We start from the raw sequence: 288,358 nt of genomic DNA on the forward strand, positions 1-288,358 counted from the left end.
TACTTTAGCACTAAACCCCATCATCTCATCAAAACTTTGAAGACAGTGCAAAGTTGATCCACAGGTGTATTGATTTAAAAAAGCTATAAATCTGAGAACAGAAAACTGAACATTCTTACTAAATTAAATTACTCCTTGAAACATGTTAGCAGGTGTATTGATTTAAAAAAGGTGTAAAACTGAGAACAGAAAACTGAGCATTCTTACTAAATTAAATTACTCCTTGAAACATGTTAGCGCACTTGTGCTCACATAGGAAATGCCAGGTTACCACTTGTTTGCTTATCAACAAAACCTCATGTTTCCTTTTAATATGTAGTACTATTTTGTCTTGTCAATCCTACATCTAGTTGCTTGACTTTTTCCTTAAAGAACAAGTTTGTCAAACAGCTCTTTCACACATACAAAATGCATAAAAGTTTGACCAAATAACCATAATAAGTGTTTACATACGGACAATGCTGCCTAAGGCAAAATATGTGCGCTGTTGGACTTCTTTTGTTTTATCACCATGAGTTTCTACTTCCTGGTTTGCATCCCTTGACATACTTTACAAAGTCCCTTAAAGGGCTGGTAAGGTCCTTAGTCTCTTAAATGGCTGGTGCTATCAAACATACAATACACAGTCACAGAACATCCCAAATAAAAAACAAAAACAGCATAATGTCAAAAGGTTAGGTTATATGTAACATGAGGTTCACCTAGAAGAGGCTTAAATGATTGTCCGACCATCTTGCTTTTAAGGGTACCCGCAAAAACCTTGTGAAAGGCCGGCCCTCAAAAAAAAAAAAAAAACGCTAAGTAAAACGATGCTGTTTGGGCACTTTGAATCCCTGTCGTTTATATTCTTCCTTATGCTTAGTAACACTCATTTCCAGTTGCACTACACAACACAATGACATTTAGTGATATAGTGTTCCTTTGGAACCTCAGATGTCAAACTAAGTTTGAGTCCGGGGCCAAATCCAGACCTCATTTTCTGAGGTGGGCACGATCATTAATGGAATAATGCCACATTTTTAGCTTTGTTTTTCAGTATTATGCCTTATTATTCAGCCAACATTAGTAACCCACTCTACATATTATAATCTTGGTTGATAAGGGATCTTTTATAAACACAACACATTTATTTAAAAACAATGGTGAAAAAATGTCCATGTTTGTCATTGAATGCGTTAACTGGTTTATTCTAACAGATGAGTGAATTCATTTTCACATCTGAACCAACTCAAAATAAACATCACTAACATAAACTCAAGTGGGAGTTATGAATAAAAACATTCTTGCCTCAATTGCCATACTGCTTTGAAATAAATGAAAAACAAATACAAAATAAACATTTTATCAGTGAACGAGCAAAAGCATCAGATCAAACTACAAGTACAATGTTGGCAAAACGAATGTCTGTTAAATTCAAATAATTTGTAAGTTATTTTAGTGTAACACAAGAGCTATCAGAGATTTTTGTAGGATTTCTTTAGTTTCTTATACTATAACTAGATAGATTGTATCCTTACATTAGTATTTTTGTAGTATTTCCATAGGACATTTTTTTTATATCTATTCTGTAGTATTTTATTGGTATTATTGTAGATGTATTATGTATTATTTGTGTCACAATATCTCTGTAGAAGTAGCTTTGTATTCTAGTATATTGGTATTAGGGCGGTATGGGAGCTGAGTGGTTAGGCGTCTGTCAATATTCCCATCGGGCAACTTTTTAAACGCTCTGCCTAAAAGTGTTTACTTTATCTTTTCAATTGCTAGCATGCTACGCCACGTTAGCCTCAGAAAACGAAAGTGCCTCTTCTTCGTTTGTTGGAACAGCGCAGCTTGACACCCTGGGGCATGCCCAGGGCGGAATTTTTATTATTACATTAATATATTTTCACGTGTTAAATTGCAAATTATAACGCAAATCGTTAACGCGACATTTTTCCCAGCCTTAATATTTACATAAATATGTAACCGCGGTGTACCCGTCCCACCAAAGATCCACATTCGCGGTGGACTGAATGATGAGGTTTTTATTACAGTTGCTGCAATGAATGAGTCACACACAACACGTGGTTAGCACCTCTGCTGGCTTTCAACTCGTTAGCAGCGTGCTGTAGCCTGCCCCTAAACATATCAAATAGTTTTCTTTTCAGTTTACATAAAATACATTTTAACAAGAGATCGTATAGTGGTTTTTAACGTTTACAATGAATTCAACATATTTTTCTTTGAACTGAATTTTAACCAACATCATCCTTTTTCTATATATGATAAAATAGAAATAATAACAATAACGAGTGTAAAAACAGGTATAATTTACCAGCAATGAATGAGTCACACACAACACGTGGTTAGCACCTCTGCTGGCTTTCAACACTATAAGGGGAATTAGCATTTTAGCACAACATGCAATGTCCGGCAAAACTAACGTAAAAGGCGACAGAAACAAAACGAGAATAAATCCAAACAGCTTGACAACATCAATCACATTACTGTGCATGCTGAGAGATTTGTCAGCTGTGGTTTTAATGTTTACAATTACCTTTTTTCGGAGCACCAAAAGATCGTGGCTTACCGTTAGCAGCACGCTGTAGACTGCCAACAACCCCCGCCTTCCAATCACAAAATCAGAAGCCCAAACCAAACCTTACCGCATACCAGCAGGTGGTACTGTTGGTCTCATCATTGGACTGTTGGACTTTCACAAAAACTATACAACATATTTCAGCAGGAATTTCAACAAAACAAAAGTTATTATTACACCCGTTACACACACACACACACACACACACACACACACATATATATATATATATATATATATATGTGTGTAACCGCGGTGTACGTGTCCCACCAAAGATCCACATTCACGCTGGACTGGATGATGAGGTTTTTATTATCACAGTTTCTGCAAATGAATGAGTCACAACATTAGCTTTTCTGCTGGCTTTGATCTCTTTGATCTCAGTAGCAGTTCCCTCTGAAAACTGACAACAACGCATATCAAAGAGCTTTCTTTTCAATTTATATAAAATACATTTTAGAATATCACAATACATTTTTACATCCATTTTAACATTTAAGATACTTTTAACAAGAGATCGTATAGTGGATTTTTAACGTTTACAATGAATTCAAAATATTTTTCTTTGGTCTGAATTTTAACCAACATCATCCTTTTTAATGTATATGAGAAAATAGAAATAAAAACAATAATTAGTATAAAAACGGGTACAATTTACCTGCAAATGAATGAGTCACAACATTAGCTTTTCTGCTGGCTTTGATCTCTTTGATCTCTACAAGGGGAATTAATATCTTAGTAAAACAGAAACAAAACGAAAATAAATCTAAACAGCTTGACAACATCAATCACATTACCGTGCATGTTGAGAGATTTGTCAGCTGTGGTTACAATGTTTAAAATTAACTTCTTTTGTGGAGCACCAAAAGATGTGTCTTACCAGTAGCAGTTCCCTCTGAAAACTGCCAAGAAACCCCGCCTCCTGGTCACATGTCAGAAGCCAAAACCAAACCCCACCCCATACCAGCAGGTGGCACTGTTTGACTCATCCTTGCAGGACACTTACCAAAAACTATACACATATTTCAGCAGGAATTTCAATAAAGAAAAAGTTATTATTACACCCGTTACATATATATATATATATATATATATATATATATGGTGCCCTGCTATTGGCTGGCAACAAGTTCAGGGTGTCCCCTGCCCACTGCCCAGAGATGGCTGGTATGGGCTCCAGCCCCCCCGCGACCTTAATAAGGATATGAGATGAGATATATATATATATATATATATAGTGACTTGTAAAACTATTTGGCCTCCTTGAACTTTGTGACCTTTTGCCACATTTCAGACTTCAAACATAAATATTTAAAACTGTAATTTCTTGTGAAGCATCAACAATAAATGGGAGACAATCATAAAGTGGAACACACTTTATTGGATATTTTAAACTTTTTTAACAAATAAAAAAACGAAAAAGTGGGTGTGCAAAACTATTCAGCCCCATCGAGTTAATACTTTAGCGCCACCTTTTGCTGCGATTATAGCTGCAAGTCGCTTGGGGTATGTCTCTATCAGTTTTGCACATCGATATTTTTGCCCATTCCTCCTTTGCGAACAGCAGTTTATAGTTGTTTCCACAGATTCTCAATTGGATTGAGGTCTGGACTTTGACTCGGCCATTCCAACACCTTGATATGTTTTTGGGTGAACCATTCCATTGTAGCATATGCTTTATGTTTTGGATCATTGTCTTGTTGGAAGACAAATCTCCGTCCCTGTCTCAGGTCTTTTGCGGACTCTATTAGGTTTTCTTCCAGAATGGTTCTGTATTTGGCTCCATCCATCTTCCCATCCAATTTAACCATCTTCCCTGTCCCTGCTGAAGCAAAGTAGGCTCAAAACCATGATGCTGCCACCACCATGTTTGACTGTGGGGATGGTTTGTTGAGGGTGATGAGCTGTGCTGCTTTTACCCCAAACATAACGTCTCGCATTGTTTCCAAAAAGTTCGATTTTGGTCTAATCTGACCAGAGCACCACATGTTTGGTGTGCCTCCCAGTTAGAGGTAAGATCGGGCCAAAAAAAAGCACCCGAGCCCGACGCAGGCCCAAGGGGTATTAAACCCGACCCAGACCGAGCCCGACTAATTAACTGGATTTGCTGGCCCGGCCCGAAAGGAGCCCGAAATTACATATTTTATTTATAAGGACTGGTGATTTTTGATAGCAAATTAAACTCTGCCTTTTGTTACAACATCTAGGCCTAAGTTAAATAAAACTGTATAAACATTTACATCTTTTATATTTCTGTGTCTGCACTGCAGATGTTACATTAAGCGACAATCTGTCATTGACGGTTTTTTTTAGAGGCGGCGTAAACATTTAAGGGCGTCCGTCATTTTGATGACTTGATCATTGGGCCATAATCCACAGCAGCAGTACGTTCTTAAGATTCTAGCGTTGGCTTCGCTGAGTGTCAAATTGACACTCAGCGAAGCCAACGCAAGTCTCTGCATCATTTTCGACTATCAATTTGAAAGTGCTCCACACTTCACTCTTACCAGAGTGTGTTTTCCTTGTCAGTTCTCCTCTCTTTAGTTTATCCTTCACTTCTTGTTGGTCCGACTCCATATCGGGGATACCAGGCCAAAATCATGCGAATTTGCGGAGGGGAAGATTATTAAGAGGACAGCATTCACGTCACGTGCACAGAGCATGCTCTGGCTCCGTTAAATAGCAATTACAGCTCCTTCTCCGTTTTATCCAAATTATTTATTTTATAACAAGTATTCCTTGGTCTAGTATCCATACATAGTTTAAGTATATATTTCTAATGAACATATATTTATAATTATTAATGAATTAAAAAAAAAAAAAAAAAAAAAGCAGGACCGGACCCGACCGTATGACTGACATTTCAGGCCCGACCCGGCCCGAAATTGCCTCGGGTTCGGGCTTGGGCTCGGGCCATAAATCTTAGGTCTACTCCCAGTTGGTTTGTGGCAAACTTTAAACAACACTTTTTATGGATATCTTTAAGAAATGGCTTCCTTCTTGCCACTCTTCCATAATGGCCAGATTTGTGCAGTATACGACGATTGTTGTCCTATGGACAGATTCTCCCACCTCAGCTGTAGACCTCTGCAGTTCATCCAGAGTGATCATGGGCCTCTCGGCTGTATCTCTGATCAGTTTTCTCTGAAAGTTTAGGGGGACGGCCCGATCTTGGTAGATTAGCAGTGGTCTGATACTCCTTCCATTTCAATAGTATTGCTTGCACAGTTCTTCCTGTGATGTTTAAAGTCTATGAAATCCTTTTGTATCCAAATCTAACTCTACTGTAAACTTCTCCACAACAGTATCTTGGACCTGCATGGTGTGTTCCTCATTCTTCATGATGCTGTCTGCGCTTTAAACAGACCTCTGAGACTATCACAGTGCAGGTGCATTTATACAGAGACTTGACACAGGTGGATTCCAATTATCATCGTTAGTCATTTTGATCAACATTGAATCATTCAGAGATCCTCACCGAACTTCTGGACAGAGTTGGCTGCACTGAAAGTAAAAGGGCTGAATAATTTTGCACACCCACTTTTTCGTTTCTTTTTTTTTGTTAAAAAAGTTCAAAATATCCAATAAAGTGTATTCAACTTCATGATTGTATCTTACTTATTGTTGATGCTTCACAAGAAATTACAGTTTTATATCTTGATGTTTGAAGCCTGAAATGTGGCAAAAGGTCACAAATTTCATGGGGGCCAAATAGTTTCGCAAGCCACTGTGTGCCACTGTGTGTGTATATATATATATATATATATATATATATATATATATATATATATATCAGTAGGGTCGCGGTTGCGGGGGTGCTGGAGCCCATCGCAGCCATCTTCGGGCAGTGGGGGAGGGGACACCCTGAACTGGTTGCCAGCCAGTCGCAGGGCATATGTGTGTGTATATAAATATCTATATATATATATATATATATATATATATATATATATATATATATATCATCTCATCTCATTAGCTACACCGCTTATCCTCAGTAGGGTCGCGGGGGAGCTGGAGCCCATCCCAGCAATCATCGGGCAGTGGGCAGGGGACACCCTGAACTGGTTGCCAGCCAATCGCAGGGCACACGGGGACAGACAACTCACTCGCTCATTTACACCTATGGACAATTTGGACCGACCAATTCACCTAAAATGCATGTTTTTGGAACGTGGGAGGAAACCGGAGTGCCCGGAGGAAACCCACGCAAGCACGGGGAGAACATACAAACTCCGCACAGGAAGTCTGGAGCTGGATTTGAACCCATGACAGGTTCCCATGACATGAACTGTGCCGCACAAGCGCTAACCACTGCGCCGCCGTGCTGCTATATATATATATATATATATATATATATATATATATATTATACAGCATATACATTTCATTATATTTGGATTGGACCTTTTGTTTTGCGGGCTGTGGTTTGCGCACCGCTGATCTGATCTTAGCTTAAAATTGCCCCATTTCAAAGCACACATCTTTTTAGTTTGTCAAACTAAGAAGACTAATTTAGTTCCTTTGATCACAAAATGATATGGTAAACCATTTTTACAGTGATTTCATACTTTCTGTATGCCTGTGTGGCAAATGAGAAGCGAAACAGGCTGGTTTATGGAAGCCCCTCCCTCCAGCTGGTATGTTGTCTAGCAGGTTTTAGAATATGAGCTTGCTGGTAAGACAACACTTTATGTTTTGCACTTGAAGTTTCCAAGTTGAGGCCCTAAAAGACACTCGAGTGAAAGTGGAAGTACCTGCCCCTGTCCCTGGACTTGTTTGTGTTAAGAGTAGAGGACATCTTTGAAGGATACCTGCAAGCAGCTCAGCAGGTGAGCTTCATACTGTGATGGTGTAATCTCACACGTGTTGGATTCCGTTTAATGAAGAAATTTCCTTGTTCAGGGTCCATGTAGTTTTGGTGTCAATGGCAGCCTCAATGGTGTGGGTTTCTCTGCTTTTTCTTCCGCAGCTAACTTATTGCCTTCACAACTTCCGTCACACAAAAGGTAAACCACACCTCTTCTCATTCACATCCACATCACAGTTTTAGAAGTTTTTTTTGTATGAAGCAAGTAGCACATTTGTGATCTGTCAAGTTGCAGATCGTGGGCGTATTTAGCTTATTTGTGGAGGTGCTCAAGATAGATAGATAGATAGATACTTTATTCATCCCCGCAGGGAAATTCACATAACCAGCAGCATCCCTGAGCTGAGACAATACAATAATAAAGCAAAAAGAATACAATATACAAATACCCAATTTGACGTGCAAATGCCCACTGTAGCGTGTTGTATAGAATATCTAAATAGTGCTACACAGAATACATATTGCAATAAAATTCGGTAATATGCAATGTAGGGGGTGTGGTTTAATGTGGGCTTTTACTCTGCCAGGTAGAGTTAAAGAGCCTCATGGCATGAGGAAGAAAAGGTCTCTTCAGTCTGTCCGTAGTACAAGACAGCGACAGCAGTCTTTCGCTGAAACTGCTCTTCTGTCTGGAGATAGATTGACCACAGCTTTTCCAGTGCCCGTCTCTCAGCTACTGTTGTCAGGCTGTCCAGCTCTGTGCCCACAACAGAGCTCGCTTTCCTCGCCAGTTTATTGAGACAAGGGGCATCCTTCTTCTTGACGCTGCCTCCCCAACACGCTGTCGCATAGAAGAGGGCGCTTGCCACAACTGTCTCATAGAATATTTTCAGGAGCGTTTTGCAGATTTTGAAGGAGGCCAGCCTTATGAGGAAGTAAAGTCGGCTTTGGCCTTTCCTACATAGAGCTTCTGTGTTGGCAGTCTAGTCCAGTTTGTTGTCCAGCTGCACACCCAGGTATTTGTAGGTCTGGACAAATTCTACACATTCTCCTTTGATGGTTACAGGAACCGGGTGAGTTCTAGTTCTCCTGAAGTCCACCACCATCTCCCTGGTCTTGGTGGTGTTCAGGTGCAGGTGGTTTGCGTCGCTCCATTGGACAATGTCCTGAATCAATTTCCTGTACTCCTCCTCCTGCCCATTTCTGATACAGCCCACGATCGCAGTGTCATCGGCAAACTTTTGCACATGGCAGGACTCAGAGTTGTACTTAAAGTCCGATGTATACAGAGTGAATAGGAACGGAGAGAACACGGTCCCCTGCGGATATCCTGTGCTGCTAACCACAGTGTCCGATGTACAGCCCCCCTGTTTCACATACTGGGGTCTGCCTGTAAGGTAGTCCGTAATCCATTCTACAAGGTGTGAGCTAACTCCCATCTCTGTCAGTTTCCTACTCAGTAGCAGAGGCTGTATGGTATTTAAGGCACTGGAGAAGTCCAAAAATGTAATCCTCACAGCCCCCTTAGCCCTATCCAGGTGAGAGAGGGATCGGTGTAACATGTATACTATAGCATCCTCCACTCCCACCTTCTCCTGGTAAGCAAATTGCAGAGGGTCGATGGCAATTTAAATCCAAATCCAAAATCAATCCAAGCACCCCCCAAAATGATAGCGTTTTAAAACTCTCTTTATCTCAATAGAAGGCAGGATAGGCTTTAATATGATAAAAAAATGGAAAAAGTCTAACAAAACAAAAATGGGAAAAACACAGTGTCAGAAATACTCCATTGCATTGAAATGGGTGATACTATATGATTCCTAGCACCACATCATAGTATTTCTGCATTATTTATTAGTATTTTTGTAATATTTTCTATGTTGAACTTTTGTCATATATCTGTAGTATTACTGTAGTTGTATTTTTATAATAAATCTGTAGTAATACTGAAGTTGTATTTTTGTAGTATTTATGTAGTCGTTATTTTGTAGTACTTCTGTAATATTACCGTAGTTTTTTTTGGTCGTATTTTTGCAGTTTTGTTATTGTGGTATTTCCGCAGTAGAATCTATGTAGCAAAATCTGAAGTATTTTTGTTGTATTACTTTAGTTGTATGTAGGGATATTTGTCGTAGTAATTCTGCAGTCAGATTTTTGTAGTATTTTCATAGATTGCTGTACTTTTCATTTTGAGGTATTTTGTAATATTTCTACAGTAGTATTTTTGTAATATTTTCTCAGTACATTTTTAGTATATCTGTAGTCGTTTTATACAGGGAGTGCAGAATTGTTAGGCAAGTTGTATTTTTGAGGATTAATTTTATTATTGAACAACAACCATGTTCTTAATGAACCCAAAAGTCTCATTAATATCAAAGCTGAATATTTTGGAAGTTGGAGTGGGGCTTTTTTAGTTTTAGCTATTTTAGGAGGATATCTGTGTGTGCAGGTGACTATTACTGTGCATAATTATTAGGCAACTTAACAAAAAACAAATGTATACCCGTTTCAATTATTTATTTTCATCAGGGAAACCAATATAACAGCTCAACATTCACAAATATACATTTCTGACATTCAAAAACAAAACAAAAACAAATCAGTGACCAATATAGCCACCTTTCTTTGCAAGGACACTCAAAAGCCTGCCATCCATGGATTCTGTCAGTGCTTTGATCTGTTCACGATCAACATTGCGTGCAGCAGCAACCACAGCCTCCCAGAAACTGTTCAGAGAGGTGTACTGTTTTCCCTCCTTGTAAATCTCACATTTGATGAGGGACCACAGGTTCTCTATGGGGTTCAGATCAGGTGAACAAGGAGGCCATGTCATTAGTTTTTCTTCTTTTAGACCCTTTCTTGCCAGCCACGCTGTGGAGTACTTGGATGCGTGTGATGGAGCGTTGTCCTGCATGAAAATCATGTTTTTCTTGAAGGATGCGGACTTCTTCCTGTACCACTGCTTGAAGAAGGTGTCTTCCAGAAACTGGCAGTAGGACTGGGAGTTGAGCTTGAGTCCATCCTCAACCCGAAAAGGCCCCACAAGCTCATCTTTGATGATACCAGCCCATACCAGTACCCCACCTCCACCTTGCTGGCGTCTGAGGCGGACTGGAGCTCTCTGCCCTTTACCGATCCAGCCACGGGCCCATCCATCTGGCCCATCAAGACTCACTCTCATTTCATCAGTCCATAAAACCTTAGAAAAATACGTCTTGAGATTTTTCTTGGCCCAGTCTTGACGTTTCAGCTTGTGTGTCTTGTTCAGTGGTGGTCGTTTTTCAGCCTTTCTTACCTTGGCCATGTCTCTGAGTATTGCACACCTTGTGCTTTTGGGCACTCCAGTGATGTTGCAGCTCTGAAATATGGCAAAACTGGTGGCAAGTGGCATCTTGGCAGCTGTACGCTTGACTTTTCTCAGTTCACGGGCAGTTATTTTGCGCCTTGGTTTTTCTACACGCTTCTTGCGACCCTGTTGACTATTTTGAATGTAACGCTTGATTGTTCGATGATCATTCTTCAGAAGCTTGGCAATTTTAAGAGTGCTGCATCCCTCTGCAAGATATCTCACTATTTTTGACTTTTCAGAGCCTGTCAAGTCCCTCTTCTGACCCATTTTGCCAAAGGAAAGGAAGTTGCCTAATAATTATGCACACCTGATATAGGGTGTTGATGTCATTAGACCACACCCCTTCTCATTACAGAGATGCACATCACCTGATATGCTTAATTGGTAGTAGGCTTTCGAGCCTATACAGCTTGGAGTAAGACAACATGCATAAAGAGGATGCTGTGGTCAAAATACTCATTTACCTAATAATTCTGCACTCCCTGTAGTGGACCCTGCTGTTGAACAGAAGAGCGGGTTGTGTCACCCTGACCTGAGTGACATGGCCGCTTTCTTGTGTCCCGTTTCATCTGGAGAGACAAAAGCATGATCAACTTTGGTGCCGAGGTGCATAACTTGTTTGGGTGTTTGGGCATTTAGGTTGGCCATGGTTGAAATATTTTTGTGTGTGTTTTTTGCTACTTTTTCCATTTTTTATTTTATTTGTTTTTGGGGTGTTTTTGTCTTGCTGATGACCAGGCTAGATAGAAAGATAGATAGATAGATGGATAGATGGATGGATGGATGGATGGATGGATGGATGGATGGATGGATGGATGGATGGATGGATGGATGGATGGATGGATGGATGGATGGATGGATGGATGGATGGATGGATGGATGGATGGATAGATAGATAGTTTTGTAGTATTACTGACATTGTATCTTTGTAGTATTTTTGTCATAATATTTATGTACGAGTATTTTTGTATTATAGTGTTAATGTTGTGGTATTTTTGTAGTATCTCTGTCGAAGTATTTATGTACTATTTTTTTGTACTATAGTGTTCCTGTAGTCGTATTTCTGTTGTTTTTCTGTAGAATTATTTGAAGTATTTCCATACTAGTATATTTGTAGTATTTCTTTAGTATTTTTTTTCTGTTGTAATGTTTCTATCATAGATTTTTTATCATAGCATGACTGTAGTAGTATCTCTGTCGTATTTCTATAGTATAATTTTTCTTATCAGAATGAAGACAAAAGGCAGCAAAAAAAGTTTTTTTTTATTACTAGTACTATTTACTAATATATATACTGTATATCTTCATTATATTTTGACCATTTTTGTTTGGCGAGCCGGATGAAGAATGACAAGCAGTGTGTTCGCCCACCCCTGATCTGGGTGCTCAACACTACCGAACCTAAAATCACCCGTGTTGCAGAGATTACAAACTGCTGCCCAAAGCAAAATGCATGCACAATAGGACTATAATGTTGTCTGTGTTTAAGCAACAAATTACATAAATTGTGAGTTACACAAATATACTGAAGTCGCACATACATTGATAGAACAAGTGGCCATGCATACAGGTCCTTCAAAAATATTTTTGAATAATGTGATCAAGTCCACTATTTCGCAAAGTGTAATAATAAAAATGAAACTTTCATTTATTTTGGATTCATTGCACACCAACTGAAATCTTTCAGGTCTTGTATTGTTTTAATGTGAATGATCTTGGCATACAGCTCATGAAAACTCAAAATTCCAATCTCCAAAAATAAGCATATCATGAAAAGATGCTCTAAAAGCGAGCTACTGTCCTAATCATAAACAAGGTAACTTAACATTTCCTGAAGCTGTTAAAAACTCCTAGCCTGGTTCATTACTCAAAACGCAATCTTGAATAAGACTGCTGACCTGACTGCTGTCCAGAAGGGCAGCATTGACACCCCCAAGGAAGAGGTTAAGACACAAAACGAAATCTCTGAGCGGATATACTCTTCCCAAAGTGCTGTATCAAGGCACCTCACTGGGGAAATCTGTGGCAGAAAACGCTGCACAACCAGAAGAGGTGACCGGATCCTGAGGAAAGTTGTAAAGAACAGCCAATTCCGGACCTTGGGCAACCTGATGAAGCAGTGGACTGAGTCTGGAGTAGGAGCATCCAGAGCCACAGTGCACAGGTCTGTGCAGGAAATGAGCTGCGGGTACCGCATTCCCCCGGTCAAACCACAATTGAACCAGAAACAGCGGCAGAAATGGCTCACCTGGGCAACAAAGACGCATCACTGGACTGTTGCTCAGTGAAGCAAAGTACTTTCTTCGGATAAGAACAAATTTTGCATGTCCTTCGAAAACCAAGGTGTCAGAGTCTGTACGAAGCCGCTGGTGTTGGTGCACTGTGTTTTATCCAGCAAGGGGTGAATACAGCTTGCTATCAGGAGATAGATTTTGGTGCACTTCATGCTTCTATCTGCTATCTTCTAGCTTTACGGAGATGAAGATTTGATGTTTTGGCACGACCTGACACCTGCTCACAAAAACCAAACCCACGGGTAAATGGTTTACTGACCATGGTGTTACTGTGCTCAATTGGGCTGCCAACTCTCCTGACGTGAGCCCAATTGAGAATCTAAGGAATTATGCGAGAAGGAAGTTGAGAGACACCAGACCCAGTTTGGACACTGGATGAGCTTAAAGCCGCTCTCAAAGCATCCTGGGCCTCCATAACACCTAAGCAGTGCCACAGGCTGATTACCTCCATGACACGCCGCATGAACTACAGTTGTGTGTAGGGAATCTAAAATAAATGGAAGTCTAATGATCATCAGTACATTACAGAATATAAATAGACATATATGCAAACATTGTTTTGAAGGACCTGTATACAAACACACACACACAAACATTTTTAAGCTATGAAGTGAGTTTTATTTTTTGGTAAAACTAATTCACACCAAAATCTATACTTTTTTAAAATTAACCCCTTAAAAATTCCTGTAAAATTCGCCCCAAAGCTCAATCCAAAACATACCCAAAGTAAATGAAATGCAGTTTGGAGAATATGGACAGTTTTTTTCTCTCATTTAAGAAGGTAACACTCTTAAGTTTTGGAAATGCTACAAACTTTGAATCATCTGAGTTGGAACACACAGAAATAGAAGGTTTATATTCTTGCCAGATTTTTTTGCAATTAAATGCCTGCAGATGACTGTACCATGGGTTTCTTAGCTGAAAAATAGGAGAGACAATACCTTGAAACCTTGTCAAATTGGATCACAATCTGAAAAACTAAACATGGGTAAGTCTAGGTGTTTCCAAAAGTGTCCGTTCGGAGACAACCTTTGTAATTGTGTACAGACGCTCCCCTACTATGACCATTCGGCTTACGGTAGATACGGACATTTTTTGGGGATGTCGGAAAATATCCGGTAAGTTAGATTTTGTATTATGTGCATCTTTTCCAGAGTACAGGAATTACTGTAGTGCTTCTTTCCGCTGCTACCAGCGTGTGGCGCTGTAAGGGGTCACTTAGCATCCACACTGAAGAAAAAAAAATTAGCTTACTTTTCCTAGTTTGTGTGTAAACATTCTATATTGTCTATACTATGTCTATACTATCTCCAGCGCACTCAGAACTTTGACGTTTTTATTGTTTAATATCTCGTGCATCCATTCAATATGGTTGGTGTGAAGTGTAAAGAAGAGGTGAGACGTTTCTATTGAAAATAAAAGTGGAATAAGAAACTTTGATGCGGTTGAGAAAATGGTTGGATCGCTTTTTTTCGGCCACTCTCTAACGGAGGAAGACCTCTTGACCTCCAAAAGTAAGTTACACTTCACTTTATTTATCTTTATAGAGCATATTATTTTATGAAATGTTCATTTTTTAGTACAAAACAATACAGGTTACTTATACAAGCCTTAAACATACTTATATAAACCTTAAACATACAAAATATAGCACTGTAGAAACCTACGGACAAATTAAACTTACGAACGATCGTCCGGAACCTGTCTCGTTCCTGAGTAGGGGAATGTTTGCATACAATGGTGCATAAAAATGAATCACGAGTGGCATTACGCAAGTTTATGTTGGGGTCTAATTTGAACACACTCCATACATCTGCTTATCGTTCTTTTTTAATTTCATTGGCCAACCTATTTGTCAATCATCATTTGAATTGGCCACATCTAGCTAAACATATTCAAAGGTTAAGCAGGCGATGTCTGTTTTGTCACTACAGACCCCCTTAGGCTAACGAGGGCTGCAGACTGTGAAAAAAGGCCTGCAATTGGCCGAGTGTGGTGTCAGTCAAAAAGTCTGAGGCTATCAGTCATATTGGAAATAATTTTACGAGTCTGTTTATTTGTAAACGGGAAATATGTGGCAAAACAAACTTCGCAACAAGGAACGTCTAACGATGCAGACATGCTTTGAGGCTGATTGTTTTATATCAATCGGCTTATCTTGTGTTATAGAGTAAATATTTTACACGGTTGGATTCACTGGACTGTCCTGGATATAATGAGTCCATGCTTGCAGAGAATAATCTCATTAACTGACTACAAGGGGAAGTTATTAGTGAGCTATCCCAAATTTGTAGTTTTTGTGTACTGTATCTCAATTCAGACTGATCGTGATTTTTCTTTGGTGAGTACATTTTGATTCATATCTCGATCCACCGGAGGTTAAGCTTTCCAAGGAAATATGGCATGATATTTAAGTGACATTGAACAGACATTTATTAGTTTATAAGCAGCCCGCCAGCGGGGAAATGTAGAGCAATTATATATTTTCATACAAATACATTTTAGCATTTTAAAAACAACTAAATAAATATTTCTATGTAAAAAAGAGTAGTTTGTGAAAATAAAATATTTTTAGGGTGGGCCACAATTTTTCCCCGTTCTGTAGATTGCACACCATTATCCTATAGTGTAAGGGGGTCCCCAACGTGATGTGCGTGGGCACCAGGTTGCCCCCTAAGGACAATTTAGGTGCACGCGGATCTGTTGCTAAAAGAGAAGCTCACCAGTGCTGGCTCATTATAATTTTTTTTTTTATTGGTTGACTGAGTCTATTTGACCCTATTTTATTTTGTAGCTTGGAATGTACAGCATTTTGAGTTGCAATTTGTTGTCGTAAATGTGCTACACAGATACATTTTGAGTGATTGATTGAATGATTGATTGATTTTTGCTTGTTATAAAAATATGATTGTAAAAACTTAATTTGAATATTCTTTGCAAAATGTACTAATCGTGCACTTTCTGTAAGAAAATAGCATTCCTAATGTCAAATGTTTTGTGGGCCACAAATGTCCCTCGGTCCATAGTTTGGACATGGGTCTACAACATTTTTCAAGTGGAGAGTTACTATTTGTTGATAATTAGCTACTTAGCAAGCTATTTATCTAGCTTTTAGCTAGCTTTCTCCTACATTTTTAAAACATTTTATTTATATTTTGTATTTTAGAACAGACAGGCTCAGACATGTATAAAAAACAACAATCCAGCAGATGCGTACTACAGTGCTCTCATAAAATGCCACATCTTCCTACATGTTAAGCTATTTAGCTTTTTAGCTAGTTTTTTTACATTATTTATGCAAGCTACCTAGCTAACATTTTACTTCTTTGCCAGTTATCAAGCAACGTTTAGGGGCTCCCTTTCAGCTAACTATCAAGCTTCAGCTTTTTAGTTTTTAAACAAGCTATCTAGCTAGCTTTTTACATTTTTTTGCGTGCTATGTATCTAATATTTTACCTTTCTAGCTTTGTTTTTAGCTCTCTATCTGGCTATTTAGATAGCTTTTCACTCTTTGAGCTATCTGTTTAAATCCCTTTTAGTTTTTTACCATTTTTACCTTTTAAGCTAACTATCAAGCTACTATTTAGCAAGCCATCTAGCTAAGTTGCTATTTTAGAAATGTTTATGAAAGTGGATTCCCTTTGCCCTAATTATTAACAAACAGTAGCTCTCGGCTTGAAAAAAGTAGGAGACCCCTGATAAAATGACATAGCCTTTCTTGTGAAGCTTTTTGAATCAATTTCTTTTCACCTTCTCGTTGTCTTTCAGGGAATTCGCTGCTCGTGCATGAAGAGTCAGCCAATGCTTTCCTTTCCCGGGAACTGCTTTACAACAGTTGGGACTTTGAGTTAGTGGTCATTGACAGCCTGGAAAGGGAATGTCGGGAGGAGATATGCACATATGAAGAAGCCAGGGAAGTGTTTGAGGATGACATTCAGACGGTAATAAAACTGTAGTAACACCTAAATTAACAGTCCCAAAGTTGTGGCTGACGGGCCATTTGCGACCCCCCGGAATAATAGTTGGAGTCCCCAGGCCTTAATATGAAATTCAAAAGTAAGATTGCTTTATTTTCATATTAATCATTTTGTTTTTGGGGATGTTATTTACTTACTTATTTACCAAATTATTTTTGTATTTATTTATCCCCTTCTTGTGTTAGCTTTTAGGTAACATGCCCTATGTTAGCGGGCCAGTGGTGACCCAAAGTCTTTAATCATCTGTAAAAACCCACTAAAAACAATAACACGTGTTTTTTTTCTTCTCCCAAATCTTGGTTACCTTGTCAGGCTTCCTTTTCCATTAAAATATATTGTGTTATTCCATTTTTGGCCTTTTTTGCCAAAAAGCTAAAAAAATACCTTTACTAAGCAAAAACAAATATGAAATGGAGCTAGCTGTCACTCATGATTTCAGTTTTGACTATAGTTTATAAAGCCGTCCTCGGCAGTGGGCAGGGGACACCCTGAACTGATTTCCAGCCAGTGGCAGGGCACACAGAGACGAACAACCATTCATACGCTCAGTCACACCTAGGGACAATTTGGACAAGCCAATTGAACTGACATGCATGTCTTTGGAATGTGGGAGGAAACCGGAGTGCCTGTAAGAAACTCATGCAAGCACGGGGAGAACATGCAAACTCCACACAGAAAGATTGGTAGCTGGATTTGATCCCATGACATCAGAACTGTGCCATGGACGCTAACCACTCAGAACAGGATTACGTTAAATGCGGGGTTCCCCAAGGTTCAATTTTGGGCCCAGTACAGGCTGTACTTGCCCAAGACACATTGCCTCTACAACCCTTTTAAATGTCCTAACGGTCTTGGGCTATTCTATCTATCTGAATTGATTTATATTGGCCATCACGATCACTGCGGTCCTCTGGCAGCGGTTTGTTGATTATTCCTAGGGTGAGGACCAAAACTTACGGTGAGGCACTATTTAGCCACTTTAGTCCTCACCTATGGAAAGGTCTGCCGGAGGACATTAGGTCTACGTGGAACCATGATAGTTTCTCAGAGGAGGCTCAGGACCAGGGGTATCAAACACAATGTACTTGGGGACTGGCAGATCAAGGATATGAGTGAGGTTGGGCCGCTTCAGGTTTTCAAAGGCAGGAACTTCCTGAAAGTTACATGAAAGATGTCTTTGAAGCTCACAACAGTTCACAACATTCTCCTTTCAGATTCAGATTCAGATATACTTTATTGTCATTCGTGTACACGTGTATACAGAACGAAATGTTGATACATATGACCCGCACAGCTTCCTTGAGCGTCAGCCGGGATAGATAAATTTAACCATGTCTTTGTCAGAATTATAGCGCACACACACCATGGCTGCAACTCACTTCAACTTTCCATTTCGGGTTAGCGTGTGTGCAGCACAGTTCTGAGGTCAAGAGATCGAACCTTCCTGTGTTGAGTTTGCATGTTCTCCCCATGCTTGCGTGGGTTTCCCCCGGGCACTCCGGTTTCCTCCCACTTTTCAAAAACATGCTAACAGGTTAATTGCCGGGTCCAAGTTCTTCCTAGGTGAGAATGAGCAAATGAATTGTCTGTCTCTGTGTACCCTGCGATTGGTTGGCAACCAGTTAAGGGTGTCCCCTGCCCACTGCCTGAAGATAGCAGGGATGGACTCCAGCACCCCCGCAAACCTACTGAGGATAAACGATGCAGATAATGGATGGATAGATGGATGGATGAGTGGAATTTGTGATCGGTTTGCAAAAAACTATGAATCGAATCTGCTTAATAGTTAAAGAGTATAGTCTGTGATGTGTACCCACTCCTGTTTGCCAAACCAAGAAGTAATTGGCCATTTTGGGCATTCTTTTGGGCAAATCCGTCTCCATCATTAGCTTATAAAATTTGGAACATCACCTAACTTATAATCACAGAGTTAGCATCCATATCAAACTTGCGCATGTAGTACAAACATTAAGCTTTCATATCATGGTAGGGACCCCAAAATATCGTCTTGAGGGCCTCAAATGGGCCGCGGGCTACAAGTTTAAGTCCGATGCTCAAGACACAGCTGTTTTAATATAACTTTTAATCGACCATTTTCATCCATTAGTAGGTTTATTTGTTTTAGTTATTCGACTTGGTATTTCACATTTTTTTGTTTTGGTTTTCTAATTTGTTTAATTGATTTCAGTGTTTCGTTGTGTGACTGAAAAAGGAGTCACTTTTGACTTAACCTCACCCGACTTACATTTTTTTCTTTGTTGAATCATTTGTTCAGGGAGGTAAAAAAGGAACAATATTTTTTTTACTTCACATCTCTAAATAAAACACATGACAAGCGACAAGATACATTACTTTCAGCTTATGAGGAGACGTAATCAGTTTGGGGCCTGATTCCCATCTTACCAAAACTTCAACATCTCTCCTTTTTATTACAGCTCAGTCATAGAATTTTTGGGGGAAGGAAGGTGGGGGAAGAAACAAAGGGAATCTCCAGAGGAACGTCATACACAAGAATGGAGTCCACAGGCAAACGGGTGATTAGGTTGAGTAGATCACAAAAAGAAAAGACTCTTTGAAGTGAGGAAATACTTTACTCAACTGTAAGGACTCTGTAAGTCTCAATATTTGTAGTAAATGCATTATAAATTTACAATAATCCTATCAAAAGTCAGTTTACAACGGAGTGTAAAGTGCAGATATTTGTTTTTAAATTTGAAATACAAAACATGTCCAGAAACGTGAATAATACCTCTGTGTACGTAGCAGTGTAAACAATATCAGGTTCATGCATTTCATTTTTTGGTCTTTAATACACTTTCCTTTCTATGTACAGGAAGTATTTTGGAATGACTACGTTGAAAGCCACGGTAAGTTTTTATTACCGTATTTTCCAGACTATAAGGCGCACCCAAAAACCCCATATTGGCCAGAAATTTGAACAATTTGGAAATGCATTTCCATATTTGTGCAATGGATGGCTGTTTACAATTGCAAGCATATCGTGGCAGGGAGGATACGGGACCCTTTCCACTAGACCGGTGTTTTTTTTTTTAACTTTTTGGAGCCAAGGCACATTTCCTTTTTAAAAAATCCAACGGAACACCACCGGTTGGTGCCCATGCATCTCCGGCAAAAGTATCTGCCGCCATTTGGAGCACAGCCATGGGGGGATCTGCATGCACCTCCTTACCAGCAGGTTTCTGGAGGTCCAGATGGCGTCTTTGATGGCGGCGAGAGTGAGCCAGTCCTTGGCAAAGTTGTTCTGTGACCTTTCGACAGACTCACCCCGTAAAGCACGTACTGTGCGTCGGGGACCTCCCATGCTGGCAAGTCCGGGAATTTTCCTAGGTGGACGGCTATTGCCCACAGGTCCTCGGCAGCGCTGCACTCCCAAAAAAGGTGCCTCACCGACTCCTGGGCGCCACAGCCAGGTCGAGGGCAGGTCGAAATCGCTGACATTCCTCGGTAGTGCATGACCGCTCTGACTGGGAGAACCTCATGAGCCACCACCCATGACAGGTCCCGTAGTCTGTTTGGGTGGGCAGGATGATTCACGTTGCTCCAGACTGTTGTATGCTCGTCAAACGCAAGCCCCCGCACAGGAATCACTGTTGCTCACGCCTGCACTATAGCAATAAGGGCGCTGTGATTTTGTAAAGTGTGACATTCTTGTGTTTCTAAATCAAATTTCTTTAAAAAGTCCCAAATAAAAAGATGTGTTGGTGGCAAGTTGAAGGACACTGGTATCACGTGATTGTTTGGTAGTTGAAGTTTTAGCTTCCGCAAGTACAGCCCATCCAGAACTGGGTCATCGCTCGACTTTTCGGGCTGTTGGGTGGGCCCACAGCGTTTTGGAAGTGGAGGGAGACATATTTGCTCCCCAGGAAGAGCTGGAGGTCAGGAACCCCTTTCCCCCTTTTTTCCTTTACCTTTATCATTGTGGGGTTTTTAAGGGTTATTGTTCTATCTTCGTTGTTCATCATCCATTATCCGTTATCGGTCAGTTCATAATATGCTACAAAGCCTAGGAGCCGGGACACTTACTCTCAGCCAAAAGGCCAAGCTAAGGTTTTTTGGTTTGAACAAATTTATTGACACTAATAACAAAAAAAACAATCACAACAGCAATCAAGCACATTCACAATATTATGTTCCAATATGATGTTATTACCAGCAAACACATAGTGAGGATTTGAACAACCCCTCTCGAAAATCCTATTAGCAATCAAGCATATTCACAATTTCATTATATGACAACTTTGTTAGTGTCAATAGATTTGTCCAGGCCAAAGTTGATTGGCCTGAACAAATCCCCCGACACCAACAACAGAAAACAATTATGACCAACACAACAGCAATCAAGCATATTCACAATATTATATTCCAATATGACGTTTTTAACAGCAAACACAATGTGAGGTTTGAACAACCCCTCTCGAAAAACATATTAGCAATCAAGCATATTCACAACCTCATTATATAACTTTGTTAGAGTCGATAGATCCGTCCAGGCCAAAGTGGGCGTTTTTAAGGGTTATTGATCTATCTTCGTTATTCATTATCCATTATCCGTTATTGGTCAGTTCATTATACGCTACAAAGCCTAGGAGCCGGGACACTTACTCTCAGCCAAAAGGCTAAGCTAAGGTCCTAGCCCTAAAGCCTTGTTGCGATCATTGCGAATGCACCGTTCCCAGAGGTACTGCAATACCGGGCCGATGCGTGGAGTGGACAGAGCAAGCTCTTAGTTGAAAAACACTGCAATAGGCCACCAGGATTTCAGAAAGCAAAATTTCGAATATAGGTCTTATCATCATACATATTTTTAGTCACGGGATTAGACATGTTAGAGTAAAAAGAAAGTTGTTTAACTTTTTTTCAGCTCAAACTAAGCATTGTAAGTGACAAACATTTTAAAAACATTTTTAAAAAGTGTGGCCGTATGTTTATTTTATATATTTCAGGATGAACAAATTACTTCCCACAATGCCTTTCTCATCATTTCATTCATAATCACAATATTCTCGTGGCATGGCCCAATACTACCATCCATACCATGACTAAAAATAGTTTGATGATGACATGAAACCTAACCTTTTAAAGGGCTATACAATAAAACAAGACTTAACTTCACTTGATAAAATGGCCAGTCCAAATTGTCCCTAGGTGTGAATGAGCGAGTGAATTGTCTGTCACTATGTGTCCTGCGACTGACTGGCAACCAATTTAGGATGTTCCCTGCCCACTGCCCAGGGACAGCTAGGATGGGCTGCAGCATCCCCGCGACCCTACTGAGGATAAGCGGTGCAGATCATGGATGGATGGACTTGACTTGATATACCTATTGATATAATGAATAGAATCAGGCACACTCCATGCTTCAATCTGTATTTGACTTCCTTTGTATTCTATTTTATGCAGTTGCATGCAATTGTGGTCAATTATATATATTCCAGATCAGGGGTCTCCAACCTATTTTAAGAATCAAACTATTTTTTTGTTCTAATTAGCGCAGAGTGCACCCAGTTTGATATGAGTTTCTAAAATATTAACTTAGATAAATGGCTTGCTAAGTACCTAGAAAGGTAGATTGATAGTTAGCTAGAAAGGTAAACAGGTAAAAACTAAAAGGGAGATAGCTAAAACAGTAAAACACCAACTGAATTGCAGATAAAACAACAGCTATCTATAAAGGAGGACAAAATTTAAGCTTGATATCTAGATAAAAGGATCAAATATTAGCTAGAGAGCATGCAGAATAGCTTGCTAGATAGCTAAGAAGACAGGAAGATAGCTAGGTACAGAGCTAAAAAGGTAACCCGATAGCTAGCTTAAAAGGAGGCCAAAAATTACCATATTTTTTGCTCATTCACTTTATGAAACCCATGAAATGGAATTAATTTGTTGTTATTCCTGTAAAATAAATCACTATAAAAACGCATAAATACATTCCTTTAAATTACTGTAATGACATTTAATAATTGTAATTGCTTACAAATAATTACTATTACTTGAATAGATTTTTTTGTCCATGGAACCCATGAACTGGAATTTATATATTTGAATTTTTAAAGTATCAATTTATAATGTTACTATGTTGTTACTATGTTATTACCAGGTTAAATATTTAGTTTTAGTTTTACTAGAAAATCACAATGACCCAGGACTAGTGAGCTATGTTCAGAATAGATGCACGGGCACCTCAACTGTCCATGTTGGAGACCCTGTTCTAGATGATCAAATGATCGAATATGGCACTTTTCTAGTTTTTGTGCAAGCCTAACCCTTATTACCAGCTCAGTAGCCTAGATGGTAAGGCGCCCGCTTTGAGACTGGGAGGTCGCTGTTTCGCGCCTCGGCCGAGTCATACCTAAGACTTATAACATGGTTGGCGGCGCCCTCTGTTGGCTGCGGCTGCATTGGCTCGCTACAACGGGTCAGGTGTAATCGACATTTCGTTCTGTGTACATTGTTACACAGAATGACAATACAAGGAAATTATTATTAATTAAATTATAATAGTTTTATTTCCACGCGCTTTAAAATCCGACGCCCCTTATACAAGCAAAACAAAGACTGTTTTTTGGGAGTGCGCCTTGTAGTGTGGAAAATATGGTTCTTATGTATTGTGTACAATGAAGAATCATAGCAGTTCTCATGTTGCGGTCATGTCTTTGAAGGTTATGCGCCTCGAGTGGACGTGTCGGGCCTGGTGGCAGGGATCCTGGCTATTCTAGTGTGTGCTGTAATAGCTACTGTGCTGGGACTCTACTTTTACAAGGCCAAGAACAAGGGGGGGAGGACACCCGTGCAGTAAGTTCACAGCATGCACGACATGGGTGCAACCAGCCCAAGCACCCCCAAAAATTACAACATTTAATTAAAGTAATTAGAACTCTCTTTTCCTTGATAAAGGAAAGGATAAGCTTAAATATGATTTATAAAAATGTTAGCTAAAATATAAAACAGTAAAACAAAACAAAAAGGTGAACAACAGAGCTTTGTTAATACTTCACTGCCTTAAAATGTTCTTTTTTTTTTTTCATTTCTGGCACCGCATCGTAGTATTTTTGTAGTATGCTATTGTGGAATTTTTGTAGTATTTCTTTAATGTAGCTGTAGTTGTATTTTTTCGGGATAAATTCTGCAGTTGTATTATGGATTATTTCCAACGTTGAATATTTGTAGTATATCTGTAGTGTAATAGTATTTCTGTGTTATAGTATTACTGCAGTAGTATTTTTTTCTATGGTATTTATTTTCTTTCCATAATGAAAAATAAAAAATATATTCGGTCCTTGTTTTTAAGCACCACACTTAATATTTTGTTTTGTCGTAAATTTGTGGTATATTTGTCGTATTCTGGAATCAGATTTAGTTGTATTTCTCTAGTATCATTATAGTATTACAGTCCTTTTGTTTTGTAGTATTTTGTATTATTTTCACAGTAGTATTTTGTAGTATTTCAATAGTAGTTTTTGTAGTATTTCTGCAGGTGCATTGTTGTAGTATCTCCATAGTAGAATCATTGTAGTACATCCGTTATATTTTTGTAGTATTATTTGAGTTGTATTTTTGTCATGTCTTTGTAGTATTTCTGCAATCAATTTTTATAGTATTTTTTAATATTACTGTAGTGTGATATTTTCTAGTATCTCTATAGTATTTTTTAATCAGAATGAAAATAAAATCATATGTCAGAACCTGTTTTAAGCACTAAATTTGATTTAGTTTCGTGGTATTTTTGTAGTATTTTTGTTGCAGACACAAAAATGGACAATGGGGACAAAGTTGGCACCAAAAAAACATGTTTTTATTAATAGTACTGGATTTACCTCTTATCTACCATTTTTACCCATCGCACAGCCCAAAATAGTTCAAATTGCTTTCTCCCAGTTCAAATTGCTTTCTTTCTTCAACAATTGTGTTCCGATTGTTGCTAGGCAGAATCCCTCAAGCCCAATGTAAAATGATCATATATCACTCACTTGTACTCTTCTGTCGCCATGGCAACTTGGGATAGAGGGTTCTGCTGCCCTACTCAACACAAATAATAAGACGGAAAGAGATGACTAGTAGGAAAAGAAAACAAATGTGAACATTTGCTTCAAAGCACAAGAAGTGTGGAACAAGAGGAGTCCATGTTTTTTTTTTTTATTAATTTGGCTGTTTATATTCTGGTGCTTGATTGTACGGCACTTTTTGAAATTAGTCACAAATTCTACAATCCAGAAAAAAAGAACAATCAAATGGCAACCTTTCTCCATCAGGCAGAGGATAAAACCAGAAACCCTCACATTTTGAAATGGGTTAAGGTTGAGGTTTGAGAAAAACACAATAAAAGATGTCAGGCTAAATATTAAAACATATTAACAAAGTAGTGCTTAAAGACTGGTCTAAGTTATTGTAATGTGCAAGAAAAGAAGAGTGCATCGTAACAATAGTGCAATAACACAGTGGCAACAAGATTTTTCAAAATGTACACATTAGCAGCCATATTTATACATACCATTGATTGTTAAATCCTTTATTGAACAATTTCTATATGATTTCTATAGACTGGCACAAGATGGCGGTCCAGCCCCCGAAATTGTGCCCTTGGCAACCGCTCCTGGTCTACCCAGTTATAGCGAAGCGCTCAACCGCAGTGGGATGCATGATGCCCCGCCACCACCTTATTCGGGGTAAGTAAATTTATTTTCCTCTGCAGTAACATGCATATGGGTTCATGCCACTTACATTCAAGCAACTGATCCAAACCTAGAATATTTATTTTCAAATTGAATCAAGTGTAACTGAAAATGACTTTTCAGCCCATGAATTGCCATTCAAAGTGCTGTATGGAAACATTTAGTGTACAATTGGACAATAGAATCCCGTACTTCTTCTCCCACTCAATAACTCATAACACCAAATCAAAAACAACACTAATGATAATAGAAACAAAAATGTAATCTCTGAAAGGCACGGACTCATCATGTGAGGAGAGGGACCTGATACGTTTTTTTTCCTCACGCATGCTGGTTTAAGATCAGGTAATTGTGTCATTGTAATCCTGTACAGTCCGTTGAGACATTTTTGTGATTAAGGGCTATATAAATACATTTGACTTGACTTGACTTGACTGATAGAGTCTAATCCACTCTGATGGGGATAGCAGGAGATGGCCAAGGGTGGCAAACTCATTTTAGCATGGGGGCCATATGGTAGAAAAAAAACTCTCATGGGGGTTGGACTAGTATATCAAAAAAAGAAAGAGAGAGATAAAGAGAGAAAGAAAAAAGAAAGAAAGAAATGAGAGAGCGGGTGGGAGAAAGAAGGAGAGCAAAGACCGACAGAAAAAGAAAAATAGGGTGAGAGGGAGAGAGAGAGAGAAAAAAGCCAGAAGAGAGAGAGGAAGAGAGAGAGAGAGAAAGAGAGAGAGAAAGAGAGAGAGAAAGAGAGAGAGAGAGAAAGAGAGAGAAAGAAAGTACTAAAGTAAAAAAGAAAAAAAATTAGAGAGAGGATGTGAGAAGGAGAAACAGAGAGAGAGAGAGAGAGAGAGAGAGAGGGCAAGAGAGAAAAGAGTAAGAGAAAGAGAAAGAGAGAAAAAAGTAAGAGAAAGAGAAAGAGGGAAAGGAGAGAGAGAGAAAGAGAAAGAGAGAAAAGAGAGAGAGAAAGAGAGAAAGAAAATTATAAAAGAGAGTGTCACGGGACCGGACCAGATCGGAGGCAGGAGGCAGGAAGGGTGAACTCATTCGCGTTAACGATCGGTTACTTTTATTAAGGAAATAAAAGTCGTCCAACAATCAGGGACAAAAACAAAAACAGGCTTACAGGCAAACAGGAACTCAGACTAGGAATACTAACAAAACAGGCTTTTACTCAGAACGGGCAAGTACAGGTTTCCCCAAGTCAAACAGACCAGAAAAATGCAAAGCAGAAAATGCAATGAACCAGCCACCGGCAATCCCCAAAACCCGCCTTTAAGAAGCACACACACAAATTAGACGATCTGCTACAGCCGGTGCCCAGGGGGCGGGGCCAGCCGGTCGCCAGGGCGACCATGCTGGACATGACAGAGAGAAAACAGAGAGAGTGAGAGAAAGAGAGAATAGAGAGAGAGGTATATATAGAGAGAGAGAAAACAAGAAAGAGAAAAGAGAGAGAAATATTTTTGAACAGCCAGAGACAATAGAGAGAGTCAGAAAGAAAGAAAAAGAAAGAACGAGAGGGAAACAAGAGAGAGAGAAAAGAGGAAAAGCGAGAAAACAAGAGATAAAGAGAGAGAGCGAGAGTGAGACAAAAAAGAGAATGACAAATAGAGGGAGAGAAGAATGACAGAAAAAGAGGGTGGACATGGAGAGAAAGAGACATAGACATAGAGAAAGAAAGAGAGAAGAAGGGATTAAGGAAGGCCAGAAAAAGAGATGGGGACATAGCGAGAAAGAAACATTGATGTAGAGAACAAAAGAGAGAAAGAATAGAGAGAAAGAATAGAGAATGAGGGACATACAGTCAAAGAGGAAAAAGAGAAAGAGAAAAGGAAAGGGGAAGAGAAAGGTAGAAAGTGAGAAAAAGAAAGAGAGGAAGAGAGGACAGAATAGACATAGAATTAGAGAAGAGCCAGAAAGAGAGAGATACAGAGACAGAGATATTGTCCGGTACCAGGACAGGGAGCAGAACCCACTCGCGTAACATTATTCACAGTTTATTGGGGAGAAGAGAAAGGAGCGCACACTCGATCCGGAGACCGTTGGTCACGGGAAGTAGATTGCTCGAAACACGGAAGTGGTCAAAATCAAACAGATCGTGGCGAGAGCAAAACAACCGAGGAAAAAAACGAGATTCACAGGGCTTGGCAAAACAAGAGCAAAAACACAGGAAAAACAGAGATTCTCAGGGCTTGACGTGTCAAAACAGAGTTTCGCAGGAGTTTCGCAGACGCTCTGACAAAAGGCGACTCACAGGAGGGCGTTTAAGTAGTCACAGGGAGCAATCTGTCAACGAGTTTCAGCTGGTGTCCATGGGCGGGGCCAATTGGGCGCCCTGGCAACCGTGACAGAAGCTGGCACTACACAGCGGGGGCCAATTGGGCGCCATGGCAACCGTGACAGATATAGAAAAAGAGAGTCAGAAAGAGAGAGGAAGTAGCATAGCTACAGTTGCGTCACTAGTGGCACCTGGCTTTGTCCACATTAAGTATACTGCAGCTGATTTTTCTTTTGTTCTTCTCTGGGTGTTGTCTCGCGGGCCGAATTAAAAGTCTTGGAGGGCCTAATCCGGCCCGCGTGCCACATGTCTGGTAGCCGTGGCCCCGTTAGCCGTGGCCCCGCTAACCTCCACACATTTGTTGGGGGGGTCAAATCCACTGGATAACAAAGAAAGAATATTAGTTATAAATTATAAGTAAACGTAAGTGGCTTTCTGAAACCTTTTACAGTGCAAAAATTCAAATTTAAACACAACTAACATGAATTATGTTCCACTTAAACTAAAAAACTAACAGTGCTCTAAATGTATTCTTCTTACTTCAGTGGCTCTGCCCCTGATTGCTTTTCCGATCAGAAGGCACGGGTGGGTTTCGTCCCAGACAAAGGGAGGGAAGACAGGCTCAACTGCATCCGAGCCTAAAAAATCAGCCCGTCGAAGAAATACAAATTCCAATACTGATATCCAATAAAAACTTCCAAATATGGGTGCTGATAATCAGCCCGCCCAATCATCGACCCGCCCAATCGGTCTACCTCTAGTACTTCTAGGACCGGGGTCTCCAAAGTGGTGCCTGTTATACAGAAGAGTTGCCTGTGGACCTGTTTTTAAAATAGCTCACCAGTGCTGGTCCATGGTGATTTTCTAGTCAAAATGTGTTTTTATTGGTGGAATGAGTCTATCTAACCCTAGGTTTGATAATTAACCTGGTAATAACATAGTAAGAATCATCGTATGAAAATATTAAGTTGTTATTTTAGAAATTCAAATAAAAGAATTCTCGTTCTTGGGCTTCATGGACAAAAATATTTTCAAGTATTGATAGTTATTTCAAGCAAATAATTAAAAGAGTAGAATAAGAATTTCTCTGTGTATTGAAGATATTTTTATCCATCTCTTTATTGAATTATTTTTCAGGAAATACAACCAACAGAATTCCAATTTATGAGTTTAAAGAAGCTAATGAGCAAAAAACTGCAGATAGCTACAGTATCTTTCTAGCTTTTTACCTATTTAGCAAGCTATCTAGCTCGCTAAATTTTGGGCTCATTTCTAGCTAGCTATCTAGCTTTGTTTTGAGCTTTGTTTGTGGCTATTTAGATGGCTTTTTACTCTTTTAGCTAGCCATCTAGCTTCATATTAGTTTTTTTTTACCCGTTTAACTTTCTAGCAAATATCAAGCTATATTTTAAGCTATTTAGCAAGCTATCTAGCTCGCCTTTTACATTTTTTGCATGTTTTCTAGCTAACATTTTAGCTGTTTTTTCTAGCTCACAAGCAAAATCTTGGCCACCTTTGTAGCTAGCTATCGAACTTTGTTTTTAGCTTTCTATCTGGCTTCTCAGATGTATTTTTTATTTTAGTTTGTCATCTAGTTCCCCTTTTTATGTTTACCTGTTTACCTTTCTAGATAACGATCAAGCTACCTTTTTAGCTACCAGGCAAGCCTTCTAGCTAGGTTGCTATTTTAGAAATGTGTATGTAAGTGGGTGCCCCTTGCAATAATTATTAACAAATAGTAGCTCTCAGCTCGGTTGTAGAAAAGAAAACTCAATGTAAAATACGTTTGACAACTTTTCATATAATACTCAGTATCAGAGCGCACAAAAGCAGCAACACAAAACAATTCCTTGATTGCTCAAACAATGTTTTACTTCCTCTTGCAAAAGAAGATGAAGCTGGGTTGCTATAGTGATGCCAGAAATGTGTTCCTCCCTGTCACAAGGCAGTGGACCACCAAAGATGGATGTTTGAAGCTTTTAAAGTAGAAGCACGACATATTTACGCTGAAATACTATTTGATATGTCCCACATGTGTACATGTAAGGATTGAGGGTCCTATCCTCAGTAGTCGGTTTGTGCTGAAGAAAAACAAAAGTTCCGTCTGACTCCTTACTGTTTGGAGACGGATCTCATCGAAAAATTAATAGATTCTGCTTGCAGTTCCACAAGTATTCTTCCTCCACCCACACAATGCATACTTAAAAAGTCTGTGTGAGGAGAAAAAAGTCAGTTTTTGCGCAATACTTCAATAGCTTGTTGTTCACAAGGTGCTTGAAATTCTTGAAAATTTTGGGTTAAGTGCTTTAAAAATGCTTGAAATCATTGCCATTTCTGTTCTTTTTGGCAGTCTGATTTTATAGACCACGCAGAAATATTTAGTGCATGAAAATGACGCCTACTTTGGTGGCCTGTTTTATGGCATTGTCATGTGAAGCATCACTGCACCCAAGAAGACAGCTTTATTTGGAAGACCGGCTCTTTCTGCTCCCAAACGGCTTCTCAGATTTCTTGTTTTTTTTAAATGTTACATTTTAAATAATAATTCAACATTATGCACCAAACTATTTAGTAATTAGTATTTTAATATGTTTTGCAGGGTATCCCCGAAAAACACACAAAATATAAATTAAAACATTCACAGATCTGCAAAAGAAAATGTGTAATATACAAAATGTTTTAGCTTTTTACACACTGAACAGATATAAAGTCAAAAAACCACACAAAATTCATGGAAATGCAAAACTATAAAAAAAATTAAAGTATTAACTCTTCAGTGCTAGATATAAGTGATTAAATACAAAATAATTAACTGTTTACAATTCTATTTTAACCAATTTAGACACAGACCCTTTGAAAAACACAAAAAAAGGTCAAGTAAGTGAAACAAAAAGATTAATGCGCTCTGCTTCAGAGCAATAAATATAATTGAAATGAGTCCAAATTTGACTCATTTTTGTCTTTTTTAACATACATACAATATTTTCTTTCTCTCTTTGTCTTCCGTGTTCAACTCCATTCTTACCTATCACCTATAGAGCCCTTTCTAAATTTGTAAACAAGTGTGACATAGACAAGCTGCACGTGCACTGTTGAAGTAGAATGGCAGAATTCATGTCAGTTTATAGCAACCCATCAACACAAAAAGATAATAAATTATAGATGGGAACAACTGAAAATAGCACAAAGTGCTGGCAGCAAGATAGTGACTTTATTTTGGTCATCAAAGTAAAAAAAAAAACATTCATTTGTTCAGCGCTGGGTTTTATCCTTTGAAGGTACTGTAAAAATTCAAAAGTTGTCCTTGAAAGTGCTTGAATTTGGTCATTAAAATGGTGTACGAACCTTGTGTACGCCTGTGTGACATCACTCAATGACATCTTTGGCCTGTATTCACTTGGCAGCCAGTCAAAATGCATCTTCAGCCAACATCTGGCAGGGGCAGAACCGACAGTCTGCTGAGCATATCACTATTTTATGGTGGCAGCGTCATCGTACAACATCAACATCAATTCAGGCTAACGGCTAGCCGTGTTGTTAAGTCAGCTGTATGCACATTAAGGAGTGTTCACGGTCACTGTTGGAGGACAGAGAGTATGTTATCCATTGCGGATGTCTGAAGCCAGGCAATTCTCACCTTTACTGCCTCGTAGCCCACAGAAAATAGTTCAGTCACATGCCATATTGTTGTGGATACAACCAAAGATAATCCAAGACAGGGGTCTCCAACCTTTTTCAAACTGAGAGCTACTTTTTGTTACTTATTAGTGCAAAGGACTGTGAGATGATAAAATGACAACTTATCTTGTTATTACTATGTTGGTACTTTGTTATTACCTGTTACGAGGTGCAGGACAACAAAAAGATTGAATACAAGGGGCATGATCAAATCCCAACAGGGGATGGGGCGAATGGGGATTCATGTAGAAACAACAAAAATACTTTAATAGGGAAAAGGGGTAATGGGACCGAGAAAGGGGCGGGAAAATGAGGAGTCCTGGGGTGGTGAAAATCTTGAAAGGGAGATTTGGGAGTACCTTTAAAAAGATGGCTTAAGTGGAAGATTTTGAGGGCACTGAAGAATAGAGGGCACTGAAGAATAAGCTCTGAGAGGAGAAGCTTGAAATCTTGAAAAGAAGATACTACAAAATAAAAGTACAGAAATACTGCAAAAATAGCACTACAGTAACACTATAATACAAAAAATCCTCTTCATATTATGACAGAAATTCTACAGAATATTTATAAATAAATATAATGACAGAAATACTACAATATACAACTACAGTTATACAAATACAGTGGGACTTTGCTACTTAGCGCTTCGACGTTCGCGGGTTCAGAGCTTCGCAGGTCTAAAAAATAATGATAATAAAATAAAATAATTAAAATAAAAAAAAATATATATATATATATATATATATATATATATATATATATATATATATATATATATATATATATATATATATATATATATATATATATATATATATATATATATATATATATATATATATATATATATAATTTTTTTTTTTAAAGCATTTTTGAAGGGGGCGTCGCAACTTCGCAGATTTTCACTTTTCGCGGGTGGTTTTGGTCCCCATTAACCGGGTTTAAAAAATAATAACAATAAAATTAAAAAATACAAATAAAATATATTTTTTTTTCAAGGTGTGCCGCTACTTTGCGGATTTTCACTTATCGCGGGTGGTTTTGGTCCCCATTAACCGCGATAACCGAGGTCCCACTGTATATACTATGGAAATACTACAAAAAATACTACTGATAAGTATTTCAAAATAAAAGTACAGTAATATGATAAAAATACTACAGAAATGCTACAGAAATCTGACTGCAGAAATACTATAATAATAATACCACAAAATACAACTCAAGTAATATTACAAAAATATGACAGTTATACTATGGAAATAGTAAGAAAATACTAGAGCAGTAATACTACTAAAAAAACTACAAAAACAAAGGTACACAGCAATACTACAAAGTTATGACTACAGAAATACTATAAACATATAACTACATTAATAATACAAATATACTACAAAAATCCTACCATAGAAAATACTACAAAAATACAACTGCAGAAATACTACGTGCCAGGAATCAAATGGACCGAACTATTTCAAGGCAGTGGAGTACTATATTTCCAACGCCACGGTGTTTGTTTTGTTTTACTTCTTTTAAATTTTAGCTAGTAATCTTCATTATAGTAAGCATATCCTGTCCATCATTAAGGAAAAATGAGTTTTGAAGATGCTATATTTTTGGGCTGCTTGGGTTGAATTTGGGTGTGCTCAAACACCCCGCAAAACGGGCTGATCTGATCGATACCAAAACGTAAGTATGGCTGGCCATTCCCCTGATGATGGTTTTTAGAAAGCCTTTCTCTTCTTCCTCCACAGGGGGGCGCCATCTGAGCATGCAGACCAAGGAGATAACGAGTGAGCATGCCTCGCCTGCAAGGCAGCCAGCCAGAGCTGCTTCAAAGTGGTTGACACTGGCGCTCCAGGATGCACCGCGACAACTTTGAATAATGCATGTTGTATAACGTATTTATGGGCGGAGCTTAGACCCAAAACCTCACAACAGACTCTTTTAATAGGTTGAGGAACACAGTACAATTTAAGGGGCGGATCCACTTTCATTTTATGAGTGGGGGGTGGAGGAGGGGGCGTTACAAGAGGGCACCAAAACATTATCAGAAAAAAAATGAAAGCTGCTCCCAACCTCTCGTTTTTGCAAAGTATTTTTCATGTTTTTGTCTCTCTAACCATATAGCAAAGCTGTATATGACCTTTTCCTTTTGGACTGTTACATTCAAAGTGATGACGGACTTGTTCCCTTGTTTCTGGGAATGACACAATTATCATCAGTATGTAAAACTGGTGGTCATGAATGTCAGGAAATTCTCCCCACATGGATTTTCCCTTGCATGCCGGAAAGACATCTCATATCTCAAATTTCCTGTAGCTCCTTAGTTTGTATGTAGAGGTGTCACTGTATTTTTAATAGACATTTTGTTGTGTCGTGTCGGGATTCCGCTTTAAAATTGCTTCGTATGAAAAAAGTTAGAGAGGAAAATAGAAATGTGTTTGAAATTCAGTAGATTGATGGTTTTCCAAAAACATATTCATTTATTTTGTGCAGAATATTACTGTATTATTAGTAATACATCGAACAAAAAGACCACCCCCCAAAAAAAAAACAAGTCTTTTTTTTCATCTTCTTTTTTCTCTTTTCCATTTTTTTCTTTTACTCTTTTGTTTTGGTTTTCCTAGCTTCTTCCTTCCTCTTTCTCGCATTATCTTTTTGGTCTTCTTTTTCTCTCCTTTTATTTTTATTTTTTTCTACTTTTGTGTCCTTTTTCCTAGTTTTTGTTGCTTTTTCTTCTTCTTTTTCTCTTTTTCCTATTCTTTTGTTCCTTTTTCTCTCTCTGATTTCCTTTTTTTTTCTTTTGTATGTCTTTTTAAAATTTATTTTCAGAGTGCCCGCACCACTACATCCAGTTTTCTTTGTGTGGGCAGAGCGTGTCCGTGGGTGACCCCTCTCTCCCCCGGGTAACGGCCCAGGGGTGAAGTTTTACCCTGTGTTGTGTACGTCAATTTCATGTTTATATTGCGGTTGACTGCAAATACTCTGGAGATCAAAATTAGAGAACAACTTATGAAAATCGGAATAATTTTAAAATAAAACCGTCTTCACTGCTCAACAGTTTAAGGACAATAATGGTACTACAACACTTGTTTCACAAAATGACTAAAAGCATTTCATCCAAAAATATATTTCACAGAAAACGTACTGATCAAATTTGGAGAACAACAATGTCTTTGGCATGGAAAAACAATTCTCTGCTTACAAGAGTCAGCAATTTGTAAGAGGTGTAAAAGCCTCTGCTGTGATTGAACTTCAGCACGCCTGCAGCCAAAGGATAGCACTAGTCTCTCACACTGCTCTGCTGTCATTTTGGTCCATTCTTCTTCCAGCCTCCTCCAATAACTTTGTCACGAAGGATTTTCAAGTGGTTGAGATCAGGACTTTGGGCCGGCCATGCCATTAATTCAATGTTTTCACCTACAATAAAATATTTACCCCTGTTGCTGTGTGACATGGATCATTGTCCTGCACAAAGGCTGCAGGCTGAGTGGGTGATGAACGCAAATAAAGAACCATGTGCTCTTGAAGAAGGTTCTGATACACATTTGCATTCGCTCGCCCATGTAGCTGGACAAGAGGCTCAACTCCTGTTGCAGAAACCTGCTCCGAACCATGACACTTCCTCCTCCATCTTTCGCTGACTTTTTTTTACACACTTTGGGTCTAGTCTTTCCCCAATGTGTCGCCGAGCATAATGCTTCCTCCAGCCATCCATCCATTATCCGCACCGCTTATCCTCAGTAGGGTCGCGGGGGTGCTGGAGCCCATCCCAGCCGTCTTAGGGCAGTTGGCAGGGAACAGCCTGAACTGGTTGCCAGCCGGTTTCAGGACACACAGAGACAGACAATTCATTCGCTCATCCACATCTAGGGACAATTTTGACTGGCCAATTAACGTAACATGCATGTTTTTGGAATGTGGGAGGAAACCGGAGTGCCCGGAGGAAACCCACGCAAGCACGGAGAGAACACGCAAACTCCACACAGGAGATTCGATCTCATGACCTCAGAACTGTGCCGCACACGCCCTATGATGCTTCCTATCAGACCCAAATAAATTAAATTGGCTTGCAGTTACTGAAGTGAACTCTGGACCAGCTCTCCTTTGTCTACACATTATGCTCCTCAGCAAAGCTCAATCTAGCGCTCCACAAATGAGAAGTTTGGTCACTGCAGCGTGGGCCTTCAGTTCAAATGCTCTTAAACGGCAAGAGAGATCCATACCATGTACATTAGTGAACTGACGAGTAATTACAGCTGCAGTGGAAACGACATCCTCCGCAGTTACCTGTCCTCTCTTCCACTTGTCTTCTATGGATGACCAGCTTTCTTAAGCGAATTGAATGAGTTCTTGGTTGTGTAAATGTTCAACATTCTTGAAATCACAGATTTGGAACGAACAATTTGTCTTGCCATGGCTGATTTTCGTTTTCATCTGGACAACCTGCTGCTGCAGGCTTTCAGTCATCTTAGAATGGCCCACCATCTTGCAAAGTCAGTGAAACTGGCAATTAGAATGCCAGTTAAATAGGGTTTGACAGATAATCAAGGAAATTGGCACCATGTGCTAGATTAGAACTATTAAGTGGGAGGAATTCTAATGTTCTTTAACTTTGATCAGTGCATTTTTGGCAAAACAAACTCTGTTTTTGAAATGCCGAATCCATTTTGTGAAAAAACTGTTGTACTAGCAAGTTATAGACACCACGAATTGTTCTTAAACTGCTGAGCGGGCCTCATTTGAAAAAGATTCAGTTTTTCATAAATTGTTTTCTAATTTTCCATTTTCAAGAGGAATTTAAATCAAAGCCAACTTTTCTGCAGGATTCTGTTTTCATGGCTTTTTCATAAATGAATAAAAATATAATATCGATTTATACCAAATATCAATTTCTTCAGGACGTTTATAGAAAAGTCCATACAAATTAATGCCAGCTGCCATTAATTATGAGGGAAGAATTGGAAAGGCAAAGCCACCAAAGAGCAGTGTCAACGTCATTTTAAAGCAGACTTGCTGTGAAACATGGCAACAATTTCAAGCATTTACAAGCACTTAACTCAAAATTCAAGCACATTTTCATCCTTGAAAACACAACATTATAATTCATGCATTTTCAAATGTTCAAGCACATATTGTGGTTGAACGCAAATAAATCCATATTAAAGATCACGGGTGTCAAACATGCAGCCTGCGGGTCAGCTCAGGCGCCAAGGGTTTTAATCCAGCCCGCAAGAATACGCTGAGTGTAAAGTAAGCTACTTTTAGTTGTGTAATTCTCAGATTCCTATGCTATGAAATTAACTTGTTTAACGTGTTTTTCTATTTTCAGTATACAAGTAATCATCACACACACACACACACACACACACACACACACACACACACACACACACACACACACACACACACACACACATAGTCACGTTTCAAAGATCCATGTTTTCAGTCTAATTCCATTGTTTGTAATACGTTTTCAATGTTTTTCTATTGTATGTAATGTAATATGCATGCGCGACTCCATTGTAGTCACTGCGCATGCGTAACCTCTCAATAAATACGTCTGCTGAACCGGATGTAGTCAGAACAGCCTGAGCAAGATGGCTGCAGTAGTTTTAACCATAATTAAATGCCTCTACTTGAATATTTTTGTCAGCAATGAGTTTATATCTTTATACACTCCAACACAGAGAGAAGCACAAGAGAAAAAGGACTTGAAGTTTGAAATCTCTCTCTATATATATTTCTTTGTCTCTCTCCATCTCTCTCTCTCACTATCTGTCTCTTTATTTCTTCTCTTTCTCTTTCATTACCTCCCTCTCTGTTTCCTTTTCATCTCTCTCCCCCTTTCCCGCTCTGTTGCTCTATTTCTTCTTTTCTCCCTTGTTCCCTCTTACGTTTGTCTTTCTTATTTACTTTATGTCACACCCCCCCCACTCCCCGTTTCCTGGATCTCTATTTCTGTCTCGTTCTGTCTATACTTCCCCACTCTCTTTCTTGCTCTTATTTTCTCTCTTTCCTTCTATCTTTTTAATCTATAATCTACTGTACTAGTCCGGCCCCTGTAGTAGTTTTTTAAATATCTCCTACCATGTGGCCCCTGACCTTAAATGAGTTCGACACTCCTATTCAAGGGGGATTTAAATGGAAGCAAACTTGTCTGGCTAGTGCAGACAAGTAGGCGCGTGCATGCATCGGCGGGAAATGTCAGCGCGCCATTTTTCTAACACGTTCCAGCATGTGTTTGTCGTTAACATAGCAGACGAGCTCCATAAAAAAGGCCCAGCTTGTTCACCACAGCTAATTTCTTCTACAATACTGAGAGAGAGAGAAAGAGAGAGAGAGAGAGAGAGAGCGCTGCCGTGCGTGACAAATTGTGTGCGTGCGAGACTGGAGGAGGAGGGACCTGATAGGAGACTTGTCTTAAAAATGGCGTCTTGTGGAGAAATTGGGCCATAATGACTTTGGTGAAGAGGTTTCTCGCGTGCTGGAGCTACTGAAAAACGAAGGAGCTGAGTGTGGGAGACAATAGACAGTGAGATTTGTGGGGAGGAGGTGCTCCTGGCGGCTCCTCTCATCACCTACTCCGCCTCCACTCGCTCCTTCTCCTCCTCCCTCTAGTCCTCCCAGTCTACTAGTGATGGGGAATTTCTGATCATTTTAGAGACCCGGCTTTTTAGGCTCGGCTCATTGAAAAGAGCAGGCTCTTTCAAACGGTTTTCTCAGATCTGTTTTTGTTTTTATTGATGTATTAGTTATAATGATAGAATATCGTGAACCATGTCAATTTGTTTATGTTACTACAATATAATAATATTTGTTTTTTCAATTTATAATTATGTTGGCTCTCAAATTCTTTATAGTAAGCAAAAAGAGACAGGGGGGATAAAGATACGGAAAGAGACAAAGGGAGAGAAAAATGAAACACTAGAGAAATTAAAAAAGAGAGAAGGTAGGAGAGAGAGAAGAGAAAAACACAAATAAAGATAGAGAAAGAGAGAAACACATATAAAGAAAGAGAGAGAGAGAGAGAATGAGAGAGTGTGTGAGTGAGAGAAATAGTGAAGCCCAGAGAAAGAGATAAGAGAGAGAAATACAAAGAAAGAGAGGGACAAATTGAGAGTAAAGAGGAGAGAGAAAGACAATGAAAAAGAGGGAGAAAGAAAGAGAATAGAAGAGAGAGGCAATGTGTAGAGGGAGAAAGAGAATGAGAAAGCAGGGAGAGAGAAATGAAGAGAGAGACAGAAAAAGAGAAAGCGAGAGCAAAATTGGGTAAAAAGGAGAGAGCGAGGGGACAGACAGAGAGAGAGGGAGAGAAAGAGATTGAGGAAAATTAGAGAAAGCATGCTAGAGAAAAACAGAGTGTGGTAAGAAAATACACAGTGTGAGAGCGAGAGGGAGAAAATGAGTGATAATGCAAGAAAGAGACAGAATTAGAAAGACTGAGATTGAGAAAATAGAGTAGTTAGAGGTAGAGGGGGAATGAGAAAGAGAGATAGGGAGATATAGAAACAGAGCAAGAGAGAAAGAAAGAAAAAGAGTGAGAAAGAGATAAAAGAGAGTAGGAGGGAAAGTGAGAACGAGAGAGTAAATGATAGAAAAAGACAAAGTGAGAGAATGAAATAAAGAGTGCGATAGATAGAAAAAGAGACGGAAAGACGGAACGAGGAAGAATGGGAAAGAGAAACATGACAGTGAGAGACAGTGAGAGAGAGAAAGAGAGAGAGAATAAGAGAGAACAAAAACAATACAGAGAAAAGGAGACAGACAGAGAGAGAGAGAGAGAGAGAGAGAGAGAGAGAGAGAGAGAGAGAGAGAGAGAGAGAGAGAGAGAGAGAGAGAGAGAGAGAGAGAGAGAGAGAGATTTTTTTGTCAGGGAGTCGGCTCTTTACTCACTTGGAGTCCGCTCTAGACCTTCGCTCTAAAGAGGCAGCTCCTAGAGCCGTGTCGTTGGCAAACCACACATCACTCCAGTCTACAGGCTCGTCAACCACAGAAATAAACAGAAGCGAGCGCAGCGAAGGAAGAAGAGAGGACATTCCTCCATTCTCTCTCTCTCTCCCTCGCTCCCTCTCTTTTCCTCCAGACCCCCCTTCCACCCTTCCTCCGCCCCACCCGCACTATCTGCCCATCTTCAAGCAGGCAGCCCCCCCCCCCTTTTTTTTTTTTTCTTTTTCATGGAGAGGAATTATCCTGCAGCTGGTTTCGGAGATCTGGGATCTGGGACGGGATGGACTTACGACAGATCGGCCAAAGCAAGGTGAGCGAGACAGACTGAGGACGCTGGGTAAATGGGGGAGCAGGGGGGGGGGGGGGGGGGGACCTCGTAGGGGTAAAAGGGGGTCTTTTTACCCGGACCTCTGCATGCAGTCAGGGGGCTTCGGGTACAGTGCGCGCCACACAGGTACACGCAGGTCACTCGTATTTGTGAGGGAGGGGGGCGTCTCCAAAATGCAAAGAAGCCACTCTAATACTTGCTGAAATGTGAACGCGTGCAAGAATGACAAACTACACACGCGGGGCGGCATTTTGCATTTTGAATTTCTTCTCCATCTTTGTCTGACAAAACAGAGACCAGTGCCAGGAGAGGAGACACTTGCGGCTCACTGCTGCTCTCCACTTAACAATTTGCACCCATTCAACAGAAGCATATACTTTGCTCTCATAGCATAAAATACCCTTTCATATGCACTTTCGTTATTTAGGGACAAAACCATCTACTAAAAGGAAAACTGCCATCTCCCTTATTAGTAAACAGTTGTTTACAATAATGTCACGTGACTGAGGAACATGCCCTCACTGTCGCCGGTATGACGGGATTCCGGCTCCCTTTGGAGAACTGTCTTTTTCGACCCCGCCAACTGAAAAGAGCCGACTCTCTCGGCCTCCAAATGGCGCTTGGGATTGTTGTTGAAGTGGTTTTAATAGAATATTACCAATAATAATGATAAAACATGCACCAGGTTAAATCATTTTGAAATTGTATTTTGCTACTCTATTATAATAGCATTTAACGTTTCAATATAGTATACAGTGAAAATTTACCTTACTTAAACTTTCAAATTGTTTAAATTAAGCAAACAACGCAGAGAAGTTCAAGAGAGAAAGAGGGACAGAGAAAAAGAGAGAGAGAAAGAAAGAGAAAATGGAACACAGAGAAAAAAAGTGACAGATCTAGACGCACAAAGATAGAAAGGAAAGAGAAAGTAAGAGACAGCAAAAGAGAGAGGGATAAAAAGAACAAGAGAAAGAGAGAAACGTAGAAAGAAAGATAGATCAAAAATGAGAGAAGGAAATAGGACAGAAAGAGAGACAGAGAGAAAAGGAGTATTAGAAATTAAGATGGGGAGAAAGGGAGAAGAAGAGAGAAAGTGACAAAACGAAAGATAAAGAGAGATAGGAAGAGAAAGAGAAAGGGAGAGAGAGAGAAAGAGAAAGTTGTAGAAAGAAAGAGAAAGGGAAAGAGAGCGAAATAGAGGGAAAATGAGAGAGTAAAACAGATATAAAAAGTGAGAGAGAGCGAAAGAGAGAGTGAGGGACCTAGAATTAGAGATACAGAAAGAGAGAAAAGGAAGGGATGAATAAAAAAGACAGGGAAAGGGAGATGGATAGAGGGACAGAAAGTGCACGAGAGTGAAACAGAGCGACTGAGAGAGAAAAAGATAAAATGAGAAAGAGAGTATCATAAAGAGGGAGAAGTTTAGAGAGAGAAAGAGAGGTTGTACGAGAGGGGGAGAGGGGGTAGAGAGATGGAGGGTTCCAAAGGTAGCCAGCTTTTGTCATACACTTTAAAGAGCCGGCTCATATAACCGTTTTGCTTGCGAATGACACATCGCTACTAATTGATACGATGCCTTTCAAGTTGGGCTGAGTAGTTAATTAGGCTTCGTGTCATTTTAGTGTGGCAAAATGGCTACACCAACGCACGAGCTCATTTTAGACACCATTCACGCAAACAGAAATTAACTGTCGTTTTACCTTCCACGTTGAATTCCTTTTGAAACCACCTGAACTTAGTTTGAGCGGCACGAAGAGATACACTAGTCGAGTTCGGCTTTGTGTCGGAATGAAGCTGCGCTAATGTTAGTTAGCTGTCTTTAGCTTGGCTGCTCACTTTAGCGTTTGCCTTGGCAACCACATCGGACCTTTGTCAGCTTCTTTGGAGAGCTATTAGGGTGCTGAATGCTGGCATTCGAGGTATATATTCATATATATATATATATAATGTGTGTGTTCATTTTACCTCTGAATAGTGATGGGTCCCGGGGACTCGCATGCTCAAAAATCTATGGGTCCCAACAGAGATCTATGGGTCCCCCAAATTTATTGTTATAGAGGTTGAAATCGTAAATCGGCGACAAATATATAATATAAATCTATATATTCATTCAGTTTTAATCATCAAATTATTAATTCATTTTCTTGGTAATATACCGATTAAAGGGATAACCACAAACCTGTCTTTTGTTTATTTTCTCCTTGAATACTTCCTTTTTTTCTTAACTTCTTTATACAACATACTTCGTATTATCAATCATCAGAGCAAGTGAGCCGTTTGAGAGCCGGCTCTTTTTAATGAGTTGAGCCAAAAAAGCCGTTTCTCTAAAAAAAGACGGACTTCCTTTCACTACACAACGAGATCTCGTTGGCCGAGATCGGCGTGCAGACGAAAACTCGAACCGCGAGACCAAAACAACAATGGCGGAACTGCCTGACGAAAAGTTTGGAGTGCAGTAAATCTTTGTTAAAAAAAAGTGATCGGGTAATAATGACAATTTTGTGGCAAAAAGGTGGCGTCCCATGGACGCACGTTGATTTGAGACTGTGTCTCCAGCAAAAATGATGCGTCTAGGACGCAGAGACGCGGGCAAATGAGAACACTGTATATATACATACTAGTAAGTACGAAAGTCAGAGTTTAGTGTGGCATTTTACATGGGAAACTCGATTTGTGTTGGATATTTGTATCTGCCATGATGAGTTCGCAGCAGTGTCATCTGCTATTGACTTTGGCGCCTTGTAAATACAGATGGCCTCTCATTGGCAGTAACATTAGTGTCTTTAGTCAAATGGTGCACATGCCATCCCACTTGTTTGATTTTTATCTTAGTGGCTGCCAATGTTCCCTCTAATTTTCCACGGGTCTGAGCGTTCACACAAAGTCGGTGAACAACGCTTGAAACAACAGTGAGCAACCATAATCCCAAGTGTGGCAAGATAATTAATTATCAAACATGTCCAAAACTTGACATCAAGTTACATTTTGCTGAGTTTCCGGCAATGCAAAATCATTTTTCTCTTTTGAATGAATTGACTCATGTACTATTGCAAAGGTTGTACGGCCTTCAAACGTCATTTGTTCTTTCTATTCTTTCACAAGATATCCATTTCTTTTTATTTCCTGATATATTTTGGCGCATAATATTAACATTTTTGGGGTCTTATTTAGTCGGTTGCAAGATACAGAACTGTACTTAATCACATTTTTTAGTGCTAGTACAATGTGGGCAACAAGATTCACTTGATATAATTGGAAATTATTTGACTATTTGTGCATAGTTTTACATAATATTTTGTCATGTTGGGATTAAAGAAGCAAAAACAACCTGAAGAGCCGTTTAGGACTCGAAAGAGCCTGTTCCTTTTAGTGAGCTGAGCCGAAGAAGCCGGTTCTTGACCAACTCTACTAACTTTACTCAACTTCGTTCTACTCTGACTCGACGTCAAAATAACGCATTTAGGACACAACGTCAGGGGAACCCGTGTATTTTTACCCTCATGCACTGTAACTTTGACTTAAGTCCCTTCTTTATTAGTAATTTTAAGCCCTCATTTTTGTGCGCCAGCTAGATTTTCTTGTGCGCAGAGAATGTGCGAACAGTGCGCAATTGCGCACACGCGCAGCTTAGAGGGAACACTGGTGGCTGCACTAATATGTAAACCATCCATCATTAATGGCTCTTTTTGTGCCATTATTAGACATTTCCATCCATCCGTCTATTCATCCATCCATTTTCTACCGAGTTCAGGTCACAGGGGAGGAAGTCTCAGCAGGGAAGCCCAGACCTCCCTTCCCCAGCTCCCTAGTCCAGCTCGTCCAACAGGGTCCCGAGGCATTCCCAGGCAAGCCTAGAGTCGTACTCTCTCTAGCGTGTCCTGGGTCTTCCCCGAGCCCTCCTGTTGAGACATGTCCAGAACACCTCCAGAGGGAGGTATTCTTGTCAGATGTTGAGCAACCTCAGGTGGACCACTCAACACGGAGGAGCAGAGGCTCTATACTGAGTCCCTCCCAGATGACTGAGCTTCTTACCTATCTCTAAGGGATAACTCGGTCAAACTGTGAAGGAACCTTGTTTCAGGTTATATCCAGGACCTTGTTCTCTCAGGCATGACCGACAGTTCGTGACTATAGGTGAGGACAGGAACGTAGATTGACCAGTAAATCGAGAGCTTTGCCTTTTGGCTTAGGTCCTCCTTTACTACGACATACCACTACAGGGTCGCATGACTGCAGACGCTACACTAATCCGTCTGTCGGTCTCCTGTTCCATTCTACCATCGCTCGTGAACAAAACCCCAAGATACTTGAACTCCTTCACTTGGGGCAGTATCTGATCCCCGGCCAGGAAAAGGCCTGCCAACTTTTTTCCCTTTGAGAGCCATGGTCTCAGACTTGTAGGTGCTGATCTTCAACCTAACCGCTTTACGCTTGGCTGTAAACTGCTTCAGCGAAAGCTAACAATCACGACTTGAGGACGTTACAGGACCACATCATCTGCAAAACGCAGAAATGCAGTGCTGAAGCCACCGAACTGGACCCCTTCCATAACATGGCAGAAATTGATGCCTAGAAATTCTCTCCTCAAAAAATATGAACAGAATCAGTGACAAAGGGCAACCATGGCGGAGTCCAACTCCCACTCGGAAAAAGTCCGACTTTCTGCCAGCAATGCAGACCAAACTCAGGCATTGAATGTATCTGTTTTGAGCAAATTTCAACATAATAGTTTCTCCCATGACTCATCTGTATCCTCTAAATGGTCATTTGCAAACTTAAGACGGGCTTTAACATCTGCTGGTTTTTGTAGGGGAACCTTTGGTGCGATGCATGATTTCAAACCATGACGTCTTAGTGTATTGCTTACAGTAACCTTGGAAACTGTGATCCCAGCTATTTTCAGGTCATCAACCAACACCTGTCGTGTAGTTCCTGGCTGATTCCTCATTTTTTTTGAATCAGTGAGACCCCAAGAGGTGATATCTTGCATGGGGCTCCACTCTGATTGAGATTGACCGTCATGTTTACCTTCTTCCATTTTCTAATGACTGCTCCAACATTGGACCTTTTTTCACCAAGCTGCTTGGCAGTTGCTCCGTAGCCCTTTCCAGCCTTGTGGAGGTGTACCATTTTTTCTCTGGTGTCTTTGGACACCTCTTTGGGCAAATACATTGTTTAAAAAAATCATGCATTGTGATTTCTGGATTTTTCCTTTTAGTTTGTCTCTCTCACAGTGGACATGCACATACGATGAAAATATTAGACCCCTCCATGATTTCTAAGTGGGAGAAATAGAAAAATAGCAGGGAGTTCAAAACTTATTTTCTTCACTGTAGCTTTTCTTGGAGTCTACTTAAAAAGGAAGTCTTATGTTTGGAGAAAAAGTCATAATGGAAATTTCAAGAAGGCTTTGTCATTGGATTATAATTACAACAACAATATACAGTATACACTGTATAGAGAAGACACATTTATATGATCTATTTTTGTATTAATTTAAAATCATTGGCAGTTGTGATTGCATTCTTCATGTGCATTTCCATCCAGCTACTTTAACATGAATCATGTTGTCCAATCAAACTTTAAAAATAATTTATTACATATGTGGTTTTTAACCCTTTATTGACCAAGTATGATATAGGCCGCCTAGAATTATTTTTGTTGTTTTCTCAATGAGTCAAAAATCATGTTATGAGTGATTACTTTTGGCCCTTTACTATAACTCAGACATTTTAATAACAGTGTAAAATGAAAAACTAATAAGAAACAGACAAGGATTTCTCAGGATTATAATGAAGTAGAAACTTGAACTAAACATGAACACATTGTAAAATGACATAAACTGTTAGAATATAATATACAAAATTGTTTTTGAGTTTTGCTCTTTCAGTTGACCATATATTGTCAACTATTTGTCACCAATACGAGGTGTTTTATGGACCTGTGTGGTAGATGGTGAAGAAATTTCTGGAGACAGAGACACATATCATACATAACCCATCAGTACCCCAACTCATAGCCACTTTGACAATCAAAACTAATAAAGTATAGTCCAAAGGATTCAAAAGTTTTATTTTCTCGGTTACAGATAACACAACAGAAATGCTTTTATATATATATATATATATATATATATATATATATATATATATATATATATATATATATATATATATGTGTGTGTGTGTGTGTGTTACTCATACCCCGTCTGTGTCATTTCTTGACTGTGATTAATCTGTTGCCACACGTGGATGCCTGTGAAATACCATTGTGGAAAGTTGCTGTTCCCTTGTGGGTGTTTTGGAGAACTACTTTGATTTTATATATATTTTTTCCTATGTTGCCGCAAAGCCCATCTTCCAAGAACTGTTTGAATATTCTCTGTAACCCAAAGATTGTGGAGTAAGGGTTTTTAAATATCACTTATAAAACAGGCGCCAGCCAGCGCCCTGATGGTAATACTGTAGGAGGGTTAATTCAGATCATAGATTAGTTAGACATTGTTACTGTTACTGTTAGCAGAATATTCGTATGAACTGTTACACTGTGTACGGCAGATTTCCCACTTTTGATCTTTAGCTACCTACTTCATAGAGAACCTAAAATGGAATGGAATAATGTACTTGTGCTGTTTTTCTTCCCTCAACTAAAGGACTGTTCTTTTGTTGTCGTTTACAAAATAAGATTGTTATTATTATGTGTGTGTTTAGCCTCATGTATGGGAATGTCAGGTCATCTCACCCCAACTCAGAGTTGCTCCACCAGCAAGCTTATGGCAGCCCTCACCCCCTGCAGGGTTATGCAACCAACCACCACCCTGGAGGCGCAAGGCAGGGTGCAACCTGGGGTGGACATACACTCGGTAAGGAAAATTGTGGTACACCAAAATTATGTCAAAAGAAATTGCTAGGCTCAGAGAAAGCATGCGAGGAAATTACTTTCTGGCAGCTTATCCACATTGACCGAGATGACAATCCCCGCCCACAAAAAGCTGTGTCCATATAAAAGGATATCAATAGCACCGTGTCATCAGGATACATGGCAATGTGTAAACAGCGTAACTGGAAGCGTCCTCCCAATAACATCGCCATGGAAACACCCCCTCCTTGGGTTCTGGTAGAACCTGCATTGACACTTACAAGAAAATATTAGTGTTTGAAGAATGAACGAAACCAGTCAGAAGTTATCCCAGAAGTGCCCTTTGGGTTGTTAAGTCTATTTAACAAAGTATGAGTATTTACGAAATCAAAACTTTGTTTCAATTCCGCATAGCACTGATATCATTTCAAATCTTTGAATGAAAAGTCTCTGGACTGCGCTTAATTCTAAAACTAGGTTGAAATTCCTCCAAAACATTGTTTTCTCATAAGAAATGATTTCATTATTTAAGGACATTATTTTTAATGCCTAACTTGAAAATGATCACTTGTCTATCGGTCAATAATGAATTTAGTTATTAAGTCTTAAATCCTCTTCTTCATAAGGGGCTAAACTACAACTTTTTTAAAAAGCGGCAGTGCAGACACATGTTTGAATGAGCAATTGAATACCGTTATTTAAAATTTGCCTCTCAAGAAATCCATAAAATGTTTGTTGGTATTGGTTAGTATGCACACTAAAAACTCAACCCAGTTTCCTTGCATTTACCAGGGTAAACAATTCTTGTAATTTCTCTGGTAAAAGTCATTGCTATGGGTCCAACGCAACTGGGTCCAGGTTTCTCATAAGTTAAATTATGATGAGCTACGAGGAAGAACAAGATGCTGTCATGAATTTTCTTTGCCAGGCCTTTCAGGGCTGTTTGATGCCAGTCTACACCACTCTGGCCCCTCGGGTCCTGATCCATCCGTCATGAATCTGATTTCAGCTTTGGACTCACGTGGTCCACAGCCCCCACCCTCCGCTTCATCCCTCCTCACACAGTTTCGCACTCCCTCTTGGCAGACGGGTAAGTTTAGGGCAATCCTCCTTCCATTTAAAAGAAACTTATTTTTAATAAACATATCAAAATTATTTAGATGTTACAAGTTCCCTAAATGGTGTTTTCCGCAATATCCTGCATTTGATCTATGACATAACAATAACCCAAATTATTTGTTTGATTTTGATTTGTGTCCTTTAGCAATGCACACACCAGCCCCAACAGAGCTCTTTATTTCAGGAGCTATTCCAGGTTCCAGCCCCTTCCCCTCCGCCTCAGCCCTTTCTGCATACCAGCATCCTGGCTCTTTCTCCGGTCGCTCTTTCACTCCCTCATTATCCCTCCAGGACACAACAACCTTCAGCCCAACTTCCAATGGTTTGTTGTCACCCCATGATCCCCTGCTGCACATGAAAACCCCCTCCCAGTCAAGTTTAGGGTTTGACCGCCTGCTGTCTTCTCAGAGTAGTGCTTACCGAAGCTCCCAGGAACTCCAAGCCCTTTCACAAAACCATGCCCCACCCACCTCCAATTGCCACCTCCCCTCACCCCAGTTTAACCTGTCTTCCCAAGTTCATACTCAGTCCCCTCAGCTCTATAACACCTCCATGTTCTCCTCAACACCAGCCCTGATACCCACAACCCCTTCTCAGTCCCTTCCATCACAGGACAGGACTATTTCCCGCCAGGATACGGTTATAAAGCAGTATCAGCGCGCGTCCATGTCTAATTCCGCAACACTTCCACTACAGCAATATCTTAGCTGTGGTGGGTCAATGGCTTACCAGCAAATCCCAAGCCAACACCGCCATACTGGTGTGGCCTGTAGTCCATTGGGGGAACAGAGTCCAACCTCAGATCCCAAACCATCACCACAGTCAGATCCACAGCCGTACAGGCTTAATATTCAAACGGTCTACCCTTCTTCTTCCTTCAGCTCGGCTTCCTCTTCATTCGGCGCTAAAGAAACCAAGAGTTCCTCGAGTGGCTATTCCACATTACATTCAGCATCATCTTCTTCACAAACCTCACACACACCTCCATCAGCTTCGTCCAACTCCACTTCATCATCTTTAAATCCCAAGGCCAGCACTGGAACTTTGTCTGCTCCCTCGCGTCAGCAGCCTCCACCTCAACCAACATCAGCACCACCTCCTTTACCGGCAGTGTCATCAGCACAGTCAACTCAGAAACCATGTCTCTCTGCGTATGGCTCTACATCGGTAGCTAATTCTAACCAGACCCTGCCAGGCCGGACAACTCTGCAGCATCAAACCCAGTCTTACTCTCCGAATCAGCCGGTATCAACTCATATGACTCAATCCTGTGGGGGCTTTGGTTCCCCTCCTACACGCGATATCAGCTCTGGAGGAGAAGGCAATGGAGGAAAGGCTTTCAGTGATTTAGCCTCAGGTGGACGCTCTTTCTCAGCAGAAATTGTTTTTGGGGAATCAAGTTTTAGTTTAGCCTCACAGAGAAGAGCAGAGAGCCCTTCCTTAGGTTATGCTAATGTTGCAGGATCAACGGGAAGTGGTGCATCTGTGGTTTCCACACTTGATACCGGACTTGGATCTGCAGGTTCAGGAAGCGGGGTCGCTAGTGTTGGCAGTGGAAGCAACAGTTCGTACCATTTGAATGACTCTAGTCCGTCCCCTTCATTAAGTTCTACTGTTACCTTTCCTGGGTTGTCTCCTGCTTCGTCTAGACCTGCACATTCCCCTGGAGGTTCAGGGGCCATTAAATACCTGCCCCCGATACTGTCACCCACATTTATGCCATCCTCACATCAAATTACTGAAACTAATCAACATCCCTACCACTCAACTCCATCGAAACCAAAAACTCAGAACAACGTACTTGGACTCGAGCGCTCACAAGAGGAGGAAGAAGATGATTTTCTTATCCAACAATTACTACATACACAAAATTCAACTTCCCATTCAACCCAGCATCATTCAACTTTGCAGATACCACGCCAACTCCCAATAGCTGGAGATACAGAAAGCAAGGTTTATAACATGAACAAGACGTCAGAGGAACGTTATCACCTTCAGAGTGTCATTCGTACAAATAGCACAGCTGGCAGATCCGACCCTGAAACATCTGTTAATGAAATTACAAATGAAATAAATAGGCAATTGGAACTACCACAGAAGAAGGAACAGCAGACCAAATCTGATTTGACAATATCGCAGTCTACTTCAGAAGGAACAGGTTCTGTCACAGACTCTCTTTCCCTTAACAAACAATCCCACCAATCAGAACACAGCCCCTTGGTTTCTGTGAGTCATTATGGGAGAGGTGCCCCTTACACCCAACACTCCCATTCTCAACATACCCACCATATTACAAACCCGTCACCTCATTCTCAAAACCAACAGCAATATCAGCAATCCCAATTATCTCGGCGTACGCCATCCTCCCATAACTCTCAGCAAAATCATCCTCAAACACAGCTTCCTCACGTGGAGCTTAGAAAGCCTTCAGACATGACAGCTAGTACCTACTTGTGCACTGCAACAGATGTGCAACAGGGAAAACAAAACGAGACGTCGCATCAGATGTTGAATTCGCCACCAGACTTTCTTCAGCAAACTCATATGCATCACAATGTCATGTCTCGGGCTAAAATGGACCCCCAGCAAGCACCGCAACAACATCCTTTGAGCCAGCAAGATCTAATAAGCCTAACAAAGATGGATTCTGATACACAGAGTCAGTCCTCACAGCTGCAACTCCAGCTACAGAATCAGAGTTTGGACGTCCACTATACCCTTGGAGCACCAAGAGATCAAAGCAGAATAAAACAGAACTCGGTTCCCCCACTGGATACCTTGGACCAGCCTCTGTCACAGCCAAGGAGGCTAGATGATAGAGGATCCCTTGACAGACAAGGCATCAGGATCAATGCTAACATTACTGAGAATGATAGCGTAGCTGAAGACAGGGACAGACAACAGCATCCTTCATCCCAACATCATCCTCAACAAGAAGCGTCAGGGCTTCAGAGTTTTCTCTCTAATCCAGATATGGGTTTATCCACCTCTTCTCACTTGCATCATGTCAACCAACCTCAGGTGCATACCCATCACCGACAACAATCACACAACCATCAACTATCCCAGTCTCACTTAGCTCATCCACAGTCACATCGGATATTGGACACTGTGGGAACCCCCCAAATCCTGCAACAGTCCCACCCAAGAGAGACAGAAAACCATTTGTCACACACGCAATTGGACGGACTTAAGCCAAATCAGTTTGGCACTGTGAACTCTGTTGGAAAAGCAAGACTAAATCAAAATCAGCAAACGGAGCAATTTACTTCATTAACATCTATCTGCTTTTCTGACTCTCTCCTAAATGAAGAAGACCGTGCTTATTTTACAGGAATGGACAATATGTTTTCTTCAGAAAATTATAAGTCCAGTTGTGCTGGAAATTCTGTTACTGGGCAGGCTTCTCAAGAAAGCATTAACCGAGGTCGTGGGCATGAGAGTATGGATCTCCTGAAACCAAGGAGTGGCGGACAACGTTATGGTCTGGTTGGTCATCATGAAGATCAAAGTTACGGACAATACTGTCACAGTCTATCTGGATCAGGAAATGCAAATATGAATTTAGATCTTGATTCTATGAAGACCCATGATCTGCCCTCAACTGTGAATACAGATCAACTTGGCCTCATACACTCCCAGAACTCTGCTTTGGGATTAAGTCCTGCTACTCATGACTCGGTCAACAAAATGTTAGGATCTTCGGGAGTTGTTGGCGGCTCAAGTAATAGTGGAATGACATCAGCTATATTTTGTTCTTCCCGACCCAAAAAACTTCTTAAGACCAGCTCTTTTCATGTGCTTAAACAGCAACGTGAGCCCCAGCCTGTATCAAAGAAAAATTATGCACAAGAATATGAATTTGAAGATGACGAAGGTAAAGCTGATTGTCCCGCTGATATACGTCTTAACAGTCGAAGGCTTCCTGATATGCTCCCGGATTTGGTTTCTAGCTGTCGAAAATCCAGTGGTGGGTCAGGAGTCAGTGGACTCAGTCCACTGATGGGTGACATGGACTACTGCAGTCCATCTGGCTTTTCTTCCGTGCGACATTCACAATTACTCCCTCCCCAAGATGGCCCAAAGAAAAGAGGAAGAAAACCAACAAAACCAAAACGTGAAGGCCCTCCTCGCCCACGAGGTAGACCTCGTATACGCCCTCTTCCAGAGCCTTCTTACTGTCGAGGCCTGATGGGATCGTCAGCCGGAGAAAGTCGCAGGGGTCGAGGAAGGGGAAGAGGACGAGGAAGAAGGGTGGAAGACCTCATGGAAATTCATCAAGATATGAACAAAGCACACAACCTCCCGTATCATCAGCAGCAGCAACAGCCGCAGCAGCCTCCGCAAAGCTTCAGCCAACCGCAGAATCTCCCACTTGAACATCACGGACAGCGGCTAGCCCACCACGATACATCACAACAACAGAAAGGACATCTCTTGCATCATCATATCCCCTCCTCCCACCAGCAAATGCATCACCAACATCAGCAACACAGTTACCAAGAACATGTGCGGCAACCAGCCCAAAATCTGCAAATGGATCCTGGCAGCCCTGTTAAGGTACAACTACAACTAAAAGGGTATTATTGGATCTACCATGAATATCGTAAAATTAAATCATAGTTGATGGTGATAAGTATACTGCGTATTTATGGTGTTTCATCACAGCCACTTTAAAGATGGTTAGGAAAGAAGGAATTAGTTATCCGTGTCAGGCGTGTTACTGGAAAACAGTAACTAGTAATTAGTCACATTTACAAGTTACTTCATTTGAAAGTAATCCAGTCACCCCTCTGCCCTGATTACTGTCACCAAAAAGGAACACGTTGCTCTCAAAGTATCTAGTTACAAATTACTGTATACACTTGCATAGAAGTCAACCATCTAAAACTGCGTAATGAAAGTCACATAATAAAAAAAGCATACACTATCCTGCGAAAGCAGAGAACAATTCTCATATTCTTCTGCTCATGCAACTTGAAATCTTGCAACAAACACTTAGCTGAGACTCTCCATATCAATTTTGTCTCTGGGCTTTAAACCCCTCGAAGATCTTCATTTCTGGATACTGCCCAAGACTCTTGTTTTGTTTCTCTAGGCATGGTGCATTGCAAAAATAACTCCATGGGGAGAAATTCTATGTCCTTGTCATCTGTGCTTGAGGCAGCATAACTATTCATTTGCACTTTATAGCGAAGTAAACATACCCTTCAGTGACTGTTGCTGGCGGATCAAGGGTTGTATGCGACAACCTGATTATTGCAGGAATATTCAGCATTCTGCATTTAATGATTAGCAGAATATGCAGTAAAGAGCCATGTAATATGAACAGCAGAATTTTAAACTTGTTTCAATAACGGACTTATTAACGCACTCGTTACTGAGAAATGCAATTGGGTTCAAGAAAATGTTAGTCCCAACACTGTTCATGATTCAAATAATTAAAAAAGCACATTCCTTTTTCCAAATAAATTGGCTTACTTTTGATTCTATTGGTGTTTATCCATCTTCCAGGTCACACGTATGGGTTCTGCTATACCCCTATCAGAATCTTTACTGAGGAATGATTCACTGTCGAGCACAGATCCTTCTATGTCTGATGGATCAGTGCCCTCACTGGGCACCAGTTCTGGACCCAGTACCAACATGGACATCAGCAGGAATGAGCTTAACCAGGCACAGGTGCATCATGAAGATTCAGGAGAGGTATGATGTCTTAGCAGTTCAGTTGACTTTAACTGACTAGTCACAAGAAACATTTATTTTTAACCCCTTTCACATTCAGACTAAAGTTCTGTCTTCACAATGTCACCAGTCACTTAAATACATCATACCACATATCATTGGAAAGCCTAAACTCTTGGGATTCATGCCCATTTCACAGAAACGTCAAGATCGATTTGGTATAGCTCACCAATAAACTGCTCTGGTAGTCAGCTGAAGAAAAGAGTCTTCTCCAACATGGCCTCTTTCACGACAGTGCAGTGAATCCAACCGTGTAAAATATTTATTCCAAAACACAAGATAATGCCGCCGGAAAAAAAAAAAAAATCCGCCTAAAAGCATTTCTGCATTATTGGACATTCCTTGTTGTAATCCATTCCCCATAAATCCCTTTCACATGTAAACAAACTCATAAAATTATTTCCAATATGGCCTTGGCCTCTGACACCAATCTTGACCAATTGCAAGCTTTTGTCATGGTCCACAGCCTGTAATAGCCTATAAGGGCCTGTTTTGAAAAACAAAACAAAAACGATATGCATTACTTTGGCTCCAAATTTCTTCAGCCAGTCTTAACCAATTCAAATGATCACTGACTGGGGCGGCAGTAGCTCAGGAGACACTAAACTCCTAATGCCTCCAATAGGCAGGTAAGCGCCTTGCATGGCTGCCTCTGACTATCAGTGTGTGAGTGTGTGTGTAAATGTGTGATTGTAAGCATATCGTAAAGCGCTTTAGAAATGCAGACCATTTACAATTTACCATTGACACATTTGTTAGTCAACGAAATTTTGAAAGTCGAAATATTCATATTTATGGGTGTATCAAAATCAGAGACGGAAATAAATGCATAATCCCACTCCCGATCCATTTTTACATATGATTGTCATACGCAAGTGTGCACAATCAGTGATAGAGACGTGGAAAGTGAAGTCAAACATTTACAAGTCTTTTACAATGTCGAAATTATTGCCCAAAGTCAAAAACATGGTTGCACTCGTCGTCTCCTAATGGACACTTTTGGAGATGCCTAGACATACCCTTAGAAAAATGACTAAAATACAATATTTGGTTTTTCAGATTGAGATCAAATTTGTCCTGGAACCATGTAAGACTTCGTGATATTGTCCCAGATGTTTTTAAGCTAGGATGCCCACGCTACACTCATCTGCAGGCATGTCAGGCAGGCAGAGATTCTCCATCGGTGGGCACTGACTATCTCTGCCCCCAGTCTCTGGTAACGCCCCTGACTTAAATGAATCCCGTTCAAATTTTACTATGGCTGTGTGCAATGTGTGACCAAAGCTAAGAGTGTCTCATCTCCTGTGTCAAATTATTCTCAACAGCTGGAGGGCGAATGAGGTGGATCTTTTACCGGGGAGTGGCAAAAGGACAAATACATTTGTTGTGAGAAAAAAAAAATCAATATTAATTTTGCTTTAAATAAATCCTACAGAGGTCATGTTATGTAATTGTGAAATTACAGTTTTCCTAATTTAAGCATGTATTATTCTTCCTTGGGGAATAATTCTGTTCGGAATACATATGACTTTGTTATTTAAACAATATACGGCTCTTATGGTCTAGGCCACAGGCGTCAAACATGTGGCCCGAAAGAAGCACAAGAGAAAAATGAGTTGCAATTTCAAATATGGCCACTTGATGGGACCAAAGCCAGGCGCACTCACAGTGCAGCTGGAGCTGTATTTCTCTCTCCTTCTCTCTCTGTCTCTCTCTCGCTCTCTCGCTTTCTCGCTCTCTCTCCTGCTCTCTCTCTCTCTCGCCCCCTCTCGCTCTCTCTATCCTTCCTCTCTCTGCCTTATCTCTTTCTCTCTTTCTTCCTCTCTCATTTGATGTATTTCTCGCGCTCTTTCTCGCTCTTTTTTCTCAGTTTCCCCTCCCTTCTCTCTCACCCTCCATTTTTTTCTTTCTGTCTTTTTCTTTTTTTTGTCCACCCTCCTTCTCTCTCATTTGTTTTTCTGTCTTTCTCTTTTCTCCCTCTCTTTTACTTTCTCACACTCACCTCACTCTTATTCTTGGTCTTTCTCTGTCTCTTTTTCTTTCTTTTGTTCTCTTTTCTCATTCTTTGTCTCTATTTTGCTTTCTCTTTATCCCTCTCCCCTTGTCTCTCTTACATACCTTCTCTTTTCATTTCATTCTCTCTTTCCTTTTCCATATTTTTCTTTCTTTCTTTCTTTTGCTTTCTCTCTTTTTTCTCACTTTCTCTACCTATTGTGCTCTCTCTCTTTTCTTCTTTCTCTGTCTCCCCTGTTATCATTCTCTCTTTCCCTTATCTCTCTCTTTTTCCGTCTCTGTTGTTCTCTCTCTCTTTCTCTCTCTCTGTCCTTCTCTCTTCTTCTCCCACAACCAGTTTCTTTATCTTTCTCTCTTTTTTCTTACTTTCTTTCCCTAATGGGCCCTCTCTCTCTCTCTTGTGCTCTCTCTTTCTCTCTGCCCTTTCTCCCTTTTTGTGTCTCCCTTTACTGAGTTCTCTCTTTCCCTCTCCCTCTTTTCCTCTCTTATTATTTTCTCTCTCCCTCTCTCATTATTTTCTCTCTCTCTCTATTTCTCTCTCTCGCTTTCCTTCTCTCCCTCTCTTTTCCTCTCTTTTCCTCTCTCCTTCTTTCTCTTTCTTTATCTCTTGTGTTCTTTCTCTCTTTATTTATCTCTTTTTATTTCTCACTTTCCTTCTCTCTTTATTTTCCTTCTCTCTCTTTCTCAGTTTCTTATTCATCTAGTCCGCTTGCCCCACCTGAGATTTTTTTTCTAGCAAGTGGTCCCAAGATGAGTTTGACAACCCCCTTTTTGTCATTAAGTATGTGATTTTTTGACTTTGGTTGCAAGAAAACACCTTCCCTTTCCAGCGGAAGTCCAACTCTTTTACAGTTCTGTGACAATTTGTGCAGACATGTACTCCCTGTGGCAACTTGGTAACCATGGTTATAGTGCAGATTTTTTCCATATGTGCTGCTAGGAGGGTTATATATTCTTTTCTTTTTATATTGTGCATGTACAGGACAACCTGATAACTAAAAAGTCCTTTAATGAGCCAAGTAATTAAGTTATCTCACCCATCTCATCATTTTACTAATGTTTGACATGAGCACAGTGCAGTCCTTTTAGAAGAAACATCATTTTTCATCCTGTACTGGATGGTGTGTGTGGAGAGGGAAATCCACCCTTTACTTTTATTATGTTTGAAAATGATTTTTTTTTCTTCTTGCAACACAGAACGTGTGGAAGAAAGAGATGGAAGATCCATTGAATGCTGAAGGCTGGGGCACTATGCAGAAACTCTCTGATTCTGTAAGTTCAGTCCTTCATATTTCAGCCTGCTCATTTCTTTAGGGGATTTGAGACATAATTGAAAACCAAACAGTAGAAGAACACGCGCATTTCGTGCTAGTTTTTGACCATAGAAATTTAGGAGGAACGAAAGGTTTTAGCTGACTGACAGACAGTTTTCTTTGACAAAAGAGAGGAGAGAGAGCACTGTTACCAGGGTAGCCGTTGCCATGGATACTGTATTTTTTCCTCCACTTCAGGATCCCTGCTGCCACCTGCTGTCTCCCTAACCTTATTACCTGGTGACACAAAATGATTACTCATTAGTTAAATTTGCCATTAGTCTCAAAGTTGCTTCACCTCATGGGCGCGACAAGCCCATTTTGTGTGAACTTATTAATATTTTTGCTGGGAAAGCTTTTTCATAAACAAATATATTTACCCCTGTTTGAATGGTTTTATACTCTTTAAAATAAAGAAATGGGGATTCCATCTACTTGTAAACAATATCTTTTTATTCATGAATGGATAGCCTTTGTGGATATTGGCTCATTCACAATCGGTAAGTATGTTTTGGGTTTTAAATTGTGTAATTTGCGCATGATTGATTTAATGGAGTTGTTTTTTGTTTTGTTTTTTGTATTTTAAATGTTGGACTGATGTCAAGCATTCAATCAGCTTGTTTTGTAAATGGTTAAAACGGTTATACCTTTTTGTTTCAGGCCTGACTTCCCGCCTGCCTCTAATTTCTTTAGCTACAAAAAAATTCCACATTTGACGTGTAGAAGAAATAGAAAGCTTCTTAGACCCACAAGCATATGAAAGAGATAGGCAATTACCGATACCTGCAGTGATATCAAGCTGATTCAAGGTCGAGGTAATAGTTTAAGACCGAGCCTGAGTCTGGTTGGGCCTAAAATGTCAGTTTGGGTCAGGCTGGGCTTCTCTCTCACTGCCTTTTTTTCTTTGTCTCTCTGCCTTTCTCTTTCTCAAAGATCAACACTAGACTGATTATTGCTGCTGTGGCTAATGGCTCAATTTTCAACCTGTCAAAATGACACACTTCCTTAAAATTTTCCAATCACCTCTTAAAGAAATACGTCAAGTATGTAAAATTGTTGGTTAATCTAACTTCTGAAGACACATAAATATAAAATGTGTAATTTTATAGGGTTTTGTTCAACTTTGATATGGTCACTAAAGACAGGCTTTAATTTGTGATCATAGATGACCTCTCCTCTGTCAGAACCACAGATACAGGACCCAATCGCGTGACGTTCTCACACAAGCCTTTTACGGGAAATGATGAGACATGCACGTTAGGAAGCCCGTCTGGCGTGGAAAGAAGGGAAGCCAGAGATCGACGAGATCGATAACAAAAATAAACAGGAGAAACTAGAAGGAAACAAAAACTGCACAAACTAAGAAACAGGACAAAAACAGAAGGAAGCCAAACTGGAACCCGAAATAAAACAGGACCAAAATGAACGGGAACAATAACAGACTGGAAACAGGAAAACAGGACCGAGTCAGAACCCACCTCTTGTGAGGCAGAAGTTCGTTTGACGGGCTGACACTGAAGCAAGAGAGCGCTGGGCTTTGTCTAAACAGAAAGTCAATCTCTCAACGAGCCGCAGCTGGGGCCCTACGGGCGGGGCTAATTGGGCACCATGGCAACCGTGACACACACGGGCGCGGCCAATTGGGCACCATGGCAACCGTAACAGACACGGGCGCGGCCAATTGGGCGCCATGGCAACCATGACAGAACCCCAAGGGATGGCTCCAGAAGTCCCAAAACACAAAATACAGTGTTCGACTGACGACCCGGGCTGGCGGACGGACGAGTCACGCGGGCAGATAGACAAGCCAGGCAGGCAGACAGACGACTCAGGCAGACAGACTGAGGAGCCAGGCAGGCAGGCAGGCAGGCGGACAGGCAGACGGACAACTCAGGCAGATTGACAGACAACTCAGGCGGGCCGACGTGCGCAGCAGAGAGGCCGACGGGGACCGATCGGCGGCATTAGCTCAGGAGGTAGAGAGCTCGTCTCGGGATCAAGGGATCACAGGTTCAAATCCGGGCTCCTCTGTGTTACATGTCGAAGTGTGCTTGGGTAAGACACTGAACCCCTAATGCCCCCAATAAGCAGGTTGGCGCCTTGCATGGCTGCACGGCCGCTATGTGTGAGTGTGTGTGAATAGGTAAATGTGAAGCACATTGTAAAGCGCTTTGGAAAGTCTTCATTGCCTTGAAAAGTGCTGTATAAATCATTTCATTTTCATTTCCTTTCATTTCATTTCATTTATCGTCGCCATTTTCCCGAAAACCCCATTCGAGGCACAGCAATTCCCATGGCGGGCGAGTCCGTGGTGCGAATGGGCAGGAAATGCGACAGCTCGGCAGGAGGAGAGCCCGCGGGAGGCGGGGCCATTGCCGACAGCCGACGTGACAGAAGCTCAGTAAGCTTAGCTACTTTCCCCTGCCGACGCCGCACGATCTGTTCAATTTGCTGGAACAGCAGCTGAATGATGGTGACGTCACATGACAGCTTTCCCCAATCCGCCCTTGTGTGAGCGTTCGCTGGGTCCATTTTGTGGTCAGCCCGTACTGTCAAAACCACAACAGATACAGGACCCAATCGCGTGACATTCTCACACGAGCCTTTTATTTTACGGGAAATGGGGAGTCATGCACGTTAGGAAGCCGTTCTTGCATGGAAACACGGGAAGCCAGAGACCGACGAGATCGATAACGAAAATAAACAGGAGAAACTAGATGGGAACAAAAACTGGATAAACTAACAAACAGGACAAAAACAGACAGAAACAAAAGAACCCGAAATAAAACAGGACCAAAATGAATGGGAACAATACCAGACTGGAAACAGGAAAATAGTACAGAGTCAGAACCCACGTCTTGTGGGGCAGAAGATCGTTTGACGGACAGACACAGAAGCAAGAGAGCGCTGAGCTTTAAATAAACAGAAAGTCAATCTCTCAACGAGCCGCAGCTGGGGCCGCACGAGCGGGGCCGCACGAGCGGGGCCAAGTGGGCACCGTGGCAACCCTGAAACACACAGGCGGGGCCAATTGGGCACCATGGCAACCATGACACATACTGAGGCGGCCAATTGGACGACATGGCAACCATGACACTCCTCCTCCTGAGTCCTCACAAATAAAGTATGAAATTTCGGGTCTTCCTTCAGGCTTGGTCTTGAGAATCAAGTAATTTGGTTGAGCTTGGGCTGAGATGGGCTTTAACACCCAAGAGCCCGGTCGGGCTGAATATTTTAGTCCCGATCTTACTTCTAATATGAGGCTCAGGAAACATTTCAAGGTATTTCACTCGGCTGTCCTCTTGTGGCATTTTTATGTCAAGATACAAGACAATTGCAAAATAGTATTCGTATAAGTCCTAACACTAGAAGTCCGAGGCATTTTCTTAGCAGATAGCCAAAAGGCTGTGTTATTTAAAACGAACAACTCAACGGCCGATCTTGTCACCATTGTTCTGTAAATGCAGCAAGAAGGGGTTGTTCAAATGGAATGTGGTGGTTGCGGTGTGGATAGATACATAAAGAGCTTGTGCACAGGAAAAAAGGTGAAACTAATCCAGTCAGTTGGAAAAAAATACAACAAATTTATGACAAAAATACTACAAAATTAGATATCAAATTTAGTGCATCACAACAGGTACCTAATTATTATTATTTTGTCTTCATTCTGATAAGAAAATACATATTATAGAAATGCTACAAAACACTACTGCAGTAAAGTAAAGTTATACTATTAAAAAAAAGACTGCAAAATTACTACAACGATACCACAAAAATACAACTAGAGTAATAATACAAAAATATGGGCGGTCAGCCCCCACCAAACACATTACCATGCCAAAGTTTGCCTTATTTGCTGATCAATATTGAAACAAGTCCAGTCGGTTGTCTGTCCTTTGGATATTCTATGTAGAAAAGCTAAATGGCTTGGCTGGGGTACTTCTAGAGTTACAAAATATTCAAATACGTGAACATTTTTCCTTTTTCTCTTCTAAACGCTCCCTTTTTTACAGGTTGATAATAAAGCATTTGACTTCAAACCTGCCTATATGTCCTCCTTTCTGGACTTCCTGAAGACGGGGAAAAAGCGGTCAGACTTGGAACTGGTCAACGACAGAGGTGAGGAGGGTGTCATGGATGCCTGTTCGTCTTTGAAAGGTGGCATCAGGCCCATAACTCCCACACCGTCGTTATCCCCGGCTCCCCCACAGCAGCCTTTAAGGACATTCAGTGAGCAGAGAGGAGACGAAGGGGTGGACCTGGCTCTCGGAAGCTGCCAGAGTCCTTGTAAACCTCTGGATGATGAACTGAAAGGCAACCTGGAGGCTCTACCCTCCTTTTCTTCTGATGAAGAAGACTCAGTTAGTAAAAACCAAGACTTGCAGAAAAGCATCTCGTCGGCCATTTCTGCCCTTTATGACACCCCACACTCTCTGGCAGTTTCTATGGTAAAAGTGCCACAGACTTTCACTCCTCCAAGCCCACAGGAAGCTCCCTCCAGCCCCTTGCCTCCTCCCATACTTCCCCTAGTCCCTTCTACCCCAATGGCTAATGGGGAAGAAGGGATGTTTACCTACAGTCAGCTTCATTCTCCCAATGAGAACCACTTTGTTTCCTCTCCGTCCAACAAACAAGAGGAGAGCAAAAGGGAGCCAAGAGAAGAACACATACAAGAGGAAGGAGCTGTTGGTGAGAGAATTGTGGCTGAAGTACAAATGGTGAAGGATCTTCAGGACCCAAAGCTGGGAGTTCTGCAAGGCTCGGATGTGAAGGAAGAGGACCCACAATCACAAAAGGATATGTCAGCATCTTCCAAAGTTGAAGGTAAAGCTCTCTTCAGACCAGTGGTGGGCAGATTTTGTAAGTCAGGGGGCCGGTTGTTGGGTGTGGGGGGGTGGGGGGTGGCGGTGTGGTGGGTTTTGGTTGGTGCATTCTTCGGCGATGGGGGAAGTGGTTTTGAAACATTTGCCGGGCCGGAGGAAAAGGGTAAAGCTGATTGTGTCACGTGGCGAGGTGGAGTGGAAGGGGTGACCGGACCAGAACGGAGGCAGGAGGCAGGAAGGGAGAACTCAATTGCGTTGACGATCCATAAGTTTTATTTAACAAAATAAAAGTTGTCCATAACTCTGGGACATGACAAAACAAACAAGTTTCTTCCAACTCAACTAAACATGACAAGGCATAACAGAACGGACAATGTTTAAAACTAAAACAGGACAAGGCATAACAGACCGGGGAATATGTAATGAGCCAGCGCCCGCCAAACCCACAACCCAGCCTTAAGTAGCAGACCAGCAATCAGCTGATCTGCTGCAGCTTGAGTTCGGGGGCGCGGCAGACTGGTCGCCATGGCGACCGTGACAGATTGATGTATTAAATGTTTTGTATATGATGATTGAGAGTCTTATATCCAACATATTGGCAAGACCTCTTTGACCTGCTGCCTTCCGGCAGATGCTACAGGTCACACAAAACAAAAACAAACAGACTCAGAGATAGTTTTTTCCCCAGAGCCATCACCACCCTTAACACGCACCGCACAAAAAACTGAAACTCTGCAAACACACTACCTCATACAGATGTAAAATTGTATCAATGCCTATGCTCACTTTGCATAATGTTGCGTATTTTGCACTACCGCATATTGCACTAATACGATCCCAAAACTGTACGTTACGCCCTACATGGCTGCACTTTCTTGTGTAAATATTTTGTAAATTATAACCTTTATCTTCTTTGTTCCTTTATCTTCTTTGATTTCTTTTATCCTCACTGTAAAATGTGACTCTGGAGTGCCATGTCCAATTTCGTTGTCACAAATGTTCAACCCATATTTTAACAATGACAATAAAGGTATATTGTATTCTATTCTACATAAGTCAAATCAATTCATGTTTTTTTGTATAGCCCTTAATCACAAAAAAGGGCTGTACAAATTACATACTGTTATCACACCATCCCCTGAGGTAAAACCTACATGAAGGCAAGAAAAAATTCAAACACCTCAGGATGAGGAAATTAAGAAACCTTGAGATGGGGCCCTACATGAGGTTATCCGAATTCCAGGATGACGGATGTTGCAAGGGCATCAACAAACAATCTTTCGAACAACAAACACGCTATAGAATCTAAGTGTGTTTTAAGCCTAGATTTAAACAGTTTCACTGAGGTTGCAGATCAAATTTCAGAGGGCAGAGTATTCAGAACCCGAATGTAGATCGCTCTCGAACATGCGGATGTCTTTTTGGCTCTTGGGGTCACTGGTAGATCAGCATTTTTTGAGCAGAGGCTCTGAGCAGGAAGAATAGGGTGGAATTTAATCTGAGCGGGCAAATCCATGCATGATTTTGTAAGGTACCAACATAACCTTAACATCACTTCTCAAACTGCCAGGGAGCCAAGGAAAATAGATAACATAAGCCAATCAATTTTTTCTTGTTTACATTTAAAGGTTGTATTTTTTCTATTTGTTTATAAAGACACTCTTTTATCAAATTGTTTTTTTGAGCACTCAAAAAAATACTCATTTACGAATAATATATTTTAATAAAAGTAATAGCGAAGTAACGCCCAATCTTGAGAAGCTAAGCAGGGTCGGACCTGGTTAGTACTCGGATGGGAGACTTCCTGTATTCCCAGGCAGAGCTGTAGATGTGCCGCATGCTCCACTGTGACAGCACTAATTTTGCTCCTCCGGTACAGTCTGTGAAAATTAATTACCCTAAGGGGACCAAATCAATTGAATTATTAATATTTACAGTATATAATTAGGTCCCTTTTTAAGCAGTACAAAACACATCTTTGTAGTAGTAATGTGTTTAATTAGGTAATTGCCTCTCTCATTCAATAAGGACATGGTCATCAGGTCTCAAAGTCTTCTGTCTTGGCAGGTGGTGCAATGTGCTAAAATTAAGTCATGTGATTCAATGCCAGATTTGCCAGTAACTTTCATTAGTGGTGAAGGCAACACAAGACAATGAAGACTTTGTGCCAAGAAGCTTGCTATTCACCATGTGTCCGTGCTGTTGCACAAAACTACTTTCATGTTGGGCTCAAAGGATTGGTAACGCTTTGAAGATAGGGGCATTGGTTGAATAGGTCTTTCATTTTATGCTGTTTAATGTACATTTTATATAATATTTTCTCATTTATGTTCTCGTTTCAATCTTTTTGGAACATACAACACATCACACAATCAACAAATCCCTTGAAAAGAAAAAAAGGATGACACGTTGACCTGTCCACCAAAAAACTTTGGGGTCGTCTTTTATCAGTCATTTAAATTAATTATCATGTATTACATCACAAATTTAACAGTTTCTGATTTTTTGCCCCGTACTTCTTCTCTTTACTCTCTAACAACAATACAATGTGTAAAACAAACAGGTTCATTCCCTCTGAATCTGCTCTAACCAAGTCCGCATTGTTTTTCTTTACTTGCTTTGGACATTTTCCGATGTAAGATGATATTTAAATTTTAGGTTGAAAAAAATAAATCCAAAGCAATAGCACAAGGGAGTGAAGAAGCGAAAAGGGAAAATTCCAGAGCAAGTTTGAGAACCACTTTTTTTCAGAATGTGAAATTGACCTCGATATAGATAGAATATTGATGAAAATACAATTCCATCTATTTCCCCATACTTGAATTGAATTGCCTATAGTGTCATTGATATCAACACTGTGAACATTATATGCACTGAGATTACATGTCACTCCAGGGTAGATGATGTAATAAAGACTTTAAAGAGAAAAAAGAGAAAATACTGTCAAGATGAATAGGCAAAAGTATTTCCAACATATTGTTTAACGCCCGGCCTAAGTTATGATGATAATGCATTGTAACAATACTGCAAATAAGTGTAATAACACTTTGCAGCAACACCTAAAAGTCACAAAGTATATATTTTTGCAGTTTTTTGCAATTACATTTATCAGCAACAATAAAGCAACTAAGTTGCAAGATATGTTTTCACTCTTTGCGCTTTTAGAATGGTGATGGCACTGGGGAAGGTGCCTGTCTCTGAACCTGTTTGTCCTTGTTTTGTAGGACATGTAACGCCTTCCAGAGTGCAACAAGTCAAAGAGATGGTGTTTTTGGAAGTGTCAATAATAATGTTGATGGTTCTGCAACGGTATCGCAAACCGGCAATGTCCTCTAAACTGGGCAGAGAGTAGCCGATGATCTTCTGGGCTGTGTTTAAATCCTCTGTTTTTCCAGTCTGCCGCCATGAAGCCTTATGCCAGAATGTTCTCAACTGTGGCTTTGTACGACACCAGCAGCTTGTGTTCCAGGTTCTTTCTCCTGAGAACTGTCAGGAAGTGGAGTTGGTGCTGGGCCTTCCCCACCACAGCCTTGGTGTTGGCAGACCAGGAATGGCTTTCAGGGATGTGCACGGCCATTAGTTTGAATGAGTAGACTCTTGACAGTCTCCGTAAATGATGAGTGGAACTGGGTCTGTGTTTTCCCTCCTGATGTCGAGTATGACTTTCTAGAATTATGTGGTGTGGAGTATTAATCTGTTTTTCGAACACAATGTCGTCAGCATCTCCAGCCCCTTCCTGTATGCCGTCTCATCCCCATTAGACACTAGTCCCACCAAAGTGGTGTCGTGAGCAAACTTCACAATCATGCTCGTGGGATGGGTTGGTGAACAGTCCAAGGCATACCTGGTGAACCTGTAAAGGGCTCAGCACACATCATTGGGGGGATCTGGAGATTTGGGCAAAGAGCAGCCGATGATCTTCTGGGCTGTATTGATTACTCTCTGTATGTTTTTCCTGTCTGCTATATGCTAAAATGCTGTCCACTATGGCTTTGTGGAAGCTTTTGTCCCCAATTGTTCCTTCTTATAATACTTCAGGAAATTATATGATTAAGAGGGAATATTTGGTATTTCATAAACCTTGAGTAATAAGATTACATTTTGTTTCCAGGGGTGTCCAAAATTCAGAAAGCAGTCCAGATTTGGTTAGCTAAAAATGTATGAAGGCCAACTATTCAGCCTGGCATTCTTTGAACAGTCTTTAATAAATTCACCCCCCGTAAGAGGTTAGCAGTGATTGGCGATCAGCGTCGCCACCTTGTAGCTTGCCTTTGTCGCTTACCTTTGTAGCTTGCCTTTGTAGCTTGCCTTTGTAGCTTGCGTTTGCAACAATTTTATTTGACTCGCAGGGGCTCATGAACAAGCGCCACTGTGCCGTTAAAACAGCTTCCAGTTGCTTCACCTTTTCACAGTGTTTGTTTACAGTAACCTTTATGTCTGACAGCACCTAGGCAGATTAGGCAGACACAGTTGTTACGGATTCCAGTAAAAAAAAAACAACACCTCTCCTGAGGGCTTTCACAATCAACTTTGCTTTTTTTTATTTACAATCGCCATGTCAGAAATGGGGTTGGGTTAGAATTCTTACAGAAAGTCAAGTTTAAGGTGGCCAAAGGGCTACTGCCATTATCTGGTGAATTGGGGATTTTTTTGGGTATCAATAAGAAAAAAAATCATGCTTCGGTCGATTTACTGGCGGGTCGCATATTATCAATTTTATGACAGAGGCTGTGGGCCAGTAAAATTTGTTCCCGGGCTGTAATTGGCCCTGGGGTCAGACTTTGAACATGCCTGGTGTACACAAAATCAAAATTAAAATGCATATTTGACCCTGATAACTAAAGTGTTAACCATCCCAACAAACCATTGGCTTCGTGTGACTTTCCTTCGGTGTTCCGTACTGAAGGTGAAAGTGATTGCCTCCCTCTACCTTTGTTTCAGATTCCCTATCAGGCTCTGTGCTCGCTCCGGCGCCGCTACCTGCATCCCCCTCCGTTTCCCCTTCCCCGGCCACCACCCCTTTGCCCTCACAGCTTCCTCCGGCGTGTCTGCCTGCCTCTGCCAACTCCCCGCCGCCAATCCAGCGAGTCGACACAGAAACTCTTTACACCCCCTGCAAACAGCACAGAGGAGCTCCGACGGCAGGCACCTCCCCGCCACCCTCCACCTCACCTCCAGCCATCCCCTCGCCTCCTCTCTCTAACCTCCCCCAGAGTCACTCCGTACCCCCTCCGTCCACCACACCTCCCCCGTCTTGCTCCGACCAGGATCAGGAACATGAAGCTGGGCGGGAGTCTCCCTCCTCCCCTTCATCTCTTTCACCGTCTGTGTCTTCCTCCCCGCCTCCTTCCCCACCCACCCCGGAGGAGGCCACAGAGGAGGCCCCAGAGGAGGCCTCGGAACTGCAGCGTCTCACTGCCCTGCACCTAGCCAAGAAACAAGCTGATGCTGCCATCGCGGGGGAGAGCGAGGAGGACAGCGAGAGCGGAGGAGAGGGAATCTTCCGTGAACGAGATGAGTTTGTTATCAGAACGGAGGACATCGGGACACTCAAGGTGAGTTCCTCCACACAGCTAACAAATAAATAGCTGGCTATAAATAGCACACAGATTTGGTTTGCATCATCAGATGGCTTTGCAGACTGGCCGGGAGCCCCCACCAATCTGGAGAGTGCAGAAAGCCTTGCTCCAGAAGTTCAGCCCTGAGATTAAAGATGGTCAAAGGCAATTCTGTGCAACCAGTAATGTGAGTTTCTTCATCTAGAGATTTTTCAACCTTTACCATGCTACCTCTAAATACAAGCTTCTATTGATACGGGATCGCCCTCGTAGCTTGAATTGCTCGAGTAACGAGTGAATTTTACCGTTATGAAATAATTCAAAGCTAATTGGCCTGTTCCAAACTTCCTGAAATGATCAAAGAGAATAGTAAATAGCTATGAAACACATCTTCCTGACCACCTTCAAATAGCAATTTAACGTAAATAATACATAATAACTTCAAGGTGGGTTGCTTCATTTGAAAACTAAAACCTGCCATCATGACTTAGAGCCAAAAGATGACAGCAGAGTACCACATGTTTTGCCTTTATTTCTTAAACACGCTCAAATCAACTCTTCTTTTACCATCTTTTTGGGGGTTGTTCCGCTCCGAACAGGCCTGATTAAAGTAAGATAAAAGCAGATAGGCACAATGGGAAAAAACATGAGGTCTCTTTTAACTCACTTTTGCATTGTTAACACATCAATAACAGAGAAAATATTTAACTTTTAACTTTTTGTGTGCCACTCAAACTATGCACCCCACATTTAAATAACATGATATTCAAGAAATAAAATGAGAGTTTATTATGAGACCCCCTATAACACAGGTGTGGTGCGGAGGTGCGGAAGGAAGATGTGGGTGTGTGAGGGGAGTGACGGCGAATGACTTTTAATGATGGGTAATTGTGACCTTAAAATTAAAGTTACTTTAACTGTAAAGGGAACGTGAACATGCTAACATTTTCTACAGAACAACTTTTTTTTTTACAGGTAATTTCTTTATTCATCACTTTCTTTTGCTATTTTTGCTGGACTTGCAACACTATTACTTTCTCCAAGTCTTTTGAAAACAAACTTATCCAAGAAGATTTGGCCCTGCCTCCCACTCAATATGTTAGGGCATTGGTCTCAAGGGTTTTAATTCGGACCGTGAGAATCAGTGAGGGAAGCACAAGAGAAAAATGACTTGCAGTTTGCTGCACCACACACGAAGCAACTGGAGCTGTATTTGTTCCCCTCTCTCTCTCTCTCTCTCTCTCTCTCTCTCTCTCTCTCTCTCTCTCTCTCTCTTTCTCTCTTTCTCTCTCTCTCTCTCTCTCTCTCTCTCTCTCTATTCATTCTCTCTTTATTTCCCTCCATGCAGTTTCTTTTATTCCTCTCTCTCACCCTTTTTCTATTTTTCCCCTTCTCTCTGTCCCTCACTTTCCGTTTCTCTATTTCTTCTCTCTCTGCTTCCTCTGTCTCTTTTCTTTCTTTCATGAAAAGAAAGAGAGAGAAAGAGAGAGAACATGGAGACAGTGAGAGAAAAAGAGAAAAAAAAAAGAAAAGGAGAAAGAGAGAGAGAAATAAAGACAAAGACAGAGAGAAAAATAATTAAAGTAAGAAAGAGAATTTGCAAAAGACAGAGAGAAATAGGAAAAAGAGAGAGTGAAGAAATAGTAAAGGAGAGAAAAAATGACAAAGGGCAAGATGGAGAAGAAAGGCTGAGAAGGAGGGAAAGAAAGTGAGAAGAAATAGAGAAAGAGAGAGAGAGAAAGACAATAAAGCGTGAATAGAGAAAATGAGTGAGAGAGGAAAGAAAGAGTGAGAAGGAGAAAGAGGGTGGGAGAGTGAGGGAGAGAAATGGAGAGAAATGGAGAGAGAGAGAGAGAGAGATACAGAGAGAGAGAAAGAGAGAAAGAAAAGGCGATGAAAAGAGAGAGAGAGAAAGAAATACAGTTCCAGTTGTCTTGTGAGTGGTGGCCTGACTTTGCTAGCATCCAGCGGGCATATTTGAAATATTTCAAACTGCAAGTCATTTTTTTCTCGTGTTTCTCTCACTGTATTCTCATGGGCTGAATTAAAACCCTTGGCGGGCCTAATCCTGCCCTCAGGCCTCATGTTTGACACCTATGATCTAAACTCTTACAAAAAACTAACAAATAGAAAAACAAAGCAGGAGCTGAGAATTCGGTTGCCTTTTAACTTTACAATGGAAATTTTGCAATGAAACAAGTGTGCTCGCCTTGGCTTCTGACAGAGGTTTCTGAACACTGGCAGAGACTATTTCAAGTCCCAATCTGTTCTTATCTTGATTGTGTCTTCCCTCAGTACTTGGGATATTTTGGTGATGCTAAAATGCGATATCAGCGCTTGTACGTGAAATTCCTGGAGAACGTCAACAAGAAAGATTACGTTCGGGTGTGTTCCAGAAAGCCATGGCACAGGGCTGGTCTGACTTTGAGGTAAGTTGGGGGTGGGGGGTGGTGGTTCAATTTATTAACAGTCTATACTACAGAAATGCTTCTATTACAATGATTCTTGAGTGCCTTGGCTAACCTAAAAGGCATTTTTTTCTCTTTGCACTGGCAATAAAAGCAGTTGGGACCTTGACCTTGTTTTCACTTCTACAAGAGATTGGCTGGTTGCCCAGAGGCCACCTGTGGTCTGTACCTAAACTTTAAGTGGCCCCTTGATTTCTAATATTTGAAAGCTTTTTTTAACAAAATATTTTGGGAGTGGGTTTGAGTTATTCTGAGTTATTTTACTACAGTAGACCTTTTCATACTCTCGATTAAACTGTCGCAGATGTTTTTGGTCTATTTCTGTTTTTCTTAAATGAAAGAATTAGAATAGTCTTTATTGTCATTGTGAAATATTGTGCACGGCAAGATTAGACATGGTACTAGAGACTTTAAAGGGAAAAAAGAGAAAAGATTGTGGAATGAATAAGCCAAAATAATAATGATTACCACACAGTGCTAAGAAAAACCGGTCGCAGTTATAATAATGAAAATGCAATAAATAATGAAAAATAGTTCAAATTTGGGATAATGTTTTGCCTGTATGTTTTTCCCCAGACGCGCATCAACAGTACACACCCATGTACCATAGTGCAGGAAGGCCCTGGATAAGCTTTACATTAAAAGTGCAATACATGTACACAAAATCTTATGTTTAAAATGTTTTTTGTTTTATCTGTATTTTTAACATGTATATTTTTAAACCCGTCAAGGCCATATTTTTCCATTTCTTTCAGTACCTTCAAAGGAGGGAATTCACCGGCAAACAAATTTTTTTTTGTTTTTGTTTATTTTCATGATTAAAATAAAATTATTGTATTTCTGCTAGTACATACTTTGTGCTATTTTGAGCATTTCTTATCTATAATCAACAATCATTTGGTGATGATGGGCTGCTATAAACTGCCATGAATTCTGCCGTTCTGCTTTCAATAATGCACGCTCAGTTTGGCTACGTCACAATTGTTTACAAACACTTAGAAGGTATTGGAAAAATTGGCCTTGAAAGTGCTGGAAAAGTGCGAGAATTTGGCCATGGAACAGGTGTACTAACTCTATAAACAGTGGGCAAATGGATGGATCTATGGATGAATAATCTACTTGCCAGATTTTTTCAGTCCGTCTGTCTGTTTTTATTCTCTTACTGACAGGCGCCATTCTCTACCAAAACAGTTTCCCAGCGCTCACAATCTGACCCCTATTTGGGTGGAGAGAGACCATAAGGAAAAGGAGAGACCTAAGGAAAGGAAGGAAAGGGATCTAAAGGAGAAAAAGGAAAGGGAGCAAAAAGAAAAAAGAGAACGAGAGCAGAAGGAAAAGTTGGAGAGGGAAAAAAAGGAGAAACAGGAGAAAAGGGAAAAAGAGAGGGAAGAAAAGAGTAATATGGAAAAAGAAGAGCAAAGTGAGAGAAAAAAAAGGGGGCAGAAAGAGAGCGAGCAAAAAGACAAGGAGATAAATGAACAAAAAGGGAAAGAGAAGGCCTGCAGGGAACTGAAAGAGAAGGAGGAACAAGACAAGGAAGGTCACAGCACTAAGACTGAGAAACAGGAAAAAGAGGAGAAGGAAAGTGCCAAACAAAGGAAAGGGAGACCTGGGACAGAAACTGAACAGAGACGACCAAAGGAGAGAGAAAACGAGTTCGGAAGAGAACCGTTTCAATGTTTGAGTGCCGAGGAGGGAAAAAGGGTTAAGAAGAAGATGCTTTGCCACACCAGAGACAACACAGAACCTCCTCCCAAGAAGAGGAAAACGTGGATTAAGGAGATACCGTCCTCCTCCTCTGAATCGGACTCATCTGCTCCCAGTGAAGATGACGGTCAGTATCTTTTTAGATCAGCAGTGTAAAATCTACAGCCCGCAGGCCATATACTTTTTCATGTGGCCCGCGAAAAGAAATTACTCAAAATATTATGAAAATGATATAGTTATGTTCTAGAAAATAAAGTAGTAAAGAAATGGTGCCAAATTTGTCCCCATTGTCCCTTTGTCTGTCTGCTAAAAAATACTATTACAGAAATACTAGAAAATACTACATGATATCAAATTGAGTGCTTAAGAACTGGGACCTAATACATTTCTTTGTTTTCGTTTCCGAAAAAAAACCCACCATAGAAATACTACAAACACACTACTACAGTAGTACTAAAATACTATTACAGAATTACTACAACAGAAATACTAAAAAATACTGAAGAAATATGACAAAAATACTACTGCTTAATACTACCAAATTTTACGATGGAAATACTTATACAGAAAGTCTCCAAAAATAGCACTACAGTAATACTATGGGAAAGAATTACTACATCAGAAATATTATGACTAAAATACTATACTATAAAACTACTACTACGGAAATATTCCCAAAAACTACTGCAGAAATACTACACGAATGGTACTATAGAAATACTTGTACAAAAATACTACAAAAATAGCACTATACTACAGCAATATGGCCTACAAGATTACTACTACAGAAACATTACAAAAGAAATACTACAAAAATACCACTACAGTAAATATTATTACAGAAATATTACAAAAATACTATTACTACAATAGGACATTTACGACTCAAATATTACAAAAATACAATTACAATAATGCTACAAAAAAATAGATATTTTTCAAAAATTCTACTGTGGAAAGACAACAAAAATAGGACGGAAATACTACTAAAGATAGAGGGAGAGAGAGGGAGAGAGAGGGAGAGAGGGGGAGAGAGAGAAAGAGAAAGAGATGGGACTTAATATATGTTTCCAAACCAATTTCAATAAACAAATCTGTTTAAAAAACATTATAAAGAAATATAACAACTAGATGTATGCGTGTTTATTCACGATTGATAAAATTGGATAGGTATCCAGGATTGGCACCTTGACCAAGTGTTTTAACCCAATGTGCCCCCCTACTCCAACTAGTTGCCCACCCTTGCAACAGATAGGTATCCGAATCCAGAACTTGTGTTTTCAATTCCAGAACCTTTGCGGGTCGGCCTAAACACCCCGGTCACGCCAGAGATGTTTCGGAGCTATGTAGAGATGTTGGTCAGCACGGCGCTTGACCCTGACATGATCCAAGCCCTTGAGGACACAGATGGTGAGAATTCACGGAACCTATGGCCCGCGAGCCGGATATGGCTCTTTTCACGACTACCTGTGGCTCGGAGATAAAACGCAACTCGTGCATATTTCCTCTGTACGGTTCCATTCGATATAACCTCAAATTCGAGATGGGGCGGGGCATGTATATTTGAAGCAACGCTGATAAAACAAGCTGTTTGGTCCAGTTCAAAAAGAAATTTCATGCATATCATACCAACAAAGAACATTTGCCAGACACTTGGTTTATCTACACAAATATCTGAAGAATTAAAAAAAACACTACATCCTACTTCATTACTATGTATACAAACAACGATTGTTGCTATTGGACTTGCTGCTGCTTGGGGTTGTCCATCGATTCGATGATGACCATCTTCTTTTAATTGTGAGTCTGCTGATGTTTGAAGAGTCCGATCCTGGATCCACAGATGCGGTTACAGACAGAGCATGTGAAGGGGGTGCTGGGGGGAGCAGGGGTGGCCTGGCGAGCATGTCTCTTTGCACGCTTTGCTGCACGGTGTTGCATGCGCTGTTCCTCCATGTAATCCACTCCATGTGAGCAGTGGGAGCGCCAGAGGTCTCGGCAGGAAGCAAGTTCCTCCAGTGAGGAGGGGTTTATCCGACATCTCTTCAGGATGTTCTTCATTTGGTCTTTGAACCGCTTCTTCTGCCCACCAGCACTGCGTTGGCCTAGATGTAACTGACCATAGAGGATACGGCGTGGCAGTCTGTGGCTGGGCATTCGAACAACATGCCCCAGCCACCTAAGTTGGCGTTGGGCCATAATGGATTCCATGCTGCAGCTGCCTGCCCTCTCCAACACCTCTGTGTGCGGCACTCTGTCCCTCCATGTGATGCCAAGGATCTTCTGAAGACATCTTACATGGAAGGTCTCGAGGCTCTTCAGATGGCGGCTGTAGATAGTCCATGCCTCACATCCATACAGTAATGTCGTGATGCATACAGCTCTGTAGACCAGCATTTTGGTGTGGAGTCTAAGGTTGTTGTTTTGAAAGACCCTTATCCTTAGTCGACCGAAAGATGCTGATGCTTGCTTGAGACGGCTCTGGATCTCATCATCCAATGAGCAGGTGTCAGACACTATGCTCCCCAGATATTTAAAGGTGGGCACCATGAGCAGGTGTTGCCCTGCTGCTGTGAGGGTTATTGGGTTTGGTAAGAGGTCAGCACTGGACTGACAGAGTACCTCTGTCTTCTGGGTGTTGATCGTCAGTCCCATTCTGGTGTATGCAGTTACAGCTGCCGAGAGAATGTTTTGCAGAGCCTCCGGTGTATGGGCAACCAGGGCACAGTCATCAGCATACTGTAGCTCAATGATGGTCTCTGAAGTCAGTTTAGTAGTTGCCTGTAGCCTCCTGATGTTAAACAGGTTACCATCAGCCCTGAAGTTGATGGTAACTCCAGCCTGCTCCTCCATCCTTCTACGTAGCAGTGTTGTAACACAGACGAGGAAGATGTTGAAGAGAACTGGAGCCAGCACACAGCCTTGCCTCACTCCAGTTTCGACGCCAAAGGGCTCTGAGCTGTGTCTTCCAACTACCACTCTGGCCGTCATCCCTGAATGGAACTGTGCAAGAATGGTGAGAAACTTGGGTGGACACCCAAATCTCTTCAGGACTTGCCACAGTAGGTCCCTGTTCACAGTGTCAAATGCCTTTGAAAGATCGACAAAGGCGATGAACAAGTCCTTGTGCTGCTCCCGGCATTTCTCTTGGAGCTGACGTGTCACAAAGATCATGTCGACTGTTCCTCTGTCCTTTCGAAAACCACACTGTGACTCTGGGATGACGCGTTCTGATATTTTAGAGATGAGTCTGCGGAGCATGACCTTGGCAAGGACCTTTCCAGCAGTGGCCAACAAAGAGATACCCCTACTGTTGGAGCAGATGGATTTATCTCCTTTATTCTTAAAGTTGGTCACAATGTTCGCATCTTTCCACAGTTGCGGGACACACTCTCGTCTCCACACCTCTGAAATATATTGAAACAGTGTCCGTGTACAGAGGTAGCCTCCTACCTTGAGAAGTTCAGCTGGGATGTTGTCAGGTCCAGGGGATTTATTGTTTTTCAGGGTTTTGACTGCATGCAGGATTTCATTGAAAGTTGGCGGGAGGTCGAGGTCTGGCAATTTAGGATGTTCAGGGAGTTCTGAAAGGACAGTTGGGTCCACTGGGGTGGGCTGGTTGAGCAGGGTGTTGAAATGCTCAGCCCACCGCTCCACTATCATAGCCTGATCCTTGATTAGAGATGTTCCATCAGCAGATCTAACAGGTGCCAGTGAGCAGTGTCTGGGGCCATAGATGGTTTTTACTGCATCATAGAAACTGTGCATATCGCTTCTATCAGCGTGAGACTGGATTTCATTGGCTTTTGAGATCCACCACTCATTTTGCAGTTTTCTGAGCGTTCTCTGGGCCTCGGAACGAAGGGCTTGCCATAGCTTTTTATGGAATTGAGATTGTGGGTTGTTCAGGGTGGCTCTGTGTGCCTTGTGCATTCTGTCCAGGAGGGTTGAGATCTCTCCGGCATTCTGGTCAAACCAGTCCTGGTGTTTTTTAGTTTTAAAACCAACGGTTTGGGCTGCAGTGTCAAAGAGGGTGGTAGATATATAGGTCCACTTCTCATCCATCCCAGCCTCTGACATGACCAGCTGCTCAATGTTTGCCAGCCTCTCTGCTAGAGAGCAACGGAAGTTGTCAAGGGTGTCGCTACTGGAGAGTTTGGCACAGTTGAGTGTCTTCCTCTTTGAACCACCCTGACGTGCTAGGGGCCGGACATGCATTCTGACCTTTGTCAGAATCATGCGGTGGTCGGTCCAACAGTCTGCCCCACGCATAGCTCTTGTAATGAGCACGTCCTTCAGGTCAGCCCTCCTCACGATCGCGTAGTCGATCAGATGCCAGTGTTTGGACCTGGGATGCATCCAGGATGCCTTATATTTATTCTTTTGTTGGAAGATGGTGTTTGTGATGGTAAGGTTATGTTCCGCGCACAGACTAAGAAGTCTCATGCCATTGGAATTAACTTTTCCAATGCCATGGGCACCTATCACACCATCCCAGTTTTGCAAGTTCTTTCCGACTCTTGCATTGAAATCACCAAGCAGCATGATTTTGTCATTCCTCGGGATGTGACTGAGGATGTCATCGAGTTCCTGGTAGAAGCGATCCTTCTCTTCATCATTCGATGGCAGTGTTGGTGCATAGGCACTAACTAATGTGACATGTCTGCATTTTGCAAGTGGGATGCGAAGAGTCATTAGTCTTTCACTGACACCCACTGGTGACTCTGTGAGCTTCAGCAGTAGGGTGTTCTTAATTGCAAAACCAACTCCGTGAAGATGGTGTCCGCCCATAGGGTATCCCTTCCAAAAGAATGTATAACCCTCCCCCTCTTCATTGAGTGAGCCTTCCTCAAGGAGTCTGGTCTCGCTGAGCGCTGCCACATCCACATTATATCGCTTCAGCTCGTTGGCAATGAGTGCTGTTCTGCGCTGTGGTCTGTCCAGACTGGTATCCAGGAGTGTCCTTATGTTCCATGCTGCAATTCTAAATGCTATTGTTTTTCGACCGCATAGTGGAATGTCCCGACAGGCGCGGTTTCCTGTCCGGGTACTGTGCTGAGTGGGCAATCTTTAGGCCACCTTTTCTAGGCCTTTCCCCAATTGGGGTGAGCAGTGCGGCCACTAAATAGTGCTGCTCAGACGCACAGGGGTCTGCCGGAAACAGCTGCCACTCAATCCCAGCTGCTAACGACCCTTGCCCTGTGCCGCTGACGTGCAGAGGTCCAGCTAAGAGCTTCCAGCTCATTCAAACCTGCTCCCGTCACTGGATACTCCATCGCCGCCAGACTTTTGTGATCGGGGACTCAGGTAAAAGAAGATACCTGCGCAATGATGGTTTTTAAAGTGGCGTAAGGGGTGCGCTTTCCCCAACGCCACTATCTTGATTGTAGAGAAGACGGTTCCAGTGGCAAGGGAGACCCTAGACGACCGGCATCTTCCTACAACTGCAGGCGGCTGCCGGGATCCAGGTCTGTGGGAAACCGCCTCAAAGCGTGCCGCCACCAGCTTTTGGGATCACTCTTAGTCTGGACTCTACCCTTCGACCTGTTCGGCTTGGGTGACCCTGCCAGGAGTACGAGACTCCCGCCGACATAGCTTAGGGGTCATTGAGACGCACAAAGTGCCCCACCACGATAAGGTGGTGATCCGTCGGGGCTATTGGACTAAAATGCAAACACCTCACTTGTAATGTTATTACCACAATACTTAATGATAGAAGTGGGTAAAAGGTGGATGCTAGCTAACTATCTGACCGATGCTTATACAGTCCAATATGTAAAAGTCACAGTGTCATACCAACAGACCCCGTTTGGCCTGTACATCATTAAGAATCCTTTATATGGTAGCTCATTAAATAATGTGTTTTCACTGTTGAGTCCCTTTATGATTAAAAACCCACAAAACGCCCCCAAAACACCAGCCAAAGCATTTAAAACTCATTTGAGTTAAGTGAAAACAGCACCATGCAGATCAACAGGGCTACATCATTGATTATTTTAAGTTAAAAATGTTAAAAATTTGTCATGTTACCCATTTTAACCCACTATGGCTGAAAGAGATGACAACAAAGATTTGGTCGCACGGCCATTTTCAAGGGAAGAAAAATCTCATACCTGTCAACCGGTACGTTTTTGCCGTACAAAGTACGTTTATTGTTCATTTTAAGACGTGTACGACATACAAGAAAATCTGTACGGAAAAAAAGCAAATTTGTCAATTATGGGTACCACCGACTATCACGAAACGCCAAATCAATCAAGTCAAACGAGTTCGAGTTGTGTCGTGAAAGGAAGTCCGTCTCTTTTTCGGCTCAACTCATTAAAGAGAACCGGCTCTCAAACGGCTCACTTGCTTTGGTGCATTATATTACGAATTATTGTGTTGTATAAATAACTTAAGAAAAAAAGGATGTATAAAAGGAGAAAATGAAAAAAGACTGGTTTGTGGTTATCTCTTTAATCAGTATATTACAAGCAATAATTTAATGCAAAAAATGAATTAACAATTTGAATAAGAAAATATATTATTCTATTTAATTATATTTGCATGTATTTTTTCCTTCTACGGTGAACGTCCAAGCTACTTCATTTTTGAACTTTTTTTATAATAAACCTCATTCATGTCGAGCAACTCAGTATCTCACAACAAAATGTTCATTAACAATATATATGATATAACGAAACACATGTACAATATACATGCTAAACTACATAAATAAACACGCTTGAAAAAAAATATGGTGTAAGATTATTTTGTATTTTGTAAGAGAAAATACGACAGTTTGTAAGGGCATGGAGCCCTGGAGGTTGACAGGTATGAAATCTTGTGAGAACAAAATGTTTGGGGACAATTCATTTTCAGTTCTCTTGTTTTTAAAAATATGCATTGTTATGTATAGTGATACATTTTAATATCAGACTAAAGATTTATTAATATTTAAATGCTCCAGAAAATAGCCCGTGTTGTTCTCCATTAGGGCGATGTGATTCCCAGTCGTGTGCTTATGTGTAGGATTTCTCCAACTGCGATGCCATAAGAGGCTATTTGGATGGATATCTTTTCAAGTTGGACTAAGTAGGACTTCACTGAAACTACTGCACTGAAAATACCTCACCAGTGCTTGGTCATTGTGATTTTCTAGTAAAATAGTTTTTAATGGTTGACGATTTATCCCACTTTTTAATAATTAACCACGTAATAAAATAGTAACTGTTGTGATTTTGCAGTGAACCCAAACGAAGGAAGCAGGAAAAGACAAAATGTTCCAAAACAGATGACATTTAATAACAAATTCAATAAAAAAAAAGTAGCAAGGAAAGGTTTTAAAAAAAACAACAGAAAAAAAAAACCAACAAAACTGTCAGAACCAGAAACAAACCTCGCAAATCAAGATGAAGCTGGTAAAAAACGTGATGGTGATCTTTAGGGTGGAAAATGAAAATCACCCGACACAGAGTGCTGTCCAAAATGTCTTTATGAAACGTGAGGCCAATCAGGGACAGGTGTGGGATGATTTGAGGAACCTGTCCCGATTAGACACTTACAATAATAACATAGTAAGAACATTATAAGTTGTTATTTTATAAATGCATATCAAAGTGGGTGCCCTTTGCACTCCTTAGTTACAAAAAGTAGCTCACAGCTTGAAATTGGTTGGAGAAAGATAACACACAGATCAGTCGTCCTGTTCCCTTTGCAGAAAGACAGCCCCAAAGTATGATGCTTCGCAGTGGGTATAATGTTCTACTCCATCTTTCTCTCTTTCTCTCAATCTCTCTCTTGTTCTTTTTCTTTTTGTCTTCCTCTCTTTCTTTTCTCTTCATCGTCTTCATTATTTATCTGCCGCTTTCTTTTTATTTTCATTCTCATCTTCCCTTTTTCCTTTCTTTCTTTCTCTCTTTCTTTCTTTTTTTCTTTCTTTCTTTTTCTTTTTCTTTTTATCAACCCCTCTTTTTTACTTTCTTTATCTCTTTTCTTCTCACTCTTTTTTCTCTCTCTTTCCCCATATCACTGTCTCTCTTTCTCTCGGTCATCTTCCCTTTCTTTCTTTTTATTTTCTTCTCTTATTCTCTTTTTCATCTTTTCCTCCCTTTCTTTCATTTTTGTATTATTCTATTTCTCTCTCTTACTCTCACTCTTCCATTTCTTTCTCTTATTCTTTTTCTTACTCTTTATTCCCCCTCTTCTTTCTCTCTCTCTCCCTTTCTCTCTCCCTCTCTCTCTCCCCCTCTCTCTCTCTATTTCTCCTTTTATCTTTTGGTCTTTTTTCTCTCTGTCTTATTTCTTCTTCCAATAATAAACTGGTAATAATATAGTAACATCATAGAAAGCAGTGTAAGATAAGTTATTATTTAAAAAATTAGTATCAAAGTGGGTGCCCTTTGCGCTAAAAAGTAGCGAAACGTAACTCTTAGCTTCAAAAAAAGGTTGGAAACCCCTTCTACAATTTTGTCTCTGGTGTCCTTCGACAGCTCTTTGGTCTTGGCCATAGAGGAGTTTGGAGTGTGACTGACTGAGGTTGTGGAAAAGTATATTTCATACAGATAATAAGTTAAAAGAAATGCCATTAATACAGGTAATGAGTGGACCTTCGTTCGACCTCGTTAGTAAAAGTTAGACCTCTTTGACAGCCAGAAATCTTGGTGTTTGTTAGTGACCAAATACTTATTTTCCACTGTAATTTGGAAATCAATTCTTTAGAAATCAAATAATGTGATTTTTTGCGTTTTTCCATGTCCTATCACTAATGGTTGAGGTTTACCTATGTTGACAAATACAGCCCTCTCTAATAATTTCAAGTGGGATTAGATTGCACAATAAATGGTTGACCTCTTCACTGTATATCATGATAAGCGCCCATAAATCCAATCCAATGGCGGCATCTGCTGCCGAGACGGTATCTTGTTACTGAGTGGTAGATCGTTGGGCCTGCAAACAATGAGGACCATCGTGCAAAGGGGCCATCAATGACTCGATAAAGTGCATTAAAATGTAATTTTGAATTAGGAATAAACTCATCTTTTTGAATCACTTAGATGAGCTGTACCTGCCGCCTATGAGAGCGATTGACAGTCTGCTTAATGAGCAGAAGAAAAAGTTGCTGAGAAGCATAACCATGAGTTCTCAACACCAGGTAAATCACCTGATGGGCAACCGGAGGAGGTGCGAAATTAGAGGTTCTACTTTTATCCTGTGTCTCTCTTGCCCAACAGGAGGCTCTTCATATATTCCCTAAGTTCACAGCAGACCAGTTTGAATCCGGATGTGTTAAAGTTCGGCTCTGTGGTGAGGGCTACAACCGCAAGACTCTCAATCGCAGCAGGAGGAGCATTCCAAAGCAACAAGTGAGTGTCACTACCGTCATGACAACTTCATCTCTCTGATATGTTTAATGGAGCTTTGAGATTTCTACACCGGCAGATAGCTTGCACCGTAACACAAAAGCACTGAGTATTATTTAGATTTACATTAGAGATCTTCCACACAATGAGATCAAGAGATCATATATATCAGGGGTCTCAAACGCAATTAAAAGTGGGGCCACTGAAGTTAAGGTCTGGGTGAGGTTGGGCCATAACAGCCTTTCCACAAGAAAAGGTCCAATACAGGGATTCCGCAGTTCTCAAACAATTATTATGTTATTTTTCTTTTTTGCCCGGGGAGAGAACGGAGAGTGAAAGAAGAGAGCGAACAAGGAAGAGAAAAGAAGAGAGAGAGAGAGAACACAAGAGTGAGAAAGAGAGAGCATGTGAGAACAAGAGAGAGAACAAAAGAGAAAAAGAGGAACATGAGAGAGAAATAGAGCGAGCACAAGAGAGAGAGAGACCTAGAGAGAGAAAGAGAGGCAGCGATATAGGGAAATCAAGGGAGATAGGAGAGAGAGAGAGAGAGAAACAGATAGAGAGAGAGAAATAATTATTATACTTGGTCTGTTACCTGTAATAACACAGTTATGAATGTTTTCTTCAGTTACAAAAAATATTGTTTGCTGTATATGGGTTGCCTGTGAGCTGTAAAAACTGGTTTCGCACGTGCTGGGAATATCAGTTCAACAAAAAGTGGCAAGAAATTTAATTTGAATTGCACATTAGGGAAATGGGGTGGGATTTAATAAGTTTTTTTCCAACTCTCTTTCACGTATTCTGTTATGATTTAGGTTATATTTACATGTGTACACAGAGAATATAACTGCCTGAAATGAATTAACAAAATGAAATAAAATGAAATTAAGAAAAGAGAGGGAATAAAGGGAAAAGTTAGATAGATAGATAGATAGATAGATAGATAGATAGATAGATAGATAGATACTTTATTCATCCCCTAAGGGAAATTCACATTTCCAGCAGCATCCCTGAGCTGAGAACAGTACAATAATAAAGCCAAAAGAATACAATATACAAATACCCAGTGTGACGTGCAAATGCCCACTGTAGCGTGTTATATAGAGTAACTAAATAGTGCTACACAGAATACATATTGCAGTAAGATTCGGTAATATCCAATGTAGGTGGTGTGGTTTAATGTGGGCCTTTACTCTGCCGGGTGGAGTTAAAGAGCCTCATGGCATGAGGAAGAAAAGATCTCTTCAGTCTGTCCGTAAGTGGAAAGTGGAAGTTAGACAAAGAAAGAGAGAAAATGCTTAATACTTTGTTGATCCACCTTTGGCAGCAAAAATACAGCCTCAAGTCTTTTTGAATATGATCCCACAAGTTTAGCACACCTATCTTTAGGCAGTTTTGTCCATTCTTCTTTGTAATAAGTCTCAAGCTCAATCAGGTTGGATGGGAGACGTTTGTGCACAGCCATTTTCAGATCTCTCGAGAGATGTTCGATCGGGTTCAAGTCTGGACTCTGGCTGGGCCACTCCAGGAAATTCACGGAGTGGTTCTGAAGCCAATCTTTTGAGATCTTGGCTGTGTGCTTTGGGTCGTTGTCCTGCTGAAAAATGAACCTTCGCCCCAGCCTGAGGTCAAGAGCGCTCTGAAGCAGGTTTTCATCCAGGATATCTCTATATATTGCTGCATTCATTTTTCCTTCTATCCTGACTAGTCTGCCAGTTCCTGCTGCTGAAAAACATCCCCACAGCATGATGCTGCCACCACCATGCTTCACTGTAGGGATGGTATTGGCCTGGTGATGAGCGGTGCCTGGTTTCCTCCAAACATGGCGCCTGGCATTCACACCAAAGAGTTAAATCTTTGTCTCATCGGACCAGAGAATTTTGTTTCTCATGGTCTGAGAGTCATTCAGGTGCTTTTTGGCAAATTTCAGACGGGCTTTCATGTTCCTTTTACTAAGGAGTGGCTTTCGTCTGGCCACTCTACCATACAGGCCTGATTGGTGGATTGCTGCAGAGATGGTTGTCCTTCTGGAAGGCTCTCCTCTCTCCACAGAGGAACGCTGGAGCTCTGACAGAGTGACCATCGGGTTCTTGGTCACCTCCCTGACTAAGGCCCTTCTTCCCCGATCGCTCAGTTTAGAATGCCGGCCAGCTCTAGGAAGAGTCGTGGTGGTTACAAATGTCTTCCATTTACAAATAATGGAGGCCACTGTGCTCATTGGGACCTTCAAAGCAGCAGACATTTTTCTGTATCCTTCCCCAGATTTGTGCCTCAAGACAATCCTGTCTCGCAGGTCTACAGACAGTTCTTTTGACTTCATGCTTGGTGTTTGTGCTCTGACATGTACACTCAACTGTGGGACCTTATATAGACAGGTGTCCTTTCCAAATCATGTCCAATCAACTTAATTTACTGCAGGTGGACTCCAATTAAGCTGTAGAAAGATCTCAAGGATGATCAGTGGAAAAAAGATGCACCTGAGCTCAATTTTGAGCTTCATTGCAAAGGCTGTGAATACTTATGTAAATGTGATTTCTTAGTTTTCTATTTTTAATAAATTCAAAACAAGTAAAAAAAAAACTTTTTCACATTGTCATAATGGAGTATTTTTTGTAGAATTTTGAGATAAGAGATTGAATTAATACAATTTGGAATGAGGCTGTAACATAACAAAATGTGGAAAAAGTGAAGCGCTGTGAATACTTTCCGGATGCACTGTATATTAAACTGCAGCTGGGTGTTGTCCTGTCGGGCCAGATTAAAACCCTTAGCGGGCCTGATCTGGCTGGCAGGCTGCATGTTTGACACCCGTGCTTTAAAGACCCGTCAAGTTATTTATTTCCCACTTGTGCGCGGTTGTGAGTGGGTTTTTTTCATGTTATCAGTACAGGATTTGGATTTCTTTTTCTTTACACTGTATGAAAATAATCTGTCTTTATTCTTTTCTAATTGATTTTCAGGATCTGAAGCTCTCTATTGAAACGTGCCGTATCTTCAGCCTGTATCATTCCCTTCACCACTATAAGTATCACACTTTCCTGCACTGCAAGACGGAGGTAAGACTGCTGCCTTTCTTCTCTGTGCTCAATCAAATTAACCCCTAAACAGGGGCCATCAGACTGTTGAGACACAAAGTCATGTCTTTACGATGTCACCCATCACCAAAAAACATCATGCCACATTAATTGGAAAGCTTAAACTCTTGACATTCAAGAAATGATGACCATCTCCAAATGTACTCTTCACAGCAACATCACGATCAGTGGGGTTTTTAAGGGTTATTGTTCTATCTTCGTTATTCATTATCCATTATCCGTTATCGGTCAGTTCATAATACGCTACAAAGCCTAGGAGCCGGGACACTTACTCTCAGCCAAAAGGCCAAGCTAAGGTCCTAGCCCTAAAGCCTTGCTGCGATCATTGCGAATGCACCTTTCCCGGAGGTACTGCAATACCGGGCCGATGCGTGGAGTGGACAGAGCAAGCTCATATTCCATCTCCGAAATGCAAAAATCAAAGATAGTGGTTTGAACAAATTTTGGTTTGAACAAATTTATTGACACTAAAAACAGAAAACAATCATGACAATCTCAACAGCAATTAAGCACATTCACAATATTATATTCCAATATTACGTTTTTAACAGCAAACACAAAGTGAGGTTTGAACAAACCTTCTCGAAAATCAAACATATTCACAATTTCATTATATAACATCTTTGTTAGTGTCAATAGATCCGTCCAGGCCAAAGTCGATTGTCCTCGGTCTGAACAAATCCACCGACACCAACAGCAGCAAAACACAGCCATCAAGCATATTCACAATTTTTTTATATCTGACAATATGACGTGACGATATGACGTTTTAACATTTTTTCCTGACATTTTCAACATCAATTAAACAATTTCAGAGTTATTTTCTTTTAACAGTAGTTAACCAGCGTGTAAAAGGCAATACTATTGTGCAAGGGCATAGCTCTGCATTCCCACCCTCCCAAGCAGCATTCTTCCAGTCCTCTGTGTGGGTCCTCTCCCTTCTGGGTTCCACAACCCAGGCCGTTGCTGCCGGGACTCCCACAGTGTAGCTCCGGCTCCCCCCTCCGGGTGGGTGCAGACGAGTCTTCTTTATGGCTGCGTCCTAGGCCCGCCGCTCGCAGATTGTATGGTATCTGCAGCCATTTGGAGCACAGCCACGGGGGGGATCTGCCTGCACCTCCATACCAGCAGGTTTCTGGAGGTCCAGATGGCGTCCTTGATGGCGGCGAGAGTGAGCCAGTCCCTGGCAAAGTCGTTCCGAGGCCTCCTCGACCGACTCACCCCGTAAAGCACGTACTGGGCATCAGGGACCTCTCCTGCTGGCAAGTCCGGGAACTTTCCTAGTTGTTCGGCCATTGTCCACAAGACCTGGGCAGCGCTGCACTCACAAAAAAGGTGCCTCACCGACTCCTGGGCGCCACAGCCAGGTCGAGGGCACGTCGAAGTCGCTGACATTCCTCGGTGGTGCATTACGGCTCTGACTGGGAGAACCTCTTGAGCCACCATCCATGACAAGTCTCGTAGTCTGTTTGGGAGGGCAGGATGATTGACGTTGCTCCAAACCGTTGTGGATTCGCCAAACGCAAGCCCCCGCACAGGGCTTACTGTAGCTCGCTCTTGCACAATAGCAATAAGGGCCCTGTGGTTTTGTAAAGTGTGACATTCTTGTGTTTCCAAATCAAACTTCTTCAAAAAATCCAGAATAAAGAGATGTGTTGGTGGCAAGTTAAACGAAACTGGAATCAAACGATTGTCTGGTACAAGCTTTAGCTTCCGCAAATATGAGCCCATCCAAGACCGGGTCATTCCTTGACTTTTCGGGTTGTTGGGTGGGCCCACAGCGTTTTGGAAGTGGAGAGAGACATATTTGCTTCCCAGGAAAAGCTGGAGGTCAGGCACTCCTTTGCCCCCTTTTTCCTTTTTCTTTTTCATTGTATCTCTTTTTATCCTTTCCCACTTTGAGCCCCAGACAAAGCGAAAGATGGCTCGGTCCAGTTGTAACAGCACGTTTCTTTTAGGCATAAAAATTAAACTGATTGACAAAAGCATTGGGAGGATGATCGCTTTGATGATTAGGACCTTCCCCTCTATTGTCAGTTTTCTCAGTGACCAAAAAACAAGTTTTTGCTTAACTTTCCTTGTCACGTCATCCCAGTTGGTCTCGCCTCCTCCATCCGCATTGAATTTTATCCCTAGGATTTTCTGGTCTGTCTTTAACACCGTCAGCGGGAGTCCTGCCTTTTCTGTCTCTTTCCACATTCCATAAAACTTCACTTGTGATTTTTCTCTATTTAGCCTTGACCCAGACGCCCTCCCAAACAGGTCAGTCAAGTCAAGGGCTCTTTCAACAGATGCGCGGTCAGTACACAAAATATTAAAATCATCCATGTACAAAACACACTTGGTAATTTGTCCCCCACTTCCTGGGATATTGATGCCTTCGACAAATCTATCTTTTCTTAACATTTGTGCCAAAGGTTCAATGCAAAGAACATAGAGAAGGGGAGACATAGGGCAACCTTGACGTACACCGCAGTTGATCTCGATTGCTTCCGATAAATTCCCGTTAATCATGAATTTGCTGTAGATGTCTCGGTATAGCAGTCCTACCCACTTGATGTATTTTTGGGGAAAACCACATTTTTGCAATACCCTGCGAGACTCGATCAAAGGCTTTTTCGAAGTCTAGGTTTAGGACCGCTAGTCGCATGTTTCTGTCTCTTGCATAACAAATGGTGTCACGGATCAGCATGAGACTGTCGCTGATCTTGACTTCAAGAGTGCACTATATTCTACACTAGCTGGTATAATTCACTCAAAAGTATTGTAATATTCTACTCGGGAAAGGATTCCCCTTAATCATGGTCTGGTTACATTCACTAGAGTCCAGGGAACCCAACCGTGTAAAACATTAGCTTCCAAAACACGCGATAACGCTGAAATAGTTTTAATGTGGCGTGCGAGAGCTTAAATTGTCTGAGCGTCAAAAAAGAAACCGGTCAAAAAAGTGCTTTGACCAAAAACTACATTTCCTACAATGCCTGACGACTACAATATCTGCCAGGTGACGGCTTAGTGCCACAACACGTCAGTATATCTGTATCGATGAGTAGAATTGAGAAATGATTCCAAAAATGTCTAATAGATTTTGTTATTTTGTTTTTCAGTGATACCTCCACATACGACGTTACTGACATTATAGACCAGGGGTCAGCAACCTCTTTGATGTGGAGTGCTGCTTTCAAATTTTCTTGTAAATTAGTGTGCCACACCAAGATTAATGACTCGCACAACAATTTTTTTATATCCAACAGAGCTGTCATTTTACACCAGTTCGAAGATACAACATGGATATACATTGAAATTTTATAACTGACCAATTTATCTTCCACTATTCTTGTTAATCAACAAACTAAAAATTACTGTGAGTAACATGTGGAAAGGCCTGTAGACATCCATGACTTCAACTATTCTTCATCAACAATGAACTACAATCAAAATCAAGTGATATGGCAGTGTCTGAAACTCGTGACAAAAAGTTACCGGACACCCGGGCAGACAACTCTGAAAGGTTGCCTGCCCAGCCACAAAGTTGCCTGCCCCATTTTTCACAACTTGAAACACAATAAGATGACTCATCGCAAAAAAAAAAACAACGTTGCAAAGTATTAAGGATTGATAATCAGAATATATAACAGAACAACACAAAAATTATGTTTATTATCAATCTACTTACAACATTCATTGCATGGATATGACATCACTGTTTTCCATCTGCCATCAGTATGTACCTATGTTTACTCATCTTCATTCATGCAATGTTTGCGTTGTGTCGTCTGCTACAAGCCACGTGAACTCCTCTTTCCACGATGCTTTTAATGTATGTTTACGTTTTGTAGCGTTATAAAAATTTTTTCCTTGGAATATTTATTCTGGGGCTGAGGTTTTGGCTTGATTCCTAACCACTTCTCAATTTTTCTTGTGTTCTCTGTGCGTCTACTTTTGTTAAGATTTGTCAATTTACTAGCGCTTTTACTCGTGATATTGCGGTAAGACGTTTTCCATTGTGTGACGTCATTACGCACGCACCATATTTTGTTTTGCTATTGTCGATTGCCATGTTGTATTGAATGGAGTCGTGTTCTTGTTTTGCTTGCTGTTGAGGAATAAATATGCTTAAAGGCTGAACCACAATGTCCTGCTTATCTTCTCACGCATAAGGAAACTGCACAATCTGACATATCCTTCACAACTTTAGAAATTTATATGCAAATGTGCCACCTTATAACGCTCAAAATTGGAATAAAGCAAACGTTTGATTTGAAAAGAGGCTTTTTTTTTTCTTTCTCGAGAAAGTTATACGCCCGACGTAAAATATGCACTCCCCGGCAGACGTTATTTCAAACACTGGATATGGACAGCTACCACACCATTCATCAATAAAATCTTATTTTAGACTATCAAAACTTGAAACACACACCTTTAATGTATTCGCCATCAGTAAATGGTTTTCCGTGCTGCCATTCAATAAGCAATGTCATGGCTTGGTTTTGGTTTGAACAATTTTATTGACACTATTAACAGCAAATAAACAATGTGAGGTTTGAACAATTTTTCTCGACAATTTTAGCAGTAATTAAGCATATTCACATTTTCGTTATATCTGACAATATGACATTTTTACAGTTTTTTCAACATTTTTAACAGTAATTTATTGTTTGAACAATTTTATTGACACTATTAACAGCAAATAAACAATGTGAGGTTTGAACAATTTTTCTCGACAATTTTAGCAGTAATTAAGCATATTCACATTTTCGTTATATCTGACAATATGACATTTTTACAGTTTTTTCAACATTTTTAACAGTAATTTATTGTTTGAACAAATTTATTGACACTAATAACAGAAAACAATCTTGCTTCAGTGATGGCGTTTGTAGCAGTGACAGATGTGTTTGTTTGCCCTATCCGGACACAACGCGTTTTAATGTCTCTGCCATGTCAGACTCATCATTGAATTCATGCTCATGTTTCGTCTTGTCATGACGTGTACACTTGATGTGCGAGGTTTTTTTGGTTTGAACAATTTTATTGACACTATTAACAGCAAATAAACAATGTGAGGTTTGAACAATTTTTCTCGATAATTTTAGCAGCAATTAAGCATATTCACAATATCGTTATATCTGACAATATGTCATTCTAACAATTTTTTCAACATTTTTAACAGCAATTAATGGTTTGAACAAATTCATTGACACTAATAACAGAAAACAATCTTGTCAATCTCAACAGCAATCAAGCACTTTCACAATATTATATTTCAATATGACGTTTAACAGCAAACACAATATAAGGTTTGAACAACCCTTCTCTAAAATCTTAATAGCAATCAAGCGTATTCACAATTTCGTTGTATAACATCTTTTTTAGTGTCAATAGATTCGTCCAGGCCAAAGTCGATTGTTTTTGTTCTGAACAAATCCACCGACACCAACAGCAGCAAAACAAATACGACAATCTCAACAGCCACCAAGCACACCCACAACCCCGCTACATCTGACAACATGACATGACGATATGACATTTTATCGCTTTTTTCTGACATTTTCAACATCAATCAAACAACTTCAGAGTTATTATCTTTTAATAGTAGTTAACCAAAGTGTAAAGGGCAAAACTATTGTGCAAGGGCATAGCTCTGTCATCCCACCCTCCCAAGCAGCATCCTCCAGTCCTCTTTGCGGTCCTCTCCCTTCTTACTTCTACTTTCCACAACCCAGGCCGTTGCTGCCGGGACCCCCACAGTGTAGCCCCGGTTCCCCACTCCGGGTGGGTGCAGACGATTCTTCTTTATGGCTGCGTCCTAGGCCCGCCGCTCATAGATTGTATGGTATCTACAGCCATTTGGAGCACAGCCACTGGGGGGATCTGTCTGCACCTCCATACCAGCAGGTTTCTAGAGGTCCAGATGGCGTCCTTGATGGCGGCGAGAGTGAGCCAATCCCTGGCAAAGTCGTTCCGAGACCTGCTCGAGCGACTCACCCCGTAAAGCACGTACTGTGCATCAGGGACCTCCCCTGCTGGCAAGTCCGGGAATTTTCCTAGTTGGTCGGCCATTGTCCACAAGTCCTCGGCAGCGCTGCACTCACAAAAAAGGTGCCTCACCGACTCCTGGGCGCCACAGCCAGGTCGAGGGCACGTCGAAGTCGCTGACATTCCTCGGTGGTGCATTACGGCTCTGACTGGGAGAACCTCTTGAGCCACCATCCATGACAAGTCTCGTAGTCTGTTTGGGAGGGCAGGATGATTCACGTTGTGCCAAACCGTTGTAGGTTCGCCAAACGCAAGCCCCCGCACAAGACTTACTGTTGCTCGCTCTTGCACAATAGCAATAAGGGCCCTGTGGTTTTGTAAAGTGTGACTTTCTTGTGTTTCTAAATCAAACTTCTTTAAAAAATCCCGAATAAAGAGATGTGTTGGTGGCAAGTTAAATGAAACTGGAATCAAACGATTGTTTGGTACAAGCTTTAGCTTCCGCAAATATGAGCCCATCCAGAACCGGGTCATCGCTTGACTTTTCGGGTTGTTGGGTGGGCCCACAGCGTTTTGGAAGTGGAGAGAGACATATTTGCTTCCCAGGAAAAGCTGTAGATCAGGCACTCCTTTCCCCCCTTTTTCCTTTTTCTTTTTCATTGTATCTCTTTTTATCCTTTCCCACTTTGAGCCCCAGACAAAGCGAAAGATGGCTCGGTCCAGTTGTAACAGCACGTTTCTTTTGGGCATAAAAACTAAACTGATTGATAAAAGCAGTGGGAGGATGATCGCTTTGATGATTAGGACCTTCCCCTCTATTGTCAGTTTTCTTAGTGACCAAAAAACAAGTCTTTGCTTAACTTTCCTTGTCACGTCATCCCAGTTGGTCTCGCCTCCTCCATCTGCATTGAATTTTATCCCTAAGATTTTCTGTTCTGTCTTTAACACCGTCAGTGGGAGTCCTGCCTTTTCTGTCTCTTTCCACGTTCCATAAAACTTCACTTGTGACTTTTCTCTATTTAGCCTTGACCCAGACGCCTCCCCAAACAGGTCAGTCAAGTCAAGGGCTCTTCCAACGGATGCGCGGTCAGTACATAAAATATTGAAATCATCCATGTACAAAACACACTTGGTAATTTGTCCCCCACTTCCTGGGATATTGATCCCTTCGACAAATCTATCTTTTCTTAACATTTGTGCCAAAGGTTCTATGCAAAGAACATAGAGAAGTGGAGACATAGGGCAACCTTGACGCACACCGCAGTTGATCTCGATTGCTCCTGATAAATTCCCGTTAATCATGAATTTGCTGTAAATGTCTCGGTATAGCAGCCCCACCCACTTGATGTATTTTTGGGGAAAACCACATTTTTCTAATACCCTGAAGAGGTATTGGTGTGAGACTCGATCAAAGGCTTTTTCAAAGTCTAGGTTTAGGACCGCTAGTCGCATGTTTCTGTCTCTCGCATAACAAATGGTGTCACGGATCAGCATGAGACTGTCACTGATCTTCCTTCCCACGATAGCACAGGTTTGGTCCGGATCAACCAAGTCTCCCAAGACTACAGACATTCGTGTTGCCAGAAGCTTGCTGAAAATTTTACAGTCCACGTTTAAAAGCGTTATTGGTCGCCAGTTTTTTAAATCAATTTTGTCTCCTTTTTTGTGCAATAGAGTAACTATCCCTATTCTGAAACTGTCTGGCATGTTGTCTCGACTGGAACATTCGTTAAAAACAGTAATCAGATCTGGTGCTAAAATATCCCAAAAAGTCCGGTAAAATTCGAGGTTGAGCTCGTCCTCCCCGGGTGATTTGCCTTTTTTCATAGTCTTTATGCAATCATTCAGTTGGTCTTGGGTAAAGTCCGATGTTAAAAAGGGGTCTTGAAACACTGATCTTGAAATATGATCTAATACATGCCCCATTTCATTCTCATGTGTTTCTTTCTTTTCATATAATTTTTTGTAGTAGTCTTCAATTAATTTGTTTATTTCACTACTTTCCTTTGTTATTTGCCCGTTTTCGTTTTGAAGTTTAAAAACCCCCTCACTTTTGCTCATAATTTTTTTAAAAAAGTAGCGTGTACATTTTTCCCCTTCTTCTATTTCTCTTTCTCTGCTTCTTATTATGATGCCTTTTCTCTTTATTTCCGCCAAAGCGTTTAGTTCTTGTTTGGTCTCTTTGATTTCATCATTAAAGTCCATCCCCTTTTCTGTAAGGATGAAATAGCGTTGGAGTCTTCTTTGTAGTCCCGACATGCGTTTCAGTTTCTTGTTTTTTCCTGCATTTTTAAAAAAGGTCTGTGTTCGTTTCTTTGTCATTTCCCACCATTGTGCTCGTGAATCATACGAGTCTTGAAGGGTCTGCCAGTCTTTGTACAGCTCCCTGTATTGTGCGGCTAGAGCCTCATCCTCTAGCAGGGAGCAGTTTAACTTCCACAGACCCTTCCCAACAGTCATACCTGAAGCAAATGAGAGAGAGCAGGACAGAAGCAAGTGATCCGAAAAAAAAACTGGAATTAATCTTGCATCACTCAATGCCAAACCCCTTGTAAATATGTAGTCTATTCGAGAGGCTCTGGCATTGTCACTACTGAACCAGGTGAAGCCCTCCTCTCCTGGATGTATGGATTTGAAACAGTCTACCAGTTTAAATGTCCGGCACATGTCTTGTAATAAAGTTGATGTTTTATCTAATTTAAACTCCTCATCGGTCCTCTTTCTATCCTTCCTACTTAGGATGCAATTAAAATCTCCTCCCACGATTAGTGGTTGATGGCCAAGCATATCCGAATGGATGTCCTCTAAGAGTTCGTACCTGAGTTGTCTGTCGATATGGCCGTATATGTTAATGAGGTTAAAATCATTCCCTATATAAGAAAGTCTTGCTAAGATTGCGCGTCCGTCTCTCATCACAGTACTCCCCTTTATGATGAGTTGAGGGTTGTTTATCAAAATGGCTACCCCATCGTTACGGTTTTCATTCGAGCCACTCCATAATGACGGATATGGCCAAATCTTTTTTAGAAAGGGGATGCAACATTCTTGTAGTAAAAACACATCCGTTCTGATAGTTTTTAAGAACGATAAAACGCTATGAGCCTTAACCTTTGATCTCACACTTCTCACATTGATAGTAGAGAATGTAATGTTTGTTCATAGTTGTTGTTAAAGTATTCAAACTACTTGGACAAAACTGGGGGATCCGAGTCCATTCTTTGGTGATCATCGAGGGTGTCACCTGTGTCAGACACATCACTTAAGAGCAGTAGCTCATTTGGAGACTCACCGGGGAAAACTTTGGAATCCTCTGACTCTCTGTCTGTGGTTCCAGGTCTTTCCCTTTTTTCTGGGTTAGGGGGTGAGCCAGAGGACCTATCAAGGGGTCTCTTACTTCCCTGCCCACAAGAGGGTCAGATTTTTTCCCTCCCCGACTTCCTCCGTCTCAACTTCATACAGTTCCCTTGTGGGTTTTTTCATCGGCAATCGGCTTTCTTCTAAATCTCTTCTCTTTGTTTCCGGTGTTTTCACCACCCCCAATTTTGTCTTACTTTTACCCCTCTTTCCAGTGCCCGTAGGGTTTTTTGGAGAGTCGTTCGCCTTTTCGATTTGTTTGTCTTTTTCAAATCCCGGTAGTGGCATAGCAAACAATTTTGTTATTTTGGACTCTCTTCCAGGCCCTTCCTGATTAATATGTGTTTTTGGAGTGACAGTTGCCTTTTCTATTTGTTTGTCTTGTCCAAATTCAGGTATTTGATGAAAAATCGAATTAGAATTTTCAGTTCCTTCTGACTCAAATTTGATTCTTTGGTCTCTCCTCCAGAGGTTTGGGGTGTATTTTCAATTTGTTTGTCTTGTTCATTTTCTTAGTGCATTTCTTGTTCATCTTCATTGGGTATTTCCATAATTTTATTCATTTCCTGTTCATCTTCATTGGGTATTTCCATAACTTTATTCATTTCTTGTTCATTTTCATTTTGTATTTCCATTACTATATTCATTGCATTGTTTTTGTTGTCTTTTTTCATTTCATTGTCTTTGTTACATATATTAATTTCATTATCTATGTTGTCTGACATCATTTCATTGCCTTTGTTGTCTTTGTTAACTGCCTTCCTAGCTTTCAACTTGTTAGCAAACGATTTCGGGCAGTTTCTATAGAGATGGTTCGTTTCTCCACAGAGACTGCATTTTCTGCTATTGGTGCATTCCTCAAAGGAATGTCCAATTGTCCTGCACTTTCCACAAAAAATTCCATCACATACCTCAGCCAGATGCCCATGCTCACCACATTTACGACAGAGTTTCGGTTGTCCTTGATAGTGGATAAAGCCACGGTTTTCCCCCAGGAATATAGTCGACGGGAGTTGTTTCAGTCCCTGAAAGCCCTGAGGATCTTGCCATTCCAAACGTTTTTCTCAACCCTCACCTTCATAGCCTGGCCTTTTATCGAGCAATATCTACTCAACAAATAACAGATGTCTTCAGCATTCACCATTTCATTAAATATCCTGACAATAACTATCTTGTTAGCATTATCAGACAGCTTCTCCACTGTAAATCCAGAAAACTGGGGCCTCACCCCCTCAAAACGATTCCAAAACTCTTGATAAAGAGCCGCCGTTACAAAACTTACATCAAAGCCTTTGCCAGAAGGCAAGTTTATGACGCAATGTAAGTCCTCCATTTTAAACTTCAGAATTTTATCAAGAAACTTGTTTATAAAATCAAGTCTTGACATTCCTACATCTTTGAATAAGAATCGTACGCAATTATGTCTCCGCCCGCTGGCATAATGCCCGGCCATGGCAGGACTCTGCCGAAGGGAATTCCCTTCGCACGCGCACGGCCAATTGAGGAAGCCTTAGATAAATATCCCAACAATTTCCTAAAAAAAAATCTAGCCACACAATCTTTGCAAGGGATCAAAACATCTGCAATTACTCCATTTAAAAAGTAATTCAGTGAGTTGAGATTCTACCTTTGCACTTTAATGGTGAGTGAGCACTCACCACATTCTGCCTAACGCCCTGGAGACTTAATGCACAAAGAGCGCGGTCATTTTTTGCACAAAGCCTCGATCATCTGTCCACGCTGGCTGAAAAGAACAATATTTTTTCGCTGGGTGAGCTGTTGTGATTTGTTCATTTATCGTGCACCAGTGTTCCAGTTGGTGTGTTAAAACACTGATCCTTCCTCCTTTCCGAGGCGCGGCGCAGACATGCACTCAGGAAGTAAAGGAGGCGGGGCGTTACTGTAAAGCCTCTAAATAACACAGAGCGCAACTGAAAATGTCTAAATTTCACCTAAAAATCATTATTATTTAACCGTGCGCTCGCGTGTCACTGGTAAACCCCTTGCGTGCCACCGCTGGCACGCGTGCCATAGGTTGCCGACCCCTGTTATAGACTCTGTGCAACTGGCTTTTGCAGGTGTTCTGGTAGAGTATGGTAGACTGAAGGACACCTGGAAACAATAGTGGGAATGTACTGAATTAATGGAAACCTTGAAACTTCGAATGAATACAGAAAGTATATACTTCATTTAAATATGTGGATTAGGTGCATGCATAACGTGATTATCAATGTAATTTGGCCTTGAATAGATAATAAAATTAATAACACTGGAAAATGTATGGATCTGTGATTACATATTCAGTGACACATTTTATTCATCTAACAATGGAAGGATGGATGGATGATGGATGGACGGAAGGACGGAAGGACGGACAGATAGACGAATGGACGGGCATCAACTCAAATTGCCACTTCATGATTGTGTGCAGACGGACAGCATCGAGCAGGCAACAGATGACCCAGGCCAGGAGGAAGTGGTGCAGCAGTGCATGGCCAACCAGAACTGGCTGGAGGGCCTCTTTAATTCCTTCATGGAGCTGATCAGCCTCAGTGGAAAAACCTGAGCAAGGCCAGTCAATGAATGAATCAATAGCCTTTATTGACTATATACAAGTATACCGGATTTGTAGGGCTTTTCCTTTCAGTGCAAACACAGAAAAGCACTGAGTGGGAGAGCTAAGAGCCGCAAAACAAAATGGAAACTACCTGAGAGACCTCACTACGGAGGCGTTGTTGTTGTTTTTTTTTATTTAAGAAGAAGGTGAAACACAAATCAGAGGTAAGATTGGGTTTAGATAATCAAGCCCCGGAAGTATTTAAGCCCGACACAGCCCGAGCCTGACCATTTGACCAATGGCTAAGCCCCGGCCCCTTTGAAGATTGTTTGAAGAGTGCTATGGTCAGTGTCACAGGAGCAGATGTTTGGCAGGAGGCAATCGATGCTTTGTCGGCCCAGAATGATCATATTTCATCTCATCATCATTGACGGATATTCGTAAGAGTTGACGGGACACTTTCAAGGCCATTTGGGCCATTAACCAAATCGTCAACATGTTCTTAAGAATCTCTTTAGGGTCTGAAGTGCTTCCACCAGAAGGCTTCAAAACAGGTTTTAATGATACAAGTGTGTCCAATCACTCCACATTTGTACCTAATTAGCCGGACCCTTCATAAGGACATCTTGGACAGCACCAGTAGACAGTGGTAGACCCAAATGCAGGCAGCTTGGCAAGGTGCTCAAAAATAATATTTAATTACAAAATCCTCAACATAGTAACAAACAATTGGTCAACCTTATCAAAAAAACTGTCTGAAACAGAAAACAAAAAACAAACCTCAGAAAGCAGGATGACTGCAAAAAGGTGATGGTGATATTAATGGTGGAAAATGAAAGTGGAAAACGAAAATTACCCCAACACATATGCTGTCCAAAATATCCTGTGAAAGGGTCTAGCTAAGTAGGGACAGGTGTGGAGTACCTGTCCCAATTACAAACTGACCCTAACAAATCTAGTGCATCACTTTATGAGAGAGAGGGACAGAGACACAATGTAGAACAATAATGGATAATACATTAAAAAAGGCTGCCTCTTTCTCTCTCTTTCTCTCTGTCTATTTTTCGTCTGTTGTTTTCTCTCTTTTTCCGTCTCTCTTTTTCTTACTCTTTACTCTGACTTTTTTTTCTTTCTCTTTCTTCTGTCTCTTTTTGTATCTCTTTCTCTCACGTTCTCTCTCTTTTGGTCGCTCTAGTCTCCCCTTTTCCCCCATTCTGTCTCACTCTCTCTTCTCACTCCCCCCTCTCTCCTTTTTTAATCTTTTTCTTTCTCTTTTTCTATGTCTTTCTTTCTTTCGTTGTCTCTCCCCCACCCTTTTTTAATATATTGTTTTCTCCCTTTCATTCTTTCAGTGTCTTTCTCTCTCTTTTACTCTGTATTTCTCTTTTACTCTCTCCTAGTTTTCTTTCCTGTTTCTTTCTCTCACTTTCTGTCTTTCTCCCTCTCTCTTTCTGGCTCACTTTCTCTTCTTTGTCCTTTTTTAAAAAATATTTTTCTCCTCTTTCCTATTTCTCTCACACACTCTTTTTTTCTCTCATTTCCGCTTTCCTATTTTTACCCCCTTTCATTTTCTCTCTGTGTCTCTCTATCACTCTTTTGTCTCCCTTTTTCTTTTCTTATATATTGTAAACGGCAGCGCGCATGAGTGCAGCAGCTCTTAGCTCTCCAGGCCGGCATTTGTTTGTATTTATTTTTGTATGTCTTTTGTTGCCATACTGCAATACTTATATTTTTTCTCCCTTCATTGGTCTTTTTATTCTATATTGTTTGCCAACTGGAGTGTAACTCGTTGTTTTATATCCTTGTATAAATACAATGAGAATAAAGGCGATTCTTAAGAGACAGGTCGAATGTAAAAATTCCAATTCTGGGCCTGACCCAGCCCAAAATTCAGGTCGTGTTCGGGCTTTGGATCTTACTTCTGACACAAAAATGCCAATGTCAAGAACATTGCTCGGTAGTAAATTTTGACCTGAATGTGAAGGGTACTACGGGATCAAAGATGATTTGGGTTCCTTGCATAAATCTACGAATGCCTACTAGTTATGCACACACACAGACGAACACACACTGTATGTCATTGGTACTCATAATGAAGGACTGTATTGTTTATACAATGACGTTTAAAAAAAAATGCCCATCCTAAAGGGATCGATGGCTGTAAATATTTTTGGGAGTATGTTTTAAAGAGGTATGACAAAAAAGAACCACATGTAGTGTTTGCTTCGTCTATGCAGGTAAAACTCGGTTTCACATGACTATGTAATAGTCGCCTTGTTGCAACCTGCCTCAGTCTGAGTATTTATTAAATGAAGCTGTTTTATTTTTGTGTGTGTTTGTTCTTCAAAAGACAACCACAGAGAGAGAGGACTTTATTCGTGTTAGAAACAAGAATTACAAAAAAAAAACCTTTCTTAAAGGAAGTGTGACATGAAATGATCCAGAAGACAAAATGTTTGTGTTTCGTGTGTCCTTTTTATCTCTCTGTTTTGATTGCTGTTTGTCATTTGATCTCCCGAAGGATATTCTTGCAAAGCATATTGTTATGATTTGTAAATAGTGTACAGCTTCTTCATTTCCCTACCAACTTCTTCTGTACATGAAATGCCTGTATTTGACTAACATGAATTAAAAAAAAGTTCCAAAGATTTGATGGAAGGGGTGTCAAACTCACTTGAGCTTGGGGGCCTCATGTTGGAAGAACAACTCTCAGTGTAGTACAAGAGAAGGAATTTAGAATTAATTCAGAGAAAGAAAGGGAGAAAAAAAGAGATAAAAGACAGAAAGAGAGACAGAGAGAGAGACAGAGAGAGAAAAAGATAAAAACGGGGAGAGAAAGAGAGAGAGAGAGATAAACAGAAAGAGAGAAAAAGGGGGAGAAAAAGACAGAGGGAGAGAAAGAAAAAAGGGGAGGGAAAGAGAAACAGAGAAAAAGATATGGGGGGAGAGAAAGAAAGAAAGAAAGAAAGAAAGAGAGAGAAGAAAAAGAGACCAAGAAAGGCAGAAAAGCAAATGGAATGTAAATGGTCTTCATTTATGTGGCGCTATTCACATCAATGAAGACCTCGCAAAGTGCTTTGCAATGTGCTTCACACATTCTCCTCATACTGAACACCACAAAAACATAAGAACTGATGCTGGACTTCAGAAGGAATGTCCTTTGTCTTGTAGTGCAGTTTTACATTAAATTCCTTAATTACGGCCACAAAATCTCCACAAATAAGACACACGGGTTTACCGGCAATGTCAGTGAACATAATTTTCTCGGCCATTGTGGTTTTTAGTATCTGAGTATAATTTGAATGTTATCAGGGTTTCATAGACCCCGGCCATTATAGTAAATGTATATAAAAGGATTTCACGGGCCGGATATAATTGTACGGCGGGCCGGATGTGGCCCACGGGCCGTGAGTTTCACACCTATGCACTAGGGGGATATGGCTTCGACAGACAGACAGACAAACAGCCAACTACCTGCTTATCGGGGGCATTAGGGATTTCGCGTCTTGCCCAAGGACACTCTGACATATAACAGGAGGAGACGAGAATCGAACCTGCGACCTCTTGATCCCAGACGAGCGATTTACCAACTGAGATACTGCCGCCCCGAGAGCAAAGAGAGACAAAGAAACGGAAGAAAGAGAGAGAGAGTTAGGCAGATATGAATAAAAAGAGTAAGAAACAAAAAGAGAGAGAGAGAAAAAAAGAAGAAAATGAGACTAAGCAAGATGGAAACAGAGAGAAGAGAAACAAGAAAAAGGGAGTAAAGGAGAGAGAAAGCAAAATAGAGACAATGAAACAGAAGAAAGAAAAAGATAGGCAGGCAAAATGGACAGAGAGTGAAAGAGAGAGAGAGAGACAAAGAGAGAACGAGAAAGAGAGAAACCAGAGAAGAAAAAAGGCAGAGAGAGAGAAAGAAAGAGAGATACAGTGACAAAAGAGAGACCGAAAGAAAGTATGGAAGAGAAATTAAGTGAGGTGGAAGAGAAGAAAGAGGGGAAATGAGAGAGAGGGACACAGAGAGAGACAAAGAAGGAAAGACGAAGCTGGAAAAAGAGAGAGAAAAAATATGAAAATGAACAGCGAGGAAAAAATATAAAAAGGGAGAAAAAGGGGGACAGAGAAAGATCAAAAAGATAGAGTGAAAGAGCGATAAAGACAGACAGAGAAAGAAAGAAAATGATAGATGAAAAAGAGAAAGAGAGAGAGAGAAAAGGCAGAGAAAGAGAGAGATAAAGTTTGACAGAAAAGGAGAAATAAAGAGTGAAAGAAAGAAAGAAAGACAGAGTTATAAGGAAAGAGAATGAGTAAAAGAGAAGAGATAAGAAAGAAGGGAAAAAGAGAGAGAGAGAGAGACCCTTTTTTGATAATGTCACAAAATACTGCAAGCGATAAGTCTATTGTCATATTTACTTCACTGAGCGAGAGAGAGAGAAGGGAGTGCCTTACGCTGTTTGCAGTATTTTTGCCCACCTCTAGCCCTCACCGAATCAAATTGCTCTGAATGGTTGGCTGGCGTTTTGGGTGCTTCTTGACTGTTTACTGTGTGTATTCAACATAAATCTTAAAGGGCCAGCGCACACAACTATTTACATGCTTCCATTATGTGATATTATTCGCAAGTACAATATCAGTTTTCACTGCTACCCAGACGACACACAACTATATCTTCCGTTGGAGGAATCTGCCACACTAAACTGTGGAAATTTGGAGGTTTGCCTCACTGAGATAAAAGAGTGGATGTCACTCAATTTCTTGCGTCTTAACTCTGAAAAGACCGAAATGTTAGTCATTGGTCCATCTAAATGCCGCGACTTGTTTTCAAAAACTGCTGTGAACATAGACAAATGTTACATCACACAGAGTGACTCAGTTAAAAATTTAGGTGTCATATTTGACCCTGATCTATCCTTTGAAACGCATGTAAAGAAAATTACTAGAACCGCTTTCTTCCATCTTCGTAACATTGCTAAAATTCGTCCTATACTGTCTCAGTCGGATGCGGAAATTATAATTCATGCGTTTGTTACCTCCCGTCTCGATTACTGTAATGCACTACTCTCCGGTCTCCCGAAGTCCAGAATCAAGTCTCTTCAGCTGGTACAAAATGCCGCAGCGAGGCTTTTAACTCGGACAAAAAAGTCCGATCACATCACACCGATTTTGGCTAACCTGCATTGGCTCCCAGTTAGCCTTAGATGTGATTTCAAGGTTCTCTTAGTATTATATAAAATCATACATGGACTTGCTCCCTCTTATCTTTCAGATCTGATTTCCGCCTATGTCCCAGGCCGTAGCCTACGCTCTGAGAGTGCCGGTCTTCTGGTGATCCCAAGAGCAGAGAAATGTTCTGCTGGTTCGAGAGCGTTCTCCATCCGGGCACCGGTGCTGTGGAATGCTCTTCCCCCTGAGATCCGATCAGCAACCTCAGTGGAAATGTTTAAATCTAAGCTTAAAACTCACTTCTTCTCTATAGCATATGAATAACCTACTCTTCTCGTCGGCTCCAGAGCAGGGGAATGTATAATAATAATCTGAAAAGTAGTCTATGTAATCTAGTGTAATAACCTGTGAAGCCCTTTGAGACTCTTTGTGATTTAGGGCTATACAAAAATAAAATGACTTGACTTGACTTGATAACTAAAATTGACGGCAAGGCCATACTAGTTATATATATTTTTAAAAAATGTATTGTAGACTGTCATGATTACTGATTCGGGGCACCTGCGACTGCCCCGTTGGTGCCAACAGCCCTGGTCGCTGATTGACTCCCTGACTCTTTTTAAACCCCCGTCTTCCAAGAGGAAGCTGTCAGACCGTTCTGCGAACCTATGGTTTCAGCTAGGCAAGCTTTGTACTATCCGACATTCTCCTGCCCCGTTTTTGCTGCCTGATACCTGTTGCCGACCTGTTTCTGCCTTGCTCCTCCGTCCCGGCCATCGACCTGTTTTGCCGCTGTCTGTGACTACTCTCGCTCGACACGGAACTGCCACTTCCGCGTTCCTGCCATCAGCTACCCGTGACAGACGATCATCGGATCGTGGAAGCAAGCACTGCTCTCTTTCTCAATAAAACTAAGTAAAACGAACGCTATTGGGTCCTGTCTCAGCTTCTGGCTTGTGACAGAAGAAAGTGCTAGGACTAACACCCTTATTAATTATGCCGTTATTAATTATGTCGTTGCACAACAGTGTAATTTTTACAGGAACAGTATAGTCAAACTTTTTATTTGTCCATCGAAACAACGCCGTTACCATTACTGGCGGTCAAAAGTGGTGCAAGTTTATGTATGTTTTATGTGTGTTTTTACATACGTTTTCGTGCGTGCATTTACGTACGTTTTTGTGTGTGTTGAAGGATTTTATTTATTTGACTATAAGGGATTTTGTACGATCAAATACATATTACATTTAAATGCAAAAGATATTCTATGACTGAGCTGTGGGGCGAGGTCAGTGCAACCTTGTGAAGAATGATGTTTACAGAAAACAGCAGGAACTGGGACAAAGGGATGATTTGATAATCAGCGCTTTTTGGAGCAAGAGGGGCCTTTGTGACGCTGGGGTCCAGACATCGAGGCGACGAGGTGGAGCCCACTTGGGCATTCCTGGCCCGCCCATGGGAGGAGCCGGCACGCCAGCTTGGGAGAGACGTGGGTCAAGAGAAGATCGAAAAAGACACAAGATCGAGGGACAATCGAGAGAAAGGCTCGACAAAGACTCGAGCGACAATAATTCGGGTAATTCGATGGAATTCACTTAGTTTATTATTTAAGAAATTAAATCTGTCCCCATGAGGAAATGCCGATCTCTTGTCCGTCTTTTCACAAAAAGAAACGAGCATGCATTGTTAGGTGAATGAAGGTTATGTTTGGTTAATGGAGTCAGATAACTAATTCGAACAATTTGGTAAACGGTACATTTTAATAGTTTATTTCCTAACAGTGTTTAAGTGTGTTTTGTGTGTTTACACACGTTTTTTTTTCGTGTTCTTACGTACGTTTATTTGCGTGATAAAAGTTACAAACAATCGTTATAAAAGTAAGATTGAAGCACATAGTCACAATGCAAAATAACGCATGAGGGCTCTTTGAACTCAGTTGGGCATTATTAACACGTAATAGAGAAAACATTGAAATTTCAACTTTTCTAAGGACACCTCAAACTATGCACCCCATCTTTAAGCTTATCCTGAAAATAACAATTAATATGAGGGTGGTTGAGTTGAATTTGAAGGTGCATGAGTACCTCCAAATGCGGGCTGGTTACACCCATGGTTTCAAGTACAACAGCATGAAGAGAAAGGCCTTATTGGAAGGATACCTACAATGATTTGGAACAAAGAAAATGTTGAGTTGGTGTGCTAAAAGGTGGGGGCAATACATGGAAAGAATGGGAAGGGGAGGAGCGCGGAGAGGGACGGACTAAACTTGGACATCTGGAAACTTTCGAAAGTGGGAGAAGGCTTCCCGGATGGAAAAGTACATGAAGTGAAAAGGTTGAGACTCTCGAAAGAAGTCTAACTAATTGGGGGAAATAGGCGGCCACATTGGAACAGAAGGACAGTGGAGAAAAGGCAAGAAAGCGTCAAGGAACGTTTAGCGGCTCTAGGCACCCCACTTGCATGACAGAAAGACAACTAAAACCACTGGTAAGATCTGGGAGGACAAAACGGAACCAGCATCAGCAACATTAGGCAAAACTGAAACGCATCCGCAAGGTAAGAGCCTTTTTTTTAATAAGAGATAATGCATTAGTACACCCCCAACTTTTTGGTAACCGTACCAGTTTTGGCTTCTGTGGTGTAATGATTCTTTTGTGCCACAGAAGGAGAGCAGAAATATTTAGTCATCCAAATATTTTTGTAAAATATTTATCATGTTTTTTTGTGTGTACAGTATATGGTCAATTTAAATATTGTTACTTACAGGTGAGTCGGGGATCTATTTTGACTTCATATGCATTATAGGTCTAGTTATTTTACAATAATAAATACATACATTGCATCACAAACAGCCGCTGTGCCATCTCTCAAGAATACAAAAATGACCGTTACAACCAACCAAAAAAATACACAATGTTAGGTATATAGCATGCAAAAATGTAAATAGCTAGCCAGAAAACTGGCTAAATAGCTAAAAAGATAGAAGAATTGATAGCTACAAAGCTAAAAAGGTAGCGAGGTAGCTAGCTAAAAAAACTGCACATTTTTTGCTTCTTCGCTTTATAAAACCCCTAAATTAGAATTTAGTTTTTTTTTTCCCGTTAGATGGATCAAAAAATATTTATATAAATGAATACATTTGTTTGCTACATAGGGCAGCATGGTGCAGTGGTTAGCGCAGGGTTAGCGCGTGTGCCGCACAGTTCTGAGGTCATGAGATCGAACCTCCTGTGTGGAGTTTGCATGTTCTCCCCGTGCTTGCGTGGGCTTCCTCCAGGCACTCCGGTTTCCTCCCACATTCCCAAAAAATGCATGTCAGGTTGATTGGCTGGTCCAAATTGTCCTTAAGTGTGAATGAGCGTGTGAGTTGTCTGACCCTGTGTGCCCTGCAACTGGCTGGCAACCAGTTTAGGGCGTCCCCTGCCCACTGCCCGAAGATAGCTGGGATGGGCTCCAGCGCCCCTGCGACCCTACTGAGGATAAGCGGTGCAGATTATGGATGGATGGATGGATGTTTGCTACATTGTTAGATTCTCACCCTATTTTCTTAATTAATTGTATGAAATAATAAACGATACTTGAATCGACTTTTTTTTGACCATATACCGGAATTTATATATTATTATTTGTAATATAACAACTTTACTGTGTACAAACTCTAAAAAGAACGAGTCTGTGTTCTTTGTTCTGTTTTCCATCCATCCATTATCTGGGATTCTTAACCTCAGTTGGGTCGCGGGGGTGCTGGATCCCATCCCAGCCATCTTCAGACAGTGGGCTGGGGACACCCTGAACTGGTTGCCAGCTAGTCGCAAGGCGCACAGGGACAGACAACTCACTCGCTCATTCACATCTAGGGACATTTCGGACATGCATGTTTTTGGAATGTCGGAGGAAACCGGAGTTAAATTGAGAACATGAAAACTCTGCCCACTGCCCGATGATTGCTGGGATAGGCTCCAGCACCCCCGTGGCCCTACTGAGGATAAGCGGTGCAGCTAATGATGATTAATTGTATGAAATATATATATATGTATATATATATATATATATATATATATATATATATATGTATATGTATATTCTAAGAAATTGGAAAACATTTATCTATATATAGCTTATCTTTTAAAAATCACTCAACAAGCTCGTACAGGTTTTTGAAAATGCTTGAATTCGAATGTTGTATTTTCATAGGTTGAAAAGTGCTTAAATTTTTGATTAGGTGCTTGTAAATGCTTTAAATTTTTGCTATGTTTCTTAACAAGCCAGCCTAAAAATGATGCCAGCACTGGTTTCTGGTGGCTCCAATTTGCAGTTGCATTTTTCTTCCCTCGTGATTAACAGCAGCTTATATTAGTTTGTATGGCATTGTCTTTTGGAGAGTGCAGGTACAGGCTAAAAGTAAATAATATACTTTAATTAAGACACACTCTTGGATTGGATTTATGAGGAGGGCCCTCCCGGTTCTGGCAGGCCTCCTGGGAATTCGTCAAGGCAACCCGGACTGTTTTTTTCCACGCATCCAAGATAATAAATCTCACACCCTGGTGTTACCTGGTAACCGAGTTACTGTGACGCAACGTTGAATACGCTACGATTGTATTGGCAAGAACTTCCTACAACTAAAAAAATTTAAGCTACATTATACCATAATTTTACCCAACACCCATCTGAGAGATTTGTCAAAATATTTACAGACGCATTGTTCAGATGCACAAATATTTTCGAGATTTACTCGAGATCGAAAATCATATGTCTTGATAATTGCACATTAAAAATTAAAAACCACATATGTAAATCACAGACATATTGGTGGACCAGCAAAATACATGATTCACACCGGACTTCTTCTTCTATGGTCCTGAAGAAATCTAAAAATTGACTTTGAAAGTCCTTAAAATGTGCTTGAATTTGGCCATGAAAAAGGTTTACAAACCCTGGATAGATTGTTTGCTACGGAACAGAAGTGGTTAGCTGATGAGCCCCGCTCTAGGGTCACAGGTTCGTTGCGGCAATAGTATGGGAAATGACTTCAGTAGTATAATTAGGTCTATTGAGAAGGGAAGGGAGCTTACTTCCTGTCAGCAACTTGACTTCCTGAGTGAGGTCACTCATCTGAGGAAAGACTGCACGGGTTCCCATTCACAGACGGATGTGCGGACAAAAGCCTGGTGCATCTTCACACAAACTTGGAGCTTTAGGCTCAAATTGTAGCTTAAATATCCAAATCACAGTGACATCTAAACATAATCAAACCACGTTGAGCTAATACTAAGTACTTTATACATGCAAGGTAAAGGCTACTTTTTCGATCTCAATTTTAGTTGTAATAAATGTTATCATGTTCATCCCCATATTTGAGTAAAGTAATTACTTTGTGTCTTCTTTTGTATCAGTACTTTCCCAGCAATGGTCTTTCACCCTTATCTTATCGTACAACCTTCAAAATCCAGCTGTGGGCAGTTTCAACAAATGTTTCTTGTTCATGATCAAGATAATTTCTTTTTTGTGTAATGTGAGTTCCCTGGAGAGTTTGTTTTATTTTTCATTCTGCATAAACCACGCCTTTCTCCTATGAGAGAGGGGGCGAAACAAATTTCCATTACTTTCTGGGTGGGAGACGCGCTTGGATTGGATCAGAGTGCACTCTGTTTTGTCTTTATTTTGACACTTTGAGGTGAAGAATAGCAATGCAGTTGAGGACATTTATTTTTTCAATGTCCGAATACTTGGTCTGGTCCAGGAAACGAACCAGTGGCGAGACATTTGAATTGTCTTTCACCTTCAGTCGCTTCCTCGTGGGAAAAAAAATAATATTTCAATTGGGACCAACCATGTACTTGGGTCAGTTTGTTTGATACAAAACCACCCAATTGTTTAGATTGGTTCTAAACCAGGTATCGAAAACTCGGGGATCAGGGGCTGTTTAGGCCAGTATGTACTGTTCATCCATGCATCCATTATCTGCACCGCTTATCCTCAGTAGGGTCGCGGGGGTGCTGGAGCCCATTCCAGCTATCTTCGGGCAGTAGGCAGGGGAGATCCCGAACTGGTTGACTGCCAGTCGTAGGGCAGGGACAGACAACTCACTCATTCATTCACACCTATGGACAATTTGGACTGGCTAATCCACCGGACATGCATGTTTTTTGGAATGTGGGAGAAAAGCGGAGTGCCCGGAGGAAACCCACGCAAGCACGGGGAGAAATTCACACTCCACACATGAAGGTTCGATCTCATGACCTCAGAATTGTGCTGCACACATGCTAACCCTGCTGCCAATGTAGTTTTAATTTCTTATTAATTCCTAATGTTTTCAAATTAAAATCTAATTTTATGTTGCAAATTTAAAAATATGTATTTGAGTACAGTCGAAAGTTCTTTTCAGAGCCTTTTATGTGGATTTCGCCCAATCTCAATGTCATGATTTGCCTATTGCTCTCACCTGCGCTCACTCGTTTAGCCCCAGCTGCCACTCGTTTCCTTATTAGCTCGCCTCCTATTTAAACACGTCATTCTTATTCACTCCATCTGCGAACCTCAGCGCATGCAAGGCAAGCACTTTTGACTCTGGCTCCGGTTTTGACCTTTTTCCCGTATCGATCCCCAATCAAAGCTCCGTTCTCCTTTCCCAGCTACCCGTATCCTGATTCTGTTTCCTGTATCGTAAATAAAGTTTGAGACCCTGGCTTAAACAGTTGCAAAGGTAAGATTTAGGCCGGTGGAATATATGCGCCGAGGAAGTCTGCAACTTCTTAGCTTGTGCACAAATTAAATTAACGTAGACATATCCTCATCATGCAAATTTCAACAAGAAAGGCACATGACGCAGCCTTCAAGCTAAACGCAATTGAGCAGTCCAATAAAGAAGGAAACAGAACTACTGCACGTAAACTTTACGTGTTTTTGAATAAGGGAGCGTGGGACGACGTCTATATGACAAAGTCTCTTTCCCATATTAAAGGAAGATGACTTTAATGACGTCAGTTATAAGGAGGAAGATAAGGACGGTTTACCGTGGTTTCTGCATGCACGGTGTATTTTCTTTAACAGATCCGTTGAATGCATTGCGAGCGTGCTGCTAGTAGCGTTTTGTAATGTATTTATTTGTATTTATTTTGGACACATACTCTGATAAGTCTTGCACTGGCCAATTAAAAAGAAGGGGCGTAACAAACGCGGGGGATGACGGGAAGTGGGGACCGGAAAAGGTGAGTGTTTGTGGACACGGCGGACAATAGTGGATATATATTTTTCCCACCCTTACCTTTGGAAATATACACTTTTTTTCCTTGGATTACTTTCAACGGGACCCGGACTCTGCAGGTCTGCATCAAATTTTAAGTACCGGTATAATTTTCCGTTCATTATGCCGGCTGTGGTTTTTAGACTGTGTACTTTTTATTTAGTTAATGTCGCGGGTCCCAGGGTCGGGTTTGCGTTGATTTTGTGATTGTGTTACATGTTTTAATGTGGGCGCATGCGGTTTACATACAGGTGCAGCTTGTGTAAGTACGAAACCGGCTATCCTCTTAAAATGTGGTGGGTGCGGCTTATAATCAGGTGCACTCTATAGTCCGGAATTTACGATCGATAAATCGTAAAATTCGTAAAATCGATCGATATATATACAGTATATATATATATATACACACATATAACTCCAGCTCACATGCACACTTGCTTTCATTTCCAAATATGATTTCCAAATACTGAAAAAGCTGAGGTCAATCATGGACAATCCATTGCATCCACTACACAGCATTATCTTCAGACAGAAGAGCAGTTTCAGCGACAGACTGCTGTCACTGTCTTGTACTACGGACAGACTGAAGAGATCTTTTCTTCCTCATGCCATAAGGGTCTTTAACTCCACCCGGCAGAGTTAAGGCCCACATTAAACCACACCACCTACATTGGATATTACCGAATCTTACTGCAATATGTATTCTGTGTAGCACTATTTAGTTACTCTATATAACACGCTACGGTGGGCATTTGCACGTCACACTGAGTATTTGTATATTGTATTCTTTTGGCTTATTATTGTACTGTTCTCAGCTCAGGGATGCTGCTGGAAATGTGAATTTCCCTTCGGGGATGAATAAAGTATCTATCTATCTATCTATCTAGTGAACCTGCGTGTTTTTACCTGCATGTTCTGAAATTTTGGCTGAATTTGCTTATGAATAAGCATTTTAGAGTCCGGATTCTTATGCGCAGGATAGCTTTTCTTGTGCGTTGAGAAGTTCTGGGTAGTGCGCAATTGCGCATGTGCACAGCTCAAAGGGAACATTGGTGATGAATATCTCATACCTGTACAACACCGAAGCACACACCAAACACCAAAACTGAAGATGTTATCCAGAAGCCACTGCTGGGCCTTCTGGTAGCAAAGCTGAGAACACACATGCAATGACGTGATCAAAAATCCTAGTCGTTCATCATGTGTTGAGCTTGTGGGTGGTATCATAAAGTTGTATTGGGAATACAGAATACTGTCTTGATCCTTACATTCTTCATGCAGGATGTCAGCATCACGCAAATGTTTGTGCTGCGTCAAATATGTGATGTTTGTCTTCAACCTCATCTTCTGGGTCAGTATTTCAGTTATTCACTACAAAATAACAAGGTTTACACATATCATATATTAATGACATGGTGGTTACACATTCTCTCTATGGTGAACAGCTTGGAGGATGTGGCTTGTTTGGCGTTGGAGTTTGGCTGTCCTTCACTCAGTCCGAATTTTCATCTCTTCCCCTGTCCTTCCCGTCCCTCTCTGCGGCTAACCTGTTGCTAGTCGCTGGTGGGATCACCATGGTGACGGGCTTTCTCGGCTGTCTTGGGGCCCTTAAGGAACAACGCTGCCTGTTGTTTATGGTAGGAATGAATACGGTAATCCCAAAGCAATGCAAAATGTGATGAAATTGTGCAGGGTTTTTTGCATAATATCTATATGTACTGTTTATCAGGGGTCGCCAACCTTTTACATATGCATTTATAAAATAGTAATTTAGCTAGATGGCCTGCTAAAAAGCTAAAAAGGTAGCTTTATAGTTAGATAAACAGGTAAAAAACTAAAAGGGAGCTACACGGCTAGCTAAATGTATAATAAGCCAACTAGATAACCAGATAGAAAGCTAAAAAGAAAGCCAGATGGCTAGCTGGAAAGTAGTCCAAAATTTAGCTTATTAACTAGAGAAAAAGATAAATGTCAGATAGATAGCATGCAGAAAATTGAAAAAGGTGGTTGGATAGCTTACTGAATAGCTAAAAAAAAAGCTTGATATTCAGCTAGAAAGGTGAACAGGGAAAAAAAACTAAAACAGGGTTCCTGCAGAACCTTGAAAAGTCTTAAAAGGCATTTAAATCATTATTCTAAAAATTGGGCCTGAAATTGGCATTAAAATGTCGTAAATCCAATTTCAAAGTATTGAAAATGTGAACACATTAATAAGTTATATTTGTTTGTACTAAAACTGCAGCTGTCCCTCCCCCTGCCCCTCTGGTCACTAGCATGGAAGACATTCCCCCATTTAAAATAACTGCAGCCCAGGTGTGTGGAGAGCTGAGGAGGCTGCAAACCAGCAAGGCAGCTGGTCCAGATGGAGTATCCCCCCGACTGCTGAAAGCCTGTGCGTCTGAGCTGGGAGACCCTCTACAGCGCATCTTCAACCTGAACAGCCTTGAATAGGGGAGGGTCCCTCACCTGTTGAAAAAAATCCTGCATCATCCCAGTCCCAAAAAAATCAAGACCTGAGGAACTCAACGACTTCAGGCCGGTCGCCCTGACATCACATGTGATGAAAACCATGGAGCGGTTGCTGCTGCACCACCTGAGGCTACAGGTCCGTCACGCCATCGACCCTCTGCAATTTTCCTACCAGGAGAAGGTGGGAGTGGAGGATGCTACAGTATACATGTTACACCGATCCCTCTCTCACCTGGATAGGGCTAAGGGGGCTGTGAGGATTACATTTTTGGACTTCTCCAGTGCCTTAAATACCATACAGCCTCTGCTACTGAGTAGAAAACTGACAGAGATGGGAGTTAGCTCACACCTTGTAGAATGGATTACAGACTACCTGACAGGCAGACCCCAGTATGTGAAACAGGGGGGCTGTACATCGAACACTGTGGTTAGCAGCACAGGATCTCCGCAGGGGACCGTGCTCTCTCCGTTCCTATTCACTCTGTATACATCGGACTTAAAGTACAACTCTGAGTCCTGCCATGTGCAAAAGTTTGCCGATGACACTGCGATCGTGGGATGTATCAGAAATGGGCAGGAGGAGGAGTACAGGAAATTGATTCAGGACATTGTCCAATGGAGCGACGCAAACCACCTGCACCTGAACACCACCAAGACCAGGGAGATGGTGGTGGACTTCAGGAGAACTAGAACTCACCCGGTTCCTGTAACCATCAAAGGAGAATGTGTAGAATTTGTCCAGACCTACAAATACCTGGGTGTGCAGCTGGACAACAAACTGGACTGGACTGCCAACACAGAAGCTCTATGTAGGAAAGGCCAAAGTCGACTTTACTTCCTCAGAAGGCTGGCCTCCTTCAAAATCTGCAAAAAGCTCTTGAAAATATTCTATGAGACAGTTGTGGCAAGCGCCCTCATCTATGCGGCAGCGTGTTGGGGAGGCAGCGTCATAAGGAAGCATGCCTCTCGTCTCAATAAACTGGCGAGGAAAGCAAGCTCTGTTGTGGGCACAGAGCTGGACAGCCTGACAACAGTAGCTGAGAGACAGGCAATGGAAAAGCTGCGGTCAATCATGGACAATCCATCGCATCCACTACACAGCATTATCTCCAGACAGAAGAGCAGTTTCAGCGACAGACTGCTGTCGCTGTCTTGTACTACGGACAGACTGGAGAGATCTTTTCTTCCTCATGCCATGAGGCTCTTTAACTTTACAGAGTAAAAGCCCACATTAAACCACACCCCCTACATTGCACATTACCGAATTTTATTGCAATATATATTCTGTGTTGCACTATTTAGATATTCTATATAACACGCTACAGTGGGCATTTGCACGTCACATTGGGTATTTGTATATTGTATTCTTTTTGCTTTATTAATGTATTGTTCTCAGCTCAGGGATGCTGCTGGAAATGTGAATTTCCCCGCGGGGATGAATAAAGTATCTATCTATCTATCTATCTATCTATCTATCTATCTATCTATCTATCTATCTATCTATCTATCTATCTATCTATCTATCTATCTATCTATCTATCTATCTATCTATCTATCTATCTCTCTCTCTCTCTCTCTCTCTCTCTCTCTCTCTCTCTCTCTCTCTCTCTCTCTCTCTCTCTCTCTCTCTCTATCTATCTATCTATCTATCTATCTATCTATCTATCTATCTATCTATTCAGATTCAGATCTACTTTATTGTCATTCTAGTACACGTGTATACAGAACGAAATGTCGATGCATCTGACCCCCACAGTTTTCTTGCATGTACAGATATAAATAAAGTTGTGTTGTATTTTGGCTACGTATAGTATTTTACCATAGTGCCGATAGTGCAAGAAGAGTAGCTAACCAAAAGTGCAAAATGGGCAGTCAGGTTAACAAGTCAGGTACACAGTAACATTAACACTGTAACAATAACGCTGTAATTACAATAGTGCCGAGAGCAATGTGCAAGGAGTGGCAAGCTATAAAAAACTGCCAGTAGTGCAAAAAGTCAGATTAGCAGCCGTTTAGATTTAAGTTAACTATATGTTAGATTGACCATTTAACAGTCTAATGGCCAGGGGGACTAGACTATTGCGGAGCCTGGTGGTCCTGCACCGCACACTGCAGTACCTCTTCCCAGAGGCTAGCAGAGTGAACAGTCCATCTATCTAGTAACATATATCAATTGTCCTTTTTTAATAAGTCACCGATTTACTTCTGTGGCAACATGGCGTGAACACAATAATGGAAGTATCAAAATGGTGATGTTATTTGACTCGGGCTTTTTAGACCAGACGCATCTCTTAGGTCTACCCGCGATACACATAGCAACTTCAGAAAGAGTTGTATCCTTTGCACCATGGGAAAGTGTTAAATTAATGAGAAGTGGCTGTCCGATGAAAGTTTTTTGCCGTAGCTAAAAGTTCTGCCAGGTAATATGTACGAGGCACGATAAATTGTGTGCAAGAAATATTTTTTTGTTAGTTTGTATGAATTTTGTTGTTTTTTGTCGACTTGCTCCTGAATTTGATTTCAGAGAGCATTAAAAAAGTCTTGGAAAGACTTGAATTCAACTTGCCTTAAGCTATAGGAACCCTGTAAAAGGGAGCTAGATAGCTAGGTAAATCATTTCACAGCCAACTATATAGCCTGATAGAAAGCAAGAAAAAAAGCTAGATATCTAGCCAAAAGAAGGCCATCATTTAGTCTGATATTTAGCAAAACATATAAAGTGTCAGCTAGACTGTCACAGAATGGAGCGGGAAACAGAAAAAAAGGACCCAGTTGCGTAGAGGTACTCACAATTTATTGGGGGAAGGATGAGGAGGGTGCGGACAGAACCCCCACTTCAAGGAAAGAGCTCCTGAGGTCCCAAGAAGAAACAAATACCTCGCCCCCCAGAATGGGTCGACGCTCCCAATGAGGGCAACCCCACTCCCTCTTTCGAAAACGCAGGAACAAGGACGAATCGGAGCGGCGAGCTGACGTATCAGACATGCGGACGGATGAATCAGGCAGGCAGACAGGTTGGAAAGCAGGCATGGCAGGCAGACGAATCGGAAGAAGTTGAAAGCCTTAGGTTCTTGGGTTGTGATGTGGCTGCAGTTGGTGGAATGGAGTGCGAGGTATTGCACAGAGTGAATCAAGGAATCTCGAGACTGGTGGGTAGGCAGGCGGACGGGCGGACGTCGAAACAGGCGGAAGGACGGACCTCGAGACTAGTGGGAAGGCAGGCGGACGTCGAGACAGGCAGAAGGACGGACCCCGAGACTGGTGGGAAGGCAGGCGGACGGACAGATGTCGAGACAGGCGGACGTCGAGACAGGCTGGCGTTGAGGTCGACGGGGACCTCGGACAGCTCGGCGCCAAGTCTTTCCGCAAACCCCATTAGAGGCACAGCAATTGCCATGACGGGCGGGGCCGTGGTTCAAGTGGGCAGGAAAGGTAAAGACATGGCCGGATTGTTCTGTCACGTAGCAGGAAGCAGGAAGTAAGAACTCATTTGGGTAGACTAACTCGCACAATTTATTGGAGAAAGCAAAGTTGTCCAAAAAACAAACGGACCAGACCAAAAAAAATAAGCAGGCCCAAACGCAGGCAAGATTACAATCCAGGCATTTCTCAGAATCAAACAGAACTTGCAGGAATCTCACAGAATGCCACACCGAAGTGCAACAAAGTTAGTAATCAGTCAATGCGAGTCAGCCGGTGTCAATGGGCGGGGCCAGCTGGGCGCCATGGCAACCGTGCAAGACATGACAGTATCATGTTATTACTACATTGTTACTATGTTATTACCAGGTTCATTATTAAAAAATAGGGTTAAATAGACTCAGCCAACCAATTAAAAAAACTCATTTCACTAGAAAATCACAAGGCCTCAGCACTGATCAGTTATCTTTCAGAACAGGTCTGCAGGCACTTCAACTGTTAATAGCAAGCACCACGTTGAAGACCCCTGCTGTATATCATTGGTATATTATAATCATTTTTTGAGATAATGGATTTTTAAGACAGCATGTCTTTGTCATCCTGAGCTGTGACGTCATAGAAGAAATACCAGCACCCTAGCAAGCCTGTTGCCATACTGTTTTTTGTTGTTATCAGTTGAGGAGATTTTGAGTGTTTTTTAGCAAAATTTTGTTTATTTTTGTGGAGAAGGCCTAGGCGTTGTGTCGCAGGTGGATGCAGTAATAGTCCCACAAATAGGGAGCAGCCAAAAAGGACTAACAGGTAAAAAAACAAAAAAAACAGTGAGCAGCCAGGCTAACCTGGGGACCAAAAACGAAAAGTAGGGGCTGAGGCTACGGCATCAGAACCGTAGCTGGCTTGGAATATTCAAACCAAGGAACACGGCAATACAGGTACCTGCACTAACGCCTGGCTAGCCATCGAAAAACACGTGGTAAACAGCCTGGCTTGTAAGCAAGTGTCAGACAGACCCAAATGCAGGACACAATGTAAACGGAATACAAGGGATGTCAAATCCCTCTATGGGGACGTTTATTTAACAGCACAACAAAGAAAACTTTATTGTCAAGAAGCGAAGGGACAGCTGAGAAGGAGATTCTAAGAGGGAGGCTTACGAGGGAAACTATAGAGGAGGTTTTGGCGTGTGTTTCTTTACTGACGTCATAGCTCCACTGAAACAAGCTAGATGGGTCTACTTTGGGACTAAATTTTGCAAGTCCCCTAGCACGGGGAATATTTTGCAACATGTTTGCAGAATTTTGGGGAGGAACACGACACCACGGGTCTCCAACGTGGTGCCTGGAAGCACCACTGTTCCTCCTGAGGACAGTTGAGGACCTTTTATGAAAATAGCTCACCAGTACTGGGTCATTGTGATTTTATAAAAAGTGATTGTTTTTATCAGTTTACTATTTAACCCAATTTTAATGAAAAAAAAACTGGTAATAATATAGTAAGTACATCGTATAAATATTATTAGTTGTCATTTTAGAAATTCAGAGAAATACATTTCAGTCAATGGACAAAATCTATCAAAGTAGTGATCATTATTTTTAAGCAATTATGAAAATAGAATGATAATGGTAAATGGTAAATGGTCTGCCTTCTTATAGCGCTTTTCAAGTCAATGAAGACCTCCCAAAGCGCTTTACAATGTCCTTCACACTCACCCATTCACACACACTCACACGCCAATAGCGTGCCATGCAAGGCCTAGCTGCTTATTGGGGGGATTAAGGATTCAGTAATGATAATCTATTCATATATTAAACAATAAATATTGTATTTATTTATTTTACAAGAAATGCAACAAACCATATTCCAATTTAAGGGTTTTATGATGTGATTGAACAAAAAATGTGCAGTTTTTTTTAACTTGCTATCTGGCTACCTTTTTAGCTTTGTAGCTAGCTATCGTCCTACCATTTTAGGTATTAAGCACGCTATCTAGTTAGGGTTAGGGTTTTTACATTTTTGCATGTTATATATCTTTTTGCTAGTTATCCAGCTCATTTTGACCTCATTTCTATCCGGCTATTTAGTTGGCCTTTATTTCTTTTAGCTAGCTATCAAGCTACCTTTTATTTTTTTTAACCTGTTTACCTGCATGTTATTTATGCCCTGCGACTGGCTAGCAACCAGTTCAGGGTGTCCCCTGAGGATAAGCGGTGCAGGTAATGGATAGATGGATGGATGTTATTTAGCTAGTATTTTATCCTTTTTGGTAGTCATCAAGCTCATTTTTTGCCTCCTTTCTAGCTATTTATCTAGCTTTTTTTTTGTTTTTTAGTTTTTTGGGGCTTTTTACTCTTTTAGATACCTATCTATAGCTACCGTTTACATAGTTCCTATAGCTTTAGGCAAGTTGAATTCAATTACTTTTTGATGCTTTCTGAGGTCAAATTCAATGCATGCTTTCTAGCTAACATTTTGACTCGTTTCCAGCTTTTTTTTTTTCCTTTTTATCTCACTATTAAGTTGTGTTTTGCCTATTTAGCTAGCTATCTAGCTCCCCATTAGTTTTTAACCTGTCTTCCTAGCGAACGATCAAGCTATTTTAAACTATTTGGCAAGCTATCCAGCTAAGTTGCTCTTTTACAAATGCATAATAAACTGGCTGCCCTTTGCGCTAAATAGTTTTTAAAAGTAGATCACGCTTGAATAAGGTTGGAGACCCCTGCACTACATGTTCTGTGCCTAATTGGGAAAAAAAACTTTGGGGATATCTACTTTCCACCCTCCACATTTCAATTATTCTACTGAAGATGTCTTGATGCTGTTGTAAAACAATATTACAGTCTACTGTATTTTCGGGTTTTCTTTTCTTCTGCGCAGTTCTTTGTTATCCTGTTGCTCCTCGTCCTGACAGAAATTGCCCTAGCGCTGGTCATTCACATCTTTCAAGATCAGGTGAGTTTATTTTTAGGATTATATCTGCGGTAATTACTCCAGTGAGCAGTCCTAAAACCATACAAGGAAGTATTGTGTAGGACAGGGGTCTCCGCCAGTGTCATTTTGATTATCTTGTAAGTTTTTTTGAAACGGATGACTGAAAAAAATGAATTCTACTTCCTACTTCTCTCTCATTTTTTTCTTTCTCGCTCTCTTTCTCATTCGTTCTGTCTTTCTCTCACTCTTCCACTTATTTTCTCTCTTTCTTTCTCTCTTTCTTTCTTTCTTTTTTCTAATTTTTCAGTCTCTTTCTTTCACTCCTTCTTCCTGTCTTTCTCTCTCTCGTTCTCTCTTTTCTCTCTCTTTTGTTCCATTCTTACTTTTTCTCTTCTGTCTTATGTGTTTTCTTTCTCCCTTTCTCTTGTTTTCTCTTTCTTTCTTTCTCACTCTTTTTCGCTTCACCCCATTTTCTCATTTTTGTCTTTTTTTCCTTTTTCCTTTCTTTATTTCTCGTTCCTTCTTTTGCGCTTTCACTCTTTATCTCGCTCTCTCTCTTGCTTTCTCCCTTTTTTCTTTCTCTCTTGTTCTCCCCTTTCTCTGTTTCTCTCACTTTATTTCACTCATTTTTATCTCCTTTCTTACCCTCTTTCTTGCTTTCTCTCTATCTATTTCTCTCTTTTATTCTCTTCTTTCTACTTCCAATAATTAACCTAGTAAAAGCATAGTAACAACATGGTAAGTACTACAGGAAAATTTATTATATTAGAAATGCAAATCAAACTGGGTGCCCTTTGTGCCAATACGTAGTCAAGTCATGTTTATTTCTATGGTCCTTAATCAGAAGGAGTCTCAACAGGCTGCCAGACCACAGACTATTGCGAACTACAGACTATTATTACATCATCCCCCTGATCTAAGACATACATTAGGGCGAGGCGTAGCAAAAAAAGTAGCTCTCGGCTTGAAAAAGGTTGGAGTCCCTTGGCGCAGGATCTATATTTTAACGTAATACTTCATGGCTCGTTGATAAAAATGCACCAAAACTTGCAAGACATGTCATATTTTCAAAAGTGGTGATTCGAGATTTCGTTTTGCAAAAATAGTGTTCAATCATGCTTTGTCTTGGGGAAAACAAATCTCGAACTTCTAATTTGTTTTTCTTCCAGCTGGATTCCAAAGCTCAAGGCGAACTGAAGGAGGGAATGAAAAGTTATGAATCGGACCCTGGGCTTAAAAAATCTTGGGAAAACGTTCAAAAAATGGTAAGCACTTACAGTAAAAAAACAACAACACTTCTGTAAGCTTTAAAAATCGGAATCAAAATCAAATGAATACAAATTAATTTGTAAAGCACTTCTCAGTCAATGAATAGCAACTTAAAGTGCTGTATAAAAACATTCTGTGTAAAATAAGAGTGATATCACCTCCTTTATTCCCACGAAACAACCCGAAACAGGTAATACACAGGAACACCAAAAGGTTAAAATGCAATAAAAACAAAATAAAGAGTAGTAAAAATGAAATCCACGTCAATCGTGGCCTTCCTCTTGGTCTCCTCCCATTTACTTCTGCTCTGTAGATCCTCTTCAACCTTCGCTCCATGTGTCCAAACCAACTGAGTACTCTGTTATCCACACACTTGCTCAGTTCCACTACTACTCCAGTTCTGTCTCTCACAATTTCATTTCTCCATCTATCCAATCTTGTCACTTCTAACACACTCCTCAAACACTTCATTTCAAAAACATTTAATTTCCTTCTCAGATCTGCATCTAGGCTCCAAGTCTCTGCACCATATGACACAGTCGGCACAATCACACTCTCATACACTCCCCTCTTAACATCCACACTCATACTCTTGTTGCTCATCAATCCTCAGAGCACCCAAAACCTTGCTTCTTTGATTCAATTTGTGCAATACCTCGCACTCCATTCCACCAACTGCAGCCACATCACAACCCAAGTACCTAAAGCTTTCAACTTCTTCCAGCACCTGTCCATGCAACCTTATTTCTAACACCATGCCCACTCCATCACGTGAACACTTCATCACCTTACTCTTCCCAACATTCACACACAACTTATGCCTATCACACACTCTTCCAAACTCCATTACCAACCTTCTCAATGTTTCCTCAGAAACAGCCACAAGCGCTGTGTCATCCGCAAACAACAACTGACTTACCTGCCACACCGTTCCACTGTTGTCCATCATCTCTACACCTCTGCCAAATACTCTTGCATTCACCTCTCTCACCACACCATCCATGTACACATTAAGAGCCATGGTGACATCACACACCCCTGTCTCACACCAGTCAACACAGGGAACCACTCACCTGTCTCACTCCCTACTCTTACACATGCTCTGCTGTTCACATAAAAACTCTTCAATGCTTCCAACAACTTTCCACCCACTCCATACATTACCATCACCTGCCACAATGCTTCTCTATCAACTCTGTCATATGCCTTTTCCAAGTCCATGAAAGCCAAATAAACATTCTTACCCTTTGCAAAATATTTATCACACACCTGTCGTACTGCAAACACCTGATCCACATGTCTTCTTCCTTTCCTGAGACCAGTCTGCTCCTCCATCACCACCTCATCCGTTCTACCTGTCACTCTCTTAATCAAGACTCTTCCATACAGCTTACACAGACAACAAACTGATACCTCTCAAATTGCTACATTCATTCTTATCACCTTTACCCTCATAAAATGGCACCATACATGCACTACACCAGTCAACGGTTGATGTGGATGGATGGTGTTATGAGTGCACTGCAGGAAAGAGGTCTAAATATAATGGAAGTTAGAGCCCTTGTTGGCGACAGGAATGAGTGGAGAGGTGTTGTAAAAGGATAGTGGGATGTTTACACATGTTCTAAGCGATGGGCAGGGCACCTGAATGATGCGGCAGGGGTAAACCAGTGAAAGCTGTCGGGCCCTGCTGTTGAACAGAAGAGTGTGTTGTGTCACCCTGACCTGAGTGACATGGCCGCTTTCTTGTGTCCCGTTTCATTTGGAGGGATGAAAGCATGACCAACTTGAGTCGGCACAAGGTGCTTAACTTGTTTGGGCATTTGGGTTGACAATGGTCAAAATACTTTTGTGAGTGTTTTTGCTAGTTTTTCCCTTTTTAAAATTGTCTTTGTTTTTGTATGTGTTTGTTTGCGACATATATAAGAAGTTTGAGATTTGTTTTCTTGAGGGATATGACCAGGGTAGATAGATAGTTAGAAAAAATTATTTTCAAAAGTAATTATTAATTAATTAATTAATAAATATTGTTATTAAATATTATTTTTATTAATTATGTTTAAATATTGTTGAATAATTATTAATTATTATTATGGCAAGGCACAGACTAACTATGCGAGGAAAGGAACCTGAGGGAGGCTTATCTACACTGATAGGGATAGCAGCAGATGGCCTTAGGATTCTCAGCCATTGAAACACACCCTACCAGTGAAAAACTGAAATTGTAAACCATATTGAATGAAAAGCACGGGAAACATAAATTAAAATATTTGCTTACCCAAAATATATAAAGCATGGTTAAACTTTTTTATACTCAACAAATTTAATGGTAACAACACAGAATCCCTGAAATTTTTTTAGCCGGTTTGTTTGCGAACCACACATCGCTAATGAAGTGAAGTATTGACTGCACGGTCTCCTACTGAGACAGACAGACTTGAAATTATGTGGAAGGATTTTAACGGGTCAATGTAGCCAATGTAGTGGAGTAAGAGTACAGTTTCTTCTTCACAAATATACTCTAGGAAGAGTAAAAAGTAAATGGATTTAAAAATACTCCTAGAAGTAGAAAATGTCACAAAAGTTACTCATGTAAATGAAACTCTTTACTACCCACCTGTTTATTTAACCAATCCCGTTTCAGGCATTACTTGGTGCCAGGGTCAGGTTTCAGCCCGGAGGCCTTTACAAAGACTTCTGAAGGCCGTGAGACTTAACATCAGGGTTCCGTATAGCTGTTGGTGCAGGCAGTCAGATTTTAAGGTTGGCGACACCAAAGCCTGCTAGAAGGCATGAGGAAACGTCAGCTAAACTGTCAGTCACTGTTTTCCATTTTGACACTGAAGACTTTAATATTGTTGTAAGGCCATTGGTCAGGTTAGCGTCTCGGCGTTGGAGCAAGATTGCAAAGGGGCCAGACAGCGATCCAATCAGCTCGTCCGTCATTTTCATCAGCTGTGTTCGGTGACCTGTGTGAGGAGGAACGCAGTTACATAACGGCGTTATATATATAAGTACCAAATAATCTAACAAATTTTTTTATCTGCAACTACAAATCTGTTCCCGTTAATGACGGTCAAAAGCGGTGCGTTATTTTAAAAAATTTGAGACATGCTAGCATAGACTGGTGTTTAATTTCGCGTTGGTAGCAAGTAAACCATAACATATATCTGAAAACGTTCAGGACACACCGCGCATGCTCAGTAACAATGTGGCATTATGGGCAATGTAGTTCTTATGTTATTAGACACATAACCTGACATAGACAGAGGGATTGGATAATCACTTCATATTGTTTTATTGTTGACTGTTGTGGTGAACAAACTATTTGAATCATCTTTCTCAGCCCTGGCTACCCCCTGGTAGCGCCATCGCCTGCTACAGGCCAAAGTGATGTAAGCCTTCACAATAAATAAAATGATTATTTTAAATGCAAAACGTCTTTTTTTGGATGGTGCGTTTATCAATGTAAATCACGTATGATAACAAGAGTTGGGAATAATGCTGTCATAGATAACACCTTTACATAACGTCATTATTTTTTCAGTAACGGGGTAATCAAACTCTTTTTTTTTTTCTCCGTTACAACGTCGTTACGTTACTGGCGGGTAAAAGCGGTGCATTACTTTGGCTGCATAACGGCAATGGTGGCGTGCCTCCACAAACCTGACGCCGCGTTCAGTGGTGCAGTTTTCCGCTCCACTCCAAGTTATTTACATCGCGTCTTTTTTGGATCGTGTCACCATTCAAAATAGCGAGTACCATTATAGTTAGATGGCAAATACGAATATCATATTTACCAATGCACCCACAGTAAAGGCAAATAGGGCTGAGTCGCAAACCCGACTCGTGTGGGTTGTGAACGAAACGTCTCGTGAACGAAGAGAGCCAGCTACCTGCCAATCAACAGCTGGTTCTAAATTTAGTAACTAACTTAATTACTTTTTGGAAGAAGTAGTGAGTAACTTTAACTTTTTTAGCAATGTCCAACTGCACGACTTTTGGAATGTTTAAACTTCAAGGTTTTCATTCACTCAAGTTCTTTTGTCTGCTATTCACATTCCAGTTCAAATGCTGTGGCGTTACTAACAAAACTGACTGGTATGAAGTACTCAACGGAACACTGCCGTCATCCTGCTGCTCCGTTGAGATTGACCAATGCACCGACGGATGGAGCGAGGTAAGTTGAGGGCTCCAGTCGCTTTATCTGTGTCAAGTCACGTCATGTTTATTTGTATAGCCCTAAATCACAAGAAATCTCAAAGGGCTGTACAGATAAGAGACTGTTATTAAATCATCCCCTGATCTGAATCCTAAATGAGGACAAGGAAAAACTCAAAACCGCAGCATGGGGAAATTAAGAGACCTTGAGAAGGGGCCACACATGAGGTAATCCCCCTTCCAGGATGACCAGGCTGCAATGGATGTTACAAGAGCATCAATAGACAATATACAGACATCATCAACTTGACACTTTATACGTCGACAATTTATATCGTTTAGGTTTTTGGGAGATCCACTCAGAGTAAGAATAAAAATCCTCACAATAATTACCTGCTCTCAGAAGATCATGTTGTGCATTTGTAATGACAACATCTCCAATATTTTTCAGAAGAATATTACATTTGAGTTTTTGCACTCCCAGTTCTTCACTGACTCAATCAACTCAATCAGGTTCCCAACAAAGGATGAAAGGAAAGACATTTGAATAATCAGGGTTATTTGCCCATAGTTTTTAACAAAAAGAAGAATAATAATAATGTTTTTGCCACATTAAATACACAAGCTGGTCAAGTCAAGTTATGTTTATTTGTATACAATGGATGCTGCAGCTCAATGCTCTCCAGCAAATCTTCTATTTACTACCGTTCTCTTGTCTTTTTTGCTTTCTTTTTTGGACACATGTGTGGCCAAAAATACTTACAGTAGGGACGAACTTATTCGATTGGGTGGGCGTCTACATTTTGACTTTTCGGGCACTTTTTACACCGCCTATGATATCCCGAACGAGCTTCAAAGAGATCCGGCTTCTTTGTGGACAACTATTCCTCCTACTAAACGACGACAAAGGCGCCGTAAAGACAGAAAACAGAAGCGTGGTTGCCGTGCGGGTAAATGTGTGAAGCGTGCGAAGTCGTAGGAGCAAGAAGGACGCAAAGATGTGACTAATTCCACCATTCATTCCTCGCCGGACAACCGACGCTTTAAACTCAACGCTCACGAACGGCGACATCTTGTGACGATCTCTACAAAGACTACAAACACTTCAGCTAAGTCAAATGATTCAGCAAAGCTAAAATTTGGTCTTTTAAATATTAGATCGCTTGCTCCTAAAGCTTTACTTGTTGATAACATTATTCGTGATTATAAACTTAACTGTATGGGTCTTTGTGAAACTTGGTTATGCCCGGATGAGTATTTAGCGCTAAATTATGCTTCACCCCCTCACTACGCGAGTAGCCATGTAGCACGCACATTGAAAAAGGGTGGCGGTGTCGCGCTCATTTCTGAAAAATCGCTCAAATTTAATCCTCGTACCTCTAATAATTACAAGGCGTTTGAGGCTCTTGTGATGCGGTCTTCTCTAGTGTCAATTTATGTATTAACTATCTATCGCGCACCTGGGCCATACACAACTTTCTTAGACGAATTTGCTGAACTTTTGTCTGAACTAGTAACCTATGCAGACAAAATTATAATTATGGGGGACTTTAACATTCATATGAACTCCCCACTCAGTTCACTTACTGTTGCGTTTTGGTCTCTAATTGATGCATTTGGTTTTAATCAACTGGTTGATTTGCCAACCCATAAAGATGGAAACACGCTAGACTTGGTTCTGACTCGAGGAGTTTTAACCTCAAACATTATGGTGTTACCGTGTACTACCGTAATCTCGGATCATTATTTAGTTACATTTGAGTTGCTAGCTAAATGTAGTGCTAAAAAAGCTGAAGGATTTAGCGGAAGCAATATAAGCACTGGCACAGTTTCTTAGCTCTTTGAACTCCTTCCTGGAGCAGTTGCGTCCTTTCCTTCATACAATGGCTCTATCGACTCACTCATGAATGAGTTTAATACAACCCTGGCTAGTGTTCTGGATTCAATAGCGCCCATAAAGCTTAAATCATTTCCTAAAAGACGCACGCCTTGGTTTACTGATGAAACTAGAACCCTTAAACAAGAATGCAGGAAATTGGAAAGAAAATGGCGCGCTACCAAGCTTGAAGTTTTCCAACAAACCTGGTGTGACCACTTGTTAAAGTATAAAGCGGCCCTTGCCTCTGCAAAATCAGCCTACCTTTCAAAGGTGATTGCGTCTCAAAAGAACATTCCCAAAGTCCTTTTTGACACTGTAGCATCGCTTACAAGGCAACAGACTATCGCAGATAGTTCGACCCACTCTGCTCATGACTTAATTGTCTTCTTTACTAAGAAGATTCAATGCATACAGGAAGAAATTGCTAAAGACATTATTAATACCACACATATTAAAGGGCTGAAATCTACAGACGCCCGACAGGGTGGCTGTCCAGGGAATTTGTCCAGTTTTAGTGAACTGTCACTTGATGATCTCAAACAGGTGGTGAATGCGGCCAAACCGACAACTTGCCAGTTCGACCCGCTCCCAGGTTCACTTATTAAAAGTCTTTTTGGCGTCCTTGGACCTTCAGTTCTAAATATTATAAACATATCACTCTCCTCAGGTGTAGTTCCAGCAGCTTTTAAGTCCGCCGTTATTAAACCCACACTGAAACGACCCAACCTTGATCCAGAAATCTTATGTAATTATAGACCTGTGTCAAACTTACCTTTCCTTTCTAAAGTACTTGAAAAAGTAGTGGCACAGCAGCTGAATGATTTCATATTCGAGAATAACCTTTTTGAATCGATGCAATCAGGATTCAGGGCTAATCACTCTACTGAGACAGCTCTGATCAAGGTAACAAATGATCTCCTACTGGCAATGGATTCTGGCGCTTTATCACTTTTGCTGCTGCTGGATCTTAGTGCTGCTTTTGACACAGTGCACCACAATTTCCTACTAGAACGGTTGGAAAAATGGATTGGTCTCTCAGGAACCGTCCTCTCATGGTTCAGATCCTACCTCTCAGATAGGACGCACTGGGTTAAATATGGCGAAATGACATCTGAGCCCTTTAATGTTACCTGTGGTGTTCTGCAGGGTTCAGTGCTTGGCCCCCTTCTTTTAGGCATTTATATGCTTCCATTAGGTGATATTATTCGCAAGTACAATATCAGTTTCCACTGCTACGCAGACGACACACAACTACTGTATATCTTCCGTTGGAGGAATCTGAGAGAGACCCTTTTTTGATAATGTCACAAAATACTGCAAGCGATAAGTCTATTGTCATATTTACTTCACTGAGCGAGAGAGAGAAGGGAGTGCCTTACGCTGTTTGCAGTATTTTTGCCCACCTCTAGCCCTCACCGAATCAAATTGCTCTGAATGGTTGGCTGGCGTTTTGGGTGCTTCTTGACTGTTTACTGTGTGTATTCAACATAAATCTTAAAGGGCCAGCGCACACAACTATTTACATGCTTCCATTATGTGATATTATCCGCAAGTACAATATCAGTTTTCACTGCTACGCAGACGACACACAACTATATCTTCCGTTGGAGGAATCTGCCACACTAAACTGTGGAAATTTGGAGGCCTGCCTCATTGAGATAAAAGAGTGGATGTCACTCAATTTCTTGCGTCTTAAATCTGAAAAGACCGAAATGTTAGTCATTGGTCCATCTAAATGCTGCTGTGAACATTGACAAATGTCACATCACACAGAGTGACTGAGTTAAAAATTTAGGTGTCATATTTGACCCTGATCTATCCTTTGAAACGCATGTAAAGAAAATTACTAGAACCGCTTTCTTCCATCTTCGTAACATTGCTAAAATTCGTTCTATTCTGTCTCAGTCGGATGCGGAAATTATAATTCATGCGTTTGTTACCTCCCGTCTCGATTACTGTAATGCATTACTCTCTGGTCTCCTGAAGTCTAGAATCAAGTCTCTTCAGCTGGTACAAAACGCAACAAGGCTTTTAACTAGGACAAAAAAGTCCAATCACATCACACCGATTTTGGCTAACCTGCATTGGCTCCCAGTTAGCCTTAGATGTGATTTCAAGGTTCTTTTAGTATTATACAAAATCATACATGGACTTGCTCCCTCTTATCTTTCAGATCTGATTTCCCCCTATGTCCCGGTCCGAAGCCTACGTTCTGAGAGTGCTGGTCTTCTGGTGATCCCAAGAGCAAAGAAGTGTTCTGCTGGTTCGAGAGCGTTCTCCATCCGGGCACCGGTGCTGTGGAATGCTCTTCCCCCTGAGATCCGATCAGCAACCTCAGTGGAAATGTTTAAATCCAAGCTTAAAACTCACTTCTACTCTATAGCATATGAATAACCTACTCTTTTCGTCGGCTCCAGAGCAGGGGAATGTATGATAATATTCTGAAAAATAGTCTGTGTAATATAGTGTAATGATCTGTGAAGCCCTTTGAGACTCTTCGTGATTTAGGGCTATACAAATAAAAAGGACTTGACTTGACTTGTATAGCCCTTAATCACATGAGCCTCAAAGGGCTGCACAGACCACAGATTATTGCAAACCACAGACTATTATTATTACACCATCCCCTGATGTAAAACCTACATTAGGCCAAGGAAAAACTCAAAAACCTCAATATGAGGAAAATGAAGAAACCTTGATGTCTTCCATGATGTCCAGGCTGCAATGGATGTAACAAGAGCATCAATAGACAATATACAGACATCATCAACTTGAAATATTGTTCAGGCGGCAGTAGCTCAGGAGATCGATCAAGAGATCGCAGTTCGAATCCCGGCTCCTCTGTGTTACATGTCGAAGTGTCCTTGGGTAAGACACTGAACCCCTAATGCCCCCAATAAAGCAGGTTAGCGCCTTACATGGCTGCACGGCCACTACTGGTAAAATGTGAAGCACATTGTAAAGCGCTTTGGGAAGTCTTCATTGACTTGAAAAGCGCTACATAAATGCAGATCATTTCATTTCATTCATTTATAAGCTATAGAATATTAGTGTCACAGACCGGGCACAGGACCCAATTGCATGCGTTTCTCAGATTTTATTAAAAGAGAGTGAGAGTAAGGCTTGCTTGATTGCTTGATCCGAAGGCTGGCGGAGAGCGGGAACGAGCAACGCGGGAGTGACACTTCCGTGTCGGAAGAAGACAGGCGGGACAGTCATTGGACCAGGGCTGGAGATCAGAGGCAATGTAAAGTTCGTATTAGTGGTCGTAGGCAGGCGGCAGGCAGAACAGGCGTAGTTAGGTTCAGAAACGGGTCGAAAACAGGAATCAGGCAGGAAGCATGTTTTAACAGTGACGGAGTTGGACGGGAACGCTCACTGAGTGAAACACAACAGCTCGCAATGATCTGACAAAGTTTGAACTGCAGTCGGGGGCTTAAGAAGGGTGTGGCCACCAATCAGCTTTTCCGGGCTGTTGGCACCAATCAAGCTGCCAAAGGTGTTCCAAATAGGGCAATCATGACAATTAGCCTAGATTTAAACAGTTTGACTGAGGTTGCAGATCGAATCTCAGAGGGCAGAGTGCTCCACAACACTTGCCCGAATTTAGAACGCTCTTGAACCTGCAGATTTCTTCTAGGCTCTTGGGATCAATAGTATACCAGATTTTTCCGAGCTAAGGCTCAGAGCAGGGACATAGGGAGAAATTATATAAATAAATTGAACAACGACAAAAAAACTCGACCACGAATCCACAATTTACAGAAGTTAAAAAGTCCCCAGTAATTTTTTAACTGGCATAACAACAAGCGAGCCCAGGGGGTGGCAACCCAAAATGTTGAAAGAACCATATTGGACCAAAAATTCAAACATAAAAAAACAAATTTTGGAGCCGCAAAAAATGAAAAGCTTGATAATGAACCCAATGCATGCTGTAGGTATTGTGGCAACCCGGGGTATCAGGTAGGTTTTACTAACCAAAAGACAGTTTTAAAGTGTTTAACAAAGAGACATTTATTAACTGCCAAAACGAAGAGGGTGAGGTCCAAAATGGAGTTGGGCTTTCTGTAGTCGGCGGAGCCTTTGTTCAGTAGTTGCACACTGGTTCTTTAGTCACCCCCTCCTGGGGTGAGAACACCTCAGGCAGAGAGGGTGAACGGTAACAAAACTAAGTAATTCCTCAAATGCTTCCGAAGGCCAGGGTTTGCCTTGTCTTTGAATCTTTGGTTTACAAAAGGATATTACTGTTACTTCAAAAAAGGACTCTGCCACTGGCCGCTTACCCCAGATGTCATTTTTATTTTGAGGATTGGAAAAAACAACGTGCCCCTTACAAAAAGAGTGCAAAAAAAAAAAAAAAAACGCAGCATGCATTTGAAAAAATAAAATAGCAATCGTTTGAAACATCAAATAAAATCACATAACGCAGTTCAGATTTGATTTCTGTGCATTTTTTTCTCTCTTTTTACCTTTGACGTCTTTGGCAAATCACACACACACACACACACACACACACACACACACACACACACACACACACACACACACACACACACACACACACATGCCTGTACGCGACCTCCTCGACTCCTTTAAAAGGGACGGGTCCTGGGCCGCAAAGCTGGCTGTGACACAGGTGACATGGAAGAAAACCAACGAAGGAGGAATGCGCGTACTTACTTAAGTAACGGGATTATTGGAGCATAATGTAGTGTTGTAAGAGTACCGTTTCTTCTTCACAAATATACTCAAGTTTTAGAGTTTTCATCCGGCACGCGAAACAACGCTGAGAAAAGCACCAGAGACCGGTTAGCTGCAGTTTTAAATATGTCCACTTGATGTCGCCAAAGCCAGGCGCCACTGGCAAAAAAAATCTCTCTCTCTCTCTCTTCATTTTATTTTTTCTCTCCCTCTCTCTCACTTTTTTGTATATTCTTTTTTCACTCTAACTCTCGTTTTCTCTTTTTCTCAAGTAGTTGCTCACTCCTGACCAATAACAACCGCCAGAGGCAAACATCAGTTAAAGAAACACGCGGACTAGTATTTGGAGGTACACAATATTGTTATATTATTCTATGCATGTGTGTTCTCCTCAGCCTTGCTACCAGAAGGCCCGGCAGTGGCTTCTGAATAACATCCCTTCAGTTCTGGTGTTTGGAGTGTGCATTGGTGTTGTACAGGTAAGATACTCGTCATTGATGTTCCCTCTAAGCTGCGCACATTCACAGTTGCTCAAGATAGGAACTTAATTCCTCTGAAAATTCGGCCAGAATTACAGGTTATAAAACAATGTATGTTTCTTCTGTGTGTTTTAAACACGGTATTTTGAAGTCAATACCAACACGAGATTAAATAAACGTGAGCTGGAGCTGGAGAGAGGAGAGTGGGGTATGGGGACAATAGTGGGGGTAAAGAAGGAGATCGTCTCCGCAGGTAAAGTGGTGAATGCACCTTTTATGCAACTTTCAGCAAGTTTCTGCCTTTGTGCAGTGATGAAACAGGATTCTTTCTGCATGACCATGGTTATTAAACAACCTTACATTTTTGGCTTCTGTTGTCGTCAAACATCACAGAAGTCTATTCTATTCTGTTGGACTGTTCACATTTACTTGAAAAATGTTCTTTTTCTTGGGTGATAGGTTGCTGAAAAATCTGGTGTCACATTCAGAAAAATTCCAAATATATCAATTTGATATGAATTTCTAAAATGGGAACTTAACTAGATGGCTTGCTAAAAAGCTAAAACGGTGGCTTGATAGTTAGCTAGAAAGGTGAACAGGTAAAAACCTAAAAAGGAAAGATAGCTAGGTAGAAGAGTAAGAAGCCATCTAAATAGCTAAATAAAAAGCTAAAAGAAAACTAGATAGCTAGCTAGAAATGAGTCAAAGATTTCGCTTGATAACTAGCAAAAAAGGTAAAATGTTAGCTAGATAGCATGCAAAAAATATAAAAACCTAACTTGATAGCTTGCTAAATAGCTAACAATGTAGGAACATAGCTGAGTACAAAGCTAAAAAGGTAGCCAGATAGTTAGCACATTAGCTTTATAAACCTATAAATTGAATTCATTGAATTCCATAAAATAACTTATTATGTTATTAGTATGTTGTTTCTATGTTATTACCAGGTCAATTATTAGAAATAGGGTTGAATAGACTCAGTCAACCAATACTAAAACCATTTTAGTAGAAAAGCACAATGACCCAGGACTAGTGAGCTATACTAGAACAGGTTCTTGGCCATCGCAACAGTTTTTAGGGGGCACACATGAGACCCCTGTCCTAGGAATTCTTGACTGAATAAAATATTTCACAAGAGAATACATGACTGAAACAAGGTTGTAATAATATACTGTGCTTTCTGCTCCCTCCAGATATTGGCCCTGGTTTTCTCCATGCTGATGTACTGCCAAATCGTGCGCGCTGAGAAGTATTTAGACTGATTGTGGACCTGCTGTGGAGCCCATTAGGGGTCGGGCACTTTTCCAAATGCCATCTATGGTTACACTGTCAAATTGACACAAAACTACAGTGATAATGTTCGAAAAGGCTGTCTTCAAAGAGAAGCTTCCATTTGATGATTAGGTTTTTGGGGGAAGACGGAAGGCTTATGGGGCTTAGACAGGCTTTAGTAAAGGGGTCTTGAACGTGGTGCATAAAGGCACGAGGGTGCCCCCTGAAGACATTTGAGGAACCGAGGGCCTATTCTGAAAATAGCTAACCTGTGCTGGATCATTGTGATTTTCGAGTAAAATGATTTTTTTATTGGTTGACTAAGTCTATTTAATCCCCTTTTTTTGGATACTAAACCTGGTCATAACAAATTGACAACATAGTGATAACGTGATAAAGGGCTATTTTAGTAAGTCGAATAAATAAATTCCAGTACATGGGCTTCGTGAACAAAAAATAAAATACTGTTTTTGAGCAATTAATTAAGAATATAGAATGTGAATTTAATAAAAAAAGTTGTTTATCCATCTTTTTTATTTATTTATTTGACAGGAAATAAAACAAAATGAAATGAAACGAAAAATAAATTCCATTTTACAGGTTTTATAAAGCAAATGAGCAAAATGTGCAGTTTTTTAAATCAGCTATCAGGCTACCTTTTTAGTTTCTTTTTAGCTGTCTTTCTACATTTTAGCTATTTAGCAAGCTACCTAGCTAGCTTTATACATCTTTTGCATGCTAGTTAGCTAACATTTTGTCTTGTTTGCTAAAATTAAGTTACATTTTGGCCTCCTTTCTATCTAGCTATCTAGTTTTAAGCTTTCTATTTAGTTGGCTTTTGACTCTTTTAGCAAACAATCTATCTCCCTATTACTTTTTTACCTGTTCACCTTTCGAGCTAACTATCAACTACCGTTTTAGCTGTTTAGCAAACCATCTAGCTAAGTTGCGTTTTTAGAAATTCAAATCTAAGTGGGTGCCATTTGCGCTAATTAGTAACAAAACCTAGCTCTCAGCTTGAAAAAGGTTGGAGACCCCTGCTTTAAAATATGAAAAAAATAAGTTTTCTTTCTCTTTTAAAGTTGCTGATGTGAAAGGTCCTCCATGTACGTTCTTTAAGAGAATATAATGTATTTATGACATGATTTTATTTCTGCACTAGGTTTCCAGGCTGCTTGTCTCAAATTACCCAAGTTGACAAAGCGTTATATTTTAATTATGCATCTGTTTTTTTTCTTGTTTTCGTTTTTTATTTGACTGCAATATATTAATTCTAGTGAAATGCAAATACATTCCAAACACTTTGACATGATTCCTTCTTGTTAGGTTTTATTTTAATAACAGAAAATACCTTGCTATCCTTTAAAATAATGAAAAATATCTTATTCTTTGCACTCGTAATTTGAACAATTCAGAGTTCACAATAAAGCTCATAACCGCATGTACACATGTATAAAACAAATTCTAGGAGACAAAAAGGCTGGCTTTTCAGACTTTAATTAAATACTTTTTCTCTCTTTGGTGCAATATTGTACTTACAAAATACAGATATAGTAAAAAATGAATACATGAATAACACAATAAAAAGTTTCCATTTGTTCTTCACAATTTGTTGCATACAGAAAAGCGATACCACCAAACATTCTCAATGCAAACATAAAATCCTGTTAACTTAAAAGACACGATTTATAAAATAGTAAAAGGACTGCTTTTAAATAGCACTTTAACCAGTCACTCAGGACCTTCAAAGTGATTTACAATGCACTTCACACTACCCATTCACACACTCACACAACCATAGCGGAGTCAGCCATGCAAAGCGCCTACCAGCGTATCAGGGGCATTAGGGGTTCAGTGTCTCGCCTAAGGACACTTGGACATGTAACTCGGAGGAGCGGGGACTCAAACCTGCGAGCTCTTTGGTCCCAAGATGGCCGGTCTACCTTCTGAGTTACTGCCGCCCTAAACAAATTCCAAACAAAAAAAAAAACTATTCAAAAACAGTGGTGGATTGATGAATGGTTTAAAGAAGGAGGTGGGTAACTATTTGTTAAATTGATTTTTAATTGTTTTAAATAAATATATTTCACCAAATCCCTGTTTTAAGTACTAATTTTGAGATTCATTTTGTTGTGATAATGTAGTTATATATTATTAGTATTTTTCTTTAGGATTTCTGCAGTCAGATTCAGTAGTATTTCTTTTTTTTGTAGTTTTGCAGTCGTTATATTTATGTAGTATTCTGTGGTAGAATTTTTGCAGTATCTCTATAGTATACATTTTTGAGTGTATCCGTAGTATTACTTTAGTTCTATTTTTGTAGTAACTTTACAGTAGTATTTTTGTGGTATTTCCACTGTATATTTTTTTCTAGTTTATCTCTAGTACGTTTGTAGTATTGCTGTAGTTGTATTTTTGCAGTATTTCAGTCCTAATATTTCTGTAGTAGTACTTTTGTGGGTATTTCATATTTTAGTAGAAATTATTTCGTATGATAGTATTCCTGTCGTGGTATATTTGTAGTGTTTCTGTTGAATATTTTGAAGTATTTAGAAAATCGTATTTCTGTAGTATCATTGTAGTATTTCCATAGTAGTGTTTTTGTATTATTTTTTTCTGATTATGTAATATAACTGTAGTTGTATTTTTTTGTGGTATTTCTGGTGTAATATTTCAGAAGTAGTATTTTTGTATTATAGTATTAATGCAGTGGTATTTTTGTAGTATATCTATAGTATTTTTTCCTTTTGAAATGAAGGAAATTAATACATCATGTCCCTGTTTTCAAGCACCAAAGTTGGCACCCAAAAAATAAAACGTTTTTTTTTCTAGTAGTACTTCATTCATTATTGTATATATTGCCGTTATATTTTGACTATTTTGGTTTGGCGGGCCAAAATAAAAAGCCTGATGGACCATGTGTAGCCCGTTGGCTGCAGTTGCCCACCCCTGGTTTAAAGGGTTTGAGAATTTGAAAGCATCCTTAACACAAAATCCAAAACTAAATAAAAATGATGGCGCTGTTTGCACTTACGGCCATAGAGTGAACTGGAAATGGAACACGTAGGAAGTTCTTCATGAAGATGTTGTGGCCAACAGACATGATTACAAAAGCCTTATGTGCAATGCAGCAAAAGGACAAAAACTCCCTCAGGCCACCAGAGTTTGTACCTCACTGGATGTGAGTAGGAAATGATGAAGATTCTGCATTATTTTTTATGAGTGTCTGTTTGAGAAGTAATTCATACTTGCTCTCACATATAACATCAAACCCTCGAAAATGTACGACTACTTTCGTACAGACACGGTCATACCCATGCACAAACATTACTATAGGGCCCGGTCACACAGCCGTTTGCGTCTGTATCGCGGGTAAAATTTTGCGGTTTTTTTTTTTGCCCGTGGTTGCCTGCGATGGAAAATGCGCAAAATTGGCCAGCCCGCTGTTCATCGGTGGTATGCCCGCAAAACAGACGCCGGCGACTGTTCCGCTTCCTCATCGCGTCATTTCCGCGTCATTTTCTCGTGTGGACCACGGGTATAAAAGCTCCCGAGCCGGTGTTGTGCCCAAATCCGACTCCTACGCAAAAAAGTCCACCCCTTGACGTCTCGAGCACAACTGACGTGTGCTCGGCAAATCGCGCTGTATATACGCGGAGAAAGGCGTTTGATTGTCACACGCGTAACACGCTAATTTCACGTAAAAACACAGCGATACAGACGCAGAACATGCTATGACCGTGCTCCACCCACGATTACCCGCTGAAATTTCGCGTCCTACCCATGTGTAACCACGCCCTGGCCGCGGCCAGAGCACGTCGTTCCGCGTCATTTCCGCGTCATTACCTCGTGTGCCGCCCGCGGTTAGATAGATAGATAGATAGATACTTTGTTCATCCCCGAAGGGAAATTCACATTTCCAGCAGCATCCCTGAGCTGAGAACAATCGAGAACAATCGAAAATAACACGGGAGCTGCTGGAGTGGCTGCCATTCGTGACGGCGCCGGAAGAAAAGATTCAATTTGAATCATTTAACACGTGCTCAAAGTTTTGAGCAGCTCAAAAGTTTTGAGCAGCTCAAAACTTTTTCGTGCGGCCAACCGCGTGTGAATTTCCGACCGCGAGTAAAGCACTGCTGTATCTCGTCTGTATGGCGATCTCAAAGCGTCCAATAGCGTCCGCCTCACAGGCAGAAATTTCTGGCCGTAATTCAGCCGCAAACGGCTGTGTGACCGGGCCCATACTCTCATACACACTTCTACTGTATACCCTCTCTCACTCATTTCATTACTCTCATCCACACACTGTTTTACTCTTACACGTATGACTATACCTCTCAAACATACAGTATTACTATACTCTTATAAAACATTGCGATACTTTCTTATATGCATATTACTATACTCTCCTACACACACTCCACTCGCATACATATTACTTTCCTCTCCTACACACACTACCTCCTCACACATATTACTATACTCATGTAACTAAACACTAATGTACTCTCTTATATGAATTATTACACTCATACACAGACTACTATTCTCTCTCACACGCATTATATTCTCATACACACTACTGTACTCTCACATATATGAATGTGCTGTCATACACACACTACTATACTTTCTCATGCATCTTACTATACTCTCATGTACACACACTACTAGACAGTCTTGCAGATATACTATACTCTCATGCAATGTTCCCTGTAATTTTCCACGGGTCTGAGCGTTCACACAAAGTCAGTGAGCAACGCTTGAAACAACAGTGAGCAACGGCAATCCCAAGGGTGGCAACTAATCCATTATCAAACATGTGCAAAACATGACATCAAGTTACATTTTGCTGAGTTTCCGGCAATGCTAAATTATTTTTCTCTTTTGAATGAATTGACTCATGTACTATTGCAAAGGTTGTACGGCCTACAAATGTTGTTTGTTCTTACAATTCTTTCACAAGATATCCATTTCTTATTATTTCCGGATATATTTTCTCGGATAATATTAACATTTTTGGGGGCTTAGTCGGTTGTAAGATACAGAACTGTACTTAATCACATTTTTAGTGGAAGTACAATGTTGGCAACAAGATTCACTTGATATAATTGGAAAGTATTTGAATGCAACACAAACTTTTTCTTCATTTTTCCGTGTTTTTTTTTCCACCTTTTTTTTAAAAAAATTCCTTTAAGAAAAAATCTCATTGTGTTTATATTTTTCAAGCTGTTACTTTTTTCTTTTTGTTCTCTATTTACCTTTTTCCTACGTTTCTTTCCATTCTTTTTTTCTGGCTTTTTTCTAAATTTTTCCTTCTTTTTTTCTCTTCCTTTTGTTTCTTTTTTCCTCAGCTTTTCACTACTTTTTCATTTTGGTAATTTTTTCCTTTTTTGTTCTATTTCCCCATTCCTTTAAGTCATTTTGTGCATAATTTTACATAATATTTGGTCATGTTGGGATTAAAGAAGCTAACACAACCCAAAGAGCCATTTAGGACCCAAAAGAGCGGTTCCTTTTAGTGAGCCGAGCCGAAGAAGGCGGTTCTCGACAAACTACTAACTTTACTCAACTTCGTCTACTTCAACTTCAAAATATAATAATAATAATAATAATAATTTCCTTGTATTGTCATTCTGTGTAACAATGTACACAGAACGAAATGTCGATTGCACCTGACCCGTTGTAGCGAGCCGATGCAGCCGCAGCCAACATAGGGCGCCGCCGACCACTTTTTAAGTCTTAGGAATGACTCAAAATACCGCATTTAGGACACAACGTCAGGGAAACCCTTGTATTTTTACCTTCATACACTGTAACTTTGACTTAAGTCACTTCTTAATTAGTAATTTTGAGCCCTCATTTTTGTGCGGTGGCTAGATTTTCTTGAGCGCTGAATATGTGCGAGCAGTGCGCAAATGCGCACGCGCGCAGCTTAGAGTGAACATTGCTCTCATCCATGCACTACTAAACTGCCTTAGAAAAACTACTATATTCTCATATACATACAGCAGTGTTTGAAATAACGTCTGCCCAGACTCCCGGGGAGTGCATCTTTTACGTCGAAATGTCTCTGCCCAGGTGGCCGACAACTTTTTCAAGAAAAAAAAAACTCATTTTTTTTAACAAATAAAACGTTTTATTCCGAAAACTTCGTTCGATTTGGAAATTTGGGAATTTTGGAACTTCGGTTCGTTTGCATACTCGGCAGCCAATCAGAAGCCTGCATCGAATAACTTTGTACTCTCGGACTTTCCCGAGCGTTATAAGGTCATCCATTTGCATATCATTTTCCAAAGTAGACGCACAGAGAACACAAGAAAAATGTATAAGTGTTTAGGAATTGTTAAGATTTGTCAATATAATAGCGCTTTTACTCGTGGTATTGCGGTAAGACGTTTTCCATTCTGTGACGTCATTACGCAAGCACCTTTTTTTGTTTTGCTAATTGTTGATCGCCATGTTGTATTGAATGGAGCCGTTTTGTTGTTTACTTGCTGTTGTGGAATAAATATGCTTAAAGGCTGAACCACAATGTCCTCCTTATCTTCTCACGCATGAGGAAACTGCACACTCTGACATATTCTTACCAGGAAACAAGCCAAAACCTCAGCCCCAGAAGAAAGATTCAAAAGAAGCTAACAAAATGTATGACTCTAAAAAACGTAAACGTACATTAACAGCATCGTGGAAAGAGGAGTTCACGTGGCTTGTAGCAGAAGACACAACGCAAACATTGCATGAATGAAGATGAGTAAATAAAGGTACATCTGATGGCAGATGGAAAAAAAAAATGTCATATACATGAAATGAATGTTATAAGCAGATTTATAATAAACTTAATTTTAAAGTGTTGTTCTGTTATATATTCTGATTATCAAGCCTTAATATTTTGCAACAATTGTTTTTTTGCGATGAGTCATCTTATAGTGTTTCAAGTTGTGAAAAATGGGGCAGGCAACTTTATGGCTGGTCAGACAACGTTGGGAAGGCAACTTTTCAGAGTTGTCTGCCCTGGTGTCCGGTAACCTTTTGTCATGAGTTTCAGACACTGCATACAATACTATACTCTCACACACATATTACTATCCTCTCATGCACACACTGCATAATCTCTCACACATATTACTATGCTCTAATACACACATTACTATATTATTTTCAGTCATCCACAGACTACAATGTTGTCACACACATACTACCATACTATCTCATATATAGTACCTTACTCTCACATATACTATATACTATATTGGGAAAAATTCAAGTCTGATATCAAACTACAACATACAAACACAGATCAGTGTGTCTCCTTGGTTCTCAAAAGTACCCAAAAGTGAGGTGGTCATTAAGAGTGACATACCGCTATAGAATAGCAGTTTTAATGTTGTGAGAAAAATAATATTAGTGTTTGTGAAGGGAGTAAAATAGTGTGTGAGTCCATAGTAGTGTGTACGAGTATAGTTGTGTGTGAGAATCTATAGCAGCATTCGTCTGAGTCTATAGTAGTGTGTGTGAGACTACAATAGCGTGTGTAAGAATTTATAGTAGCGTGTTTTGGGGGGAGTACAGTAGTATGTGTGAGAGTATAACAAAATATGAATGACTGTTTTGTAGTATGTATTAGAGTGTAAAGTTGTATACATGAGAAATTATAGTAGTTTGTATGTGACAATACGGTGGTGTGTGAATGGGAGTGTAGTAGCCTGAGAGAGTATAGTAGTGTGCATAAGAGAGTACAATAGCATGGGTGAGAGAGTAAAGTAATGTGTATAACAGTGTGTGTGAGTCTAAAGTAGTGTGTGAAAGTATAGTTGAATGAATGAAAACTTTATTTCGAACATTAAAATAAAAACAGAACAAAAACAATAACTCAACAACAAAATAAAGTTACATAATATGTTCGAAAAGGGGTAGTAAGAGGCAGATGCTTATTTTCCCTACCCCTTCAAGTTAGTTGAGTGTGTGAGAGTCTATAGTAGTGTTCATCTGAGAATCTATAGTAGCGTGTTTGTGAGAGTATAATAGTGTGTGTGAGATCATAGTAGTGTGTGTGAGAGTATAGTAAAACGTGTGAGAGTATATTAATGTGTGTAGGACAGTTTAGTAGTATGCGTGAAAGAGTATAGTAGTATATATGAGAGAGTGTAGTAGTATGTATGAGAGAATATGATAGCGTGATGGGTTCAGTAGCGTGAGAGAGTACAGTACTGTGTATATGAGAGTATAATAGTATGTGTGAGAGAGTATAATAGTGTGTTTAAGAGTGTACTGTTTGTGCATGGGTACGACTGTCAACGAGAGTATAGTTGTGCATTGTGTGAAAGTATGTTACACGTGAGAGGAAGTGCAATTACTTCTCCAATGGCCTCGCATTGATTTTCAGTCTCAGGCAAACTTGATACCCTTCTTGCTTTGACACAGTGATCATCCAAGTTGATGAGTAAATGTTCACAGTTATAACTTATTTCATAGTAACAAGGTAAAAAGTCTCATTCAAGACCTCCATGACACCATTGACCTTCTCTTCAGTCATATTCCACAGAATCTTTCATATGCACCACATTTTCCTGTAGATAAAAAGAAAATAGCAAATGTTACTAGAAATCAAACTACAGTATGTACGCTAACATAAATACTAGACTTAAATTATCTTGTTTCCCGAATATAGTAATCACTGGTTTTCGCGGGAGTTGCGTTCCAAAAACTTCCCGTGATTGTCAAAACCTGTAAAGTTAAAAAATCATTTATTTATCAAAGGGGGAGTGTGTAATATTTAGTGTCCCCTGGTACAAAATCTTTTTAAGTAAAAAAAAAAAAAAACACATTTATTTGAATAGTAGGCGAAAATACATAAACTATCATAACAATGTAATTTTTTATAAAAACTCACAGGTGGAGAAATTTGTATTTCTTTTAGATAGTGGAATCGTTACCTAGTAGTCGGCGCCATGCTTATCAGGCATCTAGCTGCCACGCAGTGATCATTTGGCACCGGTTTTCCTTTGCATCATTCAACAAACAGTTCCCCCTAGTGGTCAAATATTCCACATTGGGGGCTTTGGTTGGTCTGATGTGAGCAACCACCAGTGGCACAGAGCACAAAGTGGCAGCAGGATGCCAGACAAACAAGGCGGCGACCAAAGCAGGGATTCCACTATGTAAAAGAAATGCAAATTTCTTGACCTATGATATTATATCAAATTAACATTGGTATGATGGATCACAAATTTTTGCATAGTATTCCAATCAATGAATGAAAGTGAATGAAATTTTTGTTCCACTGGAAGCACTAAATATTACACACCGTCCCCTTTACCACTTCAGAACAAACCCTATTTACAGGCTCAAGTATTAGTTTAACAATTTCGTTAAAAACATTTTCTTAAACAAATGACTTCTGTACTGTCAAATTACAATTTTAAAATATATCTTGCTGTTTTATTGCTCAACTGTTTAAGGACACTATCCACTTAACAGGATACTTTGATGCCATCACGTGGACATTAAGTAAAACTGCATTTAGCTTCTAGTTGGCAACTGCAAAAATATTGGCCCAAAAATTGGAGAGAAAAAAATATGTCTGGAGCCAAAATTAAAAACCTTATAAAAGCCTTGTAAAAAGGAAACACATAATGTATCTAGCTATTCATTGGAAACCATAAAGAATGCGTTTTGTTTTGTCCAACAGAAACGATATATTTTTCCTATATCAAACATTTTTTATAAATATCATAGTTTAAAACAGTTCCCTACATACAGTGGATAAGGATTTTTTTTAAACACACATATTTGTGTCTAACATTCCGGTGTGGATTTTATAGCTTTTTTCGTTTTGTTTTAAAATTTTGTGGATGCAGGGGTGGCTGAACAGGAAATGTAGTTTAAATCCAGACCCTGCTTTATTTTTTGCTATCAAAATTTAGGGGTTTAAAACAGATATTTTATCCGACGTGTTTATTACAAAAGTATTTCTCAACCTTTTTGAGAAAATGCTCACTTTTTGGAACAGAAAAAAAAACAGCAATCCCTTGCTATAACTCAGGTACCTTTCACAGTTTCGCTACTTCACGGATTTGCATCGTACATCGCCTTCTGCGTTCTGATTGACTAAACAGTCTTCCCGCTTATTATTTTACTCTACAATAATTAAAAAGTAAACAATTGTATAGAAAGAAAATGGCTTCTACCTCACGGATAATGCCTATCACGAGTTATTTTTGGGATGTTACCCCCACAATAAAAAAGGAATTACTATAAATTAAATGAAGTGCATCATGTTTACTAGAAATTTGTTGAATACGTGTCAAAACACACAAAAAACGGTGTGTTTTTTAAAGATTGAATTAATTAAAACAATTACTTCATAATATACTATATACAGTTCAAATGTATTTATTTCATTTTTTTGCATTTAAATGATTACAAAAGGCCAATTAATATTGAATAAATAAAAAATGATTACATTTTTCACACTATTTGAAGTAAAATAACAAAAAAATACAAAAGATAGAAGAACCGTGCCCAAACCCGAACGTAATGATTGACGTCTCAGGCCCGACCCAAATTTCCGGCCAGGCTCGAGCTTAAGATCTTACCTCTAGTCCACATTCATTTAAGTTACTATGACTTTAATTTTAAGTGTACAGTAACTGCTTAAGTATGATCAAAAGTTGTGCACCGTCACTCCTCCCGTGCCCCCCTCTCCTACTCTCGCACCAAGAAAACAAAAACCCTTATGAAAAGCTCACTTTGTATTTAGTTAATAATATTTATGTTTAATTACTATTTGACTTTAGTGATTAGGAAGATGTGTTTTATAGCGATTTAGGTTCACTTTGATCCTTTTGAGAGGTCGGAAATTGCCCAAATAGTTTTTAATTTCTTTATTTCGAAAACTTCACACGAGCTATTCGAGCTATGAACACGATCCTAGAACGAATTAGGCTAATAAATAGAGGTACCACTGTATAATATTTTATCAAATGTAGACATTATCCCGCAGATACTAGACAAGGCCTAGTGATACACTAGTTGAAAAACACAAAATTCAGGGTTTCATGCACCTTTGACATTGCCAATTTTTGAATTTCTCTAATTCAAATTTGTAGTGTGTTTGTTTTTTGAAAGATAAGGTACTTCATCCCAAGACCCAAAATGTGACAATTTGCTCAAGCCAGTTTTTTCAACAATATCTGCTGTTCGCATCACCTCGCTAGACCAAGCCACAGTACCATCATGCTTGAAGATTGCCACCATCATCCCAGTGCCAAAGAAACACCAGATCTTATCATTCAACGATTACCGGCCCGTTGCACTGACTCCCATCATAATGAAGTGCTTTGAGAGACTGGTTAAAGAGCACATCACCTCCAGTCTCCCCTCCTCACTCGACCCCTTTCAGTTTGCCTACCGGACAAACTGCTCCACCGGGGATGCCATCTCCTCTGCGCTTCACCTGAGCCTGACACACCTAGAGGAAAAGAACACCCATGTGCGGATGCTGTTCCTGGACTTCAGTTCAGCATTCAACACCATCATCCCACAACACCTGGTAGACAAAATGAGACTCCTGGGTTTCAACACCCCCCTGCGGAACTGGCTGCTGGACTTCCTCACTGACAGACCCCAGTCAGTGCGGATTGGTCAGAACATCTCCGATGTCATCACCCTCAGCACGGGCTCCCCCCAAGGCTGTGTCCTGAGCCCCTTGCTGTTCACCCTGATGACACACGACTGCGTCCCTAGGTCCGCCACAAACCACATCGTGAAGTTTGCGGACGACACAACAGTGGTGGGCCTCATCAGGGACGACAACGACCTGGCCTACAGAGAGGAGGTGGAGCAGTTGGTGGGCTGGTGCAGGGACAACAGCCTGGTCCTGAATGTTGACAAAACTAAAGAGATCATTGTCGACTTCAGGAAAAACCAGCCCAACCATGCCCCACTTTTCATCAACAACAAGGCTGTGGAGGTTGTCAGCAGCATCAAGTTCCTAGGGGTGCACATCACAAACAAACTCACCTGGTCCGTGAACACTGCATCACTGGTTAAGAGGGCACAGCAGCGCCTGTACTTCCTGCGGAGGATGAGGAGAGCCCACCTGCCCCCACCCTCCCTCATCACATTCTACAGGGGCACCATAGAGAGTATCCTGACCAGCTGTATCTCTGTGTGGTGTGGAGGCTGCAGCGCTTCCGACTGGGGTAGTGTGAGGAGGGTGACGAGGACAGCAGAGAAAATCATCTGGACTTCTCTCCCCTCCATTCAGGACATTATCAGGGACCCCTCTCACCCCCATCATGGACTGTTCACTCTGCTAGCCTCTGGGAAGAGGTACTGCAGTGTGCGGTGCAGGACCACCAGGTTCCACAATAGTCTTGTGCCCCTGGCCATTAGACTGTTAAATGGTCAGTCAAACACATAGTAAATCTAAACTGCTGCTAATCTGTACATCTGTTGGTTTTGTTTGACTTTTTGCACTACTGGCAGTTCTTTATAGCTAGCCACTCCTTGCACATCTGTTTCTCTGCACTATTGTACTTACAGCGTTATTGTTACAGTGTTATTGTTACTGTTTACCTGACTTGTTACCTGACTGCCCATTTTGCACATCTGGTTAGCTGCTCCTCTTGCACTATTTGCGCTACTGTAAGATACTATACATAGCCATAATTATTTAGTATATTATTAGTACCCAATACTCCAACTCAATACAACATTTTATTTATATCTGTACATTCAAGGAAACTGTGCGGGTCAGATGTATCGACATTTCGTTCTGTATACACGTGTACTAGAATGACAATAAAGTAGATCTGAATCTGAATCTGTTGTTCAGGCAGTAAGGAAACATATGAAACTCACTTAAAAAATAGTAAAAAATATGAATAATATTTTTAAGAGGTTTGTTCTATCTTTTAATGTTTTTATGTTCTGACATTGAGTGATTTTTTTTCTGTTCTTAAAAATATGTTTTTTTAAAAGTATTTCGGAATAGGTGTTTTTTATGTTCTGGCAAGGAGTTCAAGCACTGATACAGACCCTGTAAGATACTTGGTTTGTTTTGCAATTTGTGGTCTTCAAATATCTACGGTAATAAAAACAGTATCATTCCAAAAAAATTAACAAGCACTCACCCATCCTCCTTGACTTTTCAGCCAGGGAGCAAACGTTTCCATGTAGCACTCGGCATAGCCTTGCATTCGATGGACGCCGGTCGCTGTGACGATGCGCCGCGACACCTCCATGGTGACGGCCATGCGGCGCAAAGTCGGGCTCGCCGTCGGCAAGATTGGGACGTCCAGCGCTTGTGTTTTGCTGACCGAGTCCAGAACTTTGGCAAAGGACGCGTACGACAGCCGTGACAAACTGGTGCGCAGAAACGGGTCCATCTCGATCTGGGAATGATGAAGGTAGACGATGACATCGGCCGCATTATGACAAACAGAATCGTGTATTATTCGGTACCTTTTCAGAAGCATTGTCCCTGAGTGCCAAAACTTAAAAATGTTTTTTTCTATTTTGATAAAAAAAATCTAAAGCAGGGGTCTCAAACTCAATTGAGTTGGGGGCCGCTCAAGCTCGGATCCGGGTGAGGTAGGGCCAAATGCGATTTTCCACAAAAACATTCCGAGGTTCTTAACGGGACAGTGTTTTATATTTGTCCACTAGATGTCTCTGTAATGTGTAGTGCAACCAAAAGTGAGTCCAAGGAAGACTACAAACTACGGAGACTGAAAATGAGTAAAAAAAAGGGAAAGCTTAAAAAAATAGGAAAAAGAAATAAAAAGAAGTGGCAGAAAAGGTAAACGGAAAAAAAGAAAAAGTAGGGGAAAATAAATTAAAGAAAGTAAAGTGGAGAAGACGAAAGAAAAAATAGAAAGGAATATAACAGAAAAAAGAGAAAAACGAGAAAAAAAAATGCAATTTTCTCTCTTTTTATCTTGAGTTTTACATTTTGTCTTACTTTTTAAAAATTGTTCTTTTCCTTTTTCTTCTTTTCAAAAAGGTTTGTTTTAGTCACTTTAAATCTCTGTATTTTGTCTTATTGCGTTGTACTTTAAGCACTCGTTTTTAGTGACACGATAGAATACAGCTACATCTAGTGGGAAAATAATACACATAGTCCCACTAAGTTTTTTATTAAGGCGGAGGCCTCAAACTATCATCCTAGGGCCCACAATGGGCCCCTGGGCAGTGTGTATGAACCCTTTTCTAAAGGCTTTTCATTAGGTATGTAGGGTGGACGATTTCAGTAAGATAAATTACCATTAAATGGTAGGAAAGGCTTTAGTTACATCTTTATCGACACATTGAGGAGCCCCCACTTCCCTTAATTGCTACAGAACAAAATTTCCTGTAGGCCTTCAAAAATGAGTCAAAATGGCAAATATTGACTGTTCCTTGCACTTCCCATTTGAAAGAAACATCTGGCATTGAATGAGTTAATTATTAGGCATATTTGAGCAATTATTTAGTACATTAGAGCAGTGGTTCCCAAACTATGGCCAGCCTCCACATTTGGTTTGCCCCCCTAAACAATACCCAGATTGGTGAACAACACACTTTTTTTAAAGTAAAAAATAATTCAAACTCTGGGTGCCAATTTTTGGTGGTACGGTAACCACAAGCTGTATCACAGTTTACTTTTTGTGGTTTTGATAATTTGCGGATTTTTGTCGTGCATTGTGTTCTGCTGCAGACAACACACAGCAAATGTTTTTTGTTGGGGCAAGTCGCGGAGGGCTGTGTGTGTGTGTATTTGTGTGCGTGCGTGTGTGTGTGTTTGGTGGGTGTGACTGTGAGCGCGACTGATATGCCGTCATTCACATTCGTGCAGTCAATGTGTACACCTAAAACCAATTGCGAAGCACGGCGACAGCTTGTAATTTGAACGTCGCGTTACATTGAAAATAAATTCATCGAAGACAATTGATTAAGTCAACTGCAATTCTGTGTTCCGTGTTTTTATTTGTAGATCTATAGTTGTTATTTTGTTAAAGTCATACACTGTATATCATAAAAGGGGTGGGCAAAGTGCAACCCGCATGCCGTCGGGCTTTTTGATCATGCCAACCAAATGAAAATCAAAATATAATGAAAATATTTTGAAATAAAGTACTACTCATAAAATAATATTTTTGGTGCCAACTTTGTCCCTTTGTGTGACTACAACAAAAATACTACATTTTTGGACCATGGCCAACCCAATTGCCTACACACCCAAACAAGTTAGGCACCTCGGCACCTAAGTTGGTCATGCTTTCGTCCCTCCAGATGAAACAGGACACAAGAAAGCAGCCATGTCACTCGGGTCAGGGTGACACAACACACTCTTCTGTTCAACAGCAGGGCCCGACAGCTTCCACTGGTTTACCCCTGCCGCATATTCCGGTGCCCTGCCCATCCCTTAGAACGCGTCCAACATGCTACTATCCTTTCACAACACCTCTCCACTCATTCCTATCACCAACAAGACCTCGAGCTTCCAATTAATTTAGACCTCTTTCCTTCAGTGCACTCATAACACTATCCATACTAATACAGAAAACAAAAAATAAGATGATACAAAAACACTATGGAAATACTTCAGAAATATAACAAGTATAACAAAAATACTACAAAAACACCATTAGAGAAATACAATAATAGAAAAATACCACTACCAAAACACAACAAAAGTAACACTACTATAATAATACTTTGGAAAAACTACAACAGTGGTACTACGAAAATACAACTTAAATACAACAAAAATTCTACTTAGGCAATAGAAAATTACAGTAATACTACAAAAATACTACACATATACTAGTGAACATTTACAAACCAATTTGATTAAACTAATATATATTTTTTTTAAATAAAGAAATATAACAGGTAAATGTCTGCATCTATATGAATCAAAAAATTGGATAGGTCTTCAGGATCGGGCCATTGGCCAAATTTAAATCTAACAAATAACACCTATACGGAATTTGATAGTCGCGGGAACTTTTTAGAACGCAACCCCCGCAAAAAATGAGGGATTACTTTACCGGGATTCAAACCTGGGTCAAGAGGGCCTAACTGTTACCATCGGACTACAACTGATACAGCTGTATTTGATTTTATGTAATGAAGGTGTCACTTAGAATGCTGGGAATAGGTTTATGTGTAAAACGCACACCGAATTTAATATTCATCTCTTGTACCGCGACTAAAGATAGTGTGTTAATGAGAAAGAATGTACTGCCTTTTCACAAGTCATCTAAACCATTTCCAGTGTTCCAATGCTCTGACTACTAAGCTGAACATTTAAAGTTGTGCACTACACAACAGAAAGTTCTTTTTTTGCAGTGAAAAAAAACAGAATGTGTTACTTGGTTATCCTTAATTTTAAAATAGTATTGTTTGTTTTCTGACTTGTGTTCTGCAAAGAATCCAGAAACGGTTATTTGATTGTCGCTTTTTACATTTGGGCACTTCTACGATCATCACACTTTTTCTGTTACAAATTGATGCCAGCCTCGCATCAGAGAAGAGAAAAGTTATGTGGCCTTCACAGGAACAAGGTTTGGGGACCACTGCATTAGAGTTTTAACTTACCTTATTGTTAATGGCATCAGCTTCTACAGACAGCACCTGAACTAGCTGCTGCACCACCAGCTCTTTGTTATCCACAGCTTTAGGAAAAAGTAGACACTTAGAGTTATGTACAGAAGAAATACAAAATGAACATTTCAGACACTGGCGATACATTTGTTCAGGCTCTACGGCGACTTGGCATTCACCAATGCATTTTTTTTTTAAATTAAAAAATCGGAATGGTTGATTTTTGGTCCTAAAGCCTGGCACACATCTGGCGCCAACTCCAAATTGTATACATCACGTGATTTTGGATCATGTGACCATTCAGAATGGAAACAACCAGAGAGTTTTTATGATGGGCCCAGGTAGGAGAGGCAGGAACTACAGGCTAAGGTTCTCAAAAATAGGACAATAATTTAACAAAATCAGGACCGAAGTACCAAACAAACAAGTGGGCACTAAACAAATAACAAAATGCCCATACATAAAAGACGATAAATAAACACCAAAACTTGACAAAGTTCAAACTAGAAACTGTGATGAGCAAAGTCAAAAATAAATTAGAAAAACTGGCGTAGTGGTAGAATGAAATAACACAAAAGATGACAGATAAACTCAGAATTACCCGACTAAGTTTGCTGAATAAAAATGTCCTTTTAAAGGGTTTCTGACAATAACTCTTAGGATACAGAAAGAAAACTGTAGCATTTTTGATTGATAACATACGCTGCTGTTCAGTTCGGATGAATCAATTAAGGACCTTAAAGAAGAAATCGGGTGAGTCATGCATTTTGCAGCTCCACAAATATATCTCAGATTTCAATATGCAACTTTTAATCTTGCATTAAACAAGACATGATTTTTAGAACTTGAGTAAATTACAAATATAGTTGTGGATCTGAACAATACGGGTGTAAATATGTTTGAGACAAATGTCGGTAAGCAAAGATATAATTTCTCAAAGCAAAAATGAGCAGTATGTAATCGCTGTTGACTACAATCCCGTTCTGTTTTTCAAAGGAACCCGACATTTTTTCGAGTCTTTGTTGACACCTTGTGACGTCACAGCTCTGAAAGACATGACCCAAATTGGTCAACTTTGACACTAAATTTCTTGAATCCCCGATGTGCGGAATATTTTTCAATATATTTGCACGATTGAGGGGAGGAACACTACACATTCTCTGCCTTATTGGAAATAAAGGCCCTTATAATCCCTTAAAGGCAAATCTCCTAACAAGGCATAGGCATAGTTGGCCAGTAAACAATCAAATTAAAAAAGAAGCTAGCCAGAGCGATAGATGTTTTAGCTTTCATAAGTGGCGTAGAGCAAGCCTGACGAACAGGTTTTGAATTGATTGGAATAAGCTGTTTTATTTCCTTGTTATATGTATCTTACCTTCACGATCTTGCAAGGGAGTGGGGCTCAGCCTCTTTGTACTGGTAGACTTTTTGGCAATCTTTTCCAACTTCTGTGCAACTTCATCATAAAAAGCAGGAGGGTGGTCTAAGTGACAAGAAACATGAACACAAAGGTTGCACTTGTGATCATTGTCAAGTCTGATTAATGTCCTTTTCCAGACAAAAATGAGGAATATTAGTAAGGAAAGATAAGACAAACAACTTTAAAAATAGACATTTGATTTGCGCCAATATTCATATGATGGTTGGCAAAGCTTGTCTGTCAGTTCTTTCTTTTTAAATTGAGAAACTTACTTGGGGAAACAAGCGGAGGTATTAAATCAGCTGTTTTATCAAACAGCAAGGTGGAAGGTCTCTGAGGTTGCGATCCAGCTTCCTTTTTCTCCTTTTCCCTTTCTTTCTCCTTGGCTTTCTCCTTTTCTAGTTGGATCTTGAAAAATTTGGAAAGTTTTTTTTTAATCTTCTTTTTCTTCAGTTTCTTCGACTGTTTCCTTTCGTCTCCGTCTTCGTCGGATGTAGAGGACTGTGACAAAATATCTTCCTGGCGGCAGTCAAAACAAAACTTGTTGTATTATTATTGTATATTTATATATATATATATATATATATATATATATATATATATATATATATATATATATATATATATATATATATATATATATATATATATATACACACACACACGCACACACAAAATATATATCCACATGGTATTAAGTGTTCCCCTCCCTTCACACATGAAAAAAATATAGTAAGGAGACCAAGTACTGCTTGTACTACATAAAAATAAAAACAAATTGGGGTTCTTAATTTAAAACAGGACAGTACAGTACAGATTACTGTAAGTCAATTAACTGTTTGTGTTTGGAAAAATATTAAATGACAATTAATTACCAATTAAATGCTAACCACTACCTGGAGTTTGTCCACACCAGCCTGTCCTAATCCATAAAAATAGCACATTTGCATCAGAATGAGCATCAGGCATAAAAAAGAATGAGAAGGAATAAAATGAAACCTACACTTCTTGCAAGACAGAAACCTAATGTATGTCACTTACTTACCTCTGATAATTCTCTGATGTTTGGTGGTCTGGGCTTGATGTCTTTGACTATAGAACCTCTCCCATCTTTGGCTGGTGAGCGCACGATACTTCGCTTTAAAAAGTCCCAGGGCTTCTTCTTCTCTTCGCCTGAGCTTTGATCTCCAGCCTCAGAATACGACCCATCTTTAATTTTTCCTTCTGGCCAACTACTCGCACTGTGAAAAAAATAAATAGTTTAACATTAATAAACAACAACTTAATAAAACCTTCAATTTATTTCATTACATGGAGCAAAACAACACCCGTGTCAGCGGCGTTCTGAGGATATTCTAAATACCGTATTTTCACGACCATAGAGCGCACCGTGTTAAAAGGCGCAGTCTACAAAGCTGGTTTTATTTCTGTATTTACCACTCCACAGGGCGCATAACACAATAGGGTGCAAGTGCCATCAGCTGAGGCCAAAGTCATGCCGAAGATTTCCTCCCTTGCGTGAAATTTCCATCAAGGACTTTGTATCTATTTTTGGAGGGAATGGAACAGTAGAGCTCGGAGCATTTGCAGCTCATTTGGCCAAAGGCAATATTTTAAACTCGCTCAAAAGTGATTTCTACAAGGTGTACAAGATGCAATAACTCAGTGCTTTACTGTTCTATTATATTCCCCCCAAAATAAGATACAAAGTGTTTTTAGTAAAGTTTGCTCTATGGGGGGGGGGGGGGGGGCGGGTGGGGGGGGGGTTGGGGGGGGGGCATTTTGCGCAGGGGAGACATTTTTCAGCACAATACCGCCTCACAACAACACAGAAGGGCCCAGAAGTGTACGTATTTGAAAATATAGCGGGGGAGAAACTGAATTTGGTTGTGGTTTATTTAAGTATTGATTACAAAGTAATACACACGGGTAAAATCTTGTCGGACAGCTCTGTTTAGCCTCCGGTAGCATAATAACTTTCAAATTGCTAGATGCGTTGGCGTTAGCATCCATGAGTACTTCCGCGTCAAGTGTCCTTATGTCGCGTTCACAGAAGCATAGAAGTCAAGGGAAATCACATACATGTATCATTTAGTGTGAAATAGTTTACAAAAACATTGGATTCCACCCAAAAATGTAATTCTATGACTCGGCCAAGGCTCGAACCTGTGACATCCCAGTCTCGAGATTGGTGCCCAACACTAAGGCTAGCAGGCTGGTCTAAATTTGCCGCTTTATATGGGACACAGGGCGCACCGCACAATTTAAAGAAAATCTGAGACTTATACGTGCGCCTTATGGTCGTGAAAATACGGTACATCTTTGGCTCCATTCTGAATTAGTGATGTGTCATTCGCGAGCGAACAGGCTCTTATGAGCCGGCTCTTGGAAGTGAAATTGATTTAAAGAACTGGGGCATATGTAATTTTGCTGTCTGTGTGCACGCCTGGTTATCAGGTCCGACAGCGTCCCTGTGCGCCAAACGCGGTCCCCTCAGGGAGCTCAGACTGAGCGAAATTGGGAGAATGTAGGGGAATGGTTGGGGGGACAGAAGCTTGGCCACACGCAATCATGATGGACGTTTTAGCCCCAAGTGGATGGAATTCGGATCAGGACTGAATTGTGCAGCATCATACCTTACCACAAGCTGAAAGTGGCAACAAAACCTTTTCCTGCTTGCGCAACGCTGGCTCACATCGAAGTTATCCAACCTTTCGCTATTAAATCAATGCAACCATATTATTTCCTCGTTTTACAGCTGTTGGTAGATTACTCCCCCTAGCCACAAAGCCATTCACACTTTGTAAAGCAGGTGTCGTTCCTCAGCGCCCGCCAGCTTTCGTTCAGATGCCAACTCGAAATCTGATTGGCTACACCAACTGCTCTCTCCAAGACTGATTGATTGTAAGGGCTAAAGCCTGTAAATCTCATCATGAAGGCGTCCACAGAGATTTCAGAGCCCAGCAACAAGAAATGGGGGAAATGTGATTGGTTGAATGCTTAAACATGAGAGCAGACATCTGGAAGCAGCGCAACCAGCTTCAAAAGCGTTCCCCATTCGGGCCACAGTCCAGTGGAATGCTCTACACCAGAGCTCAGCAACCTTTTCGGCGTGGAGTGCCACTTTCAAATTTCCTTGTACATCAGTGTGCCACAACAAGATCAATGACTCTCACAACATTTTTCCAATACCAACAGAGCTGTCATTTTACACCAGTTCAAATATTAACATGGATATACATTTTAATAGTATAACTCAGTGTTTTTCAACTCTTTTTGAACCAAGGTACACTTTTATCTATAAAAAAAGTTCCGAGGCACACCGTCCGTCGAAAATGTTTGAAAATGAAATTATGTCAAATGTTTCACTGTACTACCTCATAAGCAGATAAATTAGTATATAGAAAGAAGAAAATAATGCTTAAAATAAAAAACAATGATATGGGTTATGTTTTTATTTTTTACAGTGCAATCTTCAACCGCTTTGTTGAACAAATTTATTAAAAGTTTTAAATGTACTGTGCTACCTCAAGAGCAGGTAATTAGTAAATAAAAAGTATATAAAAAATCTACTGCCACCTACTGATATGGATGTATATCACAGTTCCTCGTCTGAAGAAAGCAAAAATACTGAATAATGGCCTGATTTTTAGGAAAGATAAAATTGGGCAAATTCCAGCGGCACGCGAGACAAGGTCTCACGGCACACTGTTTGAAAAACACTGGTTTAACTGACCAATTTATCTTCCACTATTCTTGTTCATCAATCAACAAAAAAAAATATATAAAAACATGAAATTACAGTAGCAAAGTGGAAGGCACGCCCGCGTGTGTGCGTGTGCCTGCACACACACACACACACACACGCACACACACACACGCTTCTTTAAAATATTCGCCATCAGTAAATCGTTTTCTGTGCTTTGTAATGTGATTGCTTGCTTCAGTGGTGGTGTTTTTAGCAGTGACAAAGGTCTTCAGCGTCTGTGTTTGTTTGCCGTACCTGGACACTGCGCGTTTTAATATCTCCGCCTTGTCAGGCTCATTCTTGAATTCATGTTCATGTTTTGTCTCGTAAAGACGTTTAACACTTGCCATGCGAGTAGAACGCTCTCGAGGCATAATGCACAAAACAGCACGGTCATTTTTTGCACAAAGCCTCATTCGTCTGTCCACGCTGGCTGGAAAGAATGAGATGTTTTCGCTCGAGGAGCCGTCATGATTTGTTCATTTATCGCGCGCATGTGTTTCGTTGGCTGGGTTAAAACACAGAGCTCTCCTCTGCGAGGTGCCACGCAAACACACGCTCAAACACGAAGCAGAGGAGGAAAGGCGCTAACCTAAAGCCTCTAAAAAACACGGCGCGCAACTGAAAATGTCTAAATTTTAAGTAAATGCGCTTTAAAAAAAATCATTATTATTTTGCCGTGCGCTCGCGTTCCACTGCTGGCACGCGTGTCATAGGTTGCCGACCCCTGCTCTACACTCTGAGATTTGATCTGCAACCTTAGTGGAACTGTTTAAATCTAGGCTTAAAACACTTATATTTTATAGCTTATGAATGACCTTTATTTCATGCTGATGATGTCTGTGTATTGTTTGTTGATGGCCTTGCAACATCCATTGCAGCCTGGTCATCCTGCAAGAGGGATTACCTCATGTGCGGCCCCTCCTTAAGGTTTCTTATTTTACTCGTGCTGATTTTTTTTGTTTTTTTCTTGCCCGCATGCCGGTTTCATATCAGGGGATAGTGTAACGGTAGTCTGTACAGCCCTTGAGATTGTGATTAAGGGCTATACAAATTAACATGACTTGACTTAAGTATTCACAGCCAAAATATAATTAACATCACATGATTCAGATGGGGCAGCATGGCGGATAAGTGGTTAGTGGGTTTGTAGCACAGTTCTGAGGTCATGTGATCAAATCCAGCTACCAGCCTACCTGTGTGGAGTTTGCATGTTCTCCCTGTGCTTGTGTGGGTTTCCTCCCACATTCCAAAAACATGCATTTCAGATTAATTGGCCAGTCTAAATTGTCCCTAGTTGTCGATCCCTGTTTGACCTGCGACTGGCTGGCAACCAGTTCAGGGTGTCCCCTGCCCACTGCCCGAGGACAGCTGAGATGGGCTCCATCACCCCCGCGACCCTACTGAGGATAAGCGGTGCAGATAATGGATGGGTTGATGAATGATTCAGATATGCCCAGAAAAGGTGGCGGGGATGGGCTCCAGTACCCCCGCGACACTAGTGAGGATATGCGGCGCAGAAAATGGATGGATGGATGATTCAAATAATTTGGGGGCCAGCACCACTGACCCATGTAGTGTATACTGATCACTGGCTTGACTGAAAAAATATAGCTCATGTATAGTTCAAGGGGTGTATCAGTAAAAAAGTTGGTAATCTCTGTATTAAGGGAATCTGTTCCCACTTTTCTGGTTATTGATAATGTATTTAAAAAGACTTTTATTAAAATTTTAGGCACGCAAGCTCGTATGAGCATGAGCAAATATGTCACACCAAACCTCGCAGCCACGTAAAGTTCGCACTGAGTCTACCTGCTAAAATCTGGGTATTAGGGGTAGTTTGAGTACATATTCAATTACCCTTGAGCATGGATCTCCACATCAAGATTGCCTGCACATGCACACAGAGAGTATTTGCTGCGTGAAACATAAATGTGATGTATCTAATGAGTGATCCAAAAAGGTTTTTGGTGCCGAGCTGTCAAATTTGTTTTCCTTAGCAGTGCTGAACTGACAAAACGAGCACTCGCCTCTAATGTTTTTTACTTTTCCTGCATTAATCAATGTGATAACCTATAATTTGGAGGCAACATAGCCCAGGCCGGGTTTGGTAGGGAAATTAGTATAAGGGATAGAGGGGAACAGGGATGCATGACTAACCCTTAGTCATGCTTCTTCATGGGACAGAAGAAAACACGTTAGAGAAAGTGCACAGTAATTTACCTGTACTTGTTGTAATCTTTGTATGCACCTCCGACTCTGCCTGGTCGCTCCAAAGACGGAATGGCGAGTGTTCGATGGAGGAAAGCTTGGAGGACAAGTCGACTCTCCGATTTAATCTCAAGGAGAGAGATGGAGGTCACAGAGGACGAGCGACCCATAGACATCACTAATAATAGGAAAACAGAATTGGGGATAACTAAATAAACATTGTTTGTGGTACTGGCATGACATAAAAAAGAATGATGTAAACACTCAAATTCAAAGGGCTCTTGAAGAACTTTTTGACAATTTCTATGATTTTTTTACTATTTTAAATCTTGATTCAATAAAACTGACAGTGGAACCTGATATTGCACTAGGGGTTGATGATATGACAAAAATATATAACTATTTTTTAAAGGTGAAGTCTTACGAATTTAAACACAGCGTATCAAGCCCCCTTAAATAAATGATGTCTTGACTGACTCACTGCGTGCTGAGGGCTGCCCACTGAACGCAGCACTGATAGCTTGTGGTACGCAGCACAGTCTTACTCATAAAAAGGGTTTCGTAGTGGATGTTTTATAGTTTATGTTGCTTATGTATTTAAATAAACAAATAGGCAAAAATGTATGCAAATTCTTTAGCTAATTTACAATTCCAAACACTATCAGGCAAGAGATGTTAAGGGATAATTATGAAACCTTGTTATATTTATTTTAGCCTCCTATGATTATCTGTAATATGCCAGTTACCATTCCTGTAAAATCACAATCCAAGATGTACCCAAAGTATATTTAGTGCTGTTCTTGAACTGTTTGGAGAATATAGACTGTTGTGGTCTCTTTCAAAAGGTAAAATTCTGATGTTTTTCCCCCAAATAAAATAATCACTGCAAATGCTACGAACATTGAGTAATCTGAGATAGATTTAACATGTGCGTCTTTGCTGGTAAGACAGCAGCTTGAAGCCCTACCTGGTACCTTAACAAATTTTATCAGAATCTGAAAAACTAAAACATTGTATCTTACACATATTTCTAATGGTAGGTCAAGGCGTTTCCAAACGTGGCCATTTGGAGAAGAGCAGTTCACGGCCCTAAAAACTTTACTTTGACCAATTTTTACACATTGTGAAAGAGTTGTAAATGTTTGACTTCTCTTTCTATAAGTCAATCCATGATTGTGCACACTTGCGCGTAATACTTGCGTGTAAAAATTGATCCCGGGTTGCATTTGTGCATGTTTCTTAAATGGGATCAAATCTAGCTACCATCCTTCCTGTGCAAAGATTGCTTGTTCTCCCCATGCTTGAGTGGGTTACCTCCGGGCACTCCGGTTCCCTCCCACATTCCAAAAACATGCATGTCAGGTTAATTGGCTGGTCCAAATTGTCCCTAAATGCGAATGAGTAAGTGAGTTGTATGTCCCTGCGTTCCCTGCAACTGGCTGGCAACCAGTTCAGGGTGTCCCCTGCCCACTGCCCGAAGATAGCTGGGATTGGCTTCAGCACCCCCGCAACCCTACTGAGAATAAGTGGTGCAGATAATGAATGGACAGATGTTATTACCAGGTTAATTATAAGAAATAGGGTTTAACAGACTCAGTAAGCCAATAAATAAAATAATTTTACTAAAAAAAAAAAAACAATGTTATTTTCATAACAGGTTTGCGGGTGTTGAGCCAAAAAGGTCCCACCTCGCGCAAACGTCACTGAAATTACTTCGTACCTATTTTGGGGGGGGATGGAACAGTAAACTACAGATCATTTGCACATTGTATACCCTGTAGAAATTCCCTTTGAGTAATTGAAAATACTAAATTCGGCTAAATTACATCGATCTGCATGAAATGCCCTCCCTCACCTAAACGTCACAAAACCGACTCTGCTTTTTTAGGGGGATTTTTGCCTCAGAAGCGGTTTCGTTCGAGTAGTCCAGGGAGCAGCTTTGCCGGAGGCGCTCAAAGTATAACGAAATCAAAGTTAAACACGGATAAGCAAAACCACGACTAAGCCATTATAAATGAATATCACTGTAATGGACAGTTAACTTTGATTTAAAACCAACGTATTACAGTACTTCCTACCCAAACGGCAAGGTGTAGGCAGTATTTCACTTACATGCAGCCACTTCTCGGTCAAGCGACCTGGGCGATACTTCCAAATTGGTCAAATGTAACTTTACTAAACGTCTCTGAAATGTAAAGGTTTAGAGAAAATAAGACCTCGGTGTTTGTACCTCGGTGGTTCGGTGCCCTGGAATCTGGGTCAACATAAGCACTGTCTCCACGTTCCAGTTTGTACAATAGTGTTAGTAGGTAGAAAGCCGAATGGGCGGAGTCTTTGCCAAATGTTGGCGGGGGAAGTTTCGTCCATGATCCACGAGTGTAGGTATCTATTAATGCCGTTAGATGTCCTTATTGTAATTGCTCATCATTTTATAAATCGCTTAGACTTCATAAAAATGACTCACTAAGTGGCCAGAAACTCCAGAATAGAGTACGGCAGGGGTAGGGAACCCATAGCTCGCTAGCCATGTATGTCTGTTTTCATGAGAAATTGTTGTATTTTTTGTATTTTTTTGTTTTCTTTCCAGTCATGTCGCAACAAACGTCACATCAAAGAACGAACTAATCACCTGAAAAGAAAAAACGGACAAAGGTTTACAATGCCCCCTTTCCAATACACGGTTCTGGCCTCCCTCACCTCGCCCGGTGTTATGCCGAGAAATGCATCCCTGCCGAGATTTTTGCATCCCCTCGCTACTATAACCACGTTTACCTCGTTTTATATCACTTTTATATCACTTTTAGGGAATGTAATGGCGAACATATAACCAAAACCACTGCGTCTTGCATTTGTTGGGAATGTAATACAACTTAAACCATTCCGTCTTTGTATTTGTTGTGAATGTAATTGAACGGTGATGCACACCGTATACAAATCACTTTTGAGAACTGTTATGCACTCTACCGTAAAGTTTATTATGCTGAAATAAGCTTTATGGTAGAGTGCATAACAGTTTCAATGCGAGCGATTTGAATAGAAAAAGGCAAAATAAACATGTCGCCTGCTCAAAAGTGACTCTTTCTTGTGGTCAAATTCGTGACCTATACTACATCAAATTGGCTTATCTTCCACCCAAACTTATGACAATAAATATTTTTAGGTGTAACACATGCGGTGTGGACCATTTAAAATGATCAAAAACACATTAAATAGGGGGTAAACATTTTTTGTAGCGATGTAATGCAAATACTGATGTGTCTCTAGGGCCATAAAATCAAATTACAATAAAGATGTGAGGTTATGAATGCAAATGTCTGTTAAGATATTTTATTCTATGTAATAATGTATTTTATAAGCGAGATATTTTTTTAGATGTTCTTGACTATTCTTAAGGTTCTATAAATGTTGTATTTTGGTTCTAAAACAGTTTGGGCAGTAAGTATTTTGTTTGCAGAAGTATTTTTACTTTATTTTTGTAATGTTAAACGTTTTTTTCCTTGTACTGGTTACCCCTTTTACACTTGACTTATTTCCATAACTATGAGCAATGTAAGGCATCTCAGTTGTCATGTTGACTTGTTAGTTTTAAGTGCATTATCCCGGTTGTGTATAGTCTTTTATTTCTGATGTAAATATTTCACATTAGAGGTGAACACTTTGTTTTTCTGTTTATTAGTCCTTATATTGCATATTTTTCCAACTGAAGTGCAACTGTTTTTTTTTTTTAATAAAAGCAGGTAGGCGCAATTAGAAATAAAGCGTAAGGGCTATTTGAACTCAGTTAGGAAATGTTAACACATCCTTAATAGAGAAAATATTAAACTTCCAATTTTCTAAGGATACCTCAAACTACGCAGTCCACCTTAAAATCACTTACCACCTTATATTATCTTATATTTAATTTTGACTTGGTGCCTGTCAATTACTCTTTTGGCCAGACATGTTTGTTCTTTAAGGAGAATCAATGAAATAAAACACGGGTCTCCAAACATTTTCAGGCCTAGAGCTACATGTTGTAATTAATCATTTTCAGAACAGGTCCGCGAGAACCTCAACTGTCCTTAGGGGCAACCTAGTGCTCGTGGGCACCACGTTGGAGACCCCTAAAATAAATTACGTCAGGTCAAGTCATGTTTATTTGTATAGTCCTTAATCACAAGGAGTCTCAAAGGGCTGCACAGACCACAGATGACGGGGGGTGAGGGTCAAACAGAGTTGCTGGATACAGCCGGAATGCTTGATGTTTGATCTTACATTACACATTCCACATAGTCCAGTGTTTTTCCGAATTGCTCAGTCCACAATTGAATGGATTTGGGAGTACAGTCCATAAACATGCCCAATTAAAGTCGCCGTCGACGATAAAGCTCCGTTGGGGTGTGCAAGCTGCTGTTTATTGATAGCAGCGGGCAGGAGATTTAGCGCTATGCTAACGTTAGCATCCGGTGAAACGGTTAGCGGTGGAAAGTAAACAGCAAACACAAAGACCACAGTTAACTCTCCCGGTACATCTGCACGATACTGCTGGAAACTCCATACCGAGTGAGCAGTTGATTGGGAGGTAGCATTTTTTGTCTTTTAATAATCATCATGGCAGGTTTACTTAAGTACTGTGTGAATTTGTGCACTTTTTACGCATTGAGTCGGTCTGAAATTGTTTGCGAGGCTTGCAACCTTTACTAAACAACCGTGCATGTGTTGCCTTTTTATACTATAATTAATATTACATCTTTATAAAATCCCATAAGGAGCTGTTGTTCAATGGCTGTAAAAAACAATGCATCACACTTTTCTGATCTGCAATTCTGAGATCAATGCTGGGGATCTATTTGAGGGTGCCGTGCAGTTTGACAAGCCTTACATATTCCTCCAGACTTGGTAAACATGCAACCAAAAAAAAGCCAAGATGGGAAAGCCGGGTTAGATGAAGCTTTGCTAAATCATTTAGCCAAGACTTCTTTATTCCATCTCTGTGTAATACTGCTCTAAGAAGGAAACACTAACACTGTAATTGATGCAAGCAAATGCCTGAAAAATTACACACTTTTAATTTTTTAACAATATGAGAAATCTGAAGAGCAAAAGAAAAACAATTAAAATGTAATAATTTTGTTAATTAGGTAAAACTCATTTATGTATCTGTGTGCACTCAAAAATAAAACACAAGTAAGAGCGATATTGTATACAAATTTATTACATTTGGCACAAAAGATTGCTTGTAGTACAAGATCAATTTTTTCCACAATATGTGGGACAGAAGTGCGACATCCAACTCATGAAAAGAAAGATTTTCTTCCTGTGTGTTTACCTTTTACCAACTCACACAATACAAAGTTGATCCACCTGTTGCATAAATTCAAGAAAATAAAATAATATTGACCATGTAACAGGCAGCACAGCGGCGCAGAAGTTAGCGCATGTGTGGCACGGTTCTGAGGTCATGAAATTGAACCTACTATGTGGAGTTTGCATGTTCTCCCCGTGCTTGCGTGGGTTTCCTCTGGGCACTCCGGTTTCCTCCCACATTCCAAAGACATGCATGTTAGGTGAATCGGCTGGTCCAAATTGCCCCTAGGTGTGAATGAGCGAGCGAGTTGTCTGTCCCTGTGTGCCCTACGACTGGCTGGCAAACAGTTCAGGGTATCCCCTGCCCACTGCCCGAAGATAGATGGGATGGGCTCCTGCACCCCGCGGCCCTTCTGAGGATAAATGGTGCAGATAATGGACGGTTGGATGGATGACCATGTAACATAAAATACTTCATAGTTCTTTATCAATGGTGCAAAGATTCTCAAGCTGTTATTACTTGGACCAACTTCCCCCAAACCAGTCCAGCGTCAGTTTGGAATCAAGACACTGGTACAAGGATTGGGAGTAGTCGTACCAAGAAATCACAAGACTATTTCGTGAGCACAGATTGACTAAGGGAATGTAATCATTCAAAATATAATTTTGGTTATGAATGTCATATTATAGTACTATGCAAAATGAGTTGTCTAACTATTTTCAATAAATAATATGGATCCCAAAATGAATAATATAATACATAAAATATATACTTGAAGTAGGTACAAAACAGGCAACAATAAATATGTGCCACAGATCGAATAAAAACCATTTAAGAGAGTTTAAGGTAGTTTACACACACATAAGTACAATGTATGTTACCAAGAACATTCTTACCTCTTTCAAAAGAGAAGTCTTTAGTGGTGCGTCCACCTACCCTGTGCCTGTCTCCTCCATCCTCTTCCCAAAGTCTTTTCTATGCTCTCATTCCCCCCACAATGGGTCAAAATCACAGTTGATCAGAGAGGGGGCCAATAGTAAGCCAGGCGGCAGGGTGAGGCACATCCTTTGTGACAGGAAACTAACAACAAACAAGCAGAGACCGTGGAAGAGGGGGTTGGTAGGAGTAATGACAGATGGAGATAAAGCGATGCAGATGTTTGATGGCTCTGAATTGAGCACCAGAGGCCAGGAGGAGGTCAAAACGGACTATACACAATCCCATATTAGTGACTGGCACAGAGACTGGTAAAGTTACATCTAGTTAAGTTAAATTAAGTTTTGTTAAGTTATGCTGGGGAAATTGAGTTGAATGAAGTCAAATAAAGTTAGGTAAGACCAGGGGTGTCCAAACTTTTGAGAAATCGGGCCAGATTTAGTAAGCTGTAAATGTGTGAGGGCTGACTATTCAGCCTGGTATTCTTTTAGCAGTGGTCTCGTTAGATTAGCCTGTGACTGAAAAAATGATGCCGTTACATAACAGCGTTATTCATACCAGTGTTATTCCCAACACTGGTGGTAACACGTTACCTCCGTTCAAATCTATGTCTTTTGTCACTTTTCCGCTAAATCAGCGTGATTGGGTTGTAATATCATTAGGTGACAGAATAATTTATTTGGCTTCGTGCTCTCCGCTGCCAAGATTTTTAAACATAGAAAGCAAACTGGTCTTTGCTAGTCTCCCTCCGTGGTCCCAGTGAAGTTCTACGTTCGCTTCAACAAACTTCCTCAGCTTTCAGGAGAAAACTTTTGATTGTCTCTTTACCCCGTTTCTCTTTGCATTTCTCTGCATTCGTGTTAAAAAGTTTTTTCATGGGGTCCCCTGAGGGTCTGCAACATTTTGTGGATTCACTTTACTTTCAATTTGTATAGTCTGTGCTTAATGCACGGTGTGGAGACTTAATATAAAGAAATCACTTTGCCAATGAGAACAACAGTGCACTGTGGTGTAGTGGGGATGCAATTGTACTTGGGAAAGCTTAAAGAGCTCTTAAAAAACTTCCCCAAAGTCAAACGCACCCCCTCATTGGAAATGTAACCCTAACCCACTCCTGATCTCATTGAGCCAATTGTTGGCATGCATTAGATCCGGTTTCTGGTCTGCTAACTAATATTTTTCACCTTGTCCTTCTTCCTTGCCCAGAAGCCAATGGGGGAGCAGAACAAGACAAGATATGAAAACATTAGTAGAAGACCTACATCAATCTTACTGTACCCCGTCATACAGCGTACATCTGAACCTTTACTAATGGTAATTCTTCATTTGCAAAAAAACAAATAATTACCACGTAGACAAAAATATGACAAAAAATGTTTAAAAAAACAAAAGTCCCAGCAAAGACCTTTCTGGGACACCAAAACTTCTTCACTGAATGGCACTGCCTTTGAATAGCATTGCCTTTATTTGGCTTTGTAAACTTATTTTCAAATTAATATTTATTCATTTATCTTTTGTGGTGTCTTGCAAAAAAGATCACATCACACAATTAACAAATAACAAGAAAAAAGGGATGTTTTGACTCAGCAAATGTCAGGAGGGTCCTTACTCATAGATGCGTTTTTTTCAAGTCTTCTTTGGGTATTGAAACACTTCAGAATTCATCTTACAGACTATTTTTGTCAGTTGACATTTACAAATATGAGGAAACCCATTCCATTGTCTCTACGTGGTGGTAGAGGGCGAAACTCAGCCAAAGTCTTCAAAAGTTGTATTTTGGTTAAAGTACACTAAGTTTCATTATTGTCATCTAAGTGTTTTTTAATATTTTACCTTTTTTGGTCAGACTTGAAACCACAAAATCCTGTATAAACACCCGTAGTATTTAGGAAACTTGTTTTTTGGCAAATCCAAATCAAGGAAATGGCCTTTAAGACCAACATTATATTTGTAATGCAAAAAAGCAATTTACTAAGGGTGTGTTGAGGTTTTTAAAAGGATGGGTATGAGAAGCAGGATGAGAAAAGATTGCTGGCAAATGGGCTGGGTGCTGATGGGCTGATACAGTATGTTTGACAAGCTTCGGAGTAGAGATAAAGAGAAGTTAAACGCTCTCGATAAAGGAAGGGCGGGCTTCCCATGGGGGATTCTTGTTTATGTAGTCGCCCTTTTTTTATCTTGCATCACATCTTTTTTACAATGTCAGTAGTGACCTGTTTTCTGCTTTTACTCCATAGCAACAACATTTTATTAAAAGGTCGGACAAGTATAGGACTAGGTCAGGGGTTGGCAGCCCAAAATGTTGAAAGAGACATATTTGACCAAAACAACAACAACATTGTATGTTATCTTAATCCATACCTGTCAACCTGTACGTTTTTGCCGTACAAAGTACGTTTATTATGCATTTTAAGACGTGTACTACGTACAAGAAAAACTGTACGAAAAAAACGCAAATTTGTCAATTATGGGTACCAGCCGGTATACACCGACGATCACGAAATGGCAAATCAATCGAGTCAAACGAGTTCGCCCCGGTAGCCTCTATCTCGGTATTGGGGTTTTTTTTCGTTGCAAAAGAAGCGAGCAGTTTGATGCCACTGTGCGCATGCGTCTGCCGCCTGGGGATTTCCCATTATGCATCATTCCGATCACACATGAACAAAGCGAAAGCAGAGCAGTAGGCCTACATTACAACATAGTTTTGAATTTCCTTTGGATACAATCATCAAGCCGCAATGGCCGAACCTGAATTAAAACGCCGTAACTCATTCTGATCTGAAAACAACAGGCGGGGTTGATTGAGTAAATTTGAAATACATGTTGTCTTAAAAAACATCGGATTTCATGTGAAGTTCTGTAGTGAAAGGAAGTCTGTCTCTTTTTAGAGAACCGTCTTTTTCGGCTCAACTCACTAAAGTGAGCTCTCAAACGGCTCACTTACTTTGATGCATTATATTACGAATTATTATGTTGTATACAGAAGTTAAGACAAAAAGGAAGTATAAAAGGAGAAAATGAAAAAAGACAGGTTTGTGGTTATCCCTTTAATTGGTATATTACCAACAATAATTTAATGCAGAAAATATATTAATAATTTGAATAAGAAAATCTATTATTCTACTTACTTAAATTTGTGTGTATTTTTTCCTTCTACACACACACACACACAGTTCTGAGGTCATGAGATCGAACCTCCTGTGTGGAGTTTGCATGTTCTCCCTGTGCTTGCGTGGGTTTCCCCCGGGCACTCCGGTTTCCTCCCACATTCCAAAAACATGCATGTCAGGTTAATTGGCCGGTCCAAATTGTCCCTAGGTGTGAATGAGCGAGTGACTTGTCTGTCTCTGTGTTCCCTGCAACTGGCCGGCAACCAGTTCAGGGTGTCCCCTGCCCACTGCCCGGAGATGGCTGGGATGGGCCCCAGCACCCCCGTTACCCTAATGAGGATAAGCGGTGCAGATAATGGATGGATGGATGATATAACGAAACACATGACAATATAACATGTTAAACTACATAAATAAACACGTTTGAAAAAAAATTATGGTGTAAGATTATTTTGTATTTTGTAAGGGAAAATACGACAGTTTGTAAGGGCATGGAGTTGTGGAGGTTGACAGGTATGTTAATCATTTTGATAACAGGCTGCAAATTATTCCAGACATGACCAGTACTGCTGCTTCTACAACTACAACTTAGACTACTAATACTATGAATTATATATATGTATATATATATATATATATATATATATATATATATATATATATATATATATATATATATATATATATATATATATATATATATATATATATATATATATATATATATATATATATTTCTCACCGCCCCTATGTGCATTTATCTTATTTATATCATTGGCGTTCCCGCCACAGAGCACATTAGCCTATAGGAAAGGAGGAGTTAGGGGTGTTGGGTGATTCCACGTGCAAGCTTGGTGTTTTCTTTTATTATAGGACAAAGATGAGGAAAGTAAGAAAACGACTGTTTCAAATACAGTCCGAATGCAGACCGAACCCCAAAAAGATTAAAAAGGAAGACTTTATTGAGTTCATGGGCAATGCTGCGACCCTACTGAGGATAAGAGGAGCAGAAAATGGATGGATAGAAATAGAGTTTATTCAAGTCCAACTAAGAATTTCACGTACTTGCAGACGCAATAAAAGGAGCTGCAATGATGATTTCAGCCAGAAGATAGCGTCAGAATATTATAGAAGTTACATACACCAAATTTAAATGAAAATAAAAACAAAAGCTGAGATAATACCCTACATGCTTTAATAAATATGAGAGGAAACAACATTGTATTCAGGCGTAGTACTCAAACAACTTACAGTATTATCAAGTTCAATCTCAGAATTATGAGAAAGGTAGTGCCCATTACTCCCATCCACTTACCAGAAAATTGGTTACCTTTTTTACACGGATAGTCGTTCACGAGAAAAGGGACAATATTTTATTCTAATCTGTTGATATTCTCAACCGTGAGGACAGACTTTTTGTCATGCCTGAGTCCTACCAGTTTAAGCTTCAGGGTTCTGCACAGGACTGTAGCTGTTCCACCGTGATTTTCTGTGCAAAACACTGCATGCTGCTACCTGCTGATGCCATCCCTTATTCTACTAGGGTACCGCCCTCAGTGCACAAATTATTTTTGGCATCGCAGTGTCTTTTACCTTGGACGGTATTATTCTTTCAAGTCCTACCCTAGTTTTTTTTCCAGACTTAAAAAAAACTCATTTTATAAGTTTATATTAAAAAAATATATCATCAAGTTTAACCGTGGCACGACAGCTGAGTGGCATAGTTCTGAGGTCATGGGATCAAATCTTATGATCAGCTTTCCTGTGCGGAGTTTGCATGTTCTCCCTGTACCTGTGTGTGTTTCCTCTGCGCACTCCGGTCTCCTCCCACATTCCAAAAACATGCATGTCAGGTTAATTGGCCAGTCTAAATTGTCCCTAGGTGTGAATGAGTGAGTGAATTGTCCGTCACTGTGTGACCTGCGACTGGCTGGCAACCAGTTCAGGGTGTCCCATGCCCACTGCCCCAAGATAGCTGTGATGGGCTCCAGCACCCCGCGACCCTACTGATAATAATCAGTGCAGATGACGGATGGATGGATGGATCATCATAAAGTTTGCGTGTCACTAGTAAAACCAACATTGCTAAAATAAGAAGAATAACTGTAATATTAGATAATATATTTAATTTTAGTCGACAGTGATCGTCTTTGGAACATTGCCACTACCAAAAAAGCATTTACGTTTGTGTGCTTTGACTGCCATATTATATATTATTTTTACATCGGTGATGTTTTTTATATTTAAAGGGACAGTGTGTAATATTTAGTGCCTCCTAGTGGTACAAAAAAAAAACTTTCATTCCTTACAAACTTTCAACAATGGTTTGAAAACTAGGCAAATATACATGAACTCTCATACCTATGTTATTCTTTTCATTAAAAATCATAGGCCGAAATTTTGCATTTCTTTTACATATTGAAATCCGGACCTAGAAATCGCTGCCATGTTTGTCCGGCATATTGGTGCTACGCTGTGTTTTTTTTTGTTTGCATTAGAGTCTAATGCAAACAAAAAAAAACACTCATTGGCAATAGTTTGCCCACCCCTAGTTTAAACCAAATCATTTGTAACCAGATTTTTTTGTTCTAACCCAAAATAATCAGTCCCAAAGTCTGCTCCCTAAATTTTATTGTCTAATGATTAGACAATACAGTGGCATCTAGTGTTAGAATATTGCACACTGGCTTTAAGGGTTTCGACACAACAAACTAAAAGCAGAAGCAACTGTACCTTAAAACATTCTACTTGCTGATGCTATTTTCTGGCTGAAAATTTCATTGCAGCTCCTTTTGTTGTGCGTACAAGTATGTGAAATTCTTAAAAAAAACTAGAATAAACTCTTACTTTTTTATCTTTTGGAGATTTGGTTTGGCATAGACTGCATGTGACACTGTCCTTTTCTTTTTTACTGTCTGAAGCCAACTTTTTGTTAGGTGCAATTACGTTTAATTAAAAAACAAACAAATGAAACGTTTGTTTTAACGTCATCACTTTGCGACGGTGTTGACGTCATTACGGTGCGCCTTTATAGAGTTCGGTCATATTCGTTTTTTCTTCTAGTTTGGTAAGCAAAATAAATGGCATGTAAGATTAGGGAAGAACTTTAATAACACCTTGTACTTCTGCTGTTTGTTTTTAGATACAAACTATCACGTTACAACAAAGCTGTCCGTGTTATTGACGACTTGCGAACTAAAATAGCTAACATCCCTTCACTGATCTTTGTAAAACTGTCCTGATCAAAGAAATGACTCGTCACGGGAAGAACTGTACTGCTGGTGCCGTCTACACTTACCACGAAAAAAAGAAAGATACAGGTGAGAAATACGTTGTGACTATTTAGTCGAACTCAGAGACGATAATCCCTTCGTTTCTTTTTAATCAGAAATCCACCGTTTTAAATTCAGGGGTCTCAAACCTTTTTCAAGCTGAGAGCTTCTAGTTACAAATTAGTGCAAAGGACACCCAGTTTGAAATGAATATCTAAAATGGCAACTTATCTAGATTGCTTGCTAAATGGCTAAACGGTACCTGATGATAGAAAAGTAAACGGGCGCTTGATAGCTAGCTAAAAGAGTAAAACGCCAACGAAATAGCCAGACTGCTAAAAAAGCTCGAAAGGGAGAAAACATTTAGCTTGATAACTAGTAAAAATATACTAATGTTAGCTAAAAAGCTTGCAAACATTTGTATTAAGCTATTTAGATAGCTTGCTAAATAGCTGTAAATGTAGGAAGATGGCTAGCTAAAAGAACTAAACATTTTTTTGCTCGTTCATCTCACAAAACCCACAAATTGAAATTTTGTTTTATTCCTTGTGGAGTAAATCAATAAACTCATGGATGAATAAATTTGTGTAATACAATTATAGACTCATTCCATTGTCTTGATTAATTGCTTAAAAATAATTGTCAATACTGTACTGGAATAGATTTGTTTTGTCCAGGAAGCTCATGAACTGGAATTTATTCATTCAAATTTCTTAAATAACAATTTATCATGCTATTACCAGGTTAGTTATTATAAGGGCCTAGGGTTAAATAGACTAATTCTATGCCTTGTCCAATTAAATAAATGCATTATAGAAACAACAAGTAGTGAAGTCATATTTATTTGTATAGCCCTAAATCACAAAGAGTCTCAAAGGGCTGCACAGATTAAAGACTATTGCAAACTATTATTACAGACTATTAACCTACATGAGGGCAAATTAAACACATATTATCAACATAAAGTCTAGGTTATTCATATGCTATAGAGTAGAAGTGTGTTTTAAGCTCACATTTAAACATTTGCACTGAGGTTGCAGATCGAATATCGGGGAAGATCATTCCACAGCACCCGGGCCTGGATGGAGAACGCTCTCGAACCTGCGGATCTCTAAGCCAGTTATTTGAATGTTAGGGACACTGGGGACAAGCGCGGCACAAAATCAACACTTTTCCACTACAGACACTGCCCTACTTACGAACATGATTTTAACTTTTGGGAGATGCGCTTCAGGAGGTCCTCCTCTGTGGTAAAAAGTGGCCGAAAAAAAGCGATCGAACCATTTTCTCGACAGCATCAAGCTTCCATATTCCACTTTTATTTAAAAAGAAACGGATCGTCTCTTCTTTACCCTTTACGCATACCATATTGAATGAATGCAAGATATTAAACATTAAAAACGTCAAAGTTCTTAGCGCACTGGAGATACAGTATAGAATGTTTACACATGAACTAGGAAGAGGAAGCAGATTTATTTTTAAGGGTGGATGCTGGGTGACCTCTCAGGTAGCGGCGGAAAGAAGTGTCACAGTACTCTCCTAAACTCTGAAAAAGGTGCACAATGCAAAATGTCACTTAAAGCGATGTCCAAGTATTTTTCGACATCCCGAAAAAATGTTCGTATCTACCGTTTTTCTTAAGTCAAATGCTTGTAAGTGGGGGAGTATCTGCATTAGTAATTTTTCTTTTACCATTTTATGCACCGTTTTTGTTTGTCAGGCCAGATGCTAAAGTCTGACAGGCTGCGTGTGGCTCATTGGCAATAGTTTGCCCACCCCTAGTTTAAACCAAATCATTTGTAACCAGATTTTTTTGTTCTAACCCAAAATAATCAGTCCCAAAGTCTGCTCCCTAAACCACCTGTTCTAGTGTGCTCATTAATTTTATTGAGCAATTCAACCTGAATTGAAATTTAATAAGAAAGGGTAACACATACAGAAAAAAGCAATGGACCCAATTATTGGGTGGGGCCTCTCTCACAAAATGGCAAAACTGTATTCTCCTTCCCACTTTTTACATTTTCTTGCACAAAGTGATTATAAGTATTTGTTTAATAAAATTACACATTTTTATAAACGTCATTGTTATTACTATTTAAGTGACCAAATTTATGGGTGGGTTTTATCGCTTACAAAATGACAAAACTTTGTCTTCCTTCCTCCTTGGTATTTTTTTTTGTTCTATTTCTGCATTTTTTCCCTCTCAGAATGAAAGCACAATAATAGGGTTGACATTTAGTTTTTGTAGTATTACGTTTACGGTAGTGGTATATTTTTTGTGTCTTGTAGAATTTCTGCAATATTTTCGTAATATTCTGTGCAGCCCTTTGAGACTTTTTGGGAAAAAGTACTATATAAATACCGTAAATTCCGGACTATAAGCCACTACTTTTTTCCCAAACTTTCAACCCTGCGGCTTATTCAGTGATGCAGCCAATTTATGTAATTTTTCTAACAGCGGCCAGCGGCGCTCGAATTCAAGGCACACGACGCAGCTTACAAGCTAAACGCATTCGAGCAGTCCGATAAAGAAGGAAACAGAGCTACTGCTCGCAAACTTTACCTTGCGAGCGTGTTGCTAACGTGTTTTTGATTAAGGGAGCGTGGAATGTCGTCTATATGACAAAGTCTCTTGCCCATACTGGGGAAGACGACTTTGATGACGTCAATTATAAGGAGGTAGATGAGGACGGTTTACCGTGGTTTCTGCAAGAATGGATTGTTTTTTTCAACAGATCGGTTCACTGTGTTGCGAGCTTGTTGCTAGTAGCGTTTTGCTACCCTTCACAGGCATGGTTTGGGATGAAAGTTATAATATTATTATAAAAGCTTTGAAAACTCTCTCGGTGTACCGTCTTTCTTTGTAAATATGTGTAACCATGTATACTATGTATTTGCAACTGTATATTTTTGTAATGTATTTATTTGTATTTATTTTGGACACTTATTCTGATAAGTCTTGCACTGACCAATTAAAAAGAAGGGGCGTAACAGACGCGGGGGATGACGGGAAGTGGGGACCGGTAAAGGTGAGTGTTTGTGGACACGGCAGACTATAGTGGATATATATTTTTCCCACCCTTACCTTTGGAAATATACACTTTTTTTCCTTGGATTACTTTTAACGGGACCCGGACTCTGCAGGTCTGCAACCAATGTTAAGTACCGGTATCGTTTTCCGTTAATATGCCCGCTGTGGTTTTTGAACTGAGAACTTTTTGTTCAGTAAAAATCGCGGGACTCAAAGTTGGGTTTGGGTTAATTGTGGGATTACGTTACATATTTTAATATGGGCGCATGCGGCTCATATCCAGGTGCGGCTTGTGTAAGTACAAAAGCGGCTATCCTCTTAAAATGTGGTGAGTGCGGCTTATAATCAGGTGCGCTCTATAGTCCGGAATTTACGGTAAGCATGACTTGACTTGCTTGACACATCAAATCTTAAAATAAATAAAGTGTTCTTTTTTATGTTTCTGTCCTGCTCAGCGGCATCTGGTTATGGCACACAGAGCATCCGCCTTGGAAAAGATGCCATCAAAGACTTTGACTGCTGTTGTCTGTCCCTGCAACCCTGTCAGAATCCCGTCATCACGTATGTTTCTTACCACATACGCAGTCGCTTTCATAAGGATTTAGAGCCCTCCAACTTCTCCTCGTTTGATTAGATTAAAACACCATGTTTTTTTGCCAATTGCTGTACATTAATCCCTTGTTTTTTGCATTTAAAAAGTCCACTTTAGTCAAAACCTTCAAAGTGGTAAATGGTCAGCATTTGTATAGCGCTTTTCAAGTCACTAAAGCTCTCCCAAAGCGCTTTACTATTTGCATGTTTAAAGTACTACATAATACACATGCATATGATTGAAAAAAGTTATAAATAAAAAGACATGTAAAGGAAATTTTAAATGTTATTTACTCTTGTTGTGACGTAACTTGAACTGTTTTAGTGGAGTAACAGGTGAAAGCAGAGGCAGGAGAATATTGCGATGGTGGATTCAAAATTAAACTGATTTTAACACTTTCACTTGTGAGGATTGTTATACTCGTATATTTGCTATATTTTATATATCTTATATCCTTATTTTTTAATATTTCTGATCCATCATTAGTATGGCCATGCGACTTGACCAGGGTAGCCTGCCTTCTTCATATTTCTTGATAATCACAAGCTTGGTTTCTATGGTTATGTTTTTGCTTCTACCTTTAGTATTACTGCAAGCCTCGGGAACAAATGCAGTAGAAAAAATACAGTATTGTATCGTTGACTCGCAGTCATCGCAAGACCACACGAAGTAGTAACATGTATTCATTAGATAGCAGTAACATATACGTAATAGATATACTGTAACAAAATAACAACTAAAGATCTACAAATAAAACAAAACACAGAATTGCCGTGAAATAAATGTTTTTTTGTCATAATACAGTAGTACAACAAAATTAGAAAGCTTCTCCTTTCAGTGTGAAAAAGCGATTTGGAGAGCAGTCGGCTTGCTGCACGCTAGCATTTGGGATCCACCGTTTGAGCCAGGTCTTGGTGATGATTAAAATACAAGAGTCACAAATGTAGCCGTTCCCCACGAGTTGTATGGGTAATGGATCTAGCGTTGGTAAGATACCGGTTTGGCATGGGTGGCTTGTCGGAGTTGGTACATAGCTGTAGAATACATAGCTGGACCTCCAGCCCGACTATTGCTTTCTCACTGGACCCCGTTTCAGTCTCTTCCTGAACCCGATAGCAAGTCATGAAGCACTCGTTTGTAAGCACCATTTCTTTAAACCCTTTGGACTTTCTTCAGAGTCAAGATTTAATTGATGAATTTATTTTAAATGTAACTAGCTGTTCAAATACTGTCGCTGAGCTTTGCAGTTTATTATGGTGTGGACACATTGACCTGCGCGCTCGCCCCTCTCTTTGACTGACGTTATACACCAGCCTATCACAGCCGTGCACACAGAGAGTCACGCCCACCCAATACATGCAGCCCTCCCAACCTGCCCCCATGATAGCATTTGCTGTGAATTTTCTGCTGCAGAACCCTGTGCATGATGAAATCTGCAAATTATCAAAACTGCACAAAGTAAGCAGTGGGGGATTACTGTAATGGAATGACACAAATAGGTGTGTAAGGCTGGAAAACAGGGATTTTGGGATGCCAGTAATTAATGGGCAGATAGTTATTGAATCGATAATGTCAAATTAGACTAAAATATTGGTCTCTTGGATTCCTGCTATAAAATCAAATCAGCCAACACTGCCTAATAGAGAGATTCCAAGTATTTATGTTCCTCGTTATAGAATATTAATATTTTCTATAGAAAACAAAGCCATCTTTAATACACTCACAGTAATATACATATCATCACTACTATTCTAAAAATACTTGTCCATTTTTTGGCATTTTCTTATTTTTTGTATTGATGGAAAGAATACAATCGAGAAGGGCAATAATAAACGAATGTCAAATCCATCATTTTGAAATGGCAGTGGCGATAAACAAACACTGCCCTACTTACGAACGAGATAGGTACCGGACGATCGTTGGTAGGTTTAATTTGTTCGTAAGTTGCTTCAGTGCTATATTTTGTATATTTAAGGTTTATATAAGTATGTTTAAGGCTTGCATAAGTAACCTGTATTGTTTTTTTACTAAAAAATAAACATTTCATAAAATAATATGCTCGATAAAGATCAAGGCGATTTTAACTTACTTTTGAAAGATGCGCTTCAAGAGGTCCTCGTCCATGGTAAAAAGTGTTTGAAAAAAACATTACGAGGATTCTCTCGACCGCATCAATTTTTCTTATTCCACTTTCACTTTAAAAGAAACGTCTCTCCTCTTCTTTAAACTTTACACCAACCGTATTGAATGGATGTGCGAGATATTAAACAATAAAAACGTCAAAGTTCTGAGCGTGCTGGAGATTCAGTACTGTATGTTTACACACGAACTAGGAAGTAGAAGCCGGATTTATTCTTCGGGGTGGATGCCGGGTGACCTCTTACAGCGCCACCACACGCCGGTAGCGGCGCAAAGAAGCACTACAGTAATATCCTGTACTCGGAAAAAGGTGCACACATTACAAAATTTAACTAACAGCAATGTCTGGAAATTTTTCGACATCCTGAAAATAATGTATCTACCGTTTTATGTAAGTCGAATGGTCGCAAGTATGGGAGCGTATGTACACTATTTAATGAATATGCCAGAATTATGGTGCTCATAACAATGTAATGCTTTATCTTTATGGTTAATACAAAAAAAAGGATTGTTTTATTGGAAAAGACGAGTGCTAATTTCTGACACTTACTGGAGCTATATAATGTTATTGTAATTGTAAAGACACACATCACAATCATTGGATTTTTTTGTGTGGGATTTTGAAGTAAAAGTAAATATGAATTTCTTGTTATAGTCTCTAGGAGCAAGATTTTATTGGTCATCGTGCATTCTTTTTGGAATGAATTAAAACAATATTTTTCAAATATGTAGCTTCAAGAAATATTCAAATTTGTATAGATAATATACAACTTGTTTTATTTACTTTTCAGTCCGGATGGATTCTTGTATGAAAAACAGGCTATTCTTGAATACATTCTGCACCAGAAAACAGAAATTGCCAGAAAGATGAAGGTAAATTCTTGTGGATTGTTATTGTTGTTTCTTTGTTATCTTTTTTGTTTAACTTTTGCTTTTTACTTGTTTTTATATTTATTTAAAAGTGTAAATGATTAAAATAAACTATATCCAATATTTTTCCCTTGATCTTACTGCAGGCCTATGAGAAGCAAAAACAAGCACAGAAGAATGATAGTAAACTTGAATCCAAGTCAGAAGAAAGAGAGAAAGTAGAGAAGTTTAAAAGCAGAGAGAACTGCATTGTATCCAAACCCATCAATCCTTTTATTTCTGGTAAAGTGTCTTCATCAAGTAGTGAAATACGTTATTATAGTAACTGATTTATTTGGTAAAAATATGAATGTATTCCTTCAAGGGCAAAGCAAAGTAGGCGAAAAACTGCCAGCGGACAGCAGCTCATCAGCAGCGTCAACCTCATCTGGTTCCGTGGCCTCTTCCAGCCAGAGTCTACCCAGTTTTTGGGTTCCTTCTCTCACACCTGAGGCAAAGCCCACATTACTCAAGAAACCGGTCAGTGGCTTCGATGATGGGCTGTAGCTTCATATATTGTCTGGTTTCTAATGTTTAGTTCGAACATTCACTGGTAACTAAGCCTACTACTAATCATTCTTCACTAAAAAGTTATTTCTTAGCTTCTTGAATGAGTTGACTAAAATGGTCATTCCTCTTCTTTGTTTGTAATTTGAAGTAAACCACAACACAATAACTTTGAAAGAACTTTTCTTGGAACAATACACTTGCGCCATCTGCTGGTTGCTGCCAACTGGAAGACGGGAAGAAAGTCTTGTTTTATTCACGTGCGTGGTAACAGTAACCCTTGCGGTAAGCACGTCTGCGTTACAGCCGAGACGTCCCAAGTCCTAAAGTTACACAGAGTTTGAATCATCCTTCATTCTAGTCTGTTTTGTTTTCCTAGGGTACTTAGACTATTTCTTTCAATTTTCCAAAATGTCCTGTACTTCCACTTTAGGACTTAACAATAATTGTGTATTTTGGGTTACTTTTTGGATTTTTTTCACATTTTTAAAAGAAATGGGATCAAAGCTCCATGTAGATGAGGGTTGTCTCAACTTTTTTCAATCTGAGAGTGAGCGCAAAGAGTACCAGGAAAATAGCTCACCAATGCTGGTTCCTTGTGATTATCATTTTTGTTGCTAGTTACCGCAAAGGATACCCAATTTCAAATGCATTTCTAAAATAGCACCGTATCGTGAAAATGCTGGTCTACTAGTGATCCCAAGAGCCAAGAAGCAATCCGGTTCAAGAGCGTTCTCCATTCTGGCCCCAATGCTGTTGAATGCTCTGCCCACTGAAATTCGATCTGCAACCTTGGTTGAACTGTTTAAATCTAGGCTTAAAACACACTTCTATTCTATAGCTTATGAATGACCCATACTTCACGTTGACAATATATTATTTGTTATTGCAACATCCTTTGCATGTGTCATCCTGGAAGGGGGATTACCTCATGTGCGGTCCCTTTTCAAGGTTTCTTCATTTGCCTCATGTTGAGGTTTTTAGTTTTTCCTTGCCCTCATGTAGGTTTTACATCAGGGGATGGTGTAATAATAATCCATAGTTTGCAATAATCTGCAGTCTGTGCAGCCCTTTGAGACTCCTTGTGATAAAAGGCTGTACAAATAAACATCACTTGACTTTACTCATTGAGTTATTACGAGGTTAGTTATTGGAAGAGGGTTATCTAAACTCGGTCAACCACTAAAACATGAAAATCCCAAGGAACCAGCATTGGCCTATTGGTTTCCTGTTCTGCAGGATTTCCTTAGAGAGCACCCGGGTGTAGATAGTATATTAAGAATATTCCATTGATTATATTTTACAGACTTAGGCATTGTTGTACAAAGTGCGAATATCAAACGTGTGAAAATTACGTAATTTAATTCATGTTGAGGCATGCAAGATAATTGTGGTAAAAGGCTTTTAAGCAAATATGGTTGTTTTCCTTTAATGTGTCTAAAACGTTTTCCATGGCAAGCAAGATGATTTAATTGGTACCATACAAACTAGCTACTGGTTTTGTTTTCTATCACCACTTGAACCTGTTTGTATTCAGATAGCATGTCATTTTGACCTATGTTTACCTAGTGTGTTTACATGTGGATGAAGTCAAGTTGACCTCTGAATCCAAAGATCATCTGCCAGTGAACATAGAAATGTTTTTGTGTCCCCTTTTGTTTTTTCAAGGTTCCTTCTTTTCTGATTTCTTGTCAGAGCAAGACCGTGTTTTGTCCAATGTCAGGACGTCCGTTAAAGATGAACCAGCTAATCACTGTGCGGTTCACCCCTGTGGACCCACATCTAGACCGAGTGGCCCTCATTAACCGCCAGGTTAGTCTATTAAGAAAAGTTTTCAAGGAGGAAGAAACCCAGCATTTGGTGTTATTCATTGCTTCCAGACTTCAGGCAGTGTTTGCATTAAATAGGATTTGCAACAAAGTAAAGAGAAAAAAACCTCTTTGTTTAGTAATAGACAGTGGCTTGCGAAACAGGGTGGCACAGACCAAAGACTATATATTTATATAAAGTGGCTTGTGAAACTATTTGGCCCCCTTGAACTTTGTGACCTTTTGCCACATTTCAGACTTCAAACATCAAGATGTAAAACTGTAATTTCTTGTGAAGCATCAACATTAAGTGGGACACAATCATGAAGTGGAACACACTTTATTGGGTATTTTAAACTTTTTTAACAAATAAAAAACGAAAGTTTTCAGCCCCATCGAGTTAATACTTTCTAGCGCCACCTTTTGTTGCGATTACAGCTTCAAGTAACTTGGGGGTATGTCTCTCAGTTTTTGCACATTGAGAAACGGATTTTTTCGCCCATTCCTCCTTGCAAAACAGCTCGAGCTCAGTGGGGTTGGATGGAATGTGTTTGTGAACAGCAGTTTTCAGTTCTTTCCACAGATTCTCAATTGTATTGAGGTCTGGACTTTAACTTGGCCATTCTAATACCTTGATATGTTTTTTTGGTGAACCATTCTGTTTTAACTTTTGATTTTTGTTTTGGATCATTGTCTTGTTAGAAGAAAAACCTCCGTCCCAGTCTCCGGTCTTTTGTGGACTCCATCAGGTTTTCTTCCAGAATGGTCCTGTATTTGGCTCCATCCATCTTCCCATCCAATTTAACCATCTTCCCTGTCCCTGCTGAAGCTAGCCCAAACCATGATGATGCCACCACTATGTTTGACTGTGGGGACGGTTGTTGAGGTTGATGAGCCTTGCTGCTTTCATGCCAAACAAAACGTCTTGCATTGTTGCCAAAAAGTTCGATTTTGGTCTCATCTGACCAGAGCACCTTCTTCCATATGTTTGGTGTGTCTCCCAGGTGGCTTGTGGTAAACTTTGAATAACACTTTTAATTGATATCTTTAAGAAATAAATTCCTTCTTGCCACTTTTCCATAAAGGCCAGATTGGTGCAGTATACGACTTGTTGTCCCATGGACAGATTCCCCCACTTCAGCTGTAGACCTCTGTAGTTCATCCAGAGTGATCATGGGGCTCTTGGCTGCATCTCTGATCAGTTATTTCCTTGTATGAGCTTAAAGTTTAGGGGGACGGCCCGTTCTTGGTAGATTTGCAGTGGTCTGATACTCCTTCCATTTCAATATTCTTGCTTGCACAGTGCTCCTTGGGACGTTTAAAGCTTGGGAAATCTTTTTATATCTAAATCCAGCTTTCAACTTCTCTACAACACTATCTCAGACTGCCTGGTGTGTTCCTCGTTCTTCATGATGCTCTCTGCGCTTTGAACAGACCTCTGAGACTATCACAGTGCAGGTGAATTGATTACACACAGGTGGATTCCATTTATCATTGTTAGTCATTTAGAGCAACATTGAATAGTTCAGAGATCCTCACTGAACTTCTGGACAGAGTTTGCTGCACTGAAAGTAAAGGGGCTGAATAAATTTGCACGCCCACTTTTTCATTTTTTTTTTTCGTTAAAAAAGTTTGAAATATCCAATAAAGTGTGTTCCACTTCTCTGTCTTAATAAACTGGTGAGGAAGGCAGGCTCTGTTGTGGGCACAGAGCTGGACAGCCTGACAACTGTTGCTGAGAGACGGGCACTAAACAAGCTGCGGTCAATCATGGATAATTCATTACATCCACTTCACAGCAACATCTCCAAACAGAAGAGCAGCCTCAGACTGCTGTCACAGTTGTTCCACGGACAGACTGAGGAGATCATTTCTTCCTCATGCCATGAGGCTCTTTAACTCCACCCGGTGGAGTAAAAGCCCACATTAAACCCCAACCCCTCAATTGCATATTACCCGATTATTATTACAGTGTGTATTTTCCGTAACACTATTTAAATACTCTATATCAACACGTTATATTGGGTATTTTTGTATTCCATATATTTTACTTTATTATTTTATTCTTCAACACAAAAAGTATCTATTTATCTATGATTGTTTTCCCCACTTATTGTTGATGCTTCACAAGAAATTACAGTTTTACATCTTGATGTTTGAAGTCTGAAATGTGACAAAAGGTCACAAAGTTCAAGGGGGCCAAATAGTTTCACAAGCCACTTTATATAAATATATAGTCTTTGGTCTGTGCCACCCTGTGAGACTTCTTGTGATTAGGGGCTATACAAATAAACTTGACTTGAGGTTACACTTAATTGTCCAATTACGTTTGAGCGCCTAACATACAATTTGTACTGTGAGTACAAAGTAGGTATTTTAAAAGTACCGCCAAACCCAGAGGTGGGTCACCCAGTCTTCTGCATGTCCTGCATGTTTTTGGAAGTTTCTCTTATCCGGCAGAATTCATGTCAGTTTATTGCAGCCCATTGAAACAAAAAGATAATAGATCATAGATGGGGACAGTTTAAAATACCACAAAGTATCTGCTAGAGGTAAGATGGCGACTTTATTTTGTCATCAAAATTTAAAAAAAAAAGTTCTTTTGATCGTCCCTGGATTTCTTCCTTCTAAACTAATGGAAAAATAGGCCTTGAATGTGCATGAATTTGGCCATGAAAAAGGTGTACAAACCCTGGATTTGCAATAGGTACTAGTTGCAGCGGTGGCTGCATTTTCTTGTTTCTAAAGCAGTTGTTATCCAACAGGACAGGTACTTGTGTGCAGTGACCAAAGACGTCCTGGGCAACAGCGTTCCCTGTGCTGTCCTGCGACCTTCGTGAGTCACATTTCTTGGCTCTTTGTACAAAGGGAAAGACTATACAAATGTAGACCTTAACATCTCATTATTGTGTGTTCAGGGGATCTGTTGTAACACAGGAGTGTGTGGAGAGACTCATTAAGTTGGACATGGTAGATCCTGTGAGTGGAGACAAGCTCTCCGACAATGACATCATACAACTGCAGAGGGTACGTCAACACTCAAAATACATTACCGAACACCACAAACCCTAGAGGCAACAATCATGAACATTTTGATTTAATCCCTTATTAGAAATATTTAACAATTGATTAAGTCCACTCAATTATACTTCATAAATATATCAGATCAGTGTTTTCCATAGAATTTTGTGAGACTGGTGAGTGGGCTCAGAGGCATGCTTCCCGCAAAATATATTTTTCTTTACATTTAAAATTCATTCACATTGACATGGTGCATTTGTAGATCAAAATCAAGAAGCTAAATGAGGGGTCGGGAACCTTTTTTCTCCGAAAGAACCATAAGAGCAGAAATATTTGATTTTTCCTTTCTTTTTTTGTGAGAGAGCCAAAATATTTGAAGGCAAAATTGAACAAAAGCCCCAAACCCGCTCTCCAGCCAAAAATAATTTTACTGAAATAATAATAATGCCATATCAATATAATTAACTTAAAATTCATCTCCCTCCCGCAGTTAACTAATCATGTTGAGACTCATTTTGACTGCCAATTTTGTCCTAAATGATGGTTTCAAAACATTGTGTGAGCAAAGTCCTTTTATGAAAATGTCACAAAATACTGCAAACAAGAATACCAACGTATTGCCCTTCAGTGCAGGCGTCGCTGGGTGAGAAAAAGAGTGCCTAGCGTTCATTTTTCCCCCCGATGATGTTGATTTGATCTTTGTGCTTGACAGGGAGGGACTGGTTTTGCTGGTGCTGGCATTGACCTCAAAGCCAAAGAAGCTCGCCCAGTCATGCAAGTTTAAACAATGTTATTCTCATTGTTTCTAAAATATATCAAATCTCATGTCACACAGGACCATTAACAATCACTTGACGATACTGAAAGGTATTTGGGACACTATTCTTCGTTGAGGTGTTTACACAGACACGAACTGCCCCTTCTATCTCAATAAATTATTTGAAGTGATTGACTTGTTTGTTTTGGCACTGGATGTGAAGGTTGGTTTGATGTTATCTCCCATTTGTGAAGCAATGAAGTTCAGGGGTTCCCCTAGTATTCCCCCTTCAGGAGGCTGTCAAGAAAGCGGTGAGGTTGACCAAATTCCCCCAAAACTTCTTTTGATCCAGCCAACGGCAAGCAAGGAGCAAAGGACTAAGTCATTTTGGATTAAAAAAACGGTTATTTAAGAGCGAACAAGCGAGCCAGGTTACAACTGAACAAGTAGCAAGGGACAAAAAGTCCTGATCAAGCTAGCAATCTTAAAGTTCAGACTTGCACACTCTTCCTTTGTTGGGCCGCTAAGATATGCTGGCAGAAATCTCCTCTTGGGACAAACAAAGGACCTGCCAGCCACAAACCATGCCATTGACACCCGGGATCCAATGGTTCTGATCCAGACGTCAGGACTGCAGCTCTACTGCCTGGAACCTCTGCATCGGCCTCCACAGCATCTTAGCACTTAAATTAAAGTTCATCCAATGGTTACAGGTATTGATAGGTGTGATTAAAGGGGAATTTGAATAACGCCCAGTTGCCTTAAGTTCTATTTACAGTAGACATTGTCATCCACGTTGTTTTTCTATCAGAATGGTACCAGCCTATGTCCCAACTTTTTGTCTTTTTCTTATCTTTATTTTTGTTTTGCTTTCTATTAAAGTTTCTTCTGTAGATGCTTAGTATATAAAATTCCTTAAATCAGAGAGTATGTGTGACTTGTTTAAAGAATGCTGAACTTTTAAAAACGGTAAAAAGAGTACACTTTAATTTGTGGCTTAGCCAATCTCTCGGATAAAAGATTTTTCATCCGTTTTCCTGATAAAATGATCTAAAAAAACACCTGTATGTGATGCTCCTAAAAGGTAAGACAAGTTATAAGAATAAACTTCCATATTTAATCAAGCAGTCAATTTATTATTTTTCTTAATATTGATGATAACAAATAAATGACCTCCTAAATTCACTACAATACCAAACTAGAAAACACTTTTTGAGAGCAACGACATCACTACTTGTGCATTGTGATTTGACATGTAAACCTGCGTGAGCAAACATAGTAAGAGGTCTGACATGTGTAACGTGTTTTTTTCCCGTATGTTTTATTTGGGGTCCACAACCTGGTGCTCCCTGAGGACAGCTGAGCTGCTCGGGGACCTATTCTCAAAAATCTTACCAGTGCTAGGTTATTGTTATTCTATAGGCAAATTGTAATGTTTGTGGTTAAATGAGTCAACTTAACCTTACTTTCTACCTTTGTTTTTATTTCTTTCTCCCTTTGTCTTTTCTCTATCCCATCTTTCACTTTTTCTTCCTCTCTCACTTTCTATCTCATTCTTTTATCTTTTTTGGTTATACTTCTAATTATAAAGCTAGTATTAACATAGGTAACAACATAGTAAGTATCACAAGTGGGTGCGCTTTGTGCTAATTAGCAGCAAAAACTAACTAAGCTCTTTTTAAGGTTTTTATGTTTTTTTTTGGGAGGTGTTATTTCTCTATTTGTGTGCTTCGAAAACCAGTGCGTCTCAGTTAAAAACATGAGCGATCCTGAATCTTGTTTCATATAATGTAAATGGACTGAAGCACCCCAATATGAGAAAGAACATATTAAATGAACTCAAAAAATTGCAACGCTCGGTAGCTTTATTATAAGAGACACATCTGAAAGAGATTGAACTCAAGAAGGTAAAAAGAGAATGGGTAAACCAGTGTTTTAAGCCTCATATGGTAAGAGAAGGGGGGTAGCAATTTCAATTGGAAAAGCATTAAAAGTGGAAAAAAAAGTGGACAATCTGGATCGATTATATAATGTTTGTTAGGTAAATGGCCAGTATGGAAATATCAATAATGAAAGTTTATGCCCCAATTGAAGAAAAAGGGACATTTCTTTCAATTATTAGCTAAAGTAATAACCAATGGTGCGAACGGAATATTAGTTTTAGGGGGTGATTTGTTTTTTTTACATTTCAGACAACATATGCATACTGTGGCGGATTGCGGTACAGAAAATATATAAGTGATGATGCTCCAATTGCTTTGAAATTAATTATGAACAATGAACCACATTTTAAGTATTGGAGGATGAATCAGATGAAAATGTAGAACAGGAAATAAAGCAGTGTATAAGGCAATATTTTCAAATTAATGACTGGGGATGTGTCTCTGTCAATATAATGGGAGGGAAGGAAAGCTGTAATGAGGGGGAAAGTACTTGAAATATCTTCTCAATTGAAACGGGCCCGAATAAATAACCAAAAAGAATTGGAGGACAAGATTAAGGAACTAGGAGCAGAACATAGTCTTTTGTGATTTTCTTCGTATATAAAGTGCAACACATTGGGGGCTGCAGTAGCTCAAGTGGTAAAGCGCACGTCTAGGGATCAAGATGTTGCAGGTTCGATTCTGGCTCCTCCATGTCCTTGGGCAAGACACTGAACCCCTAAGGTAGTTGCTGCTATCAGTATTCGAGTGTGAATAGCTAAGTGCACATTGTAAAGCGCTTTGGGAGGTTTTCATTGACTTGAAAAAGCACTATATAAATGCATTTACTTTAACACCAAATTAATCCAGATTTTCTAAACAATGGTTCCCAAACTTATGCAGGCTGTCACACCCTTGGCACCCCAGTGTATTACTAGCGCCAGTGTCTTGCCCATGAACACTTCAACATATAACATGGGGAAGCTGGGAATCGAACCTGCAACCTCTTGAACCACTTGATCCCAAGATGAGTAATTTACCTCCTGAGTAATCATGTGATGGAGGAAGCATGGGAAATGAAAGCTAATGTGATTGGGAGAAAACTTTGAAAGAGGGACACAAAATAGTCCGACATGGAGGGAGTTTGAATGGAAAGTAAAATTATGTTTCTTCTATACACCCTTTATCACTTCAAAATATAAGAATACATCCAATTTATGTTGCCAGAACTGTGGGAGGGTGGGGGACTTCACGCATATTTTCTGGGATTGCTCAAAGAAAATAAATTCTGGAAGTTTATCAGATAGAAAAAAATAATTATTGGTTGGGAGTTGAGGTTGAACCGTGACTTATGTATTAGAAATTTTGCTAGAAGAATCATTGACCGGTCAAAACAACTATGTACTAAGGGTAATTCTTTTGGTAGCAAAGAAAATGATCAGTTGCCTGGTTGAAACCACAACACCCTGACATAAATCAATGGAGAGACAAATTAAAGCAAATGTACATTACAGAAATAATCACTGCAAGACTTCAACTGAAATCAAATTAATTTGAGAAGATTGAGTCCGATTTGGCAACAAATGACGCCAGATATAGAATTCCCACTGTTACGGCAAGAGCTTGCTCTGTAACTGTGGATCTGAATTTGCGCTTTATTAAAAAAAAAAATAAAGCTTGATTTTTGCAATCTGGAGATGGAATAGGAGCTTGCTCTGTCCACTCCATGCATCGGGCCGGTATTGCAGTACCTCCGGGGACGGTGCATTTGCACTGATCGCTGCATGGCTCTGCGGCTAGGACCTTGACTCGGCCCCTTGGCTTTGTAGCGTATTATGATTTGACCGATAACGAATAATGGATAATTGATAAATATAGAACAATAAACCTTACAAAATCCCTCCCCCCCATTATACAATTTTACTTAATGTCCAAACAACTCGCCTTTTAATTTTATTTCTTTTATTATCATTTTGTTGTTGGTTCGTTTGTAATGAAAATGTCAATTGTATTCATTTTTTTTTGTTTGTGTTGTACAGTGGGTGACCTAACTCTATTGAATTGTGTGAGAAATAAGTTATGAAAAATAGCAGCCCACACCTTCCTATGCCATGGCATGTAAGCAATTTGTTTTTGTATACTGTTGTATAAAAAAGGCCACTTTCTACCGTCATTGTATTCCACAATATGAATCATATACTTTTCATGAGACTACTACCTCCTCTGCTCATCATTCAGTTAAAAAAAAAGTTAGCTTGGAAACAATTTGATACATGTATTTGAGACTAGTGCATAAAACACACAATACCATTACGAATCATTTCTGGAACAGTATTCAAAGTTCATCATGGTCATCCATGGCTCCGTAGTCTGTGATGGTGCTGATCTTAATTGCGTCGAATCTATCCAGAAGCTCAGAGAGCGTCAGGAGTCCGTCCTGAAGTGTTTACAAAATATTAAAGACGGGAAAATAAAAACAGTAAAAGAGTAGCGGGTAAACAAAGAGTAAGTCCCAAGGATGGAAATCCTTTAGCAAAGTCATAAAATTACAAGTTTGTGTGCTCAATTTTCAAGATTAAAGGTGCAATTGCAAGGAAAGTCAATTATGTGTTTTAAATTATTCTGTTTTAGTTACAGCAAGAGAAATAAGAACAATATTAAAAAAAAAACTTTATTTTTCAAATCAGTAAAAACAGTTATTTTGTGACAAACTTTGTTTTCCGTACACTCAACAGCCACGTTGAGACCAAGTCAAAAACAATTTTCAAAATCTTTGGTTTGAAATGTTACAGAATAATAAAAATACCAAGTATAGGCAGGTAACTGAGTATTTCAAGCACAGATACTCTTACAGACCTACACGATGAAGTGTATGAATATCAGATGGTCCCTGATGTTATTCAGGATATGAGTCCCCTTTTTTATGAAACTCACTTTTTTTCACTTGCTTATCAGTGCTTTTTTGACAATAACCACAGATCATGGACCACTTTCTCGGTGAAATACATGGTAGGGTGTTCCAAAACTCTTAGTCATATTTCGTCATTGAATATCTTGACTATTAAGGACATAAAAACACATATGGTAAATTCAGAAAGCTTTTAATCTCAATTTTTACATGAAATGGTTAATGTGAGCATCATTGATCATGACACACCACCCAGATAGTCAGACGTTTGCCAAATGCATCCCAGAATTGCATTGTCAATGGCTGCTACAGCCTGTGATCCGTGCCTAAAGCTCATCCATGTGCTTTGGAATAGGGGCCACGTAGACTAATGCTTTCACAAATCCAAAACCATTTACGATGCAATGGCTGGATGGAATTATCAAGAATTTGACTAGCGGGTTCTTATGTAACCAATGGTGCTCACATTCATTAAGTATTAGATTTAAAATTTGAGATAAGCTTTTTGATTTCATCAGCTGCGTTTTAAATACTGCCTATTTCTTAAACATAAGTGTTTCTTAAGTATAAGTCGCACTGGACCCAGACTACACAATTGGGGAAAAAACATTTTGGGGGGAAATATATTCAATAAAATCTATCCCTTTAAACATACGTCATCTTGAAAGGCAATTTAAATTTACAGGGCAAGGTTGTAATGATCAACACAGGCCTAGAGCAACCTCTTGCGGTTAAAATACAATGGGATATATAATATGATAATGGTTGGGTGGATCCCTTAACCACTAGGGTCGTAGAGGCACCATTACCTGGTGTGTGTCTTTGGCAATACAACCTGGTAGCGCCCATCCCTCTCCAGGCCTACATATGTTCCCATCCAGTCTAGTACTGGTGACCTTTCGCGTGTTAGGTGAATGTGCCAGCTACTGCACTATAGAAACACTGATATACAGAATCGGTAATAAAAATTTAATATAGTGTGTTAATAATTTCAAGACCATAAGGCACACATAAAAGTCAAATTTTCTTCAAATTGTGCCATATGTCCTATTGTGCAGTGCATTCTGTGTCTCGTGTATAGCGGCGGCCCTAGCTGAGTACAGGGTAAAGGGTGAAGTGTGGCTGTGGTTATAAGGTTAGGTCCACACTGCAGAGCCTAATGATCAATTCTATTTTTGGGTGAACTCCAATGTTAGTGTGAGATCGTTCATATTTCCAACTAAATTCAACTCGTATGCGATCTCCTGTGACGAAAGCATCCCCTGTTTGAATGGCATTAATGTCCCGCATGCCCAGAAGAGGATACGTGATGTCACACGCAATGAGTCCATGTTTGTGGAAGAACTCATGGATGCCAATGCTGCTGATTATTAGAAAGCTATTTGTCTACCAGAGGCTGAACAGAGATGACCATCCAACCCCCTGCCAAATGTGAATTAAATCCAAAACCTCGCTTGCCCTCGATGGCAAGTTGATTTCTACACCATGCGGAAGAATTGAATAATAATGAATCGTTCGGTTGGAAAGAGAAGGAAGCTGGAAAAGGAACCCCGACAAGTTTTATCGGTGTCTTGTACTTTGTAATTAATACTTAAATAAACAACAACCAAACTCAGTTTTGCTCCCACTGTATTTTTAAATATGCACATTTTTATGCTTCTCTGTGTTGTTGTAAAGCAGCAGCAGAAGGCACCCACGCCCTATTGTCCATTGCGCCCTGTGTATGTGGTATATACAGAAATAGAACTAGCTACAGAAAATGCGCCTTTTAACACAATGCTCCCTATGGCTGTGAAAATAATATCCAATGTCAAAATTTCTCCAAGGATTTAGAACACCCTGTACTTTTAGACTTGGGCTCTTCTGCGGTAACTTCAGTGATGCAAGTGCATATAGGGGAAAAAATAAAAATCACCTGTAACCACATACACAGTATGTGTCTGCATGTGGCTCTTTCTGCAATGTGAGGCTTATCGTAACTGGGCTGGCCGTGGCGCAAACGTCACGCGTAAGCAAACCTCATGAAAAAACCCGGACAAGTTGCTTTAGAAACATCTCAAAGCTCGTCGTGACTCTTAGTTAAATCTTCTCCGTAATTGGTGGCCTGGCTGCCCACAAACATGTTCCAGTTGGCCAGGATTTCCTGCTTGGTTATTTTCTCATCCTGTCGATTTGAGGGCCACAATTGTTGTGGATGAAACCGAAGGAGGTGAAGAAGATGCATCATGTAACGGAAGAGAAATTAAGACAGAAGACTGTTAGTGTTAATTAAAACTGGATTAGGTTACTATTATTAAGGATGCCAGTCTAGATGAAAGGTTACATTGGGGTGTCACTGTGTACATATTTCTTTTAAGTTTTACCTTGTTGGTGTCGGTCTCATGGATCAAGTGTTTGGCCTCATTGTCAGCGTGGTCGATTTCTCCAGGCAAAATCCACTGAGACACCTCACTGAAGTCCATGAAACCGTCCTTTCAGACACACAGCTTGTGAGTACAACAGGCACTTATCCAGTTTCCATTAGGGGTAGGCGCAGGGTTCGTAATGCTTAAATTTCTAATGTTGTATTTTCAAGGCCAGGAAAATAATTGAATTTTGGGTTAAGTGCTTGAAATTGGCACCAACCCTATGTTTCTTGGCAGTCTTGACTTTATAGACCACACAATACCAATAACCATTTTTTTTAAAAATGTGTAGAAATGACACATGCACATTAAAAACTGGCTCTCCTAAGAGCAAATTTTCCCGATATGAAATAAGTAAAAACAAATTGATCCGCATAAAACATTTATCTTATCACTAAAAACCCAAACACTATTTTCTGGACCATAAGTCTCTCCAGATTTATAAGTCACACCAGAGTATAAATTGCAGCCCCAACCAAAGTATGAAAATAGAAACTTGCGAAATGTATTCCGGAAAATACACATAAAAATACAGTAATGAGATGTGATATCAACAAAATCCAAGGTTCTGCCTTTTTTTTTTCAGGCCAAATTCAAGCACTTTTTAGGGACCTTCAAAGCCAATTTTTCAATTTCTCCAGTACCGTTAACAGATGTCCAGTGTGAATCGTTTTTTTGTAGACCCCCCCCCCAAAAAAAATGTTCTGATTTACATTACATTTTATTTTCGCGTGTGCATTTATCAAGTTATACATTTTGAATGAATGGAAAATATACGTGTGGATTCCAACTATACGCATGTACAGATTTTTAAGACAAATCTCTACCAATTTATGGGTTGAGTAAAATGACGGCAATAAGCCACTCATATTTCCGTTTGCAGGAAGTTCTTCCCATTACGATTCACAACAAGCACTCCATGTTTTGCATGGCCCATAATAAATGTCCATGATTTATACATAATCCTTGCACTTAAACACATTTCATAGTACCCTGTTTAGGTGTAGAATGCACCCGTCCCCTTGGGTACCACCCATAGGGGGGGTTAGTGCTTCATAGGAAAATACCCTACAAACTAATAATAGTTGTCGTTAATCACAAGGGAAGTAAAAATAAATAGGCAAAGCCACCAGAGAGCAGTGTTGGCGTCATTCTCATGCAGACTTGTTGAGAAACATGGCAGCAATTTCAATTACAAGCACTTCACTTAATATTCAAGAACTTTTGAATTCTTGAAAACAACATTTAAATTGAAGCATTTAAGGCACCTGTACAAAGTCTCGAGATGAAATAAGAGTTTGTTATGAGCGCTGTTACGAATGTGTGTGAGGTGTGGAGGAGGGAGGGGCAGGTGCAAGGAGGAGTAATGGAGATCGCATACCTGCCAAATAATAGGTGCTCCCCTAGTATATACGTTTTTTGTGTATGACTCATAACAATTTTTATAAGGGAAAACATTAATAAGACTATCTCGTCCTGCCCATTCCAGCTCTAATGCCGATAGACTCGGTCACTGGTGGCAGACAACAGCGTCATTGCAGATTGTTAATATTGCTGCTTTAGTCCATGTTTTCTTGCTGTGTGTAAATAGGTTCTGCATATTGTTTGTAAGGTTTGTTATCGCTTAATAAGAATGATTTACAAAAATGAATAAGGGGAGCAATTGCCAAAGGTTAACATGTATGGGTCTAGGGACTGATGATACGTAAATACTAACTGTACACTTAACGTCATTGTATCTTTAATTCAACGTACGAGCAAAAATATTTAAAAGCACAATGTTTTTGCCAGTAGTAGTTTGCATGCAAACCGGATAAGGATGCTGGCGGTAAGCAGCCTGAGCAGCTAGCGGTCTCCAGTGGTAGCCCCTGGGACTGCACGCAAACTGGATTTTCTTTGTATAGTGAGCAATGTTTATGTTGTAAATAAAACCGAAATTCCCGTGTTTAAGGGGTGCTCGTATAAAGCTGTACGACTATATCATGAAAAATGTAATAAAATTGGCTCAATGCACTAGCTTGGCAGAGGATGCAGTTGCAATTTGTGGTGAGGTGGCAATCATGAGTAAAATTACAACAGTCCTTACCTTGTTGGCATCCCTCGCCTCAGTGAAATGTTTCTTTTCAGTCTGGACCCATTCAGGCTCATTTTCCCCCTCTTCTGGTGTGTACATGTCACCTATGAGGAATCACAGTACACACACACACTTCAATTTCTCTCAGATGAGAAGGGGGGAAAATAGACTTACCAATGTATTCTGATAAGCTAATTTTGCCATCGCCATCCTTATCAATGTCCTCAATAGTTTCCTAAACGGAAGAAAAATTTGGATTTGTATTTTTCTTTTTTTAGTCATGTTGCAACCAACATCAAATGACAAAATGAACAAATTTGACTTGACCTGAAAAGAATTAAGGGATGACAGGCTGAAGCCAAAGGCTCATAAGAGACCCGTTCCCCAAATAACTTTAGGCGTTTCTGCATTCATTGATATACACAAATGATTATAACTTACACCATTATAACAGTCATTTGTTGATCCATCAATAAATGACCACATTGTTGATATCACAATATATACAGTATTTTAGTTTCGAGGAAATTTTACATCATTCTCCTCACTCCAACAAAGACATGCATTTTCTTGTGAAAATTAAGTTTAAAGTGGGATCGGACGTGCACCAAGGGTGAGCCACAAGAGCCCAACCAGAGCAGGGGTGTGCCCGCCCAGCCCTCCATCCATCGCTTTTTTGCAGCTCAAATGACATCAGCTTGATCAAGGGTATTCTCCAGTGTTTGTTTGGTGAAGACCAAGATGGCATCTCTGCGTTGCTTACACCCATGAGAAGAGGAAAAAGATATTACAAAGCCAGGGCATCATGTTCATCTGTTAATACACAACGGGGGTAGACTGCCGGAAGTGTGAATTTCCCTACGGGGATGAATAAAGTATCTATCTATCTATGTCATTCTTTAAGTATGACGAGAAAGGTACTTTACACTTTGAGGAATTTTCCCTTCACTCCCTTGTGCTTTTCTTTATGGGAAGTGGAATTCTGGGTCTCAGGATTTACACACTGTATTGTCCTAACAAGAAAAAACACTGGGAAAATACCCCTCCAGAAACTGTCAAATATATATTGCTATTCAAACAATGCGATCATTTTTAAAGGGGCTATTCATTGATTGTTATCAGACACTTCTCATCCCAGCCACCACCTTTTTAACCTGTTGCCCTCTGGTAAGCACTACATGTCCCTTGAAACAAAGATCAACAGGCTCAGAGTTTCTTGCCCACAGCCATCACCACCCTGAAGGAGCACGCAAAACTGCAAAAATATGTTGTCACAATTTAGGCCATTCCCAAAGCACTATTTTGTAATCATTTTGTCCAATTATCCTTATAGTCTTTGATCTTATATTTCTTTTGAACTTATTCACGGCCATAAACTTATAAATAGGAACAATGCTTCTGAAATCCTAAGTGCTAAAATGTAAAAATGTTTTTCTCATTTTAAAAAACTATTCTAAAGGCTTTGGCTCTGCTGATAGAAAGGTATCAAGCCTCTGGGTATGATAAATCACCACTAGATGGCAGGAATAACTTTGATCCGATTTTTGTCATTACATCGAGGAGCCCCCACTTCCTCGTGTGGCTTCCTCGATGGAGAAAGTGAGTGAGCCCGAGTCAGCAAAATTGTGTGATCACATCACTGGAAACATCGGGCGCTGTTAAGTTCTTGCAAAGTTCATGCATACGTTCAGTGTTCTTGCAATAAAATGTAATTTTGCAGGGAAAGATGCCTTGTTTTTATTGAAAGCATTGTTTAGATATTAGGGGTATCAAAAATGCAAAACAAAGCACAGAAGTGAACGTTCTGCTTGAAACGCATCCTTTCGCAAAAAGCAGTTTTTCTCAGAAATTCTCTCGTAAACAGGTCAACAGGATATTTTGGCAATGTTTAACTGTTTTCTAATCAATTTTAAAAAGCTAGAAACACTACTCTGTAGTTCCCTTTTTTTTTTTTAAATGAGCGATGAGGCTACAGAAGTAAATTTTCTGTTGGAACTTCACTGATTTAAGTTTTCAAAAAGAAGTCAAAACGGCAAAAATTGGTTGGCACCCAGACTTCCCATTTGAGAAAAATGTCTGGCATTGAATGATTTTTGTTCTTTATTCAGGGTTCGTACACCTTTTTCATGGCCAAATTCAAGCACTTAAAGGCTTTCAAAGCCAATTTTCCCAGCTCTATTTTAAGAAAAAAAAACTTCTGTTATCAAATTTACGGGAGCTTAAACCTTAGTTGCAAACCCTAACTCTAGCCCTAAAATTGTTTCGCACTGTAAAATTGATAATTGATTTAAAACCCTAACAAGTAGCCCATATCCTAGCCCCTAGCCCCATTTCAAACTGTGACCCTAGCTCTAAACCGGTTTTGGAACTCTACATTAGGTTTAGAACCCCAATATGGCCTGTCAAACCTTAGTTCATGACCTTAGGCCTACACCTAAACTCGAACTGTTGACCCGGCCCCAACCCCATTTCAGAACTGTAGTTTTAGTTTAACACCCTTATAAGGATCCTAAACCTTAACCCTAAATCTCATTTTGGAACCATAAAAAAAAATTTAAATCCCTCATTTGAAGCCCAAACTCTAGCTCCAAACACTACCCCAACACCTAACCTAAGAAATATGGCAACAATTCACAAGCACCTTTATGCGATTGAAGCATTTTTCAAAGCTTTAAAACAACATTAAAATTCAAGCATTTTCAAGGACTTCAAACACTGGTACGAACCCTGTTACATGTTTACCCTGGAGTTCCATGTCGAATCATGTTGTATACAATGTTTCACAATGCTATCATCAATCCCAATTCAATATACCTGCACAACCAAGTTTTTCATGTAATCAAACTCCTCTGGGTGAAGGAAGGCGGTGAACTCCTCGCGTGTGGCGATGCCGTCGCCGTCCCGATCGGCCATCTTAAAGCGTCTCTCGTCCCGGGCCAGCATGGACTTGTAGGTATCCTTGTCCTCCACGTCATCAAACTCCTCGGCTGAGAAGGCTGACGTCAAGACGGACCTTCAGGCTCATCGATGAGATGAAGTACTTACCAAGATAGAATCCGTAGGTGGTGTTTTTGTACTCCCCCCAGGCTATTTTGTCGTCTTGGTTCTTGTCATAATCACGCCAGTGTTTGTTGACATTTTCCTCTATGTAGCGCCTCTGCCGATGTTTAATCCAGTAATGAAGCTCTGAGTGGTTGATGAAGCCATCCTTGTCAGTGTCAATGCGGTCCACGATCTTGCTGTTTATGAAGGACAAGTGGTCATTTTATGATACTTGGCAAATTTTCATCATGCATTGTTTTCTGCAGCAGACAGTACCTTTTTAGCTAGCTATCTAGTAAAGTTGCCATTTTAGAAATTGATATCAAACTGGCTACCCTTTGCGCCAATTACGAACCAAAGTAGCCCTCAGTTTAAAAAAGGCTTGCCGTGATTCTGGGGCATCAATTCAGTGTATTCCAAGTTTGCTTCAGCAACATAAAACACCCAAACAGAAGTCCAAATTTCTGATAGACAGCTGAACCTACGCCAATTTCTCTTTACTCTCGTCTGGAGTTAGCTGGTCAAAGGTTTTTGCTTCCTCTTTGCCCAGGAAGGCCTCGTGGTCGTACTGAAAGTCGTTTGCATCGTTGTGGGCGTGATCACTCAGGTCGGCATGGTGATGGACACGTTTCTCCTGAGCGGGGACGGCTAAAGTGGCAGCGGCCAACAGGTAAAGTGATGCCAGCGACTGCAGCAGCATTGTGACCGTCAGGCAGCAGCTAAAGATAGGAAAAATTTGGTTTTTAATTTACAAGCTGTACTGCTCAGTTAGATGCGTTGAGTGAGTTTTTAGAGTTGGCGCGGCACACCTAAATAGGGCAGGGGTGTCAAACTCATTTAAGTCTAGTAGATTAAAAACAAAGATATAGATAGAGAAAAAGACAGAGCAAGACAGAAAAAAGTGAGCGAGAGAAACAGAAGAGAAAAAAGATGAAAAGGTAAAAAGAAAAGAGAAGGACAGAAAGAGAGAAAAAGATTGAGAGAATGAGACAGCTAGAGAAAGAAAAAAAGACAACAAGAAAAAATTTGGAGCAAAAGAATGGTGAGAAAAAAAAAAAGAAAAAGACCGGAATACAGAGAGGTAGAGAGAGCATGTCTAAGACGGTGCAAGAGAGACTTGTAAAGAGAAAGAAACAAGTGAGGGAGAGGGAAGAAACAGAAAAGACAGGAAGAAAAAGTGAGATAAAGAGGAAAAAAGAGGAAGCTTTGATGACATCAAGTGAACATACAGTATTTTAAACTGAAGCTCGCCTTTCTCTTGCGCTTCTCTCTGTGTTGTCTCGCGGATCTGATCAAAACCCTGGGTGGGCCTGATTTGGCCTGTGGCCAGCATGTTTGACACCCCAGTAAACAGGTAAAAAGGGAAGGACAACACTTTTACAAAAGATACTTTTTAACAATGGTATATGTAACGTTTTAGAAGAGTAACCATTGCAATCACACTGATGCCCGGTTACCCACAAAAACCTAGTTGACAATTTGTAAAAGAATGGATGCTACGGGCAAAAATTCACTTTGAACATTCTTTAGGGTTCGTACACCTTTTTCCTTGTCAAATTCAAATACTTTCAAACATAATTTTTCCAGTAGCATTCAAAGAAGAAATCCAGGATCTATCAAAAGTACGGGGGCCTAAACCTTGGTTTCAAATCTGAATTTTAGCCCCAAAACTTAATACTGAACCCTAAAATCAGTTTAAAACCCCATCCCCAAAGCTAATTCTAGCTCTAACCCCATTTCAAACCGTAACCCAGGATTTACTTATTGTATTGTCCTAACAAGAATCTTACACTCAGAATCTTATACTCAGTGTGCAACCCTAATATGGACCACAAACCCAAGTTCCTAACTCTACACCTAACTCTAACACTAGACCAACCCCATAAACTTATTTCAGTACCCAAATACGGACCCTAAACCATTAGATTCTAACCCAAGCCCAAAACCAATTTTGGAACCATAAAAAATAAAAATAAATAAAGCACTTATTTGAATCCCAATTTTTAGCTCTTAACCGTAGCCCAACACCTAACCTAAAAACATGACATCATTTTCATGCATTTACAAGCACTTCAAATAAGACTCAAGAACTTTTCAAACTTTAAAAACACACATTAAAATTCGTGCATTTTTTAAGGATTTCAAGCACACTTACACAACCGGAGGTTTTTTTTTTTTTTAAATTGTTCACTTCATAGTTATCCAAGAAAACCATCAAGCTCCGTTTTATCAAAAAGAAAAGACTTCGGGAGGCTTTCCCGTCTATCCCTGACAACTTCACGTCTCTCATCGCCACAAAATCTGTCACTACATGGCAAAAATAATACAACACAATTTAAGAGAATATAAACATCAAAACCTTTTTTATGTTTTAGTTTTGAATAAAAATCTAAAAGAGGACTTTCCTGAAAAACGTATCACGATGTTCCAAATTGCTTGACTAACCTCTGCGAAGTTTAGCGCCAAGGAGAAAAGTACGCGTTGGCACTCTCGAGCTTTAAATGCAACTTCGGAGGCGGAACTTTTTATTTGAGTAACCAATCACAACAGACAAAGGAATACTGGGGCCAATCACACACACACATTTTACTCAGAATATTTTGATTGGCTTTTAACTGCCACGTAGTCACGCAAATGCGAGCTGCCTTATAATTGAAATTTGCTGCCAGTTCATCTTGGTTCTTATGTCTAACATTGAATTTCAAAAAATTGAAATTTATAACTCAGGGTGGGCAATTATTTAGGGCCAAGGGTCCGCATTTGGGTACACAAATTTGGCCTCGAGACCACTGGTCTACAACGTGGTGGTACCACGTTGCCCCTTATGGACAGTCGATATGCCCGCGGACCGGTGTTGTGCCCAAATCCTAGGATCTCCCAATTGTTATAATTAGCTCGCTTTATTGTTTTAATAAGCGTTTTATATAGAATACGATCGCTTTTGTTGGAAGCGCAGCAGAATGCGCGTTCACGCGAGGGGGGGAGGAATCTGCACAGGAGTCGGATTTGGGCACAACACCTGTTCCGAAAGTAGCTCACCAGTGCTGGGTCATTGTCATTTTCTATTAAAATAATTTATTTAGTGGTTAACTGGGTCTTTTTAGCCCGACTTCCAATAATTAAACTGGTAATAACATACTGTTGTAAGAACATGACCATTGATTAACCTGGTAATAACATACTGCTGTAAGTCAAGTCAAGTCATTTTTATTTGTATAGCCCTAAATCACGAAGAGTCTCAAAGGGCTTCACAGATTATTACACTATATTACACAGATTATTTTTCAGCCGACGAGAAGAGTAGGTTATTCATGTGCTATGGAGAAGAATTGAGTTTTAAGCTTGGATTTAAACATTTCCACTGAGGTTGCAGATCAGATCTCAGGGGGAAGAGCATTCCACAGCACCGGTGCCCGGATGGAGAACGCTCTCGAACCAGCAGAACACTTCTTTGCTCTTGGGATCACCAGAAGACCGGCACTCACAGATCGTAGGCTGTGGACCGGGACATAGGGGCAAATCAGATCTGAAAGATAAGAGGGAGCAAGTCCATGTATGATTTTGTACAATACTAAGAGAACCTTGAAATCACATCTATGGCTAACTGGGAGCCAATGCAGGTTAGCCAAAATCGGTGTTATGTGATCGTACTTTTTTGTCCTAGTTAAAAGCCTCGCTGCGGCATTTTGTACCAGCTGAAGAGACTTGATTCTAGACTTCGGGAGACCAGAGAGTAGTGCATTACGGTAATCGAGACGGGAGGTAACAAATGCATGAATTATAATTTCCGCATCAGACTGAGACAGTATTGAACGGATTTTAGCAATGTTACGAAGATAGAAGAAAGCGGTTCTAGTAATTTTCTTTACATTTTCTTTCACGAATGTAAATTGGTACTCACGTACATGCTGTCTGCACTATGTTTGTTCACTGCTTAAAACAGACACCGCACAAAAAAACTGAAAACTTGTGCCAACACTACCTCATACGAATATAATGGTACTCATGTCTATGTTCTTGCACATGTCGACTGCACTACGTTTACTGCTCACCTTGCACAATGTCTGACCATTTCCCTTTTTCTGCACTATGATGTCTATGTTTGCACCAATGCATATGCTGACTATTTTTTTTTTGCACTATGATGACTTTGCACCAAATGCAATATTGCACAACCCTTACGATACCAACGGTATCACGACAACGCTGTATGTAACATCCCACATGCCGACATTTCTTGTGTAAATACCATGTAAATTATAACTATAGCCTTATCCCCCTTGTTTTATAACCTTATCTTCTCTGTTCCTTCATCTTCTTGGCTCATACCTCACAGTGATGTATAAAACTGGAGTGTCATGCCCAATTTCGTTGTCACAATATGTTAACCCATTTTGTAACAATGACAATAAAGGTATATTCTATTCTATTCTATTCTACATGCATTTCAAAGGATAGATCAGGGTCAAATATGACAACTAAATTTTTAACTGAGTCACTGTGTGTGATGTGACATTTGTCAATGTTCACAGCAGTTTTTGAGAATAAGTCACGGCATTTAGATGGACCAATGACTAACATTTCGGTCTTTTCAGAGTTAAGACGCAAGAAATTGAGTGACATCCACTCTTTTATCTCAATGAGGTAGGCCTCCAAATTTCCAGTTTAGTGTGGGAGATTCCTCCAACGGAAGATATAGTTGAGTGTCATCTGCGTAGCAGTGGAAGCTGATATTGTACTTGCGAATAATATTACCTAATGGAAGCATATAAATGCTGAAAAGAAGGGGGCCAAGCACTGAACCCTGCGGAACACCGCAGGTAACATTAAAGGGCTCAGATGTCATTTCACCATATTTAACACAGTGCGTCCTATCTGAGAGGTAGGATCTGAACCACGAGAGGACGGTTCCTGAGAGACCAATCCATTTTTCCAACCGTTCTAGTAGAAAATTGTGGTGCACTGTGTCAAAAGCAGCACTAAGATCCAGCAGCAGCAAAAGTGATGAAGCGCCAGAATCCATTGCCAGTAGGAGATCATTTGTTACCTTGATCAGAGCTGTCTCAGTAGAGTGGTTAGCCCTGAATCCTGATTGCATGGATTCAAAAAGGTTATTCTCGGATATGAAATCATTCAGCTGCTGTGCCACTACTTTTTCAAGTACTTTAGAGAGAAAAGGTAGGTTTGACACAGGTCTATAATTACTTAAGATTTCTGGATCAAGGTTGGGTCGTTTCAGTGTGGGTTTAATAACGGCGGACTTAAAAGCTGCTGGAACTACACCTGAGGAGAGTGATATGTTTATAATATTTAGAACTGAAGGTCCAAGGACGCCAAAAAGACTTTTAATAAGTGAACCTGGGAGCGGGTTGAACTGGCAAGTTGTTGGTTTGGCCGCATTCACCACCTGTTTGAGATCATCAAGTGACAGTTCACTAAAACCGGACAATTTCCCAGGACAGCCACTCTGTCGTGCATCTGTAGATTTCAGCCCTTTAATATGTGTGGTATTAATAATTTCTTTAGCAATTTCTTCCTGTATGCATTGAATCTTCTTAGTAAATAAGACCATTAAGTCATGAGCAGAGTGCGTCGAACTATCTGCGATAGTCTGTTGCCTTGTAAGCGATGCTACAGTGTCAAAAAGGGCTTTGGGATTGTTCTTTTGAGATGCAATCACCTTCGAAAGGTAGGCCGATTTTGCAGAGGCATGGGCCGCTTTATACTTTAACAAGCTGTCACACCAGGTTTAATGGAAAACCTCAAGCTTGGTAGCGCGCCATTTTCTTTCCAATTTCCTGCATTCTTGTTTAAGGGTTCTAACATTCATTTGGACAGGTAACTTAAAATTAGTTTTACCTGGTTATATCAGTATCAGAAATTATTTTCCCCCCATTTTATTAACACTCCACTTATTGAAACATAAATATTTTGTTTGTTTGTTGTACATGATTCAATTGTTTGTTTGTTTGTACATGATTCAGATTGAATCGTTTCTTGTACATGATTCAATTGTTTGTTTGTTTGTACATGATTCAAATTGAATCGTTTCTCCGGCGCCGTCACGAATGGCAGCCACTCCAGCAGCTCCCGTGTTATTTTCGATTGTTCTCAGTTATTTTCGATTGTTCTCAGCTTAGGGATGCTGCTGGAAAAGTGAATTTCCCTTCGGGGATGAATAAAGTATCTATCTATCTATCTATCTATCTATCTAGTTTCATCAAAGAACATGATAAGTTGTTAAATTAGAAATTCTGATAAATAAGTTGCAGTTCATGGGCTTCGTGGACAAAAATAATTCGATACTTCTTTTAAGCCTTTAAGAGAATATAATTAGAATACATTTATGTGTAAATGTTTTAATCATATTTCAATTGATTTGTTTGACAGGAAATACAACAAACTAAATTCCAATTCATGGGTTTTATAAAGCAAATGAGCAAAAATTTACATTTTTTTTTGCTGGCTATCTGGTTTTTATTTTTTATTTTTTTTTATTTCTTTGAGCTTTTTAGCTATCTATTATCTTAGCTTCTTAGCTATTTAGCAATCTATCTATCTAGCTTTTTACTTTTTTGGTAGTCATTAGGGTAAACTTTGGCCTCGTTTCTAGCTAGCTATCTAGCTTTTTTAGCTTTCTTTCTGGCTATTTAGTTGGGTTTTTAACTTTTTTTAGTTAGCTATTTACCGTTTAATTAATTACCTGTTTACCTTTTAGCTAACTAATAAACCTACCTTTTTAGTTATTTAGCGAGCCATCTAGCTAAGTTGCTATTTTAGAAATTCAGATCAAACTGGGTGCCCTTTACGATAATTAGTAATAACAAGTAGCTCTTGGCTTGAAGAAGGCTGGACCCTCTTCCTTTAGTATGTTTGTAATATTTTCAGAGAAACATTTTGTTGTTGTATATCAGTAGTATTTTGTAGCATCCCTTTCCAGCAGTTTTTTTTTGGAAAGGGGTTTTCTTCCTCACATATAACAATTAGTACTGGTTTCCATGGTTACCAGTAGTAGGAGAAGCCTCCTGATCCGACTCAAATACAGCACCTTCATCATCTGGTCGCCGTTGTTTTTCGATGTAATGCATCATCTCGCCATTCAGAGATGAGTCGGACCTGCATTGACGGGTAGCGACACGTGACAATACTAATACTAGATCCTAAATCACTGGGGAAAACCTTTTGAGTATCACATCATCAATGCATGACTTGAGGATTTTATATGAATAGGATATATATTATTGTACTCAGATGTGGTTAGAACTATAAAGAGAGTACAAAGACGAGAAGTATTTTTGGATTATAGCATACTGTAGTAGTATTTTTGTAGTATTTCTATTCTATTTTTTCTTTTCAGAATAAAAGCAAATGATATATGAGGTCCCTATTTTTAGGCCCCTAATCTGTTTAGTTTTGTAGTCATTTTGGGCAAAAACATCCTTCCTCCTCCCGAGTCCTCACAAATAAAATGTGAAATTTTGGGTTTGCTCGGTCCCTCAATTCAAAGTAATGGGTCGGGCTCGGGCTGGTTCTGGCTTTGAAAACCGAAAGCAAGTGTTGAGTCGGGCTGTTTTTTTTTAATCAGGCCCGATTTTACCTCTAGTGAGGACTAAGCAAACATGCTGTAGGATGCAGGAGATTCCACGCTAGTGTCCACTGACATTCACAATACTATATGAATGGGATTATCCCTTTGGGATAGCATAGGCGGTGCCCAGACTGCCGTCAGTACTACTTCTACTTTTGTTTGGGTGGGCAGAGCATGCCCGTGGGTGGGCGCTGACCCTAATGACCACCTCTACACCGTAATTTATCTGTAAAAAAACAAATGGATAAATTAGTCAAAATGTCATTTATTTGTCACAATACATTGACATGTATATTTATATATTAAATCACTGATTATACAACATCTAAAATAATTACAAGAATGAAATTCTAGATCCAATCATGAGTGCAAAATGCTCATAGAAGCTCGTCTGCATCCCTCTACAATGTAGAGTCTACATAATCAAGGAGCAGTATTAATACTCTGATATTCAACAGTTTTAAAAACAACCAAACAGCTTTAACAGAGATCGCTACAATTCCCAACAATATGGTCATTTATACAAGACAGATGCTATCTTACTGGATCTCAAACTGTTACAGGAAACATTCTTAAAAATGACCTGACATGTAGCAGTTATTCCAGGAGTCGGGAACCTTTTGGACCCAAAGTGACATAAAAGCAAAAATATTTTGATATTTGTTTTTAAGTGAGCCACACCATACATTTAAAGTCAAAATTCAACAAAACCGCCAAACTCGCTCTCCAAGACCAAAGCTAATTCTTGGGCACATATTATTCCACTGTGAGACATTAGGATTAACCATTGGGATAGCATATGCGGTGCCCAGACTGCAGTCAGTACTACATCCACTTTTTTTGGGTGGTCAGAGTATGTCCTTGGGTGGTCACTGACCCCCCCTTCCTCCCGGTATCGCCCGTGCGATTTGATAAAATTTATGAAATGCAGCAACTTAAGAGTGTTGAGGCTTGTTTTTGGCCTAAATCAGGGGTCTCAAACTTATGGCTCTCATGATGATAGTTTGAGGCACCTCTGCTTTAAGAGAGTCAAAGGGCCAGTGTGTATTAATTGGCCACTAGATGCCATTGTATTCTGTCGCACAACTGAAAATGAGTGCTAAAATTGTAAAAAGTAAGAATACAAACTACTCAAAGTGACTATAAAGCATATTTTTCTCCTTATTTAATATAATGATTTTTTTCAAAACTAGATAGGGCTCAAAAATGCACACCTGTCCCTTTAAGTGCAACTCTAGCGGATTATGAATTGAATACTGACTGATTCATTTATTTTCAAATGTTTTTATTTTTAGATCTTATTATGTGGATGGAATTTAAAAAAGGATGTTAGAGAACAGTGGAATCTTTGTATCAGGACTTTTTTTTCTGGAAATCCTGATTTGGCCCCACCTCACTCAGACCAGAACTTCGGCGGCCCCCCAAGTAAATTGAGTATAAGCCCCTTGTCTTAAATAATGTTTTAAAACAAGGTCCAAGCAAAGAGTTCTTTGGTAAAAATGCCACAAAATAGGGCAAACAAAAGTACAAACGTATTTAACGTGCGCGTGCCCTGTATGTAGCTCTTTCCATTCTTACCGCTTACCCAATCAAATTGCTCTAGGTGCTTTGCAAGAGCTTTTGGATGTTTAAAATTTGGTCAGTGGCTTTTCAACATAATGTTTCTCAACAATGAAAATAGGTGGTTTTATGAGCTTCCATATATAGGATTATTTAGCGATTTATTTTTATGGCCCCTGAGACACATCAGTTATTGCATTTTATAATCTTGAAACAGGATACCCTAATACAGCATAGGGTTAAACCAGTGGATTAGTTTCAGATTCGCTCGCACGTGCGACAATCAGTTGGTGTGTAATAATAAATCAAATAAATACGCAAATTCTATTTAATCTCCGAGCCATATGTACTCATGAAAAGAGTCATATATGACTCGCAGGCCATAGGTTCCCGACCCCTGAGTGATTCAGACAATTTCTTTTAAAATCACAAAAATATTTACGTATGTGCTATAAAGCTTTTAGACATTATGTGCTACATCTTTTAAGACAAATAACAGGTTTTCAAACACTGAATGACCGGTTGAAGTTTAAGAACTTTAGTTCACGTGATTTCAGTTTGCATCAGTAGAATAGTAGATAAGAGCATCAGTCAGTTGCCTTCAAGGTTCATGGATGAATTGGATTTTATTGTTGTAGCACAGAGGTGGGCAACTATTTGGAGTGGCCGATCGCATCAGGTAACAACATTTGGCAAAGGGTCCCATTCAGGAGACATATTCAATTTTTTCATTCATACAAAAATATACATAAAGACATATGCATGTTATATTTCTTTATATTCTTTTTTACGAAGATTGGTTTCATCAAACTGGTTTTGAAAAACTCAAAATAAAAGCAAAAAAGGATATATGGTACTCTTTTAAGCATAAAATCTGATATTTAGTTTTGTTATATTTCTGTAGTAACATTTTTTTATGGCTGCGCGGCGATTTAGTGGTTAGCACAGTTCTGATTTCATGGGTTCAAATCCAGCTACCAGACTTCCTCTGCGGAGTTTGTATGTTCTCCCAGTGCTTGCGTGTGTTTTTTTTATGTAGTGATTCTGTAGTAATTTGCAGTATTCCTGCAGTAGTTTTTGTAGTCTTTACACAGTGGAAATTTTGTAGTATATCTGTAGTAGTTTAGTAGATTTAGTTGTATTTATGTAGTATTTCTGTTGTCATATTTGAGTAATACTATTTTTGTAATTTTTCTCTTGTAATATTTCTGTAACAGTACTTTGGTATTTTAGAATTACTGTATTAGTAGTATTTTTTTAGTAAAACTGTCGAGGTATTGTTGAATTACTTCCACTGTATGATATCTGTAGTATTTCCATAGTAGTATTTTTGTTGTATTTTGTTATATTACCATGGTGGTATACTTGCAGTATTTTTCTTTTGTAATATTTCTGTAGTAAAAATGTTAGCATTGTATTATTATTTTGGGGCGGCAGTAGCTCAGGAGGTAGAGCGCTCGTCTTAGGATCAAAAGATCGCAGTTCGAATACATGTCGAAGTGTCCTTGGGTAAGACACTGAACCCCTATTGCCCCCAATAAGCAGGTTGGCACCTTGCATGGCTGCACGGCCGCTATTGGTGTGTGAGTGTGGGTGAATGGGTAAATGTGAAGCACATTGTAAAGCGCTTTGGGAAGTCTTCCTTGACTTGAAAAGTGCTATACTAAATGCAGATCATTTCATTTCATATTATTTTTACTTAACAGAATGAAAGCAACATAATACATATATCAGGTCCCCATTTTCAAGCACTAAATTTCATATTTAGTTTTGTAGTAATTTTGTAGTATTTCTGTTGTGGTATTTCTGTGGTAGAAACACAAAGGAAACATGGGGACAAAGTTGGCACTAAAAGCTTTTTTATTAGTAGTACTTCATTTAATAATATTTATATTCATTATAGACATTATATTTTGACCGTTTTGGTTCGGTGTGCCCGGGTGAAAACGCGTGTGGCCTGCGGGCCGTAGTTTGCCCACCCCTGCTCAAGCTACAAACTGTCTTCTTACTTTTTCCGAAGTAAACACCAATGAATGGTAGCTATGAAATGCAATCTAGAAGAAAAAAAAGAGACTTATGATTGGCCATGATGAATTCTTGAGTAACAACAATTTCAAATAAAAACAAATAAGATATCATGCAGGCACAAATGTTCAGAGACATTTTCTTGGTCAATAAAAGGTTGCCATAACATTTCAAGGGAGGCATTCCTATAGAAAGAGCAAGACCACAGGCAGAATCATAAGGACATTTCAAATGGGAATCAGACGGACATGCAGCCTGGGCTTGTACTCAACACACCATTGTGTATCAAAGATAAGTGTGAGAATTTGCAAACAAAATAATGCAACAGGGACCAAATGATGAAGTTGTTGTGTCTGAGTTATATCAGTAGGCTTCTCCCGCTACTGGAGGCCCTAGCCTACCCTAAATGTAGTAATTTGGTGCCAAACCTGTCCCTCTTTTACATACTGTCAATCAATCAGTCATTATTTTTTTTTTTTACCCCAATACAACTCAAAAAGCTTTCTCGCAGCTTCCCAAGCCTAACCTAAAAGTAGTGCATCTGTGCCACTCTTGTCCCTCTGGTCCCTTTATGTCACAGGTATCAGACATGCCGGATCAGACATGCTAAGGGTTTCAAGAGAAGCACAAGAGAAAAATGAGCTGTATTTTGAAATATGTCCACTTGATGTGGACAATGCCAGGCACCACTTGCAAAGCAACTGCCATTAGATAACCCTCTCTCTCTCTATTTATACCAATGTCTCCTCTTTCCATTTCTATGCCTCTCACCCTCTCTCTCTCGCTTTCCCCCCTCACTCTCTTGTATTTTATCTCTATTTCTCCTTCCCCCCACTCCCTCTCTTTCCCTACCACTCCCCCACTTTTTCTTCTTCCCCCCACTCCTTCCCTCTCTCTCTCTCTCTCCTTTCACTCTCTTTAATGTACTAGTCTGGCTCCCATCAGTTTTTTTTGCACCATGAAGCCCCTGAGCCCAAATGAGTTTGCCACACCTGCTTTATGTCAATCAATAAATCCTTTTCCCTTCTTGCCCTGCAACCTTTTTCCTTTTTAACTCAATGCAACTTAAAAAGTGCTAGCCTAACCTAAAAGTGGTGCTCCAGAGCCCCCTTTTCCCTCCAGTGTCTCTACTGTCAATATTTTTTTCGTCCCGGCCTGCCTCGTAAAGTAAGATGAGGATGTTGTTTTCGAAAGAAAAAAATAATACTCACGCACAACACTGCGTGTCAAAATGCTACCAATAGACCCTGTTACTTCTTTTACCATGTGCTTCCAAATATGGACGCTATTGTTCTTTTGTGTTGCTCAGTGGACATCACCGACAAAACAAATTGCAGTGTGAAAAAGAGCTTATAGGGACACTGTGTGTTATTTAGCAGTATTGATTTAAAAAATAAGAAAAATCAATTAACTATTATATAAACACGTTTTTTTTACATGTAGGTCAATTAATACTCATTTAATTTTTCATAACATGAACTTTACCTATAGGGAGCTGAAATAATTGTCTAAAATCTTGCTGCTATAACTACCCAAAAACCTAAAAAAAGGCTGGGCAGAATTCTAGAAGTAAAATGTTATGTTTTAGTCCACTGAGTCTCCGTAGTTTGTATTCGTCTTTGTGCTTTTTAGCACTCCTTGTGACTTTTAGCATTCATTTTCCGTTACGTGACACAATACAGCAGATTTTATTTTACGTTAGATGAGCCTTACCTAGAGGAAGCTGACGTAATGAAAAATAACCATAAACCTCACAAAGACAAATTAGACTATTTCTGATTATTCTGGTGAATTACCTTCAGCCCCACCTACTGGGTGATTCGGTCACAAACAAGTCCAATTCTAAACCCAAATAAATGTAATTTAAAACAAAATCCTCTACACATTCTTTTACTGATCCGGCCACAGAACAGAAAGCCTAGATCTGGCCCCCGAACCATACTGAGTTTAACATCCCTGCACTACACTATACAGACATCAAGTGGTCAAGAATACACATTGTCCCTTTAAGACTTAAGTCAAGAAAGAACACATTTGTACTAAACAACATAATGCGTTTTAACGGATTCCGTCATTTTTGTTGTAGTTATTGATTAAAGTCCTGTGGGTGAGAGAAATGAAATATTAGGCTGTGTTTGTTATAAAATGTATACCTTTTTAAGAGATGTTGGAAAAGAGCAAATAATCATGCTAGACCTTTAGGTTTTAACTTGAGCCTCTAACTTCCAGTTGGAATCCAACCAATTGTGCTTCACTTCCTTCTTATGTCATTTTTAAACATTCATAGAATTATGACAATGATTTAAAATACTGATCTGATTTACAGCTCGATGACATCACATGTACGGAGACATTGTTATCGTTGTTTTGGCTTCGTTTAACCCAGGTGACCTTTTTTTGTGTGTTAAAGGTCTTTTTCATGACTGTGCTTATCTTCTATCACGGAGGGTTGAATTATTTCTTGGATGTTGTAATCTCGCCATTCATTTGATCTGAGCCAAAACGTCGTTGAAGAGGTTGAGGAACAAATGCACGTGGTACTCCTTGAAGACCAACGCTGGACGGAAACGAATTGAGCGCTCGCCGCAACCTCCCAGGAAGATACCTGTTCACAAAACCCAGCCACAACATCAGTGTCCAAATACGAATGAGAAAACCTCAAGAAATATTTTAACGGCCTTTGGAGTTACATGAGTCAAAATGCTGTTATTTACGCACTACATGGCACATGAATTTCTCATAAAATCCCAATCCAAATAAATTGAATGCTTTTTCTTGAACAATTTGAAGAATATGGAAGTTTTTGATCTCCTTTGAAAGGAAACATTAGGAAGTTTTACTGCAAGGGCCACTAACCTTGAGTAATCTATATTGGAACACACGGAATAACAAGGTTTTTGTTCTATCTTAAAAAAATGTTACGATCAAATACCTGCACATAAGTGAAGCATGGGCATTTTAGCTGGATAAGGCTTGAGGCCTTATCTTGTGGACCGTTAAAAAAAGCCTGCTGTTGGACAAAAGTAGTGTCAATCAAAAGGTTAGAAGCTAACCACCATGTTGGGAATAATTTTACTTGTCTGTGTATTTTTAAAGGGGAGTTTGGGAGCCCTGACCTATTTTCATGACTGGTTTATAGCAAATTACGGAATACGCATTTTCTATAAAAACATTGAAAATAAAATGCTAAGTGTTCTTTGGTTATTTAGTCAAGTCATGTTTATTTGTATAGCACTTTATCATAAGGAGTTTCAAAGGGCTGCACAGAACACAGACTATTGCAAACTACAGACTATTCTTACACCATATACAGTGCATTCTGGAATTTTGCAGTAATAGCAGGTTTGGTGTGAAGTTTCTTTATGTCTAAGAAACACCTTTGACTTAAAATGGTGCTCTCAAATGCTACTTCGAAAAAAAAATTCAAAAACAGAAAACTGCTTTTGAATGTTTGGCAGCTCTGTTGTCGATTGTTTCTGTTGTTTTCGAGCCATCAGATTTGTAAATGTAATAATCTTATCAATGGGTGACAACAGATATCTTTTTTATGATTATCTGGTCAGTGGCGTCCTTATACTTGCGAGGTCCTGTGTTCAATTCAGGCGACCAACCTCCCTGTGTGGAGTTTAACTATTCTCCCTATGGCTGAGTGGGTTTTTTCCAGGCACTCCGATGGCAAAGTGTGTGAGTGAGTCCTATGGATGGATGATATTCCATTAACAGATCATTTGGTTCATTCCATCTGTTATTTTTTAAAGTTCACTAAACCAAGTTAATTATAATATAAGTAAAAGTCGAAGTTACTACAAAGTAAACGTTGCCTGGACTGGATTTGGTTGTTCGGAGTGGTCGGTGGTTGGGAGATGCAGTGCGGAAAATATGGTAGTTATTGTGAGCATGTGTGTGTGTATATAAGTGTGGTCCCTTTGCTTTATCGTGTTTGCAAGTTAAGGGCAAACTCAAGAAAAATTCAGAACCTGCCACTTGACATACCCTTGTTCCGGGCCTTCTGAAGGATGCTATTGCGTGTCGCATCATCGCACACATCAATGGCGCAGAAGGTTCCTTTGCCTCGAGCTCGACTCAGGATGCCAGGGTACTGAGCCTGAGGAGCAGACACATCTAAATCACGCTCTCATCGAGCAATAACTTGTGAGTTAGCCTACAGCCTATTTTTGTACAAAAAGAAGCCCATATAAGTATTCTTATATCTAAGTGTGACCCCTGTTACAAAGCGAGTTAGAAATAAATAAATACAGTGGAACCTCGGTTTTCGAACGCCTCTCAGTTCGAACATATCGGAGTTCGACCAAAAATTTTGTGAAATTCTTGCTTCACTGTTCGGTCAAAAAAATCGGAGTTCGAACGCGGGTAATGCGTGAGTACGTACGCTAAGGTGCGATGCTGAGCAGCGTACTGGTGTTTTAGCCCCTTATTATGCCTCCGAAGAAAGTCAGTGCAAGCAGCAAAGTTTCTACAGCTGAAAAAAGAAGAGTAGTGCGTACAACTATTGCATTTAAGAAAGAAATAATAGCACCACCGTCCATCTGCGCCTTCTGCTGACCACCACAAAGGTAAGAAATCCTATTCATAATTATTTTCTTTATGGGTTAGCTTTAAGTTTACGTTAAACATTCAGTAAACATTCAGGGTGTTGGAACGGAGCCCCCTTTCCAATGAACCGCTCACCACTTGTTGTGGAGACCCGAGTTCTAAATGACTTGTAAACGACCTCATTTTTCTATTTTTACACGTTCATGTTAGCGTAATCTTTTGTACGGAAGATTACGATAACGCGAAGGTACGATTAGCCTGGGTTAGCTTTAAGTTTACGTTAAACATTCAGTAAACATTCAGGGTGTTGGAACGGATTAAAACGATTTACATTATTTTTAATGGGAAAAATGATTTCGGTGATTGAACAAATCGGTTTTCGAACAGGGTTCTGGAACGGATTATGGTTGAGAACCGAGGTTCCACTGTAAAAGGATAATCTCATCTCATTCGCCGTACTGCTTATCCTCAATAGGGTCGCGGGGGGACTGGATATTAAATTTAAATAAAATATAAAAATTTGATAGGAAACACATTGTAGTAGATATTTGGTCATATAACTGAATTAGCAAAAGAGATAAATTATTTTAACTACCGAACAATAATTTTTTATTCTCCGTTTTCAATAAAGTTTGGTAAAAAATAGACATCATAGACATCTTAAAAGGAACTGATAGCACGTCTCCCATCATTGCTTGCTGCGGGTGGAACACGCAAGTCAGCGTGGACCAGGGGTGTCCACCAACTATTCAGCCTCGCATTCTTTGAACAGTCTTGCACTTAATAAATCCACCCTCCTTTGAAGCATTTTCATTTGATTTGCCGGGTCTCATAAAAAAAGTGCTGCTGTGCCGTTAAAACAGCTTCCAGTTGCTTCACCTTTTCAAAGCGTCCGTTTCAAGTACGTTTTTTTTAGTCGGCATGTTTCGTCTGGCAGTGTCTCTTGATATTATCTTGATATTATATTTAAAAGACCATTCGCTGCCTCGAGGATAAAAGTAAACCTCAATCAAGGATGTCACGGCCGGGTTTTGAATTTAAAGCGTTTGCATAAAGTCTCAGTTTCCTATCCTGCACACTTGAAGAATTTGCCGATCAAATTATCAAATTTTTCTTAATGCCACTGATTCTGGATTACTTTCCATTCTCATCCTCCTCGACCTAAGTGCTGCCTTTGACACCATTTGCCATTCCACCCTTCTGAGCAGACTCTCTTCACTTAGTCTATCCCACACCTCACTCCAATGGTTTCACTCGTACCTCTCTGGCCGCACTCAATTCATTCAACTTAAGTCCTTCTCCTCCGAGCCCTCTCCAGTCTCCTCAGAAGTGCCCCAGGGGCCTGTCCTGGGGCCACTTCTCTTTATAACCTACCTTCTCCCCCTGGGCCATATCTTCAGGAAATTGAATAATTTCTTCCACTGCTTCGCAGATGACACCCAGCTTTACCTTTCCTGCAAACCCAACTCCATTCTCCCACCACCCGACCTTAACTCTTGCTTTTCTGAAATAAAATCATGATTCACCGTCAACTTCCTAAAACTGAACAGCAAAACGGAACTACTTCTCATTGGCACAGACTCCTTCTCTCTTTCTGTTGAAAATTCCTCAGTTTTTCCCTCCCCTCTGGTCAATAGTCTGGGTGTCATCCTTGATAGCACTCTCCTTTAACTCTCATATCATCTCACTATACATCCTGCCCGCCTCAGCTCCATGGGGAGCAGAGCTTTTAGCCGCTCTGCCCACCAGCTCTGGAACTAATTGCCGCCTGACCTCCGAAATTCTGTGACCCTGTCCACATTCAAATCCGGACTCAAAACTCACATCTTCAGACTTGACTTTTCTTGACCATATGCCTCACACACCGCCCCTTTTAACTATATTGTGTTTTATTGGCTATTCATTACTTGCTTGTTTTACTCTTGTTTTACTCTTCATTTATTGTTGTGTCCTACTCATATGTACAGCGACCTTGGGTGTCCCGAAAGGCGCTTCAAAATACAATGTATTATTAAAAAGAAACAAAGAATATTTGTTGTAAATTCAAATAAATTTAACCACAATTTACATGACTAATGTTACACTCAACAAAAAACTGACAGTAAAGGATACCAAATTAGGCTTTACAGCTATTGTGTAAAGGTACATAAAAACTTAAATAGCTCCCTGAAACTTCTTACAATAAAACTAAAAAAAATAAAATACAATACAACCAACATGACTTAAATTAACATAAAATAAAAGTTGGAGCGGAATTTCCACGGAGCTCGCAAATTGAAAAGTGTGGGCACTCCTGATTTAGAGTCAGATTGATGGACTAATATTATGGTTAGAGCTCATCACTTCCACTTTAGTTTTAGCGTGTTTTTTATGCTCTTTCTCAATCATAGACACATTTTATTTATCAACTAATGTTGAGACATGAGATCATTTATCAGTTCCCACCTAAATATAACTCCCTAAAACAAGTTAAATACACTTTCTAATTCTAATGCGTGGAGTGGGTAGCAGGATAAGGGAGGGGGAAGGGCTAGAGTAGGAGCAAGAGAGAGAGGGTCTCAGCTGCATGAGACCTAAAAATTGGCCTGTCGAATTACAGTTGATAAACGTCTCGTCTGGTCGACCTCTACTTCAAACTCACAAAAAACACTACCTGCAACTCATACAGGCCATTCATCAAGGCTTTCCCTGAACGGGTGACTTCATCAAGGAGGTTTTCTCTGCGAATCACACTGAGCACCTCGGACAGCAACAAGTTTTTGGAAGGGTCTCCCATCCATGTGTTAAAGATGCGGTACCCCTGAAGGAAGCAAATCAAAGCAATGAAAGGATTTTATTTACAAAAAAAGCCTTAATGTTGGTGAATTTTGAAACCTTATCAGCTTGAAATTCATCCCTGTAGTAGTAGCCACCAGTTAGAAGCTTCTTGCTGAAGGAGACAATGTCAGCGGGGTTGTCCATGCCCCAGTGCTCATGGGCCCAGAACTTTCCTGTGCACCCTCCTCCGGTTTGGACCTCATCCACGTGGAAAGCACAACCATGCTGGAAGAAAAATACGGTTGAAGGGACTGAAGCATATAACAGGGTTTGTACACTTTTTTCATGGCCAAATGTAAGCACTTTACAATCACTTTCAAGGCCAATTTTTCAATTTTTTTCCAGTACCTTCAGAGGAAGAAATCCAGCGTCAATCAAAAGAAGGTTTTTTTTTTTTTGGGTTGACTCTGATGACTAAAATAAAGTCGATATCTTGCACATACTTTGTGGTATTTTGAGTTGTTTCCTAAGCTATAATCTATGATCATTTTGTCAATAGGCTGCTATAAACTGACATGAATTCTGCCATTCTGGTTCAACAGTACTCTGGTTCTGTGTCTAAATTTGTTAACATAGAATTGCAAATAGGCAGCACGGCGGCGCAGTGGTTAGCGCTTGTGCGGCACAGTTCATGTCATGGGAACCTGTCGTGGGTTCAAATCCAGCTCCAGACTTCCTGTGCGGAGTTTGTATGTTCTCCCCGTGCTTGCGTGGGTTTCCTCCGGGCACTCCGGTGTCCTCCCACGTTCCAAAAACATGCATTTCAGGTGAATTGGCCGGTCCAAATTGTCCCTAGGTGTGAATGAGCGAATGAGTTGTCTGTCCCTGTGTGCCCTGCGATTGGCTGGCAACCAGTTCAGGGTGTCCCCTGCCCACTGCCCGGAGATGGCTGAGATGGGCTCCAGCCCCCCCCGCGACCCTAATGAGGATAAGCGGTACGGCTGATGAGATGAGATGAGAATTGCAAATAGTTTTTTTTTTTTTTCATTTTATCTTATATTTATAGCAGTTTTTTTAAATTTAATTTTATTGTTTTGCATTTTTAGGGATTTTATGTTGCTGTTCTACTTCAAATCGGTTCAGTGTGTTAAAACCTAAATTTTTTTTGTATTTTACAAAATTGTGAATATTTGAATTTATATTTCATGTTTTTTTCAGGGATCCCCTGCAAAACTTTCGAAATAACTGATTACTAAATTATTTGGTGCAAAATGTTTTATTATTATTGATAATATTTTATCTTACCCAAGGACACATCGACATGTAACACGGACGAGCCGGGATTCGTACTGGGATCCCTTGATCCCAAGACGAGCGCTTTACCTCCTGAGCTACTGCCGCCCCGGCAAAGGAGCTGGTTTTCTAAAGAGAGCTGTCCTCTTGGGTGCGGCCAGTAGGGGGCGATGACACATCACTGACAACGCCATAATGACAAGCTACAAGAGCAGGCGTGTCTGCGTCATTTTGAGTCACTTTTTCAAGTCAGACTGCCAAAAAACACGGCAGCTATTTCAAGCATTTTCAAGCAACTCGCCCATAATTCAAGCATTCTTCTGACCCTTTAAAAACAACATTAATACTCAAACATTTTTAAGGATTTCAAGCACCCATACAAACCCTGGTTTTAAGAGCTAAAACAGAATCCACACAACGAGCATGGTTAGATGCCCGCTTACATCTCTTCTTTACTTTCTTTTCTGCACCAATAAACAGGAACAAATCTCTTCTAGTTAGATTGCTTGTTAGCTTAGTTGACGCAATGCAAAATGGGGAAATTGAATCATTATAATGTAGACGGCACTGTCTTTGTGATACTCATCAAACCAAGAATGAAAGGAGACTTTCCATGATGATCTACTAGCTGAGGAGAGTGTAGGGCTATTTTAGCTTAGAGGCCACATGGTAGATAAATTACTTTTCTGGGAGCCTGACGAGTAAACCAACAACAAAGCGAGCCTTAGCTGTAAGGTTGGGGATTTTTTTTTAGAGCAGGGGTCTTCAACGTGGTGCCCCCTAAGGACAGCTGAGGTGCCCGCATACCTGTTCTAAAAATAAATCACCCGAGTTAGGTCATTGAGATTTTCTAGTAAAATAATTTCTTCATAGTTGATTAAATCTATTAAACCCTACTTCCAACAACTAACCTGGTAAAACCTAGTAACAACATATTAATAACATAATTATTTTGGAAACGCATATAAAACTGGGTGCTATTTGCGATTAATAATAAAAAATGAGCTTTCAGCTTGAAAAAGGTTGGACACCCCTGTCTTGTAACAAAATATGATCGCAATTCAGGGATGCAAGATTCAATAATTAAATGATTTTTTTCCCTTACATAATATTTTATTGTTTCACCAAGATTTAATCTCTTTTAGTGTTCATCAATTGTGCATTTAAAAAAAAACACAACTGTATTCATTTTGCTACAGTTCATATGCCCCAGGGAAACTGGAAAGTGGCAAAAATAGCACACACACACACACACACACACACACACACACACACACACACACACACACACACACACACACACACACACACACACACACACACACACACACACACACACACACACACACACACACACACTAATTCAAGTGTAATTGATTAAAATTATTGATTTAATGATTTAAAAGTATTTTCCTGCTTTTGTTTTTGTTTAATTATGAAAATGTTTACCTAAATTTGGTAACTTCACTGTTAGATTTCTACCTATTACGCTTCTTTGAACTTCTGCAAAGACAAAGATGCTGCTTTTTAATTTTGTGTTTTTGTGCTAACCAATAATTTCCAATTCTGGAAATAAAAAGCATACGTAGGTTAGAGACATCCATGTACTACACAAGATTCCAATCATATTACCTAAAAAATCGTGTCTGCGACTTATATTTTATGTTAAATCATATAAGGATGTTGGATGTGCCTTCCTTTGAATGTTCTGTGGTTGGGTGATAAACGGTAGTTCGCAAATCCAGCTGCAGAGGGTGGTTGATTTTACGAGTGGCCCTTAGTTTTGCAACACCCTGTAGTCATATTTGATTATTTCAGGCCCAGACGTTACCATACCTGTCAACCTGTACGGTTTTGCCGTACAAAGTTCGTTTTTTATGCATTTTAAGACGACTATGACGTACAAGAAAATCTGTACGGAAAAAGGCAAATTTTTCAATGAAGGGTACCATCCAGTATCCACCGACTATCACGAAACGGCAGATCAATCAAGTCAAAGGAGTTCGCCGCGGAGGCCTCTATCTTGGTATCGTTTTTTTTTAGTTGCAAACAAAGCGAGCGGTTTGATGCTACTGTGCGCATGCGATTGCCGCCTGGGGATTTCCCATCACGCATCATCCCGAAAAAAAAAATATGGCGTACCATTATTTTGTATTTTGTACGGGAAAATACGATGGAGCCGTGGAGGTTGACAGGTATGTGTTACCTTCAAATGGGAAGCACCGGTACCAGCCAACATTTGCCATTATGCATAGAACATATAAAAAGGAAGCTTATTAGAATGAAAAGCTTTTAACAACAACAGTTAAACATTTTCAGTGTCTTGAAAATACTCATTTCAAAGAACACTTCTGAAAAAATGTCTCTGTGAAAGGATGCACTTCAAGCGGAACTTTCACTTTGGTGCTTGACCCCCTGTGTATCATCTAGAATTCTGACCCTGAAAGTCCCGTTAGTCCGCCCATTAGAAGTCCACTTGCACTCTATGTACCATCCTAAATAAAATGCACCTATTTGAGGTAGTAAGCTGCATAAAGACACCTGTCCAACCCCCAATAATCAGTAAGACTTTAACTTGTAACATGGCGAAGACCAAAGAGCTGTACAGAGACACGAGAGACTCTGTGTGTGTGTGTATACTAATATACAGGTATATGGACAGTTTATATATAAACAATGCTTTCCATAAAGTTTGCATCTTGCTTGCAAAATAATCTTTTTAGCAAAAACATTGATGCATGAACTTTGCAAGAACTTTTAAGCCCACGATGTTTTTGGTGACACATGATTTGAGTCGTACAGAGGATCGCACGAAACGTCATCCCACTCTGTCCCGATGATTACAAAGGCCCTTTGTCATCTTTTTTAGAAAGTAAAAGGTTTTAAAGCGTTAACTTGGCATACATATGGGACGGCGCCTACGCACTGCCATACAGTGTAATAGGGTGGATTTGTGAACAAAATTAGGTACCAAGTTTTGACAACGATCATACCAAGCCACTCCTGTCATCTAGTGGTGATTCATCAAATTGATATCATTCACAGAGACTTGATAAAAGACGTAAAATCGGGCCAAAAATCCAGCTCAATCAGGTAAAAAAAAGCCTGAACCTGACGGATAAACTTAATTTGAGGAACCGAGCCCAAAGTAAAACCGAAGCTGTAAAACGCACAGCGCCAATGTGTGTGCTTCCGTGCCGAAGGGCAAGCTTCGTCTGAAGTATGCGTGGCGCCAAAATGCAGCCCCAAGGTGCAGCTTAGGAGTTACTTCGGACGCAGTCCCTCAAATCACGAGTGCTCTTCGGCGTCGGAGTACATGCACAAAAGTGCACACTTCGGCTCCAAAGCTCGCACTCCGGGGCTGTCTGTATGTTTTACAGCACTGCAGTAACTGCAATTTGAGGTTTAAAAAGGGTCTTGTTTCTGTGACTATTACCTTGCTTGCAATTCCGCGAAGGCTCTTGAAGAACTCGGCAGAGGCGTGATTATCCCCTCCCTCGGCTTGAATGGGTTCTATAACGATCCCGGCAACAGGCTTACCCTTGTGCCTCCACTTTACAATCAAGTCCTCTACCTGAAGACATGTACAGGACGCAAGACGGCGGGAAAATTACAAGAAAGAGACGAGTTGAGCAGACAAAAGCACCCAATCAGGACCGCACAATGGGAACCAACCTCCTCCAGACAGCGAGCCTCCTCTTGTGCATTCTCTCGGGTAAACTCCTCCAGCGGGTATTGCAGTTTGGGGAAAGGGGCAATTGGCCAATCAAAGGAAGGCACATCCAACTTATGGATTGCTTTGGAGTGCGTTGTTGCCAAGCAACCTTGACAAGACAAATTCAAATAAAAACTTTTTAGGGATTGTATTTTTCACATTTATTTTCTTTTACTTTTCAACAATCAACAAATCACAAAATAACCAAATCACCCAAAAGAAAAAAGGTTCCAGGAGACCTGTTCCCTAAGTCAGTGTTTGGGGTGGGGCAGAGTGACATCATGCGCATTGTCGTGGTTTTCTTTAATTGTAGAATGAAATTGGTGAAAGAAAAGGACTGTTTCAATTACAGTTCAAATGCCAATCCAACCCCCCCAAAAGATAAAAAGAAGAGTTTATTCAAGCATTTCTAAGCATTTCACATACTTGCATGTGCAAAAAGGAGCTGCAAGTATGACTTCAGCCAAAAGAAAGCTTCAGCAAGTAAAATATTTTGTTTCATTCACCACCTTAAATAATAATGCCTAATCATAATAATAATAAGATCCAGTGCCCGAGGGTACGGTGTGCAAACTCCACACAAGGAGGCCTGTAGCTGCAACCCGGGACCCATGAACTGTGAGGGCGACTACTATTAGCAACACAATCTGAGGCGTGTTCAGGAGAGTGATCAGACATGTAGTCTCCTGTTAATCGCTTGCCGCGCACTGCTGAACGATTGTAATCGCTCACTGTGATTGCCTTACTGATCCAAAATGGCCGACGACATTTAATGAAGACACAAATTTTGTGTGCGAGATGTCAATGTGTATCAGTGTTGAGTGTATCATTATGAATCAGTGTTTATTATGAGTGAAAATAGACTAAAAGGGGTCATACCTGTCTTGCATTGTTCACAAACATTACCAGGCAATGTAAGACGATATATTACATCGCCAACAGCACTCGTCAGGGTGAGATCCTCCATCTTCTGCACTGTCGACGCCATGTTGGAAATCAAAGTAAGCGGTCTTTCTCCCGTGATTACTCGGGCACGCGAGCGCTCAATAATCACTGGCCGTTCAGAAGCTAGCGATAGCTCGCGATAGCAATCACTCACTCTCCTGAACACGCCTCCGGTTGCTATCTTAAAGGGACAGTATGAGATTTTTAGTGCTCCCTTTCACTGAGTAAAGAAAAAAAAACATAATTTGAATGCTAAGCAAAAATACATGAACTATCATACTAATGTTAACGTTCATAAAAAGGAAACTTTATGGCATGCCTGTCTCTAAGTCGCTGCCATGTTTGTCTGCCATTTTGCTGCTCCGGGTGCCCAAAGCGACCAAGACTTGCTATTTGTTATGAATTTTGAAAAAAAATGTATACGTGAAGCTCTCTATTTGTCGGAGATATAACCACAAAGAAATATTTTGGGTCCACGCTCAAAGCATTGAGTTGCCGCATCGGTAAGAGTATTTTGTGTTTAAGTTGTGAAGAAAAGATAACCCCATGTTATTTTATTCAACCCCTGTTTTTAGCCTTATTTTTTGACTGCTACTGGTAGCCATGTTATTAGCATCATGCCATTCTTGACGTGTTTATACTCGGCTGGTGGAAATAGTTAGCGTTTGGGAAGAAAATATTACACAGCTTTATTCTGAGTCGATTTTTTTTCTTTGTGGTCGTTTCTTCGCGAGGCTAAATCAGTAATTAATGGCTTTACAAATAAACATGCCTTGACTAAACTTGTTACTTTTAGGCATCAATGGTGTTTGACTTTGAAATTGCTTTTGTGTTACATGAACAGATTACCTTGGACAGCGTAATCTAGTAATTTTTAAATTACGTGCGTGTGTGAGAGATATTGGGATACGTGTAGTAACATGGACTGTGTTCTTAATTTTAGATATAAGTTGTGACACGTTGGATGTCAAGCATGGGAAGGCAGGCAAATTTTTACCTCATATTATACACCAAAAAAGAATTTATTGAATAACTACATGACTGTCCGATCTTCCCTTTCAGAGATGTCCGTCGTGGGGGCGATTTGAATCCTCAAATTAAAGTCCTCAGGCAGAGGTTAGTTTGTGATTTAACATTTCTAACAGTGGTTAACACATTCGCCTGACACACGAAAGGTCCCCGGTTCGAGACCCGGTGGAAACATTTGTCTGCTTGAGGGCGGGCGCCTTCAGGCTGTACTTGCCCAAGACACATCACAGGAAATGGTGCCCCTATGATCCCAGTGGTTAGGGATCCAACCAACCAACCAACCAACCAACCAACATACCAAAGATACTCTGAGCTGTTCTATGATCTATAATATTTTGTGTAAAGGGCCTGCTTTAAACTGACATGAATTCTGCCATTCTGCTTCAACAATGCACCCGCAGCTTGGCTACGTCACACTTGTTTACAAACACAGAAAGGGCTCTATAGGTGCTGGGTAATAATGGACTTCAAACCGAAATACAAAAAAGACATACACACTGTAATTACAGTATGTATGAAAAGCTGAAAATTTGTCAAATTTGGCCTCATTTTAATGACATTGATTGCTCTGAAGCAGAGTGCATTTAACTTTTCAATCTTTTTAAGTAAAGTAGTTTATAATTGTTTACATTTTTTTCAGAAGATCTGTGTCAAAATAGGTTGAAATAGAAATGTAAATCGTTTTTTTTTGGGGCATTTTGTCATATATTTGAGGCACTGAAGAGTTAGTATTTTTAGTTAATATTTTATTGTTTTGCATTTGTGTTATTTTCGATTTTAAATCTGTTCAGTGTTTGATAATCTAAAATTATTTTGTATTTTACCTTTTTTTGTAGATCTGTGAATATTTAATTTGAATTTAATGCGTCATGCAGGGATTCACAGGAAAACTTATCACGTTACTAATTACAAAATTACTTGGTTCATAATGTTTTATTATTATTGATGATTAATCACAAAAAATAAACACATCTGAGGAGCCATTTGGGAGCTTCTCAGGTAACCGAGCCGAAAGAGCCGCTACTCGAAAAAAACCTGTCCTCTTGGATGCGACAGCAGGAGGCAGTAACGCTTCACATGACAAGTCGATAATGAGGACTGAAGCCATAATCAGTGTCAATTATTCAAATTTTCTCTTAAATTATTTTTTCCTTATTTAAAAGCCTGGTCTATCGAGTCTGACTGCCAGGAAACAAGGCAATGGAAATATTTTCACACAAGATTAAAATTCAAGGATTTTCAACACCTTTAAACACCCATATGAATCCTGAGGTTAAAATTGATACTTACCCATAGTTCTACCATGGAAACCACCCATGAAAGATAAAATACTCAAGTTTGGACAACCCGGGCCCTAAAATAAAAGGAAAAGCATAGGAATTAATTCCAAAGAATACACACTACCAACATTATTTGAATGGTCACTTTCGTTCAATTTACCTGATTGATCATGCAGGAGTGGAGGTCGACTTCTGACGGTGAGTTGTGCCCTCGCTCTTTATTCTACTCCATCCAAAATGAATATATCATTAAACATGTTTATGAGAAAAAGAACAACTGTTTTTGTTTGTTCCTTATATACACAACAGTTTAAAAGTTTTGGGTTGCTTAGAAATATCCTTATTTAGAAGGAAAAACATTTTTTTTCCAATGAAGATAACTCTAAACCAGTGGTCTCCAACGTGGTGCCCGCGGGCCCCAGGCTGCCCCCTAAGGACAGCTGAGGTGCCTGCGGACCATTCTGAAAGTAGCTGATTGTGATTTTCTAGTAAAGGGATGTTTTTAGTGGTTGACTGAGTCTATTTAACCGTAATTCAAATAATTAACCTGGTAATAACAACTTGGTTAAAAACCAGTATTGGGAATGTTACTTTTGAAAAGTAATTAGCTATAGTTACAAACTACTTCTTTCAAAAGTTAACTGAGTTAGTAACTGAATTGCTCTATAGTAAAAGTAACTAGTTACCGGGGAGAGTAACCTTTTCGGTTACTTCAAAAAGAAGTTGTTGTATTTCAAAGAATTTGAAATTTGCTGAGCAGTATTTAAGTCAATTCAATAGAGAAGAACAGACAAGTAGTTATGTTATAGAACTTTGTTAAAGTGTCAACATCTTCAGCCGGGGTCTCCAACGTGCCCCTAAGGACACTTGTGATGCCCGCAGACCTTTTCTGAAAGTAGCTCACCAATGCTAGGTCATTGTTATATTCTAGTCTACTTAACATTAGTATTTGATAATTAACCTGGTAATAACATATTAACAAGAAAAAGAATTAAATAAATTCCAGTTTATGGGCTTCATTGACAAAAATATCTATTCAAGCATTTATTATTTTTAAAACAATAGATTAAGAGAGTAGAATGAGAATTTATTTATTTTACAGGAAATACAACAAAATTCCAATGAATGAGTTTTATAAAGTGAATGAGCAAAAAATGAGTATTTTTTTTGGCTAGCTATCTGGCTACCTTTTCAAATTTGTAGCTAGCTATCTTCTTACCTATTTAGCTACTGTATTTAACAAGCTATCTAGCTAGCTTTTTACATGTTTTGTGTCATGTCCTGCACGGTTGTCATGGCGCCCAGCTGGCCCCGTCCCTTGACACCGGCTGAGACGCATTGGACTGATTGCTCTTGGAGTACTTAAGCGCGCTCCTTTGTACTGTGCGTTGCTTGAACGTTTGTTAAACCTGTTAAACTCCGTGAGAATTCTGTGAGACTTCTGTTAAAACCTGTTAAATGCCTAGTTCTGTGAATCTGCCCGTATTTGATCCTGTTTTGTTTTTGGTCTGATCCGTTTGTTTGTTTTTTGACAACTTGTCTTTTGTTTGGATTTCTAATCCACTCCGTGACCATCGATCCCTGGATCGAGTGTGCGCAACCTCCTCATCCTTCCCCCAATAAATTGTGAGTACGTCTACGCGAATGGGTCCTTTTTTCCTGTTTTCCCGCTCCGCTTCGTGACAGTTTTGCATGCTATCTAGCTAACATTTGATTTTTTTGCTAGTTATCAAGCTAAATGTGAGCTTCCTTTCTAGCTATCTAGCTTTCTTCAGCTTTCTATCTGGCTATTTAGGTGGGGTTTTACCTTTTTAGATAGGTATCTAGCTCCCTGTGGTGAGGGGCCCTCTCCTTGTGAGAGGTAAGAGAATTCTCCCACCATGGTCCGCTGTGTGTCGTAAGAGGCGACTAAAGTGGAGGGAGTGAGGGGACTGGGGATCCTCTCCTCTCTATCTCTACTCCCTAAGAGACAGCAAGGCAAAGAAAGGGGGGGCGGGAGACCGACAGGTCTCGCAAACCCTAGTTATAGGGTCACTAAATGTGAGAGGATGTGGAAGTAAAGCGACTGAGTGGATGAAAGAGGAGATCGGAAGGATAATGACTAAAAGGAAGGTTGATGTGTTAGCCTTGAGTGAAACAAAGATGAAAGGAAAGGGTGAATTACAGCTTGGAGGTATGTATGGTAGAAGGTCTGGATACGGGTGGACATGCTAGAGAAGGAGTGGCTGTGCTTGTGAGTGAGAAAGCAAAGGAAAAACTGGTGGAGTGGAAAGAGATATCTTCCAGATTGATGTGGGTGAGGTTGAAGTGGGATGTAGAAGTATGGATGTTTATAAGTGCATATGGACTTGGTTCAGAAAGAAGCGCTGAGGAGAGAGAGGAGTTCTGGAGGGACTTGCCCGAATGTGTGGCAAGTGCGAAAGAAGGGCGGAAAGTGGTAATACTAGGTGACCTGAATGCTAGAGTGGGTGATGAAGCGGTTGAAAATGTGATTGGTAGATATGGACTACCAGGAAGAAATGAGAGTGGAAAGAAATTGATTGAGTTATGTGTGAAAAATGAGTTGGTGATTGGAAATACCGCAAATTCCGGACTATAAGCCGTTACTTTTCCCCCAAACTTTCAAACCTGCGGCTTATTCAGTGATGCGGCCAATTTATGTAACCTTTCTAACGGCCGCCAGCGGCGCTCGAGTACAAAAGGTAAGATTTAGACTGCAACTTCTTGGCGTGTGCACAAATTAAATTAGCGTAGACATATCCTTATCGTGCAAATTGCAAAAAGAAAGGCACATGACACAACTTTCAAGCTAAACGCAATCGTGCAGTCCGATATAGAAGGAAACAGAGCTACCGCACTTAAAGTCTACTTTGCGAGCGTGATGCTAACGTGTTTTTGAATGAGGGAGCGTGGAACGCCGTCTATGTGACAATGTCTCTTTCCCATACTAAAGGAAGACGACTTTGATGACGTCAGTTATAAGGAGGGAGATGAGGACCGTACTTACTACAAATACGGTATGTTTTTTTAACAGAGCTGTATACTGTGTTGCGAGCGTAATATTAGTAGCGTTTTGCCACCCTTCACAGGCACGGTTTGGGATGAAAGTTATAATATTATTATCAGAGCTTTGAAAACTCTCTCGGTCTACCGTCTTTCTTTGTAAATATGTGTAACCATGTATAATATGTATTTGCAACTGTATATTTTTGTAATGCATTTATTTTAGAAACTTATTCTGATATGTTTTGTACGAGCAAATGAGAAAGAAGGGGCGGGGCAAACGCGGGCTAACGGGAAGTGGCGTAAAGGTGAGACGTGTTTGTGGACGCGGCCGAAAATAGTGGATATATATTTTTCCCAACCTTACCTTTGGAAATATACACTTTTTTCCTTGGATTACTTTCAACGGGCACCCGGAGTCTGGAGGTCTGCATTGAATATTAAGTACCGGTATCATTTTCCGCTCATTATGTTGGCTGTGATTTTTGGACTGTATCGGGTATGGGGCAATCCGGAGATGGAATAAGAGCTTGCTCTGTCCACTCCACGCATCGGCCCGGTATTGCAGTACCTCCGGGAACGGTGCATTCGCAATGATCGCAGCAAGGCTTTAGGGCTAGGACCTTAGCTTGGCCTTTTGGCTGAGAGTAAGTGTCCCGGCTCCTAGGCTTTGTAGCGTATTATGAACTGACCGATAACGGATAATGGATAATGAATAACGAAGATAGAACAATAACCCTTAAAAACCCCAAACCCCTAAGAGCTTGCTCTGTCCACTCCACGCATCGGCCCGGTATTGCAGTACCTCCGGGAACGGTGCATTCGCAATGATCGCAACAAGGCTTTAGGGCTAGGACCTTAGCTTAGCCTTTTGGCTGAGAGTAAGTGTCCCGGCTCCTAGGCTTTGTAGCGTATAATGAACTGACCGATAACGGATAATGGATAATGAATAACGAAGATAGATCAATAACCCTTAAAAACCCCAAACCCCAATATCGTGTTTGTATTGATAGATAGATAGATAGATACTTTATTCATCCCCGTAGGGAAATTCACACTTCCAGCAGTCTACCCCGTTGTTTATTAACAGATTAACATGATGCCCTAGGGGTGCTTGTAGTGGAGTGGATGACGTCACGCCAGTCCAAAAGTTCGACATCCCTGCGGCAGATGGAAAACTGTTCTTTGTGAAAATCCAGGGATACACCACCTCGTGTTAGCAAGTCCGCCTCCTCTCCGATTCCCCCCGGCTTTCGTGTCTCTGTTTAGCGGCGTTGAAGCCAGATAGCCCGGGTAGCTCCGGGTGGCTACACGTTAGCGTCCGGAGTGCTAAACGGAATGCTATTGCGCTATTTCAATGTGGGCGGATGCGGCTAATATACAGGTGCCGCTTGTGTATGTACAAAATCGGTTTTCCTCCCGAAATGTGGTGGGTGCGGCGTATAATCAGGTGCGCTCTACAGTATAGTCCGGAATTTACGGTACATTGTTTAAAAAGAGGGATGTGAATAAGTATACCTTTTGTCAGAGTGGATAGTGGCAAGATGGTGGACAGAGCACTGATGGATTATATAGTGGTTAAGAAAGGGATGTTAAGTAGATTGTTGGATGTGCATGTTTACAGGGGTGAAATGAGTGGTATGTCTGATCATTTTTATGTGGAAAGAAAACTGAGAATATATGGATCGTGGAGGGCTAGTTATAAGAAGAGTGTGAGGGAAGAGGTGAAAATGTCAGAGTTGAATAAGGCAGAAAAGGAAAAAGAGTTTAAAGAGAGGATGAGGGAAGAGTATGAACGGATTAGTAGAAGAGAAATGGAGAGTGTGGAAATTGAATGGAAGAGGTTTAAAGAGGCAGTGTTGAGGAGTGCAAAAGAAGTGTGTGGAATGAGAAAAGTTGGTCGAGGTATTAGGAAAGGAAGTGAATGGTGGAATGATGAGGTATCAGAGGCTGTGACAGAAAAGAGACGTGCCTTTGAGGAGTGGCTGCAAGATAAGAGTGGCGATGCGTATGAAAGATATAAAGTGAAGAAAAGGTTGGTAAAAGCGGCAGTGGAAGCAGCGAAAAGGAAAGCAAATGATGAATGGTGTCGAAAGATAGGAGTGAACTTTGAGGAAAGGAGAAAAGTGTTCTGGAAAGAAGTGAAAAGAGTAAGAAACAGTGAGTCTGGAAAGGAAGAGAAAGTGAAAGATAAGGATGGTAGATTGCTGGTTAACGGTAGTGCAGTCAGGACGAGATGGGCAGAGTATTTTGAGGAGTTGCTAAATGTGGAGGATGGGAGAGAAGTGAGAGTCGAGGCGATCGATGGTATGGAGAGAATGCCCGTGTTGGGTGATTAAAATGTGAAGCCTGTGGAAACATGGGAAGTGCAAGAGGCAGTGAAAGAAATGAAGGGGGGTAAGGCACCTGGGTTGGATGGTTGTACTGCTGAATGCCGTAAAAAAAGTGGCACAGCTATGATTGACTAGTTAGTATGCTTGTTGAATGTATGCTTTTTAAGTGGTGTGGCTCTTGTTGGTGATAGAAAGGAGTGGAGAGGTGTTGAAAAGATCGTTCTTAAGGATGGGCTGGGCACCCGTAAAAACCAGTGAAAGCTGTTGGGCCCTGCTGTTGAACAAAAGAGTGTGTTGTGTCACCCTGACCCGAGTGACATGGCCGCTTTCTGGTGTGCCATTTCATCTGGAGGGACGAAAGCATGACCAACTTAGGTGCCGAGGTGCCTAACTTGTTTGGGTGTTTGGGCAATTGGGTTGGCCATGGTCCAAAAATGTTTGTGTGTGTTTTTTTGCTATTTTTTCCCTTTTATTTTCTTTGTTATTGTACGTGTTTGTCTTGCTGTCGGTCACGCCTCTTTAGGGATATGACCAAAGTAGATAGATAGATAGATAGATATCTAGCTCCCTTTTAGTTTTTACCTGGCTACCTTTATAGCTAACTATCAAACTACCTTTTTAGCTAAATAGGTAATTTAGCATAGTTGCTATTTTAGAAATTCATATTCAAACTGGAAGCTCTTTGTGCTCATTAGGAAAAATATATGTCTCAGTGTAAAAAAAGGTTGGAGACCCCTGATATACTGGACTGTCTCAGAAAATTAGAATATTGTGATAAAGTTCTTTATTTTCTGTAATGCAATTAAAAAAACAAAAATGTCATACATTCTGGATTCATTACACATCAACTGAACTATTTCAAGCCTTTTATTATTTTAATATTGCTGAATTTGGCTTACAGCTTAAGAAAATTCAAAAATCCTATCTCAAAATATTAGAATATCATGAAAAAGTATACAAGTAGGCTATTCAACTAATCACCTGAATCATCTAATTAACTCGAGGGTTTCCTGAGCCTTAAAAACACTCAGCTTGGTTCAGTAAACTAAATCACTGCTGATCTGACTGCTGTCCAGAGGACCATCATTGATACCCTCCATCAGGAGGGTAAGACACAAAAAGAAATTTCTCAAAGAGCAGGCTGTTCACAGAGTGCAGTTTCAAAGCATATCCACAAAAAGTCTGTTGGAAGGGAAAAATGTGGCCGGAAACGCTGCACAACCAAGAGAGATGACCGCAGCCTTAACAAAATTGTGAAGAAGAGCCGCTTCCAGAATTTGAGGGAGCTTCAAAGACAGTGGACTGAAGCTGGAGTCCAGGTATCAAAAGCCACAGTTCACAGACGTGTCCGGGAAATGGGCTACATTAGTCGTATTCCCATGGTCAAGCCACTTCTGAACTCAAGACAACGGAAGAAGCGTCTGACTTGGGCTATGGAGAAGAAGCACTGGACAGTTGCAGAGTGGTCCAAAGTCCTCTTTTCAGACGAAAGCAAGTTTTGCATTTCATTTGGAAGTCAAGGCGCCAGAGTCTGGAGAAAGGCTGGAGAAGAGCAAAATCCAAGTTGCTTGAAATCCAGTGTGAAGTTCCCACAGTCAGCAATGGTTTGGGGAGCCATGTCAGCTGCTGGTGTTGGTCCACTGTGTTTCATCAAGTCCAGAGTAAATGCAACTGTGTACCAAGAGATTTTAGAGCACTACATGCTTCCATCTGCTGAAAAGCTCTATGGAGATGAGTATTTTATTTTCCAGCATGATCTGGCACCTGCCCACAGTGCCAAAACCACCAGTAACTGGTGCACTGACCATGGCATCACTGTCCTTGATTGGCCTGCTAATTCCCCTGACCTGAACCCCATCGAGAATTTGTGGGGTATAGTTAAGAAGAAGATGAAAGACACCAGACCTACAAATGTAAATGAGCTGAAGGCCGCTATCGAAGCATCCTGGGCATCAATAACACCTCAGCAATGCCACAGGCTGATTGCCTCCATGCCACGCCGGATTGATGCAGTAATCCATGCAAAAGGATTCCCAACCAAGTACTGAGTGCATCAATGGACATTTTCAAATGTTTGATTTAGTTTTGCTGTTATAAAATTATTTTTTTACTTGGTCTGAGGAAGTATTCTAATATTTTGAGATAGGATTTTTGAGTTTTTTTCAGCTGTAAGCCAAAATCAGCAATATTCAAAAAATAAAAGGCTTGAAATAGTTCAGTTGATGTGTAATGAATCCAGAATGTATGACATTTTTGTTTTTTTAATTGCATTACAGAAAATAAAGAACTTTATCACAATATTCTAATTTTCTGAGACAGTCCAGTAATGTGACAAAGGTGGTTCCAAGATGCTTCCTTTTAAAGCAGAGTAGCAAAGAAAAAAAAAAGTCTGACTATAAACTATATCCGACTATTAAAATGAAGTTATTTATATGGCAGAAGAACAGACATTGGAATACTAATTCTACGAATAAAAGTGTGACTTTTTTTATGGAAAACACAAAATTGTCTGGGTAACCCAAAACTTTTGAACGGTAGTGTAATAAAGAAAATTCACTTACCCTGTACCAGATGAATATGGCCTTGTAAGCATTCTCATTGGAACAGGAGCCACAGGCCATAGTCTGCACACGGCTCATCCCACTAGGAGACACCTGAACAAGGGGAATGTAACTATGAATTGTTGTTATTAAAACATGCAGCTACAATGCCAAATATATAATTTATAGGCTTACTAAAGCAGTGGTTCTCAACTGGTCTAACTTGAAGACCCACAATCACACACTTAATTGCAAGGTGCGAGCAAAATCAATTAAATATGCCCATTCCTCAAATTTATCGAATGAAAGGATTGTGTAGTTTAAAGCAGATATTGTAGAATATATTCAACTTCAAAAAAACAGAATGACCCTCAAAACCAAAACAACTTGGAGTACCATATATTCTTGCATATTCCTTGCATATGAACGCCCCCCCCCCCTAAAACTGCTTTTAACCCCTTATTGTTCCGCCGGCCTTGTCTGTTAAATGTCTTGTCCGTACAATATCAACAGTTCCTAAAGTACGTTGTTACATATCATTGGAAAGGTTAAACTCTTAGGATTCAAGATATGGTGAGCATTTAATAATAGATAATCATTACAGAAACATTAGAATCAGTCTGAAACATGATAATCGAATTCTATAAAGCCGGCTTAACTCACCAATTATGACCCCTGGCCATCACCAAACTCTTTCAATGTCCACAAGAATGGCTGTGTTACATCACAGACAATCAAAGAATCAAACCGTGTAAAATATTTACTCCAAAACACAGGATAATGCTGACTGATAAATAGAATTCCGCCTAAAAGCGTGTCTGCTTCCTTCGAAGTTGCTCCTTAAAATTTGTTTGTTTTGCTCCAAAACTCCCCTTTAAAAACAGGCTCGTAAAATGATTCCCAAGATGGTAGTTAGCCTCTCCCCTTTCGATAGACATCTTTCTTGACCAATAGCAGGCTTTTTTTCAAGGTCCACAGCCCAATATGCCTATTTGAGCCTTTTTGATAAAACAGATATTGCCTCCAGTAGGTTCAAATATTTTCAGCCAGTAATAACCAATTCGAATGATAACAGACACATTGGTTAGCCAATAAAATTTCCAACATAAATGTATACTATTACGCGCAAGTGTGCACAATCATTGATTTGACTTCTGGAAAGAGAAGTCAAACATTTACAACTATTTGACAATGTCTAAAAAATAGGCCAAAGAAAGATACAAATTTGCCATGCTTTTAACATAGTTAAGTGGTCATCTCCAAATGCTAACTTTTGAAAATGCCTGTGTAAAATACAATGTTTAGTTTTTCATATTGTGATCAAATTTGACACGACACTAGGTAAGGTTTTAAGCTAAAGTTTCATCGGTTTTCCAGCTCAGATGCCCATGCTACATTCATCTGCAGGTATTTAATTGCAAAATAAAATTCAGGCAAAAATAAAAACCTTTCTATTTCTGTGTGTTCCAACTCAGATAATTCAATGTTATTAGCACTTGCAGGGATTATTTCAGTTTGGGACAAAACTTCAGAATGTTACCGTTCCAAAAACATCCAAACAGTCCATATTCTCCAAATGGTTCAAGAACAGGTCTTGGATTGGGATTTTAGACAAATTGTACAGGAACGTTAAGAGGTTTAGCCACAGACTAAAAGAAATTCGTACCCAAAATACTATTGTGTGTGTCTAAACAACGAAAAATTGCTTCATTGTGTAGATAATAAAGATTAATTTACGATTACAAGGAAATCTGTACGGAAAAACGCAAATTTGTCATTCGGATGCGTCTGTCGCCTGGGGATTTCCTATCATGCATCATTCCGGAAAAAAAAAAAATATGGTGTACCATTATTTTGTATTTTGTACGGGAAAATATGACAGTTTGTACAGGCATGGAGCCGTGGAAGTTGACAAGTATGACCTTCAAGCAGTGTACGAATGGCAGAGTCGTACCATATTTTCGTATTTCTCAATCATTTCCATCTTTGACTCAATCATTGTTGTCGCTGTCTTCCACTTTTCCTTCCCATCATCACTAACTTTCTAGGGACACATTATTATGGGCAGAAAAAAATAAATAAAAAAAACACAATCATAATAAAATGAGATGTAGGCCTCACAAACACAATTGAGTATTATCGCAATGTACTGTGTAATCAAACATTCGTTTTTTTCTTTCTCTAGCATTATTATTTCCCTGCGAACCCACTTTCGGTTCCAGACATACTAGGTGAGAAACACACTGCTAAAGGGAGACAGGACAAGCATGTTATATGACTCACCGAAAGAAGACTTTCTGTTATTTTGTCTGCAAAGTTCTCAGGCGGCAAAATTCCAAGAGCGGGCCTATTCACAACAGTGCTCTGAAAAAATAAACCAAAGAATGAGTCTGTTGATAAATGTAACAGCAGTGGGGAAGAAATGCAATGCATACCCTGATATTAAGAAGTCCACTTACCAGATTGTTGGGGTCCGACATTAGTTTGAGCAGAGCGGGGTGGTTGTATCCTGAGAAGACAGAAAGAGGGCAGAATTAATAATAGATAACAGTGAGTTTGATGCAGTGCAACGCGTTTACATGTATGTAGTCTGCACTTTTTTCAGACCTTTAGATTGGTTTTCTTGTCCAACCAATAGGGGAGCCTAGGTAACAAGGAGGTAATTGTGATTTATTTTTTTAGACAAGTATTGCAATTTGGATGCAATTCTTTTATTTTAAAAGAAAAGTTCACTTTCTGTGCTTCAACTTGGATGCATTACCTACCAGTACATAGACTCTTCCATGAGTAGACTCCAAAATTAGTGGGGGGAAAAAATAAAAATACTACTGGCATCATGTCTTAAACATGTTTTATGAGGAATACCTGGAATATGACAGGATTAAAAGTTTTTTTATTTTAAAGATTTTGAAGAATAACAACCAACCATGTTTGTGTACTGTAATGCTAAATGTAATACACCCTGGTCATCTGAAAGGGGGATACCACTTGTGAGGTCCCTTCTCAAGGTTTCTCTTTTTCCTCACGCTAAGGTTTTGAGTTGTTTCTTGCTCGCATGTTGGTTTAAGATCAGGTAATTGTGTCATTGTAATCCTGTGCAGTCCTTTGAGACATTTTTGTGATTAAGGGCTATATGAATAAATTTGACTTGACTTGACCAATGGTGTCGTTTTTTTGATCCCACTTATGCACCCAGGGGTTAATACTAGAGACATTCTTTAGCGCGTCAATGTTCTGATGTCCCGCCGGCGCGCTGTAAGAATATTGAGAAGACGTGTCTGTATGATGTCACTGACCCTTTTGGAGTCTCCTAATTTCCTCTTTTGGAAACACCTCGATATACCCTTGGCAAAATTTGCAATATACTAATGATTAGTTTTTCAGATTGTGATTAACTCTGACCTGGGGCCAGGTTAGGCTTCATGCTATTTTTCCAGCTGTTTTCCAGCTACGATGCTCATGCTACACTTATCAGCTGGCATGTGATTGCAATATAAAATTCAGGCGAAAATAAACACCTCATATTTCTAGATTACTCAATATTAGTAGCATTTGCAGTGACTATTTTAGTTGGGGACAAAACTTCAGAGTGTTATCTTTAAAAGACCAAAACAGTCCAAATTCTCAAAATGGTTCAACAACAGCGTTCAATTTACTTTGGGTACTCCTGGAATTGGATTTCAGGTGAATTTACAGGATTGTAAAGAAGTTAAATTTGAGTAAACAGAACTCTATTCTGGGGAGCTTTGTTTGTGCTGCTGTCTAAAAATCCATGAAAAAAAACAGTGTCTTGCGATTACACAATTGCACCACATCACATAGCAATATCAATTAAATTTCGGTTAATCATGCAGACCTACTGGGTCGCAAGACGGGGACAGTAGTAACAGTCAAGCTTTGGCTAATTGGAAGAGAGGCAATTGATATAGGATACTCCCCTTTCCATTTTGATCTCACACGAGACGCTTGAAGACTCTGAGTGACATTGTCTCAATTTTATTGTCAAAATACAATAATACCATTACATTATAAAAAATTCAAACCTTTTTCTTACCCAATGTTTTTTGTGTCATGTTAAATATGCTAAGAATTGACGCATTTCTGGCATTCGGCCGTTAGGTGCACATTCTTGGCTTTAATCCTATGAGTTATTTTTCATGCTAGCAAAGAACCACATGGAGAAAACATACCTGTCAACCTCCACAGCTCCATGCCCGTACAAACTGTCGTATTTTCCCTTACGAAATACAAAATAATCTTACACCATATCTTTTTTTTCCGGAATGCTACATGATGGGAAATCCCCAGGTGGCAGACACATGCGCACAGTAGCGTCAAACCGCTCGCTTCGTTTGCAACGGAAAAAAACGATACCAAGATAGAGGCTACCATGGCGAACTCGTTAAACTTGATTGATTTGCCGTTTCGTGATAGTCGGTGTTTACTGGATGGTACCCATAATTGACAAATTTGCGTTTTTCCGTAAAGATTTTCTTGTACGTCGTAAAATGCATAATAAATGTACTTTGTACAGCAAAACCGTACGGGTTGACAGGTATGAGAAAATGTTAGCTAAATGATGGCTGATAGGTACGTTTTAACACATCCAAAAATGACAACTTCTATGTAGTCTGTGTGGACAAATGCAAGGGCAAAGAAAAGAGAAGAGATAAGATAGACAATAGAAGAGGGAAAGAGAAAGAGAGAAGGAAAAAAAGCGAGAGAAAGAAATAGAAACAAAAAGGGAAAAAGAAAGAGAGAAAGAGAGAGAAAAACAAATATAGAAAGAGAAAGATAGAGAGAAAGAAACAGATAGAGAGAGAAAGGAAAACGAGAGAAAGAGGGAAATAGTTAAATGAAGAAAGAGAGAGACAAAGAGAAAGAAAGAAAAACATTACTATTTAGGTGGCACAATACACTGCAATACACTGTAAACAAGCCACTGATCTGAATAAGTTGAAATCGACCACTACTTTAATAAACCGAACAGGGGCAATTTTGGGTTCAGAGCTTTGAGGGTGCTAAGCACCTAGTGCAAGGGTCTCCAAAGTGGTGCACCATGAGGACAGTTGAGTTTCCCGTGAACCTGTTCTGAAAATAGCTCTCCAATGCCTGATTATTGCGATTCTCTAACAAAATTATTTTTCTGGTTGTTGACCAAGTCTATTTATTTCTAGTTACAATAACGAACCTGGGACATAGTAACAACATGATAAATTTTTACTTTAAAAATGCATATAAAACGGGGTGCCCTTTGCGCTTATTCGTAACATAAAGTAGCTCCCTTCTTGAAAAAGGTTGGAGACCCCTGACCATGAGTGTATGGCTGATTAAAACATTTATTTTATTTCACTTAGAGTTATATAACATGTAAAATTAAATTATGATAACAATTAAATTAAAATATTCCGCTAAAGGCATTTATTGTAAAAGGCCGTTTCTATCAATCCAATGTTAGGTTTAAGAAAGTTACTATTATTGAATGTTCCTTTTTTAAAATGAGTTATGGCACTCTTGGGCTTCCATAATAACATGGTTGGTTGGTTGGATCCCTAAACTACTAGGGTAGGAGGGGTGCCATTTCCTGTGGTGTGTCTTAGGCAAGTGCAGCCTGGTGGCGCCCATCCTTCTCCAGCCCAACATATGTTTCCACCCAGTCATACCCTCACCGTGACAGACCAGAGCATCGACTCGCGTTGTGCGAAAAGGGGAGAGAGGGATGCTATGAATCAAACAGACTGAACCATTTCAAGGCAGTGGAGCATTTCAGAAGCTATATTGTTCATATTTTTAATTTGTTTTACTTCATGTTTTAGCCATCGTTTTTCATCATATTTAAGCCTATCCTGTCCTTTATTCAGGAAAAAACTTTGGGTTAAATTTTGGGGTGCCTGAGCACCCTCAAAACGGCCATGAAACCAAAGAAAACGTTAGTTTTTTGGATCAAGAAAAGAAGGAAACCAATCAAACTTTGGTTCTGGTCACAAAGACGGTGCTTTGATTTACAATGTTACATAACCTGACCGGCAGACTTACATAAATTTATGTTGTCTTTACTTCTTACCAGCAGAGGGCAGTCAAGGACAAGAACGGAATTGTGCAAAAGATTCCAAATAAACGTTATTTTATTTCCTTTTTTATTTAAACAAACACAACGTAGCACCGAAAGTGAGTGCCATAAAGCAAGGAATACAAACTACAGAGACTCAAAGTGATCAAACCACACCATTGATTTGGTATTTTTTTGTCCAGGTCTAGCAGTTTTTTAAGGGGTCAACTGTAGCAGCATGTTGGCGGACAATAAAGTCATCTTCCTTGCGGTCAGGATTGTCAAACAAGAGGCCTGGAGGCCAATTGCGGCCCTCAGAGTGATAGTTTTAGGCCCCCATCATACGGAAGTCAAAAGGAGAGTATGTATTATTTGACCACTAAATGTTGCGGTAGTATATCAGGTAGCCAGCGAGTGATAAAATGCACAAGGAAGAATGCAAACAACGGAGACTCAAAGTGACCAAATAAAACAAATTTTCTCCTTTTTTTTTCTCAGCCTCTTTTTGTTTTTTTACCCACTTGTAGAAGAAAGATGGCGCACGATTATGACAAGTATTTTTAGGTTAGGCTAATGTTAAGTCAAATGAACATAAATTTCTCAATTATTTAAAAAAATACACTTTCATATGATAGATCATGTATTTTTGCTAGGGATTCAAACCCCCCTGTTGCCCTTGGATGACCCACCACTTTATTGGTAAAAATCCAGGAAAATTCCTTACATGATATTTTTTTACTTTAAATTTGATGACCTTTCTAAGACAATCAAAGTAGAAAAACTTAAACAGTTTTTTTTCACATTTGCATGTAAACTATAAAAGGTACAATGGAGTCCTTTAAAATGAGGACTCCAGGAAGGGTAATTCAATATTTTCTTTTCTTCAATGAATTACATTTTTTACCTTTAGAAGGCCCTAAGTAATACACACCGTCCCTTTAAGAACAACCCTAATGGATAATGGATCCGTCTATAATAAATTATTTGATTTGTATTCTAAATGGGGCGGCATGGTTAGCGCGTCCGCGGCACAGTTCTGAGGTCACGAGATTGAATCTCCAGTGCAGAGTTTGCATGTTCTCCCCATGCTTGCATAGGTTTCCTCCGGGCACTCTGGTTTCCTCCCACATTCCAAAAAAATGCATGCCAGGTTACTTGGCTGGTGCAAATTGAGTGAATTGTCTGTCTCTGTTTGTCTTTGTGTGCCCTGCGACTGGCTGGCAACCAGTTCAGGGTGGCCCCTGCCCAATGCCCGAAGACAGCAAGAATGGGCTCCAGCACTCCCGCGGCCCTACTGAGGATAAGCGGTGCAGATAATGAATGGATTCTAACTGTTTATTCTAATCATGTTTTGTGCAGGAAATTAAAAAAAAACAATATTTGAAATCAGTGGAATGTTTTTATAAGAAGTTATTTGTGGCCCAACCACACCAAGACCCTAGCTCAGGTGGCATCCAAGCGAATTGAGTTTGAGACCCCTGCTCTAGGTGGGGCTCATGCTATGTAAATAAAAATAAATTCCTTGACCTACAAATGCTTATTTTTTTAACATAAATGTTGTTATATTTTTAAAATGAATGACATTTATTCAAGGAGGCTCTAAATAATACGCAATCTTCCTTTAAACTTGCAGGGACTGCAAACAATCATCCCGTGGGACGCAATTGAGCCCCCAGACCTCGAGTTTGTGGCACCTACAGTAAACACAAAGTGATACTTTTTAAGCTACTGAAATTAAAAGAGCCTGTGGCAAAAACAAAAATAGATTTTTGCATGATCCGACAGTGACTATGTACAGTACAAAGGAATACAGTCAATGACCACCAAACCATTTAAAGTTCAACTGATACCCCATTCGTCTGTAAACTTGTAGTTGACCTGGACTGCAGATAAACATGGAGCATACAGTGCCAAGCAAATAGAGTTGCCCCTCACCACAATTATTTTTGTTAAATTAGCACAATTCAAGCTTCAAACTCGAAGCTAAACAACTGTTAACATTTTCGAAAAATCAACAACATGTGAGGTGAGATACACAGAAACAAGTGAGTATTAAATAGCAAAATATACGTTTCTTTTTAAACTGAAATCTAATGTGCAGTAATAGTTGTTGTAAAAACAACTGATGCGTGTGATCCGTGCAACCTTTCAATATTACAGTGTTCAATTCATTAAAATTTGAAAAACCAATTGCCGGAAATTTAGCAAAATGTAACTCGATTTGATCTCCGGTTTTAAGAAAGTTTTGATAATGATTCAATTGCCACATTTGTGTTCTATAAAACTCAGGGTTAGGGGGGACGTTAGTTACAGGTATCAATTGGTGGGATTAAAGCCAACCACCTTGTGGTGCCATCCAAGAGTCCAACATTTCTCTCTTTCTGTCTTTTTCTTATCCTTTTTTTTTGTGTAGTGCTCTTTTTAAATTTCTCCTGTAGATGACTAGTAAAGAAAATTCCTTATATCTGAGCGTGTGTATTTCTTGATTAAAGTATGCTAAACTCCCCAAAATGTTGAATTCACTTTAAAATGTTGTGAAGCCAACCTTGAGATTAACTAAAAGATTTTGCCCCCGTTTTTAAAATAAAATGATCCAAGAAATGAATGTGGTGCTCTTAGAAAGCGAGACGAGTTTAGGAGATCTAACCCGCCTTTCTAATTTAATTTCTCAATCATTTATTTGTTCGAATGATTCATTACCCCTAAATTCGTAACACATTAATGTTTGACCGTGTTAAGACGTTCTGTTACTAACCAATAGGAATGGAGGAGATCTGTGTGTAGACATCCAGCATGCGGTTGCCATCCACGTCCACCAGGTAATTGCCCCTGCTCTCCTCATAGTTACAGAAGAAGTTGATAGCGCCAACATTCTGAAAAGAGACACGTTTTCTTTTTAGAAACAAGAGTCGTCACAGTTTATGCTTCAGTTGGCGACGAAAAAGAAAGAAAATTGCACTTGTATGGACTTACACACGCGTGCGCACACACACTGTACTTGACAAATAGCAGATGGCAGCACCTTCTAGATACAGTATGTCCTATTAGTCTCTTTTCACTTCCCATGAATGAGTTTTTATCATAGCACATGTAAGTTGGTCGATTAATAGTAAGCCCAGGGTTTTCCAACAGGGTGCCCCCTGAATAGACCACGAGTTCTGAAAATATATGGCGGGTCATTGGGATTTTCTAGGATATTCGTTGCTCTTGTTTATACCATAATCTTGTTATTAATATTTTGGTGGCGGTTAAATGAATATTTACTAGGTACTCCTTTTTTCTGTAATATTTCTTTTAAAGCACCTTAAATGTTTTAGGTATCCCAAATCCCACCATTTTTTATAATACACACTATAATATGTCCCAATTCCAGAAAACTTCTCTTAATTATGTGGGTAATAAAAAAATCTGACCAGTTTTTTCCAGTTATATTCCCTCAGAATTAGTGGATGTGCACTGTATTTGACAGATATTCCACAACTTGTCGCCTTTTATTTTTGAATCCATCTTCTTTTCCCATTGTCTTTCAATATAGTGTCATGAATGCCCACTAAATGCCATCAAACAATGAGTCTTTTTCAATTTCCAATTAATACGACCTGGTAAGAACATAGTAACAACATAGTTGTAACATGTTATTTTAGAAATGCACATCAAACTGGCAGCCCTTAACACAAATAGGTAACAGAAAAGTACCTTTCAGCTTCAAAAAGTTTGGGGACCCTTGATTTAGCCCCGGGGCCTTATGCTCATGCCACTGAAATACGGTATATATTTTTCTCTCCTTCCCTTGCTGCACATATCCCGCTGCATCTTTGTATATTTCAAGTTGATGACATTTAGTGCATGTTATTGGTTCTTTTTTTTCACCCTAAACCATTTTAAGGATACAAATTTAAAAAAAAAAACATAATCCTACACCAAACTGTAAAAATATACAGCATCATCATTCAAAATGTTCATTGTGAACACTTGAGTAAAGGAGTGGGCAAACTTTTTGAGTCGCAGGCCACACAAGGTTAAAAATTTCATTTTATCTGTGTTTATAATTAATTAAACTGGTTTAGGAGCTGACTACAATATTATGTCCCTGTTTTAAGCACTACATTTGATAACAAGCATTGAAAAAGATAAATATATAGACAAAAAATAAATAGATGATTACCTTTTTTTGTAAATAATAGTTTGAAATCAAGATGCAGGCAGAGTTCTTTTGTAAAACTTTCACAAAATACTGCAAATGAAGTTGCTGACGGATTTACCAGTGGTGCAGAGGGTGCTGGACAGAGAGAAGTGAGTACAGACGCTGCCCTACTTACGAACGAGATAAGTTCCGGACGATAGTTCGTAAGTTGAATTTGTTTGAAGTTTCTTCTGTGCTATATTTTGTATTGAATGTATGTTTAAGGTTTATATGAGTATGGTTAAGACTTGTATTAGTAACCTGTATTGTTTTGTACTAAAAAATAAAAAATTAATAGAATAATATGCTCTATAAAGATAAATAATGTTAAGTTTAACTTACTTTTGGAAGATGAGCTTCAAGAGTTAGGCAACATGAGATCAGCGGATGGTGTCATAATAGTCTGTGGTTTACAATAATCTGTGGTCTTAGCAGCCCTTTGAGACTCTGGGCTATACAAATAAACATGACTTGACTTGAGTTCCTCCTCCGTGGTAGAAAGTGGCCAAAAAAAAAGCAATCCAACCATTTTCTCAACCGCATCAAGCTTTCTTATTCCACTTTCATTTAAAATGAAAAGCTCGCCTCTTCTTTACACTTTACACCAACCATATTGAATGGATGCACGAGATCTTAAACAATAAAAATGTCAAAGTTCTTAGTGCGCTGGAGATACAGTATAGTAATGTTTACACACGAACTAGGAAGAGAAGCCGGATTTCTTCGGGGTGGATGCTAGGTGAGCTCTCACAGCGCCGCACAGTGGTAATGGCGGAAAGAAGCACTACATTCCTGTCCTGTCCTCGGAAAAAGGTGCACAATAAAAAATGTAACTCACAGCAATGCCCGGATACTTTTCCACATCCCAATTTTTTTTTCTGGTATCTACCATTTTTTGTTACTCGAATGTTCGGAAGTAGGAGAGCGTCTGTACATGTGCTGCCGAAAAGCTCTGCCCACCTATACCACTCACCCACTCTGTGTGCTTGGCTGGAGATTCAGGATGTTTGAAGTATGTCTGCGGGTTTTCATTGTAAAGTGTCTCAACACTAAACATAAATAGTTCAATGAGCACCTATATAAAGTTTTTTTTGCAGCCAAAACTGTTGGTGTACCATCTTGACTGTAAACTGTAGTTGAGACTATGCCCTTTAAATACTGGACCAAACCACTCTCAATATCGTTATTATTACTTGGGTTATGAGAGCACCAAACTCGAATCTGGCCTAGTCAGAATTGGAACGCTCCAACTCAATTTTGCATGATAGGTATTTTATCCCCGAGCCGTATCTAGTCAGGAAAAGAGCCATATCGGGCTTGCAAGCCATAGGTTTCTGATCCCTGCAATCACAGAACATTTTGAGAATAGAACCCTAAATAATTTGCTTAAAAAATAGTAAATGCGTCACTTGCGCAACCGAAAAGAGGACAAAGAAAGAGCTGCAGTCCAACTGCAAGAACAGCATTTGCGCTTGAGGCTCTATTTAACTAGTTCACTTGGCAGACATAATTGAAGCTCCCATTTTGCCCCAGACTTATAAGAACTCTTTTATTCATATTTAGTTTCTTTTGTCTTTCCGCTTACGAAATCTGGCCCACTTTCTGAAAAGTTTGGACACCACTGCTCTAACGTAAACGTACAACTGAAACCTGAACTCTAAAATGATAATATAATAATAATATAATAATAATTTCCTTTGTATTGTCATTCTTTGTAACAATGTACACAGAACGAAATGTCGATACACCTGACCCGTTGTAGCGAGCCGATGCAGCCGCAGCCAACAGAGGGCGCCGCCATTTTACCAATGTTAATACCTCTAAAAAAAAGAGTTCTGCCCACATAAGGACCAATAAATGTCACAATATTGACTACTGTGACCCACAATGATTGTAAAATGGCCTTGTACAGTAATATTAGAGGGACATGGTTCATTATTAAGCACCTCCTAGTGGTGAAACAAAAGCTTGATTCATGAAAAAACCAAAACAATATTGATTTGATTAATACAAAAAAAAAACATGAATTATCATAAAAACATGCAATTAAAAAAAATACTCGTAGGTAGAGATTAGCCACCTTTTTTTACCTATTCAGCAAGGCATTAAACTAAGGTGCTATTGTAGAAATTATAAAATATTGTAGAAATAAACCTGGGTGCCCTAAATTCTAGCAAAAAGTAGTTCCACACAGGTTGGAGACCCCTGCTAGAAGCCAGTGCGTATGTTTAAATGCCTGAACAAAATGAAAATAAATCCAAACAGCTTGCCAACATCATTTTTGCCATTCCATGTATTCCGTTACTCCCCAAGCCTGCACAACATTTAGTAATTTTATTCATTTTTAGTTTATTTTGTCTTTTATTAGCATATTTGGTATTGGACTAATCCAAAAGTAATTGAAAGTAATCAAGTTAAAGTAACCCTACTCAACACTGTCTATAGAGTGCTTCGAAGTCCTAAGATTTACCCACAATGCATTGCTGGCGGCCGTTTTGGAAATCCACAAAGCTTTTCACTTCATTGTTATTGTTCAGCGAACCAGTTAGATTCTACATTGTAATGCCGAATACGTGCGTTATTGTTGGCTGTTGTAGCCGAGGGGAAAAGTGTGGGAAGGGCTTCTTTAGACTTCCGAAGTGTGTTTACAATCAGGGGATTGAAGCTCAGGAGAAAAGTGAACGGCGAAGACGAATGTGGCTGGCAGCTATCAACCGGTCGAATTTGCCAAAGCTTGACTGTGTTCGTGTTTGTTCTGACCACTTTCTGACAGGTAAATTGAATTATTTATGATGTAGAAATAAATTTTAAAAAGGTTATGGGACATGTGTACTTCATGTACATCTGTCGACACCATGGCTAGGTTAAATACTGTGTGCACACATCCCGAACCCAACCAGACACAAATCTGTCGTAGGCTTCCATACTTTTGTAATTTTGAAAATACTTCAGTTCACAAAAGGGACTTGGGTGGAAAATAAGACAAGTTCGATGTAAGTCACACACAACAACAAATCGGGATCAGACTTCCAGTCCTTGTTTTTAATTTTGTAGGGATCCAATTTTCCAATAAAATGCAACTTCGCAGCGTACCGCTCGCGTGCTTGCTTGTCTAAACTCTCCACGTAGTTTTCCATAGTGTTGATGGACAAAATCCGTACACAAACGAAGCTAGTTGAGTAAATAAATAGACAAACTGAGTAAATATTTGCTCCTCTCGCTATCACCGCTTGTAATCGACAGACTTCCAAGATGGCGGCACGAAGCCGTGTTACTATTTTTAGCACAAAGCGCGGAGCCCTCTATATACTGGTATATGCAGACCAACCACACACACTCACATGTGCACACACGCATACACATCTCTTCTTACCTGAATTTCTCCCAGTTGTTTTGTCAATTCCTAAACAGAGTAACAAGAAGCAGGTTTTCTGTACATACATATACTGTACCTTAATTTTTTTACCATTTTTGGCATATTCTTGAGCTAGTGTGTGCTTTACCAGTGATCTTGGTCCAGGAACTTCGGTTTTCATGGAGGGTCCATCGTAATCAAAGTCCACCTGGGCCTTTGGGGCCGCTTTGCTTACATATCGGCATCCTAAAAACAAAAGCTATGCATATGAGTGCATGACTCAGGGGTGACGATTCCACATGCTACATGAGGATCTCTCAACATCACCTGGTAAGAGGAAACCTTGCAGTTCGCGAATAACATTTTCTAAGGAGATTTTTGTTTTACGTCTTTGTCACGTTCCTGCACTTCGGTTTCTGTGTCACTATTGGTTCCCTCTCTCTTCAACCTTACCACATTTGGTCACTCACTTCTGGGTTAACTTGCCCTCCTCACAGCTGTGGCCATTTGTCTTGCTTTCCCTCCGATCATGACTCCCCCTCGTCACTATTTAAACACTGTCCTCATGGCTCTGTACTTGTTGTTACCTTCCTTGTCAAGTCCCTAAGGACTATTGTCTTAGCCTTTTTGTTATTCTCGTGTACCGAACCGTTGCCTGCTCTTCCAAATCAAGAGGGTTCATGCGAATTTGTCCATCCAGTTCACATGTGTTTTGTGGACTTGGAGATGGGATTTGACCGTTTTCCTTTGGGAGCCCTGTGCGGGGTGCTTCAGGAGTGTGGGATATCAGACAGTCTAATGCGGGCTGTACGTCCCTGTATGACCAGTTCCAGAGTTTGCCAGCAGTAATTATCCAATCGCACTACGTCACATTGTAATATAGATAAGATTCTGGTAATTTATGAAGCCCTACTTTAAATTCAATTATTTTGCTATCAAAGTACATTTTTTGTTGATTGTGTCCATTAATAGCAAATCTAAACTGGTTGGATGTTGGAGACGTCCCCAATGCTAAAACATCTCAATTAATGCAAAGATTCTGGTTAAAGTAGACCCTTACACAAATAACTCCATGCTACGTTTCTTCTCACTGACGAGAATTTTCATAAAGCATACCAATCTTTAACTTCGATTTACTCAATAGTGGTAAAAGGTAAAGATGTACTATTTTTCACCTGAAAAAAAGGTTTGTGCTTTCCACACTTAAAGTTACAGAACATAACTTTCTGTCTGCCATCCAAAAAAAAGTCAAATTGGGGGATTGGCTGTCATAAAGCACTACAATTTGAGACCTGAGGCTAGGGCTGAACAGCAGCTAGCACTTAGGAGTAGTCAACTAAGAAGGATTCCAGAAATACTTACAACAACTGGTTAAAAAACAATTGCAAAAATGTTGTTGTAGTGAGTGTTCCTTAGCCTTTACCAAGTGCCGCCAGTTGGCGCTATTACCACACATATCATTGCCTAAAACTTGAATTTAATCTTTTGGTCTTTATTGTCATTGATAACATAGTGAAATATTGTATGCAACAAGATTACACATGGCACTCCAGGGTAAACACGTAGGCAATAAGGATAAAAAGTCCAAAATATTTGGAACGTAGTGCTTAAAGCAGAGCTTGCAAAGAAGCAAGTACGTGTGTAGACACGTGCAGATGCGGTGTCCGTACGATGTCACTCAAATGCATCATTTCAAATATCATTCGGAAGGTTAAAGTCTTGGGATTCAAGAAATGCCAACCATTCCTTAGTTTCTATTTTCTTTTTCGCTCGCAACTTTACTGTGCATATGACAATAAACACTTGGAATTGAGTTTAATTCACTCAACTCATCACAGCAACATCAAGATCGTTCTAAAACAAGATACCGGGAAAATATAAAGCCGCATAGCTCACCTGAGTTCTCACGTTCAATAATGATACGCAATCATGGTCTTCTTACAACCGTGAGTGTGGTAAATCCAGGAGAGTAAAATGTTTACAAATACAGACTAATGAAACATGTTTCTTTATGGCGTAGTTTAGCAAGCTTGCTATTCAGTCATCTTTTTCGGCCAATTGCAGGGTTTGTTTTGGCCCTCTAGCCAATCCGAGGCTCCGAATAACTTCAGCCAATAGCGATCAATTTAACGGATGATTGACACATCTTTTTCGGACAATTGCAGGGTTTGTTTTGGCCCTCTAGCCAATCCGAGGCTCCGAATAACTTCAGCCAATAGCGATCGATTTAACGGATGATTGACACATCTTTTTCGGCCAATTGCAGGGTTTGTTTTGGCCCTCTAGCCAATCCGAGGCTCCGAATAACTTCAGCCAATAGCGATCGATTTGACTGATGATTGACACATCTTTTTCGGCCAATTGCAGGGTTTGTTTCGGCCCTCTAGCCTATCCGAGGCTCCGAATAACTTTAGCGAATACCGATCGATTCAAATGATGATTGACACATTGGTTAGCCATTGAAACGCCGGTATATAAATCCCAGCATACACCGCGGACTACTCCACGTTCGGGGGAAAATCGAGTCGGTGGCTGTTAGTTGCGAGACCTTGCGATTTAATATTGAGCCATATATAAGGCACACTGTATTATAAGGCGGATGGTCAGCTTTTGAAAAAAATTAAGACTTTTAGGTGCGCCTTATAGTGCGGAAAATACGGTAATACATTGAGCAGCAGCGGTGTTACCTGCGTGTTCTCAGTGCTGTCATCTAGAAGCTCAAACAGGAACAGCAAATTAGTATGTGAGGCCCCCCAATTGTCTAAAATGACGGCAATTAACAAAAGGAGGAAAGTTGACTGCGGATGGGTGGAAAATTGGACTATTTCTTCACTGAAATACGTAACAAGAGAGAGGTATGCCAATCAACAATTATAGTTACTGTCATATTTTAAATGAGACCTGCACTTGTTGATATGACAATTTCTCTGTTATTGTGTTTAAAAATTCTGTAAATAATAAACTGCCATGGTGAGATTTTTTTTAATGTTTCAAATTACTTCTCTTCAACTGTTACAAAAAAGTTAAAGTGTTTAAAAAAAGTGAAGTTAAATGAAAATCTAATTACAATTTTCAATGTCAGTTGAATTTTGATATGCATGTTTCAAATGAACCAAAACATATGCTTAAGATAGCTGAAATTAAAATAAAAAAGTAAATGTGAAGCACAGAACGGCTCGCTGAAATGTATTTAAATTAATTGCTGTGATATGTAAAGAACGTCCGCCAAGGTTGGCCCCCCTACATTTTTAACACACCAAACCGGGCCCCCTCTGCAAAAAGTTTGGACACTCATGGCTTAGAGACTGGTATAAGTTGTAAAAATAGTGCATTGTTTGTGAATAAATGTGTTATGCTTAGAATTGATCGCTTGTCATTTATGATTGACGTTTGTAGAGTATGCTACTAAAGTAGCCTGAATGATAAAGCATAATAATGAAAAACATAGCGAAAAAACAAGGAGTTAACATTCTTTTACTGATCGGGCCTGTCTGAGAACAGAAAGTCTGGATCCGGACCCAAAGTCAAACTAAGTTTGACATCCCAGGTTTAAGTGGTGTAACTAAGTTTGTTCTTTGCTCAAGTCCGAGTTCTCGAGACAAACCTTTGGTCAGTATGTAGTGTAAAATTCTTTGGAATGGATATCCCAAAAATAAATATGCTCCAATGTATCATTCAATGAATACAGAATCAACCTTTTGTGACTCAATTACTTGTTTGACCTGAAATGCTGAGGCGAAGGTTTTTGTGGAAGGACAGCACAAGATGACGGTTGATCACAGAGGATGCCATGACAGGAGTCAAACAGAATCAGAGTGAGGTTCCCTTTTCGATCTTCTCCGACCAGGACACCTGTTTTGGGAGAAGAAGGAAAAAGAGGGAAAGGGCATTGGTTGGGGGTTAACGGATTGAATTTTAAAATTGGTGCACCGCCTCAATCAAACAATGTCTAAATTCAGTCACGTTGCCAACTTGACATTACTAAAGATAGAAGGGTTCTTTATCTTCCATGAACAATTAGGAGTTGTCAAGACAGGATTTGAACACCTTTCTCATGGCCAAATTCAAGCACTATTGAAGCACTTTCGAGGCCAATTTTTTAATTTTCCAAATACCTTGCAAGTAAGAAATCCAACAGTGATCAAAAGAAAGTTTTTTGGGGACATTGCTTTGATGACTAAAAAAAGTCACCATCTTGCTGCTAGCACATACTTAGTGTTATTTTGAGCTGCAATCTTTTGGTGTCAATGGGCTTCTATAAACTGACATGAATTGTGTCATTCTGCCTCAACAGTGCACATGCAGCTAAGCTACGCATCACTTGCTTATAAAGACTGAAAGTGATAGTTAATAATGGAGTCAAATACAGAACACAAAGAAAGAAAATACTGTAGGAAAAAAAGCACAAAAATGAGTCAAATCTGGACTCATTTTAATGATATTAACTGCACCGAAGCAAGTGCATTCAATCTTTCAATCTTAGAGACTGCTTATATTTTGCTTTTTGTTTCACTTATTTTATTTTACATTTCTTGTTTCTCAGAAGATCTGTGTCTAAATTGGTTCAAATAGAATTGTAAATAGTTATTTTATTTTTGCATTTTATCATTTATTCATAGTTCTTGAAGAGTTAATATTTTTTGTTTTTGTTTTGAATTTCCAGGGATTTTGTGTCGTTGTCATACTTTAAATCTTTAAATCTGTTCAGTTCTACACTGTCAAAAAAGTAAACTGTGGGGACGAGCATGACGTCAGTCTCCAGCACCCCCCCAGCCCCTATTCCTCAAACCTAATTTGCTCCACCCGAAACAGCTCTGATAAAAGTAACATAAGGTAAGGCGCCCGCTTTGAGACTGGGAGGTTCGGGTTCGCGCCCCGGCCGAGTCATTCCTAAGACTTAAAAAGTGGTCGGCGGCGCCCTCTCTTGGCTGCGGCTGCATCGGGTCAGATGCAATCGACATTTCGTTCTGTGTACATTGTTACACAGAATGACAATACAAGGAAATTATTATTATTATTATTATAACCCAGGCATTGTTTACACATACTGTACTTCATACAGAAAATATTTAACTTCGAACTTTTTAAAGACACCTCAAAGGACGCAACCCACCTTAAACGTTTTCATTGTTTTAAAAAGGTGCAGCCTGGTCTCAGGGTCGGAATAATTTCTAATACTGTAATATTAATATCACATATAAACAAACAACTTCCTTGAATTATTAATTTTAAATTGATACTTTATCTAACATATTCTTAAAAAATGCTGAATGATGCCACTGCTTGAAAAAACAAGTGACAATATGCAATCATCCCCATTCCTAAATGAAGTATTGCCATATATTGTCACGACCGGTACAAGCAGGGGACCCAAATGTGTAACGCTTCACACAATGCTTCATTAGAAGATCGGGGAAGTCAGGGCGAGAGGAAAAAGACAGCGATCTGGTGCTCGCTGGGCAGTAGGAGCGGGAAGCCCTCGCGAAGCGTGGTTGGAGATCGGAACAAGTCGGGTAGCCAGGACGGGAGAACGGAGCGTGGTCAGAGATTGGAAGCAAGTCGGGCAGCCGGGACGAGAGACGGAGCGTGGTCACAGATCGGAACAAGTCGGGAAGCCGGAACGAACAGGAAGCCAAGAAACGGGGATCGATACACGAAACGTAATCTGGCAGGATACGGATATATACAGTATATATATATTGCTTTTATGGCTCTTTGGGTCAGAAATATTCCCAAGCCCCTGCCACACTAACACCAAACCTCCCCCCACCCTGCAAAAGTGGTCGACTAAATCAGTTTAAGCCTACTTTCTAGCTCTCTTTGGTTTGTTCTCTGACTCTTTGTTTCTTTTTTTCACTATTATTATTATTATTATATTATTATTATTCACTATCCTCTTTCTTACTTTCTCTCTTTCTCCCTTTCTTTATTTCTTTTTCTCTTGTCCCGCCCCTCCGTCTTTCTCCCTCCCTTTTTATTTTTTCTTAATCTCTACCTTTCTTTTGCTCTTTTCTTTGTTTCTCTCTTCTGTATAGGCCCAATCATTAACCAAGCAATAAAATCGCAACAACATAGTAAGTAGTACAAGATACGCTGTTAGTTTAGAAATGCAAATCCAATGAGGTGCCTGTTGCCTTAACAAGTAGCAAAAAGAAGCTCAATGCTTGAAAAAGGTCGGAGACTGTTGCCCTCGAAAAATCCAGTTGGTTTCCACCTACAGTTTACTGTCGTCAACACGAGTTTGTTCTTCGGTGTGTTAAAGAAAGCTGCTTTGCATTCCAAAGTGGCATTGCACCAAGATAAGAAAACGAGTCCGTCTCCTCTGGTTTCCTGGAGCTTTACGTAAGAGGGCCACCAAAACAGGAGAAAAAAGCCGTTTCTACTTTCACACGGCGGACACCCCGACTGTCGCTCACATCGTACTGACGGTTACTTGGCAACACCACGCGAACTGGATTGAACTGGTTCAGAGAGTGTTACACAAGACTTTTTTTCCTGTGCTTCAGAGGAGCATTGTTTTGGTATGTAGCATGGGAAAAATAAAGAAAAGAGAGCAAGATTATTAACATATTCGTATCGTGAAGGTCCGACAAAGACAAGGCTGAACGTTGTTGACGATAATATAAAAAAAGAAAGATCCCACGGTTTTTGCGATGAATTGGGCCCAGGGTCACCCGCAAAAAGCGAAAATCCGCCAAATAGTGCGCAACAATTTTTTTTTCAGCCAGACTTCGGAGAGAGAGAGAGAAAGAGATAGAAATAAAGACTGTGTTGTGAGGGAGAGTGTGAGTGTGAGAGAGTGTGTGTGAGAGTGAGAGAAAGTGAAAGAGAGAGTATGTTAGAGTGAGAGATAGAGGGAAACAGCATAACGAGAGATCGGGACACAAACTCTTCTCAGCGAGATGTAGGAAACACAGAGCAGGTGTCCGGTCACAGTATAGTATGAAAGACGCTATGATATTACTTGGCCAATCGGCAACAGAGATGCTGGCTAATTGGTTTGAAATTAGGCAGTGTGAAACGTTCATGATTTTTTAAAATCTGTATACCATATTTTCAACATTATAAGGCGTACCCCTCCAAAATAATCTTTTGTCATATATTTTTCATGCATAAGGCACACTGGACTATAAGAAGGGTCTATACACTTTTTAAGGCCAAATCATAGCACTTTTTAAGGACTTTTAAAGCCAAATTTCATTTTTTTCAGTACCATTAAAAGAAGAAATATATATCATATACTTTGCAGAACCACAAATAGGTCTGCGATTCACATATGTGATTTTTAATCTTGTGTGCTATTTTATTAAGACATGTGATTTTTAGATCTTGAGTAAAATTGTGATCTGAATATGTGTAAATATTATTGAGACAAAAGTTGGGGGACAGTAAAATGTAGCTTGCCTTTTCGGTTTCAGGAAGTTCTTCCCATTACAATTTACCACTGAGAAACAATACCTTAATTTTTTTGCCTGCCCCTTAAAAGATGTCCAAAATTGATACATAAGCACTTTCAAGCAATTTTTAACCCTGGAAACCCCAAAAAAAAAAAAATCTTGAAAAAAGATGACCCCTGGATTCTTCAAGGTCAGGGAATTGCACAACCATTTCTTTAAATTCTCCAAGTACCTTTAAAAGAAGCAATCCGGTGTGAATCATGTATCCACAAAAAGATCCACAAATCTTGCGGTCGCATTTATCAAGACAAATTTATCTTTAGAATTTGAGGGAATCGCGAATATATTTGTTTTTGAGACAAATTTTTCCCCTTATAGGAGTTGGGTAAAAATGAAATTTTCTACCAGAATTTTTTGCCTGGCCCATAAGAAATGTCCCTAATTGATATGCACGTAATCCATGCACTAATACACGTTGTCTAGTGCTCTGTTTTAGTGTAGCATGCACTTATCCTCTTGGGTATGACCCATAGGGGGCGATGACGCTTCATAGGACTATGCCATACAAACCAATGCCAGCTGCTGTTAATTACTAGGGAAGAATAAATGGAACGGCAAAGTGAAGCCACGAAAGAACAATGTCGGTGTCATTTTTAGGCAGACAAGTTGAGAAACATGGTAACAATTCGAGGCATTAACAAGCACAACACCCAAAATCCAAGCACTTTTTAATCCTTGAAAACACAACATTTAAATTCTAGAATTTTCAAAGATTTTGAGCACCTACGAACCCTGTATAAGGTGCACAAAATTGAACCTAAAGTAAGAGTGACCTTGCGTATTCATGTATAACCGTTGGACTCCTTACACGTTATTGCAAAGATTGATTAGTTGAGTACCAAAATCCTAAAACATTATAAGCAAGGGAATCAGACAGGAGGAGTGTTGGTGAGAGCACTGACACTTTACCACTGGACCACAAGCGGTACAGATAACACGTAAGTTTAACACTATATATACTGTACTCAATGTGCAAGAAACACGGATTTGCATAGTCAAATAGTGTCTCCACTTCTTCACCAACCATGTTAGATGATGCAGAAAACAGAAATCTTTTCAACAAAATACTACACAAGATTTTTTTACATATGTACTATGCAAATCAGTCTTTCTGACACTGAGTAAAATAGTTCTAGCTAGGTGTCTAGCTTTTTGTAGCTTTCTATCTGGCTTTTTAGTCTTTTAGCAAGCTCCCTAGCTCAGTTTTAGTTTTTTTACATATTTACTTTTTGAGCTAACACTCAAGCTACTTTTCAGCTATTTAGCAAGCAGTTTAGCCAAGTTCCTGTTTTAGAAATGTATATGAAAGTGGGTGCCCCGTGTGCTAATTTTTAACAAACAGTAGCTCTCGGCTTGAAAGTTTGGAGACCCCTGTTCTGAGCAATATGAACTATGCGAATGCTAAATGTAAACAAAACATTATGCCAATAACACGCCACTTCACCCTATTGTAGTGGAAGTGCAATTTAACTTTTTTCTGGGAAGGTTAAAAAAAAAAAAGTTCCTCGAGGTGAAACGTGCCCGCGCTTTCCTTGAAGAAGCCTTGCGCTCCCCCAAGGGCGCCCGCCCCTCTATTTAAGAACCGATGTTTTTAAAAGGAGTAAAATCTTCCTCATTTGATAAGAAGTAGGAGTTGTACTGAAGAAGTACTGTAAAATAATTATTGAGAGAGGCATATAACCGAAATGTACCAAAAGCAACATCAGAGATGCCTGTTGAATGTTGGCACTCAGAATGGAAAATCAAACTGGGTTTTCAATACCGTACGTGTTCATGATGCTAAAAAGTTGTGTGCCGGTGTTTTGGAGCCAAAGGTCTTTTTTTCTCTCTTTAACTTCAAATGACACTTCAGACTTTGAACTTCCTCAAACATTTGGCCCGGGCTATCTAATCTAAACTGTCACTGTGCACACTTGCTGAAAACAGTGGTGGGCCATCAAGGCCTGCAAATGCCTTATCTGCTGGCCTGAAAAATATTTGAATCATGTGATGTGAATATATTTTGTCCATTAGTGCTTTGTAAATCATTCCAAACTGTCTGTCAGCTTCCTTTCATGGTTCTTCCTATGGTTGTGTGATTCCAGATATTTGAAAGTACATTGTGTAATATTTGACCATTTACTGGCACTGTATTGTTTAATGCAAACCAAAAACAAATCCAAAAACGCACAGCATAGCAGCAAGATGCCAGACAATCATGGTGGTAGAGATTTTACAAAGTAAAATAAATTTAAAATTTGGACCTATGAATATTTAAAACAAATAACATTAGAATGCATTTTTGCCAGTTTTTTTACTGACTAAAAGTTGTTTGTACATCTATGAGGCACTAAATATTATACACTGTCCCATTAAGCATTTCTTTGATTAATTCCCAGTGTAAGAAAAGTAAAGAGGATTTGAAGGTCGCCGCGCAGATTCACGACCACAAACCTGTCCTATGTAGCGTAATCTGATTTAAACAAGACTTCATAAGCTTCTACATCTCTTATATTTCAGTGTCTGCAGAGTTTACATAAACCGCAAATTTGCCATTAGTGACTGATGGGAAAAGTTTAAGACTGTGTGTCATTTAGAAGGGTAAAAAATTAGACCATGAACCACGGTAGCAGTACATCCTCGAAACGCACGGCACGTAGTGCAAGTGGCAAAGAAACGAAGAAGAACAATGACGGGCTGAAATGAATTTTAAAAAGTCAGCGAGAGAGAGGCCTGGCGTAATGACCTGAACGTAATGATTAACATTTTATTCCCGATCCAGGCCAAAAATATGGTCAACTTGGTCTCCGGCTTACGATCTTACTTCTGCTAGAAGCCTGGGTGTAAAATGCACTACATGCCGCTGGTTGAATAGAGGATAAAATCTCATTGCGGAAAGCAATCTCTGAGAGAAAAAATAAATTAAATAGCTGAGCTCTTTGGCCGCAGTAATTAACTGTCATGTCTCGGTTGATTAAATGTCATGTCTAGTCCGACCGTATATTCCGTTTCAGTGGTGCAAAGTACGACAGTACAAAAACGTAAATATTATCTTAATCAATCATAAGTTGTACATATATACATTATATATATATATATATATATATATATATATATATATATATATATTTATATATATATATATATAATACAGGTTTGGCGTGATAATTGTTATATAATGCAAAAAGAAACAAAGAATATTTTTTATATTTTATTCAAACAAAACTTAAATTTGATTAAATCAATAACTAACAGTGCAGGAAATAAAATTAGGCTTAGCAGCAACTTGTATTAAGGTTTATAAAAAACTTAAATGGCTCCCTGATTATGATTTTCTTTTACAAATAAATCAATAAAAATGTAAATACAACCAAAATGACTTAAATTAACTTAAAATTAAAAAATGCATCGTTATTTCAGCAAAGCTGGAAAATTGAAAAGTGTGGGACCTCCTGTTTTAGAGCCAGATTGACGAACTAATGTTATGGTATGAGCTAATTTATCCGCTTCTACCTGAACGTACCTCTCTAAAATAATCTTACTATGCTTTTTATGATATCCCCTAATCGCACACACGCTTTTTTTATCACAGACACAGGTATGTCGGGGCAAGTTGGCTGACTGTTCGCCTAACATCATTGTTCCTGCTTGGGTGGCTCCGCCGCCGGTATCCTTTCCAATCAGAAGGGGCGGGTGGGTAGCGAGGAGTAGGAGGTAGAGAGAGAGTTTTGGCTGCAACCTACTAATCGTTCCGTCAAATAAAAAATGCAGACACTCATATCCGTCAAATTCCCAAATATTGTTGCCAATAATCGGCCTGTCCGATAATCTGTCGACCTCTACTTTTTTCATTTGTTTTCAGTTGCAATAAACAATTTTAATGTATGAACAAGTATACTTTTGGAAAAATGTCAATACAGTTAACGAGGATCAAATTCCAATTCCCAACATTAATTGAGTAAACAATAGTACCTTAGTCTGCACACAGGATTTGTATACATTTTTAATGGAAAAATTCAAGCCCTTTTTAACCCAGTGGAACCTAGGAACCCTTTTTCCTTTGGAAAATGATGACCTCTGGGTTCTCCAGGGTTAAGGACTTTCAAGGATAATTCTTCAATTTCTCAGGTACCATTAAAAGAAGACATCTAGCTAACTTCCTACCTGTTTGGCTATTTAGCAAGCTATCTAGCTAACTTTTTTCCGTATTTGCATGCTATCTATCTAACATTTTACATGTTTTGCTGGTTATTAAGTAAAATTGACCTTCTATTTAGCTATCTAGCTTTTTTTTTAGCTTTCTATCTTGCTATTTAGTTGGCTTTTTCCTTTTTAGCTGGATATCTACCTCCCTTTTAGTTTTGTACCTGTTTACCTTTCTAGGGGACTATCAAGCTACCTTTTTAGCTATTTAGCAAGCCTTTTATCTGATGCGTTATTTTAAAAATTCATATAAAACTGGGTGCCATTTGCGCTAATTAGTAACAAAAATTTGTTCTCGGCTTGAAAAAGGTCGGAGACTCCTGCACTAATAATGAACTCCGCTGCAACAGTGACGTCAAGCAACATCTTGTAAATATAGTTGTATGTGATGCGATTTTGGCTGTTTCATGATTTAATAAAATAAACAAGTATTCATCTTTTATGAATGTGTGAATTTGTGACACTCAGGGTCTTCGTCCACTGTGGTTGTTGATTTATCTGCATTCTCCTGCCTATTGAAGGCGGGAGACCTTAAAGGGACCCTAAAGGGCGATGACACTGCTAAATATTACTCACCCTACTGGATGATACATTTGCATTACTTTGAAAATTATATTTGGAAACAGACGTTACAAGATAGTGTTAGATTTTAATGTCATACAGTAAATTGATTAACCCCTTAACGTTCCGCCGGCCTGTTGATAAACAAAGTCGTGTCTTCACAATTTCACCGGTCACCTAAATATGTCATGCTACACATCATTGGAAAACTTAAAACTCTTGGGATTCGAGATATTATTTCAAAAAGTAATACTCACAGAAACATCACAATCAATCTTAAACAAGATACCCTAAAACTATAAAGCCGGTATAACTAACCCAAAAGTGTAGTGAAAGTCCACTCATGACACCATTCCCCGCAAACATGGCCTGGTTACATTTACAAGAGTCCATGTAATCCAACCTTGTAAAATATTTCATCCAAAACACACAATGATGCCAACAGGTAAAAAGAAAATCCGGCTTTCATTTCACGATCCTTGTTGTTATCAGTTCATTTTGCTCCATAATTCCACTTTGAAAACAATTAGACTCATCAGATGATTTCTAATATGGCTGTCAGCCTCTGACCTTTTGATTGACACCACTCTCGGCCAATTGCAAGCTTCTTTTCACGGTCCTTAGCCTCCAATGGCCTACGAATGCCTGTATTGGGAAAACAGACATGACCTACTTCCATCCATCCATTTACTGCGCCGCTTATCCTTACTAGGGTCACGGGGGTTGCAGGAGCCCATCCCAGCCGACTTCAGCAGTGGGCAGGGGACACCCTCAACTGGTAGCTAGCCAGTCGCAGGACATGACCTACTTCGGCTTCAAAAATTTTGAGCCAAAGGTATCCAATTCAATGTTGATTGACACATTGATCAGCCAATAATATTCCCATCATAATTTTGAGAAATTTTAAGGGGCATATTTAAATCTGAGCTGAAAAAAACATGCGGAAATGCAACCCAGGATCCATTTTAACACAAGAAGATCACACATAGGTGTGCACAATCATGGATTGACTTCTGGAAGTCAAATATTTACACCTCTCTCACAATGTCTAAAAATTAGCCAAAGTAAAATCAAAAGTTGGAAATGTTTTAGGGCTGTTAACTGGTTGTCTCCAAATGGCTACTTTTGAAAAGGTTTTGACAAACCTTTAGAAAAATGTAAAATACAGGTACAACTTTTAGTTTTCAGATTGTGATCAAATTTGACTTGGGACCAGGTAAGGCTTTAAGCTATTGTCCCAGCTGTTTTTCAGCTAAGATGCCCATGCTACACTCCTTTGCAGGCATGTGACTGCAAATTTTTTTTTCAGCGAGAATAAAAACTTTCTGGTTCTGTCTGTTCCAACATAGATTACTCAATGTTAGTAGCACGTCCATATTCAAACGGTTCAAAGAGCATTTAATTTACTTTGGGTATGTCTTTGATTAAGATTTTAGGCGAATCTTACAGGAATCTTAAGGGATTAAACAAATACAACAGTAAACAATCATCATTTGGCCTAAGAATTATACACTGAGCGCAGAAGTGTATTATTGTATTGGCTGGGGCAATCAAATCAGTTGTCTGTCCTTTGACCTTAAACTGCATTCATTGACAAGTTGACTGTTGTATAACCCAATCTGCAAAACAGTAGAGTATAGAGCACGCTGCCTGTGAATTGTTTTGCAAAGAGTGCAAAAAATACTCGAGCAATATAATAAGATGCAATAATGACATAACATTCCAAGACCTCTAATATAAAAAAAGTTTTGTTTCTTCTTCTTTAAGATCAAATTTCCTCAATATAATTTAGAGAAAACAAATGTTTTTTTAGGGGTGGGGCACGTAGTTTGAGCTGGCCTTAAAAAGTTTCCAAATTAAATATTTCTCTATCAGGTATGTGTCAACAATACCCAACTGAGTTCAAATAGCCTTTTTTCCCGCCGTGCTTATCTGCTTTTATCTTACTTTTATCATCTGTGTTACGGCCATGAAGCGAATTACGCTGGCGGGAAGAAAGCGTGGACAGGTGGGCGGTAGGAGCATGATTTCACGCACGTGCTCGCGGTTTTCTTTAATTCTAGGATGAAAATTATGAAAGTAAGAAAAGGACTGTTTCAAATACAGTCCAAACGCCAACCCAAATCCCCAAAAAGATAAAAAATAGAAGAGTTTATTCGAGCGCGTCTAAGAGGGACACGTACGTGGAATCTCCACATAAGCAGTTGAGAGGCTGCAATGATGATTTTAGCCAGAAGATGGCGTCAGCATCTATATTTATTAAGGTTAAGGACACCACCTTTAAGTGAGAAGAGAGAGGGCGCACAAACTGATTTCCATTTATAAATTGTTCTCTTGACTATGAAAGCTATTAAGTGTGACACAAATCAAAATAAAATAAGACTGAAAGCTAACATTTGGCACCATAAGAAGTTTAACTTGGAACAGCAGCCCATGCGCAAGTGAATTGGGGATTACAATAATCCCGTGCTGTATCCCGGTTTACATAAAGCGGTTTCTTTACTTCGCTTCAAAGATGTTTTACACATAAGTATAATAAAAAAACAGCTTGGCAGACTTATGTATTCGTAAATCATTTTTAATTTCAAGTTTCTCATGTCACAAAAACTGTCTTAACAGACAAAAGCACAGTCGGCCAGGGACAAAAAGTAGAGAAAGATGCTTTCTTTCACCAACTAAGCTTGCTCCCTGGGGAACCCTGGTGCTTTTTAAAATATGTTTGGTAATGGAAAAATCAATGTTTTCTGGAGGAGGACAAACAAAACACATTTTCAACAATATACACATTATCCAATATGGCTCTTTGGGTCGCCGACCCCTACCGAAAAGAAAGTTAAATCAGTTTTCCATAAAATCCACATGATGGAGGCAAAGTATCATGTGTGGTTTCCTAAAGGCATTTTTACCCCTTATTGCGATACATGCAGTTTTTTTATTTGACGGAACAGTCATTTGTAAAAAAATAAATATATAAAAAAAATTAAAAATATATAAAATAAATATATAAATTTTTTTAAAAAGGTGAGCCTTTAAATAGGGTTTATCCATTGGTATCAATGAATCTAAAGATATAGTACGGAATTTGGAACCATTATACCAATTGATGCCATCTTCTGGCTTGTGTAATCATTGCAGCCTCTGTCAAGCTCCTTATGTCGCACGTGCAAGTGTGCGCATTTTTTACACTTGTTTGAATAAACTTTTTATTTTGTCTCTTTTTGGGGTTTGGGTTCGAGTTTGGACTGTACTGGAAACGGGCCTTTTATTACTTTCACTGTTGTCATCCTGTCACCATAAAACCGTGAACATCCTACACTGACAAAAAAATGCGATGACGAGCATCAAGTCACTCTCCAACCACCCCTTTCCTCTTAACAAATGTGTTTTGCGGCCCCGAACAGCTTTGTTAAACGATAAAAGGAGATTGGCGCAGGAAACAAAATTATGAGGGGTCTTTAAACTCCGTTGGGTATTGTTGGGTAACAACTCATTCAATGCAATAATGTATAACTACGTTTTCAGAAGCGTTATATCTAAGTGGAGAAAACATACATTTAAAAATAGAAATTTCATTTTAGAAAACCATTATAAAGGGCAGCTCCCCAGTAAGTATCAGGCCTCTGATAATTATTTCAGGATGAAAAATTACCGTTAGATGGCAGGATTAGCTTCGATCAGATCTGTGTCAACACATCGAGGAATCCCCCATCTCCTATTAGTAGTGAGGGCAGGCAAGGTCTTCTCTGCTGGCCTAAAAATCTAAGTTAGGTGATGTTGTTATTTTGTCCATCAATACTTCCAAATTGTCCGTCAGCTTCCTCCCATTGAAGTGCCGGCGCCCCTGTTTTTTTGTTTTATTTTCAAAAACTATTTCAAAGGCCTTGGCACTACTGATCAGTAAGGATCAAGAGTTTTGGAGTGATAACCGTATTATACCATTAGATGGCAGGAATGGCATTGATCAGATATTCGTCCAAACGTCGGGGAGCCCCCAGTTCTTCATGTTGCTTCCTCTGTCCAGCGATTGAAATGAAATGAAATGAAATGATCTGCATTTATATAGCGCTTTTCAAGTCAATGACTTCCCAAAGCGCTTTACATTGTGCTTCACATTTCCCAATAGCGGCCGTGAAAACGATCGCTCTACCTCCTGAGCTACTGCCGCCCCAAGAGTGTGGGGGCAAAGTGCCCTTGTGTTTGTGGAAAGCATTGTTTAGATATTGGAGGCATCATAAATGCAAAAAAAGAGCACTGAAGTGAAAGGTCTGCTTGAAATACATCATTTCACGGAAAGCCACTTTATTCTCAGAAGTATTCTGGAATCTAGTATTTTTAAGTAACTTAGCAATGTTCAACTGATGTTTACTAAACAATAGTAAATGTTAGAAACATACTTATTTTATGAAGGTTCAAGATTTATTTTTATATGTTCCATGCCTATAAATAACAACTTTTCTGTAGGCCTTCAAAAATAAGACAAAATAGCAAAAATTGGCTTGCACCAGTGCATCCCAATTGAGTCTGGTCATGTTTATTTCAATCACAAGAAGTCTCAAAGAGCTGTTCAAGTACTTTAAAGATTGAAGGTGTTTTCTCCAGTAATTTGAACGTATGTGTGCATTATATTAAAGAAAAAGTATAACTCATTTTTTGAAAAACAGTAGATAAACATATCTGTCTTTACGGTTCATACACTTTTTTTCATGGCCAAATTCAAGCGCTTTTTAGGCACTTTCAAAGGCAATTGTTCAAATTTCTTGCCTAGAATGAAATGAGTTATAAAATACAATTATTTTAGTTTCAACTTTTAATGACAACTCAAATGACTCACCCCATGCTCGATGATTAAATAAATGTTTCAACTTCACGATTTTGAGAATCACGGGAGCCTTTTGGGAACGCAACCCTGTGAAAAACGAGGGTTTACTGTACCCAACACAGTTTTAAAGGTTTACTGCCACGATAACGACATCATATCAAGCCGTATAATTATTAATTCCTTTCTAACTTGTTTCCAAGAGTTGCTCTCCATTTTCCTATTGCTCCTCTTAGAAATCTGGTTCCAACTGGATCTGTCTGGCTTCACACATCAGGTGTTATGAAAGAGTAGAGAAAATAATGCCCGATCGCCAAAAGCGTTTCTAGTTGCAGCAATCGGTTACGTGATCGTACAGGCTGCGCATCATCTGCTGTACTTGACATATGGATGCTGCAGTCACCTGAACGCTCTCGATTCGGAGCCGTGCTGCAGAACGTGCTGCTGCAGCGCCATGTCTACACCGAACTGTTAGTGCATGCAGGAATCGAACACTTACCGGGTTCGGGCGACTGAATCCCGCACAGTGCTCTCGACTCTGGCCGCGCTGCTCGCTACAGGACAGAAGGTCTTCCTCTCTCGCGCTCTCGTGTTTGTGGATCCCTTTTTTGGGTTGCACTCAAAGAATCTTGAGTCTCGTCGCTGTGCGCGAGGAAAGAGTTTTCTTGTATTATGCTGTTTGAAATGCAGGTTGTGTTTGCTTTATGAAGCACAGAGAAACGTTTGGCCCCATGCGGAGTTGTCCTAGTAAACCCTGCCGCGTCGGATTGGCTGTTTTCACACGTTCTATCTCACATTCATGCTCGGCCCTCTAGTGGACGATGCAGTCGCAAACTACTTTAGTGATGGAGCTCCAATAAGTGAATTCCGTCATGTGGTTTGCTCCACAATGTATATTAGCGCCTCCTTGTGTTAAAAAAAAACCTGAATAGACCAAGTATCATACAAGTCAAGTCATGTTTATTTGTATAGCCCTTAATCAAAATGAGTCCATTAGGGCTGCACAGACCACGGATTATTGCAGACCACGGATTGTTATTACACCACCCCCTAAACTAAAACCTACATGAGGGCAAGGAAAAACTCAAAAACCTCAACATGAGGAAAATGAAGAAACCTTGAGAAGGGACCGGACATGAGGTAATCCCCGTTGCAGGATGACCAGGCTGCAATAGATGTTGCGATAACAAATAATATAGATACTGTCAACATGAATTCATAAACTACAGAATACAATTGTGTTCTAAGCCTAGAATTAAACAGTTCAATTGAGGTTGCAGATCAAATCTCAAGAGGCAGAGCATTCCACAACATCGGGGAGAACGCAAGGCGCCTGGATTTATTTATTCTTCGCCATGAAAGAGTCAGAAATCATGTTGTGAGTAATTACTTTTGGCCCTTTTTTTTTAGAACAACCCAAACGTTCAATGCCTGGCCATATCTAACATAAATATGTGTTGAGACAAGGTAATCACAGTTTAAAACGAAAAAAAAAAATCGAACTTAAAATTTTTAGGATGTAGAGACTGGAATTGAACATATAACACCTTGTAAGTCAACATTAACTGTAAATGCGTAATACGTAATGTAATGGCTTTATTCCAAACCCTGTTCATCTCAAATGGATAACACACGCGCGCATGCACACACCCACACGTGTCCCCAATTAGCCTCACCATTTAGAAGGACATTTGGAGAGCTCTAAGTGTGAGGTGATTTTCATTCCCACCTTTGTTGTTTCACCATCACCTGTTCCCAGATCATCCTGCTATCTGAGGTTTTTTTTAAAATAGTTTTTTCATTCAGATATTTTTATTGTTTTTGAGTGTTTAAGTCTTCATTGAGCATTTTTGTGATTCAATACAATCATCATTGAGGACTGTTATGTTGTGATATTGCCGGTGGACCCAAACGCATGAGAGCAAAAACCTCACGATACTGCTTCAATAATGCTTCCAGTAAAGTCCAAACATTAACCTAAACGCCCCAAAAGATGAAAAAGATGAGTTTATTTAAGCACGTCTTAGAAATGTAGGGTGGGATGGGTGGATGCTGTAACAACTCTAGGGTCGTAGGGGCACCATTTCCTGTGGTGTGCCCCTCTCTTGCATGCAAATCATGTGTTGCTCTGCCGCCATCCCCTGGCTTAAAGTCGTGATTGCAGCCCTACATTTTGAAATCCTGCACCCCACCTTCAAAAAGTTTGAGCTACAATTTTTCCTCTAATAAATCAATCAATGCCAGATGTTTCTCTCAAATAGTAAGAGCTGGTGCCCTTACAAATATCAAGGGTCCCCGCCAACCTGATGTCCTCCAGCAGACTGTGCAAATGGTGAGGACCAAAGAGCCTGAATGCTGCTTCACCATTAGTTTGTTTTGGTCTATATCTAAGCAACAGTTAATAAACAGCTGCCTGAGGATCTCAGGCGCGGCAGTAGATCAGGAGGTAGAGCATTCATCTTGGGAGTAAAGATGTTGTAGGCAAAGGCAGCCTACGCGAGGAGGATCGAGGACCACTTCGCTGGAAATGGCTTGAGAAGGATGTGGCAGGGTCTACAACACATCACAAACTACAGATCCAACAACCTGGTGACTGTTGGGGCTGATGCTTCACTAGCTGCGGATCTTAACCAGTTCTTGCCTGCTTTGAAGCTGGAAGGCTGACAGCAGTCACGTCACACCCACCAAAAACCAGCTGCAACACACTGACACCCCAGGAAGGCAGCTGGCTCAGATGAATTACCAGGGAAGGTACTCGGGGACAGTGCTGAATCGCTGGCTGGGGTCTTCACCACCATATTTAACCAGTCCCTGTCACAGGCTACCGTCCCACCCTGCTTCAAAACCTCCAGCATCATTCCCATTCCCTTTCCAGTGGAAAGCCTCAATGACTGCAGGCCTGTTGTACTTACGCCTGTGGTAAAGTGCTTTGAGAGGTTGGTGTCCCAGCACATCAAGGACTCCATACCACCCACACAGGACCCCCATCAGTTTGCCTACAGGGCAAACCTCTCCACTGATGACGCCATAAACACCGTGCTAAACCACCTGGAGCACCAGGGGAGCTACGTCAGAATGCTCTTCCTGGACTCCAGCTCAGCCTTCAATACCATTATCTCGGAGATCCTGGTGGAGAAACTCTCTCACCTAGGACTCTCTTTCTCCATCTGCCAGTGGATAATGGACCTCGTCTCAAACCGCCCATACTCCGCGAAAATTGGCCACCACGTCTTCTCCCACCCTAACACTCAGCACCGGCTCCCCCCAAGCATGTGTACTGAGCCCCCTGCTTTTCACCCTCCACACCTCCGACTGTTCACCGACCCACCTCACAAACACAATTGTTAGGTTCGCCGACGACACTACCATGGTCGGCCTCATCTCTGAAGGGGGTGAGGTGGAGTCACCGACAACGTGGTGTTCGAAAATCAACCTCCTACTGAACACCACAAAAACAAAGGAAGTCATACTGGACTTCAGGAGTAAAAGCAAGGACCTAGCACCACTCATTATAAATGGAGACTGTGTAAAGAGAGTCCACTCTTTCAAATTCCTGGGTGTGCACATCTCTGACGACCTCTCCTGGTCTGCAAATACCAGAGCTGTGGTAGGCAAGGCCCAGCAGCGACTCCACTTCCTGAGAGTGCTCAGGAAAAATAATATGAAACAGCAGCTGCTGGTGTCCTTCTACAGAGCCACAGTGGAGAGCATCCTGGCGTACTGCATCACGGTGTGGTATGCTGGGTGCACGGCAACAGACAGGAAAATACTTCAGAGGGTCATCAACACAGCCCAGAGAATCGTTGTTTGCTCCCTGCCCAATTTGGAGGACATTGCCTGCTCTCGCTACCTAAGTAGAGTGGAAAACATCATCAAGGACTCTTCTCACCCCGGCCACCACCTCTTTGATATGCTGCCCTCCGGCAGACGCTACGGCTCACACAAAACAAAAACAGACTCCGAGTTTCTTCCCCAGAGCCATCACCAACCTAAATACACACTGCACAAAAAAACTGACTCTCCACAAACACTCTTTAAAAAGGAATACCAATGTAAACACACTATCTGATACAGATGTAAAATGTTTTTCATGCCTATGCTTACTTTGCGCAATGTTGCCTATTTGCACTACTGCATATTGCACGACTACGATCCCCTGTAAGTAAACACACAATGTAAATATCTTCTGCTTTTATATGCCCACACTTTCTTGTGTAATTATTTTGTCCTCATATATATCCAAATTCTTTTTTTTTCTTTGATATTTTATCTTATACAGTCTTAATGTGTAACTGGAATGCCACGTCCAATTTCGTTGTCACAGTATGTTCTACTCATTTTGTAACAATGATAATAAAGGTGTATTCTATTCTATTCCCGGCTCCTCTGTGTTAAATGTCCAAGTGTATTTCTGTGCTATTTCTAGAGTATTTTTTTCTTTTCAGAATGAAAGCAATATCATGTAGTATGTACCTGTTTTTAAGTTCTAAATTTGATATTTAGGTTTGTAGTAATTTTGTGGTATTTCTGTTATAGTAAATTTGGTGTAGACAAACAAAGGGTCAATAGGGACAAAGTTGGCACTAAAAACATTATTATTTGTAGTACTTTATAGGCGGCATGTGGCCTACTGTTTGCCACCACTGCCCAAGACCGTTAAGACACAAAACTGATAAAAACACCAATAAAAACACGGGGAGCCAACGCAACAATTTAAAAACTGGGGTAATAAGATCCTTTCCCAAAGCCCCCGAAAGCACACATACAAGCTGAATTTTGTTGTAGATGTGCTGGGATTATCACAGACAGGTTATTGGAGGACAATTGCGTGTTGACCGTCTTATTTGAATTAGGAATTGACATTTTAAAATGGCATAAGGCGCCTGAATGTTGATTGAGCTGATTATTTTTGGCCAATCGATTTCAGTCAGAAAAAGTTGATATTCTGATGAAAACAACATAAAAGGAGTCTACGTTTAACATGCACAAACATAGTAAAAAACTATACTTATACATTTCATTGGACAATTTTTTGATCGTTTTCAGGGTGTGGGCGTGGCTCTCGTGATCCATAGCTATGATGCAAGCTGCGGAATGGGATCTTTGACTTGTGGTCAAATGCACCGCCGAGGCACACTCCACACCGATGTAACCAGACTCGGCCCAAGGCATAAGCGAACTATCTACCCTGGTCATATCCTTCGAAAGGGGTGACCAACAGCAAGACAAACACATACACACAAAAAAAAAAAAAAAAAAAAAAAGGGGGAAAAAGTAGCAAAAATTCACACATTTTTTTTTGGACCATGGCCAACCCAAATGCCCAAACACCCAAACAAGTTAAGCACCTCGGCACCCAAGTTGGTCATGCTTTCGTCTCTCCAGATGAAACGGGACACAAGAAAGCAGCCATGACAATCGTGTCAGGGTGACACAACCCGCTCTTCTGTACAACAGCAGGGCCCCACAGTTTTCACTGGTTTATCCCTGCTGCATCATACAGGTGCCCTGCCCATCCCTTAGAACGTGTCTAAACATCCCACTATCCTTTTATAACCCCTCTTCACTCATTCCTATCACCAACAAGAGCTCTAGCTTCCACTATATTTAGACCCCTTTCCTGCAATGCACTCATAACACCATCCATCCACGTCAATCGCGGCCTTCCTCTTGGTCTCCTTCCATTTACTTCTGCTCTGTAGATCCTCTTCAACATTCGCTCCTCATCCATCCTTTCCATGTGTCCAAACCGCAGTATTCTCTTATTCACACGCTTGCTCAGTTCCACTACTACTCCAGTTCTGTCTCCAGCAAATTCATTTCTCAATCTATCCAATCTTGTCACTCCCAACATACTTCTCACTTTCTCAAAAACATTTAATTCCCTACTCAAATCTGCACTATACAACACAGTCCCCTCTTAAGATCCATACTTATACTCTTGTTGCTCATCACTCTCCTCAGAGCACCCAAAACCTTGCTTTCTTGAATCACTCTGTGCAATACCTCTCACTTCATTCTACGAACTGCAGCCACATCACAACCCTAGTACCTAAAGCTTTTAACTTCTTCCAGCACCTGTCCATGCAGCCTTATTTCCAACGCCATGCCCACTCATTTACATGAACAATTCATCACCTTACTCTTCCCAACATTCACACATAACTTACGCTTATCACACACTCTTCCAAACTCCATTATCAACCTTCTCAATGTTTCCTCAGAATCAGCCATAAGCACTGTCATCTGCAAACAACAACTGACTCACCTGCCACACCGTTCCAATGTTATCCATCATCTCTACACCTCTGCAGAATACTCTTGCATTCACCTCTCTCACCACACCATCCATGTACACAATAAACACCCATGGTGACATCCAACACCCCTGTCTCACACCAGTCAACAAAGGGAACCACTCACTTGTCTCACTCGCTACTCTTACACATGCTTTGCTGTTCACATAAAAACTCAATGCTTTCAACACCTTTCCACCCACTCCATACACTACCATCACCTGCCACAACGCCTCTCTATCGACCCTGTCATATACCTATAAGCAGGTAGCCGCCTTGAATGGCTGACTCCCTATTGGTGTGTAAGTCATATTTTGACCATTCTTAATTGGCGGGCCATAGTGTGCACACCTCTCAGAGTGCTCAGCACCCTCAAAGCTCTGAACCTAAAATCGCCCCTGGGTATCATGGCCTTATAAAGTATTTCAAGTCAAGTCATGTTTATTTGTATAGCCCTTAATCATAAAGAGTCTCAAAAGGGTGCACAGATCAAAGACTATTGCAAACTATTATTACAGACTATTAACCTACATGAGGGCAAATGACACATATTATCAACATAGAGTAGAAGTGTTTTTTTAAGCTTAGATTTAAACATTTCAACTGAGGTTGCAGATCGAATCTCAGGGGGAAGAGCATTCCACAGCAGCGGGGCCCGGATGGAGAACGCTCTCAAACCTGCGGATCTCTTCTTGGCTCTTGGGATCACTAGTAGACCAGCGTTTTCAGAGCAAAGGCTCTGGACCGTAACATAGGGGGAAATTAAATCTGAAAGATATGAGGGAGCAAGTCCATGCATGATTTTGTATAATACCAACAGAACCTTAAAATCACATCTTAAGCTAACAAAGCCAATGCAGCTTAGCTAAAATCGGGGTAATGTAATCGGGGTAAGTATTTATGGTCTCATTTGAGTTTTTGAACCTTTTTTGGGCCAAGGGACATTTCTTTCATTAAAAAAAAAAATTCCTGTGAGACACCACCTGCTGGTGCCGTTGCATCGCCGGTAAAAAGTACATCTAAATGAAAGTGAACTATTGCTAGACCGCACAGGCACACAAATTTGATAATTTCCCACGGCACAGTACGTCAATTACCGTAGCACAGTGGATCAAAAACATGGTGAAAGGTTAACAAAAATATCTGTATTTTCAACTAAGTTACAGAACACCACTACAAATACTTGAGTTTGTTGCATTATATTTTCTTGCGTACCTTTTTCAGACGGAGCATCACGTGAGGTTGAAAGAAAGTATGTGTTTGGGGGGTGGAATGACACCCTTTCCCTACTTTTACAGCCGATAGAGCGGGAAAGGGAAAGACATAGCTGGGTTTCATCATGTTTCCTGGCTGAGGAGACAGGGCCGTGGATCCAGGCCTTCATTGTCCCAGAAGGGCAATGGTCGGCAAGGCCCCCCTTCCAGCCGACCTCCAGGGAGAGCAGGCGTGTTGAAAATGGAGAGGCATTCGCGCCTCTCTTTAAAATGCTGCTGTCATCTGTTAGTGGAAGCGTGTCCTGTGACCAGTCAGAGTTCCTGTTAACGCTTTTCAAAATAAAGTTCTTAAATTGGTTAATTATACAATAATTGTTGATAATCGGCGAAATGTCATTAGGACTTGCAAGGAAATAAATCCTCTGGCATGAGGCATGGGAGACATATGCAAATCATTAATCATTCGATTACAAAAAAACACTTTGGGTTTCAAATCTTTATTTTACAGCTGGAGACTTGATCAGTATAAAAGATGACTTGTTGACATATGTTCCAAAGATGCTTTCACATATATTGTCGTATTGCTTGTTGAATGATCAAATCAGATCAATACTATTATAAATATCCACAGTTTCCAAGGACTGTATTTGAGTACAGTTGGCGGTAAAGTTACATCAACCCCAGAACTAAAATAAACAACAAGATGAAAAATGTAGCAACCTTATCCAACCATTAGCCCATTCAATACCATAACGTATAAATACGTCTTCAGAATTATTGTCTCTGAGGGCCAAGAGGTAAAAATATTTTTGTTTTTGTTTCATTTAAGAACTATTATAAAGGGTTTGGCCCAGCTCATCAGTAAGTATCAAGTCTCTGCAAATTATTTTAGTATTGAGATGGCAGGAGTGGCTTGGACGGTGGCGGTTGATGTCTGAGGAAGGTTGATTTCTGCCGGCTGATGTCGCGGTGCTCGTCTTGCTATGCTACTTTGACTTAAAATTTTGTGTAATTATTCAGTTGCTTTCCTGCAAGTGTCTCTCCAGGCTGGTCTGCTAGCAGCTAGGTTATGTAGGTGGACAGGGTCGATGTTGCAGCGCCTTAGGAGTTATTTGTCCTTGTAGCGCACTTTCTGCCCACCAGCAGCTTGCTTCGATGAGGTCAGTTGTCCATAAAGGACTTGGCGTAGGAGACGGTAGCCAGATATGCGCATGGCGTGCCCAACTCAGTGCATATGTTTTTCTGGCCAGAGCTGCTTCCATGATAATAGTGGCGGTAGCTGCTAGATTGTCCATTTGGAGGATTTGGTCTGTCTAAGTAGAGAATTTTAAGACATCTAATATGATAGATTTCCAGGCTTTTTATATGGCGTCTGTATAACATTCATGTTTCTGCCCCATACAGAATGTTGTTGGAGACACAGCCTGCACCCTTTTTCGGTGGCGTTCAAAATCAAATGTGGCCTTTGTGTATTTCCATTGATACAGCAACTCACAGGTGAGGGAGATACAGTACAGAGTTGAGCCATCATGCATCATTCATGCATAAGTTCAATGTTCTTGCAGTATGATGTTATTTTACAAGCTAAGTGCCCTTGTGTTTATGAAAAGCATTGTTTAAATATTGGAGGTATCACCAATGCATAAAAAAATAAAAAATAAAATAAAAACACCGAAATGAAAGTTCTTATGAAATGCATCTTTTCACAAAAGGACGTTTTTCTCGGAAGTTTACTGGGAAACGCGTATTTTCAAGAAACTTATCAAAGTTCAACTGTTTACTAAACAATGGTAAAAGCTAGAAACATCCTTTGTTGAGGGTTAAAGAGTGCCTCTGGTATATCCTATGCCTATATAGATACAGAACACAACTTTCTGTAGGCCTTTAAAAATTAGTCAATATGGCAAAAATTGACTGGCACCCGCACTTCCCATTTGAGAGAAACGTCTGGCATTGAATAGTTAATGTAACACACAAGTTATTCAACTAAACTGGGGACAATAAAGAATTTAATAGAAGGGGATTTCAACAAGTCTAATAATATTACCACCAGTATGAGTTCACAATCTGTAAAAGAACTGAAGATATGGCCTTGTTGCACTGTTTTGAGTAATAACTTTACTGGTTTTACTGGATTCACCTTAAGTAAACTTATGCATGCCACTATTTAAACATGAGCTAGAATGTGTTTGGTTAATTCTGAACACATCGAGCTCTTGTGTAACATTTATTACCGCCGGCTGTGGTTTTTGAACTGCGTACTTTATGTTCAACTGTGGTTGTTGAACTGAGTACTTAATGCCCGAACTGATAAGGCTTTGGGGCTAGGACCTTAGCTCAGCCTTTTGGCTGAGAGTAAGTGTCCCTGCACCTTGGCTTTGTAGCCTATTATGAACTGACCGATAACGGATAATGGATAAGTAATAAAGAAAATAGAACAATACCCCTTAAAAAATCCCCCCTCTATTTTGTTTTAAATTGAACTATACAGGGAAAATGATCAGAATAGGGCTGCACGATTAACTGAAATCTCATCGTCAAAGATGATCACAATCTGAAAAACTAAACATTAGTATTTTACACAATTTTCTTAGGGTATGTCTAGGTGTTTCCAATAGTGGCTATTTGGAGACTCCAAAAGGACCAGTGACAGGTGACATCATACAGACACGTCTTTGCTTCTCAACCGTCTGACGGCCCTGACACTAGTATTAACCCTTGGATGCATAAGCAGGGTAAAAAATGAACCCATGGGTTGTTATTCTTGAAAATCTTTAAAAATAATGAGAAGCTGTAATATTGTCATATTCCATGTATTCCTCATAAAATGATGCCATTAGTATTTGCAAGTATAAGTGGTACCTTGAAGTTTAACGGACACAATTTGTACCTAAGCCAAGGCAAGCATATTTTTCAGTAGACAATAGTTAGTCACAGTAGTGAGTCAGAATAACAGAAACGATTTCTAGGTAAGACATTTAACCTATACATAATAATTTAAAACATAAAACGATGCCTTGTGTTTGCTTCAGTGCTTAGTCCTCAAACCTGCGTGTCAGAAAGTAGGCTAAACATTACAAAATCTCATCTACTAAGAACAACTGTAACATTGTTTGAATAACTTCAGCATGGCACATACCCAAGAAGAAAGGGAAACTTGGAAGATTTGAGCAGCTTTTTGCAGGCAGTAGCCATCCGGGATGGTCATGAAGTACACAACTCAGTTTTGGACTGGCCTTGTTCAAATGGTACTTTATTGGCAGTCACCTTCCATAGCTCCTGGAATTGCAACATGTTCATCATGAGAAATTCATAGGATTTTGTGTTCAGTTTTTATTCACATCGAGGTTCAAGTATTCAAGTACAGCAATACCTCGGTTTTCGTGGTAATGTGGACCCGAGCCACCAGCAAAAAGTGAAAATCCACCATGTAGCGGCGCACCTTCATAAAAGCCCGTAAAGGGTTCAACTTACCTCGAGATGACGTCATTATCTACTCAGAATATACGACTGTAACGAAATACCAATTATAGATCTACTAAAAATAACACACAACACACAATTGCAGTTAAATAAATGGTTTGGTTGTCATTTTGGTCACCTAATGACTCCCAACACAGCAGTTGGGTCTAAAATGGCGGCGCCCTGTTTGGCTGCGGCTGCATCGGCTCGTTACAGTTCAACTGTACGGGTCAGGTGTATCGACATTTCGTTCTATGTGCATGGTTACAAAGAATGACAATAAAAGTAAATACTTCTTCTTCTTCTTCTTCTTCTAAACATGAGGTAATCCCATTTCTAAGATGACCAGGCTGCAGTTAATGTTGCAAGGACATAGACAAACAAAACACAGGCATCAACAAGAAATACAATTCATTTATATATCCTGAATATAAGCGTTTTTTAAGCCTAGATTTAAACAGTTCCACTGAGGTTGCAGATCGAATCTCAGGGGACAGAGCATTCCACAGCACTAGGGCCCGAATGGAGAACGCTCGCGAGCCTGCGGAATTTTTCTTGGCTCTTGGGATTGTTATTAAACTAGCATTTTTGGAGCGAAGGCTCAGAACAGGAACACGATGCACAATACGTTGATATCAATGACAATAAAGACAAAATCAATTCTATTTAAAATCCACGAACGAGTGAACCAGCAATAACTCAAGTACAAAGTAGCATTGGGCCTCTGTATTCCCTTTAGTGTTGCAATGTTAGTAAGTTACTCCACCAGTAAACAATGACTGCTCTTCTTACCATTTGATCAATGCGTTCATACTGGAGAAACTGTGGGAAGGTACATGGCACCTGTTCCACAGAGTAGCTACATTGTCCATGGTCCAAGTCCTCTAGCTGGGACAGGCAGTGTTTGAAATGATTGTAGGCGTCACAGGATACATCCATATGCCGTAGAGTGAAGTTGAACCTTGACACAAGAATACAACTTGTAACATGTTTTCTACTCTATATTTATGCTTATGATATTCAGGCATTAAAACGGGTCAGAAGTTAAAAAAGTGAGAAGGGGGTGAAGAATATATCGATTTTATTAAAAATGGATAAAAAAAAAAAAAAATCACTTTTACAAGTGAAAAACATTGATGAATACCTGCAGCTATGATAAAAATATTTGTAAACCAACATAAAATGTACGATGCTTTCAATTAATGTCTTTGAAAGTTCGATCAATCATCACCTGTACTAAAGAGTTGTTTCCCTCAGCGTGCTCTTTTGCTTCCAATTATATCATTCAGGACTATCTAATGCTTTCTCAATTCTCTGACATTTGTTTCAGGTACAGTGAATGTAAATAGTGCTATTATAATATAAAAATTGTAAATATGTCATCCATATCACTGATGGTCTAGTGCGGGCGTCGCATCCACGGCCCAGGAGCCGCATGCGGCTCTTTAGCACAAGCAAATGGCTCCCTGGCGCTTTTCCAAAATTGTTTACAAATTGAAAACGATGGGGGGAGGGGTGTATATGTTGGTTTTAACGCGTTTTTTTTTTAAGGAAGACATGACAAACACTTTTAACGTTTTCCATTACTGTAAAAATAGGCAGAATAAACGGTACGAGCGCATTTCCCCTTTGCTTTTCTTCTTACCCGGGTTCCCTCTATGAGTACCAGAGGCGCCCCTTTTAAAGGTGCCGCATCCAGAGTGTTATCCACCATGGACCCCAAATGGAAAAAGAAAAAACACCTCCACATATATCACACTAAAAACTGCATTCATGGGATTTAATTTATTTTACCTTTTCAAAATGTCATTTTATTTCTATAAATGCAGCTGCGCTTTACTTCACTTTATTATTTCTTTGATTTTATCAACTCAATATAGAACACAATACATCTTTTCCCTCACTATTTTTTGCTCAGCTTTGTGCAAAGAAAGAATAAGAAAAACTAGACAATTGCCGCGGCAATTGTAAGAGTTGTGATTGATCTGGCAGATGTTGGTAGAGAACCGGTAGCGTTGAGTTGTTAGCATTATGAGTTAGCATAAAGTTATTAACTCAGAGAGATGTATTTGTAATTTTTTACTTGGTTCCGTGCACAACTACACAACTACATTGCCCTGTGCTTACAGCACTTGGCAATGTAGTCGTGCCTTGCTGAAGCAATCACAACTAATGAAAACAGAGGAAAAAAGGACAACAACAAAGGAAGAAAAATAAGAAAAAAGAAAAACAAAACAAAAATTTGAAAAAAAAAAAAAAAAAAAAAAAAAAGGAATATTGTGTTTTATTGTGTAAATATTTTACACGGTTGGATTCTATGTATTGTCCAAAGCCATTTTTGCGAACATTTTAATAAGTTGAAGACGGCCAAGAGTTAAAATGTATCTATAATTCTATTTTTCTACATTTTTAGGGATTTCGTGTCATTGTTCGACCTTAAATCTGTTCAGTGTGTAAAAAACTAAAATTGTTTTCTATTCTATTTTGAAGAGCTGTCAATATTTTAATTTATATTTTGTGTGTTTTGCAGGAATCCCTTGCAAAAACTTTTGTAATGAATAATTACTAAATAATTTGGTGCATAATGTTTTTTTACTGTATTATTGATCAATAAAAAACAAAATCTGAGTAGCAGAAAGAGAGTGTTTTCAGAAGGTGTCTTCTTGGGTACGACCAGTAGGAGGCAGAGACGCCTTACATGAAAACCCCTTAATGACAAGCCACTAGAGCAGGGGTTTCTGCGTCTTTCCACGTATTTTTAAAAGAAATTTTTTTTAAAAAATGTATTGCGTTGTTTATAGAGTCACACTGCCAAGAAACATGGCAATGGCAACACGTTTAAGCATTTTCAATCACTTAACCCAAAGTTCAAGCAGTTTACTGAGGTTAAAAACCCAACATTAAAAATCAAGTACTCCCAAGGATTTCTAGCACCTGTACAGACCCTGGTTTGTGTGAAATGGCAGGACTCACCGTTTTTCAATGGAAATAAAGACAGTGCAGGCATGAGCAAAGTTATTGCACAATCGGTAGAGTGTTCGAAAGAGGCCGTCGGTCAGCTCATCATCGTAGCAAACTGGTCACACACACACACACAAAAGTTTAATCTGTTATTTAGCATTTAAACGTGAAACTAGAATTTTGGTTAAGATATTACATGTCAAAAGTCTTCATCTTTCACCTTCAACCTACATTACGAGTTTTTTTCTCCAGAATTGGCTACATAGAGTACACGATGGATGAGGATTGGTAGCTTTGTCACATATTAATCAGTTTTGCAGAATTTGTGCGAGTCTCAATTTAAATATACAGTGGTACGTTTTTATACGAGCGTAAAGGGATACCCACATTCTAAAACATACAAAATTTGAGAATATAGAACATATTTTTTGCATAATACCTATATATATATATATATATATATATATATATATATATATATATATATATATATATAATGTCATTGGTATTTTACAATTATTTTCCGAGATAATTAATTTTGAAGAGTCTGTTTCGCCTTTGACTTCATGAGCTCTGGCATGATATGAAGCACAACAGCACCCCATTGGTTAACATGTTAACTAGTCAAAAAGGTTTTGAATGTTTTAAGCCAAGTTTTGGGAGTTTTTGTGGAGAATGCAAAGTTGTTGTGTCACAGGTGAATGCAGCAATGGTACAACAAATGGCAAGCAGCCAAAATGAAGCAAACTGGTAAAAAAATACACAGAGGAAGGCCAGCCTGCTGCTAAAAATGGTTAACCGGAACCGATTGGCAGAAAAACGGGAGGCTGGCGGACCGAAAACATGCAGTAAGCAGCCAGGATGACCGCAGGTCAAAGACAAACAACCTGTAACAAATAAAAATGCAGCCGGAAGAAAAAACAATGAGCACGACTGCTAAGGAGACTAACCTAGACCAAACAAAAACAGAAGTCCCTCAGCGACTCGGTAAGCAGAGTTTCAATTACTCCAACCAGGAATGCATTCGCTGATCACTTCAATCACCGTCGGTTTTTCAACAGAACGCGCCATTGTTTTAGTTCTCTGTCATTCAGTGACATCACAGCTCTAGGGGATATAAGATCAAACTGTCAACAGACGCTGCCCTACTTATTAGCGAGATAGGTTCCGGACTATCGTTCGTAAGTTGAAATTGTTCGTAAGTGAACTTCAGTGCTATTTTTGTATGTTTAAGGTTTATTTAAGTATGTTTAAGGCTTGTATACGTAACCTGTATTATTTTGTAGTAAAAAATAAACAATTCATAAAATAATATGCTCTATAAAGATAAATGAAGTTGATTTTAACTTACTTTTGGAAGATGAGCTGCAAGAGGTCCTCCTCCGTGGTAGAGAGTGGACGTAAAAAAAGCGATGCAACAATTTTTTCAACCGCATCAAAACCCTATTATTCCACTTCTATTTCAAAAGTCAAGTCAAGTCATTTTTCTTTGTATAACCCTTAATCACAAATAGTCTCAAAGGGCTTCACAGACTATTTTTTCAGACTACTATTACACCATCCCCTGATCTGGAACCAACATGAGGGCAAGGAAAAACTCAAAAAACCTCAACATGAGGAAAATGAAGAAACCTTGAGAAGGGACCGTCTCACCTCTTCTTTACACCAACCATATTGAATGGATGAACAAGATATTAAACAATAAAAATGTCAAAGTTCTTAACGCACTGAAGATGCAGTATGGTACGTTTACACACGAACTAGGAAATAGAAGCCGGATTTCTTCTTCGGGGTGGATGCTGGATGACCTCTCACAGCGCCACGCATCAGAAAGAAGCACTACAGTATTGTCCTCTACTCGGAAAAAGGTGCACACATTAAAAAATCTAACTTACAGTATTGTCCGGATATTTTTTGACATCCCGAAAAAAATGTTCGCTTCGACCGTTTTTCTTAACTCGAATGGTGGTAAGTAGGGGAGTGTCTGTACTTTGAAGATTAATTCCTCAAGATCCATAGCGCGTAGAATATTTTGGAATATATCTGCATGATTGTGGGGAGGAACACTACACGTTCTGTGCCTAATTTAAAAAAAGGGTCTTTTGTAATCCCTTTAATACGTTCCAGGTGTCACATACCTGTCTATTAATTACGTTTGCACTGTATTTTATACCTTTTTTTAACATTTTAAATAGTGTACACTGTATAACAACTTTTATACAGTAACACACACAAAAAATAAAAAACAAATCTTTCCCATTTCAGCTCGTATCTGTGTCGGTCACTGGTAGCAGACAACAACGTCTTCGTAGATTGCTAAAATTGTCGCAGTATTATACATAGTCTGTCTTTCTGTAAGAAAATGAGTGCCTCATTTTTTTGTAAGGTTAAGTATTGCTTGAAAAAATTATTTGCAATTGTTAAAAACGGTAACAATTGCCGGACTGTTGACTGGTATGAGATTGAAAGACTGATGATGATACGAAAGCACTCCTGTAGACTTAAAATTAAAGTTACGTACACGCCAACAAATTTTAGAGCACATCTTTTTTTTTGCCTGTAGTAGTTTGCATGCGCAAACTGGACGAGCTGATGCTGGCAGCAAGCAGTCACGAGTGGTCTCTAGTGGTAGCCTCAGGGATTGCTCGTAATTTGGAAAATTAAACTTGTTTACCGAAAATCTTGTGTTTAGAGGTGCTCGTATAAAGACGTACCACGGTCTATCTATTTCACTTGAAAAAAATGTACTTTATCTATACATAAGTCATATCTATGCCCTCCTATTGCCTAAACACAGCAGGTTGGAAACCACTTAGATCTAATTGCATGATCAAAGAAAAAAATTGAGATTACATTTTTTTTAACATTATTTATTCAATTAATATATATTAACGTGTAAATACTCCAAAAAAATCCATTATGTGAGCATTGGCCTGATAAAGATTGTTCTGGACCTACCATCAGCAGCAATGATGAAGCTGGCATTGTCATGTATATCAGCTACTTCCTCCTCAGTCCAGCTAAAATCCACATCGGGATCTATAAATGAGAGGTAAACGGTGTCATTATGAAAGATTATTTTTCTTTCACCCCAGCTCCTCTTGGGTTTTCCACTGGCAGGAAAAAGTGCACCATTGTATAGACTTCGAGAAGTCATGCAAAATTAGAACGACTGTTCTATTCCGTAGATCAGTTGTTCTTCACTGGTCTGACTTCAGGACTCACCATTCTACATTAATGACAAACTGCGACCCAAAGGAGAAAAAATTTCACTTCTCAAATTGATCTATTTAAAGGATTTTGCAGTTTAAAAGGTATAATATATTCCCCTTTTTTTTCATTAAACAAAATTACCATCAAAACCAAAACAACTTCAAATACCATATATACTCGCATACAAGCCAACATCACTTACGACTGACCAACAACTGATTTAAGATAGCCACATATGAAAATGAATTCAAAATAATAATGAAGTGTGTACTTAAACGTAAAAAAAAAAAAGTTCATAATTATGTAGACACACTCGTAAACCAGTTTTGTATTTTGCAATAGTTTTCTTTATCGATCTTTGTCACCATTTTCCACTTTTCCTTACTATTTTCACCAAGTTTCTAGGGACCCATTTTTTACGGGCAGAAAAAGAAAATAAAAACAAGAAGAACAGAATAAAATTAAATGTGGTCTCTTTCAAAGGCACAGTTGACTGAACAGGAGATTGAGTAGAACACTATCGCCATCTACTGTTAAGGAGTGTAACTGACCATCTCTTTTTTCTTATTCTTAACATTATTTTGCCAAGGCAATGGTTCATGATGCATTTTTTGGGTCCCGACCCACCAGTTGAGGAACACTGTCTCAGATACAATTGGAATTTTGTGAAGTACAGATGTCAATATCTTACATTACATACAGAACTTTGTGTTTAATACGTTGTAGTGTTTATAGATAATCTAAATCATATTTCATACAAATAAACAGTATTACAAGTTGATCGAAATAAAGCCCAAACATACAAGAGTGGACAGATTTTCAGGACTTTGAGGCTTCAATATTTTTTAGTATATATTAAGCAACAATTTTAACACATTCACATTGATAACAGTGGGGTGTCAAGTTCAGACATTTATTCTGACTTTAGAGTTTAAATCTTTACTTTATTTCTTATCAATGACATTACCTGTGCAAATATCCGATCGAAGCCAATCCAACTGTCTCACCCTCACTTCACCACCTGATGGTCAGAAAAACAAAATGAAGGTAAACAGGATAGTGTATTTTTTAAATGCATAAATCTGTTTATAATACATTCATGGAAATGTTTTATAAAATGTAAGTGCAAAATAATCCAGCTCACTTAATGCCCTATCTACCATATTTGAACAACTGATTGCCAACTGTGAGGAAACCATCTATACCAAAATATTTACATATACACTACTGTTCAGAAGTTTTAGGTGTTTTCCAAGTCACACTTTTTTAAAATTACCGATAAACAAATGAGTTGCAAAATAAATAGTAAGTATAGGGGTGCCAATGAGAATGTTAGGAATAATGATTTTGATTTCAAAAACAAATTTTTATCTTTCAAACTTTGCTTTTGTCGAAGAACGGATTTGTAAAAGACCCAAAACTTTTGAACGGTATTTCATTTGTTACTTGTACAGTTTTACCCGAGAGGGAGTGATTTGAAATATTATCACAAATTTTCAGATTTTAATATGGGATAATGAGGAATTTATTTTAGATCTTGCCGCTATTTGTCAGTATTAAGACCAGGTCACATTAACAGAGAAACACACAGAAAAGGAAATCATGAGCCGAATATTTATGATTCGGTCGGTGCAATTTAAAGTGCAGGGTATAAATCAGGGGTCTTAAACTCAATTGAGTTGGGTCGGCTGAAGCTAGGGTCTGGGTGACGTTTGGCCAAATGCTTTTTCTGATAAAACATTCCGCTGTTCTTAAAGTGACAGTGTTTTTTATTACAAAATGTCACTGTATCGTGCAGTGCAACCAGAAATGAGTCAAAGGAAGACTACAAATTACGGAGACTATAAGGGGAGCAAAAAGCACCCTTTTTATTTCACTTTTTACCCAGCCTTTCACAAAAAAGACAAAAAGAAGGTAAATTATTTTATTAAATAGGAATAAAAAGAAGAGAAGAAGAAATAAAAAGAGGCAAAAAAGAAAAACGGTAATTACAAAAAGTGGGGGGAAGATGGCAAAAAAAGGAAAAAGAAGTAGAAAGCAAAAAGGAAAGAAATTAAAGAGAAAATAGACAAAAAGGGGGAACATTTAAATTGTTTTTCTTTTTTTCTATTTGATTCTTTTCATTTTTTGACAAATATTACTTTTTGTCTTATTTTCTTTTTTTATTGGTCCTTTCTTTTAGTTTTTTTATTTCATTTTTTCCTTTCTGATGTATCTTCTTTTCTAGTTATAAGAAGTGTTTTGGTCCCTTTGAGTCTTCGTATTCTGTCTTCTTTCATTTTTCTTTTAGCATTCGTTTTCAGTGGCACAACATAATACAGCTACATCTAGAGGGCAAATAGTACACACTGTCCCTTTTACTTCCATATTAAGGCAACGGTCTCAAACTATCATCCTGGGGGCCGCTAGTTTGAGACAACTGGTATAAATGTTCATCCTTAGTCTTGAAATTAATAATTTTTGTGACGACAAGTAACAGCAAGAGTTGGGAACCTTTATGACCTATAGAGCCATAATAGCAAAATCTTCTTTTTTTTCTGGGGTGAGGGGTGAGAGAGCCATACCATATATTTTAAGAAAACTTTCAGCAAAACCGCCAAACCTACTCTCCAAACAAAATCCAAATTTTCAGAAATTTTATTTCACTGTGTGACGTTAGTTTGATAAAATCTATGAAATAAAAATAATGCGAGAACCTGTGGCCCATATCGACAAATATACCCTTTTATCTAGTCTCCCTTATACATTTACTTAAGATCGTTAACGCTCCTTTTTACCTTCATTTTTTTCCATAAAAATTGTTTTAAAACAAGGTGCAAGCTGAGTTCTGTAGTAAAAATGTCACAAAATACTGCAAATGAGGATACTTACCCATTAACCTTTGGGGCAGACAGACGTGAACTGTGTGCTAAGCTTCACCCACTCCTTAAACTCACCCGTTTCTGGCTTTTTACAGTTTTTCTGTGCATTTTCATCTTTAAGTGTCTCAACAGTGAACATATATTGTTTAATGAGCTTCCATATAAAGGATTCCTTAGCGACGTATAGCCAGGACTGGGTCTGTTGTTGTAACACAATGACTGTAAACTATAGTTGGGACTATGCTCTTTAAATACTGGACCGAACCGTCCTTTTTTAAAGTGCAGCATCAGCTATGCGCACACTTGACTTGACTTTATGCTCAGCAGACTTGGAATGCTATAGATGAGCTTTGCATGTATATAATTTTATCTCCGAGCTATATGTACTCATTGAGCCATTGGTTCTCGACCTCTGAGTTATAACAACACCAAAGCAAGTGTTTAACAAAAGGTGCTTTTTTGTTTTTGAGTGAGGCTCACGAGGGTTTATTACATATATTGCCTTGTAAAGTTAATAGAAGCGGAGGGTCACAAAATACATTACATAGAGGTAAGTATAGGCCTTCAATAGCTTCAATGATTACCTGCTTTAGTTTGCTTTTACCGGTATTTGTTTTACCCAAACTCCTTACCTGCAGGATCAATCATGTGTTTATTTAAACCTATATTTCTCTGGCACATGGTTAAAAGGTCCACTCCAACATCTGAAACACAAAGTGTTTATATTATATTCCAAACATTAAAATGTATTCAAAAATCACTTTTGTACAGTAATTCAGCTGAATGTAGAAATGCTTCTCTTAAACAACCTTGTATTTTCTGTACTATAAGACGCACCCCAAAACAATAGTCTTTTGTCATATACTTTTCCTACGTAAGGCACACCTGACTTATAAGGCGCATGTAATTGAGACTAAAGAAAGAGATACTATGTATATTTATACATTTACTGCATATAATAGTGCAATGATTAATCAGTCGTTAAGTATCACCGATTAAAATCGCAAAATATTGTTTGCTGTGAGGTTTGAACTCGGATCGCGGCAGAGAAGGCGCAGACACTTTACAACTAGACCACCGGTGGCTTTTTTGGTTGTTGTTGTCTCCCGTTTATTACAGTTTACTGCCGTCTGTCAAGGTGTCATCACGTGGTTAGGTAACGTGTGTGAAAGGGTCAATAAAAGGGGCACTGGGTTAGAAGGCACACTTTCAAATTTCTGGCTAATTTGAGGTTTTTAGGTGCGCCTTATTGTCCGGAGAATAAGGTAAATAAATTCAAATCTCAACATTGCTCGATGGGCCGATACCTGTGGAGTACACCCGTTTGGCTAATGTGGCTGTGATGGTGCTGGTTAATCCAGCACCTGCTCCTAACTCCACAACTGTTGCCCCTTGAAACATAAGCGCCTTGGAGAGGATGAAGTCAGCCAAGAGCAATGCTCCTCTCCAAACCTTGATAACAGAAGATAGCAAACAACAGCTGCTTTGAAACATTTGTCAATAAGTTGAACAGTCTACGAACAAAAACACATTTTCTAATTTAAATGCCCCCCCCAAATACGTCACAGTGTTATTATTGTTATCTGGGATTGCCTATTTGATTTCAGCTGCCTCCTGGTCATGTGTCCTTGGGCAAGACATGTGCAACTCACACTGGTCTGTGTGAGGTGCGAACATTCCGTGGGTTGATGAAAGGGCCCCGAGCACTCAGCATTAAGGGTGGGATTTGCGGGTTATCGTCACCTAATGAATTTCACTTTCCTCTAATAATGTATTGTTGCATTTCCTAAATTTATGCTGATGCACACTAATGTTGACATGATACCCTCTACTAGAGATTATAGCATTGGACTGTGAAGGAAGAGTCAAATTACACAAATAAGAATTACCACACACACTTCACAGGATTACATAGACAATATTTTGTTTTAGGGGAAAAATAAATACAGAGAGTGACGTACAATTACATAGCTAAGAAATTTAAGCATCACAAGTAATTTACTAACCTGTTTACCAACATCTTCTAGGGGTGTTGCCATAGTATGCTCTGCAAAAATATATTTTGTATAAAAACATACGGTCTTCATTAAATAGTTCTATATTATACAGTAGTTCACCTAACATTTGATTCTGATGAAAGTAGGTACCGTATTACAAGAAAATCTCTCACTAAACAACTGCACCAAGTTAGACAATCAAACACTGAATATGCTTATGCTCTATTAATATTATGTGTTTCGCCATTTTCTTGTTATTTGGGATATCTTAAGAACGAATACCAAATGGAGGGATCTAGTCAAAACCTACCTTACTTTAAGGCAGTGTTTCTCAACTAATGGGCGGTGACCTAAAAGTGGACCAGTTTTCAGGGGGTTGCAAGCCTTTGCCTTGACAAAATAATGCCAAGAAAACAAAAAAACTCAAGGTTATTTATGCACCTTAAGTGTAGATTGTGATAATGTCCTGCATATGCGAGTTGACAGCAAAAGGCTACTTAAGTTTGGTTACACATGTTGAGCATGGCAAAAACACAGCTACAGCATAGAATATATAGTATGAGATATGGATTTTATAGTCTTGAAAACAAAGGACAAAAAGTTCATTGTGTTCTGTTTGGCGACGTGCTGGCAAATGAAAGCATAAGAGAAGCCACTTGAGTATTTCAGAAGATAACTTTAAGACCTTACATTACAAAAGTTTTTTACTTTTTTGCTATGAACAACAACAGGCAGTTTCTGCATCTTACCAGGTGGTAAATCGTATTGCGAAGTAAAACATATTTTGAGTGGTTTTGAAATATTTCACTCGTTGCATTTTTTCATTTTACATCTGCACATGCTAAGTCTGTTAAAATGGTCTTACGCTAAAAAAGTGAAGTGTTTTGATTTAATTAAAATGCAGTTAATTAGGCATTAAAGGTAATATTATTACTTGGAAGTTGTCTTGGTTTTTGTGATCATTCCGTTTTTTAAATGTTAATATATACTCCGATATCTGGTTCAAACTGTAAAATCCTTCCATTCTGTACATTTGTGAAGTGGATTTTTTTTTCATGATTTCGGTCGCAGCTCGTAAATACTGGGGGATGTTGAGTCTTGAAGTCAGATCAGTTGAGAACAACTGCTTTAAAGTACAGTATTTATGCTGCTTTATTGATCCGCAAAAACTAGTTTTTCCTGCAGCTTGCATACCTAGTCAGACATCAGTTTCATACATTTTCTTTCTGAAAACAATAATGGTAACAACGGTTAAAATAACAATAAAATGTGTTACTTACCGATAGAAATATACTCATCAAAGCACGAATCTGCCTCCTCATCTGTATTCTCTTCATTTTGGAGTGTGGAATTATGTGATTGTGTGAGAATGATAGGGCAGACCACTTCCCGGCAACTATCATCAGTAGAATTATTCCTAGGTCTAAAAAAGCAAAACATTTGCACATGCATCTTTACAGGACACAATTTCTGTAGTGTTTTGTCATTCATTCAAGCCTGGCTTCATCATTTCACATTTTACTCGGCACAATAAACCACACAAACTAACTTAAAACCAATGATCATGCACTAAGTCTGTAAAAAAAACCTGAAGGATTAAAAGACTCAGAGGATAATACATCATAGAGTAACTGTTCTTAGAAGTATGTACTGATCTGTAGATCTTCCTTACCGATGTGTGACATCGATATCTCCGTCCTCGTCCAAGGCCGGTTCTATGTTTTTTTCACTATCCCCCTCTTCATCTTTTACTTGCATGAGATAATATTTGACATCGACCTTTCCCTCAGTGGAGTCATTATTCTTCTCTTCATTCCCAGGATTGGACAAAAACTTAAATTTGGAGACATAAACTGGAAGGACACAAAAGACATATATACATTGATATGGACAGTAATCTACACCAGAGGTTGGGAACCTTTTTGACCCAAAGAGCTATTAAAAGCAAAGAGAGCCACAGCGCATTTTATGTCACTGAGTGACGTCAGATGCTTTGATACAATCAATGAAATAATAATTATGCCAGAGCCTGTCTCTCATATTAATAGAAAAGTACCACTTCAAATTTGTCTCCCTCCCGCAGTTACTTAAGAGTGTTGAGGTTCATTATGACTGTCATTGTTGTCCTAAAAATTGATTCAGAACAAGGTGCAAGCAAGTTCTTTTGTAAAAATGTCACAAAATACTGCAAACACGGATACCAATGTATTTACTTTCAGTGCAGACAACAATGGGCAAGGGAGAAAGAGTGTGAGCGCCCTGTGTATAGTTCTGCTCATTCCTACCGCTCATCCAATTTACCGTATTTTCCACACTATAGGGCGCATCGGGTTATAGGGCGCACCCCCAAAAAATAGTTTTTGGTCCTATATCTTCCATACATAAGCCGCACCGGATTATAAGGCGCTACAATGGGAACGTCGACAAAACAGTAAGATAGTTCAGTCAAACTTATTACCCCCTTAACATTCCGAAAGCTTGCAAAGAAGCAAATACGTGTCGTAGACACGTGCGGATGCGGTGTCCGTACGATGTCACTCAAATGCATCGTTCCAAATATCATTCGGAAGGTTAAAGTCTTGGGATTCAAGAAATGCCAACCATTCCTTAGTTTCTATTTTCTTTTTCGCTAGCAACTTTACTGTGCATATGACAATAAACACTTGGAATTGAGTTTAATTTAAAAAAAGACCCATCACAGAAACATCGATATCACTCTGAAACAGGATACTGGGAAAATATATAGCCGGAGTAGCTCACCTAAGTCGTTGTGTTCAATAATAATGTGCAACCATGGTCCTCTTATATCCGTGAGTGTAGTAAATCCACGAGAGTAAAATATTTACAAATACAGTACAGAATAGTAAAATACTGTTTTCTCTATGCAGTCAACCCAACATGCTATTCACATACATCTTTTTCGGCCAATTGCAGGCTTTGTTTTGCCCCTTTAGCCTATGCGAGCCTGTAAATGATAAAAAGGATCCACCCCCTTTACCTCCGAATAACTTTAGCCAATAGTGATCGATTCAAATGATGATTGACACATTGGTTAGCCAATGAAACGCCGGTATATAAATCCCAGCATACACCGCGGACTACTTCGCGTTCGGGGGGAAATCTAGTCGGCGGCTGCTTTGCATTAGTTGCAAGACTTTGCGACTTAATATTAATCCATATATAAGGCGCACTGTATTATAAGGCGCATGGTCAGCTTTTGAAAAAAATTAAGACTTTTAGGTGCGCCTTATAGTGAGCCCAGAGCAATTACCGGAAAATACGGTAATTGCTCTGGGTGCCTTGCTAGAGCTTCTGGGTGAAACGTTTGTTTTAGGTAAAATGTTTGTTTTGGATTTAAGTTTGTTCTGTGGCTTTTCATCAAGAAGTTTCTCAACAATGAACAGTCTTTTGAATGAGCTTCCATATGAATGAATATTTACCGCCACACCGGGGTCTTTTTGTGAGACACATTTACTGTTTGGTGAGACACATTTACTGTAAACTGTCGTTAAAATTGCGTCCTACATATATATGTGTGTGTATTAGACCACACCCTTTGAACATCTGTATTGTCTTGGCTTGCGGCAATCGGCTCTGCATGAAGCATTACAGTGAAAAATTGCACTAGCTTTATTTTATCTCTGAGTCATATGTACTCATTAAAAGAGCCATGTACGGCTCGCGAGTCATAGATTCCGAAACTCTGATCTCTACACCACAAGTCAAGTCATTCTGCATAAAGTATGTCATTCCTTATCTCTGAATTAGATACTGGTACTTACCTCTACTTTCATATGTGTGGCTTAATATATCAAAATAACTTCAAATATTTAATGAAAAGTCAGACTATTGACATCGCCAAATTCTGTGTTTCTTTCTTGGAAAGCCTTCACGATGCCCTAACTGTGGTCACCTTTGAGTGTTTGACCATTCAGGAAAGTATTTTTGTCACTGATAACTTAACATCGTAACTGATCTTAACTGATAACATCGTTGAATACAAAATAAGACTTACATTTTTCAGGAAGTGGAAGCCTTACTGTACCAGGCCAGTGTCGGGCATCAAGAAAACTGTGATCAAATATTTAAATTCACTCTACAACTGTGATTCAATAAAAACCTCAATCTACCCGTATGGAACTCAGATATCAGCAAAAACATGTACACGGTGAGTACAAATTAAAGCACACTTTTTGAGACATGATACATAAATTGCCTATAATGCAAGTTTAAGCTCTCTTGATAATAGCTTTCAGTTATGATATCAGTGTCAGTCACTTCCTTAATATTCTCATCCCATCAGCTGCACCGCTTATCCTCAGTAGGGTCGAGGGGGTGCTGGAGCCCATCCCAGCAATCATCGGGCAGTGGGCAGGGGACACTGCCCACTGCCCGGGGCTTTCCAGAAATTGACTTTTGTGCCACATAATAATATATATTTAAAATTAACTTGTGCGAAAAGGGCAAGCTAATCATGTTTATCCCCATACTGTATGGAGGCACACTGCAATAACAAATGTTTCCCCACCGGAAGATAATTTTAACCATTTTTTCTATTTTTACCCAATTGTAAAAATATAGTGATACAGAAACTAAATGGTCTCATTTTATTAAGCCTATATTATTTTTTTATTTTAAAAACTTAGAAAAAAATAACAAAATGAATTGATAAAGTAAGCAAAAACGTTTCCCAGTGGGGCAAGATTTCAATTTCATACTTTTTCAGTCAAGTGTATCTGTAAAATTCAGACTATAGGCCGCGACTTTTTTCCTAAGCTTTCAGCCCTGCTTATGCAATGATGCTGCTAATTTATTCATTTTTTCTAATGACCGCTAGTGGCGCCCGAACAGTAAAGATAAAAGTGAGACCAGTGGAATACATGTGTCGAGGAAGACACAAGTCTATGTAACTTTGTGTGAATAAAAGTAGCATGAACAAACCCTCATCATGGAAAAGGTGTCAATTGAAATGGGATGGCTACCATATTGGGAACAATTTTAAAACTGTTTATCTGTAATCGGAAATAACATGGAGAACAGAACAAATAACAACAAGCAACGTCGAACAAAGCAGAAATGTTTAAGGCTGTTTTCTTATCATCTGTCTGCATTATCGTGTTTTGGAATACATATTTTCCACGGTTGGCGGATATGGATTGTCCTTAATGCAACAGAGCCATTTCTGCAGATAGTCAAAGTAGTTGAAGTTGCTGAGTATATTTTAAAATGGTCGTCACATCGTGAATTCCAAGAGTTTAAGCTTTCAAATGTGGTTGTGATTGGTGACATCGTACAGACATATATTTGTTAATCAAAAGTCCGGCGGCCCACCTGTGGGCTGTCTGGGATTAAGGTATCTTGTACGATTAAAACTCTTTTTGTGTAATGTCTTTCTTTGTTAACATCTCATGTTTCAATCTGGGCATGTGCGTCTTATAGTCCGATGTGGCTTATGAATGCACAAAATGTTTTTGCCTTTAAAACTGTACTGGGTGCGGCCTATAATAAGGTGTGCTCTAGGACAAAATTTCCGGTAATTACAGGAACACAAATTAACTCTACCAATTAAACCAGGGATACAAAACTGATTTATCTGTAAGTTGTTGATTTTTCCACAGCGAAAGTAATTTCAGAGACTACACCAGTTTTGAGTTTCATCAAATAAATGCATGTTTTATATAAAATACTGATACTGTTTGGTTACTTTTGTGACCTTAAGAGTTGGGTTGCATAGTTTGAGGTGTCCTTAAAAACTTTAAAATCAAGTATTCTAAGATCAAATATTTTCTCTATTAGGTATGTGCTAACAATGCCCAACTAAGTTAAAAGAGCCTTTAAAAACATTTTAGCACAGTGGAGTGATTGTTGTGGTCATGAGTGTGATTTTCATCAATGTGCATCCCTTCAGACAGATTATTCAATTTTATTTTGTTGTTTGGTTCACAAGTATTTACGCAAACTTTGCATACCGGGCTGTCCAACATTGTTAAGGCGTGTCATCAGGTGTCGGGAGTTGGGCTGGAACATGTGAACATCTGACAACACGGAATCATGTTGAAAGATGATTTGGTCCATGACTTTTCTATCATGGCCTGAGAAGCAGAAGGACTTTTGGAGTTATATCGAACATTGATCAGACAACATTACCGGCACATTAATAATGCTCCTGCTACGTACTTTTAAAAAAAGGATGGTTCGGAAGTGATTATGCAAACATGTTATTATTCAAAAATGACCTCAAATTTAAAAACAGTTGTGATTAAGATTGAATTATTGTGTAAATCTAGAATATTCACAGCAGGATACAATCTACCAGTGGCGGGCCATACATTTTACACATGCCTTCAGTGATGGCCTTTGGTGATGTGTCGTTTGCAAACGAACCGAATCTATAAACTGGGTCTTGGAAGCGAGCGAAAGCAGACTGCTTAAAAAAAACCTTTTTTTCTTTTGTGATTGTTCAATATGCATATTTTTTTCAGGGATTTCATGTTGTTGACTTGAAATTTGTTGAGGCAAACATTGTTTTGTATTTTATGGTTTTTTTTGTACACCTGTAAAAGTATTTGTTTCCTGTGTTTTTCAGGGATAATTTGTTTTACAAAACAAATGCAAAGTTTATTCTTGTTTTTTATAGTTTATTCATTTGTTGTTCTGAAAAGTCAACATTGTTAGTCAGCATTTGTTTGTTTGTTTTCCAGAGATTCTGAGTTGCTAGACATTAAATTTAAAAAAACAAGTTCAGAGTTTAAATTAGTTAAAAATCCACGCGAGAGTGAATTTTTTTTAAAAAACATTATAATTCAGTAGAATAATAGATTTTAGACTTTGGTGTATTACCGCCCCCTAACTGAAGTTTCCTTAAGCCCTCAAGAAGGAGGCCTTTATGTTGTCAACGCTAAATCTGATAAGCTATACCAACAGCTTCATGGAACACTGATCTCATTCTTCAAGGCCTGCAAATTTCATTGTGAAGGCTTCCAGGTAGATTTCTGACCCTGGCTACCCTGGGTCACTAAAAAGGAAGCCAATAATTTGTAATTACAAGTATTAGTGGACAAAGTATAAATACATAACATGATTCTAGGGCTGCAACCAAGTATAATTTTTATAATTGATAATTCAGTCGATTATTATTTCGATTAATTGATGAATCGATGGCTTAAAGACATTTTTAATTTCTTCCTCTTTATTCAAATATTGAAGCTTTGGACACATAGTGCACAAAACAGAATATTCTATAATATAAAACTTTTTTTTTTTTAAATCCAAATGTTGGTCAATCGACTTTACTATTGACAAAAATACATACAAATATATGCTATACACCTGAAATACGTACGATGCTCTTTTCCTATCACCTTATCCAAAGATCATATTATATTTGGACTTATGAAAACAAAAAAGAAATAGCAATACATTTCATTTTATGTGTAGCATTTTTTTCATCCACAAAGAAATATAAAAAAATGTTGTCAATATTTTTTTTTCTTGCTTTTGGTTAAATCTTTAAATATAATAAACATTTCCAATGTGAAAATGATATAGAATATGCTTAAGAATTTGCCCCATTTGTAGAGTTACACATGTCATTATTAATGTTTTGATTTTAATGTATTTATTTACTTATTTTCTGATGTTTTTCTCTGTACTTCTGCAGCACTTTTTGTTCCCTTGAAAATGGTTAACTTTGTTTCATAATGAAAAAGTCAAACATTAGAAAGTTGAAATGTTCATGCCATTTTTTTTAGTAATGATGCAATGATCAATGAAAAACAGTTTAAAAAAAATACGTTTTTTATAAAAACTGCCTGCGCCCTCTGCCAGACCAGAGTAGTAATACAACTCTCAGTGTCACAACGGAATTTGGTGCACTTGTATTTGTATTGATTTAATATACTCATTGGCTCGAATATCAGATGATACACGGAATCGATGATGTAATTAGTTGCCAACACTTTTATTGATTGATTTAAATCGATTGAATAAATTAGCTGTTGTAGCCCTAAATCATTCACATTTTTTAGGCCAGCAGAGAAGACCTTGCGGGCTCCGGCAGCCCACCACTTCAATCTAATGTACTTCTAACACAATGAGGCCATGCCATATGTCCTATCGTTAAGATACGTCTACCCTCTACAAGCACACTAAACCAGAATACGGTACCAGGAACTTATTTTGCATGAAGGAACAACTCCGGTTTTGGGTTTCATGAAATGGGAGCTGGATTTTCAACTTCGTAGGTGTCTCATTATAAATAGGGTAGTCTGATCTTAGGGGTTGCTGGTCTAGAGGACCTACTAAAGTTTAGTTACATACCGTACTGTATATAAATATAGGCACATTTGGTATCTGTTTTATTGAAGAGTTACCACTTTTTAAAGCGTCATGTGTTTAGAAACTTTGATTGGTGAAATCTTTCAGGAGTCAGACGTCAATCAGGGTTTAAATTCGACAGGTTTATAAGTACCGGGAATAAAGACGGCCTTGCATGCCTTGTTGTGCGGGCCCTTTTATGACAAACAACTGCTTAGTTTTCATAAAGAAACGTTTTGCTGCGTGGAAAATTAATTAACTAC

General features: G+C 39.7%; 8 protein-coding genes, 1 long non-coding RNA gene and 3 pseudogenes across 21 annotated transcripts in view; 7 read left to right on the forward strand and 5 right to left on the reverse strand.

Annotated features, from left to right (window-relative positions):
- Positions 1-7,257: 7,257 nt before the first annotated feature.
- Positions 7,258-37,304, forward strand: prrg2 (proline rich Gla (G-carboxyglutamic acid) 2). Its single transcript, XM_088336728.1, has 7 exons — positions 7,258-7,413; positions 7,487-7,590; positions 16,803-16,975; positions 19,845-19,878; positions 23,692-23,824; positions 25,570-25,695; positions 33,412-37,304. Exons 2-7 carry the CDS (start codon positions 7,509-7,511, stop codon positions 33,452-33,454), a joined length of 591 nt encoding a protein of 196 aa, XP_088192854.1. The 5' UTR covers positions 7,258-7,413; positions 7,487-7,508; the 3' UTR covers positions 33,455-37,304.
- Positions 37,305-39,692: 2,388 nt separating this feature from the next.
- LOC148373227 (proline-rich protein 12-like) lies at positions 39,693-98,516 on the forward strand. 2 transcript variants are annotated; one of them, XM_088336840.1, is made up of 16 exons: positions 39,693-39,920; positions 46,649-46,800; positions 47,725-47,886; positions 48,061-52,475; positions 53,430-53,621; positions 56,871-56,945; positions 61,000-61,810; positions 66,751-67,364; positions 67,438-67,554; positions 69,663-69,796; positions 71,005-71,669; positions 72,833-72,952; positions 80,578-80,675; positions 80,755-80,886; positions 83,844-83,939; positions 95,743-98,516. In XM_088336840.1, exons 1-16 carry the CDS (start codon positions 39,838-39,840, stop codon positions 95,875-95,877), a joined length of 8,001 nt encoding a protein of 2,666 aa, XP_088192966.1. In that variant the 5' UTR covers positions 39,693-39,837; the 3' UTR covers positions 95,878-98,516. The 2 variants fall into 2 exon arrangements, with proteins under 2 accessions (XP_088192966.1, XP_088193047.1); XM_088336921.1 differs by lacking the exon at positions 95,743-98,516 and adding an exon at positions 87,086-88,106.
- On the reverse strand, positions 84,305-84,463 carry LOC148373228 (U2 spliceosomal RNA; annotated as a pseudogene).
- A 4,783-nt stretch (positions 98,517-103,299) lies between the features above and the next one.
- Positions 103,300-133,689, forward strand: tspan4b (tetraspanin 4b). 3 transcript variants are annotated; one of them, XM_088337082.1, is made up of 8 exons: positions 103,302-103,587; positions 109,559-109,628; positions 109,723-109,914; positions 117,041-117,115; positions 118,264-118,359; positions 122,430-122,543; positions 129,500-129,583; positions 130,777-133,689. In XM_088337082.1, the coding sequence occupies exons 2-8, from the start codon at positions 109,560-109,562 to the stop codon at positions 130,843-130,845; spliced, it is 699 nt and encodes a 232-aa protein (XP_088193208.1). In that variant the 5' UTR covers positions 103,302-103,587; position 109,559; the 3' UTR covers positions 130,846-133,689. The 3 variants fall into 3 exon arrangements, with proteins under 3 accessions (XP_088193343.1, XP_088193208.1, XP_088193274.1); XM_088337148.1 differs by lacking the exon at positions 103,302-103,587 and adding an exon at positions 107,582-107,737; XM_088337217.1 differs by lacking the exon at positions 117,041-117,115 and having other exon boundaries at positions 103,300-103,587.
- Positions 133,690-136,059: 2,370 nt separating this feature from the next.
- Positions 136,060-167,094, reverse strand: bcl2l12 (BCL2 like 12). Of its 4 annotated transcripts, none has more exons than XM_088337060.1 (9): positions 167,011-167,094; positions 161,014-161,197; positions 154,843-155,008; positions 149,917-150,112; positions 149,144-149,390; positions 148,827-148,934; positions 147,446-147,522; positions 143,995-144,255; positions 136,060-139,425 (listed from the first exon to the last, which is right to left on the reverse strand). In XM_088337060.1, the coding sequence occupies exons 3-9, from the start codon at positions 155,004-155,006 to the stop codon at positions 139,384-139,386; spliced, it is 1,095 nt and encodes a 364-aa protein (XP_088193186.1). In that variant the 5' UTR covers positions 155,007-155,008; positions 161,014-161,197; positions 167,011-167,094; the 3' UTR covers positions 136,060-139,383. The 4 variants fall into 4 exon arrangements, with proteins under 4 accessions (XP_088193186.1, XP_088193177.1, XP_088193167.1 ...); XM_088337051.1 differs by having other exon boundaries at positions 166,897-167,054; XM_088337041.1 differs by lacking the exons at positions 161,014-161,197; positions 167,011-167,094 and adding an exon at positions 157,061-157,134 and having other exon boundaries at positions 136,061-139,425.
- A 65-nt stretch (positions 167,095-167,159) lies between these two features.
- On the forward strand, positions 167,160-180,390 carry nosip (nitric oxide synthase interacting protein). 2 transcript variants are annotated; one of them, XM_088338929.1, is made up of 10 exons: positions 167,160-167,230; positions 167,306-167,483; positions 170,922-171,027; positions 173,989-174,070; positions 174,214-174,349; positions 174,432-174,586; positions 176,282-176,425; positions 179,187-179,257; positions 179,340-179,448; positions 180,155-180,390. In XM_088338929.1, exons 2-10 carry the CDS (start codon positions 167,414-167,416, stop codon positions 180,224-180,226), a joined length of 945 nt encoding a protein of 314 aa, XP_088195055.1. In that variant the 5' UTR covers positions 167,160-167,230; positions 167,306-167,413; the 3' UTR covers positions 180,227-180,390. The 2 variants fall into 2 exon arrangements, with proteins under 2 accessions (XP_088195055.1, XP_088195144.1); XM_088339018.1 differs by having other exon boundaries at positions 176,309-176,425.
- A 924-nt stretch (positions 180,391-181,314) lies between these two features.
- On the reverse strand, positions 181,315-193,870 carry rcn3 (reticulocalbin 3, EF-hand calcium binding domain). Of its 2 annotated transcripts, none has more exons than XM_088338801.1 (8): positions 193,780-193,870; positions 193,036-193,269; positions 192,554-192,747; positions 192,323-192,495; positions 189,683-189,743; positions 189,521-189,612; positions 187,393-187,500; positions 181,315-184,558 (listed from the first exon to the last, which is right to left on the reverse strand). In XM_088338801.1, exons 2-8 carry the CDS (start codon positions 193,248-193,250, stop codon positions 184,457-184,459), a joined length of 945 nt encoding a protein of 314 aa, XP_088194927.1. In that variant the 5' UTR covers positions 193,251-193,269; positions 193,780-193,870; the 3' UTR covers positions 181,315-184,456. The 2 variants fall into 2 exon arrangements, with proteins under 2 accessions (XP_088194927.1, XP_088194845.1); XM_088338719.1 differs by lacking the exon at positions 181,315-184,558 and adding an exon at positions 184,779-187,193 and having other exon boundaries at positions 193,780-193,866.
- LOC148373233 (U2 spliceosomal RNA) lies at positions 183,776-183,894 on the forward strand (annotated as a pseudogene).
- Positions 193,871-200,383: 6,513 nt separating the features above from the next.
- On the reverse strand, positions 200,384-258,578 carry abat (4-aminobutyrate aminotransferase). Of its 3 annotated transcripts, none has more exons than XM_088338420.1 (16): positions 258,275-258,578; positions 244,482-244,611; positions 240,908-241,005; positions 240,778-240,807; positions 235,977-236,094; positions 229,632-229,681; positions 229,456-229,536; positions 227,194-227,286; positions 219,457-219,519; positions 219,307-219,370; positions 216,003-216,151; positions 215,764-215,901; positions 211,152-211,319; positions 210,931-211,077; positions 207,717-207,828; positions 200,384-206,328 (listed from the first exon to the last, which is right to left on the reverse strand). In XM_088338420.1, exons 2-16 carry the CDS (start codon positions 244,549-244,551, stop codon positions 206,207-206,209), a joined length of 1,503 nt encoding a protein of 500 aa, XP_088194546.1. In that variant the 5' UTR covers positions 244,552-244,611; positions 258,275-258,578; the 3' UTR covers positions 200,384-206,206. The 3 variants fall into 3 exon arrangements, with proteins under 3 accessions (XP_088194546.1, XP_088194716.1, XP_088194633.1); XM_088338590.1 differs by lacking the exon at positions 258,275-258,578 and adding an exon at positions 257,791-257,814; XM_088338507.1 differs by lacking the exon at positions 258,275-258,578 and adding an exon at positions 246,978-247,169.
- Positions 222,808-222,885, forward strand: LOC148373235 (U2 spliceosomal RNA; annotated as a pseudogene).
- On the forward strand, positions 247,074-259,776 carry LOC148373236 (uncharacterized). The gene is made up of 3 exons (XR_015850803.1): positions 247,074-247,280; positions 251,788-251,862; positions 258,012-259,776. It is a non-coding gene; the product is annotated as an uncharacterized LOC148373236 (long non-coding RNA).
- A 5,663-nt stretch (positions 259,777-265,439) lies between these two features.
- Positions 265,440-288,358, reverse strand: part of mettl22 (methyltransferase 22, Kin17 lysine) — a 23,158-nt gene continuing 239 nt past the window's right edge. The window contains exons 2-13 of one of the 3 annotated variants that reach the window (XR_015850659.1): positions 285,749-285,871; positions 281,452-281,632; positions 281,060-281,202; positions 279,789-279,829; positions 279,090-279,234; positions 278,415-278,486; positions 275,889-275,942; positions 274,667-274,747; positions 271,721-271,823; positions 269,540-269,708; positions 268,425-268,564; positions 265,440-265,615 (exon numbers count right to left, since the gene is read on the reverse strand). Coding sequence is in view for 1 of the 3 variants with exons in the window: in XM_088337317.1 (XP_088193443.1) it covers positions 268,490-268,564; positions 269,540-269,708; positions 271,721-271,823; positions 274,667-274,747; positions 275,889-275,942; positions 278,415-278,486; positions 279,090-279,234; positions 279,789-279,829; positions 281,060-281,202; positions 281,452-281,632; positions 285,749-285,871 (1,187 nt within the window). In the remaining 2 variants the exon portion in view is untranslated. Of the gene's footprint in view, positions 265,616-265,751; positions 268,565-269,539; positions 269,709-271,720; positions 271,824-274,666; positions 274,748-275,888; positions 275,943-278,414; positions 278,487-279,089; positions 279,235-279,788; positions 279,830-281,059; positions 281,203-281,451; positions 281,633-285,748; positions 285,872-288,358 lie in introns of those variants that run through there. The other 2 variants (XR_015850651.1, XM_088337317.1) reach the window with 2 other exon arrangements.

This window comes from Urocampus carinirostris, chromosome 1 (assembly GCF_059441175.1).
Source record: "Urocampus carinirostris isolate Australia breed hairy pipefish chromosome 1, RoL_Ucar_1.0, whole genome shotgun sequence".
Taxonomy (NCBI): domain Eukaryota; kingdom Metazoa; phylum Chordata; class Actinopteri; order Syngnathiformes; family Syngnathidae; genus Urocampus; species Urocampus carinirostris.

Excerpts from the sequence above, each read along its gene's own strand:
- prrg2 (XM_088336728.1), top strand. The coding sequence starts at position 7,509 with ATGGCAGCCTCAATGGTGTGGGTTTCTCTGCTTTTTCTTCCGCAGCTA. Across the intron at positions 23,825-25,569 it reads GGGGGGAGGACACCCGTGCA|ACTGGCACAAGATGGCGGTC; the intron begins GTAAGTTCACAG and ends TGATTTCTATAG. Across the intron at positions 25,696-33,411 it reads CCGCCACCACCTTATTCGGG|GGGGGCGCCATCTGAGCATG; the intron begins GTAAGTAAATTT and ends CTTCCTCCACAG.
- LOC148373227 (XM_088336840.1), top strand. The coding sequence starts at position 39,838 with ATGGAGAGGAATTATCCTGCAGCTGGTTTCGGAGATCTGGGATCTGGG. Across the intron at positions 39,921-46,648 it reads GACAGATCGGCCAAAGCAAG|CCTCATGTATGGGAATGTCA; the intron begins GTGAGCGAGACA and ends GTGTGTGTTTAG. Across the intron at positions 72,953-80,577 it reads AGCCCTTGAGGACACAGATG|ATGAGCTGTACCTGCCGCCT; the intron begins GTGAGAATTCAC and ends TGAATCACTTAG.
- tspan4b (XM_088337082.1), top strand. The coding sequence starts at position 109,560 with ATGTCAGCATCACGCAAATGTTTGTGCTGCGTCAAATATGTGATGTTT. Across the intron at positions 117,116-118,263 it reads TTCACATCTTTCAAGATCAG|CTGGATTCCAAAGCTCAAGG; the intron begins GTGAGTTTATTT and ends TTTTTCTTCCAG. Across the intron at positions 118,360-122,429 it reads GGGAAAACGTTCAAAAAATG|TTCAAATGCTGTGGCGTTAC; the intron begins GTAAGCACTTAC and ends TTCACATTCCAG.
- bcl2l12 (XM_088337060.1), bottom strand. The coding sequence starts at position 155,006 with ATGTCTATGGGTCGCTCGTCCTCTGTGACCTCCATCTCTCTCCTTGAG. Across the intron at positions 148,935-149,143 it reads ACCTCCGCTTGTTTCCCCAA|ACCACCCTCCTGCTTTTTAT; the intron begins GTAAGTTTCTCA and ends CTTGTCACTTAG. Across the intron at positions 147,523-148,826 it reads TCCCTTGCAAGATCGTGAAG|CTGTGGATAACAAAGAGCTG; the intron begins GTAAGATACATA and ends TTTTTCCTAAAG.
- nosip (XM_088338929.1), top strand. The coding sequence starts at position 167,414 with ATGACTCGTCACGGGAAGAACTGTACTGCTGGTGCCGTCTACACTTAC. Across the intron at positions 167,484-170,921 it reads CGAAAAAAAGAAAGATACAG|CGGCATCTGGTTATGGCACA; the intron begins GTGAGAAATACG and ends TGTCCTGCTCAG. Across the intron at positions 179,449-180,154 it reads ACATCATACAACTGCAGAGG|GGAGGGACTGGTTTTGCTGG; the intron begins GTACGTCAACAC and ends TGTGCTTGACAG.
- rcn3 (XM_088338719.1), bottom strand. The coding sequence starts at position 193,250 with ATGCTGCTGCAGTCGCTGGCATCACTTTACCTGTTGGCCGCTGCCACT. Across the intron at positions 192,496-192,553 it reads CACCTACGGATTCTATCTTG|CCGAGGAGTTTGATGACGTG; the intron begins GTAAGTACTTCA and ends CAGCCTTCTCAG. Across the intron at positions 189,744-192,322 it reads TGAAAAACTTGGTTGTGCAG|GAAACTATTGAGGACATTGA; the intron begins GTATATTGAATT and ends TCTTCCGTTTAG.
- abat (XM_088338420.1), bottom strand. The coding sequence starts at position 244,551 with ATGGCATCCTCTGTGATCAACCGTCATCTTGTGCTGTCCTTCCACAAA. Across the intron at positions 241,006-244,481 it reads CCTTCGCCTCAGCATTTCAG|GATGCCGATATGTAAGCAAA; the intron begins GTCAAACAAGTA and ends TTTTGTTTTTAG. Across the intron at positions 229,537-229,631 it reads TGTCGGACCCCAACAATCTG|AGCACTGTTGTGAATAGGCC; the intron begins GTAAGTGGACTT and ends TTATTTTTTCAG.